The sequence below is a fragment of the Peromyscus leucopus genome, chromosome 22, assembly GCF_004664715.2.
Source record: "Peromyscus leucopus breed LL Stock chromosome 22, UCI_PerLeu_2.1, whole genome shotgun sequence".
In the NCBI taxonomy this organism is placed as follows: domain Eukaryota; kingdom Metazoa; phylum Chordata; class Mammalia; order Rodentia; family Cricetidae; genus Peromyscus; species Peromyscus leucopus.
The window spans coordinates 26,925,621-27,213,978 of NC_051081.1; the positions used below are offsets into that span (position 1 = coordinate 26,925,621).

Below are 288,358 nucleotides of genomic sequence, written 5' to 3' on the forward strand. Positions count from 1 at the left end.
TTTCCTGGGACTCACTTGGTAGTCCAGGCTGGCCTCGAACTCACAGAGATCCGCCTGCCTCTGCCTCCCAAGTGCTGAGATTAAAGGCGTGCGCCACCACTGCCCGGCAGATTTTACTTTTTGACGTGTTTCCTCCTAGCCATTTTCTGTTTGGTATAGTTGGACATTTGGGGACAGTTTTACGTCTTATTTCATTTCCTTAATTCATTGTTAACTATTTTCTCTCGCTGGTCAGCCCGTTTCGTTTCGTCAGCCCGTGTTTCGATGGTTGTGCAGCAGAACTGGCAGTTTCACCTAAAAGCATTCAAAAATCCCACAGAAAGAAATAATTTATTTTTTTATGCATTTATTTATCCTCTGTGTGTATGTACGTGTGTGTATGTACATTTCTGTGTGTGTGTATGTGGTACATCATATCACATGTGCATATCAAGGTGTACATGAGGAGGTCATTAAGGGTGCATCGTGTTGGAGTAGGTGTGGCCTTGTTGGAGTGGGTGTGGCCTTGTTGGGTGGGTGTGGCCTTGTTGGGGTGGGTGTGGCCTTGTTGGAGTGGGTGTGGTCTTGTTGGAGTGGGTGTGGCCTTGTTGGAGTGGGTGTGGTCTTGTTGGAGTGGGTGTGGTCTTGTTGGAGGGAGTGTGTCACTGGTGGCGAGCTTTCAGGTGTCAGAAGCCCACACCAGGTCCCGTGGCTCTCTCTTCCTGCTGCCTGCAGATCCAATGTAGAACTCTCAGCTACCACGTCTGCCTGCATGCCACCATGCTTCCTACCACGCTGATAACATGGAACTGTAAGCCAGTCCCAATTAAATGCTTTATTTTATAAGAGTTGTCATGATTATGATGTCTCTTCACAGCAATTGAATACACTGACTAAAACAATAGAATTGAAAAAAGAAATAACATGATTTTTTTTTTGTAAGATCAACACTACCCAGAGATCAAGCAGATATGGCACATTAATGTGCTGAACCATCTCACCAGCCAATGAAATAATTTACTATATGTCAAGAAAACATTTAAAATTTTATTGAGGCAAAGTTTTACCATGTAGCCCAGGCTGACCTGGAACTTGCTATGTGGCCCAGGATTAACTCAAAAGTATGATCTTCCTGCCTCGACCTCCTGAGTGCTGGGATTACAACTAGCCAAAGTAGTAAATTTCTAAAAAGTGTTCTATGTCTGACATTTTAACAAAAACCTGAGGTAAAATGTTAACTTTTAAAAGTGTGTTTGTTATGTTAGTTTTTTTTTTTTCTTTGAGACGGGGTTTCTCTGTGTAGCTTTGGTACCTGTCCTGGATCTCGTGCTGTAGCCCAGGCTGGCCTCGAACTCACAGAGATCCACCTGGCTCTGCCTCCCGAGCGCTGGGACTAAAGGCGTGCGCCACCGCTGCCTGGCAACTCTTTTTTTTAATATTATTGTTTTAGTCAGGGTGTTCAATTGCTGTGAAGACATCATGACCATGGCAACTCATAAAATAAAGCATTTAATTGGGACTTGCTTACAGTTCCAGAGGTTTAGTCTATTATCAGCAAGGCAGGAAGCATGGCGGCATGCAGGCAGACGTGGTAGCTGAGAGTTCTACATCTGGATCTGCAGGCAGCAGGTAGAGAAAGCCACTGGGTCTGGCTTGGGCTTCTGAAACCTGAAAGCCTACCACCAGTGACACACTTCCTCCAACAAGACCACACCCACTCCAACAAGGCCACACCCACTCCAACAAAGCCACACCCACTCCAACAAGGCCACACCACTCCAACAAGCCACCCCCCACAAGCCACACCCCCCCCAGCCCCCCACTCCAACAAGGCCACACCTCCTCTCCTTTCAACTAGTGCCACTCCCTAAGCAGTCACATATATAAACCTATGGGGGCTATTCTTATTCAAACCACCACAACTATGTTGTTTTAGCCTTTCAAAGTGAAGCACTGTAGTTAAAAAAAAAAAAAGGCAGAATTGGGTAGAATACAGGATAAAATTAAAAAATTATCCTAACAGATATCTGAGTCTTTTGTGTTCTCTGTGTTGTAGGTGAAGTTGGTGACTGGAAAAATTTGTTTAATGAAACTCAGAACCAGGAAATGGATGAAAGATTCAAAGAGTGTTTAGCAGGCACGTCCCTCGGAGCCAAGCTGAAGTATGAATCACATTGCCTGGCTTGATTCTCTGGTCAGGTCGGCTGGCCTACACACTTTCTTTTTCCTAATAATAACTGGGTTTATATAATTAGATAACAATTCATATAATTATATAATAATTCAATCAAATAGTCACATAACGGAAATCAGGTAACATGTAATTCTGAAAAGTGCAGATGGTAACAGCTGTCATTTTTGAGCTCAAATTAAAGTTTTCCTCTTTGTGAAGAATTGGAACATTGTTGTCAATGTGTTATATTAGAGTTGAACTCACACAAAATGGGCTTCCAAATGCTCTACAGTTTCTTAAGCTTTTCTCATTAGGACACTTCTCCCCAAGGATCAAATATTTGTATTAGTTATCTCAGACGTTCTGGTGGGTGATATTCAATTCTGACTCCGCAGTGATGTAAGGTTAGCAAACTCGAAATTGACTCAAGGTAAATGCATCTTCATCTACTGTGGGCATTCCATGCCTATAGGTTTCTGGAAGTGCTTCCCTCAAGGGTCTTTATAGTTCTACTTAATACACTCTTTAAGTCAAAGCTAAGTTTATGTTTTTGTACCAAACAGACTTTTCTGCTGCGGGGCCATAAATAGTCATGTGCAACTAACAGGAGAATGTAGAGAATATTCTAGAAAGATCATCCTATCTGGCACTCCTCAATCATCCTAGTACTTGGGAGGTAGAGGCAGGAGGCTCACTACAAGTGTGTTGTTGGTCTAGTCCAGACAAGTTCTAGGCAGCCGGGACTCCAGTCAGACCCTGACTCAACCCATCAGACAAAGCCAACAGAAAACAGACTGCTGGGGATACGGTGAGCCAGAGACTCTTCCTGGACATCACCCAGGGGTGGGAAGAGTTTGCATCCCCCCTCCCCCCAGAGTAGGGCGTGGTCTCGAACCCTCAGAATGGTCAGACCTCAATTAGCTCTAATAAACTAGCCTAGATCTACCATAACAAAGATCCAAAGCAAGCCTTAGGGTTCAAAATGAAGGAAAGTAATGTACTCTTTGCCAGTTGAGAAAAACAGAAACAAAGCAAAATTGCCAGTCAGGCATGATGCTGCTCCCCTATGATGCCAGGGAAAACAAAGTAAGACCAAAAATCCTCAATGTTTCCAAAATGAAAAGATCAAAATAAAGCCCTCAGCACCATGTCTGCCATCCAATCAGGATTTTCCAAGTATATGAAGAAGAAGATGTATAACCAAGAATGAGAGCAATCAATAGAAACAAACAAATAAATAAATGATTACGATGGGGAAATTAGCAAACACCTTTTAAAGAGATAGTACACATCTTATAGATGTGCTCAAAAAGCTGGGCATGGTGGCACACTCCTATAACCAAGCACTTGGCAGACTGAGGCAGGAGAATTATGAATTAAAGGCCAATCTAGACTATATAACAAGATCCTGCCTCAAAAAGCCAACTTATATACAGGAGGTTTCAGCTGTCTCCAAATGTTAATTCAACAGCTAAATGCATGTGCTATATAGTCACATATGTTTGAACAGATAAGATAAATGTTAATTCAACAGCTAAATGCATGTCCTATATGTAGTCGAACACATATGTACTTAAAGATAAACTTGATAAGAGGGGGAAAGATGGTTAAAAATGACTCAAATGGACACTTTAGAGGTAAAAGCCACAATACGAAAGAGAGAGTAGGAAGAATTCGTAGACAACATGAGCAGGGACTTAGTGACCTATGGGGCGTTAAAGGAAATACAAATGCATCTGGAATTCAAAAGGAAATGAAGAAAGAAAGAAAAAAAAGGAAGGAGGAGGGGGAAAGGAAGGAAGAGAAGAGGGAAGGAAGGGGCTATGTAAAAACAGATAAAGAAACATTATGGCTGAAATTTTTCAATTCAAATTATTAGAAATTCACAAATCCAAAAGGTTTAACAAACAACATAAAAAAAAAAAAATAGGTGGTACCCAAACACAAAAGTGGTAGGAAAGAAATGTGAATTGAGTGTCTATTTCAAAAAACTAATGAGAGAAAAAAGTTTCACCCTAAAGAGACAAAAAGCATTTGTCCATGAAAAATTCATTTGAGGCTCACTGAGGCTCTGTGATCAATGGGCACATTGCCTGCCCAGGAACCAGGTCAACCTTGATAACTTGATCCTGATAAACTGCTGTGGATGATTGTTTGATAAATAAAACACTGATTGGCCAGTAGCCAGGCAGGAAGTATAGACGGGACTAGAGAGAGGAAAAAGGAAAGGACAGGAAGGCAGGAGGGGGAGACACCAGCTGCCTTCCAGGGAGCATCATGAAGAAGGAAACAGGTAAAGCCACGTGGCGACATATAGATTAACAAAATTGGGCTTAGTATAAGAGTAAGAGCTATGGGCTGGAGAGATGGCTCAGTGGTTAAGAGGACTGGCTTTTCTTCCAGAGGTCCTGAGTTCAATTCCCAGCACCCACATGGTGGCTCACAACCATCTGTAATGAGATCTGGCGCCCTCTTCTGCCATGCAGGCAAAACACTGTATACATAATAAATCTTAAAAAAAAAAAAAAAAAAAAAAAAAAAAAAACAAATAACAGTTAAATAATATAATCTTTTTATTTAAAAACTTAAAAAAAAAAAAAAAAAAAAAGAGTAAGAGCTAGACAATGGTAGGCCTGAGCTAATGGCCGAGCAGTTTAAATAATATAAGAGTCGGTGTGTTTATTTTATAAGTGGGCTCCGGGACTGGCGGGGCTTGGCAGGACCTGGAAAGGAACTCTCCGGCTACAATAAACTCTCACTAGTTGCCATAGCTTCTTAAATGAGCGCTCGATTACATGGGGAGAAGTTGACAGCGAGGTCTCCTTGCCACCTGCTTGCAAAAGCTTCTGCAGAAAGGAATGCCTTTCCTGAACATTCTTGACGGATGGCCATCTGCTCACTCTGCCCCTTCTGTTCTAGGTGATTTACTCTCAGCATTTCCAAAGGCCTCCTTAGCACCATCCCTTCCATATCTCAGCACATCTGGCTGAAGTGTTAGCCACCAAAGGAGGTGCCTTTGGATCTTCTTGGAGACTACGGTTAGAGAGTGAGCGGACAAGTTATGTTGTTTTCTCCTCCCAATATTCTCGACTCCCTGACTTGGTGGGTGTTTGGTTTTGAGATTGGCCTGTAATGTAGGCTGGCCTCAGATCTGCTATGTAGCTGGAAATGACCTTGAACTTGGTGTTCCTGTCTTCACCTCCCCAGTGCCGAGGTTACAGATCTGGACCACAATGTCTGGTCACTGCAATGTGGGGATAGAAACCATGGACGGCAAACACTCTACCAGCTGAGCTACATCCCTGACCTATGTTCCTTTCTTGAGACTTGATCTCATGTAGCCCAGGCTGGCCTCCAACCTACTATGATCCTCCTTCTGGTACCTCCCAAGTGCTGGGATAACAGACAAGCACAACCACACCCATCTCTCCCTGGATGTTTTTAATTTCTTCACCTGGATTAGTTGACATTCCAATTTCACTTCATGAGGACCACCATGTAGTGGGTAGCCGTTCCAGCTTTGACCTGGAAGTACCACCCCCTTTGAGGCATCAGTAACTGTCACGCCTACAAGGCAGAGCTGAGAGAGGACCCCTAAAGACCCGAGATCTGGATGGGAGCTCGCTTGGTTCCTGGATCCTTGAAGCTGAAGGTGGACGGAGCAGAGTTCTCCAGAGAACATCGCCGGACTGCGCTACACCTTTCCCAGACCCTGTTACCTATCCCTTCACTTGGAAGTCACCCCACAAAATAAGCCTCCCTTTTAACTACATGGAGTGGCCTTAATATTTAAGCCAATACCACCACTGTGCTCAGTCTGCAGGACACCACCTGAGCAGACCACTGCAAGCCATGCTCAGTTGCTGGAGTATCACATCTACCTCCTTCAGGCCATCTTCAGAATCACGTCTATTTCTTGGGTTTCTGTTTATAAATGAGTAGCATTGCCGGGCGGTGGTGGCGCACGCCTTTAATCCCAGCACTTGGGAGGCAGAGCCAGGCGGATCTCTGTGAGTTCGAGGCAGCCTGGCTACAAGTGAGTTCAGAAAGACGCAAAGCTACATAGAGAAACCCTGTCTCGAAAAACCAAAACCAAAAAAAAAAAAAAAAAAAAAAAAAAAGAGTAGCATTCCTTGGTCATGTAAACTATGTAAACTTTTTTCTGTCAGATTTTGTCCATATCCTTTTGGAGTATGTTAACCTCTAATTCTAGTTATGGGGGTGAAGGGAGAGGTAGGGAGGGGTCGTTTGGTGAGCCAGCACCCCCTATTTCTTGCAGGTGACTACTTCAGTTTTTTCATTCTGGGAGATGCCAGCCTCATCGGACAAAGATTGGAAAGCCTGTTGGGACAGCAAGATTTGAGAGGGCAAAAGCCCTTGGATCCATCCTCATCCATCTACTTTCCCAGGATTGCTTTTTTTCCCAACAGAAGAGACTGAGTGAATATTTTGTAATTCTGCAGCTCATAACATCAAAATCAAGACCAGATTTTTAAATCAGCCAAGAGACTACAAGAAATAAAAGATCGGGGTTGGGGATTTAGCTCAGTGGTAGAGCGCTTGCCTAGCAAGCACAAGGTCCTCAGCTCCAAAATAAAATAAAATAAAAATAAATAAAAGATCTTTGGGGGTAGACATCACAGCATGTGTGGTATACTCATGCTTGAGTTTCTCATGTGTTTCTTAAACTATCTTGGGAAGATTAGAGGGTCCCTGCCCCATCCAATGTTGCTTTCCATAGCCACCTCACACTTACAGAACTTACAGCAGACATAGCAAATACCCACCTCTGACAGAACCATCTTTTTACATTTTATTTTTTATGTTTTATGTATGACTGCTCTCCATGTAGACCCGAATGCCAGAAGAGGGCATCAGATCCTATTATAGATGGTTGCTGGGAACTGAACTCGGACCTCTGGAAGAGGAACCAGTGATTTTTTTTTAAAGAAATTGTTTTATTCCTTTTACATACCAACCACAGATCCCCCTCTCATCCCTCTTCCCGCTTCCCCACCAGCCTACCCCATCCGACCCTCCATTCCCTCCTCCAAAAGGGTAAGGATTCCCATGGGGAGTCAGTAAAGCCTGGTACATTCAGTTGAGGCAGGTCCAAGCTCCTCACTCCTGTATCAAGGCTGAACAAGGCATCCCACCATAGGTAATGGACTCTAGAAAGCCAGCTCTGGCACCAGGGATACATCCTGATCCCACTGCCAGGGGCCCCTTAAACAGACCAAGCTAGCAGCCAGTGATCTTCAACTACTGAGCCATCTCTCCAGCCCCGACAGAGCCTTTTTAATCACTTGGAAATGTGGTTAAAAGATAGATGGTTATGCCTCGGGCCTGCCTAAATGTTCCAGCAGAGTTTCGCATTAGAGAACTGAAATCACAACCCGGATCCACGGGTAAAAGAAACTGTAGACTTAGTCCGTTGCCATCCGACCTTATGAAGAAAGGTAAAAGAAAGGTGTGGTCTGTCCTGGGACTTTCCTACCTCGGATTGGGAATACAGCTTCTTGGTTCTAAGTCTAGCTCCTGGGTTCTCTTCATCTGTTGAGTGGGGATGGAGACGGTGTTTAGCTCAGAGTCCTGGCCTGAGGATGTCCCACTGGGCAGTGTGTGCTGCAAATTAAATGATGAACAGTCCGAGTCCTGTGCCAGCAATCCGGACTCTGCGAATGTGTTACCGTCTTACAGGAGGGTAGGATTTCTCATTAACCCCAGACTACTGATGTTGCCTTTTGATAGAATATTTCTCGAGGCCCTTCTGGGAACCGGTGGTTCTTAAATGCTGGCCTGGCCTGGTGGATGGTACGCAGTAAGGGGCTGGCAGGTACCCTGGGAGGAATGGACACATGGGAATAGATCGAAGAGAGTCCTTCAATCCGCTGGCCAATTTTGTCAAGATGGCCATGCCCTCCTTGACTCTTCTCCAGTGTGAAAAGGGAAGAGGGAGACTATTGTTTCCTAGACATGAACTGTCTTGACCCTGTCACCCACAGAGCCTGCCAGGACCCCTCTGAGAGTCACCTAGTATTTCCCACTGATGGTTGGAATTCGGTAGCACCCAGGTGGTGCCCAGCTGCATCCTAAAAGTTTGTTTTGAAAATTAGATGTGGGGGCTGGAGAGATGGCTCAGAGGTTAAGAGCGCTGCTTGCTTTTCCAAAGGTCCTGAGTTCAATTCCCAGCACCCACCACATGATGGCTCACAACCATCTGTAATGAGATCTGGTGCCCTCTTCTGGTCTGTAGGGATACGTGCAGACAGAACACTGTATATATAATAAATAAATAAATCTTAAAAAAAAGAAAAAAGGCCGGGCAGTGGTGGCAGAGCCAGGCGGATCTACCAAGTGCCCAAAGCTACGCAGAGAAACCCTGTCTCGAAAAACCTAAATAAATAAATAAATAAATAAATAAATAAATAAATAAATAAATAGAAAATTAGATGTGATCATTGATCCGGGGACCTATTAAGCACCGCGAACAGGACATTTGAGTGTCTCTTCCTCCACCATCCCCCACCCACCCCCACCCCCAGCAGAGCTTTCCCAACTTAGGAGACTGGAAATATCCAGAAGCCAGGGAAAGCGCCTTTTTCGAAAGGCGCCACTGTAGCGCGCGGGGGTGGGGGGGTGCGGAGGCTATCCCGATATTGGCTCCCGCGCGCCGCTGGGACGGAGGAGCCACGCCTGGGGGGGGTCGGGGGGTGCGGAGGCTATCCCGATATTGGCTCCCGCGCGCCGCGGGACGGAGGAGCCACGCCTGCCGGCCCTCTTGCAGCCAATGCGGGAGGGGCCGAGGGCCGGGAGGCGGAGTCCGTCGGGGAAACGAAACAAGAGTGAATGGGCCTGGTCTGGTCACTCTGACAGTGAGCTGCGGCGGCGGCGGCGGGGTCGGGGGACCCGGATCGCAGAGCCAGCACCCGAAGCGCAGTTCGGATCCTAAGCCGGAGCGCGGGCCACTGTCCAGATCCAGGAACGCGGTAAGACCTGAGGGCTACTTTCCCACTCTTCCTGGACAGCGGTGGGGGGAGGAGGGGCGAGGCGAGGGCAAGGGACCTAGAGGGAAAGTGACATGCCCGATGGCCTGAAGATCTGGAGGGAGATCTGGAAGCCCGAATGACCCCGAGACTGGCTAAACACCAGGCAAAGACTTGGGGCTGCACGGTTTGATGGTCTTCCAGTTGGCGGGCCCCAGGGTCAGCCCGGTCCCGCTCCGTACTCCACCTCTCCACCTTGCTCTTCTCCATGTACCTGAGTTTCCTTCAAGTCTGAACCCGATGCTTGCTTTCCGGCTAAGACTTCCGCCACACGAACCCCTACGGTCACGCAAAGCCCCACCCCCACCCCCACCCCCCACTCCCATCCCCCTACCCCTCCCGCCCCCACTCCCCCACCTCCCCAACTCCACCCCCGCTTGACCACCACTTTCAGACTTCCTTGGTACTTCTGGGCCACAGCCAAGTACCCTTCAACTCCTGGGCCTTTATGGTGCCTTGGCCTACTTCCTGGAAAGCCCTGCCCCCCCACCCCACCCCAAGTCATTGCCATGGGCAGGCAGATCCCTCTGCATGCCTGATCCTTCTCACAGAGTCAACTGTATGAGCCACTTTCCCTGAGCAAAAAACCACACTCTGCCCTCTTTGCCCCACCCCGTACTTTTGTACCACGATTTGTCTGTATCCTTCCTACCAGTAAGATCCCAAGAGCAGTTTTGACCCGCTTGTCTAATCCTAGCCCGATACCCGACGAGTGCTCACTACACGTATGTTAAATGGATGCTAATTCACAAATACCCTTGAATTCTAGACAAATGGGATTTTCTGTTGCATGTTTAGTACTCAAAGTGCCTTGCCTCCCAGAAACTAAAGACACTCTCCAGGCAGGGCTAAAAAGACACTGCCCAGGGCCTTAGCATCTTGTGCAGATTGTGCTGGCCTTCTTTGGGTTGCGCTGTGAACCTGACAGGGCCCGGAACACTGTTTGCGGCTTGCTCGCTTGTGTATCAGATAGGAGTTGAATGCGTGTGGTCTGGGAAGCGGCTGCTGGAAGGGTCACAGGCTTCTGGGGGGTCCGATAGTCTGCAGGGAGTGTGGGACTAGTGTCTTTGGACGTAGGCGGGACAGGCAGGTGGCATGTGATGGACAGTTCTTTGAGTGAGTGAATACCAGCTCTAACTGCTTCCTGGTGAGCTCACCCATAAGTTTATTGAGCAGTCCAGGCTGTGGTGAGGGTTGTGAGGCGGGATGATCCTAGATGCCCTTGCAGCATCAAAGAAGGCCAGGCCCATCCTGACAGGTGAATAAAAATTGCCTAGTAGACAGAGGGCTCCGATTCATAGGAGTGTGGATTGGGGAGGTACCTTGGTGTTCATTCCCTGATGGATTCATTCATTCATTCATTCATTTGTATCAAGCCCCTATCATTTTTCAGTTACAACTGTTACAATTTTTTCTTTTAAATAATGCATTTACTTTTTATTTTTAATGATCTATGTATCTGTGTGGGGGTATGTACTTGTGAATTCAGGTTCCTTGGAGGCCAGAGAAGGCATTAGATCCCCTGAAGCCAGAATCACCAGGAGTCTTTGAGCTGCTTGATATGGGGTGCTGAGAACCAAACTTGGATTCTCCGGAAGAGCAGCCATGCTCTTAACTGCTGGGTCACCTCTCCAGCTGTACAGTTATTGATTTAAATTTAGTCCTTTAGTGTGGTGCGTGCGTGCGTGCGTGCGTGCGTGCGTGTGCGCGCGCGTGTGTGTGTGTGTGTGTGTGTGTGTGTGTGTGTGTGTGTGTGTGTACATGTGCCTCAGTAAGCCTGTCACGGTCAGAAGACAACTTGTGGAAGCCGATTCTCCTTCCACCATGTAGGTCTCAGGGATTGGACTCAGATGGTCAGTCTTGGCAGCAAGCTCCTTTTACCTGCTGATCCATCTTGCCAACCCTGGTGAGAGCCATCACGGTGTAGGTAACGCCACAGCCTGGAGGTGATCACCAGGACGGAAGGGAAGTAGGAAATAGGAGACTTGAGGACTGAGCCCCCTGGACAATATTTAGATGAAAAGAAGATGAAGAGGGACCAGGAAAGGAGGCAGAGAAGGCACAGCTTGTGGGAAAGGGTGAGAACCCGGGGAACAGGTGTCTCACAGTCCTAAGCCGAGAAGGGGTGAGGAAGGAGATGGGAACGAGTGACTGACATGGATTATTGAATTTGGCAATGAGTAATGATGTTCCACTGGGAACATCACAAGAGCAGTCTTGGTGGCTTGCAGAGGCTCCAGAATCAGAACGATGCTTTAAGACAGTGGTTCTCAACCTTCTTAACGCTGAGACCCTTTAATACAGTTCCTCATGTTGTGGTGACCCCTCAACCATAAAATTGTTTCGCTGCTACTTTATAACTGTAATTTTGCTGCTGTTAATGAATTTTTTTGTTGTTTGGTTTTTTCGAGACAGTTTCTCTTTGTAATTTTGGTGCCTATCCTGGATCTTGCTCTCTAGACCAGGCTGGCCTCAAACCCACAGAGATCTGTCTGGTTCTGCCTCCTGAGTGCCGGGACCAAAGGTGTGAGCCGCTGCTGCCCGACCGCTGTTAATAAATCTTAATGTAAATATCTGATATACAGCCTCTGTGAAAGGTTCGTTCAACCTCCAAAGGGGTCTTGAACCACAGGTTGACAACTGCTACTTTAAAACATCACAGTGTGAAGAATCTTGTTTACAATTTTAAAAGGAAAATTACATTTTATGTGGTGTTGGGGATCAAACTTGGGGCTTTGTGCATGCTAGACAAGCCTCTACCCAATGAGCTCTGTCTCCAGCCCACTAAACCTCGTGTTTTAAATTTTCCTGTTCACTTTTAAATAGACATACAGAAACATAAAATTTTCCAGAGTTCTTGGGCACTAGGTGATGTTTTGATGATATGTATACATTGTATAATATCCAAATCAGGTTAAATGTATCTATAGCAAGAAACATTTTTTGCCGGGCGTGGTGGCGCACACCTTTAATCCCAGCACTTGGGAGGCAGAGGCAGGCGGATCTCTGTGAGTTCGAGGCCAGCCTGGGCTACCAAGTGAGCTCCAGGAAAGGCGCAAAGCTACACAGAGAAACCCTGTCTCGAAAAACCAAAAAAAAAAAAAAAAGAAACATTTTTTTCCTTTCTTTCTCCTGGGTATTGGCACTGAGTATCATTTCACTTTTTTGTCAGCCATTGCTGTGTCTCCTTTGGAAAAATAGCACTCAAGTCCTTTGTCTATTTTCTAAATAGTGTGTTTGTGCAAATTAATGTATGTATACATAGTTGTGTGTGCATTTATGTGTATGTTCATGTATATGTGTGTATGCTGTATGTGTGTGTATGTAGTCATGTTTGTGTACATAATTGTGTGTGTACATGTATATGTGTGTGTGCTGTGTGTGTACATAGTTAAGTGTGCACATGTGTGTATGTATAATATATAGCAATATACGTATATATAGCCTTGTTTTCAACATAAAAGCTGTAATTCTACTCCTATATTTTTTATGCCTTCTCAGATAGATAAACAGACTGGAACATCTCTTAAAGATTTATTTATTTATTATGTATACAGTGTTCTGTCTGCACGTTTGCCTGCATGCCAGAAGAGGGCGCCAGATCTCATTACAGATGGTTGTGAGCCACCATGTGGTTGCTGGGAATTGAAGTCAGGACCTCTGGAGGGGCAGTCAGTGCTCTTAACCTCTGAGCCACCTCTCCAGCCTCAGACTGGAACATCTCACTCCTTGGAAGACAGAATTGGAATAAAGGACAGGGCTCTCTTTCCTTGGTCAGTAGTTTTGAAAATAGATGGTTTAGGAGGAGAGGAAGAAAGATTCTGACACAAAGTGTTCTCTGAATTTACGTGGGGCTGAGATGAGTCACAGAGAGAAAAGCCGCTGTCTCCCATGGTCTCCTCTGGTGGGTTGGGAAAATCAATCAGATGTAGTCTGTTAGCGTCCTGTGTGCAGACACCTCTTCAATTGCAGGTTACTGGAAGGAAAAATGGCCAGCGATACACCAGGTTTCTTCATAGACAAACTTAATAAATACCGTCAGAAGCATGGAGTAACAATTACGTATAAAGAACTTGATACTACAGGACCTCCACATGACAGGAGGTAAGTTGCCATCAGAAAAGGTATGAGGAGGGCCAGAGAGGTGACTCAGTGGTTAAGAGTTCTTGCTGTGTATGAAGAGCTGAGTTCGAATCCCTAGCACCCACATAAAAAGCAGAGCATGCCTGAGTACGTGCCTGTAAATCCAGCACTGTGTAGGGCGGAGAAAGGAGCGTCACTGGGGCTTTCTGTCTTACTAGTTTAGCTCTAAGTTTAGTGAGAGACCCTGTCTCAAGAGACCAAGGCAAAGAGAGATAGAGCGGGCAACCTGGAGTCTTTGTGACTTCTGGGTGCACATAGACAATTCACTCCCCCAACATGTGCATACATCACACACAATTTACTGTAAACACACATATTCTCTCTCTCTCTCTCTCTCTCTCTCTCTCTCTCTCTCTCTCTCTCTCTCTTGCTCTCGCTCTCTTTAAAAAAAAAAAACCCAAAATGACAGAATGACGGAAAGAAGGAAAGTATGACACAGATAGGCAGATAATGGAGGTGTAGCTCCCTGTTAGAGCATGTGCTTAGAATACATAAGGCCTGAATTCAATTCCAGGCATTTGAAAGGAAAAATAAAAGGTAAAAACAAACAAACAAAAAACACCAAACGAGCAAACAATAGAAGGTCTGTCCCTATGAACATAGAGTACGAGGAGGACAACTACAGTGCAATTGAGAAGTCAGCACCTCGGCTCCTTAGGGGAGCCGCAGAGTCCTGGGAGAGTCCCCCTGACAGAGTCTGCTAAGCACAGGGGCTGGAGCAATGACTCAGTGGGTGAAGACATTTGCCACCAAGCCTGATGACCTGAGGCTTTCTCTGGGACCCACAGAGTGGAAGGAGAGGACAGATTCCCAAAAGCTGTCCTCTGATTTCCAACCAGCGTGTCCCGTCATGAGCGCACAGACGACACACGCAGACACATACCCCACCCCCCCGGTAAATAAATAGGAAAAAAAAACTAAGCGCAGTAGCTCATGCTTATAATCCTAGCACCTGGGTGGCTGAAGCAGGATTGTTGTGAGTTTGAGGCCTACCAGGGTTATATAGGGAGACGCTGTAAATAAATAAATAAATAAATAAATAAACAAACAAACAAATAACAACATCAAGTAGACAAAAGAAAAATGGGGGAAAAAACCAAACTTCTCCGTTTCAAGAAGACATTGAGGGCTGGAGAGATGGCTCAGCGGTTAAGAGCACTGACTGCTCTTCCAGAGGTCCTGAGTTCAATTCCCAGAACCCACACGGCTGCTCACAACTGTCTATAACTCCAAGATCTGACACCTTCACACAGTCATACATGCAGGCAAAACACCAATACACATAAAATAAAAAAATAAAATAAAGAAAAATAAAAAAGAAGAAGACATTGTTATTGCGGTAGATGCTTAAATTAAGTACATACTGAGCATGAGTTTGAATCCTGAAAGGTACTTGTGGGGCAGTGGCGACCAGAGCGCCTGTCCTGAGCTAAATTACAAGCTGTATAATATGTTGTAAATACTGTCTTTTTAATCAGGTTTACATTTCAAGTTATAATAGACGAGAAAGAATTTCCAAAAGCCGAAGGCAAATCCAAGCAGGAAGCAAAAAATGCCGCCGCCCGATTAGCTGTTAATATACTTAATGACGAAAATAAGGTGAGTAATTGGCTTTTCTACCCCTAGTCAAAGGGAAGCAGTGAATATGTTTGTATGTGTGTATGTATATATGTATATGTATGTATCATGTATGTATAATTTCTCTCAGTGAGAAAATACACATGCCAGTGTAAAACTATTCATTCAAAGTTTTATTTCTTTTTTTCTTCCTAACTCCATTTTTTCCTGAGTGAGAAATACACCAGGAAATTTGTTGACAAAATTGTGTCCTTCTCTGTGAGTGCTAGCAACACCTACGTGCTCTGAAGTTGAATACATGTGGAAAGATGTGACTGTTCAGAGGGACATGGGCTGGTAAGGGCTAGGAGGGTCCCTTCCCCCTCCGGAAGCAAACAGAACAGAGAAAGCCATGCAAGTCCTGGTAGGGAGAACTACAAACTTGGAGGAAAATGACAGAGAAGCAACATACATCACATTGGTGTTCCTGGAGATGCAAACAGGGTAAATAGCACATAAAACAAACAAACAAACTGTAAACAGGTCTATCTGGTCCCTGGGGACGTGAGGGAGGGTATATGGTTCTGTGCTTAGCATGCACAAGGCCTTGGATACAATTCGCTAGTATCAAACAGAGAAAGCTATCTGGAGATACTTCAGCAGAAAGTGTTATGAAATAGAGACATGGCATTAGATGAAATTAACTCCATAGGTAGAGAGACATACAGAAGTACCAAGAACAGTATCGATCCTTATGAAAGCATGGACCCGAGGGAAGAGGGGTGGGGACTTTACATCTGTCTGCTACAATGTCAAAAACCAAGAGACTGGAAACGTGGGTACAAAACAAGACCTGAACTGATTTGTGTGTGAGATGGGAAGATTGTCCTCAGACACTGGGAAGTTTTACCTTCCAAAATACTCCCGGATAATCTTACTTGAAGATGCCATCCTTATAATCAAGTCAAAAGCAACCAAGGAAAAAACACAAATTCTCTTATTAATAAGCTAAAAAAAATAAAATAAAATAGGGTAACCTCCTTCTCTCAAAGTGGGAGACAGACAACAATAACAATGATGGAAATTTGTGTAGAAGAACACACATAATAATAAGGATGAGGGGCTGGAGAGATGGCTCACAGGTTAAGAGCCCTGGCTGTTCTTCCAGAGATCCTGAGTTCAATTCCCAGCACCCACATGGTGCCTCACAAACACCTGTAATGAGATCTGGCGCCCTCTTCTGGCCTGCAGGCAGAACACTGTATACATAATAAATAAACAAAAATAATAAGGGTGAATGAGGGGGCTGGAGAGATGGCTCAGCGGTTAAGAGCACCCACATGGAGCTCACAACTGTTTGTAACTCCAGAGCTTCTGACACCCTCACACAGACATACCTCATGCAGGTAAAACACCAGGGAACACAAAATAAGAATAAATCAATTAATTAAAAAAAAGTAAGGGTGAATGAAACCCAAACCTAGTTCCTTGGTAAGGTCCATGAAGGAGAAACTTTGGACCACACCTGATCAGGTGGGAAACAGTGAAGGTTGAGACAATAACATTGTGCTCCTGTGGACATCTTTTCCTGTAAGTGGTGAACCAACATTGGGCTTTCCTTCCATCGTTTTCTCTCCGTTGAGTTTTACAAAGGTTGTGGCATGCTAGAAAGTGTTACAATACCATTTTCATAGAAAAAGAAGGGGTGTGTGTGGCTAGGGAGGGCTCAGATATCCAGAGTGTGTACTGCTCTTACAGAGGACTGGAGTTCAGTTCCCAGCACGTTGGGTGGCTCACCACCACCTGTAACTCCAGCTCCAAGGGATCATACCCGCCTTCTGGCCGCCTCGGGCACCCTCATGCCTGTGTGTGCACACACACATGCACATAAATTTTAAAATGAATAAAGGCAATAAATCCTAGAAAGTGAAATAAGAAAATGGGCTCGGTTTGCTTGCTTTGTTTTGGTAAGACAGTCTGGTCTCATGCTGGGCGGTGGTGGCGCACGCCTTTAATCCCAGCACTCGGGAGGCAGAGGCAGGTGGATCTCTGTGAGTTCGAGGCCAGCCTGGACTACAGAGCGAGATCCAGGACGGACTACACAAAGCTACACAAAGAAACCCTGTCTTGAAAACAACAACAACAACAACAACAACAAAAAAGACACCCTGGCCTCAAGCTCTCTGTGTAGCTCAGGCTTGCCTCAGACTCTCTATTTTAGCATAGGCTGGCTTCAGACTCTCTGTGTAGGTCAGGCTGGCCCCTGGCTTTCTGTGTAGCTTGGGCTGGCCTCAGATTCTCTGTGTAGTTCGGGTTGACCCTGATATATTTTTTTAAACATAATTTCTTTATTGATTCTTGGGGAACTTCACATCACACACCCCAATTCCCCTCATTTCCCAGTCCTCCTATACCTGCCCTCCACCCTTGCAATGTCCTCCTCAAAAGAAAATTAAACACACACACACACACACACACACACACACACACACACACACACACACAACTAAAACCAAACAAAACCAAACCAAACAAACAAAAAACCTTTTTGCTCCTGGGTCTTCCCTGCCTCTCCAACACCTCTTCATTCATCTTAGTGGCATTGGGAGCCGTAGTACATCACACAGTCTACCCTTTTGTCCAATCAGCTTGACTTGCAAGTGTTCATTGCAATGAGTCATGGGTCTGGTGCAAAGCCTCTGGTTTCTGGCACACCATCATCAGTGGGACCCATACCGAAACTCCTCGAATATCCCGCAGCTGTCCTGAGTCATGGAGACCCTGCAGTTCCTTTACAAGCCCAGGCGGGACATAGATAGGGTAGATGTTAGGCCTTGATCCTCTTGCCTCTGACCTCCCGAGGGAGACCTGGAATAACACACGTGCACCAGCACACCTAGCTTGGTTTTTCTTAGTGAAATTATAAAAGGAAAGTGAGTGACTTAACAAATTGTGTATTTATAAATTGCTAGGTTTTATATATATATGTATATATATATATATGTGTGTGTGTGTGTGTGTTTTTCGAGACAGGTTTCTCACTTTGTAGACCAGGCTGGCCTCGAACTCACAAAGATCCGCCTGCCTCTGCCTCCCAAGTGCTGGGATTAAAGGTGTGCGACACCACCGCCCAGTGGGAATGTATTTTTAAATATATATTATTTGTATGTCCTTTGCCATACAAAAAAGGGAAGAAAAGGACATAAGATGATATATATACTGCCGTTTTCTGAATTCAGCCATTGTGCAGTGTATACCTATTTCAAACATCATAGATATGTAATTTTCATGTGCCACTTAGGATTTCTTTAATTAAAGGAAGAATTTATTTTTACAGATTTTTTTCCCCTAATAAGTATTTAGTTACACTTTTAATAAGAAAATATAATTGGGAAATGCATAACACATTGTCTCTCATGTTACTCATTTAGGAATTTCATCTGATAATTCATGATTTGTACTAAACGTGTTTTTTTCTTTGTAGGTGGATAGTCAGACAGACGCTTCTGAAGGGTCGTTCGTTGGGAACTACATAGGCCTTGTCAATAGTATTGCCCAGAAGAGAAACCTGCCTATAAATTATGAACACACTGTCTCCGCCGATGCGCATTCACCCCAAAAGTGAGCTACGGTTTGGCTTCTCCTCCTGTTCCACTGTATACAAGCAATAGAACCGTGAGGCTTTCATTTGTAGTTTTCCGGAAGTATTTGCCCCCCTTTTTATACATTCATTATGGAAGGTTGGACATGATTTATAAACATCAAACGCTCAATTCCTGAGACTGCGGGGTCCTTTGGATCAATCAAATTTGGCTGATTTTTTTTTTTTTTTTTTTTTTTTTTTACAGTAGATTCTTTGTTTCCTTGGTTTTGCTTTCTGAAATTTCAGTTACCTTCCGTCAACAGGACAGTGAGCACGGTACAGGAAGCCGTTTTCTAGAGGAAGACCGCTTTCGCAAACCTGGGAGTGGAGCATATTGCACTAATTGTTGTAGTTGATTAGCTATTGCTAATCTTTGACTAGGTCTTGTTTATGAGTTAAACTTTATCATATGAAGAATAATGAGTATTTCTAGGGTTCCACACAATCTATGGTATCAGTCATCCATTGGCTCTTAGGATAAGAGGGGTCTGCTGATTTTTGAGGTGCATCTGAATGATTAGTCAGCTACACATTTCACAGAGTTCAGGATGCCTATGCATGAGGCATGCAGGGTTCTTCCCTTCCCTGAGGCCAAGGCAGCTGCAGCCCTGTGACCGCTGGTCTGCCCCTCTACGGAATGGCTCTCCCGTTTTCAGTTAGGGAGCAGCTTGTGTGAGTGTCTGCTCGCATTTGAATAGACGGACAAAATGCCATGCGTCAGCAGGCAGGAGTGGTCTTAGTCCAGCCGGTCGAATCTGGGAAGAAAGCTGCTGTTAGGGGTAGGATGTGTGGACAAGGAGTGGAGTCTGGAGCATCCTCAGGGAGCTGTCTTCGCCTAGCACTGTGCCCTCAGGGCTCATCCCCTGAGAGCCCCGCTGTGCCAACCGGGTTTTCTTTCCTATTTGAGCAGCTCTAGGAAATTCGCTGGATCTCCTCCTTTCCTCTCTCCCTCTAAATCTAATTCTTTGAGGCTGAAAAGAGTTTGTTTGTAAAACCATCACTTGGCATTTTGCTGTCAGATTTTCAATGAGCAAAAGAATTAGGTGTTTCCTGGGAAATGTAAACTAGGGTCTCAACCGTTTCTGCTTATTCAGATAAATTGGTAGCCATTCTTGTGGGGATTTAAATTATGTGAGGTAGGAAATATAGATATAGAGTTAAAATTAAAAATCAGATTAGTCTGATCTCAAGGCCTTTATGTGTCTATAGGGTTCTTTTTTTTTTTTTCTTTCAAAATTATTTTTGATATGTGAATGAACACTCACATTTTTTCCCCTAGATTTAATTGTAAATGCAAACTTGAGGAGACAACATACGGTGTCGGCTCAGGCGCTACCAAACAGGAGGCAAAGCAGGCGGCTGCTAAAGAGGCGTATCAGAAGCTGTCAGAGAAAACCTCAATGGTACGCGTTGTCGATTAGATTTAATTTGTACAGTTACGACTCCCTCTGAAGTTGACTTCAGGTCAGACTGTTGGCAGAAGAACGCAGGCGTTTGTCAGCTGCATACAGCATGGTTCCTGCGTTCTGTGTACCACCAATGATCCATGAACCGTGGAGACTCGGAGGTCTCGGGGACATGAGAGTTCTATGGGAATGCAGGATTGCTTTTAAAACTTAGCTCAAACATCTGTGAAAATGGATCAGTTTTGCCATGCTCTGTGATTGTGGTCTGGGTGGCTGTGGGGAGAATATGGGCAATAATGTGTGCCCCGCCGTGATGAGCCACCATCGAGGAGTAAGTTAGCTGCCTGCGAGCTTGCTAAAGGCTGCCCCTTCTTTCAGAGCGGTAACAGAGCATCATCTGGTTTTACCACATCTTCATCCAGTGGCCTCTCCAGCAGCTCGTCTCTAGCAAGCAATTCGTGAGTTTGGGTAGTAAATGTGGGGAGTGGGCTGGGGGTGGGGCGTGTTTGAGGCTGTGGATCCGATCCCCATCACCTCCCTTCCCCCACACTTGGTTCCCAGAACTCACACCAAATGGGTCACAACCACCTGCAACTGCAGCTCCGTGGAATCTAGTACCTTCTTCTGGCCTCGTGGGCCACCCAAACACACATGGTATTCACACACACACACACACACACACACACACACACATATATATATATGCAAACCTTCAAAAACCTAGACTGAATTCATAAAAGTTACTCTTTTCTTTTAGTAGTGCTTCTCTATCAGTATTTTCTGAGCAGTAAATACAACAATTGAACAAAGTACAACTCCTGAAGTGGATGGGCGGAGACAGAGGAACTTACCATGTGATCAGGCCCTCCGCTCTGGTGCCTGTATCAGTGAGGAGGGAAGAGGAGGGCAGACATGGCTGAGGGGAGAAGGGGGCAAAGAGGACCACGGATGTTGCATCAGCCATGACTCCTGGCCCTGATGGCATTCATCGGGTTGAAGACGCGAGGGTGAAGAGGGAGCCCGGCAGTATTGCTGTGTCTGGTTTGAGGTGATGTTTGAACATCCCACTGTGGTTGGCTCATCACCAGTGAGGACTGAGGGCCGGAGGGAGCGACCCAGGGGACCTCATTCCTAGGGACGTTCGGATTCTGGGGAAGAAGGGGATAGGAGGTGAGTGATGAGTGTGTTCGGGTGAAAATGGGAAGCAGGAAAGGGATGAAAAAAGAGGATCGTCGGAAGAGAACCAACAGGAGGTGTTTTCCATTCCCTGTCATCCTGATAGCTGATGCAAAAATATATAATGCCCAGCGCATGGCATAAAACCTGCTCTAAAGTTATACAGGTCACGGTTTTGTCTGAGTTTTGTATCTTATTTTATTTTTTTGTCTCAATTTTAGAAACCCGGAATCTAATGATGTGGGAGAAAATAAGCACACGGTAGACAGCAGGTAAGGGGAGTTTTCTAACCCTAAGCATGCTCATGAAACAAAGTTTCGTGATGAATAGCTGTGGCGTAGTCAGGCTTACCGAGGGGTCAGTGTCTCTTTGAGAAGTCCAGGTTTAAGGATCCAAGCGGAGCATGGCAAATGCAAATCTCTGCCGTGTTATCAGCTTTTCTGATATCCTTGGACGCTGTCAAAACGGAAAGCAAATAATCTTTATATCCGTTATTTAGAAGGAAAAGAATAGAGAGAGGAAAGGAAACGGGGGAGGGAAGGGGTAGAGGAAGGAGAGAAACTCCTGTGGGAATCGAAACCAGCCACCTGGACCTGTGTTCCAGCGCCTTACAAGGTTTCTCTGGGCAAAAAAAGGAAAGGAGGGTGGGAATTCATCTTCTGTAGATGACGTTTCGGGTGAACTTAAATACCTAAGATGAAGGGAGCCTGTTTGAATCAGCGGGACATTGAATGCAAGTTTTCAAAAAGAACCAATGATGCTTATTAAGCACCTCATATGTGCCCAGCACTTGTCTGGGCGTCAGGCTTATGATAGGAACAAATAGAGTAGAATTCTTCCTCTCAAAAGGTTTTGAGGTGATGACTGGCATTAAGGGGAGAGGTCTGGGGAGATGGCTCAGCTGTACAAACATCAGGGCCTAAGCTTGAATACCAAGCGCCCCTCTAAAAAGACAGGCGTGGCAATGCATACATTTATAAGTCCCACACTGGCAGGGAGTTATAACCAATCAGTGAGCTCCATGGATCCATGGCACTCATTGGCCAGCCAGCATAACCAATCAGTGAACTCCATGGGAAAAAAAAGCCAGGTGGTGGTGGCACACACCTTTAATCCCAGCACTTGGGAGAGAGAGGCAGGTGAATCTCTGTGAGTTCGAGGCCAGCCTGGTCTACAGAGTGAGCTCCAGGACAGCCAGGGATACATAGAGAGACCCTGTCTCAAAATATAGAACAACAACAACAAAAAAAAAAAAAAAAAATGTGGAGAGTCACTGAGGAAGACCTCTGTCATCAAGCTCTGACCTACACACACACACACACACACACACACACGCACACGCACACGCACACGCACACACTCACATATATACATGCATGCATTTCCGTAGTTACAAGATCTGTATTCACACATTTATACATGCATGCGTTTCCGTAGTTACAAGATCTGTATTCACACAGACACACGTACATCTGCAACTACAAAATTAGGCCAGAGTTAAAGAAGAACAGCAGTGCGATTAAAAACCGGAAACAAAGCCCTCCGGTCAGCCTTCAGTGGAGAAAGCATGAGCTTGGCGTGTAAGGAACAAGGACGCAGTGTGATGGGTGAGGTTGAAAGAAAAGCGGGAAAGTGCTGCCTGGCGCCTTATGCGCCGCCGCGGAAGGGCTTCCTGGTTTTTGCCGAATGCAAAGGCAAGGCTGTGGGAGGTTTAGGTGAGAGGGAGACATGATCAGGCCAAGTTCTCCTCGCTAAAGTAGGGCAGGAGAAGTGGGGTATCCGCCAGCAGGCCAGCGCGGCAGGAGCCTTGATGGCTGATCTGGGTGAAGATGCAGGAAATGAAGAGAAGCGGGCGGGTGGCGGTGATATGGGGTAGAAGAATTAGCAGGACTTAGTGACGGGATGTGGGGCCGGAGGAGGAAAGCAAACGGTTGTTCTAGCCCAAGAGGCTCAGGGCTTCTGCGCGCTGTGTGCTACCTGGGGCACACAGCTGAATGATAAGTCTAATACTTGGGAGGGGAATTTCTCCTCTTCTTTTTGCCCACTGGGAAGGGATACTTCCTGGTGTCTTAGGTGCAGCTAGAGGGGGTGATCTGTTGTATTGTCTATCAAAAGAGGGAGGGAAAGGAAAGGAAAAAGAGGAAGACTTTCTTGTGACTCAAGAGTTCTACCGGATGTTATTAAAAACAAGAAAGAAAGAGTCATTTTTTTTTTTGTTTTACTAAACGTCAGCATAACAGTAATATTGATCTTAACTAGGCTTAACAAGGACTATGAAGACATACAAGTAATTGGCTCAGGTGGATTTGGCCAGGTCTTCAAAGCAAAACACAGAATTGACGGAAAGACTTATGCTATTAAGCGAGTTACATACAACACAAGGTAAGTAGATGTCTGGCTGTTTTGAACACAATGTGTTGGACTCTCACCATTCTTTATATATCTGTCCCTCATCACTCACATTTCTTGCTGGTCCTCCTTAACTTTCATTACGCCTACAAGAGTTTGGCTTATTCTGAAATGGCCTGACCTTAAAGTGGGTATTTATTTCAGTTTAAAAATATAAATGCATCGTTTTGAGACAGCACTGGGCCTCGAAGCTGTTGACTTATTTGGTTTAAGGTGGTTTTCTCCATTTTCTCCATTTTGAGGGTCCCTCCTCTCTGATGTCTCCACTTTGTGTCAAGTTGAGGTAAAACCAGCCAGTACAGGGCAATTTCAAGAAACCATCACAGCGTTTTAGCTCTTGAGTGCAATCCCTGTAAAGTTTTCATAGTACCGAGTCTTAGTTTCTTTGTATAAACTAGTCCCTTGATATATGTTTGTCATACATCGAAAATTCTCAGTTGGATTCTGCTTGCTGCCTGGGTTACCTGCTTTTTCTCCCAAATGAGATTCGCTTGTAAAATCCAAAGATTTCCACGCATCTTCTAAACAGAATATCAAATATGATTTAGTTACTGAAAATTGTGTTATAGACACATAAAAGAAGACGCAAATAATTTTTAAATTTTGAATGTCTATCATTTAAGTCACTGTCCCCCCCACCATGTCCCGTGTCCCCCCTCCCCCCCCTGCCCCCCGCCCGAGCTGAGGATTGAACCCAGGGCCTTGCACTTGCTAGGCAAGCGCTCTACCACTGAGCTAAATCCCCAACCCATCTGTGGTTCTTCTACACATTCATTTTTTTTCCCTTTTGGGTTCTGGGTCCCGTGCTAACACTTGGTGTGGGAGCCATGGTGACTATTGGACGGAGGAACCTGGGTGGTTGTTGAGTCCTGTTCCTTGAGGTGTTCTGTAGTTATCAGGGATCGGTAACGACACATTTGTTTTCTGGGTTCTTTTAACTAGTAAGGCACTGCGTGAAGTAAAAGCTCTGGCAGCACTCAACCATGTCAATATTGTTCAATACCATAATTCTTGGCTGGGAGAGGACTATGATTTCGAGGAGAGCTTGGATAACGACTATGATTTCGAGCAGAGCGTGAGTCGGTAAGAAGAAATTCTCATAGCTGTGAGGGGACGGACGGCGCTTGTCATTTATTTTGTGGGTGGCCACTAGAGGGAGCTGTTGATCATCACCTTTTTTTTTTTTTTTTTTTTTTTTTTTTTTTTTTTTTTCCGAGACAGGGTTTCTCTGTGTAGCTTTGCGCCTTTCCTGGAACTCACTTGGTAGCCCAGGCTGGCCTCGAACTCACAGAGATCCGCCTGGCTCTGTTTGAGACAGGGTTTCTCTGTGTAGCTTTGCGCCTTTCCTGGATCTCGCTCTATAGACCAGGCTGGCCTTGAACTCACAAAGATCTGCCTGCCTCTGCCTCCCAAGTGCTGGGATTAAAGGCGTGCACCACCACCGCCCGGCTGATCATCACTCTTAATGATGAGAGCAACCTCCAAAAGATACTGTGGTCTCTTGTTCTAGAGGCAAAGAGACAAGGAATACTCTTTCCCTGTTCCTCTCTATCTTCCAAACTTGCTTTTAATTGCTTTGTTTTAGACTCACTGTGTAGCACAGACTGGCCTCATGGTGGTCCACCTGCCTCAGCCCCCAAGTAATGTGATCACAGGCCAGTATCCTTAGCTCAAACTTGCTTAAACAGTATTGGTAATGGGATGGAGGGATGGGTCAGTGGTTAAGAGCACAAATTGCTCTTGCAGAGGACCAAGCAACTCTGTCCGGTGGCTCACAACCACCTGTAATTCCAGTTCCAGGGTATCCTCTGCTGGCACCTGCATTCATGTACACATACCCACACAGAGACACAGACACATAGCTTGAAAATAAATCTTTTTATTTTTTTAAAGATTTATTTACTTATTATGTATACAGTGTTCTGCCTGCATGTGTGCCTGCAGGCCAGAAGAGGGCACCAGATCTCAGTTAGATGGCTGTGAGCCACCATGTGGGTGCTGGGAATTGAACTCAGAACCTCTGGAAAAACAGCCAGTGCTCTTAACCTCTGAGCCATCTCTCCAGCCCCTGAAAATAGAACTTTAAAAAAAAAAAACTTTTTAAAATTTCTTTAGTTGTTTTAAAAATCACGTTTGGCATTCCTGACCCCATTGTTCTCCATATAGCCAGTGTAGGTCATGTATGGTTTACCAGAGAAAAGACAGATTGAATATGTAGATGCTGAATCCAAAGGTCTCCTCTTCCTCCTCAGAGGCTCCCGGCAGCGCGTCTCTGGCGTGTGGCGGCGCCACTGTGGCAGAATGGTGAGCTACCAGAGGGTGTGCCCAGCTTCCGTCCCTAGTGCTTTGTTTTAGATCACCCCCTTCTGTAGGACTGGGAATTCTAAAAAACTGGCTTTTGCCTTTGCGAGTCATCCGGATTTCTTGGGGACAGTCTTCTCACAGAACTCCTGATGTCACTGGAGACCGCATCATTCACCACCTCCTGCCGGTGTCCCATCGCGTCCTTGTGCCCTTGAGAACTCCAGGGGTTACTGACCGTCAGTAGACAAAAGGCTTCATTAGCTTTCAGTGGATTATTGGCTGCATCTTCATATATTCTAGCATGTGTATGTTCGGGAAATATAAATTCGATATCATAGCCTACTTAGTTCAAAAGAAAATACAAACTGGTTAACAAAAAATCAGTCCTCTGGCTTCTGTCTTTATAGCAGCCAACTTATTGGCACATCTCTAGGAGTTCTCAATGGGCTGTCATCTGGGGCTTTATTTTTTTTTAAACCTCTTGCGTGAGCCTCTAATCCCCATGATGATAAGGATAGTACAGAACTCATTTTCTCATTTTTAAGGTGCCTGTTCTGTGCCCTTTGTAAAACAGATGTTCAGTTAACTGAAGATGAATCAGAGTGCTTCAAAATTGCTTGATATAAAAATGAAAAAGCTGGATTTCTGCAACAAGGACTACGCATACCTCTTATCGGAAATCATCAAAGATCTTCAGCATTAATAATATATAGGCTCATACTTTATAGATAAGCAATTAAAGCTCTGTATACTTGAGAAATTAAGATTATTATAAAATGGAGCCGGGCGGTGGTGGCACACGCCTTTAATCCCAGCACTCAGGAGGCAGAGGCAGGCGGATCTCTGTGAGTTCGAGGCCAACCTGGACTACAGAGTGAGTTCTAGGAAAGGCACAAAGCTACACAGAGAAACCCTGTCTCAAAAAAACAAACAAACAAACAAACAAACAAACAAACAAACAAGATTATTATAAAATGGTTTATTTTATTTCAAGTTTACGCTATTTTTGTTTGATTGTTTAGTTTTTTTTTTGTTTTGTTTTTCAAGACAGGGTTTCTCTGTGTAGTTTTGGTGCCTGTCCTGGATCTCGCTCTCTACACCTGTCCTCTACACCTGTCTCTACAGGCTGTCCTCGAACTCACAGAGATCCACCTGGCTCTGCCTGTTCAGTGCTGGGATTAAAGGCGTTAGCCACCACCACCACCCGGTCTTTATTCCAAGTTTATTACATTCAGATTTCCATTCTGAATCATGTTTTGGGTTTCATAAGATATGTTAGAGTTTTAAAAAAATAACTTCATCCCAATTGCTACTTTTAACATACCGTGAATTTTGTATCCAGACCAAAGACCCAGTGCCTTTTCATCCAAATGGAATTCTGTGATAAAGGAACTCTGGAGCAATGGCTGGAAAATGGAATGCTGAATAACACAGACAAAGATTTGCTTTTGGAATTATTTGAACAAATCACGACAGGGGTAGATTATATACATTCGAAAGGTTTAATTCATAGAGATCTTAAGGTAAGTGGCGAATAGATACATCATTTAATGACTTTAAAGTGTATTTTCTCTAGCTTTCAATGTGTGATGGCCTGTTGGTCATGATAAAATCACATTTCTCTAGTCTGCTGGAGTGGGTCTGGAACTTACCCCAAATGCCATCGCGTGCAACTACGTGGCAGACCTCCTGGGCCCGTGAACTTCTTGTGACACCAATCCTATTAGAAGTCTCGTTCCCTTCAGGCTAAAGCTTGATGGTCACTGCCTACTTGGAAACAATAACAGCTTTCACAGACTGAAAGTAACTGGCGGTCGCCAGGGATGGCCAGCTGCTGGGACCCAGTTTCGGCTGTTGCACGGCTCTGTTCCACTGTGGTTCAAGTCTTGTTCCTGAAGGCAGGCACGGCTGAGGAGTCCACAGCCTGGTCCTAGTGTCCCCTTGATTGGGATCTTCTACTTCATGGTTAGGAAAACTGTAGTCCCCAAAGCTTTCAAATGCCCATCATCCCTCTGGGTATGTTTGCTTTCATGGTCTGGACAATGAATTTCTCTGCTTTTCCTTTTCCTCTGCAAGAAAGGAGAGAGGCCAAGTTGCTCTGTGACTGCCTTCTTTATCCCAAACCTACCACGACTCTCAAGTCCTACCTGACAGCCTTGTTCATGTTCTTCACCGGACACGCATGCTTTGGTCCCGATTCCTTTACTGGGCCTTTCCAAATCACTCTGCCTCGGCCTTTTCTGCTCTAAGGCAGAAGAAGAACCTTATCCGAGTGTATCTTGGTGTCTGCGTACTCCACCTGTCTGAAACAGCCAGAACAAGGAGTGATTCAAGAAGTCCCTAGGAAAAATAAGTCCCCCTGTTTATAACTGCCTGCTGAACCGAGCTAGAATTAAGTGGCCTTCAAAACATATGAGTTCTTCTGTTTGCCTTGCATTTGTGAGCTCAGTAACTTGATATTTGAGTTCATCCATTTCTAATATTTCTCTGTACCAATATCTGAAAGTATTCTTGGAAGTTAGAACATTTTTTGAGGAATGTTATGTTCCAAAAGATAAACGAGGGCCAGGATGGATGGCACCTACTTGTAATTCCAACATCTGAGAGCCTGAGGCAGGAGGATTATGAGTTTGAGGCTAGCCTGGTCTACATACATAGACCCTATCTCAATAACATTTTAATTTTTGTTTATATTAGCTATCCCTTCACTTTGGTATAAATCATACATAGAATTAAATAAGCAATTAGCTGTGTGAGTCCGGGCTTCCTTCACATAGCTCGGTCAAAACACAACAGGCTGAATCAAAACAGATACAAGAATCCATTTGTCTTTTCTGTAAAACCAGATATGGAAGAAATTTGCAAAGTGTGTAAGAAAGCCTCATCAGATCTTTCTCATGTTTACTCAACTGTGTTATACATGGGAATATGTTATGAAGTATTCAACTCATAAAAGAATAAGAAATGAAACACAATTGTTCCCACACCTACTTACTCACTTGCAAGTAAATGAGAAGTTTGGGTATTCCTTCCAGGCCGTCTTCAGAGTGTGGAGTGAGTTCTGGAATGTTCTTCTCGACTCACCTGCCAGCTTTCCCGAACCTGCCCTGGTTGGGCCCTGTGGCATGAAGTGATCTTTTCTTGTGTCTATTTACAGGGAAGTTTTTTCTCTGGGTGTGGTTCATCCAGATCTGAGGTCCTTTCACCCACATCTTTCTGACTTTTCTACTACAATGCTGCTTCCTCTCATCGCAGAAATGACCAGAAAGATGTGCTTGCAGGTGTCTCCCAAAGAACGATGTTGAAAAAAGAACCATTCTTACACGAAGTCTCCAAGAGTTGGCTTCTTACTATGTTACAGTCTCCAGCTCCAGGCTACAGCGGGAGGGCCATGTGGTTTCTAGAGAGTGGGTATCCACTGCTTCTCCATATCTTACCTCTGTGCCAGGGAGGTTAGCTCCAGCCAGATCATCTGACCTAGCCTCTGCTCCCTGGATCAAGTTGACACACTTCTTCCCTGTTCCATAATCTCACATTTCATTTATTCATAATGTAACTGATTAAAGAAGACAGAGCATCGTTGTTTTTACTTTATTTAAAAAATTTTTATTTTCTTTTTTCAGTTTTTAATTTTTTGAGATAGGGTTTCTCTGTAACAGACCTGGCTGTCCTAGAACTCACTCTGTATAGACCCAGCTGGCCTTGAACTCACAGAGATCCACTTGCCTCTTCTGCCAAGTGCTGGGATTAAAGGTGTGGGCCACCATGCCAGGCTTGTTTTTTCTTTTTAATAAAAAGCAATCTTGTATTTCTCCTAGTCTCATCTATCTTAGATTAGATATTTACACAAATTCCATCTTCAGTTTCTCAGAGTTAGGCTACAGCTGTATTGGGGAGCAATCTCCTTTGTGGCCACAGCAAAGCTCTACTTCTGTGACTTCAGTTTAGCTTGGGAACACTGCCTCCCCACGTCTACCACACACAAATATCCTTCTTCTATTTCTGACTTTAGGTTCAAATCCACTGAGTGAACTTAAATCTCATTACTAATTTCTACACAGGGCTTCTCAGAAGCATTTCCCTGGGCTCCTCATCTCATCCCTCATTCCTTGGCTAGGCCCTCTTGTAGGTGTGTGTGTGTGTGTGTGTGTGTGTGTGTGTGTGTGTGTGTGTGTAACCGAACATTGTACTGAATGTCTAGTCTTTGCAAGAATGGCATAGATATTAACTTTGTCACCAATAATCTTCCTGTTTTCAGCCATGTGGCCACTTTATTTATTTGTTATGTGTGCACATGTACACGTACATACACATATATACACGTTTGGGCCAGTGAGATGGCTCAGTGGGTAGAGATGTTTGTTGTACAAGACTAGTGATCAAAGTTCAATTCCTGGAACCCACATGAAGGTGGAAAGAGAAAGCTGATGACACAAAATTGTCCTACACACACACACACACACACACACACACACACTTTAAATATGCCTAATATTGCATCCTAGAATGACTAGAGATGTAGCTTGTTGGTTAGAGTGCTTGCCTAGCATTCATGGAGCCCTCTAACTGTGCATAAACCAGGCAAGGTGACTCATCCTCTTAATCCCAGGACTCAGAAGGTGGAGGTGAAAGGATCAGATGACCAAGGTCATCCTTGGCTACATAATTGAGTTTGAGGCTAGCATGGGACATGTGAAACCTTGTAAACCAAACCAAACCAAACCACAGCCGCCCAAACAAAACCAAAGGAACTGCATAGAAAAGTTATTTTGTGACAATTATCAACTTCTACTTAACAAGGTGGAGGAGGTCTAGCCACTAAAATATTGTCAGCATCTGGGGAGAAATCCTGCATGGGATATTCTGCAGCATCACTGAGAACTGAGCCACCCAGAGACTCAAAACTGGCAGGGGTTTTCATTCCCATCAGACCCCGAATCACACCTGAAGCATTCCTTTGGCGGGGGGGGGGGGGGGGGGGGGAGGGGGGGGTATGGCTAGCCCTCTCTGGGATGGGGAGCTCTAACTGCCGTTCCCTGGACCTCTCACTAGATTAGGGTGTATGAAAGCAAATACTTTTACTCACACCCAACCTCCAGTCCTGGATCCCTCTTCTGGGACCCTGCAAAGTGAATCTTCACCTTACAGCTATTCTGATATTTGGAGGCAGGTGTGAAGCAAGCTACTTTCACTGTTGTTACGTCTTCTTCTTTCTTCAGTTGGCATTTTAGAGACGCAAGGCGTTAAATTCCCTGATTTGGGCTGCCCGTGGAAGGATAAATGCCATACAAATCAGTATAAAAGATTGCTAGGACCTGTGGTAATAGTCGGTTCAAATCGCATCTATTAATTTTTTTTTTTTATAGCCAAGTAATATATTTTTAGTAGACGAAAGACACATAAAGATCGGAGACTTTGGCCTCGCAACAGCCCTGGAAAGTGATGGAGCTCGAACAAAGGATACAGGGACTTGTCTATACATGAGTCCAGAACAGGTAAAAGCCCTTTCCTTTCTGTGTATATTTTACTTCTTTATTTTCTTACTCTGTGTGTGTGTGTGTGCATGTGGTGCATGTACAAATTCATGTAGGCGTGTGTACACATGTGCGGTGTGTGCGTGTTTGTACATGAGCATATGGAGACCAGAGATTGTGTAAGAGTGTCAGGCATCTTCTCTGGTAGCACTCCACCATAGATCATATATATATATATATATATATATATATGTGTGTGTGTGTGTGTGTGTATATATATATGTATATGTATGTATATGTATATATCATATATACACCATATATACCACATATATACCATACATACCATGTATATATACTACATATAACACACATACCATATATACAATTCATACATACTCCACATATACTATATTTATACACCACACATACCATACATATACCATAATGCCATGTATGTCTACCATGTATATACCATAGATATACCATAGATATCATGTATGTATATATTGTATGTATGAGTGTTTTGCCTGCCTGTATGTCTGTGTGTCACACGCATACAGTGCCCACAGAGACCAGAAGTGGTGTTGGATCCTCTAGGACTGGAATTACAGATGGTTGTGAGTGAACTGAACCCAGGTCCTTTGGAAGAGCAGCCAATAGTCTTAATGGCTGAGCCATCTCTCCAGCCCCCCATATAAAAATGTATATTAACAGTTATTTATTTTGTGTATTGTGAGAGAGGGAAGCGGGCCATTGCTGTTCATGAGGAGGTTCCAGGGAGGGGACTCAGGTCAGCAGGCTTGGAGGCATAAACGGTTACCTGCTGAATCATCTCACAGGCCCTCTATGTTATATTTTGAAACTGAATATGATGCATTCCCACTGAACCTGGAACTCCTCAATTTGGTTAGGGTAGCTGAACAATGAACCATCTGTGTTGCACGTAATACCCTAGGCAATTAAAATAGTGTACACATAGTTGTATAATGTGTTGTTTAGTGGTTAATGACTACAGAGGGAAAAGAATCTGTATATATTCCATATGCATGCAGTTTTATTTGCACAATGGATCTGCACTTGGTTGACTCTGCAGGTGCATGAACTGTAGATACAGAGAGCTAAGTGCCCTTCTTTGGTATGCTGTGGTAGACTCCTGGATGTGAAGCCAATGAATTGAGAGACAGTTGGTTTTCAAATGCAGGGAATGCTTCCAAATTGTCATTAAGAAATGATTATTGGTCAGGCGGTGGTGGTGCACGCCTTTAATCCCAGCACTTGGGAGGCAGAGGAAGGTGGATCTCGAGACCAGCCTGGTCTACAAAGTGAGTTCCAGGACAGGCTCCAAAGCTACACAGAGAAACCCTGTCTCAAAAAACAAAGAAAAACCCCAAATTGATGATTAATAAACTCCTATTAAAGTGCACAAGAATGCTGCTTTCTCATAGTCACAAGCCAGGGTGTGAGAAACCCTCAGCTTTAACACATAAGGAATGGTTTGTTTTTCTTTGTACTTTCTAGATTTGTTTAAAGATATTTAATCTTTTCATGTATTTACTTAATTTTTCCTGTAAATTCTCTAATCACGTATTTCCCTATTTTTCATAAATAGTCTGTCTTTTGCTATGTATTTGCAAGGAATCTTTCCACGTTTTGGGTGATAGTTCTATGTGTGATTCCATACTGCAATTTTTTTCTCCCCATTAATTCTTTGTTTAGGACACTATTTGTGGATTAGAAGGTTTTGTTGTGTTTATCCGTAGTTTCTTGATGGTTACCAGTCTTCTCATTTTTACTTTGGAGACATTTCATAGCAGAAGATGATAATTTTTTTCTAATACTTTGACCTATTTTGAATTAATTTTTATATATGTACGTGGAAGGGCTGTCACCTGATTTCCCCATTTATAATATATAATTACTTCATTACCATATGGTAAATATTTAAAAATGCCATTTTAAGTAAAATTCATGGAGACAGAAAATGAAAAAGAGGTTATGAGAGAGCTGGGAGAATTAGGGAATTAGTTGTATAATACATGCAATTTCTGTTTGGCATGATGAAAAACATTCTAGAAATCGGTAGTGGTGATGGTTTAAAAAAATGGTGAAAGTGCTTATGGCCATGGAACTGTTCACATAAAATGATTAATGTAGTAAATTTACTATCTTAACAATTTAAACGTATTTTATTGGTATATATTCACTGTGCTGAATTTCATAAAGAAAACCTCTAAGTACATCACATACTTTTACCATATCCCTCCCCATATCTCCCCCTTTCTGTCCCCCCCCCCTCTGCCAGTCTCCATTCTCCCTTGGCTGCCTTTCTACCGTGTGTGTGTGTGTGTGTGTGTGTGTGTGTGTGTGTGTGTGTGGTGTTGGTTTGTGTATTAGTGTACTTACATTACATAGATCTAGGATCCATAAATGAGAGATAATGTGGTATTTTTATTTCTGCAGGGGCTCTTCCTTTTAATATGATTGTATCCAAGTGCATCTGTAGCTGGAGAGGTCCTGCCTGGCCCATGGGGATGAATCTCTCCTACCCACGTCCTACAGCCACTTGGTCCCAAGTAAACACACAGAAGCTTATATTATTTACAAACTGCATGGCCTATGGGTCAGGCTTCTTGTTATCTAGCTCTTATAACTTAAGTCAACCCATTTCTATTCTAAATGTTGCCAAGTGGCCGTGGCATTATCGGTCTGCTGGTATCTTTGTTGCTCTTTGGGCAGCGGGCTGGCATCTCCTCCAATTCCATCTTTCTTTGTCTCATCTTCAGTTCAAATGTGCCACCTAACCCTACCCTGCCCTGCCATAGGCCAATGCACCTTTATTTATCAACCAATCACAGCAACACACATTCACAGCATACAGGAAGGCACCCTGCAGCATGCATCTATTTTCTTAAACATTAGTTTTATTTTTTACATCTGAATTAAACTCCATTTTGTGTGTGTGTGTGTGTGTGTGTATATACATACATACATATATATATATATATATATATATATATATATATATATATAAATATAATCTATCTTACATTTTCTGTATCCATTCATCTTCTGATGGCCACTTGGGCTGATTCCATAACTGGACTATTATGAATAGAGCTGTGGTACACATGGATAAGCAAGTTTCTCTATGGTCTGTTGACTCCAAATCCTTAGGGTAATTACCCAGGAGAGTTACATCTGAGTAAGATTTCATCTCACTCCAATCAGAATGACTATTATAAAGAAAACAGCAGCAAATGCTGATGAGGATCTTGAATATTTCCGTATGTTTCTTGGCCATTCATTCCTTAGCTTTTGAGAACAATCTGATACTTTTTTATTAGCTCCATTTATTGAATGGGATGTTGAATTCTTTCTGTATTTAGTTTTTGGGAGTCTTTATATATTCTGGATATTAGAAATTTACTGGACGCTTAGCTAGCCAAGATTTTGTTTTTCCTTAGGTGATTTCTTTACTCTGGCAATTGTTTCTTGTGCTGTGCAGAGCTTTTTAATTTTATGCAATTCCATTAGTGAAATCTTGACATTATTTCCTGGGCTGTTAGAGCCCCTTTCCAAAAAGTCCTTGCCTATGCCTTTATCTTTTAATGTTTTTTCATATTTCTTCTAACACTTTCACAGTTTTAGGTCTTTAATTCAGTCTGAACTGATTTTCGTGTACATAGACAAAAAGGTCACGCTCACGTGAGCACACACACACACACACACACACACAGGGAGGGGGAGAGAGAGAGAGAGAGAGAGAGAGAGAGAGAGAGAGAGAGAGAGAGAGAGAGAGAGAAGAATGAGAATGGAACTCTAATTTTCCAGGACCACTTGTTGAAGATGCTCTCTTTTCTACAATGTATGCTTTTGACATCTTTGTCAAGATCAGGTAGCTATGTGGGCTTAATTTGCGGTCTTTTATTCTACTCCATTATTCCACATTCTTCTTCTGGGTCGCCCCTGTTGTTTTTTAAAAATGATAAGTATCACTGGTTACCATATGGAAAGGTCATGAGGCATGAGCCACAACAAAACCCAGTATCAGAATTTTATTGGGGGGGGGAGGACGACAAAAGAACCAGGCCTGGGGAAGAAGCACATGCAGAGAACAGAGAGAGAGAGAAATAGAGATGGGGGGGGGGCAAGAAAAAACAGAGAAGAGATAGTGAGGGGAAGAGAGAGGAGAGAAGAGGGGGAGGAGTCTGTGTCCAGCTTTTTAAGGACTCCTGTGAACATGCACAGGTGGGCTCACGGAGCTACGCCATGCATGTGCTGATTACGTGACCACATCGTGCACATGTAATCACCAGCGCACACTGATGACGTGAGATGCAAGACCCCTTACTTAGCTCCTGAACTGCGCATGTGCAGTCATGGAGCTAGAGGAGTGGCAGAATCCTAACAAACACCCTCCTCTCCCATATTTTTTTGTTACTGTGTTTCTGTAGTATAACAAAATCAAATATAGTGATTCTCCAGTGATGTTCTTTTTGGTAAGGATTTTTTTTTTTTTTTTTTGGCTCTCTGGGATCTTTTATTTTTCCAGATGAATTTCAAGATTTTTTTTCTTTCTGCTAAGTATGTTATTGGAATTTTGATGGGGATCACAGTGAATTTGTAGATCACTTTTAGTATAATAGTATTTTCAAAGTTAATTCTACTGATTCACCAGCATAGGAGGTCTGGGTTTCCCTGTGTAGCCCTGGCTGCCCTGGAACTTATTCTGTAGACAAGGCTGACCTCAAACTTAGATATCCTCCTGCCTCTGCCCCCCAAGTGCTGGGATCAAAGGTATGTACCACCACACCCAGCATAGGTAATGTTTTGAAGCTATCCTCAATAAGATTGATTGATTCTCTTAGCACATTCATTATTAGAACATAGAAAACCTACTGATTTCCTTTAAAAAAAAAAGATTTATTTCATGTGTATGAGTTTTCTTGTATGTATGTATATATGTGTACCATAAGCATGCCTATTATAGGTAGAGTCCAGAAGAGCATGTCAGATCCCCTGGAACTGGAGTCATGGATAGCTACGAATCACCATATACCTATATTGGAATTGAACTCAGTTTCTTTGCTAATGAAGAGAGTACTTGCAACACCAGAGCCATCTCTCCAGCCCCCAAACTAATGATTTTTGAATTTTGACTTTGTATCTAGTTATGTTTTTGGTCGAATCTTTAGAATCTCTTATGTACAGGATTGTACTGTCTACAAATGGGGATTTGGCTTCTTTTCTTATTTGAATTCTTTTATATCTTTCTCTTGTCTAGCTAAGAATTCAAGAACTATATTGAATATGGGTGGAGAAAGTACATCCCATTGTCTCATTCTTAATTTTGGTGGGAATGCTCTCAGTTTTACCATTTAGTAAAAAAAAAAAAAAAAAAAAAAAAAAAAAAAAAAAAAAAAAAATGGCTGTAGATTTGTTTTAACTAACCTTTATTGTGTTCCTTCTTCTTGTGGGCTGCAAGAATATATCACAGAGATTCAGTGGTGCATTAAAGCTATACTTTGACTGGCCAAGGGTCTGTCAAAAGGCAAGCCATGTATGATGAAATAGTTGGTGTTATCCAGTTTTTAATAGTTCAGCTGTCTTCTGCTATGAAATCTTTGGGTGCCCAAATACTATAGACCATTTGGCAAACTGCTAAGCTTCTCAGAAGCTAAACCTCTAGATATAACCCCCTCCAATCCTCCCCACCCTCCTCCCGGGTCTAGGAGATAAGCAGGCTACTCGATGCATAGCTTTGTTTATTGTGCAAATCAAGTTCACTGCCCCAGAGCAACTTCTTAGATCAAAGGGGTTTCCTCTCACCTGGTACTTCCAGCTGTGATATAGGTTGACTAGCTATCAGTACTCCTCCCCCGCCCTGTCAGGACACTGGCAGCAGAGGAAGACAGTGGCAGTTTCATTTTTAGTGACTTCTAGATTTCCTTACCCTATCACCTGTAAGTTTATAGTTTGAGCACATTTAGGATAGAATCAATGTTTTCACCTAACCACAGTAAGGATATATTCCTAGCACATAAATTCCTTCTCTGATTTATTCCAGCTCCTATTTAAGGGCGCCTTTATTCTCTTCCCCTTTTTGGGTTGTAAATGGCGCTGCCAGGAAGCTTCTGGTGGGGACCCTGCAATTCTCATGTTGTATTGTAAACATGAAGGTGTTGCTGTCTTGGGAAAGATATAGACCAGTCTGAGAGAACCAGAGGCAGAATGATGGTGGTAGACAAATAAACAAGTGGGATGAAAGAGCTCTGTGTATCTTGATTCATTCCCATGCTGTTAGTAGTGTCTATTCTGGGCCCCGGGGAAGTGTAACATTAAGGCTGGTCCTGTAATATTAAACGAAACCTTCTATTCCTATGTGATGGTTAATCTTGGTGGTCAACTTCATGAGCTACAGAATTAACAGACATTTTAATGTAATCTATAATTTATAGCTATTTTTTCCTCAAAAGGCATAGAGATTTATATTAGGCGAGTAACAAAGACAAATGTATTTTGGCTTTCAGATGTCTTTACCGGAATATGGAAAAGAAGTGGACATCTTTGCTTTAGGACTTATTCTAGCTGAACTTTTTCACATTTGCTACACTTTTTTTGAGAAAACAAAGGTAAATATCCCCAGAAAGAAGTAAGTCCTTCGAGCTCTACTAAGATTGCCATCTGGGGAGGGTGTGTTGGACCACATTACTTCTGGTTCTAAGTGAAACATATATATTCTCTTTCAAGTGTTGACAACCATTTTGCTACAGATGAAAAGCTTTGGTTTTCTATAGAATATGTATATATCCCATAAGATTTCTATTTGAGGATGCCAACAATGTTTCACTGATTCATGCACGCACACACACACACACACATGCTATTGCATGCTTACGGGGGTCAGAAGACAATTAACCTGGGATGGTTCATTCTAATAGTCTGAAATAGAAAGCATGCAACCCCCAGCATGGAGATACAAATGGGAAATGTGTGTTGGGAATAGCAGGCAATGTGGTTTTATCTGAAGCTGATGATTGGTGTGGCTGGAAAGAAAGGTTGAGACTTCACTGAGGCAAGACCTTGGGCTTTGTTATGTAGGTGGGTAGATGATGGGGAACTCCTGGATATCCTAGTTGGAAGCTCAGGAAAGGGACTTGCCTGGAGTCCACAGCCTTCTTTTCCCTAAAATAGGGATGATGAAAAGATGTATTGCCTCGCATTCCACAACAGAAGGAAAATGATGGACCTCATGCACTCAACACTTCAAAGCATTGACCAACTCTTAGGATGGTTAGAAGATGGGGGTAGGTCTAGGGAGGGGAGTTCTGCTCGCTCCTTGACTAAAGAGTCCTACATTTAAGGAATATTCTAGATTTAGTGATTCCCCAGCCATCAGTGTATTTAGTTTTTCTTCCCATGTAAATGGCTTCCTAGTTAATCCATCCATTTGTTTTATTTCAGTTTTTCGAAAAGCTAAGAGAGGGCATCTTCCCTGATACATTTAACCACAAAGAAGTAAGCATTTGAAAGTCATCCGTTTTTTTTTTTTTTTTTCCACTGCTTTCTTTCTTAGTACTGACTCTTAACTGTAATTACAGAAAAGCCTTCTAAGGAAATTACTCTCGAAGGAACCCAGGGAACGACCTAATGCATCTGAAATTCTGAAGACCTTGGCTGAATGGAAGAACAGCTCGGAGAAAAAGAAAAGACACACGCATTAGGACCTTCCTGAAAAAGTGCTCCGCTTCTGATATGTGGTTTTCCTTTAGCTACCTAATATCTGAGAAGGAGCATTGTGGATGTTGTACTTTTCTTTCCTTAAGTTTTTAGGAAGCTTAAAGAAAAATTTCTTGTACATAGGTTTTCTCTCTCTCTCTTTCTCCCTTCTTTTCTTTTCATTTTTGTTGCTGGTACTTCAAAAACATTTTTAAAAAATTCTTTGACAATTCCAAACACGTGTTGCATTGCATTCTCATCACATTCCCGCCTTCCTCAAGCACTTCTGCCAACAACATGTCTGCTGCTGTATATGCGAACCACGTGAACTGTAGACTCTGAATACGGGAGTCCAAATAAATCTCTGTGTCCTTAAGTTGCTTCTCTCAGGTAGTTAGTCACTGTGATGAGAACGGTGATGAAATGGTACCGGAAACAGGGTTTTGCGGCCGTACACCTGCCATGCGGTTCTCAGGCTTTCAGAACTGCTTGGTGGGAGGTATGTGGAAGAGTTTGGAGCTGCAGGCTAAGGACGTCCTAGAATGCTGTAAGTGAAACTTAATGCGGGAACTCTAGGTTTCCGAGAAAAGGAACCCGTTGGGAAAGTAGACTAGATAGAGGACATTTGTGTTAAAACTCGAAATCAATCATTTGTTTGGTGGAGGAAATCTCAAGACATTCAGGCTGGGGCACGGTGGCCGTTTCCTGCTTGTAGCCAGGGCTATAGGGTGAACGAGGAAAGAAAGCGGAGTGGTAGATGTGAAACACCATGGAGATTTGGAAAACGAGTGCCTTCAAAGACAAGGAGGGTCCAACGTGGCGGCAATAAGTGTTAAAGAGGAACCGTGTACTTTTACACTGTTGGTATTATAGGAACAGGACTGCACTCATGGAAGGCTACGGAGTGTGAAAATGAAAAACCCTCTGAAGGCCTCTCATTCAAAAGTTCCAGCAGGAATACCCAGAGGAGCAGTCCGCCTGTCTGTCTTTGTGCGGGAACTCGGAGAATGCTACAGCCACAGCCCGAGGGGCTCATTTACATTACAAGGTGATGGCAGGGCTTGGCACGTCCATATGATGCTTTTCAGGAAAACGTGAGGGCCATAGGGTCAGAGATGCTCGTCCCATGGTTCCAGCACAAGCCTGTGAGGACAATATGGAATTGGGTGGTCAGACTCCTTGAAGAAAAGCTGAGAGGCTGTTGCGTGAGGCGATGAAGGTGAAACCTACATTGTAACGGAGAGCGGGGGATGTTGGAGATGACCAGACTGCAGTGGTCACTGACAGGAGCCAGCCCAAGAGAAAGCCCATGAATGGTTCAGGCAGCCCGACTGTAGGAAGCTAACTGGAGCCCAGATGATGCCACTGTGTATTCCAGATACTGGACACTGAGATGCAGCCTTTGTTTGCCTTGCTTGGATTTAGTCTTGCATTGGTCCAGTCTTTCCTTGCTGTTCTTCCAGACTTACTTGATAGAATGGGGATGTTCATTTTGCGTCTTTGTATGCTGTAATATTTATTTTGTAGGGACTCACACTACAGAGTTTCCCTTGCGTCTCAAAGCACTCTGGACTTTTGAATGGTGTTGACTATTAAAACTGAGGATTTTCGAGGTGGGACTGAATGTATTTTTGCATTATGAGATGGCCACGAGCCAGCAGGGACTTGGACACACCTCCACCACCATGAACTGAGGCTTCTGACAAATCTTTCCTGCCATGAAGGATAGTATCATCTGAAATTGAGTCAAATCTCTTCTCCTTCAGGTTGCCATCTGTTGGGATTTTAGTGACTAGAAAAGTAGCTAACATTGTTTACAGATGCCATAGCAACAAGAACCATCCATAATGCCTTCAAAAGGAGAATGGATTTAAAACTTATATATTGGAGAATGAATGAACTAAAGTTAAATGTACTAACAGTATATTAACAGTGTAATTTTAAGTAGGCAAAAGTCTTAAAAAACGCTTACCGAAGGAAACCATTCGCATAACATTCCACAACATATAAACAAGATCATTAAAAATGCCTTTAAGCCGGGCGGTGGTGGTGCACGCCTTTAATCCCAGCACTCGGGAGGCAGAGGCAGGCGGATCTCTGTGAGTTCGAGGCCAGCCTGGGCTACCAAGTGAGTTCCAGGAAAGGCGCAAAACTACACAGAGAAACCCTGTCTCGAAAAACCAAAAAAAAAAAAAAAAAAAAAAAACGCCTTTAATCCCAGCACTCGGAGCAGAGCCAGGTGATCTCTGTGAGTTCGAGGCCAGCCTGGGCTACCAAGTGAGTTCCAGGAAAGGCGCAAAGCTACACAGAGAAACCCTGTCTCGAAAAACCAAAAAAAAAAAAAAAAACGTTTTTTTTAGGATGCTCAATAAATACGGTGAGATGGAAAAGGTAGCTAGAGGAGGGAGCAATACTAAATGAACAAGTGGTTGACTGAGAAGGAAGATTCTCAGTCTTTTTAGCTTAAGTACATTCTCTATTATAACAAAGTCTGGAAGAAAGAGGGCTATGCTGTTGGCAGTAGCTGGGAACAGGAGACTGTCCATCTAGACAGGCAAGATCACTTCCTATAGACCAGAGGACTTGGAAATGCCACTTAAGAGACTTCCAGGAACGTGAAAGACGTGGAAGCGTAGAGAGGACAGCTGGGCAAGGTGAGCGAGGGCCGGAGTACAAACTCTGGAAAGAATGCACACAGGGGAACACTGGGCACAGCAGACTTCAGCCCCAAACTGCAGCAGGAAATGCAGCATCCTTGGAAATCCTGACTCAAACTTTCGAGCAGTGAATCACCATTACAAACTGTCATGTCATTTTAGTTTTTAAAGTGAGCCACATGTAGGCTTCCCAGGGGCTGAGAAGCAGTAAGGGCATGTAGCTTTTTCTTGACGTATTCATAAAAAGCATTTGCTATGTTTGCCGACGCTGAGCGCGGTAAGGCGAGGTTCATCACTGGATGCTAAAACTACAGAGTGAAAAAGTGCTAGGAAGAGACCATCCAAGAGTTCAAAAGGTGACCATGTAAGATACGTGTCACCACAACAGCGATGCGATTCAGTCTGTCATCACCCAAAGTAGAACTTTGATGATGATGTGCGGCTCCCAATGTTGTGTAAGGATTAGTTTTGTCCCAAATTTATAACTAAAGTTAACAATCATGAGGAAATTATTAGGCAAACCCCGAATGTGGTTACTCTATTAGATAATTTGTTTTCTCTCTCTCTCTCTCTCTCTCTTTTGGTTTTTCGAGACAGGGTTTCTCTGTGTAGCTTTGGAGCCTTTCCTGGAACTCACTCTGTAGCCCAGGCTGGCCTCAAACTCACAGAGATCCACCTGCCTCTGCCTCCTGAGTAATGGAATTAAAAGGCGTGCACCACCACCACCCGGCTAATTTGTTTTCTTTAAGACAATTTAACACACGCGCGCGCACGCGCGTGCACACGCATATCCATGTCTTTGTGTGTGAGTACGGTGACAGCAGAGGTCGAAAGGGTCCCTGGCGCTGGAGTGACAGAGGAAGAAGACAGTACCTGTGATGTTAACCACTGGCAGACACAGGCGAAGATGGATAGCGGTTGACATATTATGTACATTTTTCAATGTTTTTCTAGGTGGGATGAAATCTCTTTAAAAACAAACTACTATTATCTGGTTTGAATGAATAAAGCTATATTTAAGAGGAATACCAAATAATGTGGCCAGTGAGAATGTAGCATTTTACCCTTCCCTTACTGATATTTTTACACTGTGGAATAAGTATATTATCTCTTAGTATCTTTTTTTTTTAAAGATTTATTTCTTTACTTATTATGTATACAATGTTCTGCCTGCAAGTATCCCTGCAGGCCAGAAGAGGGCGCCAGATCTCATCACAGATGGTTGTGAGCCACCATGTGGTTGTTGGGAATTGAACTCAGGACCTTTGGAAGAGCGGCCAGTGATCTTAACCTCTGAGCCATCTCTCCAGCCCCAAGCGTCTTTCATTTACTTCTGAGGATATATGGTCTCAGTCTCCAAAAACCAGGAGATAAAAGTATCTTTTTAATCACAGCAACAGTGGGGCAAAGTAGCACTCACTTGCTGATTCCAGGCACAGTTTTGAAAAAAAAAAAAAAAAAAAAACAACAAACATTTTTACCTAGTTGCTTCTCTAGAAATAGACCTAGGAAATCTTACCTCAGACCAAAGACATCATTTCTATTAAATATCCATACATAACAAATGCACACATACATAAAGACATGTGGACTTAACATAAATGTCTAGCAAATATATTCATCCTGTTTACAAGTACACGCTGTGCACATATCTACATGCGACATGAGAAACCTGAATGTCGGCTTTCCCAAGTCACCATCTGCAGACTTGCTAGACAGACTCACAACATCCAGTCCCTACCTGAACGTTCACCATAACGTGAGGCTCTTTGGCACGTTAACATTTTAGTATAAGAGAAAATATTTTCATTCAATATTAATTCTTATAACTCTTCAACTTCAAATACAGATGAGAGTGATGAGATTGTATAACATTATATGGTTCTAACAAATAATATTTTACCTTTGTTGTTACACTTATGCCTTTGTTTTTTGTTTCTTTGGTGGGAAATTTTAAAGTGAATCTCAGGCATTATAGTGTTACGGTCGTAAATATTTAAAAGTTGACTTGTTAACAGACAAGTTCTTTGTACTATTAACAAATCCACTAAGAAATGTAATTATCATATAATTAGTCTGGATCATTTTACAATCTCAAAACTGTCTTTTGTATAGGTTGTTTAAAATCGAAAGGGTCCAAGATTACATTTGGTTGACATGATCTTTTCCTGTATAGCATACATCCTGTGTTTTCTTTTCTCTCAGTGTTCGCTGGAGGAACTAGCTGTGTGTCTGTAGCATGTCCTCTGCTCCGAAAGTGGCCCACGGTGTCCCCATGGGTAGATGGATGTAGTTACACTCGTATTGGCTTCAATTCTAACGGAGAGCCGTAATAGTCCTGGGAGACAAACAAAATGCTTCTGGAATATGTAGAGCCCCACGGATGTTAATTTAGTTGTGGTGTATTGTAATTTCCTGTACTTGCAGTACTTTACCACAGGGTCGGTCATTTACATGGTATACACTTACGGCAGTTTTTGAGGCCAGAAACTTAAAATGAGATTCAGCAGCTACGCTCCCCAGAGGCTGCCATCATGAATCCTGTGCGTGCTATTTCCAGATTAAGGCCCAGCTACACAGATCCGCTCACAACATGCTCTGACACTCATAGTCTTTCAAGCTGTTTGTACCTGAAATTCCCCTCAACTTAAACAAACAGTAAGTTTTACAAACAGTGAGATGACTTAGCAGGTAAAAGCACCAAGCCTGATGATCTGAGTTCAATCTCCTGGCACCTGCACAACACAGGAGGAAAGAAGAATTGACTCACACAAGCGATCCTGGGACCTCCACACATGTCCCATGGTACATGCCCACGCCCATACCCACATTCACATCACCTCATCAAATAAATGCAGTAAAAATGTTGTGCGTTATAATTCACATTGCATACAATTCATTTACCCAACACCTACAATTTAACAGTGTTTATTCAGAATTGCATCAAGACTACGTTCAATCTTAAAATATTTTTTGTCACCTCAAAGGAAATCCACATCCATTAACAGATTCATCACCTTCTCCCAACTCTAGAAAACCACCAATTTGTTGGGTGGTGGCGGCGCAGGCCTTTAATTCCAGCATTTGCTAGGAGGCTGGAGGCAGGTGGATCTCTGTGAGTTCGAGGCCAGCCTGGTCTACAGAACGAGTTTCAGGACAGGCTCCAAAGCTATACAGAGAAACCCTGTCTTGAAAAACAAAAAACAAAAAAACAGAAAAAAAAGAAAAAGAAAACCACCAGTCCACAAAATCACCAATCTGCTTCCTGACTATAGATCTGCCCATTCTACGCATATAAATCAATAGACCATACGGGGGTATTTTTCATATAGTATTGTTTCCAAGTTTCATCCACACTGTAGCATGTCTCAGTAACACATTCCTTTTTGCTGCCAAATAAGGTTGTGCTGTATGAATATATAATATTTTATGTATTTGTTCAATAGACATCTGGATTGTTCATTCTTTGACAAATATAAATAAGATCACCCAAGGCAGATAACTAGACTTGCGTGGTTAGAACTGCTGAGTTACAAAGTAGCTGCCTGCTCACAGCTTTGTGCAGGCCAAGTTGTGTCCATCGTTCAGAACCCAAATTTAGTGCTCTGTTGTGTCCCGTGGTCTCCCTTAGTTCTGCCATGGTTCAGTGCTGCACTGTGCTGACCCGTTTGGGTTCACTCGGTCACTCCTCTGTAATGGTTTCCCTCGGGAAGCAAGGGCAGGCTGCTGCAGACTCTTGGAATTAAAAAGAAAAGTGGATATTCAGGAGCTGCCCTAGATCAGTTGAAATAAGCCCACTAGAGGAGAGCCCTGAGCACGTAAACTTTGAAAAAAGGCCCATGACTTTGATGTCTGATCTTAGACATGGTCCGGGAGAATGGAATCCTCTGACCCCTCAGTTCCTTCCTTTCCACAGAGAAGAGTTTTATCTGACAGGGCTACTGACGTAAAGAACTGATCATGTGTGGCTCAGCCTGTGGTGTGCTCCTTACCCTGGAGGGCCAACACACCAAGATAAAACTATTTCTTCAAGACAGTGGTCCTAGAACACAAGGTAGGCCCTTGCTCTCCAGGCAGAGGACAGGCATGCGGTTTTCTCCAAATAAGAACTATGAAGGAAGTCTGATTTGAGAAAGTGGCCTTGTTCTGTATTTCAGCTTCAGGCTGATAAGCTTAATTTGTGGTGCTGTGACTGAACTTGGGGGCCGTGTACGGTCTTGGCAGGCATTCTACTATTAAGGTATGTCTCAAGCCCTAAAGCAGACCAATTGATTTCCTGATTCCCAGAAAGCCTTATTTCTCAATTTTTCCCAAGTAAAGAGGGGGGGCTAAGTGTGTTACCTGCTGGTACGCCTCTACAAGCATCGCAATACTAGCATAAATCGTAATTGTCCATGTCTAGGATACTTGTATTTTAAAGTAACAGTAACTTTTCCCCAAGTCAGTGAGCAATTTTATCCAAAGAAGAACATACTTCTAAAAGAATAAAGCATTACATAAAGGCCGTCTTTTCTCACCTGCATAAATAGTTTTTACTTTATTGGGAATAATCTCAGTCATGATCTGCAGAGGTTGGTCCTGGGCAATTTGAAGATAGGTCTTCTTTATCTGTAATTTATGTGAGAGAAATAAAAGGTAAGTAAATATGTTTAGAGTAAACTTGTAGAAAATTGTATGTAGTATTTTTGACTAGTCATGTTTTTATTCTACAAAGTAAATGAGGAAAAAGATTAAGACAATAAAAAACAAGGGGCTGGGGGCTGGCGATACGGCTCAATGGTTAAGAGCACTGGCCACTCTTCCAGGGGATCTGGATCCCATTTTCAGCACCCACATGTGGCTCACAGCTGTCTCACTCCAGGACCAGGGGACTGGATGCCTTCTTCTGGCCTCCGTGAACACTGAATGTATGTGGTGCACAGATACACATGGGCATAGCACCCATACACCTAATATAAAACTTAAAGTGATAACGAAAAAGATCCTCATTCTCAAATTACAAAGTCCTTAAATACAAGCTAATCAAGGTGAAATGGACAAACATATGAGCCAATTGGTTCAGTTGAGATATCTGGCCAGACTTTTCTGAAGGGAACCGGAGGAGGGGTGGATCTGGGGGAGAGAGAGGCGAGGTGGTGGGGAGGGACTGGGAGGAGAGGAGGGAGGGGAAACTGAGGTCAGGATGTAAGATATGAGAGAAGAACAGATAAAAAGAAAAGAGATATTTGGCAGGGGTTAAACTAATTTTTTTCTTCACGATGAAAAAAAGAAGGGATTTCAACAGAGTTGATGTTTATGAGTCAGGACAATTAATGCAAGTATCTATCAAAGATGAATCTTCAAAAATAAAGCATGAAAGAAATCATTATCTGCAAGGTTTTTGGTTCTTCTTTTTTTTTGGATGGGGGTAGGTGGTTGAGACAAGGTCTCATTATGTAGCCCTGAGGGGCTGGAACTTGCTGTGTAGGCCTGAGAAATGCTGTCACAGCACTCACACACAAAGTTTGAACACACAAATAAAAATAAACCTTGCAGCTGGGCGGTGGTGGCGCACGTCTTTAATCCCAGCACTCAAGAGGCAGAGCCAGGCGGATCTCTGTGAATTAGGCCAGCCTGGTCTACAGAGTAAGTTCCAGGATAAAACTACACAGAGAAACCCTGTCTCGAAAAACAACAACAACAACAACAACAAAAAACTTTTCCTTTCTTTTTCTCAAGACAAGGTTTCTCTGTGTAGCCCTGGCTATCCTGAACTCGCTCTGTAGACCAGGCGGCCTTGAACTCAGAGATCCACTGCCTCTGCCTCTTGAGGGCTGGGATTAATGGTGTGTGTCACCATGCCTAAGCCTTTCAAAGTTATTCTTTAGAGTGGAAATTATTTGAGTAATAAAATAATGAAAATTCCCTCTTGCACATTCAGTGACTGAAAAATTAAATGTTAAATTCTAATAAAAACTCAATTATTTCTGTAGTCACCAACCCTTTAGACAGCAGTCCCACATTGCTATTTGAATGGGAAAAGACATGTGAGTATTATTAAAAAAAAACAACCAAGTATTCACGGGCAGTAGTCTTTAAACATAAATCATCTTCTCACCTTCGTAGGCTGTCCCACACCAAATGCAATATAGATGTTCTTCTCGTAAGTATCCGGTGAGTATCTGCAGCTTCTCCAGCACCTGGAGGAGGACACGGGTACATCAGTGGCTCACATCAACCAGAACCTTGGTTCCTGGATCTCAGTTCCGTTACTAAGGGCCAGGCTTGAACTCTCCTGGTACTCTCCAACAGTTACTCAGGGAGTCAAGAGCAGAGGTGATACATTTGGGCATGTATGTCTCAGTTGACTAGCCACTTGTCCACAAGAGACAACTGGTGAGCATAAAGAAAATCATCTTGTGGCTGGCTCTGTGATGAAGTTTTGGTGTTTGGTCTTTTGAAAAAGACAGGGTCTCATTATGTATTATTAGCCTGGAACTTGCTATGTAGATCAGGCTGGCCTCGAACTCACAGAGATCTGCCTGTCCCTGCCTCCCCAGTGCTGGCATTAAGGGTGTGCATCATCCTGCCCAGCAGGAACATCCACTTTGAGTGGCAGATCACGGGATGCTCACGTAGCCATCGTGCCCAGCGATAATTAGATTCTCAAAAACCTCTTTTACTTGCAAGGACTCTGCCCCTCGGGTGAGGGAGGGAAGAACCACCCCCTTCAGCCACACTCATCAGACTAACTCTCAGTTAAGACGTACATATGTGCTTAAAGCTGTGAACGCTGCCTAGGAAAATTCCATATGCAAGTAACTATAGGGTATCACCATCCTTTCTTGAATAACTACATTTAAAACCTAATTGTGCGTATGTGTGTGTATGTGTCTCACGTGCTGCCCAGCGTGTGTCAGAGGGAGATTTGGGGGAGCCTGCTCTCTCCTTCCACCATGTGAGTCCCAGGGACTGGACTCAGGCTCGGCGGCAGACTCACTGAGCTATCTTTGTCCGCCCCGTACTTCCTTCTGAGGTTATTTTCTGTTTGTCTTGTTTGGTGAACGGATGAGGTACACATTAGGATCACTTTTAGAATTGAACAGGAAACAAAACCAACTGCAATCATTTACATTTGTAGCTAATCTGTCCTTTTTAGTAAACTAAAACTAAATGGAAAAATTATATGAATTTTTTATTTTTGGGTTAGTAAAGCAATCCTGGAAATCAGCAGCTCTCGACTCAGGTGATTTTTCTCCCCAGGGGCTACTTGGCAATGCTTGGAGACATTTTTTGGTTGTCACGCTGCAGTTGCCAGTGTTCGCACACCCTGATCAATCATTTACCAGCACGCATTCTCAGACCCCCGAGGAAAGCTTAGCTGTTCCTCCTTGCCACTCCTGTGGGGCGGAGGCACTGGAGGAGCTCTCGACATGGCACGCCAATGTCAGCGATACACATTCACTCAGGACTCTGTTCACCCAAGGCTTTCTCTATTGCCTGCATAGCAGTGTACCTTGTCTCCACCCTCCAGACGCCAGCTTCAACTGGCAGCTACAGCTTCCTCCTCTGGGATATCACACAGCCTGAGGCTGCTTGCCTAGAGAGACTTCCCATCAAGACTAGCTAGCCCCTCCCCGTGTGCTACAGCTAATAAACACACTGACATTCAGGGTTGCGGGGTAGTAGGTACCCCATCAGAGTGAGCACATCCCCACCCGATCTTAGTTTTCCTGTGTGTCTATGTGACTGTCCTTTCTCCCTCCCCGCCCCTAGGCAGGTGGCAGATCCCACGCCAAGTGGCATGTGGTACTGCTACACATCCGATCATGCTGCCCACAGCAGAGTTACCCAGCTTCAGGTGGGATCAGTGCCAAGGCCAAGACTCCCGCCCTGAGGAAACAAATGGTGCCCAGACGTACACTCAAATCTTCGCTGGTGTATTCATCTTCATCCTGGTCTTCCTCTTCCTCTTCTTCAGTCTCCTCCTCCTCAGGCCTTATCCAGTACCATGCCTCCCTGGGAACCTGAATGTTCTGAAAATGCAGGATGATTGTTATAAAGCACAGCTAAGTACACTTGTGCTGTTATAAGTACGTTTGTGTTAACACGGATTCTTCTTCCAATTAATGTTTACTGAGTGCAATTTCTCAGTAAAGCATCGGACCACGACCAGTGAAGACTGACTAAAAGGGCAATTAGAATTTTGTCAGTCAAGCAAGGAAGATGAGCGGTGAGCGATGAGTCTAAAATGGTACATATGAGCTAGGAAGTCATTAAGTATCAGCAAGTACGTGCAAGATAATACCCCACGGAAATAAGGTCAAGTGGGCCATTCCTCTCAGCTACTTACCTAAGACAGAAATTATAGCAATATTTGAGACTTTAAGTGACCTTATTTTTATCTTGATACCACTCACTGTGTTTTGTAAAAGGCAAAGATTTCTTTTAAAATGATTTTAAAAGATTCCTATTGGAAATGAAAGTATTCCACCTTAATTTCCCAACAGACACACAAAGTGAGAAGTATAAACTAAAATTAGGTTATTCTGGTTAATCAAACATTAAGGGGAACAGCATTTCTATACCTTCCAGTCCTGAGTAGTGATAATTGGAATAAAACCAAAGCTATTTAACCCTTAGCAGACAACTCAGGACACCGGTCTCTGGAGTAAGTCAGTCACTAGTGAGTCAGTCACCACAGTAGCTAGTGCTGCACATCAAACCAAGTTTTTTTGTTTGTTTTTCGAGGTAGGATTTCTCTGTGTAGTTTTCGTGCCTGTCCTGGATCTCACTCTGTAGGCCAGGCTAGCCTCAAACTCACAGAGATCCGCATGGCTCTGCCTCCCGAGTGCTGGGTTTAAAGGCGTGCGCCACCACCGCCCATTGTAGATCTTTAAGGGAAAGGTTTTATAAGCAAGGGGTGGAGTTTTTGGTTTGGTTTTGTTTTTTTCCTCAATAAGAATATAAACCAGATCATCCAGGTACTAAAGCACTAGGAAACTGGAGGGAGATGCCCACCGACCTTCTGGGTATCCAGCTGCTGGCAGGCTCGCTGGCTTCTTCGCAGGTCTCCTTCAAGCCTCATCTCGTCTTGCTTACTTTTCATTCGCATCCTGAGTGAAGGAAGAGTCGTGATGTCTCTATTTTCTTAACTACTTTTATACCCGAGCGCTGGGGAGCACACCGTCAGAAGGGGATTGGAAGCATTCGCATCCTCAGTGAAGGAAGAGTCGTGATGTCTCTATTCTCTTAACTACTTATATACCCGAGCACTGGGGAGCACACCGTCATAAGGGGATTGGAAGCAAAACCAGGTCAAAGGAAACAAACGCTTTACCGGAACTGCTCGGCGGCCTTTTCTTCATTTTGGTTTATCATGTGAATTTTTCTCCGGTAGTTTTCCAGCCTTTCCTCTGCTTTCCGTTTTAGTAATGTCTCGTGACCTAAGCCACTTTTTCCTGGTCACAGACAAAATTCTGATGAGGAATTTGGGAACTTTTTTTCTTTTTTCTTAAACTTCAAAACCTGACAATTTAAATAGCTAAGAAATTAAATGCAGTTTTCATTTGAATATAATTATCCTAACTTATTTCATTAAAATGGCAGCAGAAAACACTAGGATGACTTTGACAAAGATCAAAGAGTCTCATCCAACACAGTAATGCTACACACATTTTTACAAATTAGGGAGGTGTTGGCACATGCCTTTAATCCCAGCACTTGGGAGGTAGAGGCAGATGGATCTTTGAGTTCGAGGCCAGCCTGGTCTACAGAGTGAGTTCCAGGATAGCCAGGACTGTTATACAGAGAAACCCTATCCCCAAAACCCAAAAATAAATAAGTAAATAATAAATAAATAAAATAAAAATTAGGAAAATACTATCAACTATCACACTTTCACACATGTATGCTTTTTTGTCTCTTCAGTTAAACCAAGGAATTACACTTAAAATATCATCGACAAATCTTCTTTAGAACATTTTTGGCACCTTACGAAAGACAAGAAAGGCGCTGTGCTTTCATCGTTATAAAAATTTCCCCCCAGTTTTTGTGGTGCTGGAATCAGAGGCAGGGCCCTGTACCGGACAGGCTCTACCAATGGGCTTCATCCTTCACTCTGGGGCGGGGCCTCACTATGTAGCTCAGGCTAACCCCCACAAACTTATCCTCCTACATCTTCCATTCTAAGTCCTGAGATTTCGGGTGCATAATCACAAATGACTCCTCCTGGCTCCCCGTATTTTTTATGATTTACATTTTACATTCCATTACTTCTATTTCACCAAAGCTTACTTTAAAAAAATTTTTTTTTTCTTACAAAAACAACTTTACAAAGGTTTAAAAGTTTAACATTCTGCTATTTCATAGGCTTCCCATGACAGTCAACTATAAGGTCACCCTTACAAAAACATATTAAGCAAGCCAATCTAAGTTATTGTTACTTGGCCGGGCGTTGGTGGCGCACGCCTTTAATCCCAGCACTCGGGAGGCAGAGCCAGGTGGATCTCTGTGAGTTCGAGGCCAGCCTGGGCTACCAAGTGAGCTCCAGGAAAGGCGCAAAGCTATACAGAGAAACCCTGTCTTGAAAAATCAAAAAAAAAAAAAAAAGTTATTGTTACTTAATATAGTTAAAAATTATTATATACCTGTTTTGACATTGAGAGGAATTGGTTCAACAATACCATCTCCTAAAAACAGAAAAAAGAAACATAAATTAGAAATATTATATCCCTTCCCAGGTTCAATGGCATCCCAAATCCAATTCTGGAAACTAATATTCTCTTACTCTCTTTTTTAGCTATTACCTCTCCTAACTTTACATATCATCCACCCACCTATCTATCTATCTATCTGTCTGTCTATCTATCTATCTATCTATCTATCTATCTATCTATCTATCTATCTATCTATCATCTATCTATTTTTGAGACCAAGTCTCACTATGTGGCCCCAGCTCTCCTGGAACTCATTATGTAGACCAGGCTGGCCCTGAACTCACAGAGATCCACCTGCCTCTGCCTCCCAGTACACTTATGCCATTTCAGGAAGCAACATTATGGAAGCAACAGTCTTAGCGGGCAGAAATTGCAAGAGAAAACAGTCTTCCTGTATGAAAACATCAACGTGATTAAAGTAGAAACAAAGCAAACCGAAGTCACCATTTCCAGCCACTACATCTTAATAAGCAGTTTCACCTCCTACAGGGGAACACAGCTTCTCCAAGCGGAAGGTGAGTCGGACGGCTGCCACAGGCACAGAGCAAGCCGGGAAGAGCCCTGCCATGGTCCCCTAAGTTGCTTCATTGCCATCTGGCCACTGCGCTTCTCTGCCCATCACCCGCCACCATTCTCCACTGCCTCCACTGTCGGCCACTTGCCAGTTCAAGGAGGCCGTGGGATGTTGAGTGGCTCGTGTCGGCATGTGAGAAGACAACTCTGGAAGGTTCGGTAGCTCCAAAGATACCAAAAAACTTAAGTTGCTTTGCTTTTTGGTAGATAAGAAGTACTGTCAACTTAGGTCTTCATCAGCACATTGCAAGTGAGTGGTAAAGAGCACGGAACCAAGCTGAGCGGTGGTGGCGCATGCCTTTCGTCCCAGCCCTCAGGAGGCAGAGGCAGGCGGATCTCTGTGAGTTCGAGGCCAGTCTGGGCTACTGAGCGAGTTCCAGGACAGGCTCCAAAGCTACACGGGGAAACCCTGTCTCAAACAAACAAACAAATAAGAACCCCAAGCCAGTTCCGCACGTGACGCACCACTCTTGCCCAGGGCCTGCCCGCTCTTGTATCCCATCTTCTGGAGCAAAGCAAATCCTTTGTTTTCAGAGCCCAGCGCATTCTTCAACCCGAGGTCACGTCTTTCCCGTTCTTCTTCTTTCACACTCTTCTGTCTGTTTTTCAGATTAGCTTCCTGCTGCTTCTCTTCTTTCCGGCGGGCCTCGCGGATCTGCCTCAGCATTGGCACGCCTGGTCTGACGTCTTCTCTGAAAAATAAAGGCAACGGTGTAGACGAGTTCAGGAAGTTTTCTCCCTGTTTGCCAGGTACCCCCTTGACACTGACAGGAGACAGAGGAAGGCACCCAAACAGGGTTAAGAGAAGTAAAATGATTAACACCGAGAGAGATAAGACAGCCAGCGCCTATCATCTTTGTATGGACACACAAGATGTTATCCATGAAACAGTTAAGATTGATTTTTTTTTTTTTTTGGAGGGGATGGGGGTTCAAAACAGGGTTTCTCTGTGTCGTCCTGGCCATCCTGGAACTCTCTGCAGACCAGGCTGGCCTCAAACTCAGCAATCTGCCTGCCTCTTCTTTAAAAATTGAAATACATATTAAAAAATGTCCTGGGTTGGGGTGGGGGTAGCTCAAGTAGTGTCAGAGTACTTACCTAGTTAGTACGCATGAAACCCAACACTGTAACAACTAGTCAGGGTCTTTGCACACACCTGTAATCTCAGCTCTTAGGAAACAGAGGCAGGGGAATCAGCTACACAGTGAGTCAGTTAGAGAGCAGCCTGAGCTACATGAGACAGACCCTGTCTCAAAACAAGCCAACACACATGACTACCACCACCACCAGCCAACCAATGTCCTCATTTTAGTCTATATGCGTCTTTTTTATATCATCATATTAGGTGTGCACATTACTCACTGAACATTAATGAAGGCATCTGACATGTAATCCTCTTCTTCTTCTGCCATGTTCAATGTCCTATGACAATACTACCTACAAATCAGACAGGACAAAGTAATAGTATTATTTATTATCATTATCATTTTAGCTTACCAAAATGGAAATCAACCCTGGAGCGTGGCAACACTATAGGATGCTCCCCTGTGCACAAAGAGAATTTCAACACCTTATGTCCTAGGAACAGCGAAGCAGCCAACCCAACAGAAGCTAACTGAGATTGGTGTGACTTTTGAAACCTCCAAGCCCCTGTTGTGACTCACCTCCTCCAACAAGGCCACACCTTCTAATCCTCCCCAAACAGGTCTTCCAATTGAGGACCAAATATTCAAAAGTATGAGTCTATTGGTACCATACCAATTCAAAACACGACAGAAGTAAACACTCTTGTTTTGTTTTCTTTTCTTTTGTTTCTTTGGTGAGATCGGACCGGCCTGTGTCCTGTATCTCAGGCTGGCCTGGAACTCACTATATAGTCCAAGCTGGCCTTGGAACTTGTGATCCTCCAGTTATGAGACAAACATCATATAATGATGGGGTATTCTTTTTTTCTTTCTTCCTTTTTTTTTTTTTTTTTTTGGTTTTTCGAGACAGGGTTTCTCTGTGTAGCTTTGTGCCTTTCCTGGAACTCACTTGGTAGCCCAGGCTGGCCTCGAACTCACAGAGATCCGCCTGGCTCTGTCTCCCGAGTGCTGGGATTAAAGGTGTGCGCCACCACCGCCCGGCTCTTTTTTTCTTTTTAAAGATTTATTTATTTAAAGATTTATTTATTTATTATGTATACAGAGGAGGGTGCCAAATCTCATTACAGATGGTTGTGAGCCACAATGTGGTTGCTGGGAATTGAACTCAAGACCTCTGGAAGAACAGTCAGTGCTCTTAACCTCTGAGCCATCTCTCCAGCTCCTATTTATTTATTTATTATGTATACAAAGTTCTGTTTGCATGTATCCCTGTAGGCCAGAAGAGGGCACCAGATCTCATTACAGATGGTTGTGAGCCACCATGTGGGTGCTGGGAATTGAACTCAGGACCGCTGGAAGAACAGCCAGTGCTCTTAACCTCTGAGCCATCTCTCCAGCCCTTATGTGGTATTCTTCAAAACGGTCTGTTCCTAGTAAATCTTGCCTCTTGGCTTTTTGATAACTCTGTGTAATCTCCACATTGAGCAGTTCGTGTAACCAACAGGGTTTTGTATATTAGAGTGACTTTTGGGTCACACTGAGCATTTCACTATGTAAAGATGGTAGGATGGAGTAATTGAATGAAGTCTGTGGTCCCTCACGAGAGCACTCAAGAAGCTCTAAGGGGACGTCCACACAGAAGGATCTGAGGCACAGACGTGTGAGCCAAATCAGTGAGCCACTTGGGAAACAGTCAAGCCTGAGGTGACTCAGACTGAACACCAGTATTCTTACATATAGTGGTTAGTACTCACCTAGTTCATGAACAACTCAATAGATACAAACAGTTCCACTTTCCAGCTTGAAAAATGAATTAGCTCAGTCCGGCTAAATGATTCGTTCCCAACCACACAGAATACAGGTCTCGGTGATCTTGCTCCTGAAACAGAATGAGGTTCTAATTGTCTTTGATGAGCTGGGTATTGAACCCAGGGTCTTACACATGCAAGAAAAGCATTCTACCATGGAGCTAAATGTCTAGCCCAAACTGAATTTTTTTGTTTGCTTGTTTTTTGGAGACAGTGTTTCTCGATGTAGTTTTGTTGCCTGTCCTGGATCTCACTCTGTAGGCCGGGCTGTCCTTGAACTCACAGAGATCCACCTGGCTCTGCCTCCCGAGTGCTGGGACTAAAGGCGTGTGCCACCACCGCCCGGCTCTGAATTATTTTCAAGGGAAACATTTCCAAAGTCAGACATGGTGGCCCACTGGTGTCATTTCAACACTCAGGAGTTTGAGGGCAGCGTGATCTGCACAGTGAGATGACAGGTTATTTCTCCCTTTTAGTTATTACATCCTATAGTCAAAATTTTCATATCTCATCACACTTACGTACACCAGGTATTGCGATGTCATTAACGGACAAACTTTGAGGAAAGTGATTACTATTGGTGAGGAGGTTAAATTATTGTTAAGGAGTGGAATAAGGAATTAGGCCCTCGAGTGTGAAAGCTCTCTTGCTATGAGGACAGTACACACTAGCATTATCCACTCCCTCCATAACATAAGCATAAACTCCACAAGGCGATAGATAATACTCAGGAAAAGATGCTGGTGGGCCTGGACCATCCCTTAGGAGTCACAGCAGCGAAGTGATCACACGTCTTTTGCGGATGGGTTGGAGGTGGTGTGTGAGAAAGAACCAGGGCAAGAATGATGCGCGGCTCTTTGACTAAGTACCTAAATAAAGGGTGACCATTTTCTCAACAGGAAGAAGATGACCGGTGCGGGCTCATTCTTTACTGGGCATCTTTTCACGGTGAGTGTGAAGCAGGGGCGACTGAATACAGAGATGGGCCACCTCTTTCCTACAGGGGCCTCGAGCATCGCACGGGCCCTCCCCTCCCGCCTGCAGCGACCCCTCAAAAACGACCACTCACGGATGAGGAGGGCGCTGCTGCTGATGTTGCGATGGGCGGCCAAAGCCAACTAGCACCGACCTCCGTCACTCACTCTCCTTGGGCGTCCGCAGTGCCGGGGAAAAAAAGTAAACCGCAGCTTCAGCCGCCCGGGACCCGTCTCCGGAGCCGAGCGCGCGCCGCGCATGCGCCGCCCCACTCGCCAAGGACCCGCCCGGATCTCCAGCCCCCTCGGGTTCCGACAGCCGATTCGCTGGGGGAGGGAGGTGGGCGGGGCTACGAGAGCGTGAGGGCCGCGCGTGCGCGTGCGGGCGCGCGAGCGAGCAAGACCAGCGTTCTGCGCACGCGCGCGCGCCTGCCTCTCCCTCCCGCTCGGCTTCCTGCGGGCTGGCGTTGGGGAGGCGGGGCATCCGGGTTTCCTCTGCCGTAGCTTCTGCCTGCGGGGCTCTCAGCTGATCGGGGCCCCCAGGCCGGCCGGACTGGAAAGGTGAGGCGGCGGTCCCGTGCGCTGTCAAAGCAGGCAGGCGGACACGCACCGCGTTCCCGGTGCCCCGGGACGTTTTCTCTGCGGGCTGAGGAAGGCATTGGATTTGGGAGGCCGGGGAGCCTCAGCCTCGTGGGGTTGACAGCTCGAGGACACCCCCCCTTGCGACGTGAGGCTGACCTCCTGGGACGGCCCCGCGACCCCGGCTCGCGGTTTTTCCCCCGAGCTGTCTCAAGCTGTCGCGGTCCTCGGAGCCGCGGGGTGCACCCCTACCCCGTGCACTCGGGGTTCTGCCCGGCTGTATCCCTTGGGCCGAGGGGTTGTCCCGGGCGCTCCTGCTGCGGGTCCCTTTTTTTGGGGGCCCGCCCCTGGCCTGTCGGAAGCCTGTGGTCGCCGGGGACCATAAAGGTGCATGTACACTCAGCAGGGCACGGGGAAGGCTCGCCAAGATGCATGAGCTTGGTGCTTCGGGGGTAGAATTGCGTTACCGGGAATAATGCCTTCTTGCAGCATTTACATTTTCCTCGCACTCCGTTCTTGTCGCCAGTTTAATTTCGTTTCTATCGTTGACTTCTCAAGATTGGTTCTCTCAGGTTGTGTGTGAAAGAAGTTATATTGAACAAATGAGAAATAATGAGAAGTGAAACCATATTCCCCCACACACATCTTAGTGGTTGCATTTATGAAACTGGAGATTTACTATTAAAAAAATCCTTGCTTGTCGGGGCTGGAGAGATGGCTCAGTGGTTAAGAACTCGTGTTGCTTTTGAAAAGGACCTGGGTTTGGTTTCCAGAGCCCACATGGTGACTATAACCATCTGTAACTCTAGTTCCAGGGCGTCTAACACCCTATTCTGATTGATTTCTGTGGGCAACAGGCTCAAGTGTGGTGCACATACATTCATGTAGGCCAAACAGTCCTACACATAAATAAAAATTCCTTACATGTATTTTTTTTCTTTTAACTCTGTTCATTTAAGGTGTGAATTAAGAACTTCAATAATGGAGTTAGCTCACAGCTTATTGCTAAATGAAGAAGCATTGGCTCAAATCACGGAAGCAAAGAGACCAGTGTTTATCTTTGAATGGTTAAGATTTCTTGATAAAGTCCTAGTTGCTGCCAACAAGGTAGGTATCGCTCCCCCCACCCCATGAGATTAACATAAAGAAAACTTAAAACATTGTGTTTTGAAAATGTTATGATCATTCACCTCAGGAATTTCTAGTTTATCTTTCTCTTAGTCAGCAACAAAACCCAAACTCTGTCTAAATCCTTCTTGTTGCATACTTCATATCTCAGCTCAGTGTGACTGGGAGAAAAAGATGACTCTGTGGCTGGTGTCGCTTATCATCATCAGTGCCTGGAAGTGGTCTCTGTCTGCCTGTTCTGTTTGGGGACTTAATAAGAAGTTTTTACTTTTTCTTCTACTTTTTGTTTTGTTTTGTTTTGTTTTTTTCGAGACAGGGTTTCTCTGTGTAGTTTTGGTGCCTGTCCTGGATCTTGCTTTGTAGCCCAGGCTGGTCTCCAACTCACAGATATCTGCCTGGCTCTGCCTCCCGAGTGCTGGGATTAAAGGCGTGCACCACCACTGCCCGGCTTCTTCTACTTCCTGCACAGCCTCTTTGAGTCACATGCAAGTTTGTTTTGTGCATGTTTTGTTTATTTTCTAAACATTAGAAGCATTCCTCAAATGAGAGCTTTGTTCAGATTTTCAGAGTGAATCACAGAAGGTGTTTGGAAAAGGTGAATTTTGTCATCTGAACGTCAGATAGGCTAGTCCCCAGCCTCCCCTCTTAGTTTGTTCCTCTAGACTGATTGTTCCCTGGACGATACTTTGCTATCTAGTGTCTGAAGGCGATGTGGTTAATTGTCTAGGATTGAGGGATCGGGATAGGGAGCCTGAAAGCTTCAACACTCAATATGTAACATTCACTTGATTCCTGTCTAGTACAGTGACCTCCGTCCACAGTCGTGTCCTTGTCCAAAGTTGTCCCGTCTTACACTTTTCCAGAAAACAAGCCTCTAGCCTTCTCCTAGGATGGAGGAGAGGAGCATAGAAGATTTTGTTTGTTTGTTTGTTTGTTTGTTTGTTTTTTGGCTTTGATTTTGCTATGTGTGACAGGCTTGTATTAGGTATTCCTGGCTGGCCTGGACTCATTATGTATCCCAGACTAGCTTCAAACATGCAGCTGTCTTCCTGCATTAGCTGCCTGAGTGCTGAAATGCTGGGCATGATGGATGCACCCCTGTATACCCTCAGAGACTGTCAACCAGTTATTCCTTTTATTTCTAGGTGCAGATTTATTCTAACCTCAAAAGTCTCCCAAGACTTAAAAACAAACAAACAAACAAACAACAAACAAACAAAAAAAACCCATGAACTATTGGAATGCTTTGTGTCTTCATTTCTTCTTCGTTTTCTCTGCTGGGAGTTGTTGGCTTCCAGATTTTTGCTTGCGTTCTTTTCCTATTGTGGTGGCCCTTGTGAACTTGGCTTTGTGCTGTTGCTCTTGCCTCTTAGAATCACTTTAATTGCCAGAAAGACAGTAAATGCATGGATTCCCTTGTAACCTTTAACTAGAAATTTATATCTGTCTCTTAAATCTTCTAGAACTGGGCATGCGTTGTCTTCCTTCTGCTGTAAAGTCTTTCTCAAGGTCTCACATAACTCAAATTGTCCAAACAGTGGTCAGGACTTTTGTTATTTGGTTCCTTCCCATCTTTTCACATAGCTGATCTTCCGCTGTACGTACTTAACACTCATGTTGTTTTGTTGTGAGAGCTGTTGGTTTTATCCTTTAGTGATGTCTAATCTTAGGATTTCTGCCACCATTTCAGATACCCAACTTTCAAAAGATATCTCATGGGCTGCTGTCCTCAGTTGGTAGAACACTTGCCTCTAACATGCAAAAAGCCCTGGGTTTAGTTCCAAGTACCACATAAAACAATTTTATGTCGTGGCCCATAGCAATAATCCCAACCCCTGGGAGGTGGGAGCAGGAGGGTCAAAAGTTCACTGTCATCCCCAGCTGCACAGTAAATTCAAGGCCAGCATGGGATATGTGATTGATTCTCACTCTCCCTCGTCCTTTCCCACTCTTCCTTCTCTCCCCTCCCTACACACACACACACACACACACACACACACACACACACACACACACACACCTCAGAGATAACACTAACACATCTAAACCAAAGTGTTGATTTCCTTTTTCAAATCTAACCTTTCCCAAACCCTTAAAGCTGTTCTTCACTTCTCCCTTAAACCTGGTATCATGCTGATTAACAAATATTAATGGAATTACCCACAAGCATATCTGGAGCCCGTCTACTTCCCATCACCTGCCTCTCCAGTGTCTCTCTTCTGGGTTATTGCAGTAGTTTTCTAAATGCCCAATATGTTTCTGCCCTGTATATTCAGCATCCATGGTTTCAACAGTCAAAACTAACTGGGTGAAAGATTTAGATAACAACCCTCCTCTGCTTAAAACCCTCACTCAGAATGAACTTCATGTTCTGTCATCTGGTTTCTTCTGACTTCATCTCTGACTGATTTCTCCTACTTCATCCCAGCTAACCCAACCTCGCTGTCCTCAAGTGTGCTGAGCAGACTTCATCTGCAAATGTTCTATTCCTGGATAGCCACATAGCTCACCACTTCACCTTAGAGAGTGACGTTTTTTTCTAAGTAACTTATATAAAATAGTAAGCACTCATGCCGTTTATTTATTTATATTCTGTCCCTTCCCCTAGAATGTAAATTTCATGAGAATCAGACTCGGTCTGTTTTGTTCACTGTCACACCCAATGCCTAGAATAGTTCGTGACATGTAGTAATTGCATTGTATTTCTCAAGTGAATGAGTGAATTCTTGATATTGACTAGATACTGGTTATGTGTAGATCTGGGAATTATGTTCTGTTGCTTAGGTCTCTTCAAAATTTCTTTTGGTTTTCTAGCCCATAACTTTATGGACAACTATATTTGCTTGTTCAGGGGAAAACCTTAGTATCTACACATCCAGTATGTGATTCGACTTCCTAAGTTGGTCTGGAAACTAGCTCACATAGTAATAGTTGAAATCAAACTTTTGGACAATGAAGGGGAATGAAGATTTAATCTAGGAAAGGGTGGATCATTTGTTACTGAAGTTTTCATTTTCATATATGTTTTCATGTGTGAGTTATGCTTAATGAATACAGGTTTTAGTTATTAGAGCATAATACATGTTAAGTATTTTTGATTAGAAAGTAATAAGGGTACAAGGAAAAAAATGTTCTTTTTTTTTTTTTAAAATAACAGACAGATGTAAAAGAAAAACAGAAAAAACTTGTTGAACAATTAACTGGATTAATCAGCAGCTCACCTGGACCACCTACTCGAAAACTGTTAGCTAAGAACCTTGCAGCCCTGTATAGCATTGGGGATACGTACACCGTTTTTCAGACACTAGATAAGTGTAATGACATTATCAGAAGTAAGGACGACACCGCAGCCTACCTACCAACAAAACTGTGAGTTCATTACAGGAAGCCTTGCCTTCCCTTTCCCCTTTTCAAGGTGATTTAGGGACTCATCCATCACATAAAGACCCCAGGTGGGTGGAACCTGAGGCATGGTACTGACTGGAAGTTCTAACTAAATCTGAGGAAGGGGCGGATCACCTCACTGCCCGTCACTTACTTTGGACACAGCCGGGAGAATCGGTGTGGTGTCTTTTGATCAGTTCTGATGGAAATCATATTGTGTCTGAGATGGGACAGAAAGGAGTTAGTGAGGAAAATGAGGCAGGAAGGGGTAAAACTAGTGCGCTGGCCAAGTCCAGGCAGTTAAAGAAATGATTTGGAATCTCGACCTGCCTGCTCATTGATCTGCTTTCACACAAGAACGGCAAAGCTGAGTAGCCGACGTAGAGACCACTTTGCGTATAGTTTACTGATGACTAGATTAAGCTGATCCTAAAATGTTATAGATAAATACAAATTAATTTTTGAAAATCAGAAAAGTGCAATGAACTGTACTTAGAACTTTTGTATATTTGTGTGTGTGTGTGTGTGTGTGTGTGTGTGTGCGCGCGCGCGCGTGTGTGCGTGTGTGTGCTGTGTTACTAACCAGTGAGACCATCTTCACAGGGCAGCGGTGGCTTGTGTTGGAGCGTTTTATGAGAAGATGGGAAGGATGTTGGGCAGTGCATTTCCAGAAACAGTGAACAACCTGCTGAAGTCTCTGAAGAGCGCAGAGGTCAGTCCGTCCTACAGCAAGTGTTTAATGCCTTGCTCGGGGCACGAGTGAGTGTCAAAGGTGTTTTCTTCTGTTACTATGACACTCAGGGTGCTTAGCCAGAAAGTGATTTCAGATTATCATGTCTCCTTTTTAAAATGTCTGTTTTCTTAAATTTTGGAGAGGGGATGCCATTGATTTTTTTTTTTTTTTTGAGACAGGGTTTCTCTGTGTAGCTTTGCGCCTTTCCTGGACTACTTGGTAGCCAGACTGGCCTCGAACTCACAGAGATCCGCCTGGCTCTGCCTTCCAAGTGCTGGAATTAAAGGCGTGCGCCACCACCGCCCGGCTTGCCATTGATTTTTAAACGAGTGAGTTTACCTGTTTTTGTTTGTTTGTTTGTTTGTTTGTTTGTTTTTTAACTGAGTTCTGTTTTTCAATTGACATATTATTTTTTTGTGTCACAGCTATGTATCAGTTTCATATGTCTGCTGTAATACATTGATGTACCCTGCGCAGCATCATGGAACAACAGATGCCTCTAGCTCATGGCTCTGGCACCTAGAGGTTAAGGGTCACAGGGTCATACTTCCTCCACAGGCTCTGGGGTGTGTGTGACGACTGTGCCTTCTTTCCTGAATTCAATGGTGGCCAGAAACTCTGGCCTTTCCCAGCTGTGGACCACCTACTCCAGTATGACCTGCTTGCTCTTTGTTTTCATCTGCAACGACCTTGTTTGCGGTCATAGTCACAAGTAACAGGGTTTCAGACTCACATTGACTTCTGCAGGGGACAGAGTTCGACACTGGCATGATGTCAAGTAAAAATGTTCGGGTTTGTCATGTCAGTTTGGTTATAGAGCCCTTGTCAACTTCAGGTGAGTGGAATGCGGAGTAAGCTTAAGACATGGGTATCACTTTTCTATGTGTGTACTGGGACTAAATTCAGAGCATAGCACACACTGGGCAAGTGCTCTGTCCACAGCTTGCAAACTCATCTTTTTGTCCAGGAGAGCTAACTTCTCAGATGATATTAACACTCATTCTTATGTTTTAGATACTTTGTAGAATTTTTTTTTTTTTTTTTTTTTTTTTCCGAGACAGGGTTTCTCTGTGTATCTTTGGTACCTGTCCTGGATCTCACTCTGTAGACCAGGCTGGCCTCAAACCCACAGAGATCCGCCTCGCTCTGCCTCCCGCGTGCTGGGATTACAGGCGTACACCACCACCACCTGACTCTTTGTAGAACTCTTAATCCTCTGCTTTTCCTTACTGTCATGATTTGGAGATGAGATAATTAGGCCCCAACAATTGCTATATTCTAGTGTGTTCTTATTAACTACAGAATTGATTGGACAATGTGGTTTTAAAGTTTGCTTCATGTTTGTGTGCAGTCTCAAGGGCGAAGTGAGATCTTAATGAGTCTGCAGAAAGTGCTGACTGGATTGGGTGGCGCAGCAGCGTCCTCTCACCGTGACATTTACAAGAATGCTCGATCCCTCCTAACCGACAGGTCGATGGCTGTCCGATGTGCAGTGGCCAAGGTTAGTGCCCAGCCAGCCTGTGATGTTGTTCCTTATGGTGCTTGCTCTTAAGCAGGTCATTTTTTTCCTTTTAAAGTTCTTAAATTATGAGCATTTGGGGGTTGTTTTCATATGCTAGTTATATTTTCTAGAATTATCTATAAAGGGGATCGTGTGGTATGTTCTTTTGTGTGCCTGTGTTTTCATGAAAGCACAGTTATTTTGAGATTTATGCATGTCCATGTTCCAGTAGTTCAAACCTTTCTATTATTTAGTACTGTTTCATTGTATGGGTGCTCCACCTTTCTTGTTCCTTTTCATAGCTTTGGCTATTACCAAAAAAGCTCTTGTGAATATCTGTGTGCAGATTTTTTTTGTGGACCTGTGTTTTTATTTGAGTCAATACATTTTATTTGGAATGGCTAAGATTTATGTTTAACTTTTTAAGAAACTGCTCACGTATTTGTATAGGTTTAAATTTCTGGCTTTTTGCTTTTATTAATATAAGAGATTTCTATTCCTCCACATCTTCACCATTATTTGCTAATTACAGTTTTTGTTTTAGTCATTCTAATAGATGTGATTGAGTATCTCATGGTTTTAACCTGCATTTCTTTAATGACTAATGTTAAGCATATTTTCAGGTGTTTAGCATCCATATTTTCTGTTAAGAAAGATGTATTTAAATAGTGCCCATTGCTTGCAATTTCTCTTACTACTGAGACGTGAGAGTGCTTTATAGACTGTTTATATATTCTTTACCTAAGACATACTTTACAAATATTTTCTTGAAATCTGTGAGCTGACGCGAGGGAGGGTTTTTTTTAGTTTTGGTTTGGTTTTAGAATTCAGTCTATCACGGGGGAAGATGTGGCGGTGAGACTACCGTGAGGCTGCTGTTGACATCTTGGCAGTCCAGGGAAGAGTGAGAGGAGAGAAGAAAACAGTGTTAGGCTGTACGTAAGCACCCCATCCTCCACAGTGACCCACCTCCTTGAGCTAAGCCTCACCTAAAGGTTCCACAGCCTTCCAAAACTGTGGGCCCATATGCAACTATAAGAAATAAGGAACCATCTTTATAACCTTTGTTAAAGTCCCTTGGTAGCAATACCTTGCGAAATATAGGACAGTGGCACTTTGCACGTTGATAGTGACATAATCCTCTGGTCTTCAGATTTCCCCAGTTTTAGTTGTATTTACTTTTTTAGCATCTATGGCAATGATCATAAGAGTTTTCTTTTTTAGTTTGCTAATGTAGGTTACATTGGTTAGTTTTAGAATTTTCACCAATTGTACTTCTAGGATAAACTTTACTTGGTTATGCTATATTACCAAAATTAGGAAAAAGAAATAAAATTACTCCAGATTTACAGCTCACTGAACACGAAATAGATAACCTGAGCAATATATATTCCAAAATTGACTTCATAGTTTAAAATCTTTGGTACTGATTTTGTTTTCATTTGTTTCATTTTGATTTGAGACAGTGTCTCACTGTGTAATTCCATCCTGGCCTTGAACTTGAAATCTTCATTCCTAAGCCTCCCTAGTACTAGGAGTGTTGTCGTTTTTTTGTAAATATTGTTGTATTAGAGTGGCAAAATGTTTACATGGTATTTTTATATCTTTGTCCCTGAGGGATGTTAGTGTGCAGTTTTCTTTCTCTTTAAAAATATTTATTTTTAATATATATATATATATATATATATACATACATACATACATATATATGGGTTTTGTCTGTGTACATGTACATGCACTACAGCATGCCTGGTACCTGTGGAGGAACAACTGCCTGGAGCTGGAGTTATATATAGGTGGTTGTCACCCACCAAGTGGGTGCTGGTGACTGAACCTGGGTCCTCTGTAAGAACATTACATGCTCTTTACCACAGAGGCATCTCTTCAGTCACGCAGTTCTCTTCTCAGAACGTCTTTATGAGGTTTCAGGACCTAGCAGATACTGACTTCATGGAATGATTGAGAAAGTTATCTTCAGTTTTCTGGAAGAGTTTATTTAGAATTAGCGTTATTTTTGCATAAGCATGTGGTTGAATTAATCAGTGCAGAGGATTTTAAACTACAAAGTCAATTTTGGAATATATATTACTCAATTTTGGAATATATATATATGCTACAGTGTATTACTCAGGTTATCTCTGTCTTGTTGAGTGAGTTATAAATCTGGAGTAATTTGATTTCTCTCCTTCCTAATTTTGGTAATTTTTGTCTTTTTTTCTTTTCCTTGATCAATTGGATAGATAGTTATCAGATTAATTGATGGCTTTGGTTTCATTATTATTATTTTTTGGGTTTGCTGGACCTGTAGCTCAGTGGTAGAATGCTTGCTTTATGTGTATGAGGCCATGGCTTGGTTTCAATTCCCAATATTGCATAGGGGAAAACCGCCAAAAACCAAAAATCCAGTCACCTGAGACTGACTGTATTTCTATTTTCTAGATCACTGATTTCCTTTCTATCTTTATTTCCATTTTTGCTTACTTTAAGGTATTAGATGTTTTATTTTGTTTTGTTTTTTTCCTTAAAGGGACTTCCTTTTATTGCCTGATATCTAGTTTTGAAAACTGTTCATATGTTTTGTCCAATTCTTTGTGTATTTCTAGGAGTGAGCTTAAGTTTGATTGTGTTACTTCCTCTGTGGACACAGAAGTTCTAAAATATAATTTACCATTGGCCTTGTTTTTAATTACAGTGTCTTCTGGAACTACAGAATGAGGCTGTGTTCATGTGGACCGCTGAACTAGAAAACATAGCTACCCTCTGCTTTAAGGCTCTGGAAAACTCAAATTATGGGGTCCGGGTCGCAGTGTCTAAACTTCTAGGAACAGTCATGGCCACAGCGTTGATGCCGAAACAGGCAACAGGTATTGTTGTTGGCTCGCCCTGCATTTGCCCATTGTTGGCTCACGCTGTGTTCACCCATTGCAGGTACTTGAAGGTTTAGAAAATGCTCTAAGTTATCACTCATGGAGGCCACTTTAAAGAGATTTAAATTGTTAGGTATCTTTTCATCAAATGAAAGAACCCAAATGCCACTTCTCTGGTCCATTTCTTGTGAGAATGGTGTACCTGTTAACACTGAGCAGATTTTTGGCATACTGCAAGTAGGATTCATGAAATGGTTTGAATGATGTTTAGCATATAGGAGTCTGGTGTCTTACGTGCTTTCAGCCTCTGATATGTAGCGTTCCATTTGTGCCACGGTGCTAATCTTCAGTTTGTCTTGACCGTCACTAAGCAGTGTGGGGGCAGCACTGATTGCTTTGTGACTCTTTTGTTGCTTGACTGATCCACAGATGTCTCAGGAAGGGTTGGGACCAGCGGAACAAACGTAATGTAACAGGTGCTGAGTCATTCCAGATCTACTGTTGTCCCCAACCTACCCACCTCCATATGGTAGAAAGATAATCCGATGTGATAGGTTATGTCCCAGACCTTACAGTTATTGCTGTTTGAGATTGATTTGTTCACCTTTTAGTGATAATTGTTTCCTTATATGACACTAGTGAGGTAACATGTTTAAATGCTATATAAAACCTATACTGTGGAATGTGTTCAACTCTCACAAAAGACCTATGAATTGCAAGTATCATTGTCGTTTTATAAATGAGGAACTTAAGGCTCATAGAGATTGTGTAACTTGTGTTCTAAAAAGGTGTTCTGTTGTGTTAGGTGTGAAACTAAAACCCACATACTCAGTTCTGAACCCTATATACATAAACATGAGCTTTGCATCTCCACAGAATTCTCATAAGGATTGTGTTAGCTACTGTATATGAAAGGGTATTGTCGCATGCAGTTTGATACCTGGAGTTTAGTACATTGGCAACTGCTATGTATGTTGTTTTGGGGGCTGGAGAGAGAGTTCAGTGGTTAGAAGTACTTGCTACTCTTTCCAGGGATCCAATTTCTTCCCCAGCTCCCATATTGGGCAGCTCACAACCACCTGTATCTCCAGTTCCGGGGCTCTGATGCCCTCTTCTGTCCTCTGTAGGTGCTGGCACACAGGGCCTGCACGTAGGAAGAAACATGCCCTTACACATAAATAAAAATTTAAATTAAATCTTTAGGGGAAAAAAAAGAAAAAAGTTCTCCGTGTCCTCATTTGGGAAGAAGAACTCAGCAGTGGCTGAAACAGGTGCCTGTTGTTCTTACTGGCCTGCACACACTCAGTAGCCATTATTACACTGTTTGCATAGACTTTCTGAGCTGCTTTATTTCCTTGCTCCTTCGACTTAGCATTTTTTTTTTTGCTTCAAAAATAAATTTAAGTTTTTGTTTATAAGCTATTGTGACTTTTTCTATTTTATAATACTGTTAAAAATCATAACTTGAAATTTTAAGCTAGAATATTGGAACTATTATTAGTAATTCTGCTTTGGAAGCTCATTTGCTCTTGAACTTACTTTTCTTCCTTAAAGTTATGCGTCAGAATGTGAAGCGAGCAACGTTTGATGAGGTCTTAGAACTCATGGCCACAGGATTTCTGCGTGGAGGGTCCGGCTTCCTCAAGAGTGGTGGAGAGATGTTGAAAGTCGGAGGGTCTGTTAACCGTGAAGTGAGAGTCGGGGTGACCCAGGTTTGTGATGCATGTGTGTGAATGAAGTCTGTCCAGATCATTTCACAGAAGACTGTCGTACAGCATACAAAACAATTTTAATATTGTCTGGTGTCTTTATCAATGAATGGATTAATTCAGATCCCAAATTTTGTCACATACTTAGACGAAAAGGTAGATTGTCTTTTTTTCTTTTCTGTTTCTTTTGAGGTGGGAAGCCCTGGGTTTTGGACCCTGGCATTATGTGTGCTAGGCAAGTAAGTACCCTACCACTGACCTACACCCCCAGCCCCCAGCCTAAAAAGTAAATTCTTAATGTATAAATAAGTCCATTTCTACTATGTGTATATAAATATCTAAAAAAAAAAATTTCAAATTTTATTTCACAACACGCAAGTTATAAAGTAAGTTTTGTCTAAGGTGATAATGTACACCAGAGGCTGAGACAGGAGGAGCCTTAGTTCAAGGCCAGCCTAAGCTAGCTATGGTGGACACTTTGTCTCAAAAAGTAAATACGTGAAATAAAATAAAAGTGAAACCAGAAGCAATAAAGTCCTTAAAAATAATGAAGTAAGTCGATTTTGTTTAGAACTGTATTTAGACATTATTAACTTAGACATTTAGATTGTAATGTTCTCCCTATACCTGTGACTAAAAATAACTGGTTTATGCTTGGACTGAATTTGCCAGTGACTAATCTCCAATGGATATAAGATGAGATGTGACTTGGAATTATAATTTCCAAATAATAACTAATGGTTACAGATCTAATAACATCTGATAGATAGCACGGTTCACGCTCCCAGTGAAAGTCCCCACAGCGGTGCCTTGTCCCTGAAACAAATGGACAGTGGGGGCCATGGTTTGTCCTGGGGACCTCCCCAGCAGGTGTACTGCAGCTCTTGGTGCTTGCTTGGAATGTGAATTTCTATTCCGGAGTGTTGTTGCCTTGCTGATCCTGAATATATTGAGCTTTCCTTTCCTCCCTCAGCACATTCCCTTTATAGATGACTTCATCTTGAGACTCTTTCCTGTTGTTTTTGGCTTGGATTTTTAGACACAGCGTCTCACTCTGTGGCCCAGGCTGCCCTTGGATTTGAGGTGGTCCCCTTGAATGCTGACATTACAGGCATGCAATACCGTGCCTGGCTCTTTCCAATAATTGTTTTATTCAGTGCAGGAATGGTGGCACATGCCTTTAAATCCCAGTAGAGGCAGATGGGTCTTTGTGAGTGCAAGCCTGGTCCACAGAGTGGGTTCCAGGCCAGCTAGGGCTCCACAATGAGACCCTGCCTCACAAACAAACAGAAAAACAAACAAACAAACAAACAAAAAAAGGAATTGTTTCATTCAAAGATCCTCCTAGTAATTCCTGTGGCCGAAGTCTTACAAGGATGTGGAATTTAGCTTTGCGGTATTTGAATCTCAGGTATAACTTGTGTGTGTGCTGCTGTCCTTGTGTCTGCAGTCACTTCCGGTGCCTCCGTTTGTTCACCCCGAGCTGTCTGAGGCTGTGTCTTCGTGTGTTTACAGGCCTACGTTGTCTTCGTGACGACACTGGGGGGCCAGTGGCTGGAGCGGAGCTTTGCCACATTTTTGTCACATGTGCTCGATCTGGTTTCCCACCCGCGAGCGACACAAACCCACGTGGACGCTGTGTACTCGAGGCGGTGCGTCTCCTTCATCCTGAGAGCCACTGTGGGCAGTTTGCTGGGGGAGAAAGCCCAGATCGCAGCTGCCAAGGAAATCTGCCAGGCCATCGGGAAACAGATGAAAGCCGTGGGTAAGTGAGGACGGATGTCATCCTGGGGTGCGCTGCTCATGACCCCCGCCTCCCCTTTCCCTCCTCCCTCCCTTCCCTCCCTGCTTTTGGATAGGGTCTCACTGTGTGACCCGGGCTGGCTTCAAACTTGCAATTTTCCTTCCTCAGTCTTGTGAATGCTAGGATTTTTTTTTTTTTAAGATTTATTTATTTATTATGTATACAGTGCTCTGCCTGCACATATCCCTGCAGGCCAGAAGAGGGCGCCAGATCTCATTACAGATGGTTGTGACCACCATGTGGTTGCTGGGAATTGAACTCAGGACCTCTGGCATAGCAGCCAGTGCTCTTAACCACTGAGCCATCTCTCCAGCCCGGATTTTATTCTTAATAAATACTAACAGCTCTGATTGATTTGTCTCTTCTGGGATTGTTTTTTCATAGTAATTTTAAAATAAATTTTAAATTAGAATGACTCATTCCGTTTTAGGAGTGAACGTTTTGCCTGAAAATACGTGTGTGCATCATGTGCATGCTTGGTGCCTGTGGAGGTCAGAGGGAGCCTGAGCTCCCCTGGAAGTCGAGTTACAGACGGTTGTGAACCGCCCTGTGAGAGCTGGGACAAACCCAGAACAGGAGCAGCCAGGGCTCTTAGTCTCTGAGGCATGGCGCCAGCGCCTCATAGCCATGTTCATTGAGTACTTTAAAAATATTAAAAGCAGCATATAACTGTATTGGAACCACGTTTTAAAAATGAGTGGCATGAGGGTTTGGGTTTGGGTTTTATCGCTAGCGCCTGTGTTACTTTTAAGTTTCCCAGAATGCACTGGTGTATTGTTTTTATCTTTGTGAGATTATATGTTGTCATTTTTCTGCTTGAAGCCTCTTGTTATGTAAATATATTTTTTTTTGCTATTTTTCTTTCACTTCTCTACTAGGCTTAATCTGAAGACTTAGAAAGTAACAGTTACAGATAACTCTTAGCCCCTTGCAGGACATATTGGGAAAGTTCAATAATCCATCATTTTAAGAAATCATCTTTCAGATATAATTTTATTTGACCCATAAAACTGTATTTATTTTGGGATTCAATGTGACCCTCTAGTGCTTATTATTTAATATGTCATGCTCAGATCAGGGCACTTGGCTTGGTCCCCACACCACACGGGAACCATCTCTGCTGGCAACACTCGGCATCCTCTGTCCAGCTGTTCTGTAGTACACGATTGTCTCTACGTAGTCACAGTCACGTTCCTGTGTTGCAGGACTTTCAGACTTACCCTTCTACTCAGCTGCAGCCCCGAAAAGAAGCCTCCCAGAAGGGGTCCTTGCATAAACAGTGTTAAATATCCAAGCTGAAGAGCAGTGCCAGGATTTCAATGAGTGACACAAAGTGCCTGCCTCTGTGGAGTGTGTCATGCACTTAGTAGACCAGAGTGAGGAAAATATAAATTGTATAAGACAATTTAGTTTCATCATCTTTGGAAAGAGATACTAATTTTTAATGAGGCAAATTGTATTAAAGACCCCAGAGGTCTTTAAAAATAAGGATACAACTAAATATAATCAGTATATATAATCATTTAATTGTTTCATAATATTAACAAAGTAAGGGTGCAGTTTGGTTGTTATTTTGTCATTTTAATAGTGTAACAACTTTTTAAATGCATAGGTATAACTGAAAATTATTAATGAAAGGGTTTGTGAGTTAATGAGGTATCGTTCTTAGATATCCCTAAGTCGTGATCCGTCCTCTATTCACAACTGGGTAAAGATTTACATGTCGCTCCAAGTCAGTGCCAGCAGCCTGTGTTAAGTGGTTGGCATGAACTGGCAAGCCATCTACAGTACCCGAAATACGAACTTCTGCACCTTCTGGTCCAGAGATGCCCACAAAGAAAGAGGGATTAGTTATAGTCTGTCATTATGTATTTACATCTTTATTATCAGTTCATAGTGAGTGAAAAACTGGGAACATTTTACTGTCATTGAGAGATTATTAATTTTATGGCTGTAGATTAGCTATTTGACCTTAAGAACCCTAATTACTGAAGTAAGTAACATGATTGTATCAGGGATTTACAAGCCAGAATGTATTCTCAATTAGTAGTCTGTCAAGGCATGTTTAGTTGTCTCACATGATACATTTTAATGTCAGCGGCTATTAAAAGGTTTGGGGGAGAGACATGAAAGCAAGTGGCAACAGGGAAGAGCCTTCCAGTAAATTCTAAGCTCACTTCCCCTGTGAATCTGCTTGTCAGTGATTTGACAGTGATGCCTCAGTGTATCGGAGCACTTGAAGCGGCAGTACCACTAACGATATACAATAGCAGCTACTTGTGCTCATTGAATGTGTTCTGTAGAGGTTAGCCTCCATATATGCATTGTCGTCAGCACAAGCACCTTCAAGACAGCAAGGAAGTCCCTTAACAGGAACCTGACGCAGCAAAGTCGAGTAGCATGCCCTGTCACAGAGCCTACATGAGGTTGCTATTAGAACCCAAGTCTTTTACCCCCAAATCTGCTTTTGTTGGTGGTTTGTTTGTGTTTGTTTTCTGCGGTGTTAGGGATTGAACCCAGTACCTCAAGCATGCAAGGCAAGCGCTTTATTACTGAGGTAATACCTGTATCTGAGTCTGCTTTTGTAAAACATTGTGGATTCCTGCACCTCCCAAGTTGTATTCTTGGAAGCATCAAATATATACAGTATGTATTGTTGTGACTCTGCAACAGTGTTTAATGTCAGTCCAGGGCTGGCAAGATAGCTCAGCAGTTAAAGGTGCTGGCCACTAAGCTTCATGACCTGAGTTCAGTCCCTAGAACAATGTGGCAGGAAAGAACTAATTCAGCAGGTTGTTCGGTGACTTCCACATGTGAGCTGTGGCTCACACATGTCCCTGCCCCTAAAAAGTTTTATGCTGACTCAGTCAGTACTTAGTTACATGAGTTTTCCATTAAGCAATGACTGCATAGTTTTTTAACATGAAGGAATCAAATGGTATGAAAAAGAATATAAGACGATCACAACTCATTTCACCCACATCAATACCCGATTGTGTTTTCAGAAGCTGTAGTGAATGACACAAGCAGTGAGAACAAGTCTGGAGCTGCAGACATCGCGGCAAGCCAGCACGTCATGGTCTGTGCCCTCCAGGAGCTCGGGAGCCTGGTGCAGAGCCTGAATGCCACCGCCTCTCCTCTCATTCAGGAAGCTTCCATAGGTGGGACATCCAGGTCTTGCTGGGATGTTTTCTGAATATAGTTGTGATCCGTATTTAACTCATAGTTACTTATTATTGTGACTAGCAGATCATTGGGTTTCATTTAAATTAATCTTCACAGTGATATGAGTATTGAGTTAAATATTAAAAGTTTCAAGAGAATCAGCTGTGAGAAATGTTTCTAATTGACCAAAATTTGCTGAAGACTTTCATATAATTTTATAGCAGCTTTATTTATTTACTTTGTGAAGGACGATCTATGTAGCTTTAACTGGCATAGAATTCACTATGTAAAACAGGATGTCCTCAAACTCAAGTTTTCTCTGCTTCCCAAGTACTGAGATTATAGGCAGAAGCTACCACTTCCAACGTCAACTTTTATATTTCACTAGATGTAATTATATTCTTTACACGATATGTTCTTTTAAAGCACTCTACTGTTTATGAACTACACATGTGCTTTTTGGCAAAGCTAGGAAACGGAAATTACAGGGATTGATCTATTTTAATTATTGTGTTATACTGAAATCGTTTTTCTTCAGGAAGGAGTAACATTTTGAGATTTTTCTTTCTAGGACTTTTGGAGATTGTGACGTCTGTGCTCCTTCACCCAAGCATGGCTGCTCGGCTTGCCGCCGCATGGTGTCTGCGTTGTGTGGCTGTGGCATTGCCCTTCCAGGTGACACCGTTTCTAGATAGGTGTGCAGAACGGCTCAACAACCTCAAGACTTCACCGGAAGCCGTCAGTGGATACAGTTTTGCAATGGCCGCTTTGTTGGGTGGAGTGCATCAGTGTCCTTTGGGAATTCCTCATGCCAAAGGCAAGGTATGACCGAAGTCTGCAGGCTGGCAGGTGGGCTTCGGTTCCTGTGGGAACTCTGCTGTCTTTAGTGCTGAGCCAGGCAATCCGATGATGATTGGAAATGTAGACTGTAGTTAGCAGCCCTAGCTGAAACTGCGTAGTTAATCCTCCTAGGAATAATAGGTTTCATCTGTGTGTAGTATCATGGTATAATTTATTTTAGAAATTTTAGAAAAATAACATAGTTATTTCTAAAAATGATCATTTAAAACTCAGAACCTTTATTTCTGTTTTTTTAAGAGAGGGAGGGAGGAAAAGAGAGAGAGAGAGAGAATTGCTCGAGCTCCAGTGTTGAAGCAATCCTCCTGTCTCTGCCTCTTGACTAGAGTTAAGTGCCACTGTGCCTGATGTTTTTTCAGTTTTAAAAAATTGCATTGCTGTGTCTAAAAGTGGCAGGGAATATTCTATTGCCATATTTAGTATTTGATAATAATTAGAAATTAAATTGTTTTTAAGAAGCTATTATCATTCCCCCTCTTCTTTCTAGTGTATACTACTATCATAGTATATACTTTGTAGTATATATTCTCTGTAGTATACTATATATATATTTATATGTAGCATATACTCTCATACATACTACATATATATATACATAGTGTATACTACTATCATAGTACATTCTCTGTAGTCTATATTTTATGTAGTATACTACTATATAGATATCCATAGATATACTACTATCATGCATAATATATATTTATATATATATATATACACACATACATAGTATATACTATCATAGTACATACTCCGTAGTATATATTCTATGTAGTATACTTATATATATATACACATACACATAGCATATGCTATTATCATACATACTATATATATATACATATATATATACACATAGTGTATACTACTATCATACTTGGTATTATATACATATCATAGTGTATAATACTGTCCTATTCTCTTAAGTGTGTGTAGATAATGCTTGCAGCTTCACTTGGGCAGGTACAGGCCTCAGTCTGAAGCTCTCCTCTCCTCTGGCACATTAGACTGCCATCCAGCTGCTGCTTGAGGATCGAGACTTTGTCAACTTTGCAATTTGATTGTTTCTCATTGGTTTTTCCTCCTTAGACTATCCTGTCTTCCATGCTCCTCATCCATTGCACATCTGTTTGGTGGTCCTAAGGGGGCTACCTGATACTCAGAATAAAGTACAGTCTTCTGTCTGATTGACAGAAAATTGGAGCTCATAATCTGTGGTCTGCCTCTTCATTCTGAACTCCCTCTGTTCTGCTCAGATGAACCCTCCTAATTTTTTTCCTATCATTTCGGCTTTCAGGCCTTTTTTACAATAAAATTTCATATTCATTCTATTAAACTTCAGCCTGTTTGTTTTCAGGCCCAGGATCAAATTCCTTTCTGAATTCTCACCAAAACCACCTGGCTTATGTTAGCTTTTCCTTTGTTGACCATCACTACTCAGTACTATTTTATCATTTAATCATATGCTACCTTCTCCTTCATTCTCCCTGAATCTTTGCTATCTAGTCTCTGTGCTCTCTAAGATTAACTTAAAGGGGGCACCACAGCAGTTCAACAAGTTCTTGAATATAAGATAATAGTACCAGTGAATAATGGAATTTATTAAACGGTTACCCAGGCTAGCACCAGTTTAATCCTGGATTAGCACACTTAATTGTGGCAAAAGTGAGGTTGACACTCCTGTTCTATCAAGGTGGGAACTGAGGCAAAGATGGTAAGTTGCCCATGTTGGAAAGCCAGTCTGCGGTGGGGTTAGGATGGAACTAGGCAGTGTGGCTCCAGAGATTGCTCTGCCCAGCACACTTTGGGTCCCCAGGGGCCACTAGTGCCGGAACAGAGTAGCTTTGGAAATCTGCTAGCAAGAGCAGGAAGGGACAGCCTGTTTTCAGTAACGTATACGAGCTATGTGTTTGCTGATGCTCATCCATCACCTTCTCTTGCAGATGGTAGTCAGTATTGCTGAAGACCTGTTACGGACTGCTGCCCAAAACAGCAGGCTGTCTCTGCAGCGCACCCAAGCTGGCTGGCTTCTGCTTGGCGCACTCATGACTTTAGGTATAAGCATTTAGCTAACTCTGTGGCTGTCAGTGGCCCTAAAGCAGATTTAATTTAAAAGTATAAAGGTGTGTTATCTATTATTTGGGAGTAAATGTCTCTTTTTAGTAATTCCTTCGTTAGTTCACACTTTTCTCAAGTTTCACCTTTCCCAAAAGAATAGTCATCGTCTATTTAATGAGCTTAGCGGTATCGAAGGAGCGAGACTGTGGGGAGGAAATTGGACTGCCCGAGCGGAGTCGAGGTTTTGATAGAGGCGAAGTCCTGCTAATGTGGGCCTGGGGGTGCTGCCACTTTCCTGAGTGCTGTGCGAAATCTTAGGTGCCAAGGCTAGCCTTGTGCAGAGGACAGAAGTACATGGTACAGTGATGGCTAGAGCCGCTTCTTAGTTTACCTGCTCCCACAGCCTGTGTGTGTGTGTGTGTGTGTGTGTGTGTGTGTGTGTGTGTGTGTGTGTGTATGTGCACACATACTGAGAAGTTGCTCAGTTTTAAAGTCTGTCCCCAATGCTTATGTTGACCTGTTTTCTAAAGAAAATAAAGTGGTAACTCTTTTCCAGAAGTTTATGTTAAGTAAGTTATTGGTACATTTAAATGAATTTCCTAGGAATGTAAATATTGTGCTATTTACATACATGCCATGTAGCTAACCTCACACTTCCCATGAAGGAGCATGTACTTGTATGTGTGATACTAGGTATATGTGTTCATAGTCACATGTGTTTATGGAAAATTTCTCACCAAATATTATTATGGGTAATATGGAGCATACTATTCTGAATGTATTCAAGGACAATTTTAATAGCATCTTGTGCACATGGACACTAAAAAACGAACACTTTCAAAGTAACTTTTATTGTGTCTTTGTACTTACTTATTTTACCCACTGGATGAAGACATTCTGAAAGTAGAGATAATTTTAAACATAAAAAGTAGAGTGACATGAAGGAGATGTTGGGAAAGCTTAGTAGACCTCTCTTCCTCTTCTGCTCTTGTTGTTATGTTGGTTTGTTTGTTTCGTTTTGGTGTTTTCAGTTTTTTGAGACAGGAGCTCATGGTAGCCCTGGCTAGCCTCAGACTCCTGTGTAACTGATGCTTGCACTGTCTCTGGATCCTCAACTACACATTCTGTCTTAGGAATACAGGTCTGCATCATCATGCCCAGTGGAATTCACTTTCTTTGACTTTGGTTTTTGTATGTGCTTTGTTTGGTTTTTATAGTTGCATATTGTGTTCTTCATTTTCTCGCTTAGGACCGTCTGTTGTTCGTTACCATCTACCCAAGATGTTGCTATTGTGGCGAAACGTGTTCCCACGTTCCTTAAAGGAACTGGAGGCTGAGAAGGCCCGAGGAGATTCTTTTACCTGGCAGGTAACTCTGGAAGGTCGTGCTGGAGCTTTATGTGGTAAGAACTGAAAACATCGCACTTTCAGAATATTTTTATATTACTATTTAGTGATATTTTTGTCACTAAAATATTTGTAAGTGATGGAAAATCACTTTAAATTTTTATTTTAATATCTGTTGTTCAATATGTGGACTCTTCGATTACAGAAACTTTATAAATAACTCCAGTTGGCTACTAATAGCAAGCTATCATCACAACCATAGCTAAACTATTGCTATTATGTAGGAAACATGAAGCCTGGGAAGTGTAGTTACAGTGTCAGGTCAGGAGCTGGGACCCTTGCTCCTGTATTCCCAGTAGGTGCAATCCCACCCATCAAAAGAGAGTTGAACCACCACATCAAACATCCCACAGAGAACAGAAGCTCGTCTACTGAGTGGAGCTACCCTTTCCTTGCATTAGGAAAAACACTTCTTTGGGTATCATTTTCTGTGCTAATGTTACTATTTGTTCAAACACCAGCATTTCCAAAAAGGTGGATACACTTGTTTCGTCTGGGAGTGAGCAAGTTCCAGGAAAAGCTCAAGTGGTATTTCGTTTGGAACGAGGATTTCAGGGTCTGTTCTGCTCTGGTTTCTCCCAGCATAGAAAAGGCTTCCTTCCCCACAGTCGGAGAGAGACACTTCAGGGTCAGGGCCGGCGAGGTTTTAGTGTGCTTCCACACATCTGAGGCATGCGTGGTCATGGCGGTTTTGCTAAAGGACAAGGAAAGAAATTGTTTCTCTGTGGACCGTCTGTTTACTCCTGTCCAGCCTTAAACCTGTTTTCTAGTAGTCATCTGAAGTCCTACTCAGCATCGCCCTAACATAGCTCCCTCCTTCCGCTTCGAGTCTCCTCCATTCTCTTTCTGGTGGTTTTTCTCTGTAGTTGTTCCTGGCCTCTCAACCTTCTATTTTATAGTTGAGAACTGTAAATGTTTTTTGTTTCGTTTTGTTTTTGTTTTTCGAGACAGGGTTTCTCTGTGTAGCTTTGGCTTCCTGGAACTCACTCTGTAGACAGGCTGGTTTCGAACTCAGAGAGATCCACCTGCCTCTGCCTCCTGAGTGGTGGGATTACAGGTGTGCATCACCACCACCCGGCTAGAGAACTGTAGATGTCTTTATCATTCTATAATGCTTAACGTTTATTTGGTCTCATGAAGATTTCTCTAAATCTTAAAAATTTTTTTTCTCTAGCCATGAGGAGCTTTGTTGCACATTGTCCTGAGCTCTTAACTGAGGATGCAATTAGGAAATTAATGACTCCTATTGAATGTGCCATGACCATGATGTCACAGTAAGTAAACAGTTTGGACAAAGTTAGCTGCGTGTATTTGGTGTGTGCATGTATGTATGTATGCATGTTCACATGTACATATGTGTGGAAGCCAGAGGTTGATGTAGTATATCTTCCTCAGTAACTCTTTACTTTATATATTGAGGCTGGGACTCTCTTGAACCCAGGACTTGCCAATGCTATTAGTCTTGTTAGCCTCTGTGTCTGCCTCCCAAGCACTGGCATTTCAGATGGGCCACCACACCTACCCAGCATGTATGCGTGTACTGAATGATTCAAAACATGATCCTCACAGACACCTTATTTTATATTTTAATAAATAAAACTGTAGTTCAAATTTTTGTACTTCTCAACTCATACAGAAAGCATCTAACCTTTATTTTGTAAAGTTAATTTAAAAGTAGTATTAATGGTGTGATTTAAAACACATTGTATTCTGAAATGTTTCTGTTAGTTTTATTATTATTGATCACAAAACAAACTGAGAACACTGTAACTTATCAGTGTACTTTGGAAGTGTTGCAATGCATTGCTCAATGACCTTGTTAATTGTTCCTAAGTAATGCTTGTTCTAACACTAACTGATCCCAATTTCACTTTCCATATTTCAGCATTCCATCTGTAATTAAGGCCCACGGAGCCCATCTGAAAGCTAGTGCCGCGATGGTCCGGTTAAGACTTTACGATATCTTGGCTTTATTACCTCCAAAAACGTATGAAGGTAAATAAAATGTATAGTATCTGATAAAAATTCTTCAGTGTGCCTCTCGGGTTCTTCTTAGTATTGAGTTCTGACCAGGCAGGACTCCCCTTAAACTTGCTTTGCAAAAGAAGACCTCCGTTTTGCTTTTCTTCACATAGAGGCCTGCATATTTGTTGAGTTTTAAATCATATTCTGGCCCCCCTTCCAAGCTCTTTATGATTTATTATGCTGTGGTGCTAGTCCAATTTAAGAGGTAAAACACTAGATAGATCAAGAGACTATTTGCCTGCATATTACCTGGTAAATGGCAGAGTTTGGATTCAGATCCAACTGATTGACTCTCAGAGTCTGTGTTTAAGTTATCATTTCCAATTACTCCATATACATTGTAACACAGCCAATAATTTAGGTATCCATGAAGGAAGAATAATAATTTACTTGGCAGAAATGAAATATATAAAGTAATAATATCAAACCACTAATTTCTTTCTAATACAATTAAGCCCTCGAACTTTGGTGGGTGCTATTCAGTGTTTGCATGTATTGGACAATTAATAAATAGTGTCATATAGCATATGATATGTTTAAAATAAAGGCTCTGTTCACTGGTTGCATTTTTATGTTACTTTCAGTTTGGACTTAAACTGCATTATATCATAAGAAAAAGGAAAATACCCTTATTCTATATTAAAACTAGTACATGCCAGACCTAGTGCTGTAGGCCTGTGATCTTAGCTATTGAGAGGCTGAGACACAAGGGTCCTAAGTTTACGACCTGTTTGGTCACAGAGTGAGTTTAAGGCCAGCTTTGGTGATGCACTGTCCTTAAAATAAAAGGTAAAGTGCTGGGAGATCTAGCCTAGTGGGAGGACACTTAGCTAACACCTGTGAAGCCCTAGGCACCTCAGAACTGCTGGGGGAAGTCAGTATTAAATTATTTAATATAAATTTTAGAATGAGAATTGTAGCATGTAAGTGTGGTCTCAGTTTCTTTTTTGGCTCAAGTGGGAGTCACTTGAGCTCAGGATGTTAAGGCCTGCCTGGGCAGTTGTAGAGAGACCTTGTTTTGTGGGAATGAGAAGGAGGAAGAGAGAAAGAAAAGGAGAAGGAGATGGAGAGGAGAACAGAAAAGCAAAAAATAGTATGGCTGGTTTACAAAGAGGTGAAACTACCTTTGTTCCTGTTAAGCACAGTGCTATTCCTTGTGGCATGACAGTTATATTGTCATCTGCTCTGGTGTTCTGTGTCTTAGGGTCTTTCAATGCACTTCTCAGATGTGGACATGACCATTATTATTGTCATCTGCTCTGGTGTTCTGTGTCTTAGGGTCTTTCAACGCACTTCTCAGAGAACTGGTAGCAGAATTCACTCTGACGGACAACTCGGCCAACACAACTACCTCGCTGCTCCGGTCCCTCTGCCATTACGATGACAGCGTGCTTCTGGGTTCCTGGCTTCAGGAAACGGATCACAAGTCCATTGAAGACCAGGTAGTGAGGCATACAGGAACTGCAGTTACTAGAGTCCTCTGAAACAGAGGTCCTGTGACACATTGTCATTTAAAAAGAAGACACCCTGGGCCACAGTAACATCCATTGCACTCCTAGACACTTATTAGCATCTTAGAGGTGGATAAATCAACAGTAGTGAAGGAATTGGCAAAATATCTTCATTCAGAATCCTTTGTATTTATTTACTTGGTTGTGTCTATGGCAAAACTCAGATTTTTTTTTTTTTTTAAGATTTATTTATTTCATAGACATTGTTCTGTCTGCATGTATGCCTGCAGGCCAGAAGAGGGTACCAGATCTCATTACAGATGGTTGTGAGCCACCATGTGGTTGCTGGAATTGAACTCAGGACTCTGAAGAGCACCATGTTCTAAACCACTGAGCCATCTCTCCAGCCCCAAAACTCAGATTTAACTGGCTTTTTGGTTGCTAGTCTTTTCTTTTATTTAGTTTTGTAACAGGTTAGGAAGAAATGAGAGTGAATAGATTGGAGATTTAGAATTAAATAAATTGTTTTTATATGTGAAAAAAAAAAAAAAACAAAACATTTAACCAGGCATGGTAGCACAATGCCCTTAATCCCAGTCCTTCAGAGCTGGAGGCAGAGCCAGAGGCAGAGAGGGCCACAGAGGAGCAGAGGCAGGCGGGCCTCTTGTGAGTCCATGACCAACCTGGTTTACATTGCGAGTCTGGGACGGTCAGGGTTCTATAGGGAGATGCTGTCTTCAAAACAACAAAGAAAGAAACGAAACGAAACAAAAAAATCTGCTTTAAGTCTTTTTTGTGGGTTTTGTTACAATGGATACAGTTTTGCTCACACATTAAGGTGGGCAGTATAAAAGTGTTTAAAATGAACATGACTTTTCTTATGACTCCATAAGATGATTCTGATAGTGACCCTTTTTTCATGGCAAAACTATATTTTCACCTGCTTAAAGCTGTCAGGCCTGATCACATTTCATTCCTCACTGCTTTATTTGATATCCAGCACTTCGTGAATGTCCTAACGGAGAGTGTGGGTAACTTCACGTTCTTCTTCCGCAGCTCCAGCCGAATAGCGCTTCCGGAAGTGGGGCCCTGGAACACGACCCTTCTTCCATTTACTTACGGATACCTGCTGGCGAAGCCGTGCCTGGTCCCCTCCCTCTTGGGGTCTCAGTGATTGATGCCTCCGTGGCTCTTTTTGGTGTTGTGTTTCCACATGTTTCTTATAAACACAGGTTAGTGTAAAGTTAGCCAGTAATTTTAGTCAAATATAAATTATATTTAAGAATAGATTGTTCCCATCCCAGCTAATTCCACAGTAACATAGGTTTTTACTTAAGCAGTGCTCTCATGAACTTAATGGCATAATTTGTATGTACGTGATAAAGTAAATTGGCTGCAAATTCCATGTAACTTGAAACTAAGATTTAGCTCTGTGTACTAGCCCCTAGCACCTGCTGTTTTATGGACCATGTCTTACCCGACAGAGTTTTCATCTTAGTGCGTTGACAGTTTCTAAATTAAACTGTATCTCTAGCTAGAGCTATCTTCTTGGTTGTTATGTTACTGCACAAGACCACATGTGGGAAGTCTACTCTATTGGACTGGCTGGTGAGATGCTGCAAGTCTTGAACCCTGGAAACCAACATGGCTGTCCTTTTCTTGTAGCAGAAGGGTCTTGTTCTGTGTGTTCTGCATCCACAGCCCCCATCCCTGACTCTAGCAGCAGTTTGTAGAATTGTGATTTCCAGAAGGGAGACTGAATTAATGTAAGACCCTTTCAGATTTCTTAACTTTTACAAAACACACCTTAAAATATCATTTACATCCAAAAGAGAGTATCTCTTTAAACATGTAGGTTATTTGATGAATTGCTTTTAATTACTTGCTTTCATATCTAACCTTGATCTCTTTTAGTACAATTGATTACCACATAAATGTTAAACAACATTAAAGCTGAAAAATCCTTATAAATTATATCTACTTAACACCTTTGCTTTAAATCTAAGCACATTTAAACCCCAGACTTGTGTTTTGCCAAAGCCGCACAGCTAGTTGTGAAATTCACTTTTAGTTAGTTTTTTTGTTGTTGTTGTTTTTACTTTTACATTTACAAAATTGGCCAAAGCTAAACCTTTCTTGAAATCTTTCAATAGCTTCTGTTCGGGTAGGATATGGGGTACAATTTTCTTCCATGTAAGAGTATTTAAAAATGGTTTTAGGGGCTGGGCGGTGGTGACGCACGCCTTTAATACCAGCACTCGGGAGGCAGAGCAGGCAGATATCTGTGAGTTCGAGGCCAGCCTGGGCTACAGAGTGAGTTCCAGGAAAGGTGCAAAGCTACACAGAGAAACCCTGTCTCGAAAAACCAAAAAAAAAAAAAAAGTTTTTAGGTTTATTTCTTTTATTTTATGTATATGTATGTTTTTCCTGCCTGTATATGCACCATGTAAGTCCCTGGGGCCAGAGTATGTCAGAAGAAGGCATTGGATCCCTGGAACTAGAGTTTTTGATGGTTGTGAGCCACTATGTGGGTGCAGGGGACTAGTCCTCTGCAAGAGCAAAGGTGCTCTTAACTGCTAAGCCATCTCCCTAACCTGTGTAAGGTTTTTCAAGATAAAATAACAATGAAAAAACAGAACCTATACTACACAGAGGTTAAGGTTAGCCTGTGTTATATAGAGAGACCCCACATCAAAATAATAAAGAAGAAAAGGAAGAGTTGGGAGAGCAGACTTGCACAGACCAGCCTCTGACGTCCACATGCTCACCTGACAATGAGCATCTACAGACAGACATCCACACAAAATAAATACATACTATGTCATACAAAGTGTGTAAAATTATGCCACTCTTTCTTTCTAATCAAAAATGATCCACAGAATCAATAGATAACGATTGGTCTTCTGTTCTATTAAAAAGACTGAGGATAACAGATGAAGTGATATGTGCCTGGGATACCCACAACTCAGGTACTCAGGAGGCTGAAGCAGCCGAGGAAGGGTTCAAGGACAGCCCAAGAGAAGAAACTCACGGGCCTTGCATTAGTCATTTACAGTAACTGAAGCAGTTAACATAGAAAGAGGTTTCTATACACACAGCTGAAGGCTGCAGAGACTCTGCTCCGTGGTCAAATGGCCCCATGGCTGTGCCTCTGGTGTAAGCCACCATGTTATGGTGGAAGTACATTGAGGAGCCACCCTGCTCACCTCAGGTCTAGAAAGCAATGTGAGAGGAAGAAGGAAGAGGCCAGGGTCCCACTGCTCTTCCAGGGCATGTCCCCAGTGCACCAATGGCCTCCCACCAGCCTGTCACTGCCTCTGGGGAGACATTCACAGTGCCAAGTGTATCAGATACGTCTGTAATACTGTAAGTCAGAAATTTTGTTGGACACACTGTTGTAAATGTTCAAGGCTTCTGAAATTATGAACTGTTATTTTTTAACTAATTGAAAATTAATATTTAGTTTCCTTTCTTGTTCTGTTTAATTAACTTCATGAGTATATGTTAATACAGGAGATAAAAGTCAGTTTTCAATCAGCTATGGGAATAAAAAGGACACAATCTGGGGGCATAAACAATTAGTTTATATCCTTATAAGCCATACTTAAATTAAAAACCACTAATTTGTGATCTTATCCTATTACTATAGGTTACAAATGCTGGACCACTTTGCTGAGTGTGTGAAGCAAGCCAAGGGTGTCCGCCAGCAGGCCGTGCAGCTCAACATATTCACTGCTGTTCTCAGTGCACTGAAGGTAGTTAGTCCTGGGACATCATAAGTACTCTGAAAGATGTTAACATGTTTTTTTTTTTTTAAAGATTATTTATTTATTATGTATACAGAAGAGGGTGCCAGATCTCATTACAGATGGTTGTGAGCCACTATGTGGATGCTGGGAATTGAACTCAGGACCTCTGGAAGAGCAGTCAGTGCTCTTAACCTCTGAGCCAACTCTCCAGCCCCGTTAACATGTTTTTAAAGGCCTGGCACATCAAGATTATCACACGCTTGTGTTTCTATGTATATGCATTTGATAACGGTGATTTTATGTTAGTGTCATACATTTACTAGAAACTTTGTATCAAGTTTATTATAATTAAATAATTATTTTATATTTTAGTGAATTAAAAGTTCTCATTTCAGTTTGAACCTCAAATTTTACAAGCAACAGTAATTTCTTTTGGGATTTTCTGAGATGTCTGTTTAATGAGATCTGATTTCCTAATGAAGATTTATGAAATAAATCTTAATTTCCATTTGTGATTTAAACTGAATCAGCAGAGGATGCGTTTCAGAAATGGAAGAATGCCGAATGTGAGGCATATTTTCTGGATTAACTACTTAACTGGCTTTATTCTCTTAACCTTTTGAACTTCAGTTTCTACACTGTGAAATACAGTAACAAGTGCCTACCTAGCTCAGGAGTGCTTGTGAATCATAGTATCCAGGCTTTCGTGGGTTACTTACAATCTTTTATATATTGTTTAATGCTAGGGTTATTATAGAATGGTGCTCTAATAATAAAATTCAGTACAACATAAATACAAGTGATTAAGCAAGGATTCCTTAAGTCATGCTTTGCAAGCATGGTGTTGAGGAGGCATTGGTAACAGAGGTAACATTGGGTGGGGTACTTGTGTAGACATTGACAAACACCCTCTTTTGGGACTGGCGCTGACATCTGAGCATTTTCAAAAAGCTTTGAGGTGGTCATGGTGGCCCTTAGCGGTTGGGAGGACAGTGGGTTTAACATCACAACAGAGATTGCACTTTTCTACACAGACGTGGCTCATGCCTCTGCTCTAGTTAACACTTTCTGCTGATGCCATGACCTACATTTTTCTTCTCAGGTAAGACAATTAAAGTCCAAAGCGGCAGATATAGCTAGAACAGAAAACAAACGTATGTCAGCATTCAGTTACTGCCCCCCATCTGTCTTTACACATATACTGATTGTACGCCTTATACCACATTGTAAGGTTCTTGGTTTTGTCTGTTTATTTTTTGTGGCACTGATGACTGAATCCAGGCCTAATACATGCTAGGCACGTACCACTGCGCTGTCTCCAGCCTGTTTTCAATTTTTATCTTGCAGTAGGGTCTTACTAGTTGCCCAGGCTGCTCTTGAGGTCGCTGTGTAGATGACCTTTAACTTGCAATCCTCCTGCATCATCCTCTCAAGTAGCTGGACCACAACTCGGAGCCGCATGTTGTTTTTTACTGAATTTTTCTACAAATGAACCAGTTTCATATCGTTATAGTACTGACATTTAGTCAGCTGAATAATGTTCAATTTAACTTTACAGTGTCCATTCGGCCCAAAAGAACACTGAGTATTAGCCCCTGGTAGAAATTCTGCCCCGATTGTGTTTCTAGGGCCAGTGGGACTCTGATTATTAATTACCGTGTTCTGAAGTCACACTTAGGAAGTGACCACAGCCCGTCTAGCAGGTACCAGTCCCAGACGTAGCATATGTAATGTGTGAAGACATCAAATTTCCTAAGATTGCGGCATATCTTTTTCTTCATTCAACATGAATTATGAAATGATATCATTCTTTTTAAAATCAATACAGGGTTTAGCTGAAAACAAGAGTACTTTAGGACCTGAGGAAGTCCGTAAATCTGCTCTGACACTGGTGATGGGCGCTCTTGACAACCCGAACCCCATCTTGCGGTGCGCAGCAGGGGAAGCCCTGGGAAGAATGGCTCAGGTGGTGGGGGAGGCGTCTTTTATCGCGCGAATGGCCCAGTACAGCTTCGACAAGTAAGTGTCTCCTAAGAGGTTTCTCACCGGTCTAAGACGTCTTCTGAGCAGTGAGAAATTGTTACCTAGACTACGTACTGTCCACGTGGTTTACAGCACGTGACAGGTTTTTAAAACTCTGATTTTTAATTTAGTAGTTTATGGACCTCTAGATTCTGGGAGAGATGTCAAATGTTAAGATCATGTGAGAGGGACCTGGTTTCTCATCTAGCTTTTGGAATCAAGAACGTCAGTCAAGACTTCCCCATCATATCACCCACAGACACCCACAGCCATACTCTGTTCTTTCTGCCTCGCTTTACCCCAGTTTCTCTATCTTTAATTGTTTCCTGGAATAAGATCTCACTTTAGAGGAGAAAAGGAATAAAGTTACACTTCAGGTTTTAAAGATAATTGTGCATGTTAATTATGAAGAATAATCTCAGAGGTCCAAACAAGCATGACTAAGATGAGAAACGTGTTTTTTTTTTTAAATTTATTTTATCTATTTAATTATTACATATATTTATTATGTTTGCATGCATGCCTACAGGCCAGAAGAGGGCATCATATTGAATTATGGATGGTTGTGAGCCACCATGTGGTTGCTGGGAATTGAACTCAGGACCTTTGGAAGAGCAGTCAGTGCTCTTAACCGCTGAGCCATCTCTCTAGCCCTGAGAAACTTGGTTTTTAAATGTTGTTAAGTGGGTGCTCAAATAGAGAAGCTGAAAAATCAAAAGGCCAAGAAATAACACGAGTCGTATAAATTATCATTCTTAGCTAATGTATTTTGAACAATAAATGTATTGATTCATATCATAATCATTAAGAAGAGAGAAAAAATTAAAAAGTATTTTCTGAACTCTTAGAGACTAGCTTTCCTTGTTCTCACATACGAATGGTGATGCATTCTGACATCAAATACTACACTGTAACATCATAATGATGCATTCTGACATCAAATACTACACTGTAACATCATAATGATGCATTCTGACATAACAGTACTTTACTGTAACATCATAATGATGCATTCTGACGTCACTATACTGCAGTGTAACATCATAATGATGCATTCTGACATCATTATACTGCAGTGTAACATCATAATGATGCATTCTGACATCACTATACAGCAGTGTAACATCATAATGATGCATTCTGACATCACTATACAGCAGTGTAACATCACAATGATGCATTCTGACATCACTATACAGCAGTGTAACATCATAATGATGCATTCTGACATCACTATACAGCAGTGTAACATCACAATGATGCATTCTGACATCACTATACAGCAGTGTAACATCACAATGATGCATTCTGACATCACTATACAGCAGCTTAACATCATAATGATGCATTCTGACATCACTATACTGCAATGCAACATCATAATGATGCATTCTGACATCACTATACTGCAGTGTAACATCATAATGATGCATTCTGACATCACTATACAGCAGTGTAACATCATAATATTGCATTCTGACATCACTATACAGCAGTGTAACATCACAATGATGCATTCTGACATCACTATACAGCAGTGTAACATCACAATGATTCATTCTGACATCACTATACAGCAGTGTAACATCATAATGATGCATTCTGACATCACTATACAGCAGTGTAACATCATAATATTGCATTCTGACATCACTATACAGCAGTGTAACATCATAATATTGCATTCTGACATCACTATACAGCAGTGTAACATCATAATGATGCATTCTGACATCACTATACAGCAGTGTAACATCACAATGATTCATTCTGACATCACTATACAGCAGTGTAACATCATAATGATGCATTCTGACATCACTATACTGCAGTGTAACATCATAATGATGCATTCTGACATCACTATCTTTCACTTTATCCCCAACAAAGCCCCTTAGGGAAGGAAGGGAGGGAGGGAGAGAGAGAGAGGGGAGGGAGGGGGAAGTGAGGAGGGAGGGAGGAGGGGGATGTTTTGGCTTACAGTTTGAGGTTTGCGTCCCCTCCAGAAGGGACGTGGTGGCAGGAGCATGAAGACAGGCTCCACTGTGTCCATGATTAGGAAACAGAGGTTTTGCTCAGTATAGTTGCTTTGGTTACTGAAATATGTCTTCAAACTGAAGAATACTGTTAAGTATATGTTTCACATCAGATTTTAAGACTTAGTGTGAAAAACAGTGTAAAAATATCTCAGTAATTTGTTAATTGCACCATGGTATTTTAATATGTTGCTGGTACCTTGTTAACATACAGTGTCCAATAATCACTGTGTATGTGACACTTTAAATCGGTGAGTTTTAAAGCCAGATGTGATGGCTCATACCCGTAATACCAATGTTTGGAAGGCTAAGGCGGGATTGCTGTGAGTTTGAGGCTAGCCTGGGCAATTGATGAGTTTTACATAAGTACATCTCAGTGTAAACTGTTTTAAAATTTATATGCAGTATTTCCTTTACTTTGAAAATTTGTTAAAAATATATCTTAGGGGCTGGAGAAATGTTTCAGCAATTAAGAGCACTTGCTGCTTTTTGAGAAGACCCAAGTTCAATTCTCAGCACCCGCATCAGGCACTTAAAACTACCTGTAACTCCACATCTGGAGATCCAGTGCCCTCTGCTGGTCTCTGTGGGTCACCACATATAATTCACCTATACATGAATAAAATAAGTCTTTTATATACATATATGTAATATATGTAGAAATTTGCCCATTTTATAGAGACTTTTATCGTGATTATAGCTCAGTGATAGAGTGCTTGCTTAGTATACACAAGGCCCAGGATTTAGTTGCCAGCACTTCAAAAACAAAACAAAATACAGGAAGTTTCTTAAGTCAAATAAGAACTATGTTGTGTATTCTCGGGATGCAGGTTCTTTTTCTTGGTACTAGGGATTGAACCTAGGATTTTGTACACACTAAGCATTTTCTCTGTCACTGAGCCTCAGTCCCACAAATACTTTTTAAATTTTATGTTCAAAGTCAGTTATAAGGACTGTTATTTTATTACTCTCCAGAGTGTTTTTCTTTTGTGCATGTGTGATTCATAAGGCTGTTACTAGAGGAAATGGAGTACCCAATTCCTGTTGCATCATCTTTTCTCAGGTTGAAGTCGGCTCGAGATGTGGTATCCAGGACTGGCCATTCACTGGCCCTTGGCTGTTTGCATCGTTACGTTGGTGGCATAGGATCAGGACAGCACCTGAAGACCAGTGTCAGCATCCTGTTGGCTCTGGCTCAAGATGGGACGTCCCCTGAAGTTCAGGTAGACAATATTGAAGTCTTTCTCTACACTTGCTTTTAAGACAGTCTCTCTGTTCTGCCCACACTGACCTCAACTTGCTATTCACCTGCTGCAGCCTCCTGGGTGCTAGGATTACAGCTGTACATGTACTCGACACAAAAACAATTTTTTAAAAAGATCTATCTATCTATCTATCTATCTATCTATCTATCTATCTATCTATTTATCTATCTATCTATTGTGTATGCAGTGTTCTGCCTGTATGTATGTGTGTGTGTGTGTGTGTGTGTGTATCTGTACATATATGTGTGTATATATAGATGTAGCATTTTTATTAGTTCTTTGAGAATTTCATACAATGTATTTTGACCATATTCACGCTCTCCTAACTCTTTCCCAATTCACTACCCTCTTCTCTACCACCCAACTTTCTTGGTTTTTTTTTTTTTTTTTTTTAAATCCTTCAAGACCAATTTGCACTTCCCAAATATTCTTTGACGTGTGATCTTCTGCTGGAGGGTGGTCCACTTACCGGGGCTGCACTCTTTGAGGAAACTGTCTCTCCCTTTGCCTGAAACAGCAATTGCCAACATCTCGATGGCTCGCAGTGGGTTAGTGTACCCAGCCTGTCCCTCCTTTCCATTATTTTGTCTGGCTCGTCCATGCTGTTGAAACTGCTGAGTTGTATCTGCAGCTTCCCTGCTGTGTCCGGAAGGAAATGGTCCCTTGGGCTCTTACTCTCTTTCCGCCTCCTCTTCTACAGTGACCCCTAAGCTTTGGGGGTTGGCTGTCTGTACACTCCCTTCAGGGATGAGAGATTTTATTTTCTGCACTTTGGCCAGTTGTGGGTTACCGTGTTAATCGCAATCACCGTCTGCTGACCTATAGATATAATGATAGATCATTAAGAGTCAGTTTAATCGTACGATCATTTAGCCCCACAATAGTAGTAGATATCCCTACAGCTTATGACCCATCCAACCATGGGTTCTTAGCCTGATAATGGTGGCAGGCATGATTTTGTCTTGTGGAATAGGATTTAAATCCAGTCAGGAAGAGTCGGTCACTCCTGTGATGTTCATGCCACTGCCCCACCAGTGGGTATGTCTTCCCAGGCCAGGCATTCTTATAGCTCGCAGCATTCATACCTGGGTGTGACGGATGAGTATTTTGTTCTTCCGGTAGAACCTTCAAGGACTGTGAAAGCTAGCCAGTAGTGATGTAGCTTCTAGGTCCATACCAGCGTAATTTCACCCTGTTCTAAGACTCAGGCATGCAGTATCTTCAGCAATAGGACCTTACTTTCAAGTTCTAGAGGGTAACCAGGAGCAATGGCAAACACCTGTGATTTTTGGGGTGGGGGGAACCTATGGGACCTCAATGACTAGTGACTCCAAAAGAAGTAACTCATACTTGTCATTGGGCTTTTATGTTTTTGCCTCTTGTCTAGTAGGATCGTTGTTGCACTGTTTATAGGTAACTCCATTTTAATGCTCTGTGTGTGTGTGTACCTATATATGGCACCTTCTCCACTAGTAGGTTTCCATATATCTTTTTTTAAGATTTTATTTATTTTTATGTGCATTGGTGTTTTGCCTGCATGTATGTCGGTATAAAGGTACAAGATTCACTGGATTTGGAGTCACACAAAATTGTGAGTGGCCATGCGGGTGCTGGGATTTGAACCCAGGTCCTCTGGAAGAGCAGCCAGTGCTCTTAACTGCTGAGCCATCTCCCCAGCCGCATATGTCTTTTTTGAAAGGTCTTTAGTGTTGTTTATCTCTCTCCATATTCCCTCCTCTACCCTGCCTTCCATTCCCCAACCCAGTTTAATCCTTCCTGTTCCATTGTTCTCTTTTAACTCTTTATACTAGGGTGTTCTATCTCCCCTCCCTTGAAAGTCCCTCTACTTAGCCCCTTAGTAATTCATGGACCTCTATGAATATTCCAAAAACACATGTATCTGAGACGTCAAAGCTAACTTCTATAAATGAGAGAAAACATAGCACTGTCTTTCTGGGTCTGCATAGCACTTAGAATGGTTGTTTCCAGCACCATGCATTTACCTGCAATTTTCATAATTCATGAATATAGTTTCAAGCACGCTGTATTGTTTATTGTTTCTTAGTTTTTGCATTTCCTTTCGTTATTAGGTAGGTTGCTGTCTGAATAGCCTCATTTTCCCTCTGACTTCCACTTTTACCACAGCCCAGGTCCTAGGGTCACTGAATCACATTTATTCCTTGAGTATTTTTTTTAACCTTTGTTGTTTCTCAAACACCTTATACTTAAGCAAATATAGCTGCAGTGAAACTTTAAGAGTATCCACATCTAAGAGTGTACACATGGTGCCACGTGACAGCAGTCGGAAGGCGAAGGCATGAGGGTCACACCTTCAGGGGCACCCCAGGTTACAGCAAGACTCTGTCTCAAAACGTATTTAAAGATATTCACACGAGCGTAACTGTTTAGTACACTCACTTCAGTGCAGTGTAACTGCTCCTCACAACTGAAGTAAAGTTACGTTTTATTGTAGACGTGGTCTCTTCATTCACTTGCCCTGATAGTCGATTCTAGTGGCCCAATGTACCGCGGCTACGTGGAACCCACGCTGTCTCTAGTTCTCACCCTGCTGTTGACGGTTCCACCCTCACACACGGAAGTCCACCAGTGTCTGGGCCGGTGCTTGGGCGCCATCATAACTACGGTTGGACCAGAACTGCAAGGTAAGCTAAAGAAAGCACACGGGCAGTTACCGTCCCTCAGTTTCCTCAATGTTGCCATCATGTTGCTTGCAAAACCGTTTTAATAATTGTCATCCACTGTATATTTGTGTTTTCCAAAACCTGGCACTCAGTGTTTGGTGTGTGCCATTTTTAAAATGCACAAACAAACCACAACAGTTTTCTTTTTTGTGTCAGGGTTTCGCTATGCAATTCTAGCTGGCCTAGAACCTTCTATGTAGAAATGCCGGCTGTTAACTCACCGCCTCTGGAGTGCTGGATTAAAGGTGTGCAGCACCATTCCTGGCTCAGGACAGCTTTTTTTTTTTTTTTTTTTTTTTTTTAATTCTCCTCTCATACATTACATCCTGACTTAATTTCTTCTCCCAACCAAAAGTGGCATAACAAGACACAATAAGACTAGGCACACCGGGTGGTAGTGGTGGCGCACGCCTTTAATCCCAGCACTCGGGATGCAGAGGCAGGTGAATCTCTGTGAGTTCAAGGCCAGCCTGGTCTACAGAGTGAGTTCCAGGAAAGGTGCAAAGCTACACAGAGAAACCCTGTCTTGGAAATCCAAAAAAAAAAAAAAAAAGCCAGGTTACACAGCCATAACATATGTTCAGAAGACCTAGGTCAGAGCCACATAAGCACCGTGATCGTTGCTTCAGTCTCTGTGAGCCCCTAAGAGCCCTGATGAGTTGATTCCGTGGGCCTTGTTCTCCTGGTGTCCTCAAGCCCCATTGTTCCTATAATCCTTCCTTCCCCTCTTCTTCCAGTTTGCCTATTGTACAGGATTTTTTAAAGTCCTGAGCAGAGAAAACATTTTAAATGTAGTTCTGCTTGGACGTCTGTGAAAAAAAAGTTGAAAATGAAGTTTTTATTTATCCTGAATGCTGACTACTGTCTTCAAGGGCTGTACTGTTTTGACTCTAAGACCCCTGACATGATGTCTCTGAGGCAGTTAGTTCAGAGACGACCCTTTGTGCGGGGCTGCTGTAGTTAGAATTGGGGCCTTTGTAACACTCGCAGACGATCTTCCTGATGGTGAATTCAGTGAGTCATTGTGAGTGTATCCAGAGTGCCTACACTCAGGCCTTCCCCCTTCCCTTCTTTATTTATTAACTAATCCTCACGAGAAGGCCAACTTTGTATTTTTATCACTTAATGACAGCACAGTCCAGCAATATGTATTGCCTCCATTTTACAGACAGAACATGAAAGTAGAGAGAGGCTGTGAACTTCTCTTTGAACTTCTCCAAGATGTTGCTTTTGTACATGATTATGTGATTTCCTTGACTGGTATATGTACATAAAATTATTTTACTTCACATTAGAAGAAAATTTCAGATACCTATATTTGGTAATTAAACTGCTATACAGAAAATATATAACATTTTTCCTTAATTACCTCTAAAAGATTTTTCTTATTATGCAAACAGTACTTAAAATAAATGAAAGTGTAGTGTTTGTTGAGCCGAGAACCACAGAATGAGGAATCCTCTGGTTATTCAGCAGAAGATCGGTGGTTATAAAGGAGAGTATGACTTTTTAAAGGAGTAAGTTTCTAAAACATGAATTATTGCCTTATAAATATAGTTGTGTTTTGAAGTCATGATTGGGACTCTTCAGATTATTTAAGCAATCTGAATAATGATTGGGAGAAGGGGTTATCTAGAAGATGATTACCCTCTAGGAGTGTTTTCGTGATACTAATAACACAGTTGTGTTTCACATCGTCTTTTACTTTCCTGTTAGGAAATGCAGCGACCATTTCCACCATCCGCTCCTCCTGTCTGGTGGGTTGTGCCATCACCCAGGACCATTCCGACTCTCTCGTTCAGGCAGCTGCCATCTCTTGCCTTCAGCAGCTTCACATGTTTGCCCCACGACACGTCAATCTGTCTAGCCTTGTTCCTAGCCTTTGTGTAAGTATACAGCTATGTCAGGTCTCTGTGTTACTCTGGGAGCTTTAAAGTGTCTTTACCAAAAGACCAAACTGGACCAAAACAAAACAAAACAAAAATGTGTTTGGTGGGTCGTAAGTTTCATTGTTTAAGTTTCAATAGTTATCCCCTTTTATTTATTTATTTTTGTTTTGCATTCTAAGAGCTCTTTTGATGAACACTTACTTCCTCGCCCAGGACTTGGCTCGTGTGCTCCTGCCCTCTCAGAACTGTGTTTCTTAGAGCTCGGTTGGTGGCTTCCGAGATCCGCTGCTGTCGTTGCGGTCTTCAGTTTACTCATTCAGCAAAAGCTTACAGAAACTGTTATATAAAAGGTACCAGGCAGCGTGCTGCGGGCATGTAGGCATAAGACAAGGGCAAGCCTTTGTCATTATGAAGCTTATAACTAACAAGGGTCAATGAACAATAGCTATTCACAGACAAGATAAGAGCTAGAAAGGCGTAGAAGGTTGAGAATATAACTCAGTGGTAAAGCACTTGTGTGGCATTTAAAAGGCCCTGGGTTTGATTCTCCATAGTCAACAAATAGAAAAGAAAGGCATAAGGGTAACATAAGGACTGTGTAACACAGGACCTGTCACAATCTAGACATTCAGAAACTAGTTTCCTGAAAAATAGTACTTACGGTGTGATACGCAGAATGGGATTTAGTGTGTAGAATAGCGCAACATCAGCATATGCAGAGGAGAAAATATGGAAGGGCCCTAAATGAGAAGTATGGTATGCTTAAAGAAGCAGTTATTATGTGGCTAAACCTGGGAGAAAAGGGGAGCGCAGAGAGTGAAGAGCAAGGTGTGACTGAGCAGTCAGCCAGGTGGCAGATCACGTGGATGTCATAGATGTTTAGACCTTAGGCTTTATTCTCTAAGCTATGAGGAGCCATGTACAGGGAGGTAACACGATCTGAATTGTACTTTTCCCATTCTGTTCTTGCTGTGTAATGGAGACCGGACTGTGCCCTACAGTAGGCTAAGAATTTGGGTATTGTAGGATCAGGATGATAATGGTTTGTTTTAGGTTGGCTGCAGTCAGAATAGAGGGGAAAAGATGGATTCCGGTGATATTTAGGAGGAAGACTTGACAGAATGAGTTGATTAATTAGCTCTCAAGAAGACTGTGTTGTCTAGGGTTCTGACCCGAACATGGTGATGGAATTTCCCGCGACTGGCATTGTTGGGCAAGGTTGGGAAGAGCAGTATCATCACTCGGTTGTAGATAGGTGACCGATTACATGAACCTGGAGTTCGGATGAAAGAGGGTGGATTAGAGAAGTGAGTTTGGAGGTATAAGATGTAAGATGAGCCATGGAGTAGATGAGGTCACCGGTGAGAGTGCTGAATGAGAAACCCAGCAGTTCAGAATTATACAAGAAAGGAATCAGAGGGTCAGGGGTACTGGGACGGGAGGAGGAGGATGGCAGCATCATAAGATGGAAGGAAGACTCGAGGGTGTGTGTCCTCAGAAGCCAGGGGGAGTGGAGGAGCAGTCAGCTGAACCAGCTCCTGGCAAGGGGCAGAGGCGGCGGCGAGACATCTGTCACGTGACTGTTCTTAGCAAGAACTCTCTGGGAGAATGGTCCAAGTGGAAGCTCTGACATTGGGTCAGAGATGGAGTACAAGTAGAAACTTCCTAGACAGTTGATTGTCAAGAAGAGGCTGGCATGCTGGTGCTGGAGAGGCGGCTCAGCAGTGACCCAGGTTCAGTTTCCAGCACCACATGATACCTAACAGCTGTCTCTAACTCCAGTTCCAGGGGATCCAACACCCTCTTCTGGCCTCCTCAGGTATTGCCTGCACACAGCACACAGAAATACATACAGGCTAAACACCCCTACACATAAAATAAACATGACATATTTTTTCAAAGTTAAGGAAAAGAAGACAGGGTCCAGGAGGTCCAGGAGGTCCAGAGGGTAGGAGAGACTTTTCCTCCTGTTGTAGCTGTATGTGAGCCTATTGCCATGCTCATGTGAGGGAGCCAATAGCGGGGAGTGTTGAGCATCCAGGAAAGAGAGGGAATAATTAGTCATCCAAGTGCATTTTCGTTGAAGAGAGTTTGGGGCATAAGTGATGCGATAGCCTTTTCAGTGCAAGCTGACTAAAAGGAGATGGGCAGTAGCTAAAGATGGCCTTAGAGATTGGTGTCTGGAAATTGAGGATGCTGTCTGCTGATTTTATATTCTTAGTGAAAGGTAAGATTAATTTTTATGAATGAAGGAATCTGAAGTTGAAGATAATAGAATATAGGAAGTTGAACTACCTGGAGAATTAGATGAGTCTCTGGTAGAAGCGGGGGCGGTTCAGTATAGATTAATGATACTCTCTGACTCCATTCTGTGACTTATGATGAGATCAGTTGTGCTTACTTATGTTTTTTTTTCTTCAGCAGCTGTACATGAGTAGGGTGAAGACCATAAGAAACTAGACTTCTGTGCCTTCATAGGTGGATTTTGACTGTTCAGAATAGACTAAAAGGCATCAGGATAAGGGAGAGGAGACTGCTAATGAGACTGCTGAAATGATAGACAGTGAAGTCTCATCTGAGTGGGGAGGAGGGAAACCAAGAGGAGGCTGGAGAAAGCCACGGTAGACGTCACCATTGGAGGCCGTTGTTGAGGTGAAAGGAAGACCCCTGTAAGATAGTGAAAAGGGCAAGATGGTACATCCTCAGTTTGGTGTGGCGTAGTTAATTTTACTCAATAAAGCAGGCCCCTGGGGCTAGAGAGATGACTCAGAGGTTAAGAGCACTGACTGCTCTTCCAGAGGTCCTGAGTTCAATTCCCAGCAACCACATGGTGGCTTATAGCCATCTGTAATGAGATCTGGTGCCCTCTTCTAGCCAGCAATCATACATGCTGTATTCATAATAAATAAATATATCTTAAAAAAAAAAAAAAAAAAAGCATGCCCCTATTTTACTTTAGGGAGAATCCAGTGAGTCCCAAACCATCAAGGAGCTTGAGCAAGTCACAGGGCAGAACCAAACGCTTGTGACATGTTTACAAAATGTATATAGAAAGAAAACAATAGAATCTTAGTGTGTATTGAAAATAATGGGAAACGAACATTCTGCCAAAAGCTATGAGGGCATAGATGATGTCTGTTACCTGCTGGATACAGCTCAGACAGGCAACTGATTGTGGCCATGACTTACCTTTCTGGGTTGTCTGGTTTCTCTTTACATTTTTTTTCTTCTTTGAAAACATTTTCAAAAAAACAAACAAAAAAAAAACAAAACCATTTGTGCGTATGTATGAGTGTGAGCATGTGTGTACCATAGTGTGCATGTGAGGGCCAAAGGACAGCCTTAGGTTGTCAGCCTTCCATCCTGTCCAAGGCTGGGTCTCTTGTTGGTTTTTGTGTACACCAGGCCAGGTGGTCTTCAGGCTTCAGGGATGCTCCTGTCTCCACCTGCAGTTTCTCAGTAGGAGCTTTGGGAGGACAGATACAGGCACTCCTGGGTCTACCTTTTACATAAGTTCTGGGGATATAAACTTAGGTCCTCTTGCACGAGTGGCAAATGTTTTTACCCCCATTGAGTTGCCAGGTCTCCAGTCCCCATTGTTTTCCTCTTTCAATTGTATTAGGCTTTGGAGGTTGACCAAACATAGTTAAAAGGATCTAGCAGAGTAAAAACTGACTCTTTAACTGAGTGGAGCATATCACTAAGCCGTGGGGAACACAATGAGTTTCCTATGCTTAGCCCAAGATAATGTTTCCAAGTTGGATTCCTTAGTGGAACATCCGGGGTTTTATTACCAGGCATGTCGGAATACTTTCCTGAACCTCCTCCAAAAGGCTGGGTCAGTGAGATTATTGTCAGCTGGGGAAGGAGATGGCCTAGAAGACTAGAGATGAGAAAAGGGACATTCAGGTTGCCTTATTGAAGCCTTGCCCAAAGCCTCTCATGTAGTCTGCCTTTACCAGATGCTCTGACACTTGCTGAGAAAGTCTGCATATGCATTAATTCAAAGTAGTGAATGAGTTCAGGCTTTTGTAATTCACGTCAGCTGTACTGTCCTTGGCATCAGAAGTGGCCGGATTATGCACTGCCATGTGTGGTATTGAAAACAAAAGGAATATGATTTTTATCAGCCAATGTATTGAGAGGTACGTTTATCACAGCAGTAGTTAATACAGAATAGAACTGTATTTAGAAATGTATTTTTAAAAGCACAAGTGCCATGCTGAATTATCACAATTCCTGTTCTTGGAAACAACTGCTTTGTCTGTCATGTGACTACAATTCCACTTCTCCAGACGAAATTATTACATTTGTGTCATCTAGAATAATTGTAGACATTGTCAGTGAATGATTTTCACTTTGAAATGTATCTTTGTGATAGTAAATGTTCCCTAGCCAGGCCTGTGGTTCACGCCTGTAATCTCAGCACTCAAGAGGCAGAGGCAGGCGGTTCTTTATGAGATAGAGGCCCATCTGGTCTATATAGTTTGTTCCAGGCCAGCCAGAGCTTCGTAGTGAGACCCAGTTTGAAAAGCAAACAGGGATCTATGTGTCATTGCCCAAAGAGTCCACCCACAATTGGCTATTCCTCACTGAGGCCAGATGCTACCTAGAGATGGTGGAACTATTTGCGATCTAGGAGCTTGGAAAACTAGGAAAGCAGCAACACTGAGAATTAATCCCAATAGTGGACATTTTTGTTAACAAGGGAGGAATTGGACAGCTCTGTCCTTTCTTATCAACACACAACTGTATAAAGTTGATGGTACAGTCTCTGGTGAGTTTTACCATATAATCTCATATCATCAAATTATTCCCGATTGTAAGATCAATACATGAATTCCCAGTTCTTTCTCCTTCTAGAACCCTTGCCAAAGATGACTTTATTGCATTAAAATATCTTGGCAAAACAAACCATGGATGTTATAATGCCATTTGCTGCTAAGTTTCTGTATCTTCAGCTTTGATAAATGAAAAGTCAGATTTAACTAGAGATTATGTGTACTCTAATGTATCAGTATTGACCAAACAGTAATCATTTTCTTTAATTTTACTTTTCCTCATAATTGATGTTTCTTTTTATTTGTAAATACTGATGCTCCTTGGCTCACAAAAGAATTAAGTCTGGATAAATCTTTCATAAGTTAAAAATATCAGAAGTTGAAAGTGCATGTGTGACCCTTAACCTACTGGACAGCATAGCTGAGCAAAACCGTGAATTGTGCACAGTATTGGCTGCCTGTATAGATGACCTCATGGCTGACTATGAGAGGAGGCTTGGGGCTAGTGCCAAGTGTCATTAGAGGGTCTTACCACACATTCCTTAACTGTGAAAAACTCAGATTTCCAAACATGATTTGGGCTGAATGCATGTCACTTTCCCTTATAATTCAAAAAGCTTTAAGTCAAACTGTTAAGTCAGAGACCATCTACAAAGCCCAGTAGACATGTGAAATAATAGTATCTAGAATTACATTAATCCATTTTAATTGTTTTTAATGTGTGCGCATGCTTGCATGAGTTTATGTGCACTGCATGCTACAGTTGCCTACAGAGGCCAGGAGAGGACTTCAAATACCCTGGAACTGGAGTTACACACAGTTGGTGATTGTCAGGTGCTGGGAACTGAATGGAGATCCTCTCAAGAAGAGTCAGCAATTTTAAATACTGAGCCATCTCTTCAGCCACCCGTTTTTGTGGTCTTAAAATTTATGGCCATGGTATCATTACGTTTTCAGTGTCGAAGGATACTGGAACTGGAAAATAATACTGTATACTGCATCACTAATGTCACAGATGTAAAGACAAAAGAGAAATTGAACGTCAGGGATTCCAAAATAAAGTTTTTAAAAACTTGTGACTGAGTGTGGTTGCACATGCCTGTAATCCCAATATTTGGTAGGGAGAGACAGAGGATTTGGGGTTCACGGCCAGATTTCAACTGCATTCTGAGACATAATCCAGTGATCCAGTGTGGTCTACCAGAGGCCCTGTCTCAAAGGCAAATAAAACACTTTGTAAACTGGGATGTTTAATTTAAATCTCTCTTTGGCAGGCCAGTCAACATATTTTCTTTCTATATAATTATCACATAATTAGTTTTATAGTATTCTACTTAAAGTGATTCTTAAAGACATTTGTGTAGGATAGGATAGACATTCTACAGATAAAACATTCAAAACTGCTTAACCAAATGATTGTGTTCTTTCCATTTGTTATGGCTACACTTTATACTTTCTAGTTTAGGATATGTGAAAGTTTGGGGATATCTGTATTTTAGGAAGAAAAGTAGATTATTTTTTAATAAAGATTTTTCTCCTATCAGTTACATTTTATTTTTCTTAATATCTGGTGTAGATTTCATAGACCAGTTTTATGCACATAGACCTTAAGTAAAAAGATGTTCTTTAGATGAAAAAATGTGTCCTTTTTAAGTTTTAAAAACTTTTAGTGTGTGTGTGTGTGTGTGTGTGTGTGTGTGTGTGTGTGTGTGTATGTTGGCTTGTATGAATATACATTTGAGAGAGATGCTTGCAGAGGCCAGAAGAGAGTGTCAGAGCTCTTGGAGTTGGAATCACGGCACATGTGAGCCTGGGAGCGAACCTTGTTCCCCTGAAAGAGCGGGGAAGACTGTTAACTGCTGGGCCGCCTCTCCAACCTCCCACATGCTGTTCTGATAGCACAGAATAAACTAGCATTGGGAAGGGCTATGAGTTCTGCATAGTACCTCTCTCCACTCCATCATTTGTGCCTCGGGTTCTTTCTCAAATGCTTCCTTTTTCTCTAAGCAGTGCATGGATACAGATTTATGATAATATGATGGTATTTAACATTTAGTGAGCAATTAACTGTGAATGTTTTGTTATAAACATTTTACTTTTGGTTACATCTTATTTTTACTATAATCCTGTGAATATTACATTCCCGTTTTACAAATAGGCAAATTTAAGTATAATCAACAGAGATGGCATTCAAACCTGGACTGGCACCCAAGACTGAATTGTATTTCTGATATTTTACTTGGGCTATTGGGGTACACTATATTTATTTTTGTAGGGACATTCCAGATGGAATGAGTCTGTACCCAAGCCTCCATTTTTAGGTCTTTTTGGTTGGGTTCATGCCCTGCTAGGTTTTGTTTTATTTATTTTAATAAATATTCTTCTTCACGTTTAGTTCTTTCTATTGCTCTGTCCTCTTACTTCCCATTCACTGCATTGGCTTCCTGTGTCCTTGTAAATGATGACATCTCCGTGGGACCATGCGTAGATGTAAGATATGCAGAAAGCCCTTCTGAGTTTCCTTTTGAGTGTATCACACGAGCTTTAGAGAACAGATCTCAGCATAGGTATTTTGGTACTTTTCTATATGTCTTACTGATATGACTGTCTTGCCAAAATGCCATTATATGGTTGTATTATATTTATGTATTTAAATTTTAATAGTTTTAATCATGTGTGTTTGTATGTCTGGGTGTGGGTGTGAGCACATGGTGAGTGCAGGCGCCCAGGGAGCCCAGAGGTGTCGGTTCCCTCCAGGGCTGGGGTTGCCGGTGTTTGTAAGCTGCCTGCCCTGGGTGCTGGGCATTGAACCCAGGTCTTCTAGAAGAGCAGCAAGTGCTCTTAACCGCTGAGCCATCTCCCGGCCCCTGATGGTATTTTAAATAACCAAGGTCTTTCAAGAAGGAACCTCTGCAGAAGTAAGGCTTCCCAAGGATGAGTTCACCAGGTAAATGAACTTGAAGAACAACAGCTGTAAATACTGTCCTGAAACTGTTTTGCTCACAGGTTCACCTATGCAGCTCCCACCTGTTACTTCGACGAGCCGCTGTGGCCTGTCTCCGGCAGCTTGCACAGAGAGAAGCTGCAGAAGTGTGTGAATACGCCATGAGCTTGGCGAAGAATGCCAGGGACAACGAGAGCGGCGGTGCCAGTGAGTTCTCTGATTGGCTGATACTCTTTATTTCAAACCTTCATCTTTTTTCCCTGTTTTTGTTTTTTTTTTGGGGGGGGGTTTGTTTTGTTTTGTTTTGTTTTTGTTTTTGTTTTGAGACAGGGTTTCTCTGTGTAGTTTTGGTAGCTGTCCTGGATCTCCCTTTGTAGACCAGGCTGGCCTCGAACTCACAAAGATCCGCCTGGCTCTGCCTCCCGAGTGCTGGTATTAAAGGCGTGCGCCACCACCGCCCGGCCTTGTTTTGTTTTTTTAAGACAGAGTTTCTCTGTGTTACAGCCCTGGCTGTCCTGGAACTCACTCGGTAGACCAGGATGGCCTCGAACTCACGGAGGTCTATCTACCTTCCTCTGCCTCCCAAGTGCTGGGATTAAAGGCGTGTGCCACTATGGCCAGCTGAAAACTTTCATATTTCTAAGAGATCAGAATAATCAGTTTTAGAAACCAAGGGTTTAACCTTGTTGTCAGATTAAATTTTAATCCTCCAGTATGTAAGCAGAGATCATAGTTAAAAGGCATTTACAGGTGATTTTCTTGCTATTGTGAGTCACATGTGAGGCTTGGTCTCTAATGCCATTGCTACCTGTAGCTTACAACATCTCATACAAACTCTCTTGTGAAAATTCCTTTTCAGACGTGAGTCCTTTCGTACCTGGAGTTAGTCATCGAGGTGATATCCATTGCCGGCACCAGGGCGTTAATATAACCGACACGGGGCTTGAAGGGCTTCTGTTTGGGATGCTAGATCGAGAGACAGACCGGAAACTGTGCTCTGATATTCATGACACCTTGGGACACATGCTGTCTTCACTGGCAGTTGAAAAGCTTTCCCACTGGCTAATGCTTTGTAAAGATGTCTTGGCAGCTTCCAGTGGTATGTATTTAAATGATTTCCTTAAAATAATGAAAGTCATCTTGCTTCTGATATATAAGCATAGATATGAGCCTACTTTTAAAGGTATTGATAACTCTCATCCACAAATCCCCGTAAAATGTTGAAGGTTAAAATCATACTATAAACGAATATGCTTTTGAAATATATTTTAAACTTTTTGAAAGTTCAACTCAAATTTTTATGTCTTAAAAATCCCAGGTTACTCTGTAGTGCGACATAGCATATAATTCTATTTAATATGCAAATGAGATGTACATAAGATTAATTAATGAAATGTCTTCCTTGGTTTTCAATTCAGAAGAAGCTTGTCAGTTCTCTTTTTCAGAGGTTGAGAATTGACCGTCTTCTGAAGCATCATGACGGGACGAGTCACGGTGGTCTCCGTTTCTGTTGTAGATATGAGTACGGCAACACTCTTAAGCAGTGGAAAAGACGAAGAATCTGAAAAGAAAGATGAGATGGATGACGACACCATGTTCACTACCCTGGGGAGGAGGACAAGTCAAAGCCCTTCGTGGCTCCCCGCTGGGCCACACGGGTGTTCGCTGCAGACTGCTTGTGCCGCATCATCAACCTGTGTGAGAATGCCGACCAGGCTCACTTCGACCTGGCCATGGCGCGTTCTGCCAAACTGCGCAACCCTAAGAGTAAGTGCCAAACCACGTCTTCTTTTCTCCGATAGGTTTGAGAGCTTTCAGCCCTCTGCAGCACGCTTGAGGCTGCGCCATCTATTTATTCCAAGTCGCCTCACCTTGACCCTCAGTGTCTGTCCCTGGGTGCCACTTGTTTGTGTTTAGAAGTAAGCTGGAGATGGGTATAGATAGGTTAGTGCATGGACATCTAGATATCCGTGTATATGAATTTTAATCATTCACCTGTATTAGAATAACAACGCTCACAACTTATGTTTCCTCAGGAACAGCCCTAGGTCTAGCACTTTGTTGTAAAAGAGATGGTAGAACTCTTGGGTCCAAAGTCAAATGAACTTTGCTGCTCCCAACCAAAGAAACAGTCAGAATTCATGAATCCATGGCACATTTCAAACTCTTATATTTCACATAAAGAAATATGTGAAAATTACTGTTGGGCATCTTTGAAAAGGAAAAATGATAGTATTATTGAAAATGCCTTTTTAAAAAAAACTTTTTATAAGCATTTTCTACCATATCTCCTTTGGATTAGATATTATAGAGAATTCTCAAAATGAGTGTTAGCCCTAGCAATAAATATCTTCATTTTACAGTTGATGAGATGCAAAGAAGCTGAGAGAATTATCTCCTAAGGTTCTCTACCCTGTGTTTGATTGTCGGTTTTTTAATTTGTATGAGTTGACAGCATAGAAGTATATATAATAATATATAATATATATATAAAATATATACACTATATATATATGCCTTTCATGTTACTGTATATAATACTGTATATATACTGTACATAATAAGCTGTCATAAGTAGACTTACGACACAGGAAGATGATAGCGGTGTACAGTGTATGAGACATGAATCAGAACATAGGGTACAGAGGACTCGCAGTGAATATGGCATCTGTATTCAGTCATTAGTTAGCACATATTAATCAAGTCCTGGTTACTATACATTGGGAATTCAAAATCATAATCATACCTTGAAAAAAGCGATAGTCCAGATGATAGAGAGGTAAGTAGGATATGTCCTGATAGAGGTGTAATTTAGGATTTGAGAACATTTTTTTAAGGTCATTCATGGGCTAGAGCAATGGCTTGGTGGTTAAGAGCACTTGCTGTTCTTGCAGAGGACCCGGGTTTAATTCTCAGCACCATTGGGTGACTCTTAACTCTAGTGCCAGAGAATGAGATGCCCTTTTCTGGGTCTCCATGGGTATTATACACATTACTTTTTAATCTAAGAGGAGAATGCTCTTCTTGTTTGTAATCTGCTCCCAGTGTGATACTGTGTAGGGTGATCCCCCATGTACTCTGCATGTGCTCTTTGCTCAGTGGGTACTTGGCAGCTGTGGCTGGGTGGTAAGATGGTCTCCTAGGACCCAGCTTAGATTGGCATCTCTATTCAGTCATTAGTTGGCACATATTAACTGAGTCCTGGTTACTATACATTAGGAATATAAAGAATCAAAACCATAGTCATACCTTAGAAAAAAAGCAATAGTTCAGATGATAGAGAGGTAAGTAGGATGTGTTCTGATAGAGGTGTAACTCAGGATTACATCTCCAACTAGATTCTACTATGAAACACGAGTGAACTCTGGCTCGATAGCATCATCATCTCCTGGTCTTCCTGTGTGCGGGACTTAGTTAGAGGAATGACCGCTCCCAGACCACAGTAAACCCTCCCAGCCCACGATTCTCCTTCCATGCTGCAGTTTCTCCCCAGCCCCCCTTCCCATCTCCACCCTTTACATATCCATCTTACGTTTTAGAAAAAGATAGAGGGGCTTAGGAGTAGTGGGAAGGCAGCTTTCATTTCAGGGACAGTTGCTCAATTTGGAGTTTGATAGACTGTAAATTAGGTGACAGAGTACAGGGAAATTACTGTCTTCCTACTTACGTTTTTGTAGGCATATTAGAGTAGAGATATTTTATTCAGATGCTTCTGCTTGGGATGTCTTCTCCCAAACTCTGACAGCAGCTTGCTATGCCTCACAAAGCTGGTTTTAACCTTCTCTAGATGAGGACACGTTGGAGAGTCTAGCCCCGTTCTCTTCTCTCTCCACTTTCAGTGCCCTCCGCCCAACATTTACTCTTCAAACTTGAAATATTAACGTTGCTTTTTGAAATAGGAACTTGAAGAAACGTGTCTTGTTACCTTTTCAATAGTAACAACAAAACCCGATTTAAATCACTCTTTGGGGTCAGGTTGAGCCACTGAATTGCCAATACTTCAAAAAGACCGCCTCCATCCTGCGTACTGTAGCGCACTTGAGTTGATGGTTTCTTCGGGTAGTATCTGTCGCTGTGGGTTTTAAGTTCATGGACCTTCAGTGCCGAGCCTGTCCTAGTCTCACCAGCATCTTCTTTGTTCCATCTGATGCCCGCAGGCCCGCATCCCTCCCCGCTCATGCTCCTTTTCCTGTTGGCAGAGGCAGTGTACAGAGCTGCTGTAACACCTTTGCTGCTAATTCTATTCTGTCTTTCCGATCGGAACCAGTTTCTGGTTGTTGAGTCTTTATTTCTGTTAGGAGCTGTGTTTCTCTACATCTTTACTTTTTGTTTTTGTTTTTGTTTTGTTTTGTTTGTTTGTTTTTGGTTGAGACAGAGTTTCTCTGTGTAGTTTTAGTGCCTATTAAATTTAGTGCCCTAGTTTAATAACTAGAATAATAGTTAGAATAACTAGAATTTAGATCCTATTCTGGATCTCGCTCTGTAGCCCAGGCTGGCCTGGAACTCACAGAGATCTGCCTGGCTCTGCCTCCCGAGTGCTGGGATTAAAGGCGTGCGCCCCCACCGCCCGGCACATCTTTACATTCTTGATCCTTGTCATCAGATGCTGGACATTGGAAATGCAGTTAGTGCTGGATTTCTCTGCTCCTTTCAATTGTGCTGAACTTTGTCCTGGGACGTAGTAAAATTATTGTGTTATTTGAATTCCTCTGAGACTTGCTTTTAAGCAAGATGTAGGGTTACCTTTGCCCTAGTGCTAAAAGATCAAGACTCCCTTCCCACTCTGTTCTCATAAAAAGTCTTTTAAAAAATAATTTGTAAAAAAAAAAAAAATAATTTTGTAGACCAAATTTCCTGACTACACACTGTGGTTTTCTGCAATAGGGATTGGCAGGCTATGGCCTGTGATCAAAATGCAGCCCACAGCTACTTTTCGTAAATAGTTTACTGGAGTTCAGCACGCTCTTTCTGTAGCATTGTCTATTGTATTCTGTAAGTACTATCTGGCCTCTTTCGTGGTGGGGCAGCAGAGCTGAGTAATTGCCTTAGAGATAATATGGCCTGCAAAGCCAAAAATAGTCAGGATCTGACCCTTTCCAGAACAGTTCTGCCAGCCTCTGCTGTGAAAGAAGTACAAGCCCATTTGGGAGAGCTGTGGTCCTCGAGTATCTTGCTTCAACTGTCAATGGATCCTGTAGTTGACTGTGTTAATGTGTTATTAAATGACTACTGCTGTTTGAGGACACTTTATGGGAGTTTTATTTTTTTAGACATCATGAGTTATGTGGATCATAAGTGCTTTATCAGGTGTGTTTTGTTTCCTGTTTTTATGGTATTACACTAGTTTGGGTGAACTTCCCTGCCTGCATTCTGTATTCCTTTGCAGATGACCTCTTAGTCCTGCATCTCTCTGACCTGATTCGCATGGCATTCATGGCTGCAACTGACCATAGCAACCAGCTGCGAATGGCTGGGCTCCAGGCACTTGAAGACATTATCAAGAAGTTTGCATCTGTGCCTGAGCCAGAATTTCCAGGTCACGTGATCCTGGAGCAGTATCAAGCTAACGTGAGTTTTGCTGCTTATTCACAGAGTGGAGTTTGTGAGGGTCACTCGAGAAGGGATTACAGTCTCTTCATATGGAGCTGAAACCATTAGAATCTGTTTCATAGTTCAACCAACCTACAACTGGAGAAGGCTCAAACTGCTGTAACTATTTTTAAGTTGTGATAGCACAGTAGTGATAAACTAGAATAGAAATTCCAGCCTGCCTTCCCAGTCTTGTGCTTAGCTGTGTGGCCATGCCATGCCGTTTAAAAGATAAAGGGAGCATTCACAGAAGTGTTGCAGATTTGCTGTGTGCGCGGCGGTGTGTGTGTGTGTGTGTGTGTGTGTGTGTGTGTGCGTGCGCGTGCGCGCTGAAGCTTGATGAGCAGTTTTAGAAATAGAAGCAACTTTTTCTTGTAAACTGAGTGAGGATGACTCCTGATGGTAGCTGCCAAAGGGATTGCCAAAGAAGCAGAGTTCCAAGAGATTGTTTTCGCTACACCCTAAACAGATAAATTTGTTTTTCCTGAGATTTGTCCTCTAAGCTTTCAGCCACACCATAAACTTTCCCTCTAGTAATGGGGAAAGGCTCTGTGAAAGTTAGGGGAAAGTTATATTAGCAAGCAAAACGGAAGTCTTTTTTTAAATGAAATTATTCTAAAACTTGGTCCCAGACACGCAATATCTTGTCTAAAAGCTTTGTTCAAGCCTGGTGGTAGCACACACCTTTAATCCAAGCACTCTCGAGGCAGAGGCAGGAGGATCTCTGTGAGTTTGAGGCTGACCTGGTCTACATAGTGAGTTCCAGGACAACCATGGCTACACAGAGAAATCCTGTCTCAAAAAACCTAAGTAAATAAGTAAATAAAGCTATGTTCAAATGTACCCAATTATACTTGTGGGTTGGGGATTTAGCTCAGTGGTAGAGCGCTTGCCTAGCAAGTGCAAGGCCTTGGGTTCGGTCCTCAGCTCTGGAAAAAAAAGAAAGAAAGAAAAAGAAAAACCAAAATTATGTTTGTGGGTAATACATAAACCATTTAAATACAGGTGAGGAAGGTATAGCTTTAATCCAAGTGGCTGCATATTGTTGCTTACTAGAATGAGGATCTGTGTGGGAGTGCTCTTAACTACTGAGCCATCTCTCCAGCCCCTAAAATCGTTTTATTTAGAAATAATTTCAAATATTTAGGGAAATATCCCAAAACCATATTGTATCCTTTCCCGTGTCTGTCTGTGGCTAATTTTGACCCATTTGTTTGAAAGTTGGCTGTCTCTTCCTCTCTCCTCCCTCCCGTGTCTTTCTCTTCCCACAGACATACATATGTAATACAGCTTTTTCTAAATCATTTTGAAGTCAATTATTTTAGTCAGGTATTGTCACCCTCGAGCCATTTGGACTATATTTTTAAAAGATGAGAGCATTGTCTTCTGTAACCACAGAACAGTTATTAATCACTGGAAATTCAGTATTGACTCTTTGCTTTTGCTAAGTCTGTCATTATCATTTTGTCAGTGGACCCAATTAACTCTTTTATAGTTTTTATTCTCTTTCAGGGCCGGTTCACATGCTGTGGTTAGTTGCTGTACACCTTTAGTCATAGAAAGGAACTTTTGACTGTCTCCAGACATCTGTGTAGACAACTTAGTGATAGTCGGTAGAAATCTCAACCTAGGAACAGATTACATGTAATGTCTTTATTCAGCTCACACACATTACATCTCATCATCTGTCCAAGAATCCATGGCTGATGTTGGCTTCCTTAAAACTAAAGCTTATATTCCTTTACTTCTTAATATAATAATAGAAAAGCTAATTAACAATGTATTATTACTTCTTATTGTGTATATGGTGAGAATGAGTGTGTGTGTGTCTGTGTGTCTGTGTGTGTGTATGTGCACACACACATGCAAATGCATGAATCGGGGTCAGAGGACAGTCTTCAAGCATCAGTTCTCTCCTTTCCCCGTAGTTCCCAGTGATCAACTCAGATTGTCTAGCTTGCTTGGCAGGCAGGTACTTTTACCCACTGAGCTGGTCCCCTAAAAGCTAATAGTTTTGAGCAGCCTTTTAAAGCATCTTTTTGTGAGGTGAAATGGTCTTTGAGATACTTAGTACTGCGGAATTTTTATAATTCCTCAGTTCTTTAAAGAAATTGATCCTGTTACTTGAGCTTTACTCAAGAGATACATAAATGCTGTTAGAAATATGTTTAGAAAATATATATGGAGTTGAGGAGGAAACACAAAGAATGTAACAGTCTGGTTATCTTTGATAACACGTGACTCTGTCAGAAAATCCCATTTATGCAGGCTTCTGGATCTGGTGCCTGTGGTGTGACACCTTGCGCAGCCTTGGTGCAGTGGGAAGGGGCTTGGACCTGCCTAGGCTCAGTGTGCTGGGCTCTGCTGACTCCCCGTGGGAGACCTCGATTTGGGGGATGTGGGGATGCGGGGTGGCATGGGAAAGAGGGCTGAGGGGTAGGAGAAGGGAGGATCTGTAGATAGTATGTGGAGTGAGTAGAAAATTTCTTAATAAAGAAAAAAAAAAATAAAGTAAAAAAAATCCCATTTACTATTAAACCAAAATGAAAGCAAAAGAAACAAGATTGTCCTTTGGGCAGACTTTTCATATAGATTTGGTATTGATAACTTCCTGAGAAACAAAGAAAAATGTAATTGTAGTTAATCTTACTGTAACATTGAAAGTGTTAGGAGGAGGTGATAAGGAAGAAGGAAAGAAGGAAGGGAGGGAGGGAAGGAGGGAGAAAGGAAGGAAGGAAGGAAGGAAAGGAGGGAGGGAGGAGGGAGAAAGGAAGGAAGAAAGGAAGGAAAGAAGGAAAGAACAAAGATCTGTGTTCGCTGTTTTAATCTCCAGTGACATCAAGTTTACCAGATGTCTCTAAAATCAATGGTTTGCTCATTTTCCTAGGTGGGAGCTGCCCTAAGACCAGCCTTTTCACAAGACACACCCTCAGATATAATAGCTAAAGCTTGCCAGGTAAGAGGAAAGCGGACTTCCGTGGCTGCCGTCTATAAATTTCTAGATGTCTTAGATTTCACTTAAAAAGAAAACCAAACTGTTCTTTATCTTGAAACTACAATAGCGTTCATTCTTTTTTTTTTTTTATAAATTTTCAATAAAATTATCCATTCACTCATGTACTTATTTGATGTGTATGGGGCGCAGCGCTCACGTGGCGGCCAGGACAACTTGTCTTCTCCGCTGTGTGGAGTCCCACTAAGATCATCGTCATCATCTTGACAGTGGGCAGCTTGACCAGCTGAGCCATCTCCCCGCCCCCATCTTCTATGCTTGTGTGTTCTATAGAAATATAAGGTAGTAAGTGTTAATCACACCCCTTTTCCATCATAGCTCAGGGTTTGGCTTTGGATACTTTCGTACGTTATCTCCAAGTGAATGGACCTATGAACATCATAAGGGGAGCTAAAATAAACGTAAGATACCAAAACCTGTAGTAACAGCTAGGTATAAACGGGTGGGGTGGTGAGTTGCACATTCTTTTACTGTATAGAAAAGAAGGAATTGCTTAGAAGGTTCTGTTTTGTTGGTGAGAATAACTTCACCTTAAGAAGCTTTAAATCCGGTAATCCTGAGACAGATAGGAGAAAGCCTGGTGTGTGGTACATCTAGATGTCTCCATGAGCCCGCTAAATAGTTAAAGTAGGGCCGAGGCATGAGCAGTGTACCCTCAACTATTTCACTTGAGCCTGGGTACAAATGTACGCTCCGTTGCCTGGTGTGGGGCCAAGGTCTTTTCTCTGAATATGGTTTAGTTGAACCATCACTACACCATCTTCCTTTATAAGCAAACCCATAAAGCACTACTTGTAATTTCAAGGTATAAAATCTTTTTTAAAAACCCATTTATGTTTTTGATTTCTCTATGTGTATCTGTGTGTGTGTGTGTGTATGCTCGCACACGCATGGGTGCCCACAGATGCTAAAGGAGGTTATCAGATCGCCTGGAGGTGTAGTTGTGGACCGTGCTGAGCTTCCTGACATGGGTGCTGGGAACCAGACTCTGGCCCTCTGCAAGAGCAGCAAGAACTCTGAACCACTGAACATCTCTCCAGCCCCTAGAGCAGTGGTTCGCAACCTTCCTAACGCTGTGACCCTTTAGTACAGTTTTTCATGCTGTGGTGACCCCCAGCCATAAAGTTATTTGCGTTGCTACTTCATAACTGTAATAAATTGTTGTTATGAATTGTAATGTCAATATTTTTGGAGACAGAGGCTTGTCAAAGGGGTTACTTTCTGGTATTCACAGATTTGCCTGACTTTTAGTGACATTTCAACTAAATTGCACAAAAATATTGTATCTATCCAGTATGTTTAGTTTCTTTAGGAATCACCTCCTTTTGTCCTTTTAACCCTTGCATTACATTGCATATAACTTTAAACTTTCTGTTTGCAGAATTATTTTGGTTGACAACTTATTTTTGTCAGAAGTATGTTCTTAATAACAATCTGTTTTTAAGTGTTTTTATTTTTATTAAGCTCAGTTTTCAGTTTTTAAAAAATTATTTTTTGTTTGTTTGGTTTTGGTTTTTGGTTTTTTGAGACAGGGTTTCTCTGTGTAGCTTTGCGCCTTTTCCTAGAACTCATTCTGTAGACCAGGCTGGCCTCGAACTCACAGATATCTGCCTGGTTCCGCCTCCCAAGTGCTGGGATTAAAGGTGTGCGCCACCACTGCCCGGCCGGTTTTGGTTTTTTGAGACAGGGTTTTACTGTGTAGTCCTGGCTGTCCTGGCACTCGCTCTGTAGACCAGGCTGGCCTCAAACTCACAGAGATCCTCTTGCCTCTGCCTCCGAAGTGCTAGGATTAAAAACACACTGCCACTGCCCAGCTGAAAATAAGATTTTAAGTGAATAAAATTAAAAGAACACAAGTCCATTAGCCAGGATTTGAAAGCCAAATACTCCAGAAACCCAGAGTGTTTTTATGATCTATTTGGCAGCAAAACCCGAGTTCATTACACTGATTTGCATCTGAAGCCTTTGAGGTTTTAGTATTGATTTGTCTCTGAGAGCGGTACCTAATGAATTCCCTATTGGAAATGTTCATGTGTCCACCGTGTGGTGCAGTCCCAATCCTTCCCACATGTGTTCCCTCCCTGACGAGGTTTCTGCACCTTCATGAGAGTTGTCAAAGCTGGCCCTGTCTAGGCCTCTTCCTGGATGACATCCTTCTCTTGGCTCCGGCGGCTGTCCTCTGGTGGTTTTCCTTTGTTTTCCTGGGTTTTAACTCACTTAAGTTGTTCCACCTGCCTTTTAAGTATACCAGCTTTCCCTGTTGTCTGGATGTAGGCTTTTAAGGTATTTTTCCCCAAGCCAGGTGGTGGTGGTGCACACCTTTAATCCTAGCACGCAGGAATCAGAAACGTGTGGATCTCTGTGAGTGCAAGCAATCTGGTCTACAGAACGAGTTCCAGGACAGCCAGGGCTACTCAAACAAACAAACAAACAAACAAAAAGACATTCTTTTCCTAGACAAATCTGCCTCATACTCCTACTTTAGTTATTGCCCTTGTGTAGAAGTTTCTAGTCTTACATAGTTCCCCTCCACTTGCTCCTGGAACCTAGAGCAGAGTTTCCAACTGTCTGCTGAATGTCTGTCCACAAGTCTCTTAGTGGTACTTAGAGTTCACATGTGAAAATGTTTGGAATCCACATCATGCTGACGTCTCTCCACAGAACTTTCCTAGTTTTCATATTGGCACTCCTAACAATGGACTCACAGTCCTTCTATTCTTCCACGTCAGGAGCATTGACAAAATTGAACAGGTTTTGGCTCCTCGTGCTTTCTGCACCCCACAGTCTTGTGCCCTAAAAAAATAGTGTCCACACCCTGTAGTTTTTGTCTCCACATTTCTCCTGACCACCTCCTTGTATTCCCGGTTCCATCCATGTCGTCTCTGTCTCATGCAGTACTTTAATGCAGGTAACTGACATGCTGTCTATTATCCTGTGTCTGGTTCTCCTAAAGCCTAAATCTAATGCCAAAGACCCTTGAAACTCGTGGCCATCTCTGACTTTAGTACCTAGGATATTTAAACTTTGTGTGTCTGACCCCAGCTTTCTTAATCTTCATTTCTTCCCCATTGAACATCCCTGTGACTTTACACACAAACTGTCCTGACTTCTAAGCATCATCCAGCATAAACTGCAGTCATAAAACTCTATGGTTTTCTTTTTCCCTTTTTAAAAAAGTCTTTCACAGTAGCTACTTTGATAGTTTGCTGATGGTAAACAGATATTTTGTTGAAGAAATTTTCAAGACTGGACAACTTTGGGTGGAAAACCACTTATTCTCATTTGTTAAATAGTAGATACATAGAATCCAGGCATGGTGGTACAAAGTTTTAATTCTGGCACTTGGGAGATGAGTTCAAGGCCAGCCTGTAGCGCATGGCAAAACCCTGTCTCAAACAGACAGACAGACAGTGGAAACTTAGTGCTACTTTATTGTCTGCAGAGGTCAGAATGTGCGGGGATATGATGGAACCCACTTCCCTCTCCTGTGCACACACTTACTCTCCATGCATAGTAACCTTACACGTCCCCTGGCCAGGTGTGCAGCACGTGGATCGGCAGTGGCGTGGTCAGCGACCTCAATGATCTCCGTCGGGTACACAACCTGCTCGTGTCCTCTCTGGACAAAGTCCAGGCTGGAAAGGGATCTTCCAGCCAACTGTACCGAGAGAGTGCCACCACCATGGAGAAGCTGGCCGTCCTCAAGGCATGGGCAGAGGTAAACATGGTCCCTCTCATCTCACCATCCTCCATCCTTGATGCTCATTGGAGAATCTTCTGGGCCTTTTTCAGACTCTGTTGATGAGTCTTCTGTAAAGTGTTGTCTTACTTCGGATAGTGGCTCTCACTAGCGTGCCTGAGGCAGGAGATTGCCGTGTCAGGGCCATTCTTGGGCTTCATAGCAAGTTCTAAGCCAATTGAAGCTACAAAGTGAGACCCTGTCTGAAAAATACAAAACAAAGTCCTTTGTCTTAAGAAGGGCTATTAATATAGGGAAACTAACCATGGAAAGCACAAAAATATAAATAATAAAAATGTTTTTATGCTAAGATTCTTTTATTTAATTAATTTTAAGAGATTTGCTACCTTGATAGCTAGGTTGCAGAAGTTTTATTTAGGGTTTTTTTTGTTTTGTTTTGTTTTTTTTATTTATTTTTATTTTATGTATGCTCTGCATGTGTACCTGCAGGCCAGAAGAGGGCATAATATCCTATTATAGATGGTTGTGAGCCCCCATGTGGTTGCTGGGAATTGAACTCAGGACCTCCAAAAGAGCAGCCAGTGTTCTTAACCTCTGAGCCATCTCTCCAGCCCCTTACTTTATTTTTTAATAGTTATTTTTAAACCTGTTTCATTTCCATAGCTGCCGTGTATATGTGTGTGTGTGTGTGTGTGTGTGTGTGTGTGTGTGTGTGTGTGTGTGTATGTCACATGTATATGTGGGCACTTCTTTAGAAAATTATATTATTTTAAATTCTCTTAAATTTCTAGATTTTCCAGTTGCTTTTGAATTATCATCACCTGCCCTCCAGTATTTGTAGTAACTGATTCCTTTCTCTGCCAGCTCAGTCCATTTTAAAGTTGTATTTTTTTTTAATTTTATGTGTATGTGTGTTTTGCCTACATGTATGTATATGTACCATGTGCGTGCCCACTACTTACTTGCAGAGGCCAGAAAAGGGATCCTCTCAAACTGGAGTGGTGGGTGGTTGTGAGGCACCAGGTGGTGCTGGGGATCAAACTCGGGTCCTCTGCAAAAGCAGCAGGCGCTGTCAGCTTGTGAGCAGCTCTACAGCCCTCAGCCTGTCCTCCCTGTGTCTGAGGTACCACAGCTCGTGGCCCCTGAACAGCAGGGCTGCCTCAGAGTGTGTGGAAAAGTATCCTTGGGATCCTGGACTTCTTACTCTGATGGTATTTTAGCAAGATAATGTTTTTTGCTTAATTTAGTAAAATGATTGCTTTTACTTATAACATTTTAGTCTCTTTGAAATTAATGCAAATCTGATTTTATATTTTGTGTTAAATTTTAAAATGAAAGCAAGATAAGAAAAGATACTGTTTAGTGGATTTTATTTTTTAAAAATAACCCCCCTAAAATTTGTCCTTCGGTCTCATGTGTGTATTACTCTGTGTTCCGATGATCACGTAAGAACCTTTTAAGGTGGCAGGTCCTCTGCACGTTTCCGTGCTGGGATTGATTGACTTGCTGGGAAGTTTGCCAGCGCTCAGTGTAAAGAACATTGAAACTGAGTCCAAGGCCCTGGAACTAAGTCCTGTCTTAAGATTCACCATCTGTGGGACTTCTTCTAGGGACAGTTGGCTCACAGCTTGTTTTATCATTAAAAAGTGGAAATAGTATCTTTTGTAAGCTGTTCTGGATAACAGTTCAAAGCATAGTGCCTGGCACTGAACTGAGATAAATAAATGCCATAAAGTGCCACATAACAAAATTGATAATGTGCATTTATTTGGAATGCTTTCTTACTTGGGGTAATCTGTATTATCCTTCAGCGGCTTGTACCTTGGGCTTAGATTTTCCTGCTGTCTGGGAATCCTTTACTACTTCACTTCCTTGATCACTTTCTCACATGCCAGCTTATTCTAGACCTCTCTACTCAAGACCTAGTTTTACTTCTGTGTTTTCACTTAGAAAATCTGTTTCTCAACTCCTCCACGTCTTTAGGTTCATGCAAACCGTGTGACATTGAATGTTACTTGCCTATTCAAAATTTGCTTTGGGGCCTGGAGAGATGGCTCTGAGGTTAAGAGCATTAACTGCTCTTCCAGAGGTCCTGAGTTCAATTCCCAGCAACCACATGGTGGCTCACACCCATCTGTAACGGGATCTGATTCCTTCTTCTGGTGTGCATGAAGACAGAGCACTCATATACATAAAATACACGAATGACTGAATCTTTCAAAAAGCTCATTTTCTTCACATTGAGATACTTCTTTTATTTTTAGTGTTTCATGTGTATCAGTGTCTGCATGCATGCATGTGTACCATGTGCACGCCTGCTGCTCTGCACAAGGAGCAAGTGCTCTTGACCATAGAGCCATCTCTCCGGCTCCCCTTGTTTTCTAACACTGAAGTTAGGAAATGGCTTTCAGCGATGATAGTGTGAATTAAACTAGATATCAGTGCAGAGAACTGTGCACGATACTTACTCTTCTACCCACAGTCAACATTATATGCTATGATTAGTTTTAAAATTATTAAAATTTTGCTTGAATCCAGGACTAATAGTTCTTTTATCTCCACTCTGATTTGTCCAACAACATATTATGGAATGTCAGCTCCAGGGCAGGATAGTAAAGAACAGACAGATGTACTGTATTTACTTAGCCTGCAAACTCAAAACAAGGAAGGAAACCGAAAGTGAGGAGTGCTACCATAGAAACTCGGAGTTCTGAAGCAGTGCAGGGTACTGAAGCTGGATCGCAGACTCAGAGCTGGGTCCCTGGAGAAAGGGTTTTAAATGGGAACTTGGAGGACAAGAGTAGATACCGGTAAGTCAGCATCTGCGTGAAGGGACTTCAGAGCTCCAGGCCATCAGTTATCCCCCTTCCGGACCCTCCCCTCTTCTTCATGCGCTGTGTCTTTGCCTGTATTCTCCCGTCTTCCTGCTCCCCTCTCTCCTCACCTCCTGAAGTTTCGTGAAAGAATTCCAATATCTTCGCTTCTATAGTTCTTCTCTCCATTGAGACCACTTTCACCAAGGCTACAATCAGCCCTCATTCAAATCACTCACCACTTCCGAGCCTGTCTTACTCGGCCCTATAGCTTGTGCTCTCCAAGTTTACAGCCACCACAGCCAAGCACTCCACACTTCTCCTGAGAACCAGAGAACGTTTGTTATCACCGACCCCGGAATTCCTCTTCCTACGGTCCTTTGCTCTGACAAAGAAAAGAAATAAGCTCATAGATGTGTTTACTTAGAGTGTTCTTGGTGACACTGTGAGGTACACGTCCTTTGCTGTTGTCTTGTGTTCTGTGATTGCCTACGCTAAACAGTCAGAAGGACACATGAAATTTCTCCAGCTGTGGGGAAATTAGTGGACATATTGTATAGTCTGTGCAGTGAAGTCATTAGGATATGGTTATGAAGACTGAGGAAACTGCATTTTAACTGATCAAATTAAATGGAAAGGTCTCTGTACAGCAAAATTACAGCTTACAAAGACAGAACATGATAATGGGAATTAGGATTATGAGGCATTTTTAGACTTGTGTGTTCTAACTTTTTGTTTGTTTGTTTGTTTGTTTGTTTGTTTGTTTGTTTTGAGGTAGTATCTCACTATGTATCCCTGGCTAGCCTGGAACTCACTCTTTATATAGACCAGGCTGGCCTCAAACTTGTATGATTTTCCAGCTTCAGCCCCCTGGGTACTGGGATTATAAGTGTGTGCTACCACATGCAATTTTTTACTTCCCCAACCTCTTATAACATACTTATTAGAATGAAAGTCGTAGAAAAGTATGTATATCTGACATAAAAACTCCTGCAGCGATTCTCCCCTTCCTCGATGCCTACCAAGCAAAAGCTCCAGGTATCTCTGCCTTGCCTCCTGTGCTCAGGCAAGAGCCATGCAGTTCCCTACTTTCCCTGCTTTCCTGTTCTTGTCCTTGCTGTTCCTCCTGCCTACAGTTTCTCTGTCCTTGTTGACCTGTGAGAGAGAACGTTTGTCCTTAACTACTCTGCCCTGCCTTTGCTGTGCTCTGTGGTTAGATCCTCCCTCACTGGTGCTCCCTGAGGTTTGCGCATTCACTTCAGAAGTCAGGTGTGCTCACTCAGCACCAGGGCTGGGGGAAATGGTAGGAAGGTGCTGCGTGTGCAATGTGGGACTTCTGATTTTTCATTCCTTCTTTACGGTTTACTGTTGTTTGCGGTTTCAGACAGTGTCTTGCTATGTTACCAAAACTGGCGTTACCCAGATTTTCCTTCAGCTTCCCAAGAGTACAGGCATACACCCAGCCTGAAAACAAACTTTAAAAATTCGTTAAAAGGCCGGGCGGTGGTGGTGCACGCCTTTAATCCCAGCACTCAGGAGGCAGAGCAGGAGGATCTCTGTGAGTTCGAGGCCAGCCTGGGCTACAGAGTGAGATCCAGGATAGGCACCAAAACTACACAGAGAAACCCTGTCCCAAAAAACAAAACAAAAATTTTTTTCTGTAAAAAAAAATCAGCATTTTATCACTCCCTCATCATTGTATTTCTAAGGTCATAGAAAGAAAAAGTAGGTATTTTTGTCTTTGTTGCCTTAATTCCTAGCACAATAATAAAAGCAAGGTGCCAATTAAGGATTGATAATTTATTTATTTTTACTTTATTTGTATTGGTGTATTACCTGCATGTATGTCTATGTGAGGGTGTCAGATCTTGGAGTTACAGACAGTTGTGAGCTGCCATGTGGTTGCTGGGAATTGAACCCGGGTCCTCTGGAAGAGCAGTCAGTGCTCTTAACCACTGAGCCATCTCTCCGGCCCCCGTCAATTAAAGATTGAAATGAATTGCTGGTTATATTTATAGTGTTTATTGGACACTTTCCTAGAATGTCTGTATAATATCAAAATTGAGGTGGTGGGCAATCTTAAAATGATTGGGAAAGGTGGGTGTGTGATTCATCCCAATACACAGGAGGCAGAAGCAGGTTGGTCTCTGTGAGTTTGAGGCCAGCCTGGTCTACATAGTGAGTTACAGGCCATCCAGGGTAACAGTGAGACCCCCCATCTGAAACACAAAACAAAACAGAACACCTCTGGGAAGCATGAATGTGGTGTTTCTAACCCAAGCTGCAATCGGTCTACTCCAGAAATTTGTTAATGACTGTCTGTCTGTCTGTGCTCCAGCTGTCCTCTCGCTGTGTGAATGAGTGTAAGGTGAGCCCCACCTCTCAAGAGGCAGGCACAGGAGCTTCTGCAGCAGGCACACAGGAGCAGTGCTGTAGAACGAAAGGTTCTCAAGACTTTTGTGCAGTGCAGATGTTTCTCTTGCTTGTTTTCTTCCCTTTCCCGTTCTCCAGCACTGTATTATCAGTTCCCCAGAGCCTAAACGTAAGTACAAAAATAAACTCAATAGTGAAGTGAACATGCTTTAGGAGAGTTGACATTACATGTCTTTAAAAAGTCCACAAACTACAAAGGACACAGATAATACATGTGACAGGTACATTATATTCTTAGATTGGCTATCTGTTGTAATTGTGACATTGCCGAGCCTCACTTAAGGCCTGTGTAGGAGGCAGATTAGGGGGATATTTATGGATATCCTTTCTCTGGCCACCTCCCTTCTCTCAGTCTGTTTCTTTGAAGGCTGTTTCATTATGCCTAGTAAGCCTGGGAAAGAGGCAGTAGACAGGAAGTTATACTCGGTGCTGGGAAAAAGGAGGCTTTGTAAAGTGGAACAAGGATGCCAGAATAACTCAGAGAAGCCTACTTAAGGGACATGGTGCGAGAGGAACGGCCAGAAACCAGAGAAATGTTCTGAAGCAGGAGCTAGAGTTGCTCGTTAGTGGTTATCAAGAATTCATAAAGTTATATACCTTCTAATATCCACACCCAGTTCCCCTTGATCATTCAACTGCATCATTATAACAATTTAAAATATTCAATTTTGATCTGATACCTCATTTTCAACTCATGAATGTCTTATTAGGTATATGTGGTTGCTATGAATATTAAAAAGGAAGCAGAGTCCAAACCAAAGAGAGCAATTAAAAACCCTGATGATGATGACGACGACTATGGTACCATGGATGAACTGCCGCCAGATAGTTTGATAACCCTGGTGCAGCCTGAACTGCCGACACTCAGCCGCCTGTGGCTGGCCGCGCTGAGGGACTACGCGCTGTTGACTTTACCAGCCGAGTTTTCTAGTCAGCTGCCCCCGGATGGTAAGTAGCACATGCACTAGTCTGCTTTTTGGTTTTTCGAGACAGGGTTTCTCTGTGTAGCTTTGCGCCTTTCCTGGAACTCGGTTTGGAGACCAGGCTGGCCTCGAACTCACAGAGATCCATCTGGGTCTGCCTCCCGAGTGCTGGGATTAAAGGCGTGCGCCACCACCACTCGCTGCACTAGTCTACTTTTATGGAGTTCAAACTGACATTAAACAAAACGGACTTGGCAGAGGCTAGTACCAACAGTAACGAAATAACATCTTCAAATCTGTGGACTTCATCGTGGCATTGTTTAATTTAGAGCCTGTCCTTTATACTGATTCTGTGAATTCAGGCTATGACCAGGGAGCGTGTTAGCTGAAGCAAAAACGTTAGTGCCATTGTAGTGATAGCTGTACGAATAGGGCGCTCTAAACTAGCTGTGGGAACCAACCAGTGACTATAACTGTGATGAAGTATACTGCTGTGCAGCCCAGTGGTTGTGTTTCCATGTAAATCCTGGTTGAGCCATGAACTCGGTTCCTAAGGCTCTTGCTTATTTGTATTTAATTAGTTCTCCTTTTGAGATCAGTCAGGACACCATTATGGACTGTTTTTGTTTAGGAAACGTATGATTAATTCCCAAATATTTTGATGACAGTGATTGAGTCCTTTTTATTCTGCTCCCGTGGGGTACTCTGATAGCCAGGAGAGGGTAGAAGGTCAGTGTTGGCGGTGGAAATGGAGATGGGGAGGAAGAGGAGAGTGGAAAACAGACGGAGAGGGCTCTGTTATGATGAAGACAGAGTGTAGGGGGGACGTCCGGCTTGTCCCTCCAAGGCAGAGCCGAATGAGGATGCATGGTGTCCCTGGTGGCAGAGAGGAGAGGCTGGAAGGCTGGCATCAGGAGAGACAGGCCCATCCAGCTTAGCTGTGGAGGAGGCCTGTGGTTGGGGAGGAGCTTGTTGCCAGAGCACACTTTTGAAAATAATGTCTCGACTTAATTTGATTGTTTCACAGGTGGGGCATTTTATACTCCCGAGACCATCGATACAGCGAGACTTCACTACCGGAACTCCTGGGCCCCGATTCTCCATGCGGTGGCCCTTTGGTTGAACAGCACAGGATTTACATGTCCGGAGTCCACCGAAGCAGCAGCCGTGTCTGGTGGACAGAAACGCTCCCCAGCTGTCACTTTAAACCCGGTGCCCGGAGCAATGGCTAGTGCTAAACCCTTGCCAGAAGTGAACAGAGACAGAATGCACCTGATCCTAGGTGGGTGACCTGATGCATTTCAGGACCTGCCACTTCAGAGCATGGGGAGCTTTCGTTTTGATGCTGTAGAGAAGTTTTGCATAGTACAATTCAGAGACAGAACAATAAAAGGACTTTTGCAGCTCCACTTATACGCTAACTGAATATTAATCTAAAATTATTTTAAACTACTCTAAAAGTTTAGCCATAGTGTTCACTCACAGAATATTGAATTTCAAGGAAAAAAAACTGGGGTTTTTTATTCAACATGTTTTCTCTGTTTTGGCAATGAAGAAAAAAATTGTTTATAGTCTACTTTTAAATCATTTTTAATTTATAAATGTTCTTTTAATATTTAAATATTTACATATTCTGAAGGAACTTTTGTGATCTCATATTTTTAGAAAAGGAAGACAACTAGTAAGGTGTAATTATGGAATTCATAGATCTCACAACTGAAAATATGAAACATTTCCAAAGCCTGACCCTTGTGCACATCGAGCGCCTGTTTTGACAAGTCTTGTGTGTAGCTCGACATTTAAAAACCTTGTATATGGCCTGGAGAGATGGCCCAGTGGTGAACAGCACTTACTGTCCTTACCAGGGACCTGAGCTCATCCCCAGCCCCCACATCAGGTGGCCTCCCAACTGCTGTAACTCCAGCTTCATTGGATCTGACCTCATTCTGTGGACTCTGCAGGCATCTGCACTCACATGAATAAACCCGCACAGATACACAGAATTAAACCTTTAAAAAGCATGCATGATTAAATATTGTTGGGCAACTCTTTAATAAAAGTAGTGAAATGCTTATAAATTTATCCTTAATGTACTATACTGTTTAATTCTAGAAATTGAAGGGCGAATATCTTCCTAATCAACCTGGTGACAGGCTGTGCATACCTAATTGCAGGCTACAACCCTTTGTTGTATCTGTCTGCTTAGCCTAGATTACATTTCTAACTCTCTGGTATTAATAAACATACAGTCATCTGGGAAAATAGAGAACAACATACTGCCCAACCAACATAAGTGTTTTGTGTTAAAGACCCGTGTTTTCACTTTGTGTTCGCATTCCAGGTGTGAGTATACAGTTCCTTTGCGCCCCTCGGCCCGAGGAGCCCGTTGACCATGTCACAGCATGCCTGCAGGCCTTACACACCTTACTGGGCTCTCCTTATGCACGAGTCCACATTGCAGAAGATCAGGTACCGTGCATTTCTTTAATAGAGAATTGTGTGCTTTGCAGTAATCATATCTACTTGGGAATAAATCTCTCACATTGTAAATAAGCCTTGTATATTGCAAACAGGACTGTGTAACTGATGCTAGTGAAAAGGCTCCTGGATGACTCCTGGATGACTACATGGGGTTATGCTACAGCTAGACGCCATGCCCTCTTAGCCTCATAGCTATGGGAGTAAAGAGGAGGGGGTGAGGCAGCAGCAGTGAGATGCAAAGGTAAAGGACACCTTATCAGAGAGAGAGTGAATGAGTCAGATCTTAGAGAGGGATTGCCAAAGAGATGAGTCTGCCTCTGAGAAAGAACAGCACACATACAAAAACTGGGCTTCATGAGAGAACATGACAAGTTCAAGGCTACTACAGTCTTGTACTCTGGCTGATATAAAACAGGTAGAGGTCATTGGATGGTGCTGGACAGTGCTGTAAAGGCCAAACTATGAAGATTTCTTTATGACATGCAAAGGAATTTGAATTCTATCCTGAAAGTAAAAGGAATTATTAAAATGTTTAAATGGAAGAATGATTAATTTTGCATTTGCCTAGATAGATAGGTAGGTAGGTAGGTAGGTAGGTAGGTAGGTAGATAGATAGATAGATAGATAGATAGATAGATAGATAGATAGATAGATAGATAGACAGACAGACAGACAGACAGACAGATAGATGTAGGAGGGTTTCACAACAACTTTGTGGAGGGTGGTTTATGAGATATGAGAAGGGAAGCATGGAGGCCAGTTATGATTTTCCAAAGAATAGTAGTCTAGAAAAGTTGAATAAAGGTGAAAAGAGGTCCATGTTGGAAAAGTGAGGATAAACAACATTTATGAATTAAAAAGAGTGAACTCGATGGGCAGTAGGGACCATTAGTGAGGTAGGCATAGAGCAGAGGCAGCAGCTGTAGAAGACAAGAGGAACATTTCAAGACAGACAGAGGACAGTGTGGAAGGGAAGAGGACGAGAGAAAGACAGCCTACGTAAAAGGACAGAGGAGGCCTTTGCAGACTTGAAATAAGGAAGTCTAGAGCATTCGGTTACATGCAAGAGGTGGCCTGACTGGAGAGGCAGGGGTCTTTTACCAATTCCTGGAAGTCTCCTAGGATAAGAGGATACACGAGGAGAAATGGAACAGCCTTGGTTTTTTTTTTTTTTTTTTTTTTTTTTTTAATTTCTTTGTACTTCTGGGGATTGGACCCAGAGTCTCACGGGTGCTGAGCACGCGCTTTGCCAGCAGCCGCAGCCAGGGCTGTAGACAGACGATCTGTGTCTTAAGAGAAGAAGGGAGGAAAGCTTTGACTGAATTAGGTTTTCTCCTGTGTGTTTTAATTTGAGGCAAGCTCATTGTATCAAGTTAGGTGTGGAAAATTGTAGCGGATTAACATCCAAGTGTGAAATGGTTCCTGAGGTGGGTAGGACATACCAGTTACCCATTTTAGGTTGACAATTATACACTTCTGTGATGCTGAACTCTAGCAATACCAATAGCTCAGGTGTTTTATTCCAGTAGAAGGAGAATAATATCTGGATATCAAACTTTCAAATATTTAAATACTAGCCATTTGTTGCTTGAAAATGTGTGACCTCTGAATTTTATTATTATAATATTCTCTTTTGTTATCTAGTCCTATATGTTAAATTTTAGTTACAGAATTACTTTCGCATGTCTGCTTTCTCAGATTTTAATAATAACGTCTATCCTTTGAGGTTGAAATTCACTAAACGTACTTGTATTAACAGCTGATTGGTGTTGAGTTGCTAAGTGTCCTGCACCGTCTGCTGCTGACCTGGAACCCACCCTCCATCCAGTTGCTGGTCACTGGGGTTGTGCAGCAGATCGTCAGGGCTGCTCAGGATCATTTACAGGAGAAGAGAAGCACCCTAAGTAAGTGCTGGAAGCTGCACTGGCCTGAAGCAAACCCTCTTTGTTCCCCGAGGCTTGGGGTGGTTGTTTTTCATATGTGTGTGTGTGGTGCCTGCATGTATGTCTGTGCACTACATGTGTGCCTGGGGCCCACAGGGGACAGAAACGGGCATTGGATCTCTAGAACTGGAGTTAGAGATGGTTGTGAACTGCCAGGTGTATGCCAGGTATCAAACCCTGGTCCTCTGGAAGAGCAGCCAGTCTTCTTAACCAGTGAACTGTCTCTCCAGCCCTGTACTCCTCCTCGTTTTATAATGATAGGACTAAGAAGTTTTATAAACCAGGCATGACGGGGGCATACCTATAACCCCAGCATTGGGGAGGTAGAAGCCAGATCAAAAAGTTCTAGGTTCATTCTCCACCACATAGCAAATTCAAGGTCAGCTTGGCCTAGAGGCCCGTCTCAAAAAATAAAAATTGACGGGCGGTGGTGGCGCATGCCTTTAATCCCAGCACACGGGAGGCAGAGCCAGGCGGATCTCTGTGAGTTCGAGGCCAGCCTGGTCTCCAAAGCGAGTTCCAGGAAAGGTGCAAAGCTACACAGAGAAACCCTGTCTTGAAAAACTAAATAAGTAAGTAAGTAAGTAAATAAATAAATAAATAAATAAATAAATAAATAAATAAATAAATAAATAAATAAATAAAAATTTAAGTTTTAAAAAAATTGCAAATTCTGGACTTCTTCCATTCAAAGGTGTCAATTATATATGGTTCAACCTAGCTAATTTGTTATTCCTATTATGAAACACAAACCTAATAAAAAGCCTAGTAGTGATTTTCCAGGTAAAATGAACTGCCGGTGGCTTTCAAGTGGGGTTTATCTATCCAGGACATTTGCCGAGAAGGACATATGGCACCATTTACACATTTACTTCTAAACCCTTTAGAAATCATTTAGATGTACTTATTATTTTATGTATTTCTTTTCTGGAAATTCCATCAAATTGTATTCTTCATCAAATTTCTTAGATGAAGAGGACATGGAAAAAGAGTCCTGTCCCACCCTAGGAGAAGGAGGTGACAGCGGTGGCCTCATCCCTGGAAAGTCTCTTGTGTTTTCAACCATGGAGCTGTTGATGTTCATTTTAGTGCGGCATATGCCACACCTGAGTACTAAGATGTCGGACTCTCCAAGTCACGTGGCCACAAAAACTCGCCTGTCAGAAGAAAGTGCTCGTTTGGTGGCGGCCACGGTGGCCATTCTGTCTGATTTGCCATCCCTCTGCTCACCAGCTGGTACGGTACCGATCAGTGTTTGGGAGTGTGCCATACGATGAGGCAAAGATGAGCTTTCTGTGCATTTTAACTTAGGGTTCTTTTCTTCTTACATCTCAGGCGCTAAATGGGAAGTTTTTAACGGTTACTTTGTCTGTGAGAGCCTAGGAAAGATAAAGTTTCTAAAGCTAGCAACCTAAGGTAGCCTCGTTATCAATCTCTCAGAGGGAGATCCGGGCTGTAGCTCAGTGCTGGAGAGCTGGTCAGCATATGCCAGGTCCTTGTCTTGGTTTTGATCACCCCAAAACAAATCAAAACTTGAAGATCGAGAGAAGATGTGAAGCCAACACGTAGACATGGGAGGAATGACTGAACTCCTCTTTTATAATCTGGTCCCCTTCGTGAATGTCACTGAACAATAAAGCCTGTCTGAAGAGAGTGGCAGTCAACCCGAAGGAGCACTGCAAAGGATTATGGTTAATAAAGATAGTAGTTGTCTGTAGACCCTGGAAACTATCTGTGGATAGACTCTCTCTCTGTTTCAAAGTAAAAATAGTACCAGAAGGTGTGTGGTACGTTTCAGCCCACACAGACCTTTGTGGCTCCACCTGACAAGTGTGAACCAGTGGCTTCTCCATCTGGCTGCGCCATGGGTGCTGCACTAGAGGATGGTTTCGGCTCCGGATTCTAGAATGCTTTCTTTCCGCGTTTGCTTGCCCAGTCACATCCTTTGTTTTCCTGACCTGAGTTCTCTTAGAATCACTGTAAGAGTCACCCGGCTACTCAGAGTTTACGGTTTGTGTTCCAGTTCTTCTGTCCCCCAGTCTTACTCCCGTGTGAAGGACAGCATGAAATAGGTCACATTGGAAGTAATAAAGACAAGGTTCAGTTGGAACAAAAAAGAAAATGCCACTTCTATTTAAAAACAATATTGCCACTGTGGGCAGCTTTATCAGACTCGGAGCAGAGAAGCAGTTCTTGTGAGTTCAAGCAGCTGCTACAATGAGTCAGAAAGCACAAAGCACACAGAAAACCTGTCTCGAAAAACCAAAAAAAAAAAAAAAACCAATATGCCACTTTCTTGTGTTATTTTTCAAACTGATGTATAGTGATAGTAATACAGTAAATTTGAATAAAGTCAAGGAAAGAAGTAATAGTAAATCATGGTGATGCTGAGGCAGGAGGATTGCTTCAGCCCAGAGTGTGGGACCAGCCTGTGCAAAATTATAAGACCTTATCTTAGGGAGAGGAGAACACAATCATCTGTGGAAAAACACTTGTATGCGTGTGTGTGTGTGTGTGTGTGTGTGTGTGTGTGTGTGTGTGTTGGAAACAGCTATCATGTGGGAACTGAAAGAGTTACAAAATAACCTGATTTGTTTTTATTTCAGGCTGTATGACAATCCTGCCCACAATTCTGTTCTTAATTGCAAGAATATTAAAAGACACAGCAATAAAGTCTGCAGACAATCAGGTTCCTCCTCCGGTCAGCGCAGCTCTGCAGGGGATAAAAAGCATCGTGACACTTCCGATGGCCAAAACCGAAGAAACTCAGAAACAGTGGACGGCTCTGATCCGGAGCACTCTTGCCTGCATCCTGGAATATTCACAACCAGGTAGCCTATTGGTTTCCCAAAGCTTGATTTCTAGATGTCTGTTCCTTAACAGATTATTGCTAGAAGACCCTTGTCAGGAGACTGCTGGGTAACATGGAGTCTACCCAGGACAGGTGTTTCATCCCACCTTCAGAGTTGAAATGGAAATGCTTCTTCCTTCATTGTGGGCTCTAAGGATATTTGTTGATGGGTTAAAAAACAGAGACAGTGAGACAGTGTATGCCCAGAATTGACATGGTTGATATGCATATGTTTACTGCAAGGTTTTTTCTTTTCTTTTGTCTCCTCCCACTGTGGAATCCATTCTCTCTCTCTCTCTCTCTCTCTCTCTCTCTCTCTCTCTCTCTCTCTCTCTCTCTCTCTTGTTGTTGTTGGTTTTTGAAGCAGGGTCTTCTCATGTAGCCCAGGCTAACTTCAAACTCATGATCACTGTCTCCAAAGGATAAGTTGTAAAATAGGAGACAAAATACTTATGGCTATTCCAACATATCCCCAGATAGAACTGCAATCTTGATATTGAAGTACATAGTTTATTCTATATTATTCTATAATAGCTGTGTATAGAAATGAGCAATTTCTTACATTAATATGTATCAGTTAGTAAATGTCGTTATCTGTGTATATACAAATATTATATCGAGCAAGATAAATAAGTATGAAATATATATATAGGGGCTGGAGGGATAGCTCAGCCATTAAAGGCTAGGCTCACAACCAAATATTTTTTTTTTTGTTTTGTTTTTTGAGACAGAGTTTCTGTGTAGCCCTGGCTGTCCTGGAACTTGCTCTATAAATCAGTCTGGCCTCAAACTCCCAGAGATCCACCTGCCTCTGCCTCCCGAGTGCTGGGATTAAAGGTGTGGGCTACAGCCCGACTCTTATTCATTCATCTCCCCGCCCCCCCAGAGCCTTGCGCTTGCTAAGCAAGCACTCTACCACTCAGCTAAATCCCCAACCCCTTATTCATTCTTTTTGTGTGGGCAGGGGTGGTTTCGAGACAGGGTTTCTCTTGTAGCTTTGCGCCTTTCCTGGAGCTCACTTGGTAGCCCAGGCTGGCCTCGAACTCACAGAGATCCGCCTGCCTCTGCCTCCCGAGGGCTGGGATTAAAGGTGTGTGCCACCACCGCAGCATCATTCTTTTAACTGACATAACTTTCATCACATGTATTTGACAGTTACTTATTCTTCTGTTAATGGATATTTTTTATGGTTTCTAATTTTCCCCAATTACAAGCATGGTTGTTATGGACATCTTTAAAGATTTGTAGTGTGGGGCTGGAGAGATGGCTCAGAGGTTAAGAGCACCAACTGCTCTCCCAGAGGTCCTGAGTTCAATTCCCAGCATCCACATGGTAGCTCACAACCATCTGTAATGAGATCTGGCGCCCTTTTCCGTATACATAATAAATAAATAAATCTTTAAAAAAAGATTTGTAGTGTATTTTTATGGCACATATATAGAGTTGGAAATACATATTTTAACACTTAATTCATCAGATATTGCCAAATTGCTGTGGAGCTGGGAGGATAATTTTTTTAAAAAAGCATTTTTTTATGTTTGTTTCTAATTCAGGGGAAGACTTATTCATAGTTTTTGCCCACTTTTCTTCTGTGTTTAACTTTTCCCTCTTAAATTTTCTTTTTTTAAAAGAAAACATGAAAGCTCTAAAAACCGAATAATAAGCCGGGCGGTGGTGGCGCACGCCTTTAATCCACATCGGAGCAGAGCAGCGATCTCTGTGATTCGAGCCAGCTGGCTACGAGTGAGCTCAGGAAAGCGCAAAGCTACACAGAGAAACCCTGTCTCGAAAAAAAAAAAAAAAAAAAAAAAAAAACCGAATAATAAGGAAAGATTTGCCACATTATTTATTTATTTATTTTTGGCATTTCCACAGCCAGGCATTGAGGCTCTTGGCTGTAACTCCAACCCATAGAAGGTGAGGATAAGATCACTGTGGAGCTCAGGGCCAGCTTGAGCTCCATATCAAGTTCAGGCGTAAGTCAGTAATTAAGTGACAGGGAAAAGGCCATGGGGATGTCTGCATAGTGTTCGGATAGCAAGGGAAGTAGCACCCCACTGGACACGAGAGAGGGCGTGTCACAGGGAATTTCCAGCTTGGGAAGCATGCTTCTTACTTAAAAAACTGAGGTCTTCTCCTTTAAAATTGTGTGTATATATAGTCATGCACACACAAGGACATTCTCAAGGGAGCAATGAATTGCTGCAGGACTTTTTTTTTTTCATTTTTAGAACCTTTGATTTTGAAATAAATTTCAAGCTTTAATAAGACTTTCAGGAACGGATGTGTGGAGTCCAGTATGCCCTTGTCCTGCCTCCTGCCTCTCACGTTATACATGGCCCTCGGTAAAAGTCGCATGTCATCATTGTTACTCATCTTAATTAACTTTGCTAAACCATCTTAAGAATATGCTAACATCTTGGTGATGTTTTACTCCTGAATACTTCCTAGGTGTCCTAAGAACAAGGTCATTCTTTAAATACCCACAAAAGAATTGCTAAGTTTAGGAATCCAACATTAATGCAGTGCTATTGTTGTTCATATGCAATTTTAGAAGTTGCCCTAATAATGACATTTTCTTTGCAGTATTATCATGTTGCTTTAGCCTCTTTTAATCTGGGGCATTAACATAGCCTTTCTCTTTTATGATGTTCATGTTTGTTTGTTTGTTTTGTTGTTTTTCAAGACAGGGTTTCTCTGTATTGTCCTGGCTGTCTTGGAACTTGCTCTGTAGACCAGGCTGGTCTCAAACTCAGGGATCCTCCTGTCTCTGCCCCCACCTCCATTCTCCCACCCTCAAATCCAAATACTGAGATTTAAGGTGTGAACCACCATGTATGTTCATGTTTTTGAAGACTATAGGATCTACTTTGTAGAATATTCCTTAATTTATAATTGTCTAATTTTTCCTCAGTTTAGTGTACATTCACTTTATACCTTTTGGGCAGGAATTTCATATAAGTAATGTATATCTTTCTCAGGCAATCATGTAAGACAATGTATAATATTGCTTTGTCCTACATCAAGAATCTCTTGACTAGCACACCTTTAATCCCAGCACTCGGGAGGCAGAGGCAGGCGGATCTCTTTGACTTCGAGGCCAGCCTGGTCTACAGAGTGAGTTCCAGGACAGACAGCCAAGTCTATGTAGAGAAACCTCGTCTCAAAAAAAAAAATAAAAAATAAAAATAAAATAACTAAATATAAAATAAAAGGAACCTCTTGGTTTTTGCTTTTTGACACCAAGTTGTGTTTTGTAGACCACACTGACTTGTGTCACTCTGTAGCCCAGGCTGCCCTTAGATTTGTGTCAATCATCCTGCCCTGGCCTCCGGTGCTGGGATTGCTGGTGTGCACCACCATGCCAAATCTCAGCATTAATAACTGTGCCAAGATGGCACATGCCATAATTCCATATCATAAAGTTGCATTTCTTCTATCCATAATCGAGTGGTCTGCAGAGAGATTCTTTGAGACTAATTGTCTGCTTCCTGTCAGACTTTAACATAGCAATTTAAAAGTGTGCCTGAAGCATTTTTTCCTATCCTAGTTCCACAGTCTTGCAATCTGTATTTTTTAGGTTGAGGCACAGTCTGTGGGAAACATTGAGAGAGTATTGTTCATGTCTGTAATTCCCTGTCTTCCTTCGCGGCTGCCCTTTTGTCTCGTAGATGATTCTACGCCTGCGCCTGATGAAGTGAGCACATTGACAGCCATAGCACTTTTCCTGTGGTCTGCCAGCACTGAGATAATAGGAGTGCAGTCCCTGCAGAACGGCTGCATGAACAGATTTAAAAGTGCGCTGAACTCATGTGACCCATGGGTGAGTTACCCTTCAGCAGGCCACCGTGTCAGGAATTTTCAGATGAGCTCACTAAGATGTGACAGGTGCAATAAAATGTTTATAGTGTGGCTTTATTTTTCAAATCTTGTTTATTTATTATTGGGTGCAAATGTATGATGTGTATGTGTATGTAGGGGTACCTTGTGTATCGTCACCACAAGCATTTTTACCTGCCAAGCCATCTGGTCAACCTGTAGTATGGCTTTAAATTGAAAAAGTGTTAGAGAACTGTGTATTTAAGCACTAAGAGTGATATTTGTAGATGCTCCCCTATGTCTGAAATATTTTATTAACCCTGGCCATAACTGGTAGAGACTTTACATGGGTTTTGTTTTTCAGTATTTATTTCAGTGATACCAAGAATGTTAAAGAATAAATTTACATTATTGCATCTTTTAATGAACATTTTTATTAGTTTATTTTGTCAAAATCCAACTTAATGCTTCTCAAGCATGCCACACACTAGGAAAAGAAAATCAGTGCAGAATATTCCTGGCCTCCACCTTGAGCTTCCTTAAAGTCTCTCTATTTATAGCTCAGAGACCTGTATTTTCACAATGTCCCTAACACTTTTCTATGTCCAGAGAAATTTGGTAGTTCATTTTCTAACAAACCACTGAAATACATGTATTTCACTCTTTGTCCCACACATCAATGATCAACCCCCTCCATTTTTTCCCATCTTAAAAAAATGTTACTACTGTAGTAGGCAGGGTGATACATGCTTTTAATCCTAACACTCAGGGGGAAGAGGCAAGCAAGCCTATCTCTACAAGTTTGAAATTAACCTGGTCTGCATAGTGAGTTCCAGGCTAGTTGTAGCTATATAGTGAGAAACTGCCTAAAAAAGTGGAGGAGGGAGTTAATATGTTACTATAAACAGTTGTTTCCAAAGAATTAAATGGGGTTGATGTAACTAAATAGTGCATTTTTGTAGCTTTATTTCAGATCAATCCTTTATTAACCTCCCTGACTACATGGCATTAAAATCAGAGAGACAATTATATATTAAATTATATATTAAAGAAAGAATTGAAAAGAAATCAGATGTTCCAGTTTCTAGCTTTCCTACACAGTAGAAATATTTGTTATGTAAGGATGATGATTTAGTAACTCATGTATAAGGCATTTCTTTAATCTCCACTTTTATTTAGTTGGCATTAAGTTCCATTGTTCTCCTTTTTCATGTTGAGGTACAATGTGATTGTCTAGCCAATAAGATCTGCGACATGTATTGATTGAGAAAATCACTCTCTTCCATAGGTTCAAGCCAAATGCTACCAGCTTCTCCTCTCCGTCTTCCAGCATTCCAATCGCGCCCTTTCAACTCCCTACATCCATTCATTAGCCCCGCTAGTGGTTGAAAAGCTAAAGGCTGTCGAAAGAAACCGACCAGCCAGTAACACAGAACTTTTGGCTGTCCAAGAAGGAATTAAAGTTCTTGAAACATTGGTTGCTCTTGGAGAAGAACAGAACAGTAAGTGTTTACTATTAAAAGCCACTAGTCCAAAGTGAAGACCTGTATTATTTATGAATCTCAGTGTTAAACACAGGCTTTGCAACCATGTGTTTCCCAATAAGCAATTACAGTCTGAATACATAATATATCTGCTCATGTTACTAACATAATGTATTGGGTTTACTTATATTTATTTTTTATGAGTGAGAAGTCACAATGAATTACTGAGGGCATTTTTACACACTGATTTTGTTTTTAATTTTCTAGGAGTGTGTTTTTAAAAACTAGGAACATACAGATATTTAATAGAATTTTTTAAATAAAATATGATTTACATAACCCTTATGTTATAACCAGGGAAGTGTAAGTACCAAGCATCATAAGATACCTCAGAATTTGATACTATTTTTTTTTTTGCTTCATGATTAATGCAACATGCATTTATTGAACCAGAAATGCATATTTTTTTTAAATGTTTTTTTGAGACAGGGTTTCTCTGTGTAGCTTTGTGCCTGTCCTGGATCACACTCTGTAGATCAGGCTGGCCTCGAACTCACAGAGATCCACCTGGCTCTGCCTCCCGAGTGCTGGGATTAAAGGAGTGTGCCACCACTCCTTTATGTGCCCAGCCTTTAAATGCATACTTTATACACAAAGTATAAGCTTTCTGTATACTTAATAGATATACACTAAAATGTTATTTTTTGTTTGTTTGTTTGTTTTGTTTTTTTTTCGAGACAGGGTTTCTCTGTGTAGCTTTGCGCCTTTCCTGGAGCTCACTTGGTAGCCCAGGCTGGCCTCGAACTCACAGATATCTGCCTGGTTCCGCCTCCCGAGTGCTGGGATTAAAGGCGTGCGCCACCAACGCCCGGCTAAAATGTGATTTTTTTAATTGTTATGGAAAAGCTAAAATTTTCAGCAAATACCTTATGATTGAACATCAAGCTGCTCCCAACTTTCAAGATTCACTTCCCTGAGCCAGGGACTAGCTTGGTGACCAAGAGCTCCCCTGCGTGTTCAAGCCCTAGGCTCCATGCTAAGCATGGGACTGGGGGCAGGCCAGGGGTCTCATCTCTGTCTTCATGCTAAGCTTAATTCTGAATTTGGGCAGCTGTTGAGGAATTGAAAGTCAGGTTAGACTTCAACTACTGAAGGACAGTAAGATCAGGGCTAGCATTACAAAGTGAATAAGGTTGAGTCCTATTTATAAAATTTATAGTTAGTAAAATAAATACAATAAAGTTACATCATACTTTCTACCCAAGTAACCTATGTTACTTTCTGTAACAGTTTCTTCAAAAACACAATCTTTTCTTCCTGTCCCTTTTTTTTTGGTTTTTCAAGACAGGTTTTCTCTGTGTAGCTCTAGCTGTCCTGGAACTCACTTTGCAGGCCAGACTGGCCTCAGACTCACAGAGATTCTCCTGCTTCTGCCACTGAGTGCTGGGATTAAAGGCGTGTGCCACCACACCTGCTGAATGTCTTTGACAACACTTCATCGATCCCTGCTGAAGACTGAGCCCATGGCTTCATGCCTGCTGAGCACATGATCCAGCACAGAACTGTATCTCCAGTCACACAATAGCTTTTCAAAAGTCTCTACTATTTTACAATTTGCTGGGAAACTTTTTGTTAAAAGAGAGCACATTTGCAAAGAAATGAGAAAAGTTAATGATAATTCTAAACCTACAGGTTTACCCTCTTGGAATCATGTGACTATATAAAATTTTTGAAAATCTAAAAGATACTGCCATTAAATTAGTATCACTCATTCATTAATTCATTATTTGTACACTCCTAGTGTATGTAATCCTATCTATTTACAAGTGATTTTTACCATTTTTACCCCTGTGAATTGAGATCAAACCCTTATGCTAGGTAAGCACTCTTATCACCTAGCTACATCCCCAACCCTCCTTTACTTTTCTAAAACATAAATGTCTTAAATTTTAAGTTAAAAAATTAGATTGCTCCAAGTCTTGCTGTGTTCTAAAACACTTATAATCTAAATAAAACCATGTTTATTATTGGCACATCTTACTAATACTGCAAATTGGTCTGATTTGAGAGTGGAAATTATAGCACTTTAGTGGTATCAATGTTTTATGCCTTTATTTTTTTGAAAGAGAGTCATTTAGTTCAGGGACATGGATGGGGCCTGGCTGGCTATTAAACTGTAATTGCACAAGTAACATACATTTTCTGTTATATATTATATTGTTCCTGTTAGCAGTGTCAAGCTGCATTCTCTCCAATCAGACCATCTTTGCTGTCTTTTGTTACAGGAGTCCAGTTACTCGCTCTTTTAGTGCCCACTTTGATCTCTTACCTGCTGGATGAAAATTCTTTTGCCTCAGCAAGTTCCGTCTCCAAAGATCTCCATGAGTTCGCACTCCAGAACTTAATGCATATCGGACCTCTGTACCCACATGCTTTCAAGACGGTAATGGGGGCCGCTCCTGAACTGAAAGTGCGCCTAGAAACTGCTGTTCGAGCCAGCCAAGCCAGCAAAGCCAAAGCAGCTGCCAGGCAGCCGGCCCCTGCCACACATTCTGCACCGACAATTAAGCTAAAAACAAGCTTTTTTTAGGGTGTTCTTCCAGTCCTTTTTTTTTTGTATTTATATTTTAGGTAGTGAGTGACAACCTCTGCATCATTCCAGACTATGGATTGTTTTATTTGTATATTGGAATTATAATGCTTTGAAGTTGATTGAGTGAAATAGTGTTCACACCTCTTACTGATTTTTAAAGATCATGTGGTAAATATATTTCCATTTTTATCCTAATGATATCTATCTTTTGTTGACTTTTTTGTTGTTACTGTTTGGGAGTTTAGGTTTTAGTTTGGGTTTTGTTACTGGTGATTGGACTCAGAGCCTTGCTCATTCTAAGCATGTGCTGTGCTGTGGCATACACCCCTAGGCCCTAATTAACTTATTTTTGTAGACACCAAGCCATGGTCTTTTAAATGTAAATGCTAAAATCATAATTACATCATGTAGTTGGGCAGCCTTTGGGTATTATCAGGAAAATAAAATGACTCAGACTTTAGCATTTGTCATGAAAATTTAATTGAAAAGCAAACAGATTGCAAAATTTGACGCCACTCAAAAAACAAAAAAAAAATCTTTTTTTTTTAAGATTTATTTATTTATTATGTATACAGAAGAGGGAGCCAGACCACATTACAAATGGTTGTGAGCCACCATGTGGGTGCTGGGAATTGAACTCAGGACCTCTGGAAGAGCAGTCGGTGCTCTTAACCTCTGAGCCATCTCTCCAGCCCCAAAATCTTTGTTTTATAGAAAAAATAGTAAGAATAAAATCACATTTTCTAACCATTTCATCAAATATCCTTATCTTTCTGATGAACCTTTAACTCTCACATTAAATGTCTAAATTATGCTTTGTGTACATACATGTTGTTAACTGAACTGAAATTCTCACCTACAGATTGACTAAAGCATTTTGAATGTGGCATGCTATTCTACTTATTTTTAATGGCTAAAATTTGTCCTGCTTCATACTTTGTAATTACAGAGCCTCAGCTTCTGACTGTGGTAGTTAGTTTCATTCATCAAATATTTACTGAGGCCTGCTGTGGATATGGCATCAAGCTAAGTGCCTGAGGGCACACGGAGAGAATTACAGGTTAGGTGTGCCTCTCATGCCATGGGAATTTACCATGCAAAACAGGTAACTGGGTACATGAATGTCATCACACCAGTCAGCAAATTTTAATCACCAGCTTTACCAGACATGTAGTTTAGACTTTTTTTGTTTGTTTGTTTGTTTGTTTTGTTTTGTTTTTTGAGACAGGGTTTCTCTGTGTAGCTTTGCGCCTTTCCTGGAACTCACTTGGTAGCCCAGGCTGGCCTCAAACTCACAGAGATCTACCTGCCTCTGCCTCCCGAGTGCTGGGATTAAAGGCGTGTGCCACGACCGCCTGGCTAGTTTAGACTCTTTATCAACAAAGGAGTGACTTTCCTAAACATTTAAAATACTAATGCTATTTGAAATATGCTGCCTGCTGCTTATTCTCTCATACTTGTACCGATTAGCCCATCTTGGTCTTCTAGACACCTCAGAAGGTATCCATCTCGCTGGTTTTCTGACTGACTTTTCTTTCTACAGGGTTGATTTTAATTTCAGACTCAGGCTTCCAATGTTTATCTTCTTGCTTCTTTTGTTTTTATTTTTGGTAAAATTCTATTAAAATTATTCCTCATGTCATGTAATTTCAGTGAATGTGTCTGGTTCTGGCTGGGGATGTTTTCAATGGTGGATAACTTCCCTAGTGTGTGCAAAGCCCTGGACTCAGTCCCCCGTACTGGGAAAATACAGTACAGTTTAGTGGCATTTAGTAAATTCACAGCAACCCTCAACAGTCACACAGTTTTGTTGCTCCAGAGAACCCTGCATCCTTTGAGTGATCTCATAGTCTCTTTCTTTTTTTTCTTTTTTGGTTTTTTGAGACAGGGTTTCTCTGTGTAGCTTTGGAGCCTGTCCTGGAACTCACTCTGTAGCCCAGGCTGGCCTCGAACTCACAGAGATCCGCCTGGCTATGCCTCCCGAGTGCTGGGATTAAAGGTGTGCGCCACCACCGCCCGGCCATAGTCTCTTTCTTTCCCCGAGTCTTAGGCGGCCACCTCCCATCTGCTATTTCCATGTGTGGACATGTATTATATGGAGTCATGTGTTCTTTCATGACTGGTTCCTTGACTCTTAGATTTTCAAGGATCATCCATCCATCAATCCATCCATCCATACTGTAGTGTGAATCATCCTGTCACTCTTTTTTAATGGCGGAATACTCTTCTGTTGTATGTACACATTTTCTTTATCTGCTCATCACCGAAGGACACTCAGGCTGTTTCCACCTCCTTCCTCTTCTGAATATCATGTAAGTAATAATGCTCTGAACAGTTATGTACAGAATTTTCCATGAACATATTTCTTGAGACAGGTTCTCATTCTTTACCCAAGGCTGGCCCCTAGCTCAGGATCCTTCTGCTTTATCCTTCTGGGTGCTAGGATTATAGGCATGCATCACGAACATGTATTTTAGTACCTCAACAGTTTCTAGCCAGGAGTGGAATTGCTGGCTTAAATAATAACTCTATCTTTAACTTTTTAAAGACCTGCCAGACTCTTCTAATATTATTTTTGTACACATGCATGTGTGCATGCACGTAACCCCTTCAACTCATCTATTTATGTAGATCCTTGTTTTTACCCTGGCTATTTTTTGCTGTTCTTGGTACCTCCCTGACTTTTCCTGATATTTCCCCTCTTCAGAGTAGATCATGCATGCGTTCTTTCCCATTCACCCCCCACTCCTTTCTTTGTTAGTACATTCTTATCCTTTCCCTAACTTCTTCTAAGCCACTGCCAACTATTACTTTTCTGTCATTGTAGCTATAAAATAAAATCTCTTTAAAGAATTAGGGATGATCAAGGCCAGCCTGGGCTACAGAGTAAGTTCCAGGACGGCCAGGGCTACACAGAGAAACCCTGTCAGGGGGTGCGGAGGGGGATTAGGGATGAGAGCCAGATGGTGGTGGCGCACGCCTTTAATCCCAGCACTTGGGAAGCAGAGGCAGGTGGATCTCTGAGTTCGAGGCCAACCTGGTCTACAGAGAAAGTTCTAGGACAGCCAGCGCTCTACACACACACACACACACACACACACACACACACACGGCTCAGTCAGTAAAGATCTTGCCACACAAGTGTGAGAACAAGCACAGCATAGCATGTAGTATTTAGTCTGATAATCAATTTTTACACATAGATAACTGATAGTATACACATATTAAATCCAATGTAGCACACAAGTTTAAATGTGGCAGATCACCACTCTCAAGAGCTGCTGGATTTTGGAGATGGCTCAGTTGGTATAAAGTGCTTATCTGCAATATTGAGGACCTGAATTCAGATCCCACTTCAGTCAGGCATGGCAATGTGCACCTGTAATCCCAGGTTGGGAGTTGAAGCAGGAGGATACACATGCATGTGCACCCATACACACACTCATGCACACACATGAACACATACATCACATGCACAATTTTTAAATTTGGGAAGCTGACATTTCTGTTGTGTGATAGGCGCTGTACTAGCCTTTCTAAATCCACTCAAATAATGGCAAACGATAGGCATAATTAACCCAAATTTCAAAACATACTCAATTATAACATTCCTATTCCTCACATTTTCTTCATTCTTAATTAGAATTTTTAGGTTAATGTCAGAAATGGTTAGAAAATAGCTATAAATAAATTTCTTGTTCAATACTTTCCACCAAATGAATTATTTTTAAAACCCGACTTCATCATGTATCATCATACCATTTCTAGTTCCCTCATATCTAAAATCTTATGACATTATTATTTATGGATTTCATGGTTTAAAGAGGATGTCATATCTCAACCATAGCTTAGGGAAATTATCCTGAGCTAGTGAGGAAGAGTGTGGTGGTTGTACATGTACGAGTGACCAGTGCCAGTCCTGCCGCAGCCTGGCTTCACCAGATGAGTTTCACACAAGTGGCCAGCCCCCAATAGCTCCAGCCTTCTTTATTTATACATCAAACACAAGCATGTTTGTCCATACCAACGAGTTTTTCCCATCCTGCAGTGTTAACCTCCATCAAAAACTAAATAGGTCAGATATGTTTTTTTCCCCCAACTTTTACATCAAAACATCTTTAAACCAAAACCAACACTTACCATTTTGCTAGCTTGGCCAAATATCGAGCCAGGTACATCCTGTCTTTACCAAACCAAAAGGTGATTGACATAGGCACACATTTTCAAGAACAACAATCCCGTTCAAAGCATATTTACAGAAATAGGGGTGATCCTGTCAGCTGATCCTGTCAGCACTGAACCAGGACAGCGCCTAGGTTCTGAATTGACAGCTGGCGTCCCCAGACAAGAAACCTGAGAAGCATCAGCTCCCAAAGAACTTTAGGGGGACATATTGGAGAAAAAAATGGGTTTCCAGGAATGATCACATCTGTCCCGTGCATGACTGACAAACTGACACTAAAACTGTCAAGAGAACCATCAATGTTAGGACAGAGGAGAGAGCATGCAGGCCACGCAGTCCCAGCAGTATTCTTCGCTGTCCCAGAGTCCACTGGTCTTTGCTGAGGGAGACTGTCCCTGTGGGCCTTGTCCTCATGGAGACCCACTGGACAAGCACTCATGTACTGGTCCAAAGCTAAGCCACACAACCCCCAACAGGCCAGTGCTTCTCATGCATATGTACTTGTCCTCACACTTCATTATATATATTTTATATATACATATACATACTTATATATGCATATATATACACACACATATATATGCATATGCATATATATCTGTAGTGGGGATTTAACCAGTGGCCTTATACATTTCAGCTGTCTACCACTAACCTATATCCCTGTCTTAACATCTGTCATTTCATTCATTATTATTATTATTATTTTTTGTTTTTTTTTGGTTTTCCGAGACAGGATTTCTCTGTGTAGTTTTGGTGCCTGTCCTGGATATCGCTCTGTAGACCAGGCTGGCCTCGAACTCACAGAGATCCGCCTGCCTCCGTCTCCCGAGTGCTGTGATTAAAGGCGTGCGCCACCACTGCCTGGCCTTTCTTATTTTTTTTTAACTTAACTTTTTTAGAGACGATTGTTCACTTTGTAGCTCAGGCTGACCTCGAATTCACTATGTAGCCCAGGCTGGCCTCAAACTTCAACAATCCTCCTGCCGTAGCCCTTGTATGCTTGGATGACAGGCATACTCCACCATGACTCCCTCTTCCCCTTTACTTTCAATCCTATTCAAGAAATCCGTTGTGGTTTTTTTTTATAACTTTGATTAATGATTTGGTCATTAAATCTCTTCCTTCTTTCTAATTCATTTCTAATTACACAGAGAAATGCCTCTCTTGTCTCATTTGAGAAACCAAATAGCGGCTTTATTCTTGTCTAATGAGTGTAAAGTAATGTCAGAGGAGAAAAGAAAGTTGAGTTAAATGTCTTGTTGTAAACTAATCAATTATAATGAAATTTACATTAATATTTTTGGAAAATTCCTCTAATCCACTACCCAGAAAAAGAAAATCTATGTTGATATTTGTGTGTAATTTCCTCATATTATAATAACTGTATGGCGGATGTCTTAGCTTGTTACCTTCTATATTTATTTTATAAGCATTCTCCTGTATTATTACTCTAATAATATGGGAAAGATTTAGTGATTTCTTTTTTAACCTCTGGGCCTTGCACATACTGGCCAAGTTGTCTGCCACTGAGCTCCAGCAGTCTTTGTTTGCGTATGTATGTGCGTATAGTGTGCAGAGGTACCTGTGTGCTTGTTTGCATGTGTGTGTGCACATGTGTGTCCATGCATATGGAGATCTAAGGTTGATGTGGAGTGTCCTTCTTGCTCACTCTGCCCCTTCTGCAGCAGGGTCTCTGAGGCTGAAGCGGGTTTCAAGGCCAGGTCTTCCTGGTCTGGCCAGTTCATCTGGTTAGTCTGGCTAGCTCCAGGGATTCCCTGGGTCTGATCTGATGCTGGGATTACAGGCAGGCCACCAAGCCCACCTGGCTTTTTATGTGGCTTCTGGGAATCTGAGCTTCCTTCCCATGGCAAACACCTCACCTGATGAGCCATCCCTCAGCTCCCCAGCAGGTTTTGATGCCACTTAGAGTCAGTGTACCATTACATGCAGCGATTACCCTCTAATTAAGTACTTCGTTTGCTGTTTTTACATCTTAAGGAATAGTGTTACATTTGACTTTATATACTCTTTGCCATAGATTTCCTAATCTTTTTTTAAATTTTTTTTATTTTTATTTATTTATTTATTTTTTGGAGCTGAGGACCAAACCCAGGGCCTTATGCTTGCTAGGCAAGCGCTCTACCACTGAGCTAAATCCCTAACCCTCTAATCTTTTTTTTTTTTTTTTTTAAAAAACTGACTTAAATTTTGCTTCAGATTGCTGAATTTTATAGTAAGCGATGAGTTTTGTTTGTTGTTTTTTTCTGTTGGTTTTTTTTTTTAAAGCTTGAGGACAATTTTATTGAAGTTTAAAAGAAGCAGCTGGGTGGTGGTGGCGGCGGCGGCAGCGGTGGTGGCGCACGCCTTTAATCCCAGCACTTGGGAGGCAGAGGCAGGTGGATTTCTGAGTTTGAAGCCAGCCTGCTCTGCAGAGTGAGATCCAGGACAGCCAGTACTACATGGAGAAACCCTGTCTAGGAAAATGAAAGAAGGAAGGAAGGAAGAAAGGAAGGAAGGAAGGAAGGAAGGAAGGAAAATAAAAGTTAAAAAGGATGAGAATGGAGGAGAGAAGAAGAAAAAAAAAGTAAAAGAAAAAAGACACGTCTTAAACCAGTAAAGCCAACACAGAGGTCAGCCACAAGGCAGAGGCAACCACATGTTGGGGCGGGGCTTCGGGGAGAGAGTGAAGCTCAAAATATTAGGGCAAGCATGCTTAGAAAAGAGATAAAGGAAAGAAAAAGTTATGCTTTTCTGAGTCATTCAGAAAACAGGCAGACTTCCAAAGCTGCATAGCTACGCTCTGAGAGATTGGGTAGGGGTCACATTCTAAGGGGAAACCTCAAAAGAGGGCTTGATCCTTTGAAAACAATTTAGAAATCCCACTAATACTGAGATGAAGTGCCCTCTGAGTTCTCATTGGACATCCTCGCGAAATCTCTTCCCTTGGTGACCAGTTCCTTACTGTGATCTTCAAGGCTCTGTCTAACCCAGCCTGCGATTTGACGTCCCCGTTATTCCTGCTGGTGTTCTGTGGCCATAGCGTCCGCACTTGTCAGATAAAGATAACATTACCATTTTTCTCAGAGGGACAGGCGAAGGCTGGAATCCATGCCTCTGAAATGTATTGCCATTGCTGAGTAAATGCTGTGTAAATAGTAGCTATAAAATTACTATCATCTCAGACTGTGTGTGTTTATCACATTGGTACATGTCACCTACATTATTTACTTTTTCTTCCTCAAAGTGTCTAAACTTCTTGCTCAACAAAAACTGGAAAAACCATTCCTCCCTCTTCTAGTTGAATTTCGTTTGTCTTTTATCCCTTCCTGCTTGGTACTGGGACTTCTTTCGTGTTTCCATACTGGTTAGATCTTATACAAATATGGCAGTGTTAATTTGGTTATTGTCTTATACTAAGAACTATATTTAAACTGCTTCCACCCCCGCCCCCGCGGTGAGTTTGTGTGTATTGAATGCAAATGGAGTTTGGAAACCGTCAGCGACTTGGCATGTTCCATGTTACAAGCTCCCATAAAAGTCTGTGTGAACTGGTTCAAACTGCTTCTGCCCTCCAGCTCCCGGTGCTTCACATCCTGCTGCTGAGGGGAAATCTGGGAAAGGAGATAGCCTAGATAATGGTAGAACTTTCCATCCCAGAGACCAACTGCAACTTCTGCAACTGACGCATAGTGAACAGCATCCGTGTGGAGAGTTCAGAGTGAAGGGAGCAATCCGGCACATGCAAATTTGGTCCAGTCCTATTGCGAGAAATCTAAGAAAAGCAAGAAATGTCAAAAATTAAAGCAAAAAAACGTGAAGCTGGAAGCTCCAGGTTCATTCATTCTTTTTTTGTTTGTTTTTACTTTGTTTTCTGGCACTAAGCCCTGACTTCTCTCTCTTACATATTCATACAAAACAATGTACAAAAGAAAAAATGTGCTGTGTTTGCATTCTTTTGAGGATTGACTTACTGTGATTTGGAGGAACACTGTGTGTCGGAAGAATACTGTGTGGGCGTTGGAAGGGTGATGCTGTTCTGAGTAACTCATGCCCAAGTGAAGGTTGAGTGTTTTCTGCTGAGAGTAGCTGTACCTGGAAAGGAGTGCATCCCAGTCGTATAGTCACATGCACACAACACATACATGAACGCACACCATACGCGCATGCGCACACAACACGCATGCACACTATGCACACACACTCACTTTGAGAAGAGCTTCTGCTCATTGCAAGTTTGTTTTTGTTTTTGTTTCTAGTTTTTGTTTTTCGAGACAGGGTTTCTCAGTGTAGTTTTGGTGCCTGTCTTGGATCTCGCTCTGTAGACCAGGCTGGCCTCGAACTCACAGAGATCCGCCTGCCTCTGCCTCCTGAGTACTGGGATTAAAGGTGAGCACCACCACAGCCTAGCTCATTGCAAGTTTTTAAATGAGAAGTGGTATCAAGCAAAGTCGGGGGTTGAGGAGGGAAGAGGAAAATGTGATGAGGGACTGGAGAGATGGCTTAGCTGGTTTGAGCACTTGCTCTTCTAGAGGACCTGGCTGTGGTTCCCAGCACCCACATGGTGGTTCATAATCCTCTATAACTGCAGTTCCAGGGAATCTGATGCTTTCTTCTGGCCTCTATGGACACGCATGTGTTGAATGCAGGCAAAACATTCATATACAGAAGATACAAATAAACATATATATGTGTGTGTATATATATACATATTGTATGCATACATATATGTTATATATATATGATTATGATCAAGACCTAATCTGTTTGCTGAAGTGAATTCTGAGGTTGAGCACCATGACTATTCTAAGAGAAGGCTTGCTACAGCTTCAGAACTGTGTAATCACTTTAGGCTGCTCTGTGTTCAATGTTTATATGGATTGAGGTAATCTTGCTGTAGCCTTGAAGTGTTTATTTCTCTACTTATCAGCCATCACAAAACTAAAATTAATTTTAACTTATTAATGAATTCTAAAAAAAATAATGAATTCTTAAAAGAGATGAAATCTTATTCTGAGAAGAGATCTTTTTTATCACAAAGTATCAAACACTGACCAGTAAAATAAAAATAGATAATGTGTTTGCTTTGTTATCCAAGATTCAAAAGGATCACTCCTATAATATACTGCTAACTCTCACTTGTCTCTATTTTAATTACTCCTTTTATAGGTTATCTAAAACATTTGAAATGAAATTTACAGTTAAACTTAAGTAAAATGAATTTAGTTTAATTTTAAATTGTTTTTAATTACACATGTGTGTGCCTGTGCAGGTGAGTGCAAATGCCCACTGAGGCCAGGGTGGTGTCTCCCCCTGGACCTCTAGTTACAGATGGATGTGAGATTCCTGATGTGGGTTCTGGGAATCAAACTGGGGTCCTCTGGAAGAGCGGTATGTGTTCTTCACTGCTGAACCATCTTTCTGGCCCCAAATGGTAATTTTAAAACTAAAGTAAGTCAACTTTCTAACTTAAAATTTGCCCCCAAAATAATAGTCACTGGGGGTTGGGGATTTAGCTCTAGAGCACTTGCCTAGCAAGCACAAGGTCCTGGGTTCGGTTCTCAGCTCTGAAAAAAAAAAAGTCACTGCAGTAATAACTAATAAAGGCTATTTCCCTATCCTATCACGAATTTGGGATGGGATTTAATTCTTGGGCTCCAGGGGAATTTTCAGATGCTAGAACTCCTTCATTCTCAGTGTCTACTGGGTGTTTCCACAACTCAGTCACTAGCAAACTGCAGGTCTAGGCATCGCATGTGGGGAGTCCACGGGAAGCTGGGTGCGGGAACAAGCTCCCTGACAAAGGACAGTGGGCAGGAAGGAGAGGGGACAGAGATGGACAGGATAGATGGTAGCAGAGGTGAACAAACAATGGCTTATTGCAAGTTCCTGTTCTCCAACGTGATTTTTGTCCTCTCGGAGGCTTCTTTCCACCCAGGCAATTTCCTTTTTTCTGCCCAGAACTCTGAAAGAGCCATCAAGTTCAATTTGAAGCCTTTCTGAGAAACCTGAATAACTGGTCATTTTGCACAGCTTGGGAAAAACAGCCACTCATTTTTAATGAAAAACAGAAAAAAAAAAAAAAAAGATCAGATGAGTTGTCATTTTACAGAAATGTAATGATCCTACAAAGCATACATGGATAACCCAAACGTAACAAACGCTTCTACCCTCTAAGTACCCTGTTAGCAGTTCCCATTTTCACCTTAAGCTGCTTATATTGACACATGAGTCAACACCTGCACAGTTGCTCTGTGTGCTCGGAAAAGAGACTATTTTTCATGTTAGGCTTTATTGTAAAATGAAAATATCGGGAAGCCAACACCACTATGAGTTTTGTTGGAGGCTTAGGGGTTAGCTTAAAGCATTAGTCTTGTTGGTTTTAGGATTATTTTAACTCTAGGAATGCAAAAGGGAAACAAATAATTATGAGGGCCCTGGCATTTACCAGGACCTTAAGTGTGTGGTGTGTGTGTGTGTGTGTGTGTGTGTGTGTGTGTGTGTGTGTGTGTGTAAATTTCAGTTAGTCTTGTGAACTGTATTATAAAAATAGCTATGATTATTCAGTATATGCCATATGGTAGGTACTATGTTAAAGGTCTAAATTCATTCTCCTATATAACTTCAGTTATTCTGTAAGACAAATGTTATGCTTTAATAAAAATGAGAGAATTGGATCAGTGAGAAAGCTCAGCGGGTAGAAAGAGGCACTACTTGCCAAGTATGACACACATCCTGAGTTCCACCCCTGAGACCCACATGCTGAAAGAAGAGAATCTACTCCATAAGTTATGCTCTGACCTCCAGACGTGAGCAGCAAGTGTGTGTGTGCATACACAAAACACATACACACACATACACTCACTCATACGCACATACCCACACACAGTTTCAGAATCTAACTCATATAGGAGGGAAGTATGGGATCCATGGGCCTTACATTAAAGCAAAAGAACCTTAAAATTTGTTTAAATATAGTTTTTTTTTTGTTAAACTACCAACAAAATACCATCACATGCAGATCTTTTAAGTGAATGTAAGTTTCATAATACCCTCTTTCTACTACTCCTAATATTTTGACTTATTCAATGTTATTTCTATGATATGGACCATCAACACCATTTTGATCGTAAATACATACTCAAAAGCAAAGAAGTTATTGAATAATGAAGTTAAATTTGAATTAAAATAATGTTTCAGTATGTATTCATAGTAGTCCAGGATATCTCTATTTTGGGGAAGCATATGTTTGTGTGTGTGTGTGTGTGTGGTGTGTGTGTGTGTGCAATTGTGTGAAATTTACAAGTATTTCTTGATTAATCCCCACCTTCATTTTATTTTAGTCTTTTATTTATTTATTTATTTATTTATTTATTTATTTACTTATTTACTTATTTACTTATTTATTGAGACAGGAGTTTTTTACTGAACCTAGAATTCATCATTTTGGCAACGAACACCATGGATTCACCAGTCTCCACCTCCACATTTCCCACCCTCTCCCAGTACCGGGGTTGTAGGTGGCTGTCTACACCTGGTTTTTCTGTGGGTGCTATGGACCCAAACTCATTTCCTCACATTTACATGGCAAGCACTTTACTGATGGAACTGTCCTCCCTGCCTTACTGCCCATACATTTAATTGTAAGTTTTAGTCTTCTATGAATCAATTTAAAGCAACCGTCTTGTCTGAAAAGTCTTCTGTTATGGGGGGGGGGAAACCAGATTCTTGACATTTAAATTTATAAAATTACTTTAATCCCTCAGATGAAAAAAAAATCTTGTTTCCTTGGTTCTCTGACATATATAATAAGAGAGGAGTCAACCTGTTTTTAATTTAATTAATTAATTAATTAATTAATTAATTGATTGATTCAGGGTTTCTCCAGGTAGCCCTGGCTGTCCTTGAACTCACTCTGTAGACCAGGCTGGTCTCTGCCTCAGGAGTGTACCAATGTAAGTCCCCATTAAACTTTTTATTTTAAAGGTCACTGAACTAGCAGGCAGGATTCTGGGTGCTAGTTTGGGCAGTAATCAGTCACTCAAGGTCTCATTGAGGACAGTCTCAAGTTCTTGAGCTGTGAATGAGAGGATCGGGCTGGATCTCAAAGGACATTTAAGAGCTAAAATAATTTATGACAGAAGGAATTTGGCCGGGCCTGGATCAACTTTTTATGATAATAAAGAATGAATTCACAAAGCAGAAACATTCAGTAACCGAGAGAAGAGGGCTGGCCATTGCTATTTGCAACCAGAGCAGTACAATGTATTTCCTGTCCTTTTCACTGGTCTCCATGGGAAGACCGGGGAGCAGAGAGAGGACAAGGACAGGATGTCCTTCCCTTGCAAAGTCACTCACCAGCTTATATCTTTACCATTTTACCACCCCCATGCCCATCGGAACAAAACAAGATCACAAACTTCTTGTTAGAGTGGCAATGAAATAATTACTTAATATCATTTTCACTTCTTAGATGTTCTTCAGACATCTTCCTTTCTCCCGTCAGAGTAGTGTAAATTTTTAGTGATAATAGTTATCAGGGAGCTCAGAGTGACTGGCAAGTCACTTAGAAGGAAAAGGTTTTGGTGTGCCTTTGGTGCTAAAGTTCAATTGCCCAAGAAATTGGGAAAGCGACAAGTGAAAAGGGAGAGGTTTCTGGGTATTCAGGAGAACAGTGGAGCAAAAAGGGACTTTGTTCCTGCCGAGTGTAGCCGTTAGGGCTCTGTGACTCTCCATGTATGTCAATCTCCTTTTGATGACAAGAACTGTGACATCTATCTTTAATATTCCCGGCACGGAATCCAACTGACAATAAAATACTTGTTCAAGTGAACCGAGTGAAAACTAACTGTGCGGCAAGGACGGGGAGAATGAGATTTGAACAAGCAGCACTTGTTACTGGAGATCTAAAACTTTCACGGGATTTACCGAAGGATTACTACAGAGAAAGGGGGGCTTCCATGCCAGTATTTCAGATTAAAGTGTTAAAAAGTAAAATTTGGAAGAAGCCCTCCAAAACTGCAAATGTCGAATCTCAGCGGAGAGACAAGAGCACCAGAGAGCCTCCTAAACGAAAACCGATCTGTCAACAAGATCGAGCCCCTCGGGGAAAGGAGGGCAGGCGCGATCGTGACCGGGGGTCCAGGGGTGTCCGGGCTCCGATGAACCCCAAAATAAATGGGCGGCGGGGGCGCGGCCCGACCGGACGGCTTGCTTTGAGCCTATTTCTTAACAAAACGACCAGGAAGCCCTAAAATGTGTGCAGCTGGGGCTGGTACTCGGCGTGATAACTTCCGCGTGTGAGTATGCAACAGGGAGCGCCACCCGCGAACTTCCGCGTGAAGGAGAGCCTGCAGCGGCGGCCCGGCCCCAAAGGCATCGCCCCGCCGCACCGCGGGAGAGGAAACCCGCGCAGCCCCGAGGGGAGGGCGTGGCGCGCGGGGAAGGGGCGTGGCTCCAGCCCCGCCTCGGAGAGGCGCAGCCCCACAGGCGGCTGGATTCGCCACGCCCCGGGACTACATTTCCCGGCAAGCCCCGCGGGCCGCAGTTGACCCACTTCCCGGCCCGTCACGGGCTCGCCCGGCCCCCGCGCCCAGGCGGCTGCTCCCTGCTGACTGGGGTGTGGGCGGGGAGCGGCGGAGGGCGGAGGCAGAGCTGGCCGCCGCAGTTTGCCGCCGCTGCTGGGCGCCTAGGCAGAGCTCCCCGGGGTTCGTGCGGACGCCATGGACGAGCAGGCGGGTCCCGGCGTCTTCTTCAGCAACAACCACCCGGGCGCTGGCGGTGCTAAGGGGCTCGGGCCTCTGGCGGAGGCTGCAGCGGCCGGAGACGGGGCGGCCCGAGCTCAGTACAGCCTCCCCGGGATCTTGCACTTCCTGCAGCACGAATGGGCCCGCTTCGAGGTGGAGAGAGCCCAGTGGGAGGTGGAGCGGGCGGAGCTGCAGGTAAAGACCCTCCCGGCCTGGCCATCTTCATCCCGCCTCTTCTCTCTCTTCCGCCCCGCCCCGGACCCGTCGCCCCTTCCCCCAGCCCGCTCGCGTCCCCTCCCCCTTGCCTCGCGCCCATCACTTCCAGAATCTCATCCCCTTTCCTCCAGTCACCTTTGGCTTTTGCTGACCCCATTTCCTAGACCCTGTTTCCTACTCCCTCTCCTGATGCATTTCCCCTCCCGGAGCCTTTTCATCGGCAGTTTCCCACTCTTCACTCCCGTGTTCCTTTCAACTGTTTGCCATGCCACATCATGGGTTGTCCCTTTCGGGTTAGTGATTGGGTTGACAGTAGTTTGGAGAGACTCTGAGCAGGTCATCCTGGCTCAGCCGTGATGCACCCTAGGTCTAGAGACCTTCCCCGCAAAAGGTTTTGGCAGGGGACTGCTCTCTCTGCAAGGAAGGTGACCAGAGAAGACGACACAAGTTGTATCAGTGAGGCCCTGGCTCTCTGCGAAAAGCTGGCGTGGGGCTAGAGTGTTACTAACAGTATCAGCTCCAGTTTTCTGTCTGAAAATGTTTCTTCACCGCCTTTCTGCCCCCTTTGTCTGGTCTCGCATTTTGTTTAGATAACGTAGGTTTTCGGTGAAGGAAGGAACTACTGGGAGTCGGATGAGTCTGAAATGGTACCTAGTCACAGGATCTTAAAACTTCCCAAGAGTTGATTCTCTGCTCAGTGTTTTGCAAGATTGACATGCATGTACTTTAAAAGGAACTAAAGGGGCTTCGTTCGGTGTTACGTTGCCTGCTTGCATAATCTCCAAGATAAAGCCTATCTAACAGAGGGGAGCTCTTGTGGGCCAGAGAAGAATGAAAGGTTAATACTTCACTGGCCATTCTGAGTTGTTAAATAGGTTTCCAGTGGCTGTTCATAAAACTTGTAAAACACGCACACACACACACTCATTTCCAAAGGAACTCAAAGAGCTGTGAGTGGTTGTGCCTCTCTGTTTTATGGGCTAATCCCGTATGGTTATGAAATTTGAGTGCAAGGTTAAGTTTGGGAAGCACTTGAAGTGTGTTACTTTTTTGGTACCCCCCCCCCATACCTCTTTTGGCACAAGAAACAGAGAAAGAGAACTCTGCTTCTGCACACTGCTTTGGTGAGGTTCAGGCCCCTCACCTTTGGTGAGGAAGGAGCGAACAGGCAAGGTTATAGTAAATAGGTCTATATTAAAGGCTGTGCTAGCTTTGTGACCTTGAGGAAATCCTATGACCTCTCTGGGCTTCGGTCTTATCATTTACGTACCCAGCACACGCTTGTGGCCCACCGACTCCAGATGAACATACACACTCCAGATGAACCAAACTGAAAGGCTGCTGCCTCGTGGGCTTCTTTTTAGTCCGAAGGCTAACAGTCAGCGAATACAGCTGTCTGATCTGGCCTGGAGTTACCTCTGTGAGGCAAAAGAAGAATACAGAGTGTGGAAGGGCGCTATTTTAGCTAGCATAGCTTCTGGGAGGTAGGTGTGGGCAATTGAGTAAAGTGAGGGATTGATTAGCCTGTGTGATTTCTTCAGTTTCTACAGTTACGTTCGGGGACTTTTTCACCCCTTACTGTTAAGTTGCCACTCTGCTATTTGTAAGTTTTCTGGTGATGACTGGTCTTGTACCCAACCAAATGAGAGAGTACACACAGAGAAATCGAATGCTTAGACATTTACCTCTGCTGGCAGTGCGTTCTGTAGGTGAGCTTATGGAGTTCAGGTTCAAGGCTCTACTGAAGGCAGGTCTAACCAATCCAAGGTTGCTAGCAATGCTTTTTGTATCTGCTCAGATTTTAGTATATTTTCTAGTTTACGGAATGTAAAACAAATAACAGTAATATTATTAAAAACAAGCAGTGAAACTGTGTTTACCTTGCTGTGTGTGTGGGAACTTGGGGACTTCCAGACCTTCTTACCTTTGTTCATTCTGTTCTCTCTGATGCTGAAATTTTACAGTTCATCTCTAAATTTAATCACTCTTTAATTTTTGTGCACATATCCAAATTCACTTCAGGTAAGTTTCCTGTTCTTGCTTATATTAAGAACATGATTTTTTTTATAGCATCTTTTGATTTATGCTACGATAAAATGAAATGTTCCAGATAAAGTTAAAAAAAAATCATAAAATAAGCGGGGCAGTGGTGGCTTGAACCCCACCACTCAGGAGACAGAGGCAGGCAGATCTCTGTGAATTCGAGGCCAGCATGGTCTACAGAGCAAGTTCCAGACAGCCAGAGCTACAGAGAAACCCTGTCTCGAAAAACCAAAAGTAAATAAATAAAAAATTAAAAATAGAATGTTTTCTAAACATAATAAGTATTATTATTATTATTGTTGGATGGTTTGTAATAATGCATAGTCTTTGTGCCATTTATTAACAGAATTAAAAATTAAAAAAAAAATACTTGCTGGGTGGTGATGGCACACGCCTTTAATCCTAGCACTCGGGAGGCAGAACCAGGCGGATCTCTGTGAGTTCGAGGCCAGCCTGGTCTACAGAGCGAGATCCAGGACAGGCACCAAAACTACACAGAGAAACCCTGTCTTGAAAAACCAAAACAAACAAACAAAAAAACCCCAACATACTTTAGATCACCATTAAATTTGGTTTTCCCTTTATGTGCCATTGGGCTTTTTCTAGAAAAAACAGTATGGAGTAAAGGAGTCAGATGAGTTGTGATGACACATGCGTCTGTCTGTCTGTCTGTGTCCTTACAGTTTTCTAAATCTCTTCTGAAGTCATTAACACCAAAGTCAACAGAAGTGTCTTTAAGATTCAGTCTCATTTGTCCCCTCAGGAACCTGTCAGTCCTGCTCTTTCAAGTTGTCAGGGCTGAGTTGTGAAAGGCAATCCAAGTTCTCATCTGTCTGGGCGGCCTTTGCCACTTCCTCCCTCCTTTAGATGTTGGGAGTGAGAAAGCAGTCACATCAAAAACATTTTTTTGTCTCTTATTTCCTCCTTAGCCATGATAGCTAATAGGTCTTCCCTCCCCCCCCCTCCCTTGAGCGTTGGTGATTCATGAGGGAATAAAGAACATCAAGGTATTCCTGAGTTCGAGAAAGGAATTGAAGAAAGAATACTAATAATATTTGAGACTATTTTCCATGGATGAGACATTGTGCTGGAGACCCCAGAGACGCGTGCATCCTAATTAGTAAGACAGTACATACACAGTAGGTAGGAGACTCAGACTGTCATGGGAGAGGGAGATTGACTTTCTTAGAACAGCATGAGAGAAGATTCAGCAGCAAATGTGGAGCATGTTATGAAGTAATAGGAACCTGAGGTTTAGTAGTTTGAAAATTATCTTACAGGAAAGCAAGCATGTAAATAAAGTCATCCTAGATTTTGATGATGTATGTGTGGGAGTGGAGGAGGCTCAGGTCTCTACCTGAGAGTGCTAGAACTGCTTAGATTAAGTAGGAGAGGATGTGATGTAGAGGCTCTGTGCTGGAGTGTTTATGAATCTGGGGTTTGGCACTAATGATCTATTTTTCATTTAGCAAATATTTTTGAAGTACACAATTCATGCCAGATCCTGTTCTAGGCATGGAGAAGATACCAGATCTTATCTCGTGAAATTTAAATCATGGGGTCAGGTAAACAGTGATGAATACCTGTTACATTAGTATTACATGCTCTGGTAAGGTAAAGGGGCAGGAAGTAAGTCTTCAGGGACAGAGTGTCATTTGAGCTGGAACTTTCCAAGGCTATCCCTAAGGTCCAGAAAGAGTTGAACCGGCCAGGAGAAGGGAGGCTGCTTAGGATATCAAAAGACCCACAGGAAGCAACGTGGCTGGAGCAGAGGAGGGGTGGGAGAAATGATACCCGAGGAAGGTACTGGCTCCTGCCTGTTAGAAAGGCTTTGGATTTTGGCAGGGCCTGGCGGCCTGTAATCTCAGCTGCTTGGCAGTTTTAGGGAGAAAGGTTACAAGTTCAAGGCCAGCCTGGGCATAGAGTGAATTCAAGGATGATGACATGGGCTGCATAGTGAGGCTAGTTTCAAATAAAGAGTCAAAAGAGGACTGAAATTACAGCTCAGTGGTAGCGTTTGCCCAGAATATGCAAGGCTCCAGGTTCAGGCCCCAGGACCAAGAAAACAGCAACCATTGGGTTTTACCTCTGAGGGTTGGGTCACCATTGGAATGGTTTGCAAAAAGGAGCATCTTCAGTAAGGGACCCCTGGCAGGAATTCAGAAGAGGCTCAGGGAGGTGGGTAGAAGGAGCAGCAAGAGTGTTCTGATTAATCGAGGCTTGAGTTGAGAATGGGTGGTAGTGGTGAGGCTTTTTGCATATACATTTTGTTGATGGATCACCAAAGTATAGTTAGCTTCTGAACACAGGAATCCTGACAACTAGCCAGGTGTGCTGAGGGATAGAATGTGAGGTTTAAGGGAAAGGGAACTGAAAGCAATCCAAATACATTGCACCTTCGTAAGACAGCTGACATTTCCTGAGCATTTAAATGAAAAATGTATGAACTTTAAAAATGACCGCTTTTTTGTTAATTATGGTAATTATTTCCCATATCACGAGATGCAGCCATGACATAGACCCGTTAATAAATCCATACTCTAAGTTTACTATTATGTTTCATGCCTATAATACATATTTGCCATAAGTTTGACCTCTCAGAGCCTTAATTTCCTCCAGTGTAAGGTGAGAATAGTAAATTACCTTGTGAGAATTAAGTGAGATTATGTGTTAGATAGGAGCCGAGTGAGTGGTAGGAAATACACAGTGTTACTTTTCACTCCCACTTATTGCCTTTGAGAAAAGGATAATCTTTAGTCATAAACTTGAACCAGAGCGTGATGGTGCCTTGTGAGACCGTGAAGTCTAATAGTCTGGGTCTGGTGCTGGCATTAAAGCCGTCTGACAGGAATGGGAGTCTTTTGTGTCTGCTCAAAACTGGTTATATACTACAAATGAACTTGCTTTTCTCAACATCCTACCATGTGGCTAAACTTTAGTGAATACCGTCACTTACATCCTGAATAACAAATTGTGTACGTTTACTAACCATCTTATAAAACTAACCATCTGCTTATCTTTTTCTTTAAACTACTTTTAAGTTTGGAAAAAAATGAACCCTCATTATATCATTTTGTGAATAGGTTTTTAATTTTATTCATACCCTTGATAATTTCATAATCTTTAATTATACTTTGAAACTATTACAGGGATTTTACTCTTTTAAAACATATCCTTTTATTTGTCATTTCAGTTGAGTGTTTCTCAACCTTAATGGCGATCTTAGAATAATCTGGGGCACCTGTTCTCTGGGTTTAACCAATTAAATCAGAGTCATAAAAATTAGGTCCTAGCAGTAGCACTTTTTTGAGTTTCTATGTCGTTCTAATATGCAACAGAGATTGGCAATAAATGCTTAGTTTTTTCCTATTCTATCCTCTCTCTGTCTTTCTGTCCTTCCTCTCTCTCTCTGTCTCTCTCTATCTGTCTCTGTCTCTCTCTCACACACACAGACACACGCAGTATGTATAAAGAAGTTTGGCAGTTTTCAACATGTGTTGGCATTCAGTATATGGATGGCTTTTTATAGAACATGAGATATAATTTCTGTTAATTTCCATTGTTCTTTCTGGTGATAGCTAGCATTTTATTTTTAGGCAGTAGCCTATTATCATTTGAATCACCTCCTACTGACTGAAATATATAATGACAGAGTGATCTTTGAGGTGGGATGAACTTTGGAAGGCACTCCAAACTTTTTAAGTACCAGGAGAGGTTAAGTGACCAGGAATGAAGTAAGTTTTGTACCAGCCCTGTCACTTTTGCCTCCAGATGTTTTGACAGGCTTTTTCTTTTTTTAAAGACTCGTCACCTCCTCTGCCACCTCCCCCCTCCTTTGTCCTCTTCCTTTAGATTCAACCCAGGGCTTGGCACACGCTAAGCACACCTCTGCCACTGAGCTAACCTCAGCCTCAGTGTCTCCTGTTGTCCCCGAAAGCTTCTGAAGTGATCAGTCATAGTCATACTTGCTGTTTTTCTCATCTAAAAAATGATTTTAATGTGTTCTGCTGATTTCTGGTTAGCTGCATTTACATTTTTCTGTCTTTGGTATTTTGTATTTCATTGACTTTTTTTTCCCCCAGAGTATGGATTTCTGTTTATTCAGAATTTTATTATACTCTTTAAATCTGATTCTCTCACAGACTATCTGGCTATGATTTTTTTTTGTTTGTTTGTTTTTTTGAGACAGGGTTTCTCTGTAGCTTTGCGCCTTCCCTGGAACTCACTTGGTAGCCCAGGCTGGCCTCGAACTCACAGAGATCTGCCTGGCTCTGCTTCCCAAGTGCTGGGATTAAAGGCATGCGCCACCACCGCCCAGCCTGGCTATGATTTTTTTTAGATAGGCCCTCGGTTCATTTTTTTCCCTGTTGGGTTTCTGAGTATGCATGCATGTATCTTAGGTCTCCCCTCTCCTCTTGCTTTATATTTTCCGTCTTCTGTCTCCACCCTTTACTCTGGTTCATGTATTCTGACTTACCTTTCAGTCCATCACTTCCCTGTGCAGTCCCGTTTGGTCTGTTGTGGCTATGCAGTGAGTTTTAGCTTGGGTTATTGTTGACCTTCGTTTTGGTTCCTTTTGTAATCTGGTTCTTGTTCTTTGATGGTGCCATAGTCTTTGCAAGTGTTTCCAGAACGGATCTTTTTAGCCCTAGTGTGTGCTGTTTTTAGTTGGTGTCTCTGCAGTTCCTAGGTTTAAGGTGGATTGTTCCTGTTACTCCTTGCTCCCAGTGACTTGTTCCTTTGTGGGTTTGGCTTGTCTTTGTGTGCTGGCGCTCTCTATCCTTGGAAAAGTATAAGATTGATCTGAATTTCCAAAGGTTTTGCATTTATTTTTGGTAGATGACTGGTAATTGGAGACATCACTAACTAGTTCACTACCACCTTAAACAGAAGTCGTTGCTTGAACCACTCATCTGAGGAGAACAGGGGTTGGAGACCAAACGCACTTCACTGTCTTTGCCTGGTGGTTATAAGCCCTTTAGTGTCTTTCCCAAATGTGAACTGTGTCACCTGCCCACTGTCCACTCTGGGTGGTCTGGGCTGTCCGATTTTTGCCCTTTGGTCTCTTGTCATCATTCAGACTGATGAGCTGATACATTCTGGTTGGTCTGTATGCAAAAGCCTTTATTCCTGACCTCATGGGGTTCTCATTCTCTGTAATTTTGACCAGATAACTTTTTGCTATTTTGTCAATTTTATGTTGCTTTAAATAAAATTGCAATAATATTTGTCCAGAATTTTTAGCTGTTTGCAGTAGAAAAAGTTGCTGAATTCTCTGATCTTAGTTTCAAAATCTAATAAGAATGTCCTCAATATGTACCTTGGGAAAAACAATCCTCAGAGCACTCCCTTACATCAAGAGATATGCCTGTTTAATCCTAAACTTTCTTTTTTTGTTGTTTGTTTTGGGTTTTCTTAGATCCAAGGCCTTGCTCTGTAGCCCAGGCTAGCCTCAGACTCCTGCCTCTGTCTGCTGGGTGCTGGGGTTATGCACCATCACATCTAAATTTCAATTTCTCTATTCACATTTCTTTGAATTCTAGTAGTAGGGGGAGACCCACAGTTTCCCTCTAAAATATTTGTGCTTTTGGCAGAATTTAAAACAAAATTCTTCTCTCTGTAGTCTTGGAGAAGTGTCTAAGAGACCAAATAATCTGGCCAGATATCCCTTTGCTTTTTGATTTATGAATACAGCTAATGGTGTCCAAGTTTCAGTTTGGGCCATTAAAACAAAACAAAAAAATAACTTGCCGTTGGGGTCCTTGACAATTCTTACCTGGGTGGTTGCCCCTCCAAATGGTGACACAGTCTTTGACCGTCATAAGTTAGCAGTGGGGATGTGGCCTTAGGGCCACACAGCTCTGTCACTTACAGTCTGCAGTTTTTGTAGGTTTCTCTTTTACTTATAAAATGTTGCTGATAACATATAAACCAAGCAGGGTAGATAAGGGTTTAAGAAATAGGAAGTGTGGGCCGGTGAGGTAGCTCACCTGTAAAGGTGCTTGCTCCTAAACCTGCCAACCAGTTTGAAGAACTACCCCCTGAGAATTGTCTTCTAACTTCCACTAATACACACTGGAGCATGCTTGTGTGTGTGTGTGTGTGTGTGTGTTAGAAATGGAGTGTATAATATTGTAGGTGTGTACTGATAGTCTGACAGGTGGTTAGCTCTACTTGGTTGATGCCTCTGGACAGAATGCATTAACTTATATTACCTGTTGGACAAGTTTTAGAAGCTAAGTGGTGAACTTGTCATAGGGGCTGCTTATGCTCTGCACTGTATGTAGTGGTTTGAGAACTACGAGGTGTTGATGTTAACGGACAGGCTAGAGATGCCGTAGTGGATAGTGCTATGCTTATGTGCACTGGACACAGGGAAAGAGAGCAGCTGAGAAAGATGAGAAAGGGGAAGAGAGAAATCAGGAGCCCTGGCAGACGGGAGGAAAGCTGCACACATTTTTCATCTTACAGGATGTTAGTATAATAATCTGAATGTTTTATTAAAGCATTTGTAATTGTAGAATTCTAGAGCTTCTCTCCCAACCCTGTGTTTCTATTTACTTTCTGTCACCTTCTTTAGACTAAGGATATTTTGTCTTTGAAGGACATTTAGACTATAAATAGTCTCAGTTGGTATAGACTTAGTTTGAATTGAGTCTTAGTCTCTAGCCCAGGTCCTGTTTGCTCTACCAAAGCCTCCTTTTTTGTTTTTTTCTTTGTAGTTGCTTCTGATTTCAAAGAACCAAGTAGATGATAAGATTTATGGTTACATATGTTTTGAATGCCTATTACAGTTTGAATTCTCATCACTTGATAAGTTTTTTTTTTATTTCAAGTTGGATAATTAATGATATAGTGAATAAATGATATAGTTAGGGACTCAAGATAAGTCTTAAATAATTTGTGTACCTCAGAAGTATTGAAGTATATTATCTGCAGGTTGTTCCTCCACCCCATCCCCGATCTTGAAAATCTTGAAAATTCTCTGTCCTGGAGGATGACCTTTAACTTCTGATCCTCCTTCCTGCCTCCCTTGCTGGGATTACAGGTGTGTGCCTCCATACCTGCTTCTTCTATGCAGTGTTGGAGATGAAACAGACAGTTTTATTTTTTGTGTAGGGAATACTGAAATAAACCCTGTTTTCTTTAAAAATGCTCAAATTTGGAGACTTTGAGTTTGTTCCAAGGCTAGCAGTATAATTAGATTCAGTGTGTATAGTTTAGTATGGTCTGTATGTTGATCAGACATCAAACTTGTACAATGTTTTGGTTATTAGGTTTTCTTTGCCAGTTTTCTGTATGCTGTGTGAGGACAGAATAGTAAGTATGCCAACTGTGTGTTTGCTCTTTATGCAGAGAGTTAAGGTAATAAAGTTTAACTTTCGTTACATAACTTTATCTGAACAAGATGATGGATATTAGAAAGTATTGATTAGAAGGAAATCGTATTGCATAGTCAGCTGGAAGCAGTATGAAAAAGGAGTACTTTGTTCAGGAGATGAAGTGGGAAGAAAAGCAAGGGACTAGGTGGGAGCCATGGAAGGTGAAGCTCAGGAAGTTTGAGTAAGTTCTGGGTGTGGCAAGTCGTTCTTGGCATAAATAGACCAGAGAGATCCTTTCCAAGGAAGGGCCAGAGGGAATGTCTCACCACCGATGATCACACAGGCTCCATTAGCCCTCATTTGCATGAGCTAGAAATTGGATCCAATACCAGTATATCTACTTTGGAGAAAAAACATGATGTCAGATTCCACAAGGTGATTGATACCAGTTTCACTTGATGGAAAAGTACAGCACAGTCTGAGTTGTTCTCTCTCTGTTTTGTTTTGTTTTGTTTTGCTTATGCTTTCTAAATGAGAAGGCTGTGCTGTGAGCAAAGGAGCTTAAATTATAGGCACAGCCCAAACCTGCTCCTAAGGAATGTGGATTCCTATAAAGCTAAGAGGAGGGACCAAGGAAGAGCCTGGAGATCTGGGTCAGCACACTTAATGAACTGGAAAGAGTAGGGCTAGTCAGAGAAGGCATCTGTCCTCTGTGAAACCAGCACACACACCACTTGGATTGCTGTTTTCTTCACCCTATAAGCAATATTTTTTTTCTTTTTTTCTTTTGGTTTTTCGAGACAGGGTTTCTCTGTGTAGCTTTGCGCCTTTCCTAAAACTCATGCTGTAGCCCAGGTTGGCCTTGAACTCACAGAGATCGCCTGCCTCTGCCTCCCGAGTGCTGGGATTAGGCGTGCGCCACCACCGCCCGGCAAAACATTCTGTTTTGTTTGTTTTGTTTTCTCAGCAAATCCCACCAGTGTGCACCACCAGCACCACCACCAACAACAACAACTGTTTTTTTTTTTTTTTCAAGATAGGGTTTCTCTGTGTATTTTGGAGCCTATCCTGGGACTAGCTCTTTAGACCAGGCTGGCCTTGAACTCAAAGAGATCTGCCTGCCTCTGCCTCCTGAGTGCTGGGATTAAAGGTGTGCATCACTATTGCCCTGCCCTTATAAGCAGTATTTTGCTTGTTGAGTACCATGTGTCAGATCCATTGCTAAAGACTTCACTAAAGTTTACTTTAATCTTTATAAAACTATATGTAGAAGGTATTAATCATGCCTGAATAAACAGGTTTAAAAAGTGAGAAAGAATAAATGTTATGCCATAGAACATGATTCTGGGCATAGTAAGTGGGAAGAAGTATTTTGACATTTTCATTTTCTTTCATACTTGGTCAGCGTATAGGAATGTTCTGCCTACTACATTCTGATCATCAGGATTCAGTTACTTTCTCTGGAAAACTTGTTTGGCTTCCAGACACAAAGAAGTATCGTGCACTTTGAGAAATACACACACACACACACACACACACACACACACACACACACACACACACACACGAAGCATTTAATATGTTCCTGACTGGTGAATGATCATGTTGCTAGAAAAGATGTTTAAAACAATATCTTAACATTTTTAAGTTAAAATATATTTGTCTAGTTATTTGTCAGTGTAAGACCAGGTTTACTTACCCTTCACTTGTTTTAAAGAATACTAGCTATAAAGGGGCTATAAAGGTGGCTCAGTGGGTAAGAACACTGGCTGCTCTTCCAGAGGTCCATAGATCGATTCCCAGCACCCACGTGGTAGCTCACAACCATGTGCAGCTCCAGTCCAAGGGAGTCAGCTGCCTTCTGGACTTCGAGGTCACTGTATGCACATGGTGCGTAGACATACATGCAGGCAGAACACATAAAAATGTTTAATAAAATACCAGTTAGGGTTTTGAGTTGTCATTCCCGAAGAAGCCACAATTATAACGTGCTGTTTCTGATGTTTGGATTTGGTTTTCCTTCAGTGAAGCGCGCTAAAAGCACACATCTCAAGACTTGTGTGGCCCTTTCTCTAGTATTGTACAGTTGTTTCTCCCACATCTGTTTTTTCAGCATTATTTTTAGTGGCTCTTCTTTTCTGCCTTTCCAGAATCTTCCTATCCATCCATCCACTCACCCACCTTCCTCCTGCCTTCCCTTCCTCTCCCTCCCTCTTTCTAGGTAAGTCATCTAGAAATTAAATTCAGTTAAACCATAACAATGACAGGAAAACCAATTGACTGTTTTGTTTTTTGAGTCAGAGGGTTTCTCTGTGTAACAGCTATGGCTTTCTTGGTACTCACTCTGTAGACCAGGCTGGCCTCGAACTCAGAGATCCTCCTGAGTGCTGAGATTAAAGGTGTGCACCACCACCGCCCAGTCCAGTTGACTCTTGATGAACATGTACAATTCTGTGGAAATCAAAGTATGTAGAAGAAATATAAAGAATGCTGTGACTATGTAGCATGCTCTGTGCTTTGGACAGTGTTACCAAAACAAGAAAACATACTAATTAACCTGTAACGTTGGTTACCACAGATTAGTGGTGGACACCTATTTTTCCCCGTTTCATGACTACATATTTGCTCCTTTGCTAGACCGAGTTACTGAAGAGAAGTTTTATTTTGTAAGGTCCAGCAGAGTGACTGGCACATAATAGTTACTTAGTAATTCATTCTTAATTGAACGAATCTCATGTTTGTTTATAGTGTTATTGAATATGTTTCAATATAAACATGTGTATGTGTGTTTATTCTGTCTCAGCAAATTTCTATTCTTAAAAGCAGGTCCTGTGTCTCAGACATCTATGACATTTGTGTTCTGCGACTGTAGCAAATGTACAGTATGTACACCGTTATCAGGTGATACTCTCTCTCTTTCTTCTGCTGCCTTTGCTGCCAGCTGGTTCTCCCGTGGGACTTCCACCAGGAAGCGCCATCTGGAGCAAGTCCTTTCTGCATTCTTGTCAGACCGAGCATGGCCCTTCCCTGCCGGGTCATTTTCACAGGGTTCATTTCAGGGATGCCACTGGCTTCATAACTGCTGCTGGATGCCGCTGCAGTAAGTGGCTGCAGACGGGCGGTGGTGTTTTGGTAGTGGTGAGTAAGGATTGTTTCCCACAACCCCCTCTTACATATTGAACTCTGACCATCAGGAAATGCCTTTGGCATCGTGTCCTCAAACCTCGTTATGATCCAGAGTCCTGTAACATTTTTCTTTTCTTTTTTTTTTTTTAAAAGCCCACACCGTCAGTATTTCCATGCTCCTTGTTCTTTCTAAAGTTAGTTGCACATTTTGTTTCTAGGCAGTCTTAATTTAAATAAAAATATCTAAGACTAGTATGGTAGCTTATGCCTCTTAGGACTGAGGGTGTTGATATGGAAGGATTGCTGTGTAAAGCCATCTGGTCTGTGTAGTAAGATCATCTCAGAAAGAAAACCAACAACCAAACAACCCACCCCTCCCCAGAAAACAAATATCTAGATATCATTACCATGTTTACTTTTCTAATTTTGTTTATATATTGCTTACTAATATATTGTGGTATTTAATCTTAACCTTTTTGTACTCTGAGCCTTTGGATAAATAATAGAAATGCCTTAATTGTCTTAACGTTGGAATGAAACTCTTACATCTGAGCCTGCTTTTTTTTCATTAAAAATGTGTAGGCCAGCCAAGTCAGTGAGACTAAATAAAGCTCATAAGCCTCAGGAACAACCCAGATTGCTAAGCCTCACAGAATCTGCCCTCAAGCCCGACTTGGGGTTATGCCTTGTAGGCCGGTTATTGGGGATGCTGAGACGTGAGGACCTCTTGAGTCTACTATAGCATGGTGAGACCCCTCTTTCAAACAAGAAAATTGTATCATTGTGGAATTTTTAAAGTTCAAAAACACTCTGTACTTTTTCTTCATGTCCTCTTAGGTTATGCTGTTTTAGCTTTCCCCGTTTAGAACCCACCACCCGGTAACAGCAGAGGAAGTCCCTTTCTCGGCTGTTGAGTGCCAAGGCCAGCTTTGCCCCCATTCTTCTTGTTTGTCTGCTTCTCTGGACAGACACATTGATTACCTCCAGGTGTTTTCCTAGTGTTTCCTTGTGTCAGTTTTCTCATTTTCTTTGTTCTCCTTTGCTACTGTTTCTCAGTCCCTTGTGATCTTGTGTATGTCTCCGTGAAGTTGGCCGAATAGCAGATTACATACCCCCCCCCTCCAGGGGACACCTTGGTTTAACTCCCCTACACAGGCCAGTCCATTTCCTCAGACTATCTCTACACCATTGCATCTCTAGCTATGTGATACTTTTCTTCAGTTAAACCTGGCATGTCCAGCTTTTGCAAATGTCAGGGATGACCTGTTACTTGAAATTTAGTCATCGACTGTAAAATCATTTTTCCAAAGCAGGCTGACTCTCCTTCCCATACCCATACCTTAACCTTGGTTGACTTCTGTTTGGTCTTTTGCTTTCTTGGATTCTTTCAGTCATGTGCTTGCTTTGTAGTTCTTTTTTTGTTTGTTTTTGTTTTTCAAGACAGGGTTTCCCTGTGTAGCTTTGCGCCTTTCCTAGAACTCACTCTGTAGCCCAGGCTGTCCTCGAACTCACAGTGATCTGCCTAGCTCTGCCTCCCCGAGTGCTGGGATTAAAGGCGTGAGCCACCACCGCCCGGCTTGGCTTTGTAGTTCTTAAAACATTTTTAATCATTTTATTCCCAGTACTACTGTCTTTAGCAATTCATGTCTCAGTGGCTGAAGCTGGGGTCTTCTAAGTTTTCCTTTGTAGCATCTTCTTTGGTGGACATATTCTACACTGTGCTGCCCCCTAAGCAGCAAAATATTAACTAGAAATTGATTGGTCCAAAACATTCTTTTTCTTTTCTTTCTTTCTTTTTTTTTTTTTTTTTTTTTTTTTTTTTTTGCCTACTATAGATTTCAAATCTTTCCAAATATGTTCACATATCCTACTTACTAGAGTATTAGTGGTTTTTTTTTTTTTTTTTTTTTTTTTTTTCCCGAGACAGTTTGTGTAGTTTTGTTGCCTGTTCTGGATCTCACTCTGTAGACCAGGCTGGCCCTGAACACACAGGGATCCGCCTGGCTTTGCCTCCCAGGTGCTGGGATTAAAGGCGTGCGCCACCACCGCCAGCCTAAAGTATTAGTTTTAAACCACCATACTGCAATCCTTCTTTACGTATAAACTACTATCTACTTGAAGTACTTGTTCTATATTTGGAGCTTAGTGTGCTACCAAGTATACTCTTTCATTACTTCTAATAAATCTATTCAGTTGGTTTAGATATCATTTGGGTCTCTGCTACTAATACTTGCAGGTGACTGTTGTAGGATTTGGGATGTAGCAGTGAACCGCATGGACCGTTCTTGGCCTCTTTAGACATTGACAATTTTCTCTGTACCTCAGAAAAATTATCTCCAGTAATTATCAGAGCATTTGTTAATGATGCTGTTACTCTATACAGTATATGCATATATCAAAATAGCACAATAGCCCATAAATATATACAGTTTAAAAAGTGGGATCAGCCAGCTGTAGTGGCACACATCTTTTTTTTTTTTTTTTTTTAATCCCTGCATAGTAGGCAGATGTTTTCAAGTTTGTGCTCAGCCTGGTCTACATAGTGAATTCTAGGCCAGTCAGGACTGCATAGTGAGGGCCCATTTAAAAAAAAAAAAAGTGAAGTTAAATAGTAATATAAACAATCGTGGTATTAAAACAAAAAGGGGGAGTTAGAAAGGCAACTCTTTGCCCCTAACCAATGCACTCTAGCTGGAGAATGGGATTATCATTTTACAGGATGAAGAAATCTTTTGGCAAATGGCCGTTTTTGTCATCTTTGATGTAATAAAAATTAAAACGTTGTCAAACTAATACCACATTAGTTCAGTTGTATACCACTAATCCACTAATTCTGCTCATCTCATAAAAGACAGGAGCAGAATACAAAAATAGAAATCTTGTCCTGGAGTCCGTTCTTATCAGCTGTTCTCCTCCAGCAAGCCTTTAGTTCATGTAACAATATGGAAGAAAACACGTTACTGTTTCATTCTGTAGTGAAGGGAACTGAGCTTGCTCAGAAAAGTTGAGCACTCTGAGAAGGTTGTATGACTGGAGAACCCAGGGTCAGAATCACAGACTCCTGGAGGTTCAAAATTGATACTCAGCCCCAAGTTTTCAAGAAAAATTGCATTATACTTTTCACTGGATTGTCTTGGAATTAAATTAGGAATTTTTGACTCTTAAGATTAATATACTTAGTGTTAAATGACTAATACTTAGTGTTAAGCTATTGGCTCAAATAATTTTATAGTGGTCTAGATTTTTTTATTTTATTTTTTACTTCCTAGTCTCTTGTGTTTTAACTGTTGGAATAAAGTTGATTGCTTAACATTTTTAGAAGGAAATGACGCCGGGCGGTGGTGGCACACACCTTTAATCCCAGCACTCGGGAGGCAGAGCCAGGCAGATCTTTGTGAGTTCAAGGCCAGCCTGGTCTACAGAGCGAGATCCAGGAAAGGCGCAAAGCTACATAGAGAAACCCTGTTTCGAAAAACCAAAAAAAAAAAAAAAAAAAAAAAAAAAAAAGGAAATGAGTATTATGATCATTGAAATTCAGCTAGTTATGGATAATATTTGTTTTAATCAGACTATCGATTTTTTAAAAAAGTATTTATAAATATGCTTTAACATTAATTGCAGAAAAAGTTGGAATATGAATAGCTGATTTAAAAACATCAATATTCTACAAAAAATAAACACTTTAAATTTAGAATTCAAAGTTAAGTTTAGATTTTATTTTCGAAAACTAAGATTTACATTCAGAAGAAATTACCTAACATTTAAAATACATATACACACATACATATATACACTCACACATCAATCAAGATGTCCAGAAATATACAAAATAAATATTCCTTTCCTCAAATCATCTACAAAAGTTTGATATATAAATTTTATTTGTAATTTAGTGAACATATTTCTAGATTTTACATATGCCTGACCATGAACATCCCTGATTTTTATCATGTTTACATGTAACTTGGTGATAGTTGAGTTTTTTTTATGTTTCAAGTCTTCACAATTAATATTTTCCTTCTTTAAGTAAATACCTTGTACCTAAAATACCTAGAAATTTGCCTGAGAATTTGTGAGTTTTATTTCTGGTATGACTGGGATCTTTTTTCTATTACATTTCTGCTTTTTTTTTTTTTAATCTCTTTGCAGAAATACTTTAATCCTTCCTTACCATGTTTCATTCCAGTTGAGTTTCTTAACTGTCTTCCTTGTTAATTTATGACTATATCCTGGTTAGATTTTTGTCAACCTGACACTAACTAGAGTCATTTGAAAAGCAAGAACCTCAATTGTGAAAATACCTGCAGCAGTTTGACCGATGGCTTTTTTGATTAATGATTGATATGGAAGGATCCAGCTGATTGTGCCTGAGCTGTATAATAAAGCAGACTGAGCAAGCCAGTCAGTGTTCTAACCATTAAACTACATCTCCAGCCTGTGCTTTAGAATTTTATAGTTTTCTACAAGTTTACAGTTTCTGTCCTTCACAAATTGATTATATATATTCACTTGTTATTTGTCGCTATTATAAATAAAATATTGTGCCTACTGCTAAGAAATATTACATGAAAAAGATATTGTAGAGGAATGTGGACAGGCCACATAGAAGATGAAGAATTACTTGGTCCTTTGTTTTATAAGGTTCAACAGTTTTATGATTTTACCCCAAGTGTTTCAGATTCTGGAGGATTATGCTTTAGCACTCAAGCTTAGAAGAACATATGTACTGATTTTAAAACTTATAGTAGTCTTGCCATTTCTGTGACCAGAATCTTTCTAACTTCAATCTGGTTATTTTTGGTAGAGGACCAGGGAAATCAGTAAGCAGAAGTTGTCTAGGTGAACTTGGATTGCCGTCAAGTGAGCAAAGGCTTGAGTTGATCTCGGGAAGCCCGGATGGATAACCCTGACGACGAGCTAGCTGCGTCTTTGTAGTGCACAGCTCTACAGTGACCCCAAATCATGCCTCTAAGAAAATTCTTACCGTGTATTGTCATCTTTACATCCTCTCACAGAATCCCGCCTTCATATTCTCATGATTGCTTTGGAAGATCACTTGTGGGCTAGAGGGGTGGCTTGCTTGACTGAGTGTTTACTGGGCAGACGTGAGAATCTGAGTTGGATAACACTACATAAAACCTGGGTGTGGTGGTGCAGACTTGTAATCTCCTTGCTGGGGAAGGCTTGCTGGGCAGCCAGTCTGGAGGCATCAGCAAGCACCAGGTTCAGCGAGAGACCCTGTCTCAAAGAATACAGTGGAAAGTTAGCGATGAAGAGACCCAGCATAAACCTCTGGTCCTCCCACTTGTGTGCATGTGAAAATCAGGTTGTAAAATGAATCAGTTACTTCATTGGCCTCGCGATTCAGGTCCACCTTATCTGAACTTGAGTGTTCCAAGTCTTTATAATTGACCTGCTTTTAGAACATATTTAGACTAGGGAGCTCTAACAGAGTATCAAGTACTTTATGTTGATTTTTTTTATTATTGTTGTTATTTTTGGAGGTTGACTTTCTGTCTTCTCTGTAGAAAACAAGGAATGGTGTTGGATTTTTATGCAGTTAATTTATTATATCTTGCCACTTTTCTAAATCTATGTATGATTTTCAAATTTTTCCTTTTTCTTTCAGTATTGTACATATATAATCATTCCATTTATAAGACATTTTTCCACTTTTTCTCTTGAATAATACATGTATACAGTTGTATAAACGTTTTCCTTAATATTTTAAAGACAGTGATGACAGCCATCTGGATCAACTTGAAGTGTTTTCCCCAAGTGTAATCCTGAGGTATTTTTAAGTAGGTGGTGCCAGTCCATATCTAAAGGGCATACTTTTGATTGCTAGAATTCTGAATATTGAAATACAGAAAGATAAAAATTCCTAAAATCTAAAATCCTAAAAATGACAATCCCAAGAGATTAAGGTTCTGAATGTTGTAATTCTGGAAGTTGAAATCATGAAAACCACAGTTCCTCAAGGAAATGAAAGAGTTGCATAAGACAGGTCCAGAGCTGGGAATGTAGCTCAGAGGTAGAACACTTGTCTAGCATGTGTAAGACCCTAGGCTTGATATAACACTGCATTAGAAAGAGCTGTCAGTATGGCTAAGCAGGGAAGGCGCTGCCACCAAGCCTGATGACCTGAGTTCCTGGAGCCCCTGGGGTGAAAGGAGAGAACCGAGTCACACAGTTGTCCTGGGGGAAGGATTAATACTTTTATGGTTGTATGCTTGATACTTGGACCCTTTCAGACAGATTGACTATTTAGAAGCCAGGGAAAGGATCATTTTCTGAGTCTTTCCATTGGAGGTTGGTGTGTGAGTCTGAGGGGACAAGGCATGGCGGGAACACGGCACAGAGATGGAAAGGTTAATCGGCGTGTTCTTGTCAGTAGATAGTGAGTCAAGAGAAGGGGCAGTGTCACTTAGGAAAGAACGTGAATGTGGGGTATTTGCGGAAAGCAACGCTCATTTTCTAGAGAACAGAAAACCTTCCTATCTATTGCATCATGAGACTTGAGAGTGTGGTTAGTTACTGTGACAGCCCGCTGTATGGACTCCTACCTCCAGCAGCTGCCTGTCATCCATACACTCCTCATAGATCAAAGTCTGCCTTCCTTTATTTTGGAGATTGGATCTTGCCAGGAACTTGAAATCCTCTTGCTTCAACCCCAGGGGTGCTGGGATCACAGGCACATGCCATCACATCCAACTTTCAAAATTCTTTCTTCCCATGTGTGCACAAATGCGTGTATCATTTTCCTCAGATGCTCCCCACCCCCCAGGTTACTCACTGGCTTTGCCTTGAACCTGTCAAGTAGGCTAGGCTGGCTGGCTAGTGAGCACCAAGGATTTCCCAGTCTCTTTTTTTTTTTTCATTATTTTAATTAGTCAGCCACACACACTGTATTTCTTCTATGTATTTCATTTGGCATAATTTCTAAAACTAGAGATATAAACTGTGCAGCGTCTCAATTCAAATCGTTGTGTGCATTTTCCACAGTCTTGACTCCAAGCAGGTACATTATCATAAATTAACTTTGTAAGCCTTGTGTAGGTAGGAAAATATTGAAACTTAGCTGGATGTGGTGGTGCACACCTGTAATCCCAGCACTTTGGAGGTTGAGGCAGGAGGGTCATGAATTCAAGACCAGTCAGTCCTACAAAGCGAGACTGCCCTTCTCAAAGTAAATGAAGAGATCACCGCTAGGTATATTTTCATTTCTGTGCATAAATTTAAGATCTCTTCTTCACTTTTTCCTTCATAGTTTTTAGTGTCTATTCATTGTACAAAACGATGCTTCATTATGACATATGTGAATGTCGTGTACTTGGTTCATATCTGTCTTCCCTTTGTATAGCATTCCCCCTTCCTGCTGTCTCCTCCCATATAGTACCACTTGTCCATATATCTCTTGTGTATGGGGATATGTAAATCTAGATTCCTCATCTAAGAGAAACTATTCGCTGTTTGCCTTCTTACCTGTCTTACTTCATTTAACATGATATTCTCCATTTTCACCATATTCCCACAAATGGCATTGTCCACACGCACACGCACACGCACACACACACACACCTTTATTCATTCATCTGTTGATGTCTAAGCTGATTCTGTAATTTGACTGTTAATAATAGGAGTGTTGCAATCAATGTCGATATGCAGGGATTTTATTGTATGCCGATCCTGATTGTGTGTGGTACAGCCAGATCTGTGTATGGCTTTGATTTCCATAGTAGCTGCAATGACTTCTGTTCCTACTGCAGGTGTATGAGCGTTTCTCTCCTGCCTCTAGCACATTTTTGTTTTCTAAATGATGGCCATTCAGACTGGGGTGGGATGGAATCTCTGTAGAGTTTTGCTTTCCTAATCTCTGAGGGTGTTGAACAGTTTTTTTGTTGTTGTTTATTGGCCATTTATACATCTCTAGATAAGTGTCTGTCTGATTCATTTGTCCATTTATTAATCAGATTTTTATTGCTTTCAGAGTTTAAATTTCTTGAGTTTCACTCTCGGTTCCTTTGTTTTGCAGCTTTTTAATTCCATGCAGTTCCGTTTGTCAGCTCTTATTATCTCTTCTGTGTTGTTGGAGTCCTTTTCAGAGTCATGCCTCTGCCTGTTTCTTGAATGCTTCCCTGTGATTGCCCCCAACAGCATCAGAGTTTCAGGTTTCAATTCGGGGCTTTTACCCATTTTGAATTGATTTTTACGCAGGATGAGAGAAAGGGATCTAGTTCATTGGTTTACATTTGTCTTTGCAGCATGATCTGTTGAGTGCTGCACAGGCACGGGTCCACCTGACGTTTCTTCTCTCTCCTCTTTCCTGGCTGTTGTTAGTGGGATTGTTTTATTTCCTTCACAATATGATCGTTATTGGTACAACCAAAAACACCTACGATTTTCTTGTTTGGTTCTGTATCCAGCTACTTAGCTGAGAGTTTCTGTCAGTTCTCAGAACTTTGGTGGCTTCTTTAGGGCCCTGTGGGCTTTTCTTTTTATTTTCATCAGAAGACTTAGACTGTCTGGTGTGATATTTCAGATGACTGTGAAGCATCTCTGTGCATAGAACTACGTAGTAACTGATTTGCATTGACTTGCTAGGCTATCGGCCTGTTTCTGTATGAGTACGGTTAATCTACATAACTCGTGCCTTCCTGTCATTTGTCCGCTTTATGCTTACAGAACATGTATTATTGCTGCATTTATTAAGTGAAGTGATGTGAAATATTCTGAGATGTTTTGTTATGTCTCAAATAAACTCCCATATAAAAAGGCAAACAAGAAGGAGGGATGGCTCAGCGGTTAGAGCACTGGCTGCTCTTCCTGAGGTCCTGAGTTCAATTCCTAGCACCCACATGGTGGCTCACAACCATCTATAATGGGATCTGATGCCCTCTTCTGGCATGCAGGCATACATGCAAACAGAACACTCAGACCTAAAAAACATAAAGAATTTAGCTGGGTGGCCATGGTGCATGCCTTTAATCCCAGCACTCGGGAGGCAGAGGCAGGTGGATTTCTGTGAGTTCGAGGCCAGCCTGGTCGACAGAGCGAGATCCAGGCAAACAATTTTTAGATAATTTAAGCTTTTTAAAGAATTGTATTTTGGGGCTGGGCATGATGGCTAATGCCTTTAATCCCAGCACTTGGGAGGCAGAGGCAGCCTGGTCTACATAGCCAGTTCCAGGCCAGCCAAGGCTATGTAGTGAGACCCTGTTTAAGAAAAAAAAAAAAGTAATTTTGAAATTTGAAGTTTAGTAAAGTTAAATAATTTTGCCACCCCTGAGTAGCAGAACAAGCTTTCAGGACATGCTGGGTGCAGTTGGAGGCTGTAGAAACTGGGCCGGACAGGTGCTTTGGAAAAGTCACTGTGGAAAAGCTGGAAGTGATTTTTTTTGTTGTTGTTGTTGTTGGTTTTTCTTTTAGTTTAGGAAAATGCAGGGTTTTCATTGTTTCGTGTAAGAACACTACAGTTTGAGTTCGGTCCTCCAGCAGCACCCTCTGACGCAGCAGAGGGCCGAGGAGAAGCCTCAGCAGGTAGAGGCTCTGGATGCCAACCTAGATGAGCCCCAACTGCTCCAGGTTGTCTTTTAACCTCCACGGGTTGAACGGAAGTACACACGTGCTTGCATGCATGCACACATGCAAAATACCTAGGTGTGGTAAGAATTCAGATGGTCAGCAGGGGTTTGTTGAGTCTGATGAGCGAGCTATCACAGGACTAGTGGAGGCAGGTGTGCTGCTGCGTGCTTGTAATCCCAGCACGGAGGCAGGAGGGTCAGGAGTTGTGAGAGCATCCTTGGCTACGGAGTGAGTTTGAGGCCAGCCTGGGCGTCCTGAGACTTTGGAATTTGACAACACTGGAAAACAGATCGGAGGCTGATGTTATTTATGCAAATGGAAAACAACAGATACAGGCTAGGGTTCAGACCAGGCCCATCTGGCTACACCTATATGTTTTTGAGGAAGTTGCTTACAATCTGCTTTTCTCATTTGTTGCCCTTTATTATCTATATCCTTAATCTTTTAACAGTTGTTACAGTAATATGTTCCTTTGAGTGATAACAAAGTTGGGTTTTTTCTTTAGAAAAATAGGAATCTTTTTAAAATTTATCTTTTTAAAGATTTATTTTTGTCATTTTTAATTGTGTGTATCTGCATGTGGGTTTGTGCGGGTGGGTGCAGGTGTCTGCACATGCCGGAGGCGTCGGATGCCCTGGAGCTGGAGTTACAGATGACTTTGGAGCCTCTGGAGGAACAGCAAGTGCTTTTAACCACTGAGCCAGCTCTCCGCACTTAGAAAATTAATCTCTTAAAAGATGTTAATGTTCACAACATACTTTGTATGCTTGTTAAAATAACTCATTTATGCTCTTCATTTGTATAGCAACCTGTTTGCTAATTATTGACTTAGTTTTATTCCCCCTCCTCCCCTCCCCTCCCTCCTTTCCCTTTTGTTATTTGGCTGAATTTTCCTTGTGCAAACATTTACTGGTAATGAAATTATTTTTACAAGTATGTCTTTTATTCCTCTTGCCAACTAACTTTCAGGAGTGGATGTTTTCTAACTAATGTGGTCTGTTTCTTTTCAGAATGTATGTTTATTAATTTTCAAATAAATATTGAAATTTCTATTTAGCAATTTCCTTCTACTTTTTTTTTTTTTTTTTTTTTTTTTTTAAAAGCAGGTCTTGCTATCAAGTATTGATCGGCCTTATACTATTGTGTAACCCATCTGGGCTTGAACTCATGGTAATTCTCCCGACTCAGCCTCCATATGTTGGAATTACAGGCATGCACCACCATATCTGGCTCTCTCTTTTCTTCTTTACTGACTTTTTTCCCTTCCCCAATTTTTCCTGAATCCTGCTGTCTTGACCAGAGTATTTTGGTATATTGACCTGGAAAATTCTATCTTAAATTGTGTTTTAAAGCTTCGTAAGAACACAGATGAGCCTCTTGCCTGTACCCACCAGGTGTTGGGATTTAGGTGTACCGTAGTTTTTAATCCAGCTTTCTTGGCAGGCCTCTAAGCAGTTGTCAGGAACTTCTGTAGGTTTGGGGATGAGGATGTGCTGAGGGAACCCGAGGACATCATGAGATCATCAGAAACTTACTGATGTTTGGTAATTTGTATGCTGACATGAGATGATGATGTGAGGAGAGCAATTAACTTCGTGTTTTACATGACAGTTTGGGAAGTTGAGGCTTTTTTTTTGTAATTACATGTGTGGGGATGAGGTGTGCTTTGTGAAAAAAATATGTCACTCTGGTAGCATTTCAGAGGCAATTTGTCATCTAAAAATTTGCCTTGTGCTATTGAACAGAAGTGACAAATACATAAAAATAGCCCAGGAATACTTTCATGAGGAAGTTTTTATAAGCTCCCTAGTTTCTCATGGTAGAATGAATACCATATTAGAAATTCACTTTTGAGTGTCTCCAGAGTTGAAGAGGCCTCCCACTGTGTTTTATTTGTGTTTACTTTTGTAACTCCTGCTTCTGTCAGCCTCTGTCTCCAGTCCTCTGTGCATGAATATGTGCTCCCTCCACTGGACGTTGTGTGCAGATTGGTTTCTCCTGTCCGGACAGCCCGGGCTCACCTGGACGCCGTGCCCGCCTCCCTCATCTACTGAAGGAGCGGCTTGCAGGCGGCTCCGCTGCACTACCCAGTGCCAGTGGACTGTTGGAGATCACGTAGGGCTCAGTTCATATTGCTAACTAAGTGAATGGCAATGCCTGTCTGTGTCACTTGAGTCTTCATTTACTACATGATTCTCTTGTCTTAGTTCTTGTGTAGATGTGGATGTGTGTTACTCTTATACCCTAACTCCATGTGTTGTGAATAGGGTTTTTTTTAATTTTTTTATTTTATTTTATTTTATATTATTTTATTTTATTTTATTTTTTATTTTTTTTTTTTTTTTTTTTTTTTATTTTTGAGACAAGGCCTTGATGTGTGAGCCAGAATGGCTTTGAACTCCATGATTATGTAGCCCAGGCTGGCCTTGAATTCAGGATCCCCCCTGCTTCAGCCTTCGAGTGCTGAGGTTAGAGGCATGTGCTACTATGCCAGCAGGAACATTTTGGTTTTTCTTTTCTATATTCTCCTTTACAACAGTAGGTAATAGGTATTTCTAAACATGCATTAGAACTAGAATATGTTGGTAGGTCTGATCTCTTAATCAGGAGACTGCTGGTATTGCAGTTATAAGAAGTTGGGAGAGATTCAGAAAACTATGCACTCATCTGTGTGGCCTGTTTGAGAATCCATGCTTTTGTGGAGAAAAGAGCTTGGGCTCTGGGACAGATCCACCTCTTGCTTCATAATGGCCAGTTACTTTATTTGGTTTCTAACTGTGTCACAGGGTAAGTCAGAGCTGCTCCAAATGCAGCCTCAGGTCTGCCACTATGCCTGGCTTCATTTTGAATTCTTGTTTGTTTGTTTTTTTTTTGTTTTTTTTTTTTTTTTTTTTTTTTTTTTTTTTTTTTTTTTTTTTTTTTTTCGAGACAGGGTTTCTCTGTGTAGCTTTGCGCCTTTCCTGGGACTCACTTGGTAGCCCAGGCTGGCCTCGAACTCACAGAGATCCGCCTGGCTCTGCCTCCCGAGTGCTGGGATTAAAGGCGTGCGCCACCACCGCCTGGCTTCATTTTGAATTCTAACCCTTTAAATTTTAGAGTGTGAAATAGTTTTTAAATAAAAGTCTCAAGAAAGGTTTGCCGGGCAGTGGTGGCACACACCTTTACTCCCAGCACTCGGGAGGCAGAGGCAGGTGGATCTCTGTGAGTTTGAGGCCAGCCTGGGCTACAGAGCAAGATCCAGAAAAGTCGCAAAGCTGCATAGAGAAACCTTATCTTGAAAAAGCAAACAAACAAACAAAAGTCTCAGGAAAGTGTGGGGTACATTTTAAGTGTTTTAATTGTTTGTTAGTTACTATGTCTACAGATAAACTTGCTTAGGAATAGAAGATTTGTGTTCCATTTTCAACTATATCTGAAATGCTTGGGCCAGATGTGTTTAAAAATTCATAGATGTTTCAATTTTGGAAGATTTACATAAATTTTACTGGCTGAACATTCCTAATCTGAAAGTCTGAAATCCAAGATGTGTTCTGATGCTCACAAGATTTCAGATATTGGAACATTTTGGACTTCAGATTTTTAGATAAAGATGTTCAACCTGTATACATTCTTTTTGGCAAACTAAAATTAAAAATAATTTACAAATAAACTTGCTGGTCAGCAAGCAAGGCAACAGTTACCCAAAATGGGGCCAGGGCCCTACAGGCTCCCCTTTTACTAAAAAATGAGCTTCTGACTTAGGTTGCTCCAGGCCACACAGGCGCTCTGTCTTAGGTTGGTGAGCGCCCCCACCCCATTACCCGTCTCTGAATACTCATTATCATACAGGCTCAACCGTGTGTGAGCTGCAGATTAACTGCTGCCAAAGATCTCAAAGTGGCGCTGGGCTTGCAATCTGTGTGTTTGACACAGAAAAGACCAACAGAAGTCCTATTCCACCCATAGCCAGTAGGCTAAAGGCAACTGAGCCATTCCCTTCTTTAACGAGCCTTACTGCAAATTGGAGTCCTTATAAGATGATATCCCCAAAGCAAATGGAACTTAAGTTTATAAATTTATAATTTCCAAAGCCAATCAAAATGCATATAAATATTGAATTAAATTTATCATGCCCAGTAGAATGAAAGATAAACTAACTGTGGTAGCTACTTTTGCTGCCAGGGTCTCCACTGTGCCAGCTGTAGTAACCAATCATGAAATGGTAATCTCATGTCTATTTGGTATTGTTTTTATCTTTTTTGTTTGCTTCTGTAGATGAGAAAATGAAAGTTCTACTCAATTATAATACGTAGAAACAAAAAACTTAATGCATCATGGATTTTTAACTTTATTTTTGAACATAATTTAATTTTTTCCAGAACTACCATTAACATGTACATGTACTTGAATGGAAAATGATTATGTGCTGAATTATGAGTTTTTAAAGCATTTCTAATATTTAAAATATAGCTTTATACCTTATCTTTGATCAGATTGAATTTCTCGAATTTTCACAGATGTTTAAGAATGATTGCTGTCGAGTTCACTCATTTCCCTGATTCTGGGTAGTTAGGAGATTTTAAGAGTATTGATATTCTTAGTGAAACTGGGCTTTCTAAAGAAGTTCTCAGAGTGTAACTAATGGTAGTGGAGAAGTTTATCTCTAAATACAAAAGAACTGAGTATGTCACCTCTGGAGGCCAGGAAATGTGTTCTTCGAGAGTCTCCATCTCTTGTTTCAGATGGACTCGACTGCCAAGGCACATGGGGTACTTTCAAGGCTTCTCTTGAGCTGTGGCATTTTGTCATCTCTCATTGCAGGAACCGTCTCTCCAGGAGGTGTGTGCCTTGAGTTCTTTAAGCAATGATGCAGACATTACTTCTTTATTACCTCAGTTCATTTGTGAGAATGCTGTTCCCTAGGATGCAAACCACTTCATCTCCCGTGCATCTTTTTATTCCTCTCTTTAAAAAAATGAATTCTGACTATAACATCCAAAACAGTCTACAAATTGATGGCTTGGGAACTGGATTTGGTAGATGAGTTTGTTTGGCTGCAATACCTTTTAATTAAAACACATTTATACCGTATTAACATGCCTAGAGGACAGCCTTCTAAAGGTAAAGAGGGAATTCAAGGGTAGTTTAAACTCAAGGTCTTCTGTCTTTAGTCACCCTGGTATCTGGAGAAACATTTACAGTTATTAAATACTTGGGAATTATTCTAGAGAGGCGTAATGATGAATTTACCTTTTATTTGTTTGAGAGAAGCCAACAGCTGCCAGCTTCTCCCCCCTTTTCTTTGACTGTCTTGTCTGTGAGTCTCTGCCCGTATGCCTCGAACTGTCTGTGCTGACAGCCACAGAGTATTCTTTGTAGGTGTTCCCTTCTTCCATCCTCCCTCCTATCCTCCCTCCCTCCCTTCCTTCCACCCTTTCTTATTTCTGTGTCCCACGCTGCCCCTTGCCAGTGAAATTATCCAATTCAGACAAAAGTGTGAAATCTCGGCAATCTTTACCTGTGATGTATATTGAAAAAACAGAGATACATAGCAGTTGTGCTTTAGCCCGTGAGTTTTACAGCAGACAGTAGCGTCTGCATGCAGCAGCATGTGTGTGAAGACTGTCTGTTTCCTGGAAGAAGAAGATTGACAGGGTTGACATGACTCTCCCAGCACCATCTCTCTTCTCAGAGACCGTAGCTGAGGCGCTGATTCCTCCAGGCCTCTAACTCTTTTTAACCTGATGGTCAATGCCACGCACATACAGTCTCACCTGTCTTGTGATCTGCCATCTTACATATGTGCCAGTATACTTGAAAGATACCATTCTGAAGTTCCTTGTTTAAAGAACATGTGTTTGCAGACTAATAGATATTACCCATTACAAGGGGAAGCCGAGCCGTACCACATCATAAAAATAAATACCTGTTTTCTGTCGTTTATTGTTACTGTTGTTGTTACTGTTAGGTTGAGTCAAGATCTTGATGTTTGCTCAGCTGATACTGAACTTGTTGTGTAGTCTAGGCTAGCTGGTGGATTAGGGACTAAGTCACAATGAAGAGAAATGGGATTTTACATTAATTAACTAATAGATGTTTACTTATTTGAGATAGGGTCTTGTTGTGTACCTCAGGCTGGTCTCAGACTTTGACTCTCAGCCTCCTGCTTGGTGGGATGACAGATGTGTGCCACTGTGCCCAGCTTTGGTTACTTTGACATTTTTCTTTTCTTTTCTTTTCTCTCCTTCCTTCCTTCCTTCCTTCCTTCCTTCCTTCCTTCCTTCCTTCCTTCCTTCCTTCCTTCCTTCCTTCCTCTCTCTTTCTTTTTTTTTAATTTAACATAATTTCTTTATTGAATCCTTGGGAATTTCACATCCCACTCACCTCCCAGGTCTTCCATAATCCTCCCCTCACCCCTACAGTGCCCACCCAAAAGAAAATTTAAAAAATCAAAACAAAACAAACAAAAACCAAAAGAAAAAAAAAACAACTAAAAACAAACCCACAAAAGTTTGAATATCCTTTTTTAAAAAAATTTTATTTATTTATTTATATAATGTTCTGCCTGCAAGCCAGAAGGGGCGCCAGATCTCATTACAGATGGTAGTGAGCCACCATGTGGTTGCTGGGAATTGAACTCAGGACCTTTGGAAGAGCAGTCAGTGCTCTTAACCTCTGAACCATCTCTCCAGCCCTGAACATCTTTTTTTAAGCCTTTTAAATTTCCTTCTGTCTAAACATTCTTGGCTTTTCTATTGAATTCTTGGTGTTCTGATTTGTAAGTATTCTATGTGTATTAAGAAAAAAATAGCCAGGCAATGGTGGCTCATGACTTTAATCCCAGCACTGGGGAGGCAGAGCCAGGCAGATCTCTGTGAGTTCGAGGCCAGCCTGGGCTACCAAGTGAGCTCCAGGAAAGGCGCAAAACTACGCAGAGAAACCCTGTCTCGAAAAACCAAAGAAAAAAAAAAAAAAGAAAAAATAGCCAGGCAGTGGTGGCTCATGACTTTAATCCTAGCACTTGGGAGGCAGAGCCAGACGGATCTCTGTGAGTTTGAGGCCAGCCTGGGCTACAGAGTGAGATCCAGGAAAGGCGCCAAAGCTACACAGAGAAACCCTGTCTCGAAAAACAAAAAACAAAACAAACAAAAACAAAAACAAAAAAAAGAAAGAGAGGAAAAAAAAGAAAAATTTCGTGATTTGTAGTATCCTTAGTTTTATTTGTTTTGATGTTTTATAGGAAATATCTTATTTTCCAAAATACTTTTTCAGCAACATTTTAATTACTGTTTTAAAAAGGTGACATTGATTAGTCTTATAGCCTCAGAATGTACCTTAGGAACAACAACCAATGTTATCCATTGGCCTTCACACACATGTACATGTGCACACCATCACATGTACACCCTTGCACACATACACATGCACGTATACATGCATATATACAAAGAGAGAAAGAAATAGTGTGGTTTCCTTTAGCCCTGGAGATTGAACTTCAGACATGCTAAGCATGTGCTCTGTCATTGAACTGTGCTGTACCCCTACAGCTCCTCTCAGTTTGAAAAACTCAGTTGTTTTAGATTGTTCTGTACAATAGGTGTGACTTTCAAAGGAACTGTAGAACTGAATGTGTTTTAAATGTTTGGAACTTTTGGGAAGGAGACGACTCAGCAGTTAAAAACATTCATTTTCTTGCAGAGAGGACCTGGGTTTGATTCCCACACTCACACAATGGCTCACAGTTGTCTGTAACTCCAGCCCTCTTGACCTCCACAAGCACCAGGCACGCACATGCTGCATATACATACGTGCACGCAAACACTTATACACTTACAATTAAGTAAACATAAAAGTTTAAGGCATTTTAGAGCTTTTAAGTAATTTTTTTTCTTATCTCTGTGAACTTTAGAATTGTCTGGCTTTTTAAGATTTTCATTACTTTGCTGGTGACTTGCAAAACATTCAAAGATTAAGTTAGGGAGAAATAAAATCTTGTAATGCTGAATTTATTTAAGAACATGAAAATTTTTTATTGGTTCTTATCATTTTTTTTGGTGCCCATTAGAAGAATATAGCTAAAAACAAAACAAAACAAAAAACCCACAAATATTTTGAATGTCTGTTTTCTTGGAGTTTTGTGGTATTCACCCCTATTATTTGCACTTCTTCTTTCTGTTTTTATACTTATTTCTTCCTTAATTAAACTACTTTTGTCAGCTCCTCCAGCACATTTTTAGATGATTATGTTGAAATGAATATTTTGTTGTGCTTCTAACTTAGTTTCAGTACTCCTGGGTTTCTCTGTTGTCTATGTTGTTGGCTTTATGGTCGAGGGGGAACCTTTGATTTTCAAAGTTGTTATTATGTATCATTTTTAAAAGCCAACAAGGAAAATCTTAAGCTGTAAGAAAAATTGAGAGGACCACACAAAGAATTTGTTTTTTCCTGAACTATAAGGGCTACTTGCCAGTTAGTCTGATAGTTCATTGGCTCTGACCGAATTCCTCAGTGTTTATTTCTACAAACAGAGACGGTCCTGTGTAACACAGAGCATCAGCATCAGAAAGTTAGCCCTGATCTATTGGGACTTTCCAATCCTCAGCCACCATTCTTGATTCACCTCTCACTATTCTGCATGATCCATTCCAGGGCAGAATCATGCATTGAATTTGGTTTCTGGCCTCTTCAGTTCTTCAGCCTGGAACAGTTTTTCTGGGACTTTTACCAATTAACTCTTTTGAAGATCACAAGAAGACTGATGTGGCAAGACTCTAACATTGAATTTCCTTGGTGTCTCCTCTGTCCTTTATAAGAGTGTCTTATGAGTGTCTGAGCTTGAGGAGGGCCATGGCCCTGGGACTCCTTCAGGCGTGCTTTCCATGACTGCCCAACAGTGTGTGTGTGTGTGTGTGTGTGTGTGTGTGTGTGTGTGTGTGTGTGTGTGTTTGGTAGAATAGGGAAGCAAGCGTCGTAGGAAGACAGGCAAGTTGCCAGTGGGCTGGAGACTCAGTCACAGTGTAGACTTGATGTTATAGGTTGAACTGTAGAATCATCCAGGATCAGTGACATGTCAGAAAGTCAGAAATAGTCGAAGAATATAGAAGATAAAGTTGGCAATTTATGTTATTGTTACTTTGCTTGGTTACATTGATTAGCTTTATTGTTTTTACTAACACTTTTTAAGTGTACACATTTCTGTCAAAACAATGGGTTGCTTGGCCAAATGAGTTGGACTGACATATTCTTATGATGAGCTTTCATTTTATCAGCTTGAGGGGCTTTTTGAACTTTTTGAAATGAAAATAAACACATCATAGTACTATTTATAATTCAAAGGTTATGAGAAGAGTAGCAAATTGGATTGTATGTTCACTGTGAACTAAATAAGGAGAACTGAGTCTCATTTAAATGAAATAGAACTGAGTTTATTGGTTTATTCATTAAGCCACAGTTGGACAGTCCTCAGAATTCTTTAGGAGTGTTTTAAAGTCATCCTTAAATGTGAAGTTCTTTTTTGAATGGAAAGCAGTGCTCATATATAATAACGTTGCTGTCTGTCTCTGGGTTGGTGTGGTAGAAATGGGTGAGAGGAGCATGTACCCATAGGAAGTTGGCGGTCATCTATGACGCACCTTAAATGAGCTCCTTCTTGCCTTTATGGAGACACCAATGCTTGGACAAGCGCATATTCCAACGCTTGCAGTTCTTTAAGCAGAGATGTGGTTTCGGTCCTCAGTGTCTGTCCCTGTCCTACTGCAGTTGACACTACCTGCTGTTTGTCTCATGGTGAGATGCCGGAGTTTGTCACTCTGGAGAGCAGCAGCAGTGTGCTGAGGATCTGACATCTGATTGTCTCGTTCCCCGTCTCTCTTTTCTCTCACATATCACCTTTCCTTAAAGGAGATGAGGAAATAGAGCTATTTGTTGTTTGTAGGATAAGTCCAGGATTAAGTTAAGGACTGTCATATAAAATTTAGATATATCATGAAATTTAAAATTTCATACATGTATATAATGTGTCTTGGTCATATCGTCTCCCACCCCCTACTCGTCTCCATCATATCTTCTGTCTTCCTCACAAGTTCATGTCCTACCTACAGAGTCCACTTAGTGCTGCCCACAGGCCCATGTGTATGGGGTCATCCGCTGAAGCCTGGGTAACCTTCCCGTGCCTGCCCCCCCCCAAAAGTGACCATCTTCCTCACCATCCATTAGCTGCTGTTATCTCCTCAGTGAGGGGCATAAGGGGTCCTCCCTCCCTCCCATGCTGGAATATTTAACTCTGTTGATCTTGAAAACAAAACTCTTCGTTTGGAAAAATTTATAAGAATTCTGGTCATTTTACTTTCCTGCCTTCATTTTTTATAAAAACGAACCTCTTTCAAGGTACTTTATACTTTTATACCTTGGGCAAACTGCGCGTCTGCTTTGTACCCTGTTGTTGTTTTATAAGGTCCTTAGGAAAACCAGGGACCACATGAGGCAGCATCTCTCATCTGGAATATACTGTGCATAGGTCTCCGGCGGATAGTTTTTCAAATTAGGACTTCCCCCGTCAGCTAGTTTGCACTGTGCCAGCTTTGAAGAGGAATTGTATTGATTGCCTGCTGCTCTAAAACTTCTTCCTTAAAGGCATCTGTTCTGAACTGAGTTTTGACTTTCTCTCCCTTCCAGGCCCAGATTGCCTTCCTTCAGGGGGAGAGGAAAGGTCAAGAAAATTTGAAGAAAGATCTTGTGAGGAGGATCAAAATGTTGGAATATGCTCTGAAGCAGGAACGGTAATTCAGTAAAACCCCTCTGTCCTAACCATCTTCATTACTCCACCATTTCTAAACTACAGTCATATCTTGATGCCATGTACCCTTGAATCCACGAGTAGGGAATAAACATTTTGTCAGTGTAGGATTGCAATATGTTAATCTCATTGTGAATAACAATAACTTTAATAAGGTGACTTACATGGTTTTAAATGGTTTAGCCACATTTATTCACAGTCTACTTCTTTTTGTTTGTTTGTTTTTTTGAGATAGGGTTTCTCTGTGTAGTTTTGGTGCTCCTCCTGGAACTTGCTTTGTAGACCAGGTTGGCCTTGAACTCACAGAGAGCCGCCTGGCTGGGATTAAAGGCATGCACCACCGCCTCCCGGCCACAATCTACTTCTTATATTGTATGCTTATGAAGCTTATGTTCTTCCTAGACTTAGGCTGTCATCCATTTCTCTCTCCACTCCATCCTCTGCTCTTTATTTATTTAGTTATTTAAGTTTGTTTGTTTTGAGATAGGGTCTCATACAAACTAGCCTCAGACTCACTAGGTAGAAGATGCTGGCCTTGAACACTTCATCCTTCTGCCTCTTAACTCTCAAGTACTCGGATTATGGGTCATGACCAGCTCTTCTGTTGCTTTCTTTTATATCGTTTTGTTTGTTTTTCTTTCCATGGTACTAGAGATTAAACCCAGGGTCATGTGCATGTTGTGAGTGTTGAGCTATATGCCCAACACTCAACCGTTACTCATAGTGTTAAGTTTCAAACCCACCAAATGGCTGAGGTGCCTATTTTAACATATCAAAGCGGACCTGGCCGCCAGGTTCTCCCAACATCCCTCAGTCCCTACCTGTTACAGGATATGGCTGACATACTCTACCCTGAACTCTCCAGCCCAGGGGCTCTTCCCTGTACAATACAGACATTTTGGTTACCCACCCTTTTTTTGTACCTTTGGCCTCCTGGCCACACACCCCACTGTGGCCCAGCTTAGCCTGGTCATATCCATTCTCAACTCTTCCAGGTGTCCCTGCCTCTACCTACGCTCTCCTTTTTATCCACTCTCTTTTATAAACTCTCTCCTCCACCATACCTAAGAGCCTTCATGTTCTTTCCTTTCCTTTTACTTCTTTTTTTTTATTCCTAGAGTAAAATTACATTTTAATCATAAACGAAATTTCTATAATGCTTCTCCCTTTTTTATGATGTAATATTCAGCATGATACAGTTTTTTAAGAAAAAATTGCTCTGATTGAAAATACCTTTTCATAGACTTTTTAAAAAATATTTTACTCTTGTCTCTGCAGAAGGAGAGCTTGCCTTGCGACTTTGCTAGTGTTACATTTGGTCATAAGTAAAGGGAAATAGGTCACGTGTGAGAGTTTGGGGAAATTATCATGTGGATTAAGTTTCTTTAATGGCCAGTCTTTGGATTTTTTATCAGCAGTCTGAAGTTCATTGTTGCCAGTAACCTGCACATTTGATAACCTGCTATTAGAATTCTCTGTTTTAGGGATTTTTTTTTTTTGCCTTATTTTTGATAGTCACTTGTTTTTCTTTCTTTCTTTCTTTCTTTTTTTTTTTTTGAAGTTGGCAAATGGACTGTGTGTAAAACCACCATGAAATAACATTAACAAAATATTTTTAAATGTTGAGAAATTGATACACAAGAGGTTTCTCCAGTTGACGAAAAAATAAATGGATTTTTCTATGCCTTAAGAAGCTGATTGAAAGTGACATCAGGGAGATAGAAAGAAAAACATTTTTAAAAGTGTGTCATTTGCAAATACTTGAGATCTCCAGCTGTCCTCTCTGTAGGCTTTCCCAGAGGTGAGGGGGGTGAGAACAGAAATTGATGTACTATGTTGAGTAGGTGCAGTGTCCTAGCCATTGTACTTTCTGGTAGGTTTCTGATAAAAACCTACCAAAGCCATCTTGGTGCGGGAAGGCTTTAGTTCATCTTAGAACTCCCAGGTCACAGGCCATCACAGAAGGAAGTCTGGGCAAGAGCTCAAGGCAAGACCCTGGAGGCAGGAACTAAAGCAGAGACCGTGGAGGAGCTCTGCTTCCTGACTTGCTCCATTTGCTTGGTTTTTGTGGTTGTTTTGTTTGTTTTTCCTTCATTTTAAAAAATGTACTTTTTGTTTTTGTGTGTGTGGTGTCTTTTGTGTGCATGTATGTTCATGCACCACATATGTGCATGGTACCTGCAGAGGCCAGAAGACGGCATTGGATCCCCTGGAACTAAGTTATAGACAGTTCTGAGCTTCCATGTGGCTGCTTGGAATTGAATCCTGGTCCTCTGGAAGAGGCTGAGCCATCTCTCCAGCCCCTCCATTTACTTTCCTGTACAGCTCAGGACCACCTGCCAGGGGTAGCATGCCCACACTAGGCTGGGCCCTCCTACACCAGTCGTTGATCAAGAAAATGCCTACAGATAGATATTCCACGGGCCAGTCTGATGGAGACAGTACCGTAGTTGTGGCTTCCTCTTCCCCAGATAACTGGAGTTTGTGTAAGTTGACAAACCAGCACCGTGTCCAGACCCAGAGACTTAAAACTAAGTAATTGTTGTAGAGTTATAGGTCAGCTCTCTCCAGACTGAATCTAAAGCCTGTACTCTTTATTACTTTGTTATCTGTAAGGCAGCAGAATTGAAATAAACAAATACTAAAGTAACCAGAAATGTGTGTGTGTGTGTGTGTGTGTGTGCGCGCGCGCGTGTGTGCGCACATGAAGGCTGGTATCTAGACTTATAAACCACAAAAGTACACTGAGGTGCCAGGGGCTGAGGTAGAAATATGTACGTGATATATAGTGGGATCAGAAAGAAGGAAGCAGCTATACCACCATCCCTAAGTGGCTTGAGCAGCATTATGACAGATAAGATGCCTCGCCAGTGAGTCACGTGTAGGAAGATGAGAGACCACATTGGAACCAAGCAATGCGCACAGGAATTTGCAGTCCTATGTGTGAAGAGTGTTAAGAGTATCATGGACATTAGTTGTTACTTGATGACCGGAAATGGTGATAAGTGCACAAGAGTCAGACTGTGGAGTCTACTTAAGGAGTTCAAATGTTTACCTCAAATGTGGTAGGAAACATGGGAAACTTTCAAAATGTTTATATCAAATGATCTTGAACTAATTGGAGAACTGCAAGAATTCTTTATACTCTTTTTTTTTTTTTTTAAGATTTATTATGTATAGAGCATGTATGACTGCAGGCTGGAAGAGGGCACCAGATCTCATTACAGATGGTTGTGAGCCACCATGTGGTTGCTGGGAATTGAACTCAGGTCCTCTGGAAGAGCAGTCAGTGCTCTAAACCACTGAGCCATCTCTCCAGTGCCCTCTTTATACTCTTTACTCAAATTCACCAACTATACATTTATCTTTTCTTAATTATGCTCAGTCTATGAGCCGATTGTTTTTCCCCTAAATTATTTGCTTACTCTCCCCTAACTAGTTTAATGTATGTTTCTTTTTTGGTGTTTTTTCCTCTGTGTTTTCTTAGAGCAAGAACCTTCTGTTATCTAACTACCATATATTATTGTTAGTGAAACTTAATGTTGGTATAATTCTCTTCCCTGTGCAGATGTCCTGATAGAGCTCTTCAGAGTGGGTCAGCCCCTGCCTCCAGTCTAGGATCCAGTCTGGGATTGTGCAGCTAGGGGAAGTCTTTAAGCATGAAATACATTTTTGAAATATCTCCCTGGGGACTCTGCTGGAAGATCTTCTTATCAGGGCAGGAACATTATAATAAATGAGAAATGATAAGCAGCACCTGCTGGAATATAGCAGTGTCCGCCATAAAACATTTTAAATACAAAGAATCTAAAATGCAGAGAGATAAAAATGTGGAGATGGTATCCCAAGATACAGAGAAAGGAGAGTCAAGAACGACGCCCAGGTTTCTGTCTCGGGAGGGAGGCAGTGGAAGAAGATAAAGAGCACGGGTGACGGGAATGCTGCTGAGGCACATCTTAGGAGAGAAGCTGGTTGGGGCCATGGGAAACAGTTAGGTGCCTTAGAAAAGGACTAAGGAGGAAGGGCTGCAAAGGGAGTCTCTGGAGGAGGAAGAGGAAGGACGGGGAGTTGACACTGGCAGGCACCAGAGCAGGCTCTAGGCAGGCTGTGGCTGAGAGCAGTAATCGGGGTTTGCCCGTTGGTGCCTGCTGATGTCCTTTGCAGGACAGCTCCCCAGAGGTGGCCCGAACAGGAGCTGGGTCACAGGAAGAGGCAGAGGGAAGAGAAAGCGAGACAGGTGAACCCGCTGACTGTTTCCAGATGGTTGCGGAGCAGAGGAGAAAGAACTGGCTAAGTCTAGGAAGATTTCTTTCCTTACCTCCTTCTGTAGCAGAGAGATTCCAAACTAATTTTCCTTCTCTGGGAGTTTTTTTGACCCAGTGGCACTTGTTTTCTTCAGTTTGATTCCTTGCTTTCCCGTTGGACAGAGTCTAAATGTGTAGCTCAGGCTGGCCTAGAGCTCACCCTCGTCGGTCATGGAATCCTTGTAGTCTGTGGGATTATAGGCATGCCTCACCACGCACAGCTGCAATGAAACTTCAACAACAACAAAAGGTTCATCATCATTAGCTGTATTTCATGTGTATGGGTGTTTCGCCTGCATGTATATATGTGCACTGTGTGTGGGCCTGGTATCCACAGAGACCAGAAGAGAGTGTTCGATTCCCCTGGAACTGGAGTTACAGAAAGTTGTGAGCTGCCATGTGGGTGCTGAGAATTGAACCCAGGTCCTCTAGAAGAGTAGACAGTGCTCTTAACCGCTGAGCCATCTCTCCAGTCCCTGCAGGGACACTTTTTGAGGATGTTAACAAATAACAAATAACAAAGCATGTTCTTATATCATGGAGCATTTGACTTTTCAGTCCAAAATCATCTTTCTAATACTTTAATACTAGATATTGCAAATACATTTTGGAACTCTAGAATACCCTAGTGATTTCTATACTGGAATTATTTTTCTAATCCCAGGAATTAAAAAAAATGGATTGAGGACATTTGGAATAAAAATTTGGAGAAATGAACAACTTAAAAATTGTGTGTGTGTGTGTGTGTGTGTGTGTGTGTGTGTGTGTGTGTGTGAATATTCTTGTGTGTGAGTAGAGGTGTACACATACTATCCAGTGTGTATGTGCTATGACACATGGGTGGAGGTCAGAGGCAACCTCGAGTGTGGGTCCTCACCTCCCACTTGTTTGAGACAGGATCTCCTGCTGTTTCCCACTGCTTGCACCAGGAAGCCTGGCCCACCAGCTTCCAGGGATTATATACACGAGCTCCTCTTCCAGCTTTGGGTGTGTTCTGGGGATCTGAGCTCAGGTCCTTACACTGGGCAGGCAAGTACTATACCCAGGGAGCCATCTCCCAAACCTTGTCTAGTCACTTTCACACACACGTTTGCAGGCTCTAACAGCTACTATGTGTGCCACTCACTTTGCCCTGGTCTATTTTTTTAATTTAATCTGGTTACATCGTTTATTGCAGTAAAGTCGTGCATGGAAGCATCATACAGCAAGGTTAAGGCAGCCGCTGAAGCACTGTGCGGTCATGCATCCCAGTTAACTTCTTCCTGTACAGCTAGAACAGTCACTCGGAAGTCAGACTTCACTTCTGATTCTATACTTTCATTATCAGTTACATGTTTATGGCCCTGGTCCCTTTTGAAGGCGATTCAATATCATGCCATTTCACCTATAAACAGCTAAGTAAAGATCAATGTAGATTTTCTAAGTTCCCCTCTTTAGAGAGCCAAAATAAAATAAGAACTGAATCTTTAATGTAGATGAACTGTTCACCTAGCAGTGAAGTTATCAAAGCATCCCTTAAAGTATGATAGATTTTACAGAATAAGCAAGTTTACATATTTCTTTTCAACAGTACGGTGTTTGATTTGACATTTTCAGCAGTTTTAATTCTAAGGAACTTCAGATCTATGTAAAACCGACTTTGAAACTTTCTCCCGTGTTTCCCGGTTCTCTGCATTCACTGTCACTTTTATCTTTACTGTGATAGTCCGACTGTCTTTTTGCTTTTTTATCTCCAAATTCTAATTCATCTTCTAGGTAATAGAATTAATTTTCCAATTCTTTCTTAAAAAAAAAGAGGAATAGTGATGTTCTACCCCTCTTTCAAATACCTGGTTAATTTCAAAGCTATTCCTATGTAAGAAGCACTTTTCTTCTAGTGTCTTTTGACCTCTGTTCCTTCTAATTCTTTTGCTTACTAAACTTAGTGTTTGTAGTATTTTGACCTACTGGGTGTTTATGTTTTAGGACCCAGAGCTTGTCCTAAACACAGCAGTTATTTGTGAAAATCCAGACAGAACAGAATTATCTCCTATATCTTACTGATTGAGGTTTAGTTAAAATCTCCTGTTACCTTTTCTATAGTTTTATTTGACATTGCATTTTGCAGGGTTAGGTACTCCTTTGTCCACACTCTTCGGCTATATGCTAACAGCGCTTATGTCAGTATGCAGTTCTTATTTATTTTCCCAGGTCTTAGGGGGCCTCTTGTTTTCACTCTTACCTCACGGTAAGCTAGCTGCAGGGTGTTTCCAGCGGTCAGCACACCTCGCATATGATAAGAATTCAGTATCTGTTGAAATTAAACATTAGGGAATGGGGAGATGCTCAGTGGATGAAATCCTTGTCCTGCAAGTGTAAGGACCTGAGTTCAGATCCCCAGCCCTCCCTGAAAAACAAACAAACAAACAAAAAACCAAAACAACACAACAACACAAACAAAAAGCCAGGCACAGTCGCACTTACCTGTAAGCCCAGCATGGGGCAGAGGTGGGCACTTGAGTTTACAGACGGCCAGTGCAGCTGAAATGGTGAGCTCTGGGTTCAGTGAAAACTGTCACAGAAAACAGTATACAGAATGGTAGTGGAAGACACTTAACCTTGACTTCTGGCCTACACACACACACACACATGAGCATGCATGCCAGTACACACACACACACACACACACACACACACACACACACCATTCTTTTTAGCATCAACATTTAAGATGTGATTGGACATGTTTTTTACTCCCAACATATGGTTTATGAGATCGGTTTTTTAAACAAAGCTAGAATAAGTTCTTATTATAATTACCAATCATGGTTTATGTTACCCTATCCAGCAAAGGCCACTGGGGGTGGAGAGCATAGATGTATATGAAGTGATGAGATCTCTATCCTGTAGGTCATGAGATAGAAAAAGAATGGTGAACTGTTAACACAATGACTTGAAGTATCAGAGCAGTGGGAAACCATCTTGAGAAGCATGTTAGCATCTTCTCTCTCACGATGCTTTAAGTTTGAGGAGGGCTGTTAGTGTTTTCTAGAAAATTGAGTAAGTAGGGAAATACAGATCTTAGGAGCTAGAGCTCGTCCTAACCACAACAGCTATTTGCATATTTTGCCTTGGTCTAAATTTTTGTGAAGCAGTAGTTGATAGTGTGACTGTCTTGTTACATATATTGTATATAATGTTTTCTGATTATTTTAAAAACAACTAATGTTGCAGTTTTTTTCTGAGACCACTAGAACGCACTAGAATGCAGCATGTTGAGTTGGGAAACGCTTTCTCAATGTGTGTTTACATCATATAAATAAAGTTCATACAGTTTTGTAGCTATTTTTATTTGAATGTTGTTATCCGTCGGCAGGCCAGCTATGTGACTTTTAAGAAGCTAGTGTTACTTTGTCTGTGGCAGATGAAATATTTCTGGAAATCTAAAGAATGACGATTACATTAAGAATCTGTTTGCTTTCTTACAACTGTAAGTCAAGTTAATGTCTCCACAGCTTCCCTTCTGATCGTCAGTTCTATTCCAAGTATATGGAAATAGATTTGGAAATGTTTAGTCCAGTGATGAAATCATCGTGTTAAAAGACACATTAGGAATATGGAGAAGCATGTTCTAGATAATTTGGTGCCTATAATCTGTAAATTGTCTTAGGACTCCCCTCTATATAAAAACACAGTTTTTCTCTGTGACTACAAAATGATTATTTAAAAAAAATGAAGGATTTTGGTAACATATATTGAAGTCAATAATTTTCTCTAATTTTAAATTATATAAAACTTTATAAGTGTTCCATCCATTTTTTTTTAAAATAAAAATTTAACTTATTTTTTTTGTGTGTGTGGGTTTTTGCCTGTGTGTGTGTGTGTGTGTGTGTGTGTGCGCGCGCGCGCGCGCGCACGCGCTCGCGTTCATGTGCATGCATGTGCACCATGTGTGTGCCTGGTGCAGAGGAGGTTTTCGGATCCTTGGAGCTAAGGTTACAGATAATTGTGAGCTGTATCTCAGGAAGAGTAACCAGTGCTCTTAACTGATGAGCCATCTATCCAGAGCATCCCTCCCCCACACATACCCTCACATCATTTTTTTTTTTTTTTAAATAAGGATGAAACACTTTCTATTTGACTATGTTGCCTTTTCCTTCATTCTTACTTTGGTTTTAAAAATTATTGTTTTATTTGTATATTTTAATTGTTGTCTAGCTTAACTCGTTGAATATTTACTTACAAAAAACTTCATTTTGTAGAGAAAAGGAGTTAAAATATACAAATATATTAATCGTATGTATTTTTTTAAGTTAGTCTTTAAATATTTTTCCCTTATCTGGATCATTTTTCTTGTTTCATTTGCCTAGATCTGAGATGATTAAATTAGATGACTAGTCCAGTTAGCTCAAAATAATAATACTGTGCTAATTTTAAAAAGAAATTAGACAGTCTTCCTAATCATGTTTTTTGTTTTTTCTGACTAAAGACAAAGTATATGCTGACTAAGGAAAATATTTAACCACTACTGCTAGAATATCTCATTGCACAAAGGGGATTTCATCAGGGTTTTTGTCATGCTTTGATGGCTCACCATAAGAGTATCTGGTGAATTGTAAATACCCAGTAAGGCACAGAGCAGTATAGGTATTGTTTCTTTTTAAGATAAACTCAAGTATTGAGAAAGGCTAATCTTAACAAATTAAATTGTACAGTGAAGATCTCTTTTATTCTTTGATCTAATTCAGCTTAAAGGTATCAAGAAAATTTGAATATAACAAACTAGAATTTATACGGTTCATTCTAGATATAAAATGAAAAAAAAGTTTCTAGTGTTTGTTTTATTATAATGACAGTTGGTGATTGAACAACAAAAAAGGTAAGTATTTTTTTGTTACGACTTTGACATCATGGAAATTTTAGAGCCTTTGAAAGTTCTAGGCATGTTTAGCCAGGACTGTTACACGCTTAAAACTTCTCTTCCATATCTTAAAACTTATCAAACTGTGTTTTAACATGGCTTGTGTTTTCTCATTTCTTTGTTAGAGCCAAATACCACAAGTTGAAATATGGAACAGAACTGAATCAGGGAGACATGAAGCCTCCAAGCTATGATTCTGGTAAGCCACTTGTAAAGGAAGTTTATGTAATGTAGCTAGAGTTTTCCTGCCTTGCCCACAGTCAGGACAAATCTTTGTCACCCGCCAGTCCCACAGCAGCTCAGACCCAACCAAGTAAACACAGAGACTTATATTGCATACAAACTGTATGGCTGTGGCAGGCTTCTTGCTAACTGTTCTTATAGCTTAAATTAATCAATTTCCATAAATCTCTACCTTGCCACGTGGCTGGTGGCCTACCGGCATCTTCACATGCTGCTGGTCATGGCGGTGGCTGCCAGTGTCTCTCCGCCTCAGCCTTCTGCTTCCCAGAATTCTCCTCTCTCCTTGTCCCACCTACTTCCTGCCTGACCACTGGCCAGTGTTTTATTTATTGACCAATCAGAGCAACAGATTTGACATACAGACCATCCCACAGCAATGTAATAAAAAATTAATGTCTAATATCTTGTAGAAACATTTGAAACTGTAAGTTAGTATATATTTGCATGTTATTTTTTGTTGTCTTGTTTTGGGGAGCACTAATCATTTAGTGTCATGAGATTTTCTTCTTCTTCTCCTCCTCCTCCTCCTCCTCCTCCTTCTTCTTCATCTGCACCCTGTTTTAGTTCACCATTTTCTGCCTATGTTCTACATATAGCAGAAGGTTCAGGCATGGTGGGATAGCATGAACCAACCCCACTTCTTACTGTGTCTTCCTGCATATAACTGAAGCTTTGGAGCAAAACACAGTGCACACTGTCCTTGAGATCCTGTGAACCAGCAGAACTGTGGGAATATGAGGTTTCTTCTCAGAGCATAAGGGAACTGGTGAATCCCTTACCCTCGATGCCTCACTGGGCCAGGGACACAGCTCAGTGGCTAGAGCACATACCTAGCATGGATCGAGCCCTAAGTTCAGTACTGCCAACAAACAAAAAGCAAACAAACTCGACCTCTTAGGTCAGGTTTCTGTTTCTTACTTAACAGAGATACAGGGTATGTTCAGGTGTAAAAGAAGAGTGAGGAAAATTGGACCAAAGCTATTACCACACTTAATTTCAAGTAGTGAAAGTATTTATAATCATTCATATCATTTATTAAAATGCCTACCCATAATTGTAAGGGCTTCATTAACTTTAATTCTTGAAATAATCATTTAAAAAAGATACTGTTATTCTCATTTTATCTATGCAAAACTTAAACTCAGGAAGTTGGAAAGTTTTGCCTGAGGTTAACCAGTCATTAAATGATGTGGGACATGGAATTGAATTCAGACTTATCTGACCCAGAAATTCTTATCCTTCCCATTTCTCCACATTTGAGTACAGTAGAGAAGCTTTTCAAATTGAGTTCTAAATGTAATAGTCTTACATGTACATTCCAGAATATTATAAATATGTTCTTAAGATCTTCCCAGGTTCTTTGATATCTGTTGTCTTTCAGTTGACCTCTAGTTTTATTAGTTTGAGTTTTCTGTGTCTTTTAGTTAATTCATCTCAGGGTTTGTCCATCCTGCTAATCTTTCAAGGCATTAACTCATTATTTCATTCATTCTCTGTAGTCTTTCATCTCAGTTATTTCTGCTCTGGTTTTGATAATTTCTTTCCACCTACCTTTTGTTTTTTTTTCCTTGCCTTTTTAAACCACTGAGGTGCATTTCTAAGGTACTTATTTGAGTTCTTAACTCTTTTTATTTTTCATTTTAAATTGTGTATGACATATGGACATGTGCATGTGAACATGAGTGTAGGTTTCTCAAGAGGCCAGAAGAGGGCAGTGGCTCCCCTGGGGCTGGAGGTCCCGGTGGTCGTGAGCCATCTGATGTGGCTGCTGAGAACTGAACTCAGGATCCTCTGCAAGAGCAGTACATGCTCTTAACTGCTGAGCCCCCTCTCCAGGTCTTATTTGTAGGTACTTAAAGCTGTAAGTTTCCCTCTTAGGTTTACTTTCATTTTATCCCAGAGGTTTTGGTACATTGTGTTTTCATTTCATTTCATTCCTTGTGTGTGTGTGTGTGTGTGTGTGTGTGTACATGTGTGTACACTTCAATTATTTCAATTATTTTATTCCCCTCCCCCATAAAATTTACAGAGCTGTTTAGTAGTACAAAGGTCTAGTTGCTGTGCATAAAAGAGCTTTATTTGGGGCTGGATAGATGGCTTAGCTATTAAGAGAGTGAGAGCCCAGGCTGGTCTTCAGCTTTTGATTTTCCTGTCTCCACCTTGGGAAGTGGCTTACACACTTACACCACCTTGCCTGGTTTCATGCAGTGCTTGGGATAGAACCCACGGCTTTAAGCATGCCTGGTCAGTATTTTGCCAACTGAACCACATCATGTCCCCAGTTGAGATAATTTCTTTCTTTTGTTCATTCGTTTGTTCATTTGTTTGGTTGGTTGGTTTTGTCTTTTTGAGACAGCGTTTCTCTGTGTAGTCCTGGCTGTCCTGGAACTCACTCTGTAGATCAGGCTGGCCTTGAACTCACAGAGATCCTCTTTCCTTGCCTCCCAAGTGCTGGGACTAAAAGTGTGTGCCGCCACCACCTGGCTCTGAGATATTTTCTTTACATATTTGTATCAAACTGGGGTTTTTGTTTGTTTTACTTTTACTACCATTTCTAGGTTTTACAATATTTTTATTTCCTTCTCACTGTGTAACTTGATTTGATAGGTCTTTGTCCTGGAGGAAAATTCTCAGGCTAGTGAAAAATGAAAAAAAAAAAAAAATGTCTTTATTCTTAATTCTGTTGCTCTAAAGGGAATCCAGTAGAGTTACTTAATCATACAGAGTTTTATTACTAAAATTTGAGTTAAAAAACAGTTTCTATTGCCCTAAAACATAAAAAAAGTTACAGTTTTCATATTCTTAACCTTATAGTGTTTATTAGACACTGTTTATGAATTGTTGGGTTGCCTAAACGTCAAATAAGTCAGTTTTATTGTGCTTTAACATCTCCAGATGAAGGCAATGAGACAGAGGTGCAGCCACAGCAGAACAGCCAGTTAATGTGGAAACAAGGCCGGCAGCTGCTCAGACAGTAAGTACCCAAGGTGAAACGGAAAACTTGCTGAACGTGAGAGCATTCTTTTCATGCCTTTTTGTTTGTATTTTTAAAAAAGATTTATTTATTACGTATACAGTGTTCTGCCTTCATATATGCCTGCAGGCCAGAAGAGGGCACCAGATCTCATTATAAATGGCCGTGAGCCACCATGTGGTTGTTGGGAATTGAACTCAGGACCTCTGGAGGGGCAGTCAGTGAGTGCTCTTAACCTCTGAGTCATCTCTCCAGTCCCCATGTTTGTATTTTTAACTCGTAAGTTTCTCCTGTATTATACCATTGCTGAGAGGAGTAAATAGTAATATGGTTTAAAAAAACTTGATGTACTATTTGTTTTTCATATTTACATCCCCCCCCACACACACACTGTTGGAATTCATGTCGTTAAGAGAATTCTGTGTTGTCATTATTCTCCTTTCATCAACATCTAAGCATAGACGTTTCACTACAAAGCAGTAAGGATTCCCGTATACATTTCCGTTACAAGCCTTCTCCGGCGTTGGCGGACTCTGGATCCCCATTGTGGAGGTCCTGCCTAACATCTCCTTCTCCTAGTACATGACTGGGGCTCTCTAGAGGCTTGATGTCAGTTGAAGACTAGACCTGTAGTCTTGGAAACGGTGTACAGATCTATGCCAGAGTAGAAGGAAATTTGTTGTGCTTTGGACTTTTGGGATGGCTTATTAGTAGTTTATTTTAAAGATTTCCAGGGTAGATCAGTGCCATCCGTTCCTTTTGACTATAGAAAGAGAATAGTACAATATCTCATACCTGTCTTTTATCTAGACAAAGTTAGAAAAAAATTAAATTATTAACTGGAGTTTCATTACTGTTCTCACTTGAGTCTTAAATATAACATGTATTTTCCTTTTTAAATTCATTTCTGGTACAATGAATATTTTGGTATTGTGAATTGCCAAGCGAAGCAAGTCGTCTCCTTCTGAGCCACACATACCTCCTATTGGCTTGTTTACTCCCTTCTTTATTGACATGATCTCATTAAGTCATCTAGACTAGCCTTGAATTTGTAATGTTCCTTCCCGAGTCTCCTCAATAGCTTTAGTTACAGGTGTATGCCACTATTTCTTATGCTTTTTCAGTTTTTAAGACGATATGTGCTCTTAAAATGCTGATTTGGGAGGCTGGAGAGATGACTCAGCACTTAAGAGCACTTTCTGCTCTTGCAGAGGACCTGGGTTCTGTTCCCAGCACCAACATGGCGGCTCACAACTCTCTGTAACTCCAGTTCCAGGGGATTTGACACCTGCTGCTGGTGCCTCGGGCACTAGGCACACACGTAGTGCACAGATAAGCATGTGGGCAAAACACACATACACATAAAACTGTAATTTTTTTTTTTCCCATTTCCAAGACAGTGTTTCTCTGTGTATCCCTGACTGTCCTGGAACTCGTTCTGTAGACTTGGCTGACCCTGAACTCATAGGGATCTGCCTTCTCTGCTGGGATTAAAGGGGTACATCCCCGTCCTTGTCCCTGCTTATAAAATAGTAATGATTTTTAAAGGGCTGATTAGTCTTTGTTCATAAGAAGTGGTTTCATAGTAAACTAAGAAATTTTCAAAAGTTTAAGAGATTCATTACCTACTTCTCAAAAAGGTGACATTTTATCCGTAAGCTGTGCACTATTTAATGGCCAAGCAGTGGCCAAGCAGTTTTGAAACAGAAGTTTGTGATTTAGTTTTGTTGCTAAAGTAAGGTACATATCAAATATTAATTACTCAACATAGAAAAATGGAATGGAGATGGCCCAGTGGTTTCAAGCGCTGTCTGCTTTCTCAGAGGCCCTGGGTTTGGTTCCCAGAACCCACATGGTGACTCACCACCATTCGTAACTGCAGTTCCAGGGGACCCGATGCACTGTTCTGACTACTGCAGACACCAGGCACTTATGTGGTACGCCATACATGCATGCCTGCCTGCCTGCATGCAAAACATTCATACACATAAATAAACCTGAAATTCTTTAAGTACTACATTTTACTTTCTTATAGTAGTTTTCAAAAACATCTGATTAAATTCAATAAGTAGGAATTTATTATTTCAAAATTTTAAATCAAGGCTTTTTTGAAGATACTAAAAGGGACTGAAAAGTGAGCAACTTGATTTAATAAGACATATTGATCACATAGCTTTGTGAGGTGTCTTTCAGCTGTAGTAGCTATAAAAATGAAAGCCTGAAATAGGCTGAATTTAAACTAGCTGTCTTGTCAACCTTGGCTTTCGGCTTTCCTTCGATAGAATGCTCAGTTACTATATAAATAAATGATGTGTCATCATTATGTCGTGATATCGATGTCATTTCCTTTGTTCTGGTCCCACCACTGCCACTTTTGGTCTTTTAAAACACATTATTATTAATAAGCAGTTAGCATTGGGGCTCTTAGGTGTAGAGAGCTTTTGTATAGATCATGGGTGGTATTTGGGCTTCTTGATGATCATAGAAGTGGGTTGAGAGAACTAAGGCTGCATGTCACAGAAATGGCAGAAATGGACTTAAGACCCACATGTAACCGCATACTCTGTGCTCTTTTTTTCTGTGCCTCTGACTCCCTAGAACTACACATATTCACATGAGTCTGTATACCCCATGTCCCACAATTTGTCTATTTTGTTTTAGAATTTCTCAGGACAGAAACGTCTCTTCCACAAGTGACAGTTATGAAAAGTATTATCTTTTTCTATGTCATGGAAAGAAACCATTTAGACCAGAAACATTCTCCCCAGGTTTCAGTTAATGACACTTGACATAAGAAATGTTAAAGACAAGTGGAGCAACAGTTGTAAAGTAGGAATGGTAGAGTTTGGGAGGAGATTGTTCCATTCTTCCTGAAGAAAAAAGTGTGCTCTGCAATACACTGAAGAACAGTTTCTTCTTCGGATAAATGAATAGGGTTATTGTATAGTTCTTTGGTTTTCCTCAGTGACTGTAGAGGCTGGTACTGCAAGAGACAGCTCCATCTGCAGCTGGAATATTATTAAAAGTCTTACTGACATAGTACTGTTCTGTTAAGCCCTATGTAGTCAGTGAGTTTGAAGAAATACTTTTATTTACGCTTTAAATTTTACAATGCTAATTCCTGTGTGACTGAATTGTAAGGGTGGTCTTTGTGCAGGTATCTCCAGGAGGTCGGCTACACAGATACCATTCTAGACGTGAAATCCAAAAGAGTGCGAGCATTGTTGGGCTTTTCAAGTGACGTCACTGACAGGGAGGACGACAAGAACCAGGACTCGGTTATAAATGGCACAGAGGCTGAAGTTAAAGAGGCGGCAATGATTGGGTGAGTATTTGACTGGAAGTGGTTTTAGCTATAACTTGGCATTGAACTTTTAGATGGTGACTTAGTCATAATTTAATTTTGGTTAATTGAATATTATAATTTAAAAGTTTAGTTTAGTTAGAAACCTTTATAATTATTTTAATTCAGGAACATAATTTTTATGTATGGTATTTTTATTTGCTTTAAATTGAGGTACTTAACAGATTTTAGTATCTTAAAGCTCTGTTATCCACTGTTAGAATCTCATAAAAGATGTTGAAATTAAATACAAATCTGTAAGAATGTTTATTGATGAACCAGAAATCAGAAAGTAAATCTTTTCTTAGTCATTTCATTTATAGCATAATCTTGTTCCTTATCTTTCCTTTGATATAAAATATCTATTTTAAATATATGTATATATGTATATACACTTACATACACATATATTTTGAATTAATAAATTGTGAAAATTCACAAGTTATTTGAACTATTTGATTTTTGTTTCAGACCACAGATCATAGACATACACATAGTTTTACTTAATTGAGCATAAATAGTTCAATAGAGGTTACTCTTTATTAGAAAAATTTCTCATAAATCTTCACTGAATAAAAAAATTTCAAAGATTCTGTGAATGTCTAAGTCTATGTTGACTATGTTTTATTTAATTCCTATTTAGGCTAAAAGAATGGTTGATTGAATTCTATAAATTTCTTTGGGAAAACAGTTCTTGTTATTTGAAACATAAAACTATAGAACTAATGGTTCAAAATAAAAATGTTGTAAACAAATGCCATTGTGCCATTTTAAAATGTAGCAGTTCTCTTTGGAGATGTACCACATGTGCGTGCATGAACAGTCGTATTTTCCCTTTTACATCAGTAGGTTTGTTATGTAGTTACGGGGACTTACACAGAGGTCAAAGTAGGGTTGCGGAGGAGAAACAACAGAACGATGGAGGCGGAGCTACTTGAAAATGATGTCTGTATTTTTAAAGCAGCACATTAAGGTTAACCTGGAGGTCAGTCTGTGCCAGTTCAGAAGGGGCTGTGTGTTAGAGCTGGTCTTCAAAACAGATGGGACCGAAGTGCTCAGACACTTCTTGCCCGTCTTTCTCAGTTAATCCACAGAACTGCAATAGATGTAGATCGTAATCTAGTTAGGGGATCATGTATAATAGAAACATAAATTACTGAAACCTATCAGCCATTCGTTTTTATGGGGACATTTTGAAAGATTAGCTGATTATGGTTGTATGTGTTTTAAACCAGAAAATCTGACTTAACGGATTCTGCCTCCGTGCTGGACAATTTCAAATTCCTTGAAAATGCAGCTGCAGATTTCAGTGATGAAGATGAGGACGAGGACATTGATGGAAGAGAGAAAAGTGTCATTGATACTTCAACAGTGAGTTAGAGAACTCATTTCAACTTTTTTAGGTGCCATAATGCATATGTGAAAAAAACCCCATCCTTTAAATCTTGAACCCTTAAATTCTTTTCATGAATGTGGAGCAAGTAGAACGTTTTTATTACTGACTTTAATTTCAGTAATATTTTTAGTATAGAGTCTTTCCCATAGAACGCTCAGACTTTCTGTTAACTCACTAAACAGGGCAGCATCTCCATGCTGAACGCTGCGTGTTGCAACAGTGCCCTGGTGTTGATAATCACGACAGGACTGACGGACGGACGGCGGTGCCTGATGGAAGCTAGCAGCAGCTCTGAAGCTTGTAGTTTTTGTCTCTCTTGGGGGAGCTGCTATAACAGACCGTGTCCACAGCCTCAGAACTCCTGCGTGACTTTCGGCAGTGGTTTTCTTCAGTCTGTGTTCTAAGTTGATTGACTTTCCCATACATTTCCTACAAGAAGTAGCTGGAGGCTGCTGCTGCTTCTTTCTCTACTCTCTTCCCTCTTCCTTTCTTCTTTCCTTTGTTTCTCTTTCTCCTGAAGTCAGAGATGAAGACATGCTTCACTCTGGTTAGCCAAGTGTGTGCACTTTCTCTCTGCACTGAACATTTACACTGCGGATCCTAGCCCTGTCATAGATATGTTTAATATTAAGTAGTCACTCAGAGTTTCCTTCAGAAAACAAATTATAATAGTATGTACTGGCCTAATTATCTCAAAGTGTATGGCTTCTTACAGTTTTTGGTGTGATGATTGCTTTGAGATATCATTTTCTTATCAAAATATTTTATTCATAGCCTAGTAGCAAATAACTCATGTTATGTTTCTTTGTTGTTGGTAATTATATCAATTTAAATATTGCTTTCCTAGTTCCTAGCCATTTAATTTCTTTTTCTGTAATGAGATTCATAAATACTGATCGCATTCCAGTTAGTACAGACCATAGGATATTGTGAGTGTGCGTGAAGGTACATCTGCTGGGAACAGATTTACCCTTTACCCATTTAGATACTGGGTTCAGTAAGCTTTTCTCCCTCATCTTCACCCCATCTAGGCATTGAACCCAGGGTCTTGTGTTTACTAGACAAATGCAACACCCCAGCCCAAGAAGAAAAGGTATTTAAATGACTGGGTATTTTTCTTAACGATTTTATTAAGTTTTACATCATGTTACATTAATTTTCAAATTAGCTATAGCCTGATAGATACATGCCAAAAGGATTTTTAAAGGCATTTACTGTATAGAATGGTAAGCATGACTTGGAAAATGAATCACATTCTGTACAGTGAAATTTGTCCTTTTAAAATGCTCATAGAGCAAGTAGGTTTTTAAAAACATTGTTTTAAGGTGAGGCATGGTGATGCACACCTTTAATCCCAGCACTTGGGAGACAGAGACAAGCGGATCTCTGTGAGTTCTTGGCCATCTTGGTCTACACAGTGAGCTCTAGGACAGCCAAGACTACACAGAAAGACTCTGTTGTTGTTGTTTTTTAAATAAAGAAGTTTAATAATTTAAGCTGGGAGGGTGCTGTTGGCTGCAGTTGGCTGTTGTGTGCACGGTGTCTCTGGCCACACCCTCTTCTTTCTCTCTGCTTGACTTCAGGCTTTGCTTGTTCCTGTGTTGCTGTCTAGAGCTTCCATCTTTTGTTCGCCCTCTCCCCTTACCACATCATCAGCATATCATCCTCATCGCCTGAGAATAGTTAGGGTCCTGAAATCATACATGCATTAAAGTGGTATCTCTTTCTGTGTAAGGGGTAATTTCTGCAGGAACATTTGCCCTCTTCAAGAACTTAGGAGGAAACAACAGTGGAATTAAGAACTGTGAGGTGCTGTGTTAGTAATTGGGGAATGCCGATTCCTTTGGTACTAGTCACTAGGATTCTAGTGACTTTCAAAGTTGTCCTTTTTCCTAACCTGCTTGAAACTCAATCTAACCTATAACTCATACTTCTTTTTTTAATCCTTTTTTATGTTTTTAATTGAAATAAAATGTTATCACTTTCCCCTTCCCTTTCTTTCCTCCACTACCGCCCCAGCTACCCATCCTCGAAACCCTCCCATGTCCTCTCTGCACTCTTAAGTTAATGGGCTCTTTTTCTTTAACTGTTATTGTTACATGTGTATGTGTGTACACGTATGTATACTCAGTATATGTAGACACAGTATTCTGTAGACACAGCTTGCTGAGTCTGTGGTTGTTTGTGTGTGTATGGTTTCAGAGCTGACCGCTCTGCACTGAACAACAGTAAGGGGGCGCATCCATGGGAGGGGTCAATTCTCCTTCCCCCAGCAGGTACAGTTGCTTCTAGGTCTTGATCTAGGGATGGAACTGGATGAAATTTCATGTTAACATGTCCTTTGCGTTGCTATTGTTCTTGTCCTGTTTGCAGCCATGTCTAGGACAGAGTTTCCCTTGCTTCACAGTGGACTTCTAATACTCTCTCTCCTACAGGCTCCACCCCAGCTGCCATAGATGCAGGAGCTGGGATGTAGATGTATCCATTGGCGCTGGATTCCCCTTGATCTGTTGATCTCTGTGTTGTGTACGGTTGTGGTTTTCTGTAATAGTCTCCACTGCAGGGGAGGAAAGTATTACTATTACAGATTTTACCCCTTCCTATTTACTGTTCATATATTCCTTTGGCAGCCACAGTTCCTGGTTTTTTTGTTTTTGTTTGGTTGTTTGTTTATTGATACCTAAACATAAGAAAACACAGGACTTTGGTTTGTTTATTTAAAATGATCTGTAATGATGATGATAGACTTGGTGCCTATCTCATTTTGTTTAAGGTTACCTAGAAGCATGTTTGTCCTAGGAGTTGCTTTTGTGACTTAATACCATGTTTTAGTAATAACTAAAGCCCCAATTCTAAGACATTAAGATCTCTGAGGTTCCAGGTACTATTTCTGGATTTTCCCTGTCCTTTGGTTAGGCAGTGAGAACAAGGACTCTTCGTCTTGACGCCAGTGATGGCCTCTCTGAAGAAAGCTGCTTTCCTAAGAGTCAGAGAGACACAAGCCGCTAGGAGTAGCTGGTGCATTTATGTGTGGAGTTGTGAGGGTAGGGTAGCCTGTTGTGCCACTCCTGTTGTTGTTGTTTAATGGTTTTTATTTTATGTGTGTGGATGGCTTGCCTGTTTGTCTGAGCGCCATGTGTGCTCCGTGCCCATGGAGGCCACAAGAGAGCATTGGATCCCCTAGATCTGGAGTTACAGACAGTCATGAGCCATCAGGTGGGTGCTGGGACTTGAACTCAGGCCCTCTGGAAGAGCAGCCAGTGCTCTTAACTCCTGAGCCATCTCTTCAGTTCTGGTACCACACTTCAGGGACATTTTTATACCCGAGTGTTGCTGTTCAGTCAAAACTAGAACAAGTTATCGGGACCACTATGGGCTCTCTGCTCAGAACCTGCTGGCTTGTCTGACGGGTTTTGTTGTTGTTGTTGTTGTTTATTTTTGTATTTAATGGGTTTGCTAGATGTTAGGTTGAGAAGTACTGTAAGCATGAAAATATTCTTGGTTTTAGAGTAATGTTTAGGTAATAACGCTAAACAGAGAATTACAACCTCATTAAAGAATTCATGATTTTTCCTGTTGAGTTCTCTGTAAACAAAGACAATGAAGATTGGCACAGAGCACAGGCTGTTGGGTTCATCACTCACTAGTAGGTTTACCTTTGAAAACTACTGGATCTGTGGTTCCAGGAATATTTTTTAAATGTGTAAAAGTGAATCATTACAATTCTGTATTAAGTCTGAGTTATCTCCTTCTGCATTATCAGTGTTTTAGGGGGAGGGATACTGAATCTATGAAGATCTTTTGAGCTGGGAGCTTGGTACTTGACTGTCATCCCATTGTTCTGGAGTCAAGAACAGCTCAGTTTCAAGGCTAGCCGGGGCTACATAGTAAGATGAGAAATAAAATAGAGCTGTGAGAGAAGTTGAGGATAGTAGAAAGACTATAGGAACCCTGCAGTGTTTTTATGGTCCCTAAGACATTCATTTCTGAGTTTGTAGTTGTGACATGGGTTTTGTGAGGGCACGTTGTAGTTACCTCATCTATATTCTGGAAACATTTCAGTTTCAGGAATGTGTCCTGTCTGGGTTAAATTAGAATGTCTGAAGGCTTCACAGACTGTATCTAAGGAATGTTAGAGTTAATTGCTCTCATAACATGAGTGTAATCTGTGTAACTTAAGTACAAATTTTACTGATCCATTGAGACTCTATCTATCTATCTATCTATCTATCTATCTATCTATCTATCTATCTATCTATCTATCTATCTATCAGTTTAAGTAAGCTATCATACCTTTGAACAAAGTTTAAATTACTGCTTAAGATGTACAATATTTGCTTTTAAAAAATACAATGTGTTTTTCACTGAGTTAAGTATTACAGTTTTTTTTCCATTTGAAGTGAAAAAAATTTTTTTTAATTTTATTTTATAATTTAATTTAATCTTACATATCAGCCGCGGATTCCCTTGTTTTCCTCCCTCCTGCAGTATTACAGTTTTTTAATACAGCAGATACATACTGAAGAAAACAGTTGCTTTGCTTACTCAGTTATAAGGGGATGCTGTCACCTTTTTGTAAATGCATACTATTACTAGTATTGAGTTTGACCTGTGTCCCTCCCTTTGTTAGATTGTTCGGAAGAAAGCATTGCCTGATACCAGTGAAGATCGCGACACAAAGGAAGCTCTGAAGGAGTTTGACTTCCTCGCCGCCTCAGAGGAAGGCGACAGTGAATCCAGGAGTGCGGGCGACGGGACCGACTGGGGTAAGGAGTGTCCTGGAGCCGGCCGGAGGGCCGAGGGCGTGCAGAGTTAGTGTGTTGTCACCAGGAGGGCAGCACTCCGACTCGGAAAGGTCACACGTCAGTGATTGTCTAGGGTGTGTGGTTACCTGTAAGAAAATTGTATAAACTATTTCCTCCTCCTCCTCCTCCTCCTCCTCCTCCTCCTCCTCCTCCTCCTCCTCCTCCTCATGTGTAAGAAAGACAGCATGAAGAGAATTTGAATTAAAACACAGGTTATTTTGCTTTCTGCTCAGACAAGTAGAACCCGCTGGTCTAGATTTTGGGCGAAACTTGAGTATGAGAATGTAATAGAGGTTTTCTTATGTCTTACGTCTTCTACGTAAAACAAATTATATTAAAAAATTATCGTTTCGCCGGGCCGTGGTGGCGCACGCCTTTAGTCCAGCACTTGGAGCAGAGCAGGTGATTCTGTGAGTTGAGCAGCTGGCTACAAAGCGAGTCCAGAAAGCAAAGCAACAGAGAAACCCTGTCTCGAAAAACAAAAAAAACAAACAAACAAAAAAAAAATTATCGTTTCTGTGCTTTTTCAGGTTTTTATAGATTATGTAGGCACAGTTTTGGGGGTTTTGTTCAGAATGCTTTAAATTGCTCTAAATATCTAAAACTTCTAGCGAGCATTAACACAAATATTTGGGGAGAACTGTGATAGATTATTGTAGTACTTTAAAGAATTGTGATAAATCCTTCAAAAGTGATCAGTTTGTCAGGTTTGTGTATATGTGCGTAAAAGAGAGAAAGAAAAAGAAGGGAGCTGCCTAGTATTTGCTCAAGTGTTTATGGAGAGAATGTAATGTCAGTTGTAAGATTGTTTTAAGTGTACCTCTGAAAAAGCTTCCGTAGTGTTCGTGAAAGATGAACCATTGATTTCTTTGTTTGAAATACTTCCTTAATATTTTGTCCATAATGATCAAGGTTTCTATAAACATGACACAAATACTATTTTATGGAATTGTTGAGTGCCATTTAGATGTAGATGTACCACATTATGAGCTTTTCACTGGTTTTTGTTCAGGCAGCTACTTTAAGTGTTAATCCAGTAGATTCAGGAACTGGAACCCAGACTAATTCTACAACATGGTATTATTTACGTCCAGCAAAATCTTACTTCACACTTTCAGCTACAAACATTAGAAATACTAATTTGAGCCCTAATTTTTAAAAAATACTTGTTCTCTGAAGAAAAGAAATGAAATAATTCTAAAAAGGAAAAAAATAAGATACATTTTTCTTTTTAACGTACATTAAAAATTTTCTTTCTTCACACTTGTTTGACATTCATAGTGACTGGAAAGGCTCTTTTGGGTAAGTTCAGGGAACAGGCTTCCTAATATTTTTTTAATAATAAAATCCCTGTCTTCTAGCTTTTTTTCTATTGGAACTCTGTACAATGAAAACTCCTTACAGTCACTTTAAAGGGGAAAAATATTTCTCTGTACACTGTGTGTATCTCAGTACACAGGTCTGTACACTGTGTGTATCCCAGTACAGATCTGTACACTGTGTGTATCCCAGTACACAGGTCTGTACACTGTGTGTCCCCATACATAGGTCTGTACACTGTATGTCTTAGTACACAGGTCTGTACACTGTGTGTATCCCAGTACACAGGTGTGTACACTGTGTATCTCAGTGCACAGGTCTGTACACTGTGTGTATCCCAGTACACAGGTGTGTACACTGTGTATCTCAGTGCACAGGTCTGTACACTGTGTATCTCAGTACACAGGTGTGTACACTGTGTATCTCAGTGCACAGTTGTCTGTTATTCTACATGTGTACTGTGTATCTCAGTGCACAGGTCTGTACATTGTGTGTATCTCAGTACACAGGTCTGTCATCATGTGTATCCCAATACACAGTCTGGAAGAGTCAGATGCTCTGACCAGTTCTTTTTTCTGTTCAGGATAAACCACACACCCCCACCACCTAATCAAAGCCCACTGCCGTGTTAGAGGTATTTGTGGATACTCCTGTTGGGGTGCTAAGCAAGTCACTAGTGTAAGATCTACTTTTTATTTTCGTTGAAATCTGTGAGAGGAGGGAGCTGTTATGCGTTTGGACCCTGCTGTCTTCTCAGTCCTCTGGACTCAATGAAAAGTGCTTTCTAGCGCTTGTTGGCAGGGTTTTGCCCCAGAACCAGTAAATACTACAATTCTCATGCAGTAATGTTAGCAGTGATAATTTATTAGATTTTTTAAATAGCCTTTATATTTCATTACATCGTGTAAATTTTCTACTTGTATAGTTACCTTTCAGATCTACCTTCAGGGCATTGTCAGGAACTGAAGCTGTCCTGTCACTGTGTCCGTCCGTCCGTCCCCTCACCCCCTCACCACTTTTTACTCTTTTTTAAAAGCAAAATCTAGTATTATTTCAGATAACTACAATAAGGAACACAACAGGTATCTGAGGACATTTTTTTGAAAATCAAGGAGAAAATGCAGAAAGTCTCTCTGCCCTCTGCTCCTGCACTTATTTCTTGTGGCTTAGGTATTTTAGGTAACAACTTCCCAAGTGCAGGAGTTGGGCTTGCATAGCCCTATGCTATGGTGGGGTCTGAGAGAGCCCAGGTCTTCCATTGCTAGCCCTGTTGCAGGCACACTTGGTACTGGCTTTTCTGCAGGCACTTGAATTCTCCCTTGTATAAATCTCTGGCCAGAGGGCTGCAGCCCAGCGTTACTTGCCGTACACCAGGACACTTTAATTTAGTGATCATGTGCCACATCTGTTAGTGAGTGGGAGGGGGTAGAAGAAACTCGCAGACGACAGGAGATCTGTTTGCCAGGAGTTTGGCCTGGAATCTCATCTAAATTTTTGTCTTTAGATTTATTTCATTTTATCTGTATGAATGTTTTGCCTACATGTATGTCTGTGTACCATGTGCATGTCTGGTGCCCGAGGAAGTGAGAAGAGGCCATGAGATCCCTTGGAACTGGAGTTACAGATAGTTATGATTTACCCCTGTGGTGCTTACACTCAAAGCTCGGGTCCTCCAAAAGAGCAGTGAGTGCTCTTAACCCCCCTGAGCCATTGTTCCAGCCCCTGGCCTCAAGCTCTTCTCCTCCTCCTCCTCCTCCTTCTCCTCCTCCTTCTTCTTTTTTTAAAGAATTGTGTAATTGCGAGGCATGGTGGTGCACAACTTTAACCCGAGAACTTGGGGGCACAAGCAGGTGGATTTCTGTGGGTTCACGCCAGCCTGGGGCGTACAGTGAGTTCCAGGACAGCCGAGCGCTGTCATTATGAATCCCTCGAAACCATAAGAAAGGCTGGTGTTTTTTTTCTAAAAGATAAAATTATTCCAGTATTTAAGAGCAGCCAGTTTATTATTATGCCTTTAAGGCTACCAGATTGGCTTTGCAAGTAAAAGTGCTTGCTGCCAAACCTGGCAGCCTGAGTTTGATCCTTGGAACCTACTCCTGGCCTCCTCCACATGTGTGCTATGGCTCTTGGGATGGGGAGCACACATACACAAAGTAATAAATAAATAAGTAAATTTTTTGAAAGACTTGGTAAAAATTAGCATTTTTAAAAAGATTCATTTATTTTATGTATATGAGTGCTCTATGTGCATGCATGCCTTTATGTCAGAAGAGGGCATCAGATCCCACTAGAGATGATTTGTGAGCTGCTGGGAATTGAACTCAGGACCTCTGGAAAAGCAGCCAGTGCTCTTGACCACTGTGCCATCTCTCCAGCTGGGGGGGGGGGGCATTAGCATTTTTAAAATTGGTTATTCCTTCTGGAAACATAGACTATTCCTACTACGGAGAGATGTTATATCAGAGATCCAACAGACACTTTTCTGAATTAGATTGAAAGTTTAGTTGCTTTAAAAATAGATTTCTGTTTATTCTGATTTATTTCAGGTAATTCCAGTGTTATTTCAAAAAATAGACTGATCAAGTACTCAATGTACTGGGTCTTGTAGGTGAAAATCTTGCTCCTCTGATGCTCACTGGTGGATCTCGCATTGTTCATAAAATCAGTAGCACGTACCCAAAGCACAAACCTCCTTCTTCCTTCCTTCCTTCCTTCCTTCCTTCCTTCCTTCCTTCCTTCCTTCCTTCCTTCCTTCCTTCCTTCCTCTCCTCCCTCCCTCCCTCCCTCCCTCCCTCCCTCCCTCCCTCCTCCTTCCTTCCTTCCTTCCTTCTTTCCTTTTGACAATTTTTTTAAAAAGATGTATTTAATATCTTAATAATAACATAAAACAAAAATTAACACATCTGAGTTGAACAAGACAAACAGACAGAAGGAAAAGAGCCCAAAAGAAGGCATAATGACCGTTCACATATTCAGGAGTCCCATCGAAGCTCTAAACTGGAAGCCATAACATACATGCAGAGGACCAGGTGGAGACCCGTGCGGTACGGGCCCCATGCTTGCCTTTCAGCCTCTGTGAGTTCATGAGCTTTGGTCCTGCTGATTTAGAAGGCCTTGTTTGCTTGGTGTCCTCCATCCCCTCTGGCTCTTACACTGCCTTCTCTTCCGCAGGGTTCCCTGGTCATCTTTGAGAGGAGGCATTTGATGGAGACCTCCCATTTAGGGCTGAGTGTTCTGAGGTTTCTCACTGTCTGCATAGTGTCTGGCTGTGGGTCTCTGTATTTGTTCCCAGCTGCTGCAGGAGGAGGCTTCTCCGGTGATGGCTCGTCTGCTTCCCTGGCCGGAGTGGCCTGTCTAAAACTCTTGAATCATCATTGAAGATGATTTTGTGTAGTCTTTTAGTAATAATCTTCTTCTAACACTGTATACATAGGATATGAAATACATTGAAAATAATTATAACATGCTTGGACTTAATGAAATTTATTTTTTCTGTCTTTTTCAAAGGAAATATTTTGTCAGTTAGGAAATCGAATTGACCTTTGTTGTTACATTTTATATGTCTTGTATCTGAGTATAAAAATGGCTTTTTTTTTTTTTTTTTTGGTGAGTGATATTATGAAGAACATCATGGTGTCTTTTCAGACATTGATTTAGAGTGTTGGATATTTGATTGAAGAAAGACTGTTTGTCTCACTCTGTTTAGAAAAGGAAGATCAGTGTCTCGTGACCGAAGCCTGGAATGTGGACCAGGGAGTAATTACCAAACTGAAGGAGCAGTACAAAAAGGAGAGGAAGGGGAAGAAGGGGGTGAAGAGTAAGTGGAAACACTGTGTCTCTAAACCACAGACCCCGCATCTCCACACCTCCCCAGGCTTCTCCTCCATGTTCTCCTCAAACTACTTACTCTTCATTTCTGCTCCCGACCGCTGTCCTTTGCGCCATCTCTCAGGGGTTGAAATTAAGTGGCAGTGACGGTGAATTAAACAAAAATTGGATATGAATCTGGAATTTTAACAGAAATGTAAACCTCGTGTGAATGTCGGCCTATGCATGTGAACATAGGGATGCGTTGGCTTTGGAAGGTCTGTGCTCAGTCACAAGGATGTATATTTCCAGTGACAGTTTATAAATCTTATTTAAACTCGATGTGCCCTCAGTCCACCCGAGTTACTGCTTACACTTTCAGATCTTGAGACAAAAAGACGCTAATTTCTACCCCTGAACAGTCTGTGTGTTCACAACATGAACTTCATTTGCCCTCATTTCTATATGCTGTACAGGGCACATAATGTAATTGTCAAACATAATTGAAATGGTCTGTTTTCTAATGTAAATGTTTTGGCCAGCTTAATTAATAGCAGTATTACCAGTTACCTTTTCTTCTCTTTTCAATAAAATGTATGTAACATCAGAAACAGAAGCCAAAATTAAATTTATAGCCCTGTGGATCATATAACTCTTCATGCAAATGAAAAGCTTATCAATATATCTAGTTAAATATGTAAAGTAGAAAAATAAATCCTGTGAAGACCTTGATAAACAATATTCAACAGCTTTTTAGGGGCTGGGATGTAGCTCAGTTTTAGTGGTTCTTTAGAACGCATGCACAAAGCCTTGGACTCATCACTGAAACTCCGGAAACTGGGTGTGGCGACACACGTCCGTCATCCCAGCACTATGGCGGTAGAGACAGGAGGACCAGGAGCTCAAGGTCCTATTAGCTATGTAAGGAGTTAGAGAACATCCCAGGATACACGAGACCTCAAAAAAACAAAACAAAGCATCTTCACAGAGAGTAAGATTAAACTTCCTTCTTGTGCTTCTACTTATTGATGTGATAAACGTGGCTTTTCCCTTTCATGGCAATAGGATTTCATCCTTTGAGATGTGAAAATAGTACATCTATTTTCTACAAAATGAGATCAAAATCTAAATTTAGTGAGAAACGGATTTCTAAGTTGTGAAAGACTAGAAGGAAATGCTGTATTCCTTCATTGCTTTTTAATTATGGTAAAAACATATCAAGACCAGTCATTTCTGGCAGACCTTTTTTTTTTTTTTTTTTACACAATCTGGTAGTTTTCATTAAAACAATTAAATATTTATTTAAAATCTTAGAATTTTTAATTCATTGAAAAGTCTATGTCCATTATTGATGTTAGCACAATTTTAATAATTACTGAGAGATGAGATCATTTAGTGTTATCTCAAAATAGATAAAATCGGAATGAGAAAGATCAACATTAAAACAAAACTGTTTGATCCCTCTATTCAAATCTGCTAAAAACTTTAAACTTAAAAAAATATATTGAGACATGAATTGCTATGGCTTTTAGAACCAGTCCAAGTCAGTTAAACTAAAATGTTGAGGAAAATTTCTATATCATGCATTAGAGATTATTTCCAGATTAAATCAATGTCAATATATTTCTTTGGGTCATTATGTTATAAAATGAGTATCTTGGAATGTAAAGATCTTTTGATTGGAAAGGTAGCCAAGATTTGTGTAGAACTCATCTACTCTTACGTTGTGGTTAGAATTTAGCACTTCAGATCTAAAACTGCACCATTTGACTGGAATAGCCTTCCTATGAACAGAAGCAGTTGGATTCCCTGCACTTGGGGATTGAGATGCGGACTGAAATGTAGAGCACATGGGCTTTTTAAGTGGAGAAGTGTTAACTCTGGGGAGAAATGAAATGCCTTGCACTGAGGATGAGGAGTGTAGTCCAAGGTCAGCACATTAGGTACTGTTTTCACTTGTTATTTTGTTAAAACAGTTGTATGAGGACAAGTGAAGATCTGTGATAAAGAGAAAAAGGAAATAAAGCTTTGAATTGGTATACGGAACATTTAATTATAAGCTACCAAAATAGACTTTTTAATTGAGCTGTTACCCACTGTAAACTGGTTGTTTTTAATGGGTCTAGTGTCAGTATATCCAGTCAAATTGTGTACTCCAGTCATACTATCTTAAATTTTTCTAGGTGTTACTGAAAATTGCTTAGAAATAGTTGTATTCTTTGCTGGTATAGGAAATACCATAACGGACTATGGGTAAGATTTTCCCATTCTTAATTAAACTTGTAACAGGAAAAACTACCGAAGATCTGTTTCAGCCTCTATCCTATATAAAACAGTCAAAACAGGGATGTGGGAGAATGAAGAACCAAAGCCCAGGTAAGTAACCAGTAGGGCATGAGACTTCACGTGGGTTCCATTGCAGGATGTAGCAGTGAATGTAACTAAGCCGCAGGGGTCTATTGTTTACTGGAGTTCACATTTGGTTCATGATTTCTGATTGTCTTCATTTAGACCAGTAGTTGTTGATTTCTTATAGATAAGTGTGACTTTTAATGATACATACTGGACTTGACATTCTTTTCATGTAGTGCTCCCATTAACTTAATTTACAAAAATATATATTTAAATATAACTTTTCCAGAAATAGTCAACTCTTAAAATTTGAAAACTTTGAAAATAACTGCTCCTCATTGATCTAGTAGGGTGTTTGAAAGGTAGATGTTGGCAAATGTGAAAAAGTTTATTGTACAGTTTTTATGAAATGAGTGATTCTGTTTCCTCTTTCTTTCTCCTCTGCCCCCTCCCCCTTTTTGGCTAGGGCCCAATAGGTCAAAACTACAGGACATGCTTGCTAATTTGAGAGATGTTGATGAGCTTCCCTCACTGCAGCCCTCTGTTGGCTCCCCTTCCAGACCCAGCAGCTCCAGGCTTCCTGAACAGGAGATCAGTAGGGCAGATGAAGGTGAGCACCTGGACCTGTGGCTGGGGTGGGCGCCTTCACACTAACTCTGCACATGGCCACTTTCTTAAGTCGGGGGCTTGACTCCAGAACCAGCTCTTCCGTTTCCGGTTTAGAATATATGTAGCCTAGCTCCATTGACTGAACAAACTAATAACAGGCTTACTCCATTCCAACATTGAGAAAATTGAGTCTAAAAATTGGTACTAAATGTTCACTTTGAAAGACAACATACTTAATTTGTTATTGATTTAAAAAATGAAGGGACACTGGACATGGTGACACATGCTTTAATCCTAGCACTCAGAGGCAGAGGAAGCCAGTTCTCTGAGAGTTTGAGGCCAGCCTGGTCTACAGAGCAAGTTCCAGACCAGCCAAGGGCTGCATAGTGAGACCCTGTCTCAAAGCAACAACAGAATGAAGGGAAAGCTGTCTGTGTTCATATTTTCTGCTTCCTGTGTTTCCTGTTCCCTCTAGAAGACCTTATCCCCTTTGTATGGTTTTTAACATAGTTACAGCCATCATGTAGAGTGGTTCTATTTTGTTTTATGTTTAATATAAAATCATATATTAGCTGGGTGGTGGTGGTGCACAGCCTTTAATCCCAGCACTCGGGAGACAGAGGCAGGTGGATCTCTGTGAGTTCGAGGCCAGTCTGGTCTACAGAGTGAGTTCCAGGGAAGGCTCCAAAGCTACACAAGAAAAACCTGTCTTGAAAAACAAAACAAAACAAAACAAAAACAAAAAAAAGGACCCCAAAACATATATTGATAATTTTCAAGCTCAGCTTTAATGCTGTATATTATACTTTAGATTTGAAATAAAATTCTTTCTCTTGAATTTTTTGGTTGTTTCTAGTTTTTCACAGTGCAATTCTATGGCATACAAATACAAAAAAAATTCAGGGTTGGAGATGCCACTTTGTGATAGAGCATCCACCTGTCCCACAGGGCTCAGTTCTATCCCCTGCACTAGGGTAGAGGAGTGAGTGGAGGAGAGAGGTGAGGTGGGGCAAGGGAGAGAGTTTTTGCTTGAATATTTAATTGTCTGTTACTAAAGATTCTTCACCCAGCTTTCAGGAAAAGCTTCCCTGCTTGGTGTAGCATTTGAAATTCCAGTTAGTTTTCTAAAAGCTCATTAAGGGCACCATTGTAACCTGTTTCTTAACTTATGAGGCCAGTGAGAGCAAGATGCCCACCCACTTAGAGACCTGATGTCCCTGTTACTTTCTCTTCTGACCGCTGACTAGACCTTCCTAGAGTATTAATTAGTCAGTACTAATGACCTTCCTAGAGTATTAATTAGTTAGTACTAATCCACACAGTGGTCCGTCCCCAGAGCCTTAGGTTTTAGGGAGGAGGTCCTTTGTATGAAAATGTTAGAAATGAAAAAACAGGACAAACAAAAGACACCTGCTGAATGCCTAGTCTCCTAGGCACACATGAATTATTTGAAATTTTGGCCTGAAAATTACTGTTTGGACACTTGCACTCTGCAAACATGTGGGTTATTTGAACCCTCCAGATGATACGCTGCATTCTAGGTGAAGCCCATTTTTATTAATGCCACTCTTGTTTGTTTGTGGTTTGATAATAGTTTAATTCATATTTTGTTTTACACTGATAGTGATTTTCTTTTTTCTGACAAAGATTTTGAGTTTCTGCTACTACTACTACTAGCTTCTTGTCACTATTTATCCCCAGCTAACCTGAGCTTATTATGTAGACCAGGCTGGCCTTGAGGTTCATCTGCCTGTGCCTCCAGAGTGTTGGGATTAAAGGTGTGCACCACCACACCCAGATACCACCACTGTTTTTAAAAGCAAATAACTATTATTTAATGTGTTCAACAAGTAGCTATTATTAAACATGATTAGCTGAAGCACAGAAAAACAGCTTTTAAGTCTGCTGTGTACTCGATATGATTAACTCGCCTCTTTGTTCAAAAGATAACATCTTTTTAGCAAATGCCTTGAATTGTTAAATTTATCTTAAATGTTTCTAATCAGTAAAGCAACCTCCTCTGGAAAGGCAAGCTCTGGTGCCTTTTTGGAATTGTTTTCTTCATAAAATCTTAATTTAGCATTTTGCTTTTCATTGGCTCTTCAGTGATGCTTGTTGAAAACATTGAAGTGTGCTGTGTTCAGAGTTACAAAGTAAGAATGTTCAAGTTGATTTCACAGTAAAACTCCATCTCGAAGCACAGCTGACATCTATTAAAGTTCTGAAATGGATTTTAAAACCTCTTTACATGAAATAAAGCATGTGTACTAATGGGAACAGCGCATTAAATCTTCACACATCAAAATTAGCCACTCAAGAGGTAGAGGGTTCCCAAGGTGGAGCATCCTGTGGGGCCCCTTTAGCCACCCGTCACTAAATAATGCTGACTTTTCACACTGTGTATCTATTTTTCTCAAGTAGACACATTGTACAGTTTTCATTTTAAAATGTCTTCAGTATTCGAGCTTATAGAATTGATTAGTTTTATTTTGAATGAGACCAATAGTGTTCAACATATAGCAAGAACCACTTGTTAGTAGACTTCATAATTGATAGACATTATTTGAGTAATTAGCATGAAATATCAAATAGAAAATTTACTATAATCGTACTATTTTCTATATAATAATAAAGGAAAGGACAGTAAATTATTAGATTTGTTTCTGTTTTACTTTTCTAACTAGATGCTGCTGCTAGCAGGATAATGTATGAAAGAGCAGTCTTTAGGACTTTCTGCTCAGGGGATTTCACTGTTTACAGAGTTGTCTAACAGTAATGTAAGATAGGGGCATACCCCCTCTGGCCTGTAATTCTAGCACTTAAGAGGCCGAGGCAAGAGAATTGCCTTTGTTCTGGGCCAGCCTGGCTCCAAAAACAAAAATAGAGCAAACAGGAGTGCACATGGTCCCTTATCAGAAGTGTAATGCAAGAGGTGAGACTAGTAGTGAAGTGTCTGGATGTGTAACTGGGCTTTGTCTCCCTCAGTGGAAGCGCTGACGTTTCCTCCTTCTTCTGGGAAGTCATTTATCATGGGAGCAGACGAAGCCCTCGAAAGTGAACTGGGGCTCGGAGAATTAGCAGGCCTCACGGTGGCCAACGAGGCAGACTCGCTGGCCTACGATGTAAGTAGTTGTATTTTGTATGTCATCACTGTGTTGATAGAAAAAGATGGCGGAGGCAAAAACTTTTTCACAGGTGTGGGTCTCGGTTTAAAGTTTTAATTTCAAACTTTGCAAAGACGGATGTAAAAATGAGCTGACATTTTCTAAGTAACCCGGAGATTAAAGTTAGAGGCTTTGTCTAGATCTGTAGGTCACTATAGCGTGTGTGTGCCTTGGTTTTAGGTAGGGAAAGGAAGTCTCTTTTCCATTGCAAAGTATGAGCTGTGTTTTTGGTTAGGCGCCTGCGATCAGTTGATGTCTTACTTCCCAGCAGCGTTTGCCTGCCTCTTCAGTACATTATCCACTGTGGGCTCCCTGGGTAGCCCGGCCTTTCCTCACAGCCCGTTGACTTCTTTTCTACGTGTCCCTACAACAGAGCTTGTCCAAATTACCTAGTCTACAATGGCTAGAAGCAGAATTTCCCATCGCATACTTTTGTCCTCTCTCCCTAACCACGGAGACTTTATTCAGTAGCTGAGGACTCAGACATCGTTCTGATGCAAGCTCACTTCTTCCCCTCTGGAAAATTGGTGTTATCTCTTCACCTTATTTTCAAAGGTAGTTCTGCGTTTTATTAAACATTCCTGCAATCTATTGCTATACTTTCAAAAAGCACAAAATGAATTAATGGCATTTTGGAGGTTCTTGGTCTCATAATTAGATTCTTTTTTTTTTTTTTTTTTTAAATTCTTCCAATACCCTCTGTAGAGGATATATGTAGTGGTTGTATGAACTTAGTCTATTTTTTCTTTTTCTTTCTTTTTCTTTTTTTTTCAAGATTTATTTATTTATCATGTATACAGTGCTCTGCCTGCATGTGTCCCTGCAGGCCAGAGGAGGGCACCAGATCTCATTACAGGTGATTGTGAGCCACCATGTGGTTGCTGGGAATTGAACTCAGGACCTCTGGGAGAGCAGTTGGTGCTCTTAACCTCTGAGCCATCTCTCCAGCCCTAGATTCTTTTTTTAAACCTTGCAGATTCGTTGTGAATGTATATTACGGTTTCAGATTTTGTGGGATTTCTGTGTGTGCAAATGTGTGTCTCTGTGTCTGTATGCGTTTATTGTGCTTTTCCTTTGGTTCTTTGTACTCTGTTCTGTCCTGTTCCACTTGTTTTTGTTTTATATTATTATCATTATTATTATTATTATTATTATTATTATTATTATTATTATTATTATTTAGACGTCTGGTTTCTGATGAGAGAGAAAGGGTGGAAATTCAAATAGGAGGGGAGGTAGGGAGTAGGGAGGAATTGGGAGAGAGAAACTGTAATTAGAATATGTTGTATGGCCGGGCGGTGGTGGCGCATGCCTTTAATCCCAGCACTCGGGAGGCAGAGCCAGGTGGATCTCTGTGAGTTCGAGGCCAGCCTGGGCTACCAAGTGAGTTCCAGGAAAGGCGCAAAGCTACACAAGAGAAATCCTGTCTCGAAAAACCAAAAAAGAAAAGAAAAAAAAATATGTTGTATGAACAAAATCTATTTTTAATAAAAGAAAAAAAGCCATCACCTTCAAATCCCTCTGCATCCAGAGTCTGTGCCGTACTGGCTGCAGGTTTTATGTAGTTGCAGTAAAGAGGTTGGCGTTGGCTATGTTCTCAGTTGAAGACTTGACTTGGAGAAGACCAAGCTCGCTCAGAGAGAGTTGTTGGCAGGCTGTGGTTCTTGCTGGTCATTGGCTGAATACTTGACTGTGTTACCGCATGGTCCCTCTATGATGTCCACACTCTGAGTGCATGTGTAAAGAGAGAACGCAGGCAGGAGAGTAGCTCAGTGATGGCCTTGGATTCTCCATCTCCAAGGCCTCTTGAGTTCTGGTATGTGACACCATTCTCAGCCATTTTAACGTTTTCTGTTTCAAGTTTATAAGTCGTGTTTCCATCTTGGGGAGGAAAGAATTAAAAGTCACAAAAAATGAAAAAAAAATGTGATCATATTTTAAATTGACAAGTTAGGGTTTCTATTGCTGAGATAAAACACCATGATCAAAAGCACCTTGGGTAGAAAAGGTTTTATTTCTGCTCACAGTTGCACATTACAGCCTATCATGGAAGGAAGTCAGGTAACCAAAGCAGAGGCTGTGGAAGAATTCTGCTTACTGGCTTGCTCAGCCTGCCTGCTTGCCTGGTTCCTTCCTTCCTTCCTTCCTTCCTTCTTCCTTCCTTCTTCCTTCTTCTTCCTTCCTTCCTTCCTCCCTCCCTCCCTCCCTCCCTCCCTCCCTCCCTCCCTCCCTCCCTCCCTTCTTTCTTTTCTTTTTTTATTTAAGAAATTGTTTTATTCATTTTACATACCAACCACAGATTCCCCTCTCATCCCTCCTCCCACTCCCCCCCAGCTTTTCTCCCCCTCCTCCAAAACAGTAACGCCTCCCATGGGGAGTCAGCAAAGTCTGGCACATTCAGTTGAGGCTGGACCAAGCCCCTCACCCTGCATCAAGGCTGTGCAAGGTGTCCCACCATAGATAATGGCTACAGAAAGCCAGCTTATGTACTAGGGATAGATCTTGATCCCTCTGCTAGGGACCTCTCAAACAGATGAAGCTACACAACTGTCTCCTGTATGCAGAGGGCCTAGTCCAGTCCCATGAAGGCTTCCACAGCTGTTTGTCTAAAGTTCGTGAGTTCCTATGAGGTTGGTTCAGTTGTCTCTGAAGATTTCCCCATCATGATCTTGACCCCCTTGCTCATATAATCCCTCTTCTCTCTCTTCGACTTCCAGAGCTCAGTCTGGTGCTTGGTTGTGGATCTCTGCATCTGCTTCCATCAGTTACTGGATGAAGGCTCTATGATGACAGTTAGGGTATTCACCAATCTGATGACCGGGGTAGGCCAGTTCAGGCACCCTCTCCACTATTGCTAGTAGTCTAATCTGGGATCGTCCTTGTGGATTCCTGGGAATTTCCCTAGCACCAGGTTTCTCCCTATTCCCATGATGTCTCCCTCTATCAAGATATCTCTTCCATTGCTCTCCCACTCTGTTCCTCCCCCAGCTCAACCATCCCATTCCCTCATTTTCTCACCTTCCCTCCCCTTTATCCTCCCCCCACATTCCCAGTTTGCTCATCAAGATCTCTTGTTTCTCCTTCCCAAGGAGAAACATGTCCCTCTTAAGAGTCCTTCTTGTTTCTTAGCTTCCCTAGAGCTGTAGGTTACATTCTGGTTATTGTTTGCTTTACATCTAGTATCCACTTATGAATACATATCATGTTGTTGTTGTTTTTTTTTCTGAGTCTGGGTTACCTCACTCAGGATGATATTTTCTAGTTCTATCCATTTGCCTGCAAATTTCATGATGTTACTGTTTTTTACAGCTGAGTAATAATGTAAAAAAAAAAAAATGAGTAAAACCATGTGTATATGTACCACATTTTCTTTATCCATTCTTCAGTTGAAGGGCATCTGGGTTGTTTCCAGGTTCTGTTAAGAATAATACTGCTATGAACTTAGTTGAGTATGTGTCCTTGTGATATGATTGAGCATACCTTGGGTATATGCCCAAGAGTGGTCTTGAGGGAGATTAATTCCCAATTTTCTGAGAAACCACCATACTGATTTCCAGAGTGGCTGTACAAGTTTGCATTCCCACCAACAGTGAATGAGTGTTCCTCTTGCTCCACATCCTCTTCAACATAAGCTGTCTCCAGTGTTTTTGATCTTAGCCATTCTGACAGGTGTAAGATTGTATCTCAGAGTTGTTTTGATTTGCATTTCCCTAATGACTAAGGATCTTGAGCAATTCCTTAAATTTCTTAAATGTCTTTCAGCCATTTGAGATCCTTCTGTTGAGAAGTCTCTGTTTAGATCTGTAGCCCATTTTTTAATTGGATTGTTTGGTATTTTGCTGTCTAGTTACTTGAGTTCTTTATATATTTTGGAGATCAGCCCTCCATCAGATGTGGGGCTGGTGAAGATCTTTTCCCATTCTGTAGGCTGTCATTTTGTCTTATTAGCTGTGTCCTTTTCCCTACAAAAGCTTCTCAGTTTCAAGAGGTCCCATTTATTAATTGTTTCTCTCAGTGTCTGTGCTACTGGTGTTATATTTAGGAAGTGATCTCCTGTGTCAATGCATTCAAGACTACTTTCTACTTTCTCTTCTATCAAGTTCAGAGTAATTGGATTTATGTTGAGGTCTTTGATCCACTTAGACTTGAGTTTTGTGGTGACAGATATGGATCTATTTGCAATCTTCTACATGTTGACATCTGGTTACGCCAGCACCATTTGTTGAAGATGTTTTCTTTTTTTCCATTATACAGTTTTGACTTCTTTGTCAAAAATCAGGTGTTCATAGGTGTGTGGACTAATGTCAGGGTCTTCAATTTGATTCGGTTTTTATGCCAATACCAATCAATCTGCTTTCTTAAGGCCCAGGACCACTAGCCTAGGGGTGGCATTGCCCACAATGAGCCAGACTCCCCCACGTCAATCACTCATCAAGAAAATGTACCACAGCCTTGCCCATAGGCCAGACTGCTGCAAGCATTTTCTCCATCGAGGTTCGCTCTTGCCGGATAACTAACTTGTTGATACAGTTGACATAAAACTAGCCAGGACATAGGCTTAAAGGAAACAAAAACAAAAACAAAAAACCTAGTTCTTTGACCCAAATTATTTTCTGTCTACAGTTTGAATTGAATTACTTAATTTTGAAAACACTCTAATAATTATTCAAGCTTTCTGTCACTGTGACATAACAACATGAACTAAGTAACCTGTTAGGAAGGAAGGTTCACTTGAGTTTCAGTCCATGTTGGTTGGACTTGTAGTGAGGTGTTAGTGTCAGAAGAAGCCGCTTGCTTCATGGTATTCAGGAAACAGGGAGAGGAGAGGCCTGGGCGTCTGCTTCTCCCAAGGACAGGCCTTTCAGTGATGTCACTGTCTGGCCTAGGCTCCATCTGCTGAAGACCCTACCTCCTGGGAATGCCACAGGCTGGTGACCAAGCCTTCCAGAACATTCAGGATTGAAACTGGCAGTAGTGAGATCTGTTTGGGATCGTTATTTGCCTGCACTTTAGATCAAATTATACTAACCATTCTCTTATTATACATTCCTTATTTCTTCAATGAAAACTGCCACGGATTGCTAATCTTGATAATTGGTTTGTTGTTTGCTTTAAAAAATACATTTTTGAGAGTTGTACAGTGTAATGGTTTAATAGCAAATCAGCTGTCCCAACCTGATGTTTCTTTTTAATAGATAGCAAATAATAAAGATGCCTTGAGGAAGACGTGGAACCCCAAGTTTACGTTACGAAGCCACTTTGATGGCATCCGAGCCCTTGCTTTCCACCCCATCGAGCCTGTTTTAATCACAGCATCTGAGGACCATACACTGAAAATGTGGAATCTGCAGAAAACCGCCCCAGCCAAAAAGTGAGAAGATTCGGCTTTTACTTTTTTTTTTTTTTAAATGTCTAGTTAAATTATTTATGAACAGGAAAAGACAAATTTTAAAATAATTTTCTGCTCCAGGCAGTGGTGGTGCATGCCTGAGGCAGAGGCAGGTGGATCTCTGTGAGTTCGAGGCCAGCCTGGACTACACAGTGAGTTCCAGGAAAGGCACCAAAGCTACACAGAGAAACCTTGTCTCCAAAAACAAAAACAACAACAATAATAATAATAATAATAATAACAACAACAACAACAACAATAATTTTCTGTTATATTTCCCAATTCTCTCTTCTGGTTCTTTATTCTTTACCATGTCATAGGTAAATCCACCGCCCGGCCAGTCTTAGGGTTTTTATCTGATGGTTCCCCAGGGTTTGTGACTACTGATTACAGTCCTTATGCATAAGCGTTTCGAGTGACTGTTTTATTTATAAGCGGGGCCCTCTTGCTGGCGATTCCTATTACTGTAAAGAGATACAAGTAGGAACAGGTAGCATTATTAAACCTCACGCTGGTCCATTATTACAAAGTTTGGATTTACAAAGTGAAGACATGGTGAAGGACTTTCCTATGGCCTTACCTTTTTCTCTGACAACAAGTTTTCCATACTCACTAGTTTGTCTGAGCTGAATCAGGATACTGTTGTCTTTGCTTGGCTGTTCATCCTTGGCTTGGTGTATGAACGTCAACAGGCACACTGTCCTATAAACTGTTTCCTTAGCCCCCAAGTTAGAGCAGGTCTAGTTGATGAGGTCCTTCTGGAGCTCACCCTCCATGGGTCCATCCCCTCATCCAGAACCAGCTTCCACCAGCAAGGATCCCTCTGCTGTAGAGGCACAAAAGTACAACTAAGTATAACAGACCGAAACACAGGCACCACAGAAGTTGTAGGAGATGCTGCTGCCTAGTTTAAAAGGCACCAGTCAGGATAGGACAAATGCTGGATGCAGAGTGTGCATGAGGGTCAGCAGAGGGGTTATTCCCTTTGATACGCTGTGCCTTTGCCTATCTGATTCCCAAGTCACAGTATGCTAGTTCTGATTCCAGCTCAGTCACATGGAGCTAAATGTAAATGTCTGATTTAGGAAAATAGCAAAAACAAATTAATAAAGTATCTATACAAGCAAATAACAGTAGCCTAGTTACCTCTGAGCTGAATGACTTGAGAAAAGATAATGTATACCTACAGATTCCTGCAACATGATGTAGAAAATGGTGAGTTCTTGCCTTTAACAAGTGTCTAGGATTAATCCTTGCCTATTGGGTAAGGCAGTACACTCAGAGTCCAGGTCTTAGAAATTAACTGATGACTTGGCAGTTTCCCCAGAATGAAAACACAGAGAAGTTAAAGTACCATTTGCTGAACTCCTGCTGTGTGTATAGTTCGGGCCTTGACTTTTTATATTTAGGTTGTCATTCCTGTTGAATAGTTGATGCTATCTAGATTTTGTTTTATTTTAAATATAGGATAATTTGAAGTTCTGAAATAATTAAAACTTCCCTGTATTAGTCAATTAATGATATAACTGGAAATTACATTCTGAAAATTACCCTTCACAGTCCTGTTTTCTCTTGTGAATGATGCTCTCTCCCATTGGTGGATGAATTAACAGTGTGAGGAGGCCCTGTAACATTAGTGGACATATTGTAACAGTGTGAGGAGACCCTGTAACACTAGTGGACATACTGTAACAGTGTGAGGAGACCCTGTAACATTAGTGGACATACTGTAACAGTGTGAGGAGACCCTGTAACATTAGTGGACATACTGTAACAGTGTGAGGAGGCCCTGTAACATTAGTGGACATACTGTAACAGTGTGAGGAGGCCCTGTAACATTAGTGGACATACTGTAACAGTGTGAGGAGGCCCTGGAACATTAGTGGACATACTGTAACAGTGTGAGGAGGCCCTGTAACATTAGTGGACATACTGTAACAGTGTGAGGAGGCCCTGGAACATTAGTGGACATACTGTAACAGTGTGAGGAGACCCTGTAACATTAGTGGACATACTGTAACAGTGTAAGGAGACCCTGTAACATTAGTGGACATACTGTAACAGTGTGAGGAGGCCCTGTAACACTAGTGGACATACTGTAACAGTGTGAGGAGACCCTGTAACATTAGTGGACATACTGTAACAGTGTGAGGAGGCCCTGGAACACTAGTGGACATACTGTAACAGTGTGAGGAGGCCCTGTAACATTAGTGGACATACTGTAACAGTGTGAGGAGGCCCTGGAACATTAGTGGACATACTGTAACAGTGTGAGGAGGCCCTGGAACATTAGTGGACATACTGTAACAGTGTGAGGAGGCCCTGGAACATTAGTGGACATACTGTAACAGTGTGAGGAGGCCTTGTAACAGTGTAAAGAGGCCATGTAACATTAGTAGACAAATTGTAGCAGTGTGAGAAGGTCAGGTACCATTATTGGACGAATTGTAACCGGGTGAGGAGGCTGTGTAACAAGGTGCCACTGCTAAGGTGGGAGTTTGTCCATGCTGTGAAGGTACGACTGGGATTAGATGAGCCTCTGTATCTTGAGGCTGAGGATATTATACCATGGAGTCTATTTCTGACCACAGCACTATGACTTAGTCATACTATTCCCGACTGAAATGTGGGATGCTAACAGTCATCTTCTTTCTCTGCTTTAGGAGTACTTCTCTTGACGTGGAGCCTATCTATACGTTCAGGGCTCATAAGTAAGTATGTGACTGTTCTTTATTTTAAGCCAACATTTTTTTCTTATTTTTTTTTTGGGGGGGAGGTGGTTTGGAGACAAGGTTTCTCTGTGTAGCTTTGGAGCCTGTCCTGGATCTCGCTTTGTAGCCCAGGCTGACCTTGAACTCAGAGAGCTCCAACTGCCTCTGCCTCTCTAGTGCTGGGATTAAAGGCATGCACCACTGCCACCCGGCTTGCCGCTTGTATTTTTAACCAGTAATTTTTCTATAGTAATTATGTATTTTCTTAATTTTCACTTATGTATAAGAGGCATGTTTTCACTTGATTTAATCACAGAAATTGACAAAATGTAAAGGATGAGAAAGTAAATATTTTTCAGGTTTTGCAGACCATATGCTCTCTGTTGAACTTTTTTTTTTTGGTCCTCTTTTGGCTTTTGGTTTGGTTTTTGTTGGGGATTGAACTAAGGGTCTTAATCATGTTACATAATTTTTTTGTTGCTGTGTGTGCTGCCATTTTAACCTTTAAAAATGTAAAAAGCATTCATAGCTTGAGGACTGTACTAGGACTACTAGATGAATTTGGCCTCAAGACCGTAATTTACCAGCCTTTGGTTTGGCAAAGAAGGAAAAATGAATAGTACTTCACTAGTGTTTTTAATCATTGTTAAAAGCTGGAAAGTAGAAAGGCGTTTGAGCAATTAAACATTCTAAATTTTGACAAGTTACGTTGAAGAATTACTGTTTGAGACTAGCAGTTTACTTAACAGCTGTTGATTGACTTGATGTCCCAGAGGTCCAGTGCTGTGTGTAGTCATGAGCAGCAATGGTGAGCAGTGCTACAGCGGTGGTACGGACGGACTGATTCAGGGCTGGAACACCACCAATCCCAACATCGACCCCTATGACTCTTACGGTATGGGCTTCACCACAGTTCTGAACCAGCGTTGTCTTTTTATATTCTTTCCACGGTGTATAGTAAGGGTGAAATTACATATTTAAAAAACTAGTAAAGAGAAGCATGTCTTTATTTCATTCAGAAGGACTCCTGTAAGTAGCTAATGCTAAAGGTAAAAATATGCTGTTCTTGAGGAAGAGTTCATCTCTGCAGTCCTCCTGGACAGAAATAATTTTGGTTGATGCTTGCTATCTTCATGTTAGACATCTGTCCCTTACTGGGAACATTGCAAGTCATCTGTAGTCATATCTCAGTACTGTTTTTGACAAATGACTCTGAATGCAGGCATTATTCCCTTGCTCAGTTATTGGAAGGAAATAGAAGAAGCGAATTAGTTTTATAGTCCATACCTTCAAAATATTTATTATAATGGACCTCAAAGGTTAAAGAATGGCCTTCTGGCTAGGTTTAGTGGTGTAGGTCTGTGATCCCTGAACTTGGTGGGAGAAGAGGAGAATTGTTGTGGGTTGAAATCAGCCTGGTGGAGTTCCAGAATAAACCCAGGCTGTCTGTCTGTCCTCCCTCCCCCATTTTAATTTTACTACCAAACTAATATAAACATGGGATAAACATTAAAATAGAGCTTTTTTAAGAAAGCAGACTTGTGCTTCTTAATTCTGATTTAGAATTTTCAAACTCTGTTTGTATAGTTCCAAAACTATTTGTAATTGCAACAGCATTTCAGAAGGCTAATGAAACTAGGAAGATTGTATTATACTGTTTTCGGATGCTCTAGTTTATGTTCTGCGGTGGAACCTAAATGCCTTCACAGTTTTTCTTCCTGGTTTTGCACTTTCTTGTTTTACACAGATCCTTCTGTTCTGAGAGGCCCTCTCCTGGGCCACACAGATGCAGTGTGGGGGCTGGCCTACAGTGCCGCACACCAGCGGTTGTTGTCCTGCTCAGCAGATGGCACTCTCCGTTTATGGAGTACGACGGAGGTCGCTCCGGCACTGAGTGTGTTCAATGATAACCAAGGTACAGTCCCTAAAATTAAACGTTTCCATATCGTCTGTAAAGTATCCTACTCTGAAAAGGCGAACGAATCAGTGACTATATACATTTCTAAGTTTGTTTTTTAACATAGCAACATTATCGTTTGACATTTCTATGTATGTATAATTCTTAAAAACAGCATTTGATGAGAAAGAAAATGGGGTTTAAATTTTAAAAACTGAGACCTAGTTTATTTTCCGTGAAGATTACAGATGTTAGGGATGTCCTGATGCAGCTGGTGAACAAATGCCATCCTGGAGCTGGTATAGGTCTGGAGCTGGACCATTTCTTCCCGTCCCTCAGCTGCTCTGTGACTTTAGGCAATCCTGCCACATATTCCCAGCCAGTGGTAGCTGTTGTGGAGATTACTTTCATCATTAGTTTTGTGTATTCTGAACTGTGATAAAGTAACGGTTTCGGATGTAATCTTGGTGTCTGGCTTTTCACCTGCGGTAATGTTGGTGCGCTTCAGTGTCAGTTTATTCCCCTTTATCACGTAAGAGCATTACATTAAGCTACAGTTTGTCTGTTCCTGTGTCTCCTGATAGACACCGAGGCTGTTAGGAGTGAAGTTGTTATAAACATTCATGATTTCTATGATTTATTCATTTACCTCTTGGTATTTACTCAGGTTGGTCCAGTGTGGGGCTTTTAGGAATAATTTATCACGAACGTTCATAAATTTTCGTCATGGGTAGTAGAGACCTTTCAGTAGAATTTCTGGGTTTTAGGATGGGTGTTTTGTTGTTAAGTACCTTACATGAAATAACCAGCGTTGTCCCGTAGTGCTCGTGGCACTTTATAGCCCTGGCTACAGCGTGTGTGAGGAGGGCCGTCTGCTCTGCATCCTCACTCACTCCTGATGCGTCTTTCTGCTCCATTCTGGCCTTCCTGTGGGCACGTGGTAGTGGCCACTTCTGCTTCGGTGTTGAATTCTTGGCCACTGTTCCTTGCTTTTCACTTACTGGCTGTTCCTAGATCTTCTGCTGTACCATTTTGAATTATTACCTTGCTTTAGTTAGGTGTTGAACCAAATGAGGCAGATAATTTTATTTTTATATTCAACATTCTGTTTGTTTGTTTTCTTGTGGCACTGCATTGCTGTGTAGCCCAGGTTCACCTTGAATTTGTTGTCCAGGCTGTCCTCAAATTCACAGTCCTTGGGCCTCTACTTCTGAGTACTGGGATATGGGGAGTGTGCTACCACACTGGCTTTAATCATTCTGCCTTTGGTATAAATGAGTTCCGGGTTTAGGCCCTGTCCTACTTTTTTTGTCTGGTGATTTGCACACTAGACAGATACTCTACCTTTGAGTTATGCTCCAGGCCACAGAACACCTTTATTCTTCAGCAAGGTCATAGCGTGCACTTAGATTTTGAAGACTTAATGCCATGCAGGCAAGTGTGGTGCTCCCGAGCTGCACTCCAGCCCTAGGTGGATTTGTTACTGTTTTCTGTGCTTCAAGATGGAGTTCCCACTTTCTCACTCTATACCTGAAATGGAAGTGGAAGCTCGTTTTCATTTTCTTTTTTTGGCATGAATTACATTCAAGATGTTAATTACACTCATGATATTCATTAATTACACTCATGATATTAATTACATTTGTGGTATTCATTGATTTTATTCGCAGTATTTATTCAATAACTATGATATTCATTAATTACATTAATTGTATTGATTTATTACATTCATGATATTATGTCCTGATACTACTGTCTGTCTGTGGGGTTTTTCTATGACACAGAACAGAAATTCTGTATTTAGGAAATCATTGCTCTATATTCCTTTCTCCTCCATCTTGAGATAACGTCTAATCTTTCTTTGTGAATTTGTATATTCTATATATTTCATGTAATACAATTCTATAGTATTTGTCCGTTTTTTTTTTTTTTAATGTAAAAACACGTACAACTTCAGGGGAAATAATACACAGATAGCTTGAACATAAAAACAGGTTGTAATTCAAAAGTCCAGGGTTATTTGAAACTGGAAAATGTTTTCTGTGTAGAAAATAGTCAATATGATAACATTTTCCAATAAGCCCTTTTAAACCAAATAATAGCTGAATTATACATATAAATATTGATTAGATTCTGGGATACAGAAGAAACCTGTCTTCATCTGTTCAGGGAGCTATGTTTTACTTAAGTTGTGTAAGTGAGAATCCTATTCATCTTCCTATTCACTGTGATTTATGGCAGACATTTTTCTATAAGCTAATCCATACTCTAAAAAGATTTTAGCCTCCCCTCCTGAAAGTATAGCCAGTATATCCTTTCATCAGCTTGATACGGTACAAATTCTTATCCTAATAGTGAAATGTTTCACTGAGGCTTGCCCAGTGATTGGGCAAAACTAAAATTTATTATAAGCCACAGTCATCCTAGGGTCCCCCCTGCTAGGTAGCCTCCCTAGATCTGTGGGTTGCAGTCTGATTGTCCTTTGCTTTATATCTAGAATCCACTTATAAGTGAGTACATACCAGGTTTGTCCTTCTGAGTGTGGATTACCTCACTCTTATTTTCTTTCTAAATAAGTTGGGATTCTATGAGTGGATTAGCAGAATAATGGGTAGAAAACATTCAACAGGTAAGGATAGTAAAATAGACTAAGGCTAAAAGTTACAAAAGAAATACTCTGCACTGAATGGTTATAAAATAACTTATTCCAGTGTTAAGCCTGATTTACTTAAGAGAATCATACTTTTTTTTTTTTTTTTTTTTTTTTTTTTTTGAGTACTTTCTCAAGTAGACCTTTTAACTGTCATTCTCTTTGAATATTTCTGACACTTAGAACTGGGAATCCCTGCCTCGGTGGACCTAGTGAGCAGTGATCCGAGCCATATGGTAGCATCATTCAGCAAAGGATATACAAGCATCTTTAATATGGAAACACAACAGCGAATTCTCACTTTAGAATCCAATCTAGATTCAAGTATGTATACTGCTTTTTAAAAGTCTCTTTATTCATTTTTAAACTTAATCAAAAGTATAGCTGCCTGAGTCACAATGAAGAATGCTTAAATTATAAAATGTTCTATTGCCCAAACCTGAGAACACATTTACTTTAAAAAAAACTTTTCTTGTTTTAAGCTTCAGCACGGTCTAAGCAACCAAACCAAAACAAACAACAGAAAAACTGCACCCAAAGAGCTTATTCCACATAGCCATGTGACATTTTCTGTTGTATATTGAAATAACAAACTGAATATAGTAATTAATCTCTTCGAAAACTCTTAAATAGTATACAAAAATTATTAGTATGCTCCTTAAAAACTCAAAATCTGGTGGACAGTAAGATGATGGTCTTTTCTGTTATGGTGCAAAGAGGAGCCAGGACAACCGAAGCCTCCTTTCGTGTTTATATTTAGATCACAGCTGCATGGAAAGAGCTCCATGTTGGAAGGACCTGAGGTCTAACTTTGAAGATTATGTGTATATCGGTGGTGTTTGTTTTTGTTTTGAGACAGGCTCTCACTGTGAATCTCTGGCTGGCCTGAAACTCACTATGTAGATGAGGCAGGCCGATCTTGAACTCACAGAGATCCACCTGGCTCTGCCTCCCAAGTGCTGGGATTAAAGGTGTGGGTCACCACGCGCAGCTGATAGGACTCCATTAAGGTAGCAAACATCACAAAAGTGTAGACTTGAATGTCCTCAGTGTCTCTAGGCCAAGTCTTAGATGGCGGCATCCTTGCATGGCAGGCGGGGGAAAGGAACTTGTGACGACTTTTAATCACCTGTTGATGTGCCAGTGTGGTTTAGCCTAGGCAACTCTCATTTTACAACACTGAGGCTGGAGAAATCATGGGAGAATAACTGAACCACAGCCAGACTAAAGTTGCATTGTTTATTTTTTCCTGTCTGTTTGGGTATTCATATCTCCTTTCTGTGAAAAAAAAATTACTTTGACTAATTTGTATTGATTTTTTAATTTTTCCTTTTTAGCAGCCAATTCTTCCTGCCAAATCAACAGAGTCATCAGCCATCCCACTCTCCCGATCAGCATCACTGCTCACGAGGATAGGCACATCAAATTCTATGACAACAACACAGGTAAGAGCTTACTAAGGACCGAGCTGTGCTGAAGCAAAACCAGCCACTTACTAAAAGTGAGCTAATTATGGTGTCTGATGGCACTTTGTAGTCAGGAATAGGCACTGAAACACTTTCTCCACTCACTTCTCTTCATTTCGTTCGTATCTGCTACGGCTATATTATACAATATGGAATGACTTTTTATTTTGTTTAACAGTAAGCAGATAGCATATTCTAAGCCCACAAACCTAAGTACCAATAAAAATGATCTGTTGCAATCCATGAGGAGTATTAATAGAAACATGCTGGAAGCAGAGGCTGGTAGTTGTGTTGTTTCAAATTGCAAAAGCTGTATTCTGTTGTTCAATATTAAATAGCTTGATTCAGCGTTGTGTATGAAAACCCTCAGGTCATTTGTTTTGTGTGTTTTTCCACAGGATGGTCTTTTCTTGTACTAAAATTTGAGACCTGACTGGATTGGGGATGGGGCGTTCCTGGTTTTCAGCGGGCTGCCTTTCACCAGTCTGAGGAAGTGCACAGGGCTGAAGTGGGGGGGAAAGACTTTGTACGAGCAGCCATGTTTCTCGGGCTATCTGCCCTTTCAATATGGTCACTTGTGGTCGTGCTTAGTTGCTAGCACTTTAATTTTTCAAATTCCTTTCTGTATATTGTTTCCACCAAAACTCTGGCCGTGTTTTCTTTCTTTTCCTTTGTGCCTTTGAATTTGAACTGTCTGTCCTCATAAGCCCATGTAATTTAGTGATGTCTAACTAGTAATTAGTGAACTTGTAAAACTCACTGAACTTATTGTGACTTAAAAGACAGTCTCATCTGAAACTTAAGCTGTTTTTATTTTTTATTATTAACATGACCAGAGGCAAGAAGGGGAGATAGGTTATTTGAACTGGTGGAAAAAGTTGATCCGAGAAGTGCACAGACAGTGATGTCTAGGGACAGTAGTGTAGCATGGAGCTTGGCATATGATCAAACTGAAGAAAGCCGCCAGTAAAGATAACAATGTCTTTCTCCAAAGGCAAACTTATCCACTCGATGGTCGCCCACCTAGAAGCTGTTACAAGTTTAGCAGTTGATCCAAACGGCCTGTACTTGATGTCTGGCAGTAAGTACATTCGCTGTGGGTCACTTACTTGTCCTTGTCCATCTTCATGTTGATACAATTGTTCCTTTCAATCTCTTTTCTTTTGGAATAGGTCATGACTGTTCAATACGCTTATGGAATTTAGAAAGTAAGACATGTATCCAAGAGTTCACAGCTCATCGGAAAAAATTTGAAGAATCAATCCACGATGTAGCATTCCATCCTTCCAAATGCTATATAGCCAGTGCTGGAGCCGATGCACTGGCCAAGGTCTTTGTATGATGTGACGCATCAGCTTCACCTTCTAGCTCTTTATTAAAAGTCAACTGCACAACAGAGATACAGAAGACCAGGGCAAGAATCAGCTCACCCTGCCCTTTTGTTCTGCTGAAGGAGCACAGAGAACATTTGTTAAAGTATAGTTTTGCAATCTGTGTACTGTTTTCTAAAATTAAGGTTTGTTCAGGTTGCTGCAAGCTCAGCTGAATCTGTGAGCCTGAAAACTTTCAAATTTCCCCCTAAAGAGGCACTTTTATTTCTGAAGTTGTTCTCATTCGCTAGGCAGGCCTGAGCGAAAACAGGTTTAGCGTCTCCCTTCCTGATACACAGGGCACGCTGTAATGGATCATTAGAGTTGGATGGCTGGGAATGAGTGGAGGGAACGTAGACACACTCTACCCTGAGACGTCTGCTCAACATATTAGGTAGTCAAACTAGCCTGTATCTGCTCTGCTAACCCGTGATGGAGAATGACCAGACAGTGTTCAGATGAGTTCCGGACAGAGCCCTCCTCTCTGCTGTTCTCACGAAGCACGGCAAAGCACTTCACCTAGCAGCAGGAAAAGATGCAATACTATGTTAAGTACATTACTCAGAAATGCTAAACCAATACTTAGTTTGCAAGCAGATCTCTATATTGCATTACAACTTTGAAAGTAGATGTGGTACCATTCTGAAGTTTAGCTGTCCAACATCCATTATGAACATGAGTTAACAGAGCCTGCTTTTACTAAAGGTTTTTAACTTCTCCAGGTTTGAGATTCTGTTTATTTTTAAGGGCGAACAGGGAGTATCTCTATAATAATTTGTTTAAAAATTCGCCTCATTTGTGTGGTATTTATAGCATTAGAGTGATTATTTCATATTGATGAAATTTACTTCCTAATGACTGAAAAAGGAGAAAGCTGTTTATTACCCATTTCCCAACACCCATATAATTGGTTCAGATAATCCTCGATGTTTCTTCCCTGCCTTTCACATTTATGGTTTCTGACACCTACCACAAACAGTTAAAATCATAATTACTATGTTGTGTAGTCCGAAGCGAGTGGTCACCTCAGGCAGCTGCTTTCACATCCCTGCTTAATGAAGCAGTGCACCCCGGAAGTCCTCTCCTGGGGTCTCTAAGAACTTCACAGAGACCGAGACGGAAGACAGTGATGCCTGTGAGGTTCTGTCTCGCCACCCCATTGTTTCACAGGGACACACATGTTGACAACAATGAATCAGTACTGTGTCCAGATAAAACCAGGCCTGAAAATGGCAGCTTTCACATTTATCTGTGACCCATATCTGGTCAGCTTTTGGGAGTCTCAGAATGCTACCAACTAACCTAGTGTCCTGCCCTGCAGACCTCCTACCTATAACTGTCAGGCACTCTTCATGCCCTTCACACTCTGTCTCTGTGAAATGACAGAGACTAATATAAATGTTAAAAAGAAATTAATGTCCACCTTTTCACCAAAATGTATATGCCATAAAAATAGTATACCTAAAATATTATAACCCATGATAATGATTCCATTGCCACAGCCATGGCGTTTCTGGTGATCTATTCTTTGAAGTAGCATTCTCATGGTGATATGGGTAATAATTGACATTTTAAAAATTTCTGCTCATCTGCCTTTAGAATTCTGCAGTGTGCAGGCAAATTTTCATTAACATTATAAGACCCATGCTAAATTTCCCTGGTTGTTCTATAGACATGCTGTAGTATTTTAATACAATTACATTTTATCTTTGTGCTTTGGTTAACAAACAGACCTAAGAGATCAATTGATATGCACAAGTGAATTGAGTTAAATGCTTATGTTTCCATGCAGATACAGAATTTTACACTGATGGGTAAATTTTTCCATCCTTCGTAAAATGAGCAAAAGGATTTTCTAACCGGACATTTTTAGACTATTAGAAGATTCCCATTAGAAGTAGTGGATTTCTGACCACAGTCCCTGCTTTAATGACTTCCCAAAGTCTCCAGTGTGTGTCTTCCTCTTGTCACAATAGTCTGGAAACCAGGAGAGGCTGCCCTGTTGGTTCTGTGCCTCATTGATTCTGTGGGAGATAATCCTGAGCTAGGCGGAGTGTAATACAAGTGATGGAACTGTTGAAAGTATTTAGGAAGTGTGCTTTGTGCCATTGGAGACTGTACATAGAAAGAGATTCTTCTAAACTAGCCCTGTTTGCTATCAGCCTGGACATGAGCCAAAGCTGTCTTCCAGCCAGATGGTAGCATGGACATTTCTCTGACTTTCCCCATCCTAATGAAAATTCACAAAATGAACAATTTCAAGATTCAAAATCATTGAAATGCTGTCATAAATATTTACCACATTGTAAATATTCTGGGTGAACTGTTTTGGAATAGTATGAAAATCAGCAGGTGGGTTAGGTCCCTGCCTTATTTTCATGTGCTATGGATACGTTTCTGGGAGCTTACAGTACCCTTCTCAAAACACAGCTGTCATGAGCTCATTTGCTACTCAAACTATAGACAAATAAGTGATAGAATGACCTTTCAGTATTTTTCTATTGAACAAATTTATCAATTTTTGCCATTAAACAGATAATTAGTTATGCAAAGTATTTAGCTTTTGTAATTGTTTAGTTGTAACTAAAAGGGGAAAATTGAACTGTATCACTGATAATGAACTTTGTGAGAAATTATTTGTTTATCTGACTTCCATTCCTTCAGTATTCTTGCTATAAATTTCTTTTGGAGATAATGATTCTTTATTTGAAAGATGTCTAAAATGTATGTATATTTTATAAATATATATTATATATATTATAGGGATATATATAATATATAGACTATATATATATATATCTAAACCATGGGTGCATTTTACTGTTTGTGTTCTCATTTGGAGGTGGTATACTCCGAAGTTGTTGACTATGACGAGTGTTGTGCTGTTTGCTTTTACAGTATAATATATAGTTCTGTGTTTAAATTACTGTACATACTATATTCATCATAGGCTAGCATGCTTGTTTTAAAGACTGTCATTCTAGTTTATTAAAATCTGAATGTAAGAAAACCTGGCTATTCAAATGTGAATTGAAAAAATTCCATTCTCAGTGCTGAACTATTTCCATTGAACATTCAAGCTTTTTGACAAAATGTGTCATCGAGAAGGCAATAGCTAGAAAGTGTGAGGTGCCTTTAAAAACTACAAATGCAGCCTTATAGCGAGGGTGAGGATTGAATCTGTGTCGGGGTGGGAGGGGGAAGAGAGAGCATGAGAAGTGTGTGTGTGTGTGTGTGTGTGTGTGTGTGTGTGTGTGTGTGTGTGTGTGTTTGCCAATCTGTGAAGATCCTTATTTGTGACAGTCAATGTCTTTTAATGTATCTGCTCAACTTCTAGGACTTCAGGGGACATTTCATGCACAATCTTTATGCTCTTTGGAGCACCTAATATGCTTTCCAAGAGTTTCGAATGTGAATCCCTAGAAAATTCAGTAAAGAATAAAGAGCTGATTTTTAATTAAAATCAACTTCAGTAACAAATTATTGGTTCCCCAGAATGATGGGATTCTCATTGATGGTATAATTATTTAAAGCTTCCTTTTTTTTTAGTACTCCATATATTTTCCCTGTTCACAAGAGTATGTCCTGAAATTCTTATATGATAGGATTGAACTAGTAAAAATCATTTTTAGATGAAACACTTGAACTAATTAAACTTCCACCTAAGAATAGTCTAGAAGAATTTAAATGGCCTCTCATATCTACCTCATTGTCACTGCCGCCATTTGAAGTAGGACAGATCCCTATGACATTAGAAAGGTCGGCTGATGCCATTTGACAGTCTGTGTCCATTTGAAGTAGAACAGATCTCTGTGACCTTAGAAAGGACAGCTGATGTCATTTGACAGTCTGTGTTGGTGCTTCTCTCAGGCTTTGTCATCTCAGATGTATCATCACAAAGCAGACTGAAACATTTAGGATTAACTTTAGGTTTTTTGCTTGTTTGTTTGTTTGTTTTCCTCAAGGATTACTTAAAACACCACCAGTGTTCTTAGTGAGTGGAGAGAGTTAGACCCTGGTTGTTATGTGTAATGTTTTTAACCAAGAATCAAGTTGTTGCTGTATTTACCTGAAGCTCCAGGCATCGTGGCACACTCTTGTAACCCCAGCACCTGAGAGGTGGAGGCAAGAGGATCACAAGTTCAAGATTATCCTCAGCCATATAGGGAGTTCAAGGCCAGCCTGGGCTACATGAGCCCTTGTCTCAAAAACAACAATAAAAAATTAACCTGTAAAAAAAAAAAAGTATGGTTCTATTTGGCTTACTTTATTTTTTGAAAGTTACTTTCATACTCTTAGGTATGTAATTATTCACTTTACTGGCTTAGAAGTTGCCTCCATGACTGTGTTACTTGTCTGTTTATATTGAAGTACTGAGTGGCACTGGGACTCTGGTTGTACAAAAGTAGTATCTGATGGAGTGTGTGTGCGTGTGTGTGCGTGTGCGTGTGTATGTCTATGTAATGTGTCGTTTCCTAAAGTCCATGTTAGTGGAAGGTCAGAAAATGAATATATCTCTGTTTAGCAGGTCAATGATTTGAATCAATTTTGCATTTGCCACTGAAGGCTTTGTAATTGCCCGTATCAAGCATGCAGCTAGGTCCCCATGTCAGTGAAAGGGACTCCATATTGACCAAGTATTTAACAGAACCCGTACATCAGTTGTTAGGTGTTTAATTTTGAAGAGCTTTATGTTAGACTAAAAGAGATCTTTAGATCCGCTATTTATTCTAACAATGTTTCTGAAGTGGTGCTGAGGATTTTTTCTGGATCTTGGCTAGTCAAGCTTTAGATTTCATTTAACTGGGACCACATGCTCATCACCCCTCTGGTGCAAATTTGAAAGTTGGTGTTAATTTAAATTAACTTCAATGTCTGCCTGGGTTTTTACCAGGCTGTGAACCAGTGAGTGCCTTGTTAATGTAGAATGATTTTTCCCGTTGTACGTTAGCTCTTTCTGAAAGGGTCTCAGAGACTGGGGTTTGAAGTGTCTTGTGGAGAGCTGCTGAGTTGGCAATACAGATTTGGGAAGTCTTTGGTCTGCCATATCCCACTCTTCCTGCTTTCTCTTCATTGGCTGATGTTGGCCTCTTGAGAAAACTAATACAGCCCCCTTCACACACTTTTTTTTTTCCATTCCAGATTAAGGAGTATCCGCTATCTCTCTCCCCCGCCCCCACCAGCTGTATGATCCAATGCCTGTTTTTAGGAAGAACCACTGCTTTGTAATACTAAAATTCTATCATTTATTTTACGTCTTACCAATGTCAGTTTACTGGAGTGAACCTCAGGGCATCATCAGTTCAGAATCCTAAATAACCCTTTCTCTCCACATCCAAACCCTCAACTGGTGAGCCCTAGGCCAGATTGTTTGATATTCAGGTGTCTTAAATTTTAGTTATAATATCAATTAATGTAAATCCAAATGCTAATTTTTGTGGTGCAAGAAGTTCCTTTTGTAAATTCAGGGTATGGATAAGCTAATAATGATATCCAGTTTTGGTGGCTCTAAGTGTATTATTTGTTTTTAAATAAAGTGTACAAAATAGTTCATGTGCTCATAGGTGTGTCGTGAATTGGACTGCTTGTCACCTTTGGAATCTAGTCACAGCTTTGCAGTGAATCAGTTGAAATTCTTTAATATCTGAGGCTTTTGTTAGAGGGTTAATAGAGAGATGTAGAAAAACTGAAGAGCATTAGACACAATTGATACAAGTACAAAGTAACAAAACATTCTCAGCTACAGACTGTGAGGGAGATGGAAATGCTCATTCTGAAGACTTTGGACCGGAGGAAAGCCAGGAAAATTCAAATGCCTCGTGAGATCAGTTCACTGCTGCTTTCCGGGAGGCGTGGCATCTACACGTACCTAGTATTTCATGTTTTCAAGTGTTCAGATAATTGTGTTAAATTGTAGACACTTGTAAATTTAATGTTCCTCCCCCTTTGTTGGCTACTTACCAACCAAAAACCTTCTCCACCCTTGGACCCACAAGTCACCCTTCATTTTCAAGGATTCGCTTGCCCAGGACGTACGATGTCAAACCCACAGTACAGTATGGAATCCAAGAGACTCTTCAGCACCCTCTCATCTCTCCAATCTTCTTTGTTATACGTTGGCATGGTAATGAGGAATGTAATTTCCAGTATTGTCAGAAATTCCCATTCGTCTTTTTAAATAGGAGCTGAGATGTGATGTGCTAGAGTCCTTTTGGAATAATCTACCTTGGACGGTCAAGAGAACTCAAAATAACTGGTGAATTCCAGTAATTATTGGTGAATTCCCTGGGGTCACCCTAGCCTCAGAACCTAGTGTGACCTGCACTGTGTTTCCCAAGACCACTGAGGTTTTGAGAGGTCCCAGCTCTGTCCTGGACTTAAGGTATTCTCAGTAGCACCGAGAGTCTGGTTTTCCTTTTAATGCCGATGCCATAATCACAGAACACCTCTCTGCTTGTGAACTTCTCAGTTTCCCTGTGCTGGGACACTCATTGATCACTGCATGGAGCTCTGAAACATTTGAATCCTTATTTTTCAGGGATAGTTTTTTGGGTGGTGGTGGTAGTGGTGGTATTTATTATGTATTTTTTTAGTGCCGGGCATCAAACCCAAGCGAGAGTTTCATGTGTACTAGTCCAGCACTGGCACTGAACTGTGTCTTTAAGGCTTCAAAGCCTTAACAAAACACAGCTCCACTGAAAGAGAACAACTTACTGGAAGCCCACAAAGTCCTAAGCCTGCCCTTGTCTTGCCTACCCGATTCTAGATTAAAGGTTGTGGTCGCCGTAGTTAAGCAAGTTTGAATAACAATCAGGTGATTTTAGTGAGAAAGTCTGCAAATGCCCTCACATAAAATTCTCCTTTCCTTAGTTGGTTTTAGCCATTCAGATGCTGACTCCGCGTTGACTTATCCTGTACACTCCAGAAAGCTAATTAGCCCGGTGATGTAAAGAGCCAACAGCAAGACATCTCCTAAAACAGCACTCAGAATGCTAGAGCTGGGAATGTTAACCCACGTGCCATAGCTTTTATGTTCCAGGTTCCCAGCACCTCAAATAAAATACTTAAAACAAAAAGGTAGACAGATATTTGCATAACAGCATCATTCAGTTAAAGGTGGTGCTGGCCCCACCATCCCCAGGTGAGAAAGTTTGCTTCTATTGAAGAAAAAGTTGCTGGGCGGCAGTGGCACACGCCTTTAATCCCAGCACTCAGGAGGCAGAGCCAGGCAGATCCCTGTGAGTTCGAGGCCAGCCTGGTCTACAGAGCAAGGTCCAGGACAGGCACCAAAATTATACAGAGAAACCCTGTCTTGGGGGGAAAATTCACAGAAAGCAAAACTTCGTGTCACTCATGAGTTAGAGGAAACGCGGTTTGTGCTTGTCTATGCGGTGTGCTGGAGTGCTCACGCGTACTGGCTTCTACCTCCCTCCTGTCTGAGTGTGACCACGTCCGCGTTCACATAGAAGCCAAGTGGAATTAGAGCTAAAGCAATTCCAGCAGTGGTTTGTCTGCCGAGTCACTGAATGATAATGGGGAAGAAAGAAAAGCATCCAGGCCTGTGACCTGGACAGTGTGCCTTCTGTTCCTTCTTAAAGGGCTGAAAGATGATCTCTGTTTTTGTTTTTGTGGGTTTTTTTTTTCCTGTTTTTTTTTTTTTTTTTTTTTTTTTTTTGAGACAGGGTTTCTCTGTGTCGTTTTGGTGTCTGTCCTGGATCTTGCTCTGTAGATCAGGCTGGCCTCAAACTCACAGAGATCCACCTGGCTCTGCCTCCCGAGTGCTGGGATTAAAGGCGTGCGCCACTGCCTCCCGACTACTGTGGTGTTTTGATTCATGTGTATATCCAGTAGTGATCAACTCAGGGCAGTTAGATCATTACCTGATGTGTATGCACTCTCAGCGTTATACATTTAATGGTTGAACTATCAGTGTCTTCACTAATTTGCTATGTGCTTTCTCCTCTCTCACATTAGTAAATTTCACCCCGCTGTTGGGTAGAACACCAGAATCTATTACTACTCCAGCCAGTCTCTGGTCACAACTGTGAGGTTGTCAGTGAGGTACTTCAATGATTTTTCTGCATCGGTGAGATAGTGCTGTGTCTGGATTGTGTACCTGACATGTTTCCTCTGACGTGTCCTCCAGCCTGTACATGTTATTGCAGATGACAGTATTTCATGATTGAATAGAGAATCCCATTGTGCTGGCAAGGATGCGGGGGAAGAACAAATAAAATTCAGTATCATTGTTGGGATTGCAAGTCAGTGCGACCTTGTGCAGTAAAATGCAGCTGGAAGGTTTCTCCGGTCCTGCATTGCTCAGCAGTCTGGACGAATTTCTCCCACCCGTTTCCCGCAGCCGCTTGGTCCCAAGTAAACACACAGAGGCTTGCAGTATTTCCAGACTGTATGGTCTATGGCAGGCCTCTTGCTAGCTGTTCTTATATCTTAGATACCCATTTCTATTCATCTGTGTTTTGCCATGTGTTCCTGTTTTACCTGCGTTCCATTACATGTTGCTCCTTGGGCGGCTTCCGTCTCCCCAGACTCTGCCTTTCTCTTTCCTGTCTCTCTCCTTTTCCACCTGCCTCTAGGGTGCCTTGCCATAGGTCGAAGCAGTTTATTTATTAACCAATGGGAACAATATATATTCACAGCATACAGAAAAACAACCCCCAGCAGTAATAAAATCCTTAAAAAAAAAACCCCTAAATCCCCAATTTGGTCAATCCTAGTACTGGATGGATACCCAAAGGAAATGAGATCAGTGTATTGAAAGGACACCCACACTCCAATGGTCAACATTTTAAACAAAGCCACAAGCTCTTATTTCTGTAAACTGCTTGAATACACACCTAATTGCAGGTGTTTTGTTTTGTTTTAACATGATTGAAGGTCCAGGTAATGTTATATCCTCAGTATATGAAGTATATACACACCTTGGCCTCTGCTGATAAACACATTAAATTTTTATTTTGTGTGGTTTAAAAAGTATGCTGGAAGTACAAAGATTAACAAGAAACTTATGGTACATTTATACGTCGTCTTTGCAAAGCATTTGGAACTTTATGTGTCCCCGTGAATGTAGTGATGAGGGCATTGTGCTCAGTGTCTTGATTCTCCTCTGTCATAAGCTCACGTTTTGTATGTTACGAGCCGCCCATTTGCCACCTAACAAAATAAAACAAGGATTTGCTTCTGTCTTCCTAAGCTCCTTAGGGCACGGACCTTATGTGTTTTCCTGGATTTCCCCTTAGCACATTGCTTGATAATGTACTGTCTAGAAAGGACTCAGATATTTGTTGGCTGAATAAACAAAGTACACATTTCAGAACTCCAAAATCTCTATAGATCATCAAAAGCAAAGAAGGGCTGAAGAGAAGGCCCAGCCGTTAAGAGCACTTATCACTCTTGCAAGGACCCTTGTGTGGTTCCCAGCACCCACATCTACCTACTCAAAACCACCTGTCCAGCTCACGGACAGTCTGGTGCCTCTGGTCACATAAAGCTCACATACGTAATTTCAAAACAAAGGGCCAGGAGGTGGGGGAGGGGAGCTGCGAAAATGGCTAATCCTGTAAAGTGCTTGCCTTATAAGCACGGAGACCTGAATTCCATCCCCCAAATCCACATATAAGATGCCAGGATGTGGTTCTGGGGAGGCAGAGATGGGTTGATCCTTTGGGCTTGCCGGCAGCCATTCTACAATAATTGGCAGGTTCCAGCACAGTGAGAAACCCTGTTTCCAAAGAGCCAAGTGGATCGCTCCCGGGGAACAACAGCTGAGGTTGGCCTCCACATGGACGGACATGTGTAGATACCCTCGCAGTCATTGGATAATGCTCACATGCATTTAGGCTGGTCGATGTGGCCCTAAAATTGAGGTCTGTGCCCTGATTTCGGAAGAATTTGGATCTTGCCTCCTGAGTAGCAAGAGACAACTCAAGGTGGTTCCCTTTTAGCACCTGAAACTCCTCATCCAGCCCATTGGGCTGGGCCATTCATGCTGGAGAGGAGGTGCCTAACCCTGTCAAGGGCATCCCTTCTCTCTGCAGTCTCCTGTAGGTGAGTGCCTGCTGTGTGCCATTCTAGGAGCCTGAGAGTGAGCAAACAAAAGCCTTTCCCTGACACCCCATCCATTCTAGCCGGAGGCAAGCTAAGCAAAATACACAGACTAACAGAGGTAAGTGCTGGAGGAAAGAGCCGCAAGAAAGTTAAATCATCTTTGACCACGCCCCTTCACTCCTGCCTTTCCAATCGGGATCTAGCAGTTCATCCAGACGTGCATGCTCCGGTACCTATGGTGCCTACGTTGACTTAGTCTATATGTTTCTCTGCACTTTGCCTTTTCTCATTTCCTGTAGATAGTAGCACCTTTAAAGTCTATACATACGTGGATCACTTCTAAATGTCTCTTTGTTGTTGTTCTTTTTATTTTTATTTTTTTTCCAGACAGGGTCTTAGTATGTAGCCCTGGCTGTCCTGGAATTCACTATGTAGACCAGGCTGGCCTCAAACTCACAAGAGAGCCTCCTCTGCCTCCCAAATACTGAGATTAAAGGTGTGAGCCGTTAAGCCCAACTCTAAATTTCTCTAAATTTCACATGAAGCCTTTTATAAGTAAAACGAGAAGATGTTTCAGTAAGCCACTTTGCTTTAAGTAAATGAAATCATGTATTCTCTGCACTCACTTTTTTCATCCAGCGACAAGTTGTGGTGATACATTGTGTACGCTAATAAGCTTGCCTGAGGATCAGAGGACAGAGCCGGCCACTAGATTAGACATAGAAGCCAAACATTGGTGGCACACACCTTTAGTCCCAGTACTGGGGAGCACACACACCTTTAATCCCAGGAAGTGATGGCAGGGCAGAGAAAGGTATATAAGGCGTGAGGAGACAAGAACTAAGGCAGTTCAGCTGAGACCATTTTGGGTGAGGACTCGGAGGCTTTCTGAGGATTCATGGAGTTGGTGAGGTAATAGGTTGTGGCTGTGGCTTCTCTGATCCTCAGGCAAGCTTTATTAGGGTACACAATGTATCACCACAACAGGTGGGACTCCTTTTACACCCCACAGTTCTTCATTCTTTTAATGACTGGCTTACTCTATGGTGTGGACATGCTATCACTTATTAGCCCTCTTATGTTGGTGGATATTCACCTTGTTATGTTTCACTGCTGTAGTCAACATCCCTGTGCAGACACTTGTGATTTGGATGGCTTTGCTTCTGGGGACTAGGTTCCCTGGAGTGCACTGATGTACAGAAGCATGCATGTACTTAATTTTTTTTCATGCATGTTGACAGATTGTGTCTAAAAAGGCTGGACTTTATATTTCTATAAAAGCACTTCCTTTATGTCCACTGGTAAGAGATGCTATATAACATTTAAAAAAAGAAAGGTCCTATTAGCTGTAGTGGTCTCTTCTGCATTCATATGCACTTAACTGACATCTAAACCTCTGGACATCTTTTCTTGAGTTTGTTCGTGGTTTCAGTTGTCTCATAGGGCTAACAATTGGTCTAACAAATCATCATCCATTTAACAGCTTAGTCGTCTCTTAGTAATTTCGTAGTTCTGTAGGTTATAATTCCAAGCTGACTCCAGTGGATTCTTAGCTCAAGGCCCAAGAGGGCTGAAAAGGCATCTGCAGGAGAACTCACTCTCGCAAGCAAGGGTGTAGGATGGAGTCCGTCTCTCCTCACTGGTCCCCGGTTTCCCTGCTTGCTGTCTGGTCCTGGTTCATGGTTCCCTCAGCTGCAGCTCTAGCAAGGCTAGGTGAACGCTCTCCACCCTCTGGCCTCTCTTTTGGGCTGCTCTACTTTAAAGGGCCCTTGTGGCTTGTTCGGCATACCCAGAAATCTCTGTAAAGGTCAGCGGATGAATCTTCTTTTCATCCCTCTGGGTAAAGTTCTGTGCCTTTCGGATTCCCACCGCAGCAAATGTCCATAGCTGCGCCTTTACAGTGATTTCTCATCTTTATTTCCATCCAAGTTTCTATTGTGTTTGCCTATCTATTGAACTGATTTGTAAATGCTAATTTTAAAATATTTTCTAATGTTTCCTGGGATTAGAATACATTTCTCTTAATTCCCTTGCCTGTCGATCACGTGTAAGAGCCCTTTTCCTTATACAACTCAACCATTTAGATTTCTCTCCGAGCTCTGTTTGCACTTTCACATCTCAGATTTCTATTTTTCCAGTGATCTAATCTATGAACATTTTGGCCTTGTTTCCAATATCTCTTTAAACTTTTAAGTTCTCCTTCATATTATGTAAATACATTTTATTTGTATGTTTTTCTCCCAGTCTATGATATTTCTCTTGGTATTTATACCTTTTGCCATTCAAAGCTTTATATTAGGATATGAGTATATATGTATATATATATTTTTTCAGGACAGGGTTTCTTTATATTAGGATATGAGTATATATACTCTTCTCTCTCTCTCTCTCTCTCTCTCTCTCTCTCTCTCTCTCTCTCTCTCTCTCTCTCTCTCTCTCTCTCTTCAAGACAGGGTTTCTCTGTGTGGCCCTGACTGTCCTCGATCTTGCTCTGTAGACCAGGCTGGCCTCGAACTCAGAGAATCACCTGCTTCTGTCTCCCAAGTGCTGGGATTAAAGGTGTGCATGGGTTTCAGTACCCTCTTACTAAGTACAGTTTTCTCAATGAATTAAAATACCGACATGGTGAAATTTTCACATATAATGGCATTTCTCAGTATGCTATCGTTTTTACTTGTATTTCTCTTTATAGATGTCACCAAATGGATCTAATTACAGTGGCTCTGTGTTTATTTTCACTGGTTTATAGTCTAGCACAGCGTAGTTTGCCCACATCTTACACCCCTCTTCTTTTCAGTACCTTTTTGCAAAGTCTTAGGCATTTGAAATTTGTTATTTACTCCAGCTTTATCTAATTAGTGGTTGAAATTAATTTGGAAAGTTTGACATAGTATATAATTTTCTCAGCTAAGAAAAACTTATTTTGTATTTTATTAATAACTAATAATCCTTGAGAATTTTCTTTAATCGATGCCTATGTTTTTATTAGTCATTATTATGAATGAATTCCACCATTTCTATTTTTAAGGCCTGTTGTTTCTGCATAAATATATATTGTGTACAATAAACATACATACTAAATTTTATTAATCCTGGTAGTTTTTTCCTAGTATCTTGGGGGTTTTCAAAATAATATTTCATAAGAATACTCTGACCTTTTTTGATGATTGACAGACTTTCTTTACTGACACCTTGATTGTCTGGGACTCTATCTAGTGTTGAGTAATGCTGGCAATAGGTATCCCCATCTACTACTGATTTTAGTTGAAATAGCTTCAACACTAGTTATTTAGAGTATTTGTGTTCCAGTTGGTCAGTAATCTTTGTTTTGTTCCAGTGTTTTACCCAGTTTTACCCTGCCATGAGGAACAGCTGCTGAACTTTATCAGATACCTTCTCAACATCTTTTGATAGGATCATGTGTTAACTTCCTTCAGAAGTTGCTGACTGGGGTTGAAGTGGTGGCTTAGACGTTAAGAGCTCATACTGCTCTTGCAGAAGATCCAAGTTAGGTCCCCAGAACCCACCTATGCCTGCTCACAGTCACCTATAACCCCAGCTCCAGGGAATCTGCTACTTCCCAAGGCACCTGCATTCACATGCTAGTACCTGCACACAAATGCTTACAATTAAAAGTAAAAATAAATCTTAAAAGTCGATGACTAGCTGGATGATATATATATAAAGTTCTGACACCAGAGCACCTCTTAGAATAAAGCCCACTTGAGCACAGTGTGTGTGTAGGGTTTCTATTGCTGCGATGAAACACCATGACCAAAAAGCAAGTTGGGGAATAAAGGGTTTATTTGACTTACACTTCCACATCGCTGGTTGTCATTGAAGGAAGTCAGGACAGGAACTCAAGCAGGGCAGGAACCTGGAGGCAGGAGCTGAAGCAGAGGGCATGGAGGAATGCTGCTTACTGGCTTGCTCCTCATGGCTTGCTTAGCCTGCTTTCTTATAGAACCCAGGACCACCAGCCCAGGGATGGCACCACCCACAATGGGCGGGCCCTTCCCCATCAACCACTAATTAAGAAAATACCTTATGGCAGGATCTTACAGAGGCGTTTTCTCAATTAAGCCTCTCTCCTTTCAGATAACTAGTTTGTATGTCAAGTGGACATAAGACTAGCCAGCACAGTGTGTTTTCCTGGAAAATCTATGTTTTGGTTGTTTTAGTTAGAGCTTTAAGGCATCTCAGATTTGTTTCATGTGTATGAGTGTTTTACCTGTGTGTTGGGGGTGTATGTGCGCCATGGGCATGCTTGGTGTCTGAGGTCAGAAGAAGGCATCACATCTCTGGAACAGGAATGAAGCATGATTGTAAGCCAAGGTATGAGTGCTTGGACCCAAACACGGATGGATCCCCTACAAGAGTGACAAGTGCCCTTAACCTCAGAACCCTCTCTCCAGCCCCTGGAGTTTTAACATCCATATTCATAAGTCACATTAGCCTGTCATGTCCTGAGGACTGGGGATATAGCCAGTGTAGGTATGTGATTATGTGTAATGTTCATAAGGTCCTCGGTTCTATTCTGAGATAACACACACACACACACTACAATTTAATTGGAGTAATCAGAAGGTTCACACACTCACACATAGAAGCCATTTGTATAATTTACTAAAGCTGACACAGTCCCACATGGCATCTAGAAGTTCTATGTTTGGTGTACACCTTATAAAGGGCATGCATACATGTGTTCACTAGGAGAGATGTTCTAGAACGGTAACAGTCTGTAGCTCAAGTCAAAGATTGCCCAAGTGTTCCACCGTAGAATTGTAATAACACTTTTGTATGTTCACCGTGAAATATCCACCAGTGAGAATGGGAGTTCCTATCTACAGTAAACCGTGGTGCGTCTCACAAGCTACTTCAAGCATGAAGAACATGCTGGATGCTTTTGCTTCTAAATGTACAAACGTGCACAGGATCTATGTGTGCTGTTGTGAATCCTGCAGTCTGTTCTGGCAGCTTCTGCCACTGCTGAAGTAGGTGACCAAGGTGGGACAGCAGTGCCCCTCCCCCCCAGGAAGAATCTCTGGCTGATAAGAAGTGCCTAGTCCTTCCTGCATGCTGGGAGCACTCTGCATCCAGGACCAAAGAAAAGCGAACATCCTTCATAGAGGAAAGAGCATGGGGATTCTGGCTCCTTCCAGAAAAGCTGTTTTTAATTAGTGATTTGAAAATACTATGACTGGAATGGACTTTGAAATATGTTTCCTGTTTTCTACCCTTCCAAACCAAGGAAGGTCCCTTGTAGGCCCATGTTACCCCTTGCTAATCAGAATTTATAAATTAACACTCAGAATGTTATTTAGTTGGATAACTTTTTAGCTTATTTATTAAACAAAGGGTGAACATTAGACATTTTCCTCAAGATATTGGTAAATGATTTTTACTGTATTTACTGTTGACACACACTTGGTCTGAGGAAATGTCCCTGCATGAATTCTTGGCCACACATGGCCCACAAGGCATAGGTTGGACACACCTGTGTCTGTGTTTCTCTTTTTTTCTTTTCTGCCCTGGTTCTGGCCACACTGCATCCTAGAAGACCAAGTTCTGGTTCCGAGGGCTATGTGATTTCCAAACTGCTTTTTGTTCAATAAAACATTGCTACGTTTGTTGGTTGGGTTTCCCCCCCCCACAGTACTTAAATAATTCCTGAGACTTGGTTTGGAATCTAATATTTAACAAATGTGTGACCCTGGGACAAGTCACGTGACCTTTTCAAGTCTCTGTTTTCTCCTTTGTAAAATAGTACCTGGCATGTCAGTACGGGAATTAATCAGAATAATATACGTGAACGCAGTTCACGAGACTGTCGGATGTCTGAAGACCCCTCAGGAGGGGCCCATTTCTCACCTTCCTTATTCCTCATCTTGACCTGTAGCCCAGGACAGTGCACAGGGCCTGGCCCTGGGTGGGAAACTTCAGTGAGGCGGCGTCTCAACCAGCTGACCAAAAGCAACACCTTACAAAGACTCCTTGGTTCAGAAACATCCATACCGTGGGCACCTCCAGGTGGTTTATTTAGAAACCTCCCTGGAAAAGAAATCACATCAAAGGAAGACTTTTTCCATTCTTAGTATTTTTCCAGAAAAGGAAGAGAGTTTTACGGACAGTACCTCGTTCAGAAAAGGCTAAGATTAAAAGCTGCCTTTTAATCCCGAGTGCATGTCTTTTAATACGCTGTTCGTGAACATGTAGAAATGGGTAAATGCCAACTGTGAGAACTGGCTCATGGACAGTCATGGACCATTTCCCATCTCTTCCTTTCAGAGTGAGCTGTGTTTTCCGAGTCTTCGTTTGGTCCTTCAGAATGTCTACTACTTGGATCTCCTAAGGTAAATGTTGCTGTAAACAGTCCCAGACCCAGGGAGGAGGGACCCTCTAGTATGAAAAAGTCAATGTGATGGTCAAGTCACAGGTCCAAGAAGAGACTCTAAATGTCCTTTGCCACTCACTGGCGGGTCATTTGCTGTTGAGGTAGGTGAACACTGTAGGATCAGATGCCTTCAGAGACCTACCTCATATGGCCTCCGGCAGTTCCCAGGGTACCCGAAACAACAGTGGCTGTCGTGTGGCCAAGATCTTGCTGTCCGTGATCCCTGTCACTGGTGGGCTTGCCACCCTGCCACAGGGCAGGCAGGTTAAGATACAGTGCACCCAAGGGAATCTCAGATGGTTTCTTCCTTTCATAGTAGGCATAATGCCAGCTCCATGTCCCAGAGGACCATGCTGACACAAGAGGAGTCAGGTGACAGTCATCGGAGTGGCGGGGACACCAGTTGGAGAGGGCAGAAGGTCGTCTGAAGGCCTGCAGCCGTCTGCTGAAAAGGGCACATGGGAGGAGTCCCGGCGATTGCTGAAACCAGGGAGATCGCAAATAAAGTGCCTTGCCGGGATGAGGAAAAGGGACCTTCCTTGGTTTTTGAAAAGTAGAAAATAGGAAACATATTCCAAAGTCCATTCCAGTCATCGCATTTTTAAATCACTAATTAAAAATAACTTTTCTGGAAGGAGCCAGAACCCCCGATGCTCTTTCCGCAATGAAAGATGTTCGCTTTTCTTTGGAACTGGGTGCAGCGTGCTTTGGGCATCCAGGAAGGGCTAGGCATTTCTCGTCAGCAGCTTTCTGAAGCAGAAAGATGGCAAGAAAGGACGGTGGGACCACCCCTCACAGACTGCCTCTCCTGCTGGGAGCCTCAGACCATCTCTGCTGGTCCCTCAAGGCTAGGGTCAGACTGCAGCCGCCGCCGTGGCCTGTGTGGAGGAGGCACCACACTTTCCGGGCTTCAGAGGTGGAACCATCTACCCTCATGCTCTAGGGAGGAGCTAGGTGTGGGAAAAGTCCCTCAGAGACCTGACTGTCCTACAGCCAAGGAAATTATCCTAAGATACTGTTAAGAGTTATGTCAAGAAAAACACTCTGCAGGGCAACCTGCTTTTAATATAGCTTGTTTTTACAAACGTTCAGAGTCCCTTGAGATTCAAAGACAGTTGTTCACTCATCAAATATATCTTCCTTAAACTGATGAGGCCTTCTGCATGAGGATTTCTGCTTTTCCTGATCCCGCCCCTTCAGCTGCTCAGAGCACACACATGGTCACTGGCAGTTACTCTATGAGCAACTTTTCCTTTCCTTTCCTTTCCTTTCCTTTTTCCTTTCCTTTTTCCTTTCCTTTTTCCTTTCCTTTTTCCTTTCCTTTCCTTTCCTTTCTTCCTTCAAGACTGGGTTTCTCTGTGTAGCCCAGGCTATCCTGGATCTCACTCTGTAGACCAGGCTGGCCTAGAACTCACAGAGATCCACCTGCCTCTGCCTCCTGAGAGTGCTGGGAATTAAGGCGTGCATGCCCGGCTTCTATGAGCAACTTTTTTTTTTTTTTTTTAATTCATTATATATACAATGCTCTGCCTGCATGTATGCCTGCAGGCCAGAAGAGGGCACCAGATCTCATTACAGATGGTTGTGAGCCACCATGTAGTTGCTGGGAATTGAACTTAGGACCTCTGGAAGAGCAGCCAGTGCTCTTAACCTCTGAGCTATCTCTCCAGCCCCTATGAGCAACTTTTAAAAGAACCTATCTGCGGATGGGCCAGCCTCGTCTGAAGGGACGGACACAACCAGAGACGTGTGTGAGCTGAAGAGATGTGGGGAAGGAAGGCAGAGAGTAGGCAGTGAGAACTGATGGGGAGGGAGAAGGAAATGGCTGCATTGGCAGAGCAGGCACTCGGGAAATGTGGCAGTGTTCCTTCCTACCTGTGTGAGCTCGGGCGGCTCCCTACCCTCTCTGGGTCTCCTTGTCCTCCTTGGAAAGGAAGGAGTACTCACTGAAGATACACAAATGAGCTATGAAAACATATTTGTCCCATGGTAGACTCCCAGCTATGGTTGATGATCGTGCAAGATCCATCACTTCTAGAAGAGGCCTGGGGGAAAGATGGTGTGGAGGAGCACATTATTCAGTAGCATAAATGTGTGGATCCGATGACATGATGAGGATCAAGCCACTTGTTGAACCCACAGATGAACTTGGCGAGGGATGCCAATGATTGGATGCCATTGTCACCAAAATGCCCCCTACGTCTCTCCAGCCTGTGGGTGCGAAGGCAGATGGACAGTAACCACTCAGTGGTGTTGGCTTGCCACTGGTCTCTCTCGGATCTGCTCACCAACAACCTGGTCGACCTTGCCGGGGTTGTCTTGGCTGCTGCCCACATGGGCAGCTCCCCCAGAAACTACCACGGTGCCACCAGTGTTTTGCTGGCAGCTTTCCTTGCTGACTGCTGAGGACTCGGGGTCTCCAGGAGGACCGGTGGCTTTTCCACTGCAGGAAAGCACCCCACAACAAAAGCACAGATAAGGATGAGGACGCTCCCTTGGGTCGCAGAGCTGGGAAGCCACTTCTGCCATTCCCATGTTGCACTTGTCCGTCGTGTCCCGCCCCCCCCCCCCCCCCCCCTCGTCCCATGTCGTCCCCACCCCCACCCCACCCCCGTCAACAGTGGTTGATTTGTTTGCTTGCTTTTCTTTTTTTGGAGAAAATAAATCACCTTGCCACTTTGCCCGTTAGAAAACTCTTGTCTATTTATTTTGCCTGGTGCATATCTTAGCCGGTCATTCCCACAGGGGTTTGAAATCTTTTGACCCATCCCTTCTTTGGTTTAAAAAATGTGGCACAGTCCTCCAAATGAGGTGGGAAAGAAACTCCCTTTCATCAGTTCCAAGGGGACCTTGTGATGCATCAGGGCCATGGGTGAAATCAGTAGGGTGATGGCAGGACGCAGTTCTGTAGACACCTGAGGATGTCAGGGCAACAACAATAAAATTCATCTTGGGTCTCATTACAGCACTTGTGTGGTTTCTATGGCTTCTGGCCCCTAGGGGTGTACGCACCCAGGGCAGCCATGTAAAAGCTCTTTGTAGGGAACCCAGATTCCTACATGCCATTAACCTGAATACACCCACTCACCTCCAGCAAGTGTTGAGGCCGAAGGAGTCGCAGAAAGGAGCTATTCATCAGGAATGTATTTGTTAGCAACATCTTGGCTGCCAAGCCAAGGTTAGTGTTTGCTTGCTTGGGCAGTTCCTGCTTACAGGCACTGTTTGTGTAAGGGGGTGTGCAAGGAGAAAGCTCAGCTCAGTATTTTTCAATTAAAAGACGAAGGAAGGAAGGGAAGGGAAGGGAATTCCGTTTTGAAATTGTGATCTTTTGTTTTGATCTTACTTGTTTTGCATACTGATGGTTATTTGAGTAGTTTTCCTTAGTGGGCCCCTCCTAGAGAAATAGACGTGGGTCCCAGAACTGTGATGTCTGTCCCCCTGGCCATCTGAAGAGCTGCTCAGTGGATAATGATCTGCACCAAGCAGGAGTGTGCTGTCATAGGGGCTAAGGGTAGTGCCGAGCAGTTTTAGAGCTAGACGTTGATTTTTTTCTTGATTAGCACAGAAAGCAGAACAAGACTCAGCCTGCTCTCAGGTGTCCTGGTTCAGGGCTTTGTGAACACACTGGCATTCAGCTCGGTGCTTCACAGAACTCCTAAACCTCATTCATTAAGCTGGGCCTGCTCTGGAGGATCATGCATTTCAGACCAGCCTGGGCTACATCATGAGACCATCTCAAAATGAAACAAATCAGGCTTATTAAGTTATATTGAGTTAGCAACTGGGTATGGTAGTCACACACATCTTTAATCCCAGCAAGCAAGAGACAGAGGCAGGCAGATCTCTGTGAGTTCGAGGCCAGCCTGGGCTACATAGGAGTTCTAGGCCAATCAGACCTGCACTGGGAGGCCCTGTCTCAAATAAATAAATATAAAATAGTGGTTAGGTAAAAGGGGCACCAGCTAGCTCTGGGACCCTGAAGCTGGTCCCCCAGCAGAGGGAAGTTTCCCTCTGTTGTTTCTCGGCAGAGTTGTGTGCTGATTTCCAGATGGAAATCACTGTGGAGAAAAGTGTGACAAGAAGGTGACCTCGTTTCCTGTTTTACTCCCATCCCTGGTCCCATTTCTGAGACTCTACTGTGTCTCTGGCTTGGGAGACGATGAGTTACTCCCGTTCCAGAATCCTTCACCTCTCACTTGAGCTACCGTGAGTTGAGTTTCTGTTCTGCGCTTGGAGAGAGACCCTTCACCCTCACAGTCACACACACAGCCTGGCCCCGCTTTTCTCTCCAGCCTCACTTCATATACTAGCCCCACTGTTCGCACTGTGTCTCACCTTTCACACAGCCTCCTCTTTGTCCTGTTGTTTCCTTCCTTGGATGTCCTTGACATTTTTCTCCACCGGAATGCCATGGGGTCATCCCATCAAACCCAGCCGTCACAGTTTCTCTGTGTTCGCCAGCCTCCTGTCACATCAGCAAGATGTGACCTGTGTGTTTGAGTGTCTCCCATGTGACCCAGTAAGCTCCCAGGACAAAGACTAGGTCTCATTCATCTCTTTACCCTAATACTGATCCTATTGCCTGGCATATAATGGGCACTTAGTAGCATCTATGGAATGAAAGCTATGAAAAGAAACAAATGGTGCCACACGCCTTTAATCCCAGCACTTGGGAAGCAGAGGCAGATGGATCTCTGTGGGTTCGAGGCCAGCCTGGTCTACAGAGCAAATTCCAGGACAGCTAGAGCTGTTACACAGAGAATCCTTGTCTTGAAAAACAAACAAACAAACCAACACTAAACACAATAAAAGATGTTCAGCTTTAGGGTTATGAAAATAAAAGGGGAGAACCAGTGTAGCCCTGTGGTAGGGCCCCATTAAAGGACTTTGGTCCTAAAAATACAGTGTTTGTACCACGTAGTAAACCGTGTAGTAAAGGACCTAAGAAGGACTTGAAGACAAGGGAGAAAGTTGACTGGGGTAGAATTAGACACTCTCTCTTATCCATCCTGTTTCTTCCAAGAACATCTGCTTCTCTTTCTACTTGTACCATTGTGTTGGGTACCCTCATCAGACACCTCTAAGAGGTGACTCAGAATGCAAAGATTTCATTTCCTGGATTCTGTGTCTATGGTAACGTGTGTGGGTTGTGTCCACTAATGGGAAGGGGCCATGGGAGTCTGTGGGTCAGGAGTGGGTGGGTCAGGAGAGAGCCATAGTCTCTCTGAGCAAGTCAGAGGAGGCTCAGAGGCGGCTCTGATGCGGAGTTGACATTTGGTCTGACACTTGAAAGATAGATATGTAAGAGTTTATGGGGACATCATGGGAGCGTGGGCAATAGATTAGTCCCATCCACTGGAAGTGAGCAGGATGGCTGTTGACAGAATCAGGGCGACTGATAGCAAAAGTGGCATTTGTATCCGACTTTTCAGACTCTTCACAGGGTGCATTTCATAGCCCCTGAGAGAGTGTACTTGATGGAGTTCTATGTACGTTTTGAGTTCCCAAGCCTACTGGAGAATGTCCCTTGCAGCCACATTGGTCATTTTTATGTCACTGCCATTAGAAGCACAGTGGGCAAGGGTCTTAGTTACTAGATGTACTTTGTTTCCTGATTTCAGAGTTTCAGCTCACAATCACTCATCTCCCTTGTCTTTGGGGTAGAACAGCATGACACAGAGTATGGCGATACAAAGCTTCATGGTGGCTTGGCACAAAGAGACAGAGAAGAGGCTGGGAACAACACACCCCATAATCTACTTCCTCCGGTTAGGCCCCACATCCGAACAGTGACATCAAATCATAAATCTATCAGTGGATTAACCTGTTGATCAGTTCAGATTGGATTGTGATCCAATCATCTTTCTTTGATGGGATCCATGAGCTGGGGACCAAGCCTCTCTCACTCAGGAGTCCTTGGTGAGAACTGTTCGTATTCAAACCATAACAGCTCACCTGGGCTTGATTTTCAAAACTGCCTTGTACCAAGTCTATGGCCGTAGATATCTCCATGCCTTAAAGGAGTGGTTCTCAACCTGTGGGTTGCAGCCCCTTTGAGGGGCGGGTTGAACGACCCTTTCACAGAAGTCCCATATCAGATATCCTGCATACTGGATATTCACATTACAACTCACAACAGTAGGAAAATTATAGTTATAAAGTAGCAATTATATAGTATTATGGTTGGGGAGGTCACCACAACACGAGGAACTGTATTAAAGGGGTTATGGCATTAGGAAGGTTGAGAACCAGTGTCTTAAAGGAATGATCTGTGAAATCAAATAGGAAGACTTCCCCAGCAAGTAGTAGAGTCAAGTTCATGTGTTCAGCCTTGGCACAACGCTTAGTTTATGACAGTCACTGTTAGGCATAACTACAATTTTATTTCTCATGAGGTTGTTCATAATCGCTAGTCATGCATTCAGCACACAACCCCATGATAGTAATTATAGATTTTTAATTCATTTGTCTGTGCTTCCCGCTGGACTATGAATTCCCCAAAGACACTGGCTGAATAAATGTCTTTTTTCCAAAACAATTTAATCCGTGCTTTCAAGAATATTTCCTACTTACCCATTTATATATCTTAATCTAAGGGGAGGCCTTCTTGGGACTTTGACCGGAAATAACATTATTTGGAAACTCCTTTTAAGCTGAAAAAATTCCTTGGACACAGGAGGAGGATTGTGTTTTCTATAAACTCATGCTAGCCCCTGAGACAGCAGCTGAGGAAGTTGCTTTATGAAGGGCTTGCCCTATTTAAAAAGGGTTATTTTAAAAGCCAAGAGAAACAAAAAATATCTGAACCTTGTCAGTGTGGCCAAAAGATTTTTTTTTTTTTTTTTTTTTCAGATCCTTGCTGCAAAGCTTCCAGTCTTAGCAAGAAACTTCTGCCAGAGGTCATCAATTTCTCAGAAGTGGGAAAATTAAGTGGAGTGGAGTGGAGATGGCCTGGGTACCTGGAGAGGCTCGCTCGATGCATCTGTCTATCTGTGCTCATTTCTCTGCGAGGAAAGAGCAGGAAAGAGTTTTGTTTTTTTTTTTTTTTTTTGTTTTTTTTTTTTTTTTTTTTCTGTTAAGAGCACATTATGAAAGGCAGAGTTGCTTTAGGAGATTGACTGCAGAGCTTGGGGCACCTAGAGAGCACTGCCAAGTGCAGACAGACCAGAGTGCAGGAGTGTGTGTAGGTGGGGCAGGCAGAAGATGGGGTGAGGTTTCTGAGCTCCCAACAAAGTGTGGTTGAATGAGCCACCCTGACCTGCCCGTCTCTCCATAGCTACACAGCATTCGGGATTGGGTCTGAATGTGCCTGAATGACTGTTTCTAGGGGTTTCACTGTCATCCTGCTTCTGTACCACGGAGTATGACTTAGGTTGCCATGGTGACGTTGCAGCTAAGCCTCCCATGTTATTCCATTATCCCCAAGATTTGGATCTCCAAACTGCTCTGTGCATACACAACCCCGCGCTCTGTAAGCCTCCTCCTGGGTCAAGTGTGGTGATAGTGTGTCCCCCAATATATTGTGCACCCTAATAAACTTATCTGGGGTCAGAGAACAGAACAGCCACTAGACAGACATAGAGGCCCGGAAATGGTGACATACACACATACCTTTTAATCCTAGCCTTCTGGAGGCAGAAATCCATCTGGATCTCTGTGAGATCAAGGCCACACTGGGAACAGAGCCAGGCATGGTGACACACACCTTTAATCCCAGGAAGTGATGGCAGGAAGCAGAAAGGTATATAGGGTGTGAGGACCAGGAACTAGAGATCTTGTTAAGCTTTTAGCTTTTAGCAGCAGTTCAGCTGAGATCCATTCAGATGAGGATTCAGAGGCTTTCAGTCTGAGGAAACAGGATCATCTGAGGAACTGGCAAGGTGAGGTTAGCTGTGGCTTGTTCTGCTTCTCTGGTCTTTCAGCGTTCACCCCAATACCTGGCCCTGAGTTTTTATTATTATTATTTTTAATTAATAAGACCTTTTAGGAAGTCATCTACAATCAAGCTTGCAGAAGACATGCCCCCCACTTCATTTGTCCCCCACCCCTGATTCCAGTTATCCCCTTTCTCTCTCTTAGTTATCTTCTTGTGCTGTGATGGCTGTCTTCAGCCCACCCACCCCCAGTCTCCTTCTCTCACTGGCTGAAAGTACCATCTCCTCCATCACTACTTTTCTTTCCCTCTGAGTCCTGCCATCATTTCTGCTAATTTGAACACACGACATGTGCAGATAAGTCTGAGGACATCACAGCCTCACAGCTCCTCCCTCCACCTAGTGCACACACACATAATTGTTGGCATCCTGTGGTCAGTGTCCCATTGGAAGAAGTGTCGTTTCCCATCCCAATTATCACACCCGTCACTCGGGTGACCGTCAGGGTTCGTCTTTGTTGTCATCTTGACTGGACTTGGAATCACCTGGGAGACACACCTCCGCGTGTGGCTTTCCAGGAGCTTCTAGAGAGGGGTAAGTAGGAGGGATGACTCATTGTGAATGTAAGTAGCAGCAGCCTGTGGATTGGGGTCCCAGACAGAATACAAAGGGAAAAGGAGAAAGCAAACTGTGAGAATTCTTCTCTCTACTTCCTTCCTCAGGAAACAGCATGACCTTACAGGCCCGTCGCCATTTCCCCACCACAACGGACCATGGATCCTTTCATTAACCGTGAACCAAAGTGAACCTTTCTTCTTTAAAGTAAAGACCTTCTGTCAGGCATTTTGTTAGTGATGAGAAAAGTTATGTTAATGATCATCTAACTTCTAAACTGTGGTAACATTTTTTTTTTTGCATGAAAGAAGGCACCAAAACAATTAAAATTACATTATTTTTCTTTAATATTTGCTTATTGGGGACAATTTTTTTTTTTTTTTTTTTTTTTTTGGTTTTTCGAGACAGGGTTTCTCTGTGTAGCTTTGCACCTTTCTGAGCTCACTTGGTAGCCAGCTGGCCTTGAACTCACAGAGATCCGCCTGGATCTGCCTCCTGAGTGCTGGGATTAAAGGCGTGCGCCACCAACGCCCGGCCGGGGACAATTTTTTTTATTAAGGCCCCTAAGAAAATAGTTGGCTTTCCATATCCATGGATTCAACCAATCTTGGATAAGAATATAAAAAAAAAAAAAACACCCAAAAAACATGCCAGTTGGGATGGGGCCTGAGAGGAGTGGAGGGAGGGGAAACTGATGGGATGTAATAAAGAGAAGAATACAAGTTTTTTTCCTCTTTAAACTTGTCAGCACTGAATTTTATAGAAGAGAAAGTGAGAAATAATCGAAATAATCTAGACCTCATTGGCACAGGAGACAGTTTTCTGAACAGAACACCAGTAGCACAGGCACTAAGATCAACAATTAATAAATGGGACCTCATGAAATTGAAAAGTTTCTGTAAGGCCAAGGACACCATCAGTAGGTGTGGTGAGTGCTTTGCTGGTGGGACAGCAAATTTGTACAGCCACCTCAGAAGCCAGTGTGGTGGTTTCTCAGAAGACTGGAAATCAGTCCACCACAAGACTAGCTATACCACTCTTGGGCGCATACCCAAAGGATGCTCAAACACACCACAGGGACACTTGCTCAACTGTGTTCATAGCAGCGTTATTTATAAAAGCCAGAACCTGGAAACAACCTAGATGTCCCTCAACCGAGGAATGAATAAAGAAAATGTGGTGCATATACACAATGGAGTACTACTTAGCTGTTAAAAATAAGGACACAAGGAAATTTGCAGGCAAATGGATAGAACTAGAAAAAAATCATTCTAAGTGAGGTAACCCAGACCAAGAAAGATAAACATGGTATGTACTCACTCAGAAGCAGATATTAACTACAATAAAGGATAACTATGCTACAATCCACAGACCCAGAGAGACTAGATAACCAGGAGGTGAGTTAATGGGGTGATCCCTGGATCTCCCTGGGAAGGGGAAATAGAAGAGATTTCATGAGTAGACTGAGGGCAAGTGGGGATGGGAACATGAGCGATCAGGTTGGAGGAGAGGGGAAAAGTACTGAAAAAAGACTACTGGAAAGAGGGTGGGGGACATTTCAGGGTCAGGCAAAAACCTAGTGAAAGGGACTCTCCCAGGAATCTGCAAGGACGACCCCAGGTAAGACTCCTAGCGATTGGGGGTATACAGCCTGAACTGTCCATCTCCCATGACCAAACTGGTGCCTGGCCCAATTATCATCAGAGAGGCTTCATCAGCAACTTGATGGAAACAGGTGCAGACCCACAGCCAAACACCAGGCAGAGCTCAGGGAATCCTGCAGAAGAAGGGGAGAAAGAACTGTAGGAGCCAGAGATTTCAAGGACACCACAAGAAAACTCACAGAACCAACTAACCTGGGCTCACAGGGGCTCACAGAGACTGAACTGCCAACCAGGGAGCCTGCATGAGACTGACCTAGGCCCTCTGCATATCTGTTACAGTTGTGTAGCTTGGTCCTAAACAGAAAAGAAGGGTGTCTTAGTTCGGGTTTTAATTGCTGTGAAGAGACACCATGACCACAGAAACTCTTTTCTTTTTTCTTTTGGTTTTTTGAGACAGGGTTTCTCTGTGTAGCTTTGCGCCTTTCCTGGAACTCACTTTGTAGCCCAGGCTGGCCTCGAACTCACAGAGATCCGCCTGCCTCTGCCTCCCGAGTGCTGGGATTAAAGGCGTGTGCCACCACCGGCCGGCTCACGGCAACTCTTATAGGGAAAACATTTAATGGGGGCCGGCTTACAGTTTCAGAGGTTTAGTCCATTATCATCATGTCAGGGAGCATGGCGGTGTGCAGGCAGACATGGTGCTGGAGGAGCTGAGAGTCCTACATCTTGTAGGCCACAGGAAGTCAGCTGAGGGAAGCTTGAGCAAAAGAAACCTCAAAGCCCGCCCCCACGGTGACACACTTCCTCCAGCTAGGCCACACCTCCCAATAGTGCCACTCTCTTTGGGGGCCATTTTCTTTCAAACTACCACAGAGGGGGAGTAGATTGGGGGTGGGGTGGGAACATAGGGGGTGGAGAGAGGGGGAGGGACTGGGAGGAGAGGAAGGGAAACTTCTGCCAGAATGTAAAATAAATAAATAAATTTATTTATTAGAAAAAAAACAGCACTGAATGTAAGACTTGTTATTTTTCTCAAAACAATACAATAATATATAGTTTTAAAAATGTGTGTTTGGTGTATATGTATGTGTTTTCACGTGTGTGGGCCTATGTGTGCATGCACATGTGTGCCTAGAGGCTGATGTGTGTCCTCCTTGATTCCACTCTACCGTATTTATTGAGATAGAGTCTCCTTCCATTCGAACCCAGAGCTGGCTGATTCAGTTGGTGTCGCTAGCCTGCCTTTACAGGCCTTTTGCCTCCACACCCCACATGCTGGGATCAGAAAGCTGCCACCGGGCTGACGTGGCATTTATGTCGATGCCCAGAGTCTGAATACTAGTCTTCATGCTTGTCTGGCAAATGCTTCACCTACTGTCTCAGCTGCTCAGCCCAGTGAAATACATATTTACATCATATTAGCTATTATAAGTTATCTAGATAGGATGTAAATATGTGGGAGGGAGGATGCACAGAAACCATATGAAATATGATACAGTTTTATGTAAAGGACTCAAGCGTCTGAGGATTTGGGACTCATGAGTGTGTGTGTGTGTGTGTGTGTGTGTGTGTGTGTGTGTGTGTGTGTACATTTGGTGACGTGTGCTTAGCCATGTAGGCACAGATAGAAGCCAGATATTGACATTAGGATCTCTCTCTCTCAGTTGTCTTGCCAAGTTGTTTTATTGAGATGATCTCTCCCTGAATCTGGAGCTGTTTGGGCTGGATTGGCAGCTGAGTCCCTAGGATCTGCCTGTTTCTGCCATCTGTTGCTAAGAGTAGAAGTGTGTTGTCATCCATCCATCCATCCATCCATCCATCCATCCATCCATCCATCCACCCATCCATCTTTTGTTTCTTTGGTTGGTTTGTTTTGGTTTTCGAGACATGGTTTCTCTGTGTAGTTTTGGTGCCTGTTCTGGATCTCACCCTGTAGACCAGGCTGGCCTCGAACTCACAGAGATCTGCTTGGCTCTGCCTCCCGAGTGCTGGGATTAGAGGCGTGTGCCACCACCGCCCGGCCCTTTCATCTTTTGAGTGGCTGCTGGGAAGGCAAACTCAGGGTCTCATGCTTGCACAGTAAATGCCTTACCCAGCGCCATGTCCCAGCCAAGCCCACAGTGTTTTTAATTAGTGCTGTATTATTTATGGGTATCAAGACATCTTGTAAGCTTAGTGTAAATTCTGCTCACTGGATAAAAGCCTCAATTTTTATAATAAAAACATCTCAGACCCAAATTAACCAGACCCAAAGTCTGTTATGATGTTTTTATTTATTTGCAAGATTTCTTATTTTTGCCTCCAGCCAGAACAGCATTCAACACATTTTTTGAGAAGATTATTTATTTTTATTTTATGTGTACAAGTGTTTTGCCTGCGTGTATGTCTGTTCACCACATGCATGCCTGGTGCCCATGGAGGTCAATGAGGGCAATGGATCTGCTTGAACTGGAGTTACAGACAGTCGTGAGCTGCCTCGTAGATGCTGGGATTGGAGCCCTGGTCCTCTGCAAGAGCAGCCAGTGCTCATAATGGCTGAGCCATCTCTCCATCCCACCATAGATTTTCATAAAATAAAATAAAACTTTAGTAAATAGTCACCTTTATCTGGGGATCTTCTTGACACTTTTTTAAGTGCTAGGGTTCAAACCAAGCACCCTATGCATGATGGTCAAGTACTCTACCGCTGAGCTACACCCTGGTCCTTTTCGTTTGGACGTTTATTTTATATTTTGAGATAGCGTCTCATGAAGTTGACTAGTCAGGTCTTGAACTCGTGACTCTTCTGCCCCAGCCCCTCGAGTAGCTGGGATTGTAGGCGTGTGCTCCCCTGCCCATCACTGACCATGCCTTTGCATGCACTGAATGTGTATTTTACAGGCAGATAGACCAGTCCTTGGTGGAGGATATGAAGCTCGATCAAGCTCCTCCCACCTCATGTTTGTTCATACCCAGCTCTAGGACTGATTTTTTTTTTTTGCAAGAAAAGGAATAGTAGAGGATGGCCCCACCACAAACCTAGAGACTTAACACATGATCAGAAAATGTCCATGAAATTCTTTTAAACATTTATTTAAGCCACTCCTACAAAAAAAAAATAATGAAAAAGATTACATAGTTTGAATGAGAAATAAAAACAAACTTCTCATAAAAAGATCAATTCAAACCTGTCATAACAGCTGTCTTCTGAATATGTACAACTGTCAAAAGTGAACTCCAACCCACGCAAAACAGTGCAGCGTTTGGACCCAACCTTTGACTCGATGGGCAGTTTTTTAATAGGCAGGCCTTGAAGCATTTAAACCACAAATGGCAAAGAATAGTAACAACGCATGCATTTCCCCAAGCCCTGCCCGAGCTCTGCCCTCTTCTTATGCCCCAGAAAGAGGGACAGTGCTGGGGGATCGTCCCAAGAATCAGTAAGGTGGCCAACTGTCTGCTCCGAACTCAGTTCCGAGGCTGTGAGTTGAACTCTGTACAGATATTCTGGATGATCCTGGGGACGAATTTGTAGAGGTTGTCAAACTCATCCACAAAAAAGGAGTGGTCCCTGGCGGGGTGAGTGGCAATCACCTCCAGCTCCTCCTGAGCAGCCCATTGGATGCCTATGGCGTACGTGATCACCCCTGTGGAGACAAAGAGAGCATGAAGCAAATGTCCTCGAGCAAAGGGACTGATGATGTATATTTTCCTTCTGGGTTCCCCAAATCAGAAACATGCCAAAGGAAACCAATGAGAGAACCCCAGTGAGGCTCTAGTTTCTAGAAATAGACTAAGTGTGACTATTCACTCAACAAACACTTTGGACATCACTCTGTACCAACAGCAACAAAATTCATATAGCTGTTGTCTTAAGAGTGTCTAGTCTTTTGATCTTACTTGAGCACAGAACCTTTTACAGATATAATGAAGAAGTAAGTGGCGATGAGGCCATGCTGGTGCAGAATGAGCTCCTAATTCAATACCCCTGGGTCCTTAAAAAAAGGAGGGAGAGATGGAGACAGACAGACAGTGAGTGACAATCGACGAAGGTCAGACAACCCACAGAACTGAGGGAGGGTTAAGGATTGTGCTGCCCAGAGTCTCAGAGAACATACTCCTCCTGACGAGTTGATGTTGGGCGTCTAATGTAAAGAACGGAGCAAGAAGAAATGACTGTTTTGCTACAAATTTGTGGTATTTTCCAGGTTTTTTTTTCTTTTTTCTATCTAGGTATTGTCTAGGATGCAAGGAGCCAGCTGTGGGTTTTAAAATGTTGCCAAGGAGCAGCAAGAACAGCTTTTGCTGTTTGGTGGCTTTTGACTAGAGATGGGAAGACTTTGCCCAGGAAAAACTACACAACAGCCGTAGAAACTGGGCTGAGAAATTTCCACCAGCAGCAATGGCGGGTGGTCACCCTCGATGGACTTGGTACTCCAGGGGACAAAGTCCTTATTACATTTTCAGACTGAATCTCAGAGTTGGGAACTAAGACAGGAAACCAGACCCCCATGTCATTAAGGCACTTAACAGATCTGAAACTCCAGTTCCAGAGCATCTAACGCCCTCTTCTGGCCTCCCAGAGAACTGTAGACATGTGGTGCACAGATATACATGCAGGCAAAAATATCCATACATATAAAATAAAAATAAAAAGTCTTTAAAAGTATATAGAATATCATAAAAGGCAACCCAAATTACACATAGGTGCAGAATAACAAAGGGACTGATGGACATTTTCCTTCTGGGTTCCCCAAATCAGAAACGTGCCAAAGGAAACCAATGAGAGAACCCAGTGGGCTCTAGCTTCTAGAAATAAACTAAGTGTGACTATTCACTCAAAAAACACTTTGGACATCACTCTATACGAACAGCAACAAAATTCACATAGCATGAAGCAACCAATCAAATCCTCTGCAAGAAATAGCTAGAGCTAACCACTGAGCATCTCTCCAGCTCCCTCTGTGTACACTTTCTTAAGTCATGGACAGAACCAACACATTCAAAAGGCAGTTCCCTCCCTGGGTACCAAGGATCCTGGTCCTCCACCCCTTCAAGAGATGCTTCTGTGCCCACGTATACAACAGCAGTGCTCACCCTTCTGGTAGGCGGCCATGGCTGGGATCCGCACGTCGTCGTAGGACCTGCCGTCCGTGATGAGAATCATTACCTTCCTCTTGTTGGGTTTGGACTTCTTGAAGAGCTGTTCGAGGGCATACTGGATGGCAGCCCCCGTGCTGGTACCGCCACTCCAGTACCCCACCCTCCGGATGGCACTGAGGACGTCAGCTTTGCTGTTATACCTGTCGAACCCAAATTCCAGCCGCTGCTCGTAGGTGTACTGCACGGCCCCGATGCGCGTGTCCGTGTCCGAGATCTCGAACTCCTTGCTGAGGTTGGCCACGAACTGCAGGACAGTGCGGAAGTTGCTGGTCCCCACGCTGCTCGAGCCGTCGATGACAAAGCCGACGTCGGCCGAGTTCAAACAGGTCTTGCTGCAGGCCAGGCGGTCTGTGTCGCAGACCCGCTTCACCAGGGGCTGCACGGTCTTAGGAAGGCTGAGCCAGCTCGGCACGGTGAAGGAGTAGAAGCCATTGGTTCTGCACACCGCCTTAGGAAGAGAGAAAGGAGAGACTCGTCCAGGACAGGGGGTCAAGTCCTTCAGCCTGCCACCATCACCCTTCACCACCAGGCAGGTTTACAGAAGTTATACTTCCCGCATCAGACTTCACAGTGCACTTGATTCCAGTTTCCTGGTTGGGTACCACTGAGGTCAAGACCTCTCCAGTAACATCTGGACTCACTCCAGTCCCCTCGGCTGCGTCCCTGCCTTAGTGGAAAAATGGCCGGATGGGCAAATTCACAGGGAGATGTGCATCGTTGGCTTTAGCTTCATGTTTATGCCTCTGCTGACTCCTCAATGTATTTGTATTGGAAACCAGCCATAAGTGTGGCATTTATGGGTCCCAACCACCGTGGAGGAGGACTGAAGAAAGCTTTTGTTCTGACACACAAACGGGGATGTTTCCAGGGCAGCCCTGTACCCCGCAGGAAGGGATTCACACTCCGTGAGTGGTCACGTGTGTCGGAGTCACACTGGTGGCTCTTACCGTCTCTAATTGGGTTCCCACTCGCATCCAAGCAACGTGGACCCTTCATCATGAAACAAAGGGCCAGCTGTGAAGGGACATCCTTGTGTCCCTGAGATTGGAGCATCGCTTTTATCTGCCATTAAACTCCAAGTTCTGCCTGCCACGCAATCCTGCCTCCGGGCAAATGGGTGTTTATTTGTCTGTGCCCAAGCTCATTCCAGAAAAAAAAAAAAATCAAAGAGAACAGCAAATAAAGCCTGAGCAAGTTGGTTAGTATGTCCTTAGAAGTGCCTAGGCTTGTGTCCTGAAAGTGGGTCATCCATCAATCCTTGATCCTACAGACCTCTGGGGAATCTGGCAGGGTCAGACTTCATGATGACAAATGAACTTGTATAATGACAAAATTATTTTAAGCAAGAAATAACTGAAAATTTTCCTAGGAAATATTTTTTTTTATTGATTTATAAAAACTTAAAGGAGGCTCATGAAACTTTCCACAGCCTAGGTGGATGAATGCTGGGCCAGAGCTGAGTGCTGGCTAGTGTGTGGAGAGCTGGACTCCCACCAGACAGCCCGTGTAAAAGGAGACAGTGGTGGGTGCTGGCTGTGGACTGGAGATGGGTTTGGCGGGGAGACCGTGTATATGTGGAGACCAGGAAGGGAGGTTGGGCCTCATTCCAGAGTATCTCAGTGGTGACGTAATGGTGAAGGATTTGGAGCAAGGACCCCAGATTGGAAGGATGTTTCAGAGTAAACTGGGGAAACTCAAAAGGGGGAATGGACCAGTGATGCAGTACCATCTGAGGCTTGGGAGGTGGTTTAGGACTGGGATATAGCAGAGGGTGAGAGCTGTGAGTATCAAGGCATAGTTCTGGGATGCCACTACCCTTGGGCAAGTGTGGGGCTAGAGAGGAATATCACAGAAGCATGACCATTCTGATTTGGGAAGTATTGTGGTTGATATATTGTGTACCCCAATAAACTTATCTGAGGGTCAGAGAACAGAACAGCCACTATATTAAACATAGGTTTAGGCAGTGGTAGCACACACCTTTAATCCTAGCATTCAGGAGGCAGAGATCCATCTGGATCTCTGTGAGTTCAAAGTCACACTGGAAACAGCCAGCCAGGCATGGTGACACATGCCTTTAATCCCAGGAAGTGATGGCAGGAAGCAGAAAGGTATTATAAGGCGCGAGGACCAGGAACTAGAGCCCCTTTAAGCTTGTAGGCTTTTAGCAGCAGTTCAGCTGAGATCCATTCCGGATGAGGACTCACAGGCTTCCAGTCTGAGGAACAGGATCAGCTGAGGAACTGGTGAGGCGAGGTTGGATGTGGCTTGTTCTGTCTCTCTGATCTTTCAACGTTCACCCTAATACCTGGCACCCAGTTTGTTTTTATTAATAAGACCTTTTAAGATTCGTGTTACAAAGTATAGATATCCTTTGTGTTCTACTATGTACTCGTGTGTGTGTGTGTGTGTGTGTGTGTGTGTGTGTGTGTGTGTGTGAAATCTACCTGGCCATTTGGTTGGGCTCCCCCAGTGCTGTGAGGGGAGGAAGGAGAAGTTTTAAATGCGACTCTGAGGACAGTGCTCTTGCCCCCTGCTCTCAGGCTCCTGGTTGTGCAGTGAGAATAGGGTTGACTTTGAAAGGACAATTCCAGGCTCCCCCAATGGGAGGCCCCCACCACTTACTCACGAGTTTCATGCACCCTTGAAGGCTCTAGAAAACAGCTCTGAGGCGATCAGAACTTTTCAGAGCACGGAGGCTCCTGCCCTTGAGTGGGACCCCGGGCCATTATGTACCTTGCTGGCGAAGTTGGGCTCCGTCACGTACGGCTTCTCGCTTTCAGCAGCCCCCTCGACGGTGATGAAGAAGATGTTGATCCCCGACTCTCGCGCGACTCGTGACGCCTCTTCCACTTTGTCTGTGGGCCAGCCGTCCACCAGGACCACAGCCACGTTGGGAGCGCCGCCCCGGTTTCCATTTGCTTTGGAAAAGAAGCTCTTGGTCACAAAGGTGATGGCGCGGCCTGAAAAGAAAGTTTGTGCTTGGAGTGATTGTGGTCACTACAAATATAGGAACAGATCACAGCAGCACAAAGAAGTCCAGACAAACATACTCATTCCCTCTCCAGTTGTTTGTTTCTTCTTCTTCCTCTTCTTATTTGTCTGTCTGTCTGTCTATCTATCTATCATCCATCCATCCATCCATCCATCCATCCATCATCTCTCTCTATCATCTATCTATCACTGTCTACCTAATCTATTATCTATCTTTCTTTCATTCATTCATCTATCACCTATCTATCTATCTATCATCTATCTATCTATCTCTATCATCCATCCATCCATCCATCACCTCTTTCTATCACCTATCTATCTAATCTATTTATAATCTATCTATCTATCTATCTATCTATCTATCTATCTATCTATCTATCATCTCTCTCTATCATCCATCCATCCAGCTAGCTAGCTATCATCTAGCTATTTGAGACAGGGTTTCTCTGTGTAGCCCTGACTGTCCTGGAACTCACTCTGTAGACCAGGCTGGCCTCGAACTCACAGAGATCCGCCTGCCTCTGGGTATTAGACTTTTATCAGGCCCCTAAACAGGCCCATGCTGTGTCTGAGAACACGGGATGGGAGGGGGCAATTTGGAGTGACAATGGCCTCCTCCTGGCCTCTCACAGCCTGAGTGGGCCCGGTGTTCCTGCTGTTGTGTGACGGGCTGTCTTCCGTAGTTAGTGACGCCTTTTCTCCAGTCCTAGACTGAGGGCACAGGTCTGACTGGCCATGGAAGGGATGTACCTCCTAGGAACAGAGAGGCCGGGTTCTGGCCCTAGCTGTGACAATTACTGGCCCTGTAGGTCACTCAAGGTCCTGAGGCCTCGATTTCCAGACTAATGGTTTGCTTCAGCCGAGTGCCACAGTCACAAGGAATAATGGAGTCTCATGTGTGTATTTCACACTGTGCAAGAGCCTCAGGGCATTTTCACCTAATTCAACCCACTGTCCCAGTTTTCCAGAATTTTCCTAGTTTTATCATTGAATGCTAGGTCCTTCTGGGCATATTGAGATGGCTGGTTTTGAGTTAGAATGGCTGTACATAGCATGGCTCTTAACTTAGATCCTATGGATTCTGTGTGTGTGTGTGTGTGTGTGTGTGTGTGTGTGTGTGTGTGTGTATACATGTCCCCCTGAAGGGAGTTTTTGTGTATATGAATATATAAAAGGCCACAGTTTCTAGGCATTCCCAAACGGGTTCCTATTTCAGTAACAGTTAAAGTTGCCTTGTTTAGACTTTAGAATCAACATAATTCCTACTCAGTGCTCCTCCGGGTTTGGTCAGCACCCTGGCTCCCGGGCTGTCTTACCTGCCCGTTGAAAGCAACAGGTGGTTGCGTTTGAAGCTGCTGGAGAAATGCCTTAGTGAATGCCACGTGAACTGGCTGCAGAGATCCCGTTGTAAAAGAAAAACCATGGCTGTTGAGAATTCAAGGCTTAGAGCACCCAGCAGTGCCTTCCAGCATAATATTAGCAAAGTGCAGGAGTTGTAAGATGCCATAAGATTTCTGACCTCATCCAATCTTAAATATGGAGGCCGAAGTGATCAGTGCTCAACACACATCCCATCCACCCTCACATAGGAGCTGAAATCTGGAAGCTGTGTTACCCATAGTCCCTTGTGCCTATACTTGGTTCCCTAAGTTGATACACTTGAAGGAGGTTTAGAAAATGAAAGGGGGGCTGGAGAGATGGCCCGGAGGTTAAGAGCACTGGCTGCTCTTCCAGAGGTCCTGAGTTCAATTCCCAGCAACCACATGGTGGCTCACAACCATCTGTAATGAGATCTGGCTCCCTCTTTTGTGCACATAATAAATAAATTAATAAATCTTTAAAAAAAGAAAATGAAAGGGAGGCAGGGACTGTAACTTTGTTTCTCCTATTTCCACGGGTGAAACTGTGGGGTTCTTGGTGCTGTGTTTGGCTCACTATGTGTGTGTGTGTGTGTGTGTGTGTGAGAGAGAGAGAGAGAGAGAGAGAGACAGAGACAGAGAGACAGAGAGAGAGACAGAGACAGAGAGACAGAGAAACAGATAGACAGAGACAGAGACAGAGAGAGAACGGGGAGTGTAGGGCGTGGCCCTATTGCCGTGAGCTGTGCATACCACTCCCCTCAACATGGCAACATTCTGGCTGGAGCAGGTTCATGAAAAGGCCTTCTTGACAGAATTTGAAAACTGCTTTCCTGACACCAGTAGAGGTGGCGGCTCCCTTACTGACCCTTGCTCTGCCCGGCACCCTGAGAAGTCAGTCAGAAGGTTCGAGCTACAGTGTTCTTCTCCCGCCCTTTCTAGGCTCCTCCATGAACCGAATCCCCACATGCCTCAGTCAGTTCCATTGGCCGTGTTCCCTGGATTCCTGAATGATGCGAAGCAGAGCGAGAACGCATCACCCCCTGAAAATGTATACCGGCTGGGTTAGGACACCTCTCTGACCTCATCAGGGGAGTCGAGCGCCCGGCTAAGTTTTTCCCATTGCAATTTTGCTTGTGTAAGCACTATATTGGACACAAACACGTAATCCCCTCTGTCACACTTACGATGCAGTTAATGTGGCTTTGCAGACATGGACTTAGTGACTTGGCTAGTGGTTATTGAGCATTGCATTGCTGTGAAGGAGACTGCATTTTCCAGATATTAATATTCTGGTCACTAGAGAGATAGGAGATGGAGGGAGCTCATTATTCAGCCTTTCTATAATTCCAAGGATGCTCTGTGGACGTTAGCTCTGCTCGCTGCTTTATTCCACACAGTTACGCCACCGTAACTGGCATCTGAATTCCCTTGGCCTTAAATGGTTGGAAGTTTCCCTAGAGCAGAACCAGCCTTCCCCCAGTCTTCGAGCATGGTAAAACCATCCCCCTTGTCCAGTCTCCCCTGGGTGAACAGGTCCAATGGGACTTCTGGGGCTGTCCCACTGAGAACCAGACCTCGGACTTCTAATACCACTAGCTCCTCCTGAGGTTCACATGGCACAGGAAACTCATCTTCAAACACAGGACTTGTCTCTCCTGGCATAATCACCATTCCAATCGACTTTGATGGGAAGAAGATCCCCAAAGGGACCTCCTGAGTGGAATAGTGAGATTTTCACACTAACTGGTTGGTAGCTTATAGGCCGACCATGGAGTAGTCACACAGCTATTCTGTTAGTCCTGGGAATATGGCTGCAACCCAAAGAAGCAAGAGACTGTGAGGCACAGGTCTTCTGACCATTCTTGCACCTGAATCCATGGTAATACTTTAGGAAAGAGACAGAGGCTGCATGTCATTTCTTGATGGATTTTTTCCCTCCTCCTCCAATATAGAATATTATATCACAACCACATAGAAGGTGCACCATGGTAACAAGGTAGAATGAACCCGAATCTGGGTCACATACCTACATTAGAAAGGCCTCCTCTCTGGGTAATTTTCTCTATAGCTGTCTTCAGATCTTGAGAATTCGTGTGGGTTTTGAGGTTAAACTGGGTAGCAGGGTTGTCTCTAAAGCAAACAAGAAAGAAAAGTTGGTTAGAAAGTTATTCCCGTTGGAGGAAGGCAGAAATCATGGCTGATGCCTTCACGTACAAGTAAAATGGATGGTGTGACAAAGCCTGAGGCTGTGTTCATGAAGTGGTCCTCGGCGGGCAAAGTGATAACTAGACAGGGAGGTTGGGGTCCTCCACAGGGAATATAGGGACTCCAAGAGGCCTGGTAGGTTTGAGTGTTCCTTTTTTTTTGTTTGTTTGTTTTTTCAAGACAGGATTTCTCTCTGTAGTTTTAGTGCCTTTCCTGGATCTCGCTCTGTAGCCCAGGCTGGCCTCGAACTCACAGAGATCTGCCTGGCTCTGCCTCCCGAGTGCTGGGATTAAAGGTGTGCACCACCACCGCCCAGCCTTGAGTTCTACTTTTGACTGTATGTGCCATGTCATAGCTGTGTAATCTTGTTTCTTCTTAGAGCAGGGAGAAAAGTTATCTTTAGTTCATCTCCTCAGTAATGGAATTTCCTTTCCTTTTACTGACAACATCTTGCATGTATATATACACATCATGTATTCTGACCATCTGCCCTTCACTACCCCGTCTTATTTTCTCCCCATCTCTTCCACTGCCTCCCACATGCCCTGTCCAATCTTTACTGGTTCCTTTTGGTTTGGTTTTGTGATCTGTTTGGTTTAACTAGGGCCACTGTGTGACCATTAGATTTGAAACGCCTATGAGCCTGGTAGGGTGAGTATGCAACTCAAGACAATGATTTCTCCACTCCTAGAATCTGTCAACCAAGTTGTGTCATCTTTAGGAATCATTTAACTTTTTTTTGGGGGGGGGGGTCCAGCTTCCTCAGAGATAAAAGCATCATCATTACTTATCATACATAACACAATAACACAACGATCACATGGCTAATGTTATCCAGTGGGATTCTACCACAGGGAGGCAGCAGTGAGTTCTCAATGTCTCTGGATTACAACTAGGTCCTCTGCAGTAAGAGTCTCAGATCTTAGCCACTCCATGGGTGACCAGAGACCTGCTAGCCATGCCCTGGGTGCCCCCCAAAACTGGAAACAATAATGCATAGTGGCGCCAGGAAGACCACTGTACCTGTCTCTTCTTGTGACTCCTGCAAGTAGGTGACATGACCGACCTCTCATCAGAAGGTCAACGGCATCTTAAGACAGCTGGAGCAGATCTGGAGCAAGTTCACTGGTGAGGCGGAATTAGGACCCTTCTCTAGAGATGAGTATGCATGCGTGGGAGAGCAGTGGGAACAGGTTGGAACTTCAAGTAGAGGTTGTGGAGGAGGTGGAGGAGTGTCAGAGGGGTGAAGTTTCTCCCAGGTGTGTGTGCACCCTCGGTCACGGTGCAGCAAGGATGTGAGCTGAGGTCATACCTCTGGAGGCCGTGACGCTCCACCACAGGCAGAGCAGACTCCCCCAAAGCACACACCCTGTGCAGCCACATAAGGCTGCATGCTTCAAAAGAGCCCTCGCTTGGCTCATCTTGAAATTCTTAGTTTTTGACCCGGGAGTCTGCAAATGACAGAGCTAGTCCAGGCAGGCTGTGGGGCCACATCCTCAAGAGGTGGGAAGTCTTTTAAAAGCCTTTCCACAAACAACTCAAGTCCAGCACTGAGCAGCTGCTTGGGCAGTTTGGGAGGAGAACTCTAAGGTGCCTGGTTCTTAGCTTGTCCTTGAGACTCCAATGTGGTCCACAGAGAATTTCAGACTAATGAAGCATTCTCTGCCTCCTTCCCATCCCTTTTCCTCCCCTATTGCCAACCTCCCTCTATGTCTCAGGCTGGTCGTAGCTATCTATGCCCAGAAGGTGTGCTTATCTAAGTGGCAGGCGACAGCAGTCTGAAGGGCCTTCAGAGCAGTCCGGGAAATTCTGTCTTTGCCTCCAGCCACTGACTCAAACCCTGTACCTATCCACATAACCTGCATGTCCCCATCCCTCATGTCCCAGAAGTTCAGCTCCCTTAACTTTTATTCTTGATTCTATTATGAAATCCCATTAGCTGCAGCTGTATCTGCCAGAGAACCTCTGTTCTAACTCTGTCTGTAAGACTGCTCTGTTCAAAAATCCTCAGGGGCTCTGGATGGAGAACAGTAGTAAAGAATGTGCTTAATGCTGGGCGGTGGTGGTGGCACACGCCTTTAATCCCAGCACTCGGGAGGCAGAGCCAGGAAGGTCTCTGTGAGTTCAAGTCCAGCCTGGTCTACAGAGTGAGATCCAGGACAGGCACCAAAGTTACACAGAGAAACCCTGTATTGAAAAACAAAACAAAACAAAAACTGAGCTTAGCAGGTGCAAGGCCCGAGGTTTGAGCCACAGCCTCCAAGTTAGCTCATGCCTGGGTGGCATGGGTTAGGGTCTGGGCTCAATACCCAGCATCAAGAATGAATGAATGAATGAATGAATGAAGAGTGAATAAAGATCCTTTCTGTGGTTTGGATATTGTTTTGAGTTCACATGTTAGGAGTTTAGTCCCCAGAGAGGAGGTGGTAAGAGACTGCGGGATCTTTATAATGAGTACCATACTGGTGAGACATGCTGAGGTCACCAGAGGGAACGGCACTTGGAAGAGATTGGGGTGACAATGGTGGGAGCCTTGAGCACCTGTGAGTCATGCCAAGAGTGAGGTTGACCTTTGAACTGCTCTTGGGCATCCTGACTGGCAAGATGATATCCCATTGGCATGCACTCTTGCAGTTTTCCAAGAGATCCACCAGACCTGAGTTGATGCTGGTGCCCTGCCCGGGAACCCCAGAACTGTGAGATCTTTTTGTCAATGATGAACTGTTTTGTCATGCTCAGAAAAACATACTCCCATCGTTAGACTTTCTATTTTTGTTTTCAAAGCATTCGTGATTTAGTTACAACCCATGAACTCTCCATTTCTTTTATTTATTTACTCTTCATTCAATCATTCATTTTAGGATTTCCTATATTCTGGTGAAATACTGAGCTCACGTTCCCAGTTTTCTCTTTCTGTGTCTTTTTCTTCCTTCACCCTCAGCCCCGATGACTCAACTCTCTCTAATTTGTAGCATATCACACAGTGCACGCCACATAAAGGTCCTCCATGAACCGTTCCGAAGAAACAATCCTCCCTGTCCCATTTCTGAGCATCTTTACTCTGGGTTCCGTGGGTGTCCTCTCCATCACGCACATCTCCTCAACTTGTCAATAGTGGTCAGTGCACACTGGCAAGTTCCTGCTCTTGAACTCAGGTATACATTCAGTAGCTGCCACACATCTCCATCAGAAGGTAGCTCAGGTTTGGTAGTTCTCAAGCGGAAGACATTTCTCCTCCAGGTCTTCTCTATTCAACCTCACTTCTCGATTCACTGAGCCATCGAGGGTTGGCATTCTCTTCTCCAAATGCCACATCCGGTCATTCCCTTCTCCTACCTGTCTCTTGGCTCTTTTCATCCGCTCTAGTCCCGGCGATGGACTTTGATCTCTTTACTGAATGACTCAGGTTCTACTTGGATCTGGATTGTCTCTCAAGGGCTCATAGTTTTGAGACGGGCTCCCACTCACGGTGTTATGAGGAGGCAGTAAAAAACTGAGGTGGTGGGAGAACTAGGTCACTGAGGGCATGCCTTTGAGAGGGGGTGTGGTAAAGAAAACAGTAGCTAAAAATGTCAAACGTTTTCTCATGGGTGCACGGTGTGACTTGAGTTTCTTGGACTATTCACAGCAATGCCGTCCACGAGCCCTGCTGTCTTTCTGCTCTGTGGTGGAGTCACGCTGCTATATGTGTACTGCGATAGCTCTAACTGTTGACTTGACACTTGGGAGGAGAGTCTCAGTGAAGGATTGTCTAGATCAGATCAGCCTGCGAGCGTGAGTACGTCTATTTGGGATTCGCTGTGGCTGCCTTAATTGGTGTGGGAAGGCACAGCCTGAAGGTGGACGCCATCATTCCCTGGTTTGGAGTCCCTGACCTTATAAGAGTAGGGAAGGTTAGCTGAGTCCCAGGCATGCATTCATCTAGTCTCTCTCCCTGAATTCTTGCCTTGACTTCTCCTCAACAGTGTGCCATAACCAGGAACTGAGAGCTAAAAGAAATCCTTTTTCTTCTAAATTGCTTTTTATCAGGGGATTTTATCTCAGTAACAGAAATGAAACAAGTGTTCTCCCACTGAACCACATCCCAGCTCCTTTTCTGTTTCTTTGTTTTATGTTGTTTTCAGATAGCATCTCATTATGAAGCCCTGGCTAGCCTGGAACTCTCTACGTAGACCAGGCTGGCTTTGAACTCACAGAGATCCACCTGCCTCTGCCTCTCAGGTTTTGGGATTGAAAGTCTGAACCACCATGTTTAGCTCTTATGTTTGTTTTTTGAATCAGCTCCTTATGAATCCATAAGTTCAGGCTTGTTCCACCCTGTTTCACACCATTGCCATACTGTAGATGTTTCTTTAGCATTTTCTGGAGGACACTCACCTCCAGATCAGCAAATTTCCTCTCTGTTTCCCAAATGACCAAAGTATTGATTCCACAACCAACAGCCTGGCAGCTCATGCCCAACTGGGCTCCCCTGTGGGTGACTCGTGCCCACCTGGGCTCCCCTGTGGGGGACTCATGCCCACCTGGGCTCCCCTGCGGGTGACTCATGCCCACCTGGGCTCCCCTGTGGGGAACTCATGCCCACCTGGGCTCCCCTGCGGGTGACTCATGCCCACCTGGGCTCCCCTGTGGGTGACTCATGCCCACCTGGGCTCCCCTGCGGGGGACTCGTGCCCACCTGTGCTCCCCTGCAGAGGACTCATGCCCACCTGGCTCCCCTGCGGGACTCGTGCCCACCTGGGCTCCCCTGCGGGGGACTCGTGCCCACCTGGGCTCACCTGCGGGGGACTCATGCCCACCTGGGCTCCCCTGCGGGGACTCATGCCCACCTGGGCTTACCTGCAGGGGACTCATGCCCACCTGGGCTCACGTGGCAAACGTGTTGCTGTGAACCACACGTCAGCTTTCTTTTACTCTAAATGCTAGATAGCATCTCAGTCCTACTTAGGGCATGGGTGGGGGGTCTTTTAAAATAACAGTAACTAAAGCAAAACACATACACACACACACACACACACACACACACACACACACACACACACACACGGAAAGTGGGGAGGAGAGGAGAGAAAGTGCAGTAAATTAACCATGAAAATGACTCCAGGAAAGAACCAAGTCAGTAAGGCCAACGGTTAGCTCATTCAACTGTGTTTAGTCAGGTAACTAAGTATTTCCCCCACCTCAGATATTACCAGGAATGATTCTGAAAGCTGACTAACTTGGTATTAAAGTGAACGTGCACATTAGTGAGTAAGCCACTGTGCCCGTGGATAGATGCACAACCCCTGAGGCGCAGCTGTAACCCAAGAGCAGGTGATCCTCCTGACTTTGGCTCCCCAGTGCTTAGCACTCAGGTGGGAATGCGGAAGTGTGGAACGCACCCATGAGGGAAGGCAAGGCCTGTGTCTTTATTGCTTTAGTTCATTCTCTGTGCAGTAGAGCACTCCACCTCAGAGCCCCACACCAGCCTCATGTCCACACCTCCTTGGTGGTAAAACTCATTAGGGACGTTTGTTAAAATATGTTGGTCACTTGCTATCTTCCAGAAGAAAATCAAACACTGGCCTGGGAGTTTCTAAAATAAAGACTCTATTGATTCCTTCTCAGGGAGGTTTAGGAGGCCATGGATTTTGGAGGGCTTCTGCTAATGTCCTAACCCTACTGTTCTGTTGATGTCTCAGAGACTACTGGTCTACCTTCGGATACTTTCAACAAATGGATGAACCTCTCAAAATAATGTTATGCCAGTAGAGACATATTATCTAATTATATTTCCTCCAGCAAGAATCTTTTAAAATGGCTTCCCTTAATCAGGCAGTGCCTGCAGGTTACTCTAAAATAATCAGTGTTTGGCCATTTAATTTTCTTTGTGGGCTGGAATGGGGATGGCGTGGACTTGGCCAGTGAAATGAAGCATGCCTATGAGATCAGGCAGAGGTCCCAGGGAACATGCTGGTGGCTGCAGGGGAGGTGACAGACTTGCCCCTTGAGCACTCAGAGTGAAAATGATTCTGGCTCCATCCTCTCACTGAAATAGCCACTGCCGGCCTGAGTGGCCTGAGCCAACCTGCTGAGGGACTTTGTACCACAGCTCTTGCAAATGGCCGCTGGCCTTTTGATTTCCTAGCAGCATAGGGGAATGGGGTCTTCCAGAACTGAGTTTTTAGATGTGTTTTTATGTAATTAATAGCAGTATTTCCCAAAGAGCAGCAAATAAGCCTGTCTTAACCACTCTCTGCTGGAGGAAATGGGGCATTCCGTCTGATGACCCGTGGAATCCCTCCAGAAGCAATCGGCACACCGGATGTTAATCTGTAACCACATTGCGGGGCCTCTCCCGGTGAGTGGTGGGATGTCTAGGCAGCATAGCTTCCCAAGCTCATGTGGCCTCTGGTCACATTGGATCATGTTAAGATGTAGATTTGCTGTTGGAGGACCAGCCTACAGTCTGAGGTCATGCATTTCTAACCTCCCTAGCGCTGTGACCCTTCAATAGAGTCCCTCGTGTTGTGGTAGCCCCCAATCATAAAATTATTTTGTTTCTATTTCATAACTGTAATTTTGCTACTGTTATGAATCGTAATGCAAATATTCGCTATGTGACACCCCCCCCATGTGGGGTCACAACCCACAGGTTGAGAAACACTGTCCTAGGTGACGCTGTGAATCACTCTTCAAGTAGCAGTGTCTTAGTGAATGGTTTAAAATTTCAGACGCTCATCAATGAGGTTTCCAGTGACAAGGAAAGGAGGAGAATAAATAAGTCTACATTAGGGGAGCTGGAGGTATGTCTCAGTGGTTGAGAATGTGTATTGATCTTGCAGAGGTTCCAAGTTCGGTTCCAGTGCTCATGCCCAGCAGCTCTTAACCACTCATAACTCCAGTTCCAAGAAGATCCAACACCCTCTTCTGCCCTCCATGGACAACTGTACTCAACTCACACTCACATACCCCCATATAAGCACATGTATACACATAACTAAGTCTTAAAAGAAAGAAATCTAGAAAGGGGGAAAGAAAGTCTGAGAGGGGAATGGGATGGAGCCCCACAGCCCTGTCCAAGTTACCTAGAGGGAGGCATGTGCATCAGCAGCATGAGAGTCACATGAGAGCAACATAGGCCTATGGGAATAGCCACACCTTCCCTCTCCAGTTGCATGAAGAATTACCTGAGAAGCTAGTGATGCCATGGCTCCACACACAGAAACTGGTTTCACCAAACTGATATCTGTGTTGGGCATCAGGAGTTTTAAGGAGCTAAGTGGTTCTAATGCACACCAAGATGGTGGTCCACTTTTCAGGAGGGAGGGTGATCTCAGAGGACCTCAGGGGTATGTGAGTGTGAGTTGAGTACAGTTGTCCATGGAGACAGGAAGTGATACACATCCCAGACCATGTGTGATAGGAGTTCACAGGAATCACTGGCAAAGCCAAGTGTGTTTGTTTTGTATGTACCTCAAGAGAACCACACAGGGAGATGTACTAGGGCTATCTAAAGGAACCGAACCAATTGAATGAATAAATATATTGTATATAATACAGTATATATGGTATATATGCCACATATCATACTATATCTTATATGTACTACACACACTATATTATATACTATATATAGCACATATATGATACCATATTATATATAGCATATATACTATATGAGCCAGTATAAATCCCCTTTTAATATATATAACATAAAACATATAAAAATAATATATAACACATAGTATATGCTATGTGTTACTTAATATATACTATATAGTGTGGTGATATTTTATCTGTGTACACCAATAAAGCTTATCTGAGGATCAGAGGAAAAAGCCAGCCACTATAGTAAACATAGAAGTCAGGTAGCACATGCCTTTAATCCTAGCATTCAGGAGGCAGAGATCCATCCAGATCTCTGTGAGTTCAAGGCCACATTGGGGAACAGAGTCAGGCATGGTGACACACACCTTTAATCCCAGCACTAACTATAGAGGTCTGGAGGTCTGCAGACAGACAGGAAGTGATATAGCTGGGCGGAGAGAGGAAATGAGATGGCAGAACAGAAAGGCATAAAGGTGTGGATATACAGGAAGTAGGTCTCTTTGGAGACTGAGGGCTGGTAAGGTGAGGTTGACATGGCTTTTCCTATTCCTCTGATCTCTCAGGTTTTAACCCCAATATCTGGCTCTGGGTTTTTTATTAATAAGACTGTTTAGCAATTCATCTATGATATAGTTTATATAACTATATATAATTATAATCATATATAATAATTGATATAATTATATATAGCACAATTATATAATATAATTCATTGTATAATATAAGATTATTACATACAATATATAATATAATACATTATAATGCAGTATATATGATATATTAAATATGTCATATTAAATATATCACATATAACATATTATACGTCACACATTATATTATATATTATGCATTATATACACACATACACACACACACACACACACACACACATATATATATATATATATATATATATATATATAAATGTACATATGTAGGGATTTATTAGACCAGCTCACAGGATGTGGCTCACGTAGTCCACAATGGCTGTCTGAAAATGGAAAGGCCAAGAGTCTGGTAGTTGTTCAGTCTACGAGGCTGGCTGTTTCACTAGTCCTAATATGGTCTTGGAGTCTTGGCAATTCCTGGAAAACTGCTTGCACGGATCCTAAATGTTCTTAATAAAAACCTGGAGCCAGATATCAGGGTGAAAACTGAAAGATCAGAGAAGCAGAGCAAGCCACAGCCACAACCTTATCTCACCAACTCCTCAGCCTGAAGAGCACGAGTTCCTGTCTCTTCCCCACTTTTATTCCTTTCTCTACCCAGCCATATCACTTCCTGTCTCCACCTTCCTAGTGCTGGGATTAAAGGTGTGTGATCCCAAGGGCTGGAGTTAAAGGCGTGAGCCACCACTGCCTGGCTCTGTTTCTCTTTTAGAGTGGATTAATCTTGTGTAGCCCAGGGTGACCATGAACTCAAAGAAATCCAGACAGATCTCTGCCTCCCGAGTGCTAGGATTAAGGATGTGCGCCACCACTGCCCGACCTCTATGGCTAACTCTGTAGCTGGCTCTGTCCTCTGATTTTCAGGTTTATTTGCTAAGATTTTCAAACTTTATTTGCTAAGACTACAAACAAAATATCACCACAAGTCCATATGGGGATCCTGAGGAAAACGGATTGATTCTGCTCACAGTAACAGAGTAGATGAACTTGCCAGCAAAAATGAACACAGGCAGGCAAAAAGCAAAGCTGCCCTTCTTCCATGTCCTTTTATCTGGGCTGCCACCAGAAGACGTGGCCCAGGTTTAAGGTGAATCTTCCTACTTCAGATAATCTTAGTAAGCAAATTCCTCAGCAGAGCACCTGGCAGCTTGGGTCCCAGGTAAGTTCAGATATAGTCAAGTTGACAACTAATAGTAGACATCACAGAGGGAAGAGAAGGAGCCCAAGATTCTTAAAAATAAAACAAAACAAAACAAAAAAAACCCCTCTTTCTCTGTGTCATATGTGTGCATGTGGTATATGCATGTGCATGTGTGTATGGGTGTACATGTACTATGGGACATGTACAGAGGTCGGAGGACATCCTCTAGGGATAGTCCTTGCTTTTTACCGTGTTTTGAGGCATGGCCTCATTTTTTCACTGTGTATGTCAGGCTCTAGATGGCCCATGAGTTCCCCAACTCTCTATTTCCCATCACCCTGTAGAAGCACTATGGTTACAGAGGCATGCTACTGTTTCTAGATTTTCACATGGGTTCTGGGGATTGGAACTCAGGTCCTCATCTTTGTGTGGCACACACTTTTTACCCTATGAGCCATTCTCCCAGCCTCCATTGTTCTTCTGTGTGTTGTATTTTCAGGCCACTGAGCTTGGAGACTCTACTCGTCTTTCTAAGGACGGAGCTCACTCGACTTGTCCGCCTGTCTCCCTGAGAGAGGAACATGGCGAGGTGGGCTCTTTTCAAGAGGAACAGAGAGTCAGTCCAGGGAGGTGACCGGCAGCTGTCTTAGGATGCTGTTGGTTCCTGGAAAGGCAGCATCAACTGTGGGAACCAAAAAAAAAAAAAAAAAAAAAAAAAAAAGCCATGGGGCAAACTTGAGAAGTGTGTGTGTGTGTGTGTGAAAAGTGTCTGTAGTACCTCCCAACCCAACCTTGGGGACTCACATCCATCTCACACCCTTATTCTCGCATCTGATTCCAGTTCCACGCTTCTGGGCCCCTATCTATCGCAGCCTGGGAGGAAGTAAGAAGTATTTTCTTCGAAGCTCTTTGAGTGAACTCAACTTGCAGTTAGAGCCCAGGCTGTCCTTTCTCACTCAGGAAAATGTGTGTGTGTGCTTGCATGTGTGTGCTTGTGTGCGTGTGTGTGAGTGTATGCTTGCATGCGTGTGCTGTGTGAGTCACATCTGCCAGCCACACCCCTGCTGTGTCGCATCCCTGGTCATTCCCACCCCTTACTTTGGTGCAGACACCGTTGATGTAACAGCAAACACATTGCCAGCTGTATTTATTTCTTACCACTGCTCTAGCGAAGAACGTGTGCCCTAAACAGCACACATCAGTGTCCCAGTCGCAAAGGTCTGAAGTCCAGGGCTGAAGGTGCTGGCAAGGGTGCACATCATAGGAAGGCCTCTTCCCCCTTCAGGAGGAGGACTCAGCCTTTCCCCGAGTCCCTCGCTCATGACCTTCCCTCCTTTGCCCTCAGAGCCTGCAATAGGCATCTCTCTATTCTTCCAGCCAGAGTCCTTTGGGTGGACAACAGCTGGGACGGGTTTTCTGCTTTCACAGACTTGTTATTAGATGGGTCAGCAAGGTGACATCTCTCTCTAATGATGTCAGCAGGGTCCCTTTTGTTTATCCCCTCCAGACATTTGCATGTGGATAGAGACTTAATGCAGTCTTTTCTTCTTCCCTGCACTCTGACTGTCCACCGATAGGTGGCGCCACTGATCCGTGGCACCACTGATCTACAGAAGGCTCCAGCATGCCGCCTGCTCCACCGCATGTGACTGCAAGCCTCCAAGGCTGAGAATCAGGCAATGAAAAGCAAGGCGATGTAAGAAATGTAGCCCAAGTCACAACCCACGAAAGAGGCGGATGCCATAAACCCCAGGGCAAAGGGACGTTTATTTTTAAATGAAGAAAACTAGCATTTTGCTGTGTTCCCAAACCACTTTCCCTGTTTTGAGGTCCTAGAGTTGGCAATGAGGTCCGAGAGAACATGCACAGTTCTCTTCCATGAATGGAGCTGAAATGAAAAATCATCACAAGTCTAGGGGGCAGTTAGCACCCTGTGGATGTGGGCTGAGCGACACAAGGCAAGCTGTCTGCTGTCTGCAGTCACCGAGCCCGCCAGAGTTTATCTATAACAATGAGCTCTGGCTTGCTTTCCTGCATTAGTGTGATACCCTTGGTATTAAATACAACCACATCCCTGTCCATTGTATAGTTTTAATTTTAGAATGCTTGTGCAAGACAGGGCCTTGACCCTTGACCTTGGGTTCCAGCACGGACTCTCCATCTTTGGGCTGGGGGGAAGCCTCAGCTACACACAGCTTCCCTGGGGGATGGCCGAGAAGTCTCCCTTTGACGTCAGTTTTGTTCGACATTTGAAGGATTAGCCCGTCTGATATTTGCCCTCTTCCCATGGCTGTGCATTTAGCGGGTGTTCTTAGGAAAGCCAGGTGGTGTTTCTGAGTCGGCAGCAAATGCCACCTGTCCTATTGGAGGCACGTGACGACTGTGGGAGGCATGCCGTGGTTGCTGACAGGATGCCACAGTCATGGGTTAGGAACTCTGTGGGCAGGGAGTAGGGGAGAGAGAACATATCACTGCTGTGGAGGGTCAGACCGCCTGTCAGCCTGGACCACAGGAAAGGCGGCAGCCAGTGCAAGGTGAAGCAGAAAACAAGAGCGTGGTAGAGGATGCTGCTCTCTAAGAGGAGGATAGAATGGACGAGCCGAGATCTCAAGAGACACTGGAGGGGACAGGGAGAGCGCAATTACATGACAGTCTTCTTGGGAACACACCTCAACAAACAGTTCACGTCACTAGGCTGCCTGTGGGTCTGCTCTTCGTCCCCAAGGAGTCTTTCCATTAGAATCCCCGAGGAACCCAACATGTTGCATTTCATAAATTTATACATCTAAGGACTTTTAATTTCTTAGTTCCCGTTACTACTTGGCATAAGTCTTTGAAGCCCTTAATTTAATTCTAGTAGAGTCTAAATGCAAAAGTCTAAATTCTGAGTCAGCCGTTCCGAGGAACTCCTCCAGGAAGCGGTGCGGAATGGCAACCATGGAAATGGAGGTGGGAGCCTGAGAGGTGGAGACCTTTAGTCACTGGGTTTCCTCGGGTCCCCCCTCCAACCTCCATCCCCTCCTCTGCGGCTGTTCTTGATAGGGTAGGCAATTCTTGGCAAGGCCCGGAGCTCTCACGGCACTACACCAAGACAAGACCAGGAGCCTTTAGGCTCCATGATTCCAAGATAAAGGGATGATTTGAACTGCGTGTGTGGGTGCAGAGGGGGATACCTAGCAGAACACACACCAGTACGTACGTTTGGGTGTGCCCTGAGAGAGGGTGTTTCCAGAGAATATTGGTACGTGGGTATGGGCTGACTGAGGAAGACCCGCCCAGGGTGTGTTATTGTTGGGCAGAGACTTGGGGTTGGGATGGAATGATTGGCAGGATTTCTGGATATGTGAGGTGCTTGCTGTGGGCGCCTGGCAACCAGGATTTGGTCCCTAGGGCCGTGGTGGAAGAATTGAGGACCAACTCTTGCAAGTTGTCTTTGGGCTTCCACCATGTATGTGTGTGTGCCTGCATATCTCTCTCTCTCTCTCTCTCTCTCTCTCTCTCTCTCTCTCTCTCTCACACACACACACACACACACACACACACAAATAACTCTCTCTTTTACACACATAAATAACAAATAAATAGTCTTAAAGCAGGAGGGGGCTGGTGCATGCTTCTTCATTTTTCTTCTGCTGTTGCCTGTGGATGCCGGCTTCTTCAGTGTTTGCCTGCGGACTCGAACCAGCAGCTCTCCAGGGCAGCGTTCAAGTGTGTGGCCTCCGATGGAGTCTCTACCATTGGTTTCTCTGTCTCTGGGGCGGCAGCTTCTTGGCCTGAGCAGCTTACCCACTTCTTCGGCAGGCAGCTTCTGTGGGACTCTTGGGGCTCTAATTGGGGAAGCCAAGCAAGTAACCCTATCCAGATAATCCTATTTCCTATCGGTTCCGTTCCTCTGGAGAACCCTGACTCACCCAGAGGGCAATTGGATCTGGTGAGCATCCCCAGGCTGTGAGATTCCTCCCCGGACAAGCTTTTCCGTTTTCAAAGTCACAGACACGAGCTCAGCAGCGGCTTGTCCACTCTCTCATCCACTTGCTTCCCCTGTGTCCCCTAACAAACTGAAGAGAGACGGGAGGTGGGAACGCCGCGCACCCGCACCAAAGAGCAATTTCAGCTGAATAACGTTGACTCCGTTCAGCCTTGTCGGGGCCACCCTCCAATTTATTTGGTTTCTCGCAGTCCACAGCGGCTGTACAAGCCCCGGCAGCCCACCATTTCATCATGGATCAGCCCCCCCTAATAGGGACGCGGGGCTGCAAGCAACAAGAGTAGCTTGCTGGTCTGTTAGCCCAACGTTCATTTATTGGCTGTCTTCGGAGCCGGCCATTGAATTATACAATGCCAGGGCTGGCGGAGCCCTAATACATCATCAGTTGACCCCATATTTTACAGGTGTCAGCATTTACACGGAGAGGTTAAGTGCTCGCATGAGGTCCGCCAGCAAGGCTAAGGTCAGCATTCAGATCCCCCTGTCAGCCTGTTCGCCACGCTTTCCTCGCCACCCTGCGGCAGGCAAGGCAGAGATGACAGGTTCGTTTATATGGGACGGGAAATGGAGGGACCGACACACGTTCCCCCAAATGCTTCACATTAAATAATAAGCACCCCGGATGGAGAAAAGGCAGACACCGGACAATGTTTAGAAAGTGAAATTGGAAAGCAAGGATGTAAACGCTCCCTTTCTTCCAAACGACCTGTCCTGTGAGGGACACGGAGGAGAAAATTGGGGGAGGGGCCGTCGTCCTTTGCTTTATGTTCCTCTATCATAATGCTACAGATTGGGTATTTCATTAGGAAAGTAATTGTATTTCTCCTCTTTCTGGAGGTTGAAGATCCCATATCTGGGGAGGGTTAAGTGCTCTGTCATCCCATGGATGACCCTGAACAGAACCTAAGAGACCCTGAGACAGGAAGGGCAAGAAGGACCAAAGTCGTTTTCACAGCAAACCCACCTTCTTGATAATTAACCTGATCCCTTGATTACGACCACGTGAGTCCTTTGCTAAGCACCCCTGGCTGTCCCCACCCCAAATCACCGTGGCTCTGAGAGTGGAGGTGCCAACACACGGACTCTGAGTCCACACTCCCGACACAGTAGGCAAGAAGGGGCTTCTGTTGATTTTGCTTCCCTGCGACATTTATTATCTCATCCTTGCTCTTATCGCCACACAACAACTTCTTGGGCCATTCTTCTTTTTCCTTGACGTATTTATCACCTTATTTTCATGTCACACCAGAAACCCAGGTACCCACACGCTTTTAAACCAGCTACTTTTGATGCAAGATAACGCAGCGAGCTTTGAATCCCCCAATAAAATTGACTAGGACATCTGGCACTAAATACTTATACTTGCTCTTTATAGGAAGGCTCGCTCTGCATTCGCTATCTTAAAAAGTAACATAGAAGTGAAAATGGGTTGACATTTTGAGAACAAGAAAACAATAACCAAAAAAGCCACTTTCTCCCCCCCCCCAATTTCAAGTCAACACCTCACAATAGATCATAGGACACTGCATTTGCAGCAACTGGTTATTTATAACTGACTCCTAATTTTTTCCTGACAGAAATAGAAGATAGAAATAAATGTATTAGAATTTAGTTCTAAAAATATACATGCTATATGGTATTTGAAAAAGAAAGCATTTTCACTTATTTTTCTAGTAACTCAAAGTGGAACCTGCTAATGCCTTCATATGACAACCATAACCAATGTGCTACTTCAGGTAACTTCCCGGGATGCTTAAGGAAACACATGGAGGTATTGGGACATTGGAATGCTTCTATTTTTCAGAAGGAACGGCCACGAGGTCAGTGAAACTTTGAAGCAGGAGTGCTGAGTTCTGTGTTGCTTTTCGATTCCATGGGCTGAACTATAGGTATGTGTGGAAGAAAAGCATCATGGGTACCCAAAGCCCCTTTGTGGATAGCATGATCATGATCTTGCCCCAATACTTGTTGATCGGACCACCCGTGTGAAATGTGCTTACAAATAGGAGATTTATGCATGTTTTTTTCTTTTGATTATGATCTGTCATATCTGTAACCTGTTGTAGGGAGGACCCCATCCATATCTAAACTAAGATTGACTTATTATTCCAAGTAGAGCAAAGACTGTTGAGTTTGGAATGTTGCTATGGCCCCTTAATTTTTTTTCCCCCAAGACAGGGTTTCTCTGTGTAGTTTTGGTTCCTGTCCTAGATCTCACTCTGTAGAACAGGCTGGCCTCGAACTCACAGAGATCCGCCTGGCTCTGTCTCCTGAGTGCTGGGATTAAAGGCGTGCGCCACCACTGCTCGGTGGCAGCCCTTTAAATCCTACCCTTAATGAAACCATCAGGTGGATTGGGGCCAGTCATCTCAGCGCTCGAGACTGGTGGAGCCCCTCGCTCTACCATGGAGCTCTCTGTTGCCTGGTGGACTTTACCAGCACAGCGTAGAAGAGCACGGTTGTTTGGAGGAAATAGAACACACAACCTAAAACACTGTGGCAGGTAGCACCTCACCTTCAAATAAGTGCAGCCCAGGTTACAGCCTCTCAAACACAAGGTTTTCATAGTCAAGGCTAAAAGGGGACTTCGCTTTCTTTGTCTGGAGATAAAGAAACCGGTGATAGCCTAACTAGGTTATTTGTTACTTGCACCCAGCACTCTTAATTCCTACAAATGAATACCCTCTAAGTCAATCATGAGTGCAAATGCCATTTACTCACAATTGTGTATTAGTAGCCTTTTTTCTTCCCTCTGGGGAGGCTCCTCATATTTCCTCAATGGCAGCTGGATTGCTTCAGTTTTTTTGAAATTTACGTTTGCATTAGAGAAGAGAATGAACCAGCGCTTGAGGACGCATTGATATTTGTGGCTTGAAGTTAGGTGTGCAGTACCCCTTGATAACCAGGCTTAGAGCATTAGCTGCACTTACCCATACTGAACAACGCCCACGAGAGGACCAGCAGGGCCAACGTCAAGAGCCTGGACGACGTCCACTAAGAACTGCTTCTGGATCCGGAAGCGGCGCTTGCCGATGCTGGTGCTCCCATCCATTAGGAATGACAAGTCAACTTTGCAGTCTGAGGGACAGAAAAGGAGGCTGTGATTCTGTTCGGCTCTGAGTGCGCCTACCTAGGCATCTTGCTTGTCTCTTTCACTGTTCCCACCCAAGGCTTCGGGGGCTCCCTTCTAAGCATCTTGTCTCTCGATCCTCCCTTCCAGCCATCTTGTGGTTTTCCTTCACCACATGCCCAGAGAGTCCAATGAGAAGAAAGTGAAAAGAGGCAGAAGATGCCGGCTACATTTCCCCTGAGTACCAGGGTCCTGGATACTTGGGCGTGTTTTTGTTTCTACACCTGCTTTAGAATTCTGTGGATCAGCCACCACTGTAGACTTCAGAGGACAGTGACACCCAGTATTGCTTGGGAAGAACCTCAAGATGGATTCTGAGGCTCAGACCACAGAGTGCAGACTCCTAGAAGCCATGGAAAAGGCTCAGTGTGGGTAAGGGTGCTGCTGAGCATGCGTGAGGAACCCAGTTGGGATCCCCAACATCCAAATTAACAGCTGGATGTGGCTGTGTCTATGCCTGGACCCCGAGTGGCGAACGGGATAGAGACAGGAGGGTTGTGGAGCTGGCTAGACAGCCGGTTGTAGCAGGAATCTTAAAAGTTCTTAATAAAAATCAAACCTGAGGCCAGTTATTGGTGTGAAAGGCTGGATGGGTCAGAGAGACAGAACAAGCCACAGCTAACCTCACCTCACCAACTTCTCAGCTGGTCCTGTTTCCTCAGACTGTAGGCTTCTGTGTCCTCATCCCAATGGCTCTCAGCTGAATTGCTGCTTGAAAGCCTGAAGCTTAACCAGCTAAAAGCTTAACCAGGCCAAATGCCTCTAGTTTCTGGTCTTCATGCCTTATATATCTTTCCTTTCTACCACCAGTCCCTTGGATTAAAGGCTCACTTTCTGGGATTAAAGGCTTGTGTCACCATGCCTGGCTGTTTCCAATGTGGCCTTGAACTCACAGAGATCCAGAGGGCTCTCTGCCTCTGGAATGCTAGGATTAAAGGCGTGAGTGCCACCATTTTCTAGCCTCTATATCTAGTGGCTGTCTGTTCTCTGACCCTGGGTAAATTTATTAGGGTGCATAATATTTGGGGGAACACAATACCACCACAGGCAGTCTAGCCAAAATAGCAATTTCTAGGCTCAGTGAGAGACCCTGTCTCCCTTTCTAAGGAAATCAGGTGGAGAATGATAGAGCAGGCATATGACATCATTTGCTGGCCTCCACACACATGCACATGGGTGAATTCACCTATACATATATATATGTGTGTGCTTAAGCCCATAACACACACACACACACACACACACACACACACAAGAAATACAGATTCCTAGATGTGGGAATTTGTCATTACCAAGTGTCTTTTATTCTCATCCTTTGTAAAAATATGTGGGGTTCAAAAGGACACACAAGGCCAGAATGGAAGGGGTGGA

General features: G+C 42.3%; 6 protein-coding genes across 9 annotated transcripts in view; 4 read left to right on the plus strand and 2 right to left on the minus strand.

Moving 5' to 3' along the window:
• LOC114697380 (sulfotransferase 6B1) overlaps positions 1–2,166 on the plus strand; it is a 21,165-nt gene extending 18,999 nt beyond the window's left edge. Inside the window, 1 exon segment of the mRNA XM_028875627.1 lies at positions 2,036–2,166. Within this exon segment, the coding sequence (XP_028731460.1) occupies positions 2,036–2,166 (131 nt within the window).
• A 6,795-nt stretch (positions 2,167–8,961) lies between these two features.
• Eif2ak2 (eukaryotic translation initiation factor 2 alpha kinase 2) lies at positions 8,962–40,651 on the plus strand. Its single transcript, XM_028873276.2, has 14 exons — positions 8,962–9,141; positions 13,171–13,302; positions 14,820–14,940; positions 18,383–18,519; positions 19,821–19,944; positions 20,326–20,405; positions 21,345–21,395; positions 23,383–23,505; positions 24,475–24,615; positions 27,179–27,359; positions 31,203–31,331; positions 37,844–37,945; positions 38,778–38,831; positions 38,915–40,651. Exons 2-14 carry the CDS (start codon positions 13,187–13,189, stop codon positions 39,035–39,037), a joined length of 1,482 nt encoding a protein of 493 aa, XP_028729109.1. The 5' UTR covers positions 8,962–9,141; positions 13,171–13,186; the 3' UTR covers positions 39,038–40,651.
• Positions 40,652–42,932: 2,281 nt separating this feature from the next.
• Gpatch11 (G-patch domain containing 11) lies at positions 42,933–57,088 on the minus strand. Of its 3 annotated transcripts, none has more exons than XM_028873304.2 (11): positions 56,922–57,088; positions 55,799–55,923; positions 54,322–54,396; positions 53,425–53,651; positions 52,318–52,359; positions 51,009–51,129; positions 50,694–50,784; positions 49,591–49,704; positions 47,787–47,868; positions 46,207–46,297; positions 42,933–44,027 (listed from the first exon to the last, which is right to left on the minus strand). In XM_028873304.2, the coding sequence occupies exons 3-10, from the start codon at positions 54,369–54,371 to the stop codon at positions 46,242–46,244; spliced, it is 783 nt and encodes a 260-aa protein (XP_028729137.1). In that variant the 5' UTR covers positions 54,372–54,396; positions 55,799–55,923; positions 56,922–57,088; the 3' UTR covers positions 42,933–44,027; positions 46,207–46,241. The 3 variants fall into 3 exon arrangements, with proteins under 3 accessions (XP_028729137.1, XP_028729126.1, XP_028729119.1); XM_028873293.2 differs by having other exon boundaries at positions 42,933–44,424; XM_028873286.2 differs by lacking the exon at positions 42,933–44,027 and adding an exon at positions 45,102–45,424.
• A 194-nt stretch (positions 57,089–57,282) lies between these two features.
• Heatr5b (HEAT repeat containing 5B) lies at positions 57,283–137,073 on the plus strand. The gene is given in 37 exon segments (XM_028873325.2): positions 57,283–57,387; positions 58,365–58,512; positions 61,691–61,902; positions 62,521–62,629; positions 64,002–64,151; positions 66,844–67,015; positions 68,573–68,730; positions 70,243–70,492; positions 73,537–73,692; positions 74,268–74,518; positions 76,498–76,609; positions 77,862–78,014; positions 79,193–79,292; positions 79,904–80,013; positions 81,322–81,485; positions 82,551–82,726; positions 85,144–85,249; positions 87,072–87,262; positions 90,365–90,524; positions 93,040–93,229; positions 94,985–95,154; positions 102,945–103,089; positions 103,742–103,981; positions 104,399–104,487; positions 104,490–104,649; positions 108,269–108,450; positions 111,359–111,427; positions 115,023–115,202; positions 121,141–121,378; positions 122,381–122,635; positions 123,695–123,822; positions 125,594–125,738; positions 126,747–127,013; positions 128,384–128,608; positions 132,300–132,451; positions 133,736–133,949; positions 136,217–137,073. Coding segments are annotated over 36 exon segments (6,210 nt in total). The 5' UTR covers positions 57,283–57,387; positions 58,365–58,386; the 3' UTR covers positions 136,522–137,073.
• Positions 137,074–150,312: 13,239 nt separating this feature from the next.
• Positions 150,313–235,226, plus strand: Strn (striatin). 2 transcript variants are annotated; one of them, XM_028873333.2, is made up of 19 exons: positions 150,313–150,645; positions 183,396–183,499; positions 192,846–192,919; positions 195,859–195,937; positions 199,095–199,262; positions 200,516–200,651; positions 205,307–205,442; positions 210,508–210,618; positions 212,898–212,984; positions 213,427–213,570; positions 216,555–216,691; positions 221,929–222,104; positions 224,786–224,833; positions 225,607–225,728; positions 226,581–226,748; positions 229,564–229,704; positions 230,718–230,825; positions 231,841–231,927; positions 232,019–235,226. In XM_028873333.2, the coding sequence occupies exons 1-19, from the start codon at positions 150,427–150,429 to the stop codon at positions 232,186–232,188; spliced, it is 2,415 nt and encodes an 804-aa protein (XP_028729166.1). In that variant the 5' UTR covers positions 150,313–150,426; the 3' UTR covers positions 232,189–235,226. The 2 variants fall into 2 exon arrangements, with proteins under 2 accessions (XP_028729166.1, XP_028729174.1); XM_028873341.2 differs by lacking the exon at positions 212,898–212,984 and having other exon boundaries at positions 150,315–150,645.
• Positions 235,227–261,190: 25,964 nt separating this feature from the next.
• Positions 261,191–288,358, minus strand: part of Vit (vitrin) — a 122,746-nt gene continuing 95,578 nt past the window's right edge. The window contains 5 exon segments of the mRNA XM_028875634.2: positions 261,191–262,394; positions 263,845–264,358; positions 266,647–266,873; positions 270,292–270,395; positions 286,788–286,935. Of these exon segments, the coding sequence (XP_028731467.1) occupies positions 262,216–262,394; positions 263,845–264,358; positions 266,647–266,873; positions 270,292–270,395; positions 286,788–286,935 (1,172 nt within the window). The 3' untranslated portion in view covers positions 261,191–262,215.

What these genes read in the sequence shown, in the direction of transcription:
- Eif2ak2 (XM_028873276.2), top strand. Translation starts at nt 13,187, where the DNA reads ATGGCCAGCGATACACCAGGTTTCTTCATAGACAAACTTAATAAATAC. An exon ending in GATGCGCATTCACCCCAAAA is followed by an intron (nt 18,520 to 19,820) that starts GTGAGCTACGGT and finishes TTTTTCCCCTAG; the next exon opens with ATTTAATTGTAAATGCAAAC. An exon ending in TAATTCATAGAGATCTTAAG is followed by an intron (nt 27,360 to 31,202) that starts GTAAGTGGCGAA and finishes TTTTTTTTATAG; the next exon opens with CCAAGTAATATATTTTTAGT.
- Gpatch11 (XM_028873304.2), bottom strand. Translation starts at nt 54,371, where the DNA reads ATGGCAGAAGAAGAAGAGGATTACATGTCAGATGCCTTCATTAATGTT. An exon ending in GATGCCTTCATTAATGTTCA is followed by an intron (nt 53,652 to 54,321) that starts GTGAGTAATGTG and finishes TTTATTTTTCAG; the next exon opens with AGAAGACGTCAGACCAGGCG. An exon ending in ACACCAGCGAAGATTTGAGT is followed by an intron (nt 47,869 to 49,590) that starts GTACGTCTGGGC and finishes GTCCTCCTCCAG; the next exon opens with GTGCTGGAGAAGCTGCAGAT.
- Strn (XM_028873333.2), top strand. Translation starts at nt 150,427, where the DNA reads ATGGACGAGCAGGCGGGTCCCGGCGTCTTCTTCAGCAACAACCACCCG. An exon ending in AAAGAGGCGGCAATGATTGG is followed by an intron (nt 199,263 to 200,515) that starts GTGAGTATTTGA and finishes GTTTTAAACCAG; the next exon opens with AAAATCTGACTTAACGGATT. An exon ending in CAGACTCGCTGGCCTACGAT is followed by an intron (nt 216,692 to 221,928) that starts GTAAGTAGTTGT and finishes TCTTTTTAATAG; the next exon opens with ATAGCAAATAATAAAGATGC.